Below are 288,358 nucleotides of genomic sequence, written 5' to 3'. Positions count from 1 at the left end.
ATGACTGATGTTCCCATATTTTGACTATTTTATTGATTGTGACTGTTTATTTAACGCATCATGTAAATGTAACGGAATTTGATGAGACTGTTATTAAAGTGAGAGGGTTAGCGCTATAGAACCAGGTTTAATCCACCATTTTCTACATTTGAAAATGCCTGTACCAAGTCAGGAATATGACAGTTCTTGTCCATTCGTTTTTGATGCGTTTTGTTTTTTGATTTTGCCATGTGATTATGGACTTTCCAAATTGATTTTCCTCTGAGTTCAGTATTTTTGTGATTTTACTTTTTACCTTCTAATGGAATATAACCGAGGAATTAAAAGGGATAAAATGGATAACGTTTATCCTCATTTTATGCTAATCTGCAATCAATGCCATCGTTAAGCCTTATTAGTTATTAAAGGTACCAGGTTTATATTTAATCCGCCATACGCTCGTTTCGTCTACATATGACATACCAATGACGCTTATCAGATAAAAATATTTTCAAGCCAAACAAATACAAAGTTGAACACCATTAATGACACAAAATTCCAACAGTTATGTCAAGTACGACTAAGGTTATATATGCCTAAGATAAGAAAATTCTTAGTCATTTGAAAAATTCTTAATTTTGTAAACAGGAAAATAATAATCATGACCATATGATTGATATTCAGGTCAACACCGAAGTGCTGAGTACTGGGGTTGTGATACCCTCGTGGACGAAACGTCCACCAGCAGTGGCAACGACCCAGTAGTGTAAATAGTTAGCAAAGGCACCAGGTTTATAATATATCATGTACTGTGTGCACTGTGTTACAACACTAAGCAGCCAAAAGGTGAATTAGTAAATCGATCTCGTTGGCAGTGTGGCTTAGAGCGATGAACACAGTGCAGGTGGCGTTGCCACTATATCATAATAGCATGTGGTTGAATCCAAGCGAAGAATTTATTATTGTAGTGCTGATATTAAGAGTTATTATGAATATGAACTATTTATATATATACTGAACGACTTTAGAAACGCAACACTCATTTTGTTGATTTTTTTTACCAAATCTTTTTTGATTCTCTTACAACTACTTTTCATGCTTATCATGCTTATTAGCTTGTTGTTCGGTGTGAGCCAACGCTCCGTGTTGAAGGCCGTACTTTAACCTATAATGGTTTAATTTTTAAATTGTTATTTGGATGGAGAGTTGTCTCATTGACACTCACACCACATCTTCCTATATCTATTCTTTCTCCTAACAAAAAATCAAAATCTGACTTTCCTGTGGTTATTAAACATACCGAATTTTTGAAGTCGCACGAATTTCTAAAAGCGAAATTTTGGTCCCATTAAAGTTTGTTTCAATATTGTTGCTTTGTGAAACAGTTCTTTCAATCCTTTGCCTTACTTAACTTTTTTTAAATGTTGCATCTCCATTTTGCCATGTCTGAGAAATAAAAAAAACAAAGAACTGAATTAGCCCGTAAGAATACTGCAAACTTGAAAACATAAATGTGCTGCAACCATACCGTATGACTTCAGAAAGTCGTTCTACTGTCCTGCCGACAACGATACAAGTGGACAAGATTTGTTGCTGGTCATCAATGAACAGATCAACGTGTAGTGACAATGAAACATAAACATAATTTGATAATGCAACGTCATTTACCAATCATGTTTACGGCCGCAACATCAACTGCTAACCAAATTGCCGAGTGCCACTGAGTACAGATTCATGCCATAAAAGTTTCCCATGAACTGCATTGCCAAGGATTGACTGAATGAAAACCTGTAAAGCCCTCTAGTTCCAACCGCATAATTGCCAAAACCAATTAATGGGTTGAACAAATGCAAAATCAGAAGGTGTAAAACAGAACCCAAAAATGTCAGACAGAATTTGTTGACCTTTCTGACAATCATTTTGTCGTTAGTAAGAGGCAGTCATCGCTTTTGACGTTGACACATTCATTCAAAAATAACACAAAAATAATCTAGTGTTGCGTTTCTAAAGTCGTTCAGAATAAATAGATGTGTCGAAATGTCTATATATAATTTAAAAAAACGAAATATATAGGACTTCCATAAAAGTTTAAATGTATGCACAGTTAGAAACAAAATAGGCGTATAAAATAAAAAGGGTGATAGAAAAACAAGTTGAAGACAGCCAGACATTTCGATGCATAAAGAGAAGCAACACAATAAACTAGGGGGTTCGGTGATAAAACCTGACTAAGTTCTCAAAGAACAATATTTAAACTCATAACAGCAAATCCAGCATTTTGATGTGGTGAATTCCGAGTCTGAGTACGATCATTATACTCCAGTATACTCAAGTTTTATCTCACAAGAACAGGAGTGAAATCAGGGAAAATTAGCATATCTACATGTAAAAAAATCATTACTTTTTAAATAACCTTATTATAAAAAATTATAATCGATTTATAAAAAGCTTGTTATTTTGAAACAGAGTTGCGAAAATTCATAACAAAACAAAAAAAAATATCCAATGCGTTCTGTATTTGTTAGAATACAAATTTAATAGATTCATAGAGCTTCATTGTTTAGACAAAACCAGATACTCTGAAGTTGAAATTGAAACTGTTAGATTACAGTCCTTGTGTGGTGTAAGCGTTCTAAACAAACCTTATGTGGCGTAATGCTGTATAGCATACCGTATAGCGGGTTATTTTCGCGGGGGTAAAAATTCGCAATTTTCATTGAATAAGGTATACGAAATATTTTAGCGGTTATTATTTTGGCGGATTCAAATCTTTTATCATTAACTTTGCATGTATCCTTTTAAATTGGCGGAATTTATTTTGACGTTTTTGTTATATCCGCGAAAATAAGCGAAAATTTACACCCCGCGAAAAAAAACCGCTGTACGGTATGGTGCAATGGTGGAAGGTGTATGGTTCTATGGTGTATAGTTTAAAGGGGAATGATGTAATGTTGTAACGTCCGATCCGGAATGTTGTGAATGAATGGTGTACGACATTTAAAACTATGCAAGATATTGATAAGAACTGATTTTTAATTTATACATTAATTTACAATATTTTGATCAAAATTCGTTTTGTATCAATAAATAATTTGGAGAGGCACGCTTATTTTGAAATTAAAATGTTGTATGATGTTATGTGTTAGGTGTATGGTGCAAAGATATAACGTGTCTAATGTGATGGTACAGGGTGTATGATGTAATTGTGAATGGTGTAAGTGGAAAGGGGAAGTTTATACCCACCAAGGAATGTATCCAAAAGTCGGTTATGTTCCAAGGACGAATAGACAAGGATGCCATAAAATTATTTTAATAAAGACATCAAGTATATGCGTATATTCACGTGGTTTGCAAATGAATGTAGAGCCATATATCAGTAAGTATTCACACTCTTTGTACAAAAGATCACGAACTGGAAGCACGTGACAGGAAGTTGTAATGGTAGATTGTCAGACATATCCACCAGCTTAATGTCTGATGTAATTTTTAAAAACATATCTTATTATTTATATAATATTGATATTTACATGTTTAATAGATATAGGAAGATGTGGTGTGAGTGCCAATGAGACAACTCTCCATCCAAATAACAATTTAAAAAGTAAACCATTATAGGTTAAAGTACGGCCTTCAACACGGAGCCTAGGCTTACACCGAACAACAAGCTATAAAGGGCCCCAAAATTACTAGTGTAAAACCATTCAAACGGGAAAACCAACGGTCTAATCTATATAAACAAAACGAGAAACGAGGAACACGTATATATTACATAAACAAACGACAACTACTGTACATCAGATTCCTTTTTAAGAATGTGTACGACAATTGATAACATCTTGATAGAACTGTCATTATTACTAAAATTGAGAATGGAAATGAGGAATGTGTCAAGGAGACAACAACCCGACCATATAAAAAACAACAGCAGGTCACCAACATGTCTTCAATGTAGCAAGACTAGCAGGTTTTTTACTTTTTTTTTTATTATTCATCCTTAAATTAAATAATTATGTATATACATTGTATCACATATTAAAATTATTCGTGCATTGTGTGTAAATTTGTGTTTCTACGGGGTTTTTTTTTTAATTCCAATTTATATTTCATAGTATGTCTTTCTATGTTGTGATGTTCTACGATTGTTTCAATGAAGGGAGAAAGAAGGATTGGTACTTTTTAAACATATAATCCCGCTGCAATTGTTCGCACCTATCCTAAGGAATCTGATCTTCAGTGGTTGTCGTCTGTTAATGTGGTTCATAATAGTGTCTCCTTTTTTATATAGATTAGATCGTTGATTTTCCAGTTTGAATGGTTGTACAATAGTATTTGGGGGGCCCTTAATTGCTTGCTGTTCGGATGTTCGGAGTGAGCTAAGGCCCCGTGTTGAAGACCGTATTATGAATGTTTTACGCAAGTATAGTTAGTGGCGAGACGAAGAACACTGATTTTTTTTCAAAGACACCTACTTCAACTTCTATCACCAACATGAAAATAACGTTACATCTTTGTTTGAATTTCAATTGTTTAGAACGTTTCTAACCAATCACAACCTTTTGGTGTACGATTTTGGATATATATATTACTCAGAATGCATTAAATTCTGAAACGCCGAATTGAAAACTTCTGCGCCTAGAACGTGCAAAAAAATTTATCTTCTGCTGAAAATCTTAACTTGTTTCATTGATTAATCATTAGTAATATCAATTCATTTGCAAACTATGTAAACATTGTGTGAAGCCAAAGTGTCAATTAGAGACATGCGCATAACTCCAGTGAAAACCCTGACTGTCATTTTAGCATATTCTTCAAATTTTATTTCTTTTTTAGTCTTGTGCTATATCAATATGGTATATTGCACTACGCTTTAGAACTTGCCAGATTTTCACTAACATAAAGGTGTAACACCACTAATTCCGGCCCGGCCAGAAATCACATACCAGAAAGTAGTACAAATTTAACACAAATAGTTCCTACGCATGAGTGTAACTTTCAAAATATGTAGAATATTTAGGTAATTTTTGTATCTAATGAAAGCTGAAGGACTGGTGATCATTTTAGAACACTTTTGGACTTTTAATTTTGAATATTAAGAAAACTGCACTAAAATTTAAAAGAGGGTATATTTTGTCTGTTTGTCAGATCTGAAGTTCCGGGAACCAGTTCTTTTTTATAAGCCATTAAATTTGTGTTGATTTATTCATTACAAGACACCATAAAGTGTTGCTTTGAAATGCAATGATTGCCACTGTATTTGAACTTAAAACAAAAGAGGTTGTGCCTGCTTGAAATGGAGGAGTTTAACATAGAAAGCAATGGGACCATGAATTAGTGGTGTACTTCCTAAGCCTTGATTATATTAATATTATTTTTCATTATTATCTTAAAACAGTTGTATATTGTGTATTATATATCAATATGATAAAATTGAGAATGGAAGTGGGAAATGTGTCAAAGAGAAAACAACCCGACCGTAGAAAAAAAAACTGCAGAACCTCACCAACAGGTCTTCAATGTAGAGAGAAATTCCCGCACCCGGAGTCGTCCGTTCAGCTGGCTTCTAAACAAATATATACTAGTGTACTCATAAAGAAATACAAATGATACTGTTTGTACTCAAAAATAAATACAAATAATACTGTTTGTACTCATAAATAAATACAAATAATACTGTTTGTACTCATAAATAGATACAAATGATACTGTTTCAGTGTTTGTACTCATAAATATCGTATTATTATTGTGAGATCTCTCAGGAAGATTATTTTTAACTAATAGGATCATCCTCTTGAAATAAAGAGTATTTATCTATTATTTGTTTGTTTGATACCGTGTCTCTAGTTTTTAACGTTGAATGGTTATGACGCATATTAGTTTCATCCGATGCCTTCTAAAAAACACATAGTTTGCCATAGACTGACTAATATATGAAGACAAAAGTAAAATCACAAAAATACTGAACTCAGAGGAAAATCAAATCGGAAAGTCCATAATCACATGGCAAAATCAAATGACAAAACACATAAAAAATAATATATGCATGAACTTCTATGAACATTCTGCTGTCACGGAACCATTGTGAATGCAAACAATAAGAATCCAGTCTTATTTCTTTTAATGCCTGAAAATTTATTTCGATAACTTATTTACTTTATCAGATATTTAATGTCTAGTCTAAATTGAAAAAAAATCGACAAACGACAAAATTATTGATAACCTCTGAACATCAGGTTCCTTTTTTTGATTGGTGCAAACACATGCGGCGAGTTTGATTTATCTACTCATTGTGTATATTTTGTATAAAAGTGACACCAAGCATCTACGCGTTCAAAAATCAATCCGAAACATCTTATTCGGATGACCAGTTGTAATTATAACGAACCCATAAAATATGGGACATTTACAAACATGAGTTTACACAGTTTGAGTATATCAATACAATGTATTTGTTTTTCAAAAGAAAAATGTAAAACAAAGAAACGAAATTACCGGAAAATAGGAACGCAATATACAAGTTTCTATTTTTAAACTAAAAATTATTATAATAATTATTGAGTTGTCTCCCTTTTAGCTTCGTCAGACAAAAGTAGTTATCTGCATATCCGATTTGACAAGAAGCGTCAAAGAAAGACAACTCTACTCTGATCTTATATTTCAATAAAATTATGATATTTTATGATATAATGGTATTGTCAACGTATGTTTGTATCCCATAAAAGAAAATACACTAGACACTTTATTATTATAATTTTGCATTGAAAGAGAGTTTTCAGTAATACTGAGAAAATCATTAATGGTGTAATGGTAGTAATCATTAACGGATTCTTCAAAAAGAACTCTTAGAACTTCTTGATAACGTTTGGAGGTTTATTCATTCAAGAATATTTGTTTTTCAACCAATACAATTGAGAATGGAAATGGGGAATGTGTCTACGAGACAACAACCCAACCATAGAACAGACAACAGCAGAAGGTCACCAACAGGTCTTAAATGTATACCATCATTCCACGTGCGAAATTTAAAATCGTTTTCAAAAAAATGTTATAATGCTTTTCAATATTAAAAGGATTACATACGCTATAACTCTATTACTTTTGGATAAATACGACAGATTTTGTAAATAGTGAAAAAAAAGGTTGAAACATGGTACACATAGTAATAAGTGATGCAGCATGCTATATATTATAAAAAAAAATGTAATGATATACATCACTCTTCAAGTGACAACTTGACACAGAAATAAACAACTAATGGTCACAACCTTCAACAATGAGCGAAGCTGATACCGCATAGTAAGGCCCCAAAATGACAAATACAAGATAATTGAAACGAGAAAAGAATCGGCGTATGCTGTGTACAAAATTAAGTTTGTTTTAAACAAGATATTTGCTAATTTTTTATTCACATTATCAGCATTCCTAAAGGAACGAACTGTGTGCCTCTCTTTCATTCGCCTTCTTCTTATTTGCATATAAGTGACAGTTCCATCGGACTCTTTTAAAATACAAGAGGATCAAAGAACATTTAATTTCACAGTCATTTAGATATCTTGACAATGTTCTTTGTAATAAAAATCAACACTTTTCTGTTTGGGTTCCATTATTATATTCTCCAGATCTAGAAATTAAAGAAATAACAAACGAGGATTTCTCCGCCGCATTTTTACGCTTTCACCTCGAATTTCGCTAATGTGGTCAACACGATAACATAATATATTACATTTCATTCGTCACAACTCGGCCGATTCCGTACCTCATAGAAGGAGAGAGGCGGAGTCACCCGAGGATTGCCGATTGATTACATTTATGACAAACAAGACGACATACCGTGTGAAGAGAGAACCATATCACTTGCACGTTAACTACACTCTTGTAGATTTCGTAAAATAGCAGGCTGATGCCGCTACAAGGCAGCTCTCGCACCGAAAAGTGGAAAAGGGATTGATATAAGTATAAATACTTGTTTCCCAATCCACTACAACTCAATATTTTTAAAGTAAAATTAAGACGATTTAAATTTTGAAATTATCATTTAACCCCTACCAGAGTAAAAATATAACAACTTCACGTGCTTGTGAATTGGGATATTTCACAAATTATTCGGTATCCACGAGGTTGAAGATCCTAGACCTTTTGAAATGCCACTAGTGTCTGAGCAGAAAATTTAATGAACTAAGAATATGTCAAAGAACTGTGTCCTCTTTCTAAGAAAAGATCATTAGAAAATACCAAAACCTTGATGATAAATATTCCGTTTCAACGTTGCAAATATGATGGTATTTCTGCGAACTGATGTTGTTTATCATCTTAATTACATGATTATATTTTATTTATCTTTTTTTAATAAAACCTTTACCTTTTAAGTCTATTTCTGATTTTATTTTATTTTTTATCGTGGTTCGGTACTTATGCATACGCCAATGCGTTTTTATTCTGGTCTTGTGCTTATGTTCTTTAGATAAGGATATGGTATGAGTGCCAAGGAGATAATTCTCCATATAATTTACACTTTATAAAAGTAAAACATAAAAAGGTAAATGTAAGTCCTTCAACACGGAACAACAAGCTATAGAGGGCTCCAAAATTATTAGTGTAAAACCAACGGTCTAATCTATATAAAGAAAACAGAAACGAGAAACACGTATAAATAACATATACAAACGACAACTACTGTACATCCGATTCCTGACTTGAGGCGGGATTACACGTTTTAATGGTACCACACTTTCCCCCTTTGTCTATATGCCATATTGTTTTCTGTCTTGCTCTTTTGTTAGTTGTAATACTGATTAAGATTGTAACACAACATTGACTGTTATTCACCTCATGTTGACAATTTTGGCTATAATTATATCTCTGTGATTTGCTCAGACATTGTTGTGAATATATTATAAATTACGCCACTGTCATACCACTGAGAGGTTAAGTCAATCATATCTTTGTCGGTAAATGATATCAAATAAAGGCAACAGTAGTATACCGCTGTTTAAACTTCATAAATCGATAGAGAAAAAACAAATCCGGGTTACAAACTAAAACTGAGGAAAACGTATCAAATATAAGAGAACTACGACACAACAGAGACACAACATCGAAATGTAACACACAAACAGAAACTGTATGTTGGCTCTCAATTGGATTCGGTTGTTTCTTTCGGAGGCTGTGTAATTGATAAATACCCTTATCTCCTTTATTCAAAACCAACAGATTAACCCAGGTTTAGTGCACCATATTTTGCAAAAGGAAATATCTATATCTAGTCAGGAATATGGCAGCTGTTTTGCATTCGTTTTACGAAATTAGATATCCACGAATACTGATATTCACAAAAAGAAACGAATCCATAGTATTTGATATTCTACTTAAGAATTTTTAACAGATTATTTGATTCGTGCATATAAACAATGAAATATAACAGATTAATAATTCTTTATATTCACATTAAAACACACATTAGGTAGATACACAATGTCGCTTTGCACACCTATTATCGCAGTTTTTATTTACTTAACACGAATTTTGAATTCAGTTGTAGTAGCCATAGTTGTAGGTTCAGTTGCAGTAGTCGCTGCAATGGTGGTGGCTGAAGCGGTCGCACCAACAGTAACTGAAATAGAAAAAAAAACAAATATGTGCTTCTTTGTTTCATGTTTGGGTATTTATACATAAAAAAATGCTTGTACCAAATCAGGAACAGCTGTTATCCATTCGTTTTATGAGTTTGAGGATTTGATTTTGCCTTTGAATAAAGGACTTTCCATTTTGAATTTTTATTGGAGTTCAGCTTTTTTGTGATTTTACTTTTTTCAATCAAGACAGTTATGAAATGACATAGCGTTTTATTCGGATGTAAAAGTATTTTTTTTTTATACTATTTTGAAATTGACTTCATATCTGATAAGAATTGAATGCTTTTTGTAAATTCATTGGGGTGTAAAAGCGTTGACCGAAGAACATATTGTATGAAAATAAGCTCATCATGTACGAAGCGCTTTCTTCAGAACATGTGCGCACGGTCAACGCTTTTACAACACTAGGGAATTACAAAAAGAAGCATTCATATTTTGGATCATGAAAACACATTTTTTGTTACGAATTTACCTATGGACTTCATTGTGATACTTTGAGTCACAGTGAATAGTACATTTCATTGTGCAATGAATGTTAATTTCCAGACGGAATCGAGATTGATGTAGAAGTAAGCCAATCAAAATAACGCATCAAAATATGACGTACATGTTAGCCAATCAGAATAATGTATCAAAATGAGATGTGCATGTTAGCCAATTAAAATAACGTATCATAATGTGATGTACAAATTAGCCAATCAAAATTGTTCTATTCGAAATAGTGAAAAGTTATTTCAGAAAATATTGACGATTGATACCTATTATATCAAAATAATTTAATTCTGGATCTAACGCGTCTTCTGATTGCCGGATCTCGATTTGTTTATCAACTCATTGACGTATTTTCTCATGTGACCTTGACGTCATCGACGTTTTTCATGATTTACTCCAGTTTTAAATGGAATTAAGAATTAAGTTATAAGAGATTACTGTATTTTTTTCAGTCTATTCGAAATAACGTAAAAAACGTGGTGCACACCTTAAAATAACCCGCTACGTGTGTCATTCAGTGAGAACCCCATTTTTTATGACATTTCTTCATGGGCAGAAAAAATATTACAGACCCATTACAGGCATTCCTTAATTGAGAATGGAAATAGGTTATGTTTCAAAGAGACGACACACATTTCAATCATTTGACCCCGTTGCATTTGATTGTGTCCGTCCTAAAAGAGGGCCGAAATACACCAGGGAAACAGTCAAACTTATAAATCAAAAATAAACTGAAACGTCATGACTAAAAATGAAAAAGACAAACAGACAAACAATAGTACACAACATAGAAAACTAAAGAATAAGCAAACACAAACCCCCTCAAAAACTTGTGATGATCTCATGTGCCTTTGAAGAGTGAGCAGATTCTGCTCTAAATGTGGCACCCGTCGTGTTGCGTGTGTGATAACATAATTCAGGATGTTCTGTAGTTGTCGTTTTTGGATGCGGCTCTCTTTTCTATATATATTAGACTGTTGGTTATCTCATGTGAATAGTTTTACACTAGTCAGTTCGGGGCCTTTCATAGCTAGCTATTCGTTGTGAGACAAGGCTTCGTGTTGAAGACGTTGACCCTTAATGGTTTACTGTTGTGACCTGGACGGAGAGTTGTCTCATTGACACTACTACCACCACTTATTATATCTAATACAGTGAAACCTGGATAAACTTAATCCTGCATAAACTGAAAATTTGTATTAACCAAACATGTTCATAAGCACCGTTATATCAAATTGTATGCGCTGTGAACCTGATAAAACCGAACATCGGCGAAAACCGAACAAAATCTTAAGTTCCGAATGGTTCGGTTTAAACAGGTTTCACTGTAGTATTGAATATCCATCTAGTTTTATGTGTTTCTTTTTTTATACATACCTGGTTGGACTATTATGACTGATTGAACCGGAGCTGGAGCTGGAGCGGGTCCGGGGTTGAGTCCATTAACTACAATACAATCAATTAATTTTGAGAATGTTTTTATGACAGTGACTGAGATTGTAGCACAATGTTGACCAATATGCCCCTATTTTTGACATTTTTACCTGATATATTTGTTGGTTTTGTTCACACATCGTTTGCAATATAATGGAATGTTATACGACTGTCATACAAGTGAGAGGTATATCTAGCTGTAAAACCAGGTTTAATACACAGTTTTTTTCACAGTAAAATGCCTGTACAAAGTCAGGAATATGACGGTCGTAATCTCTTCGTTTGATGCTTTTGGGTATTTGATTCTGCCATTTTATTAGGGACTTTCCGTGTTTAATGGTCCTCGTAGTTTATTATGTTTGTGGCAATTTTTCTTTAGGATGTAAGAAAAGCAACTCGGCCGATTTCGTACCTCAAAGGAGTAGCAAATTCACCCGTTAATTGCCGATTGCAACCGACCAATTGATCAAAACGTACAACGAGAGAAAAGTCAAAACTGTGAGATGTGGAACTGTTACGGATATCCGATTATCTAGTTGTGGATTTTTTGCCAGATATTCGGAATTCGAAATGCAAATATATGAACGTTGATTAGCAAGAAACTCTCCCTAGTCGTTCACCAAACAGATATTCATGGTTCACTAAGGGCACACAATGGCCTTAAATTAATATCAACTTTATCATAAGACATCAAAAAGGTCTCAATTTGGTTCGTAAATGGGTCTATTTCAAAAGTATAATTGCTAAATATATCAGTTCTTTTCATAAGACTACAAGATATTCGCCAAAGTAAGCCCATTTTGGACATTTTGTCAAAATATGATGATTTTGAGTATTTTTCAGACCTAAAAGCTTTTGAAACACATTGGCCCCCACCTACGATCCAGAATGTGTTGTTACCCAAAGATCCCAATTTTTATATATATTTCATTGATCGCAAGACGTTGTTTTGGAGCGTCAACAGGGTGGAGTCTGACCCCTTATGTGATGACAAAAAATATTCGGAATTTAGATTTATCCATAGCCAAACAAAAAGAAATAACTATTACACCCTCCGCAAAATCCCACTATCTTTTTTAACCTCTACCCATCCCTTTTGACGCAAAACAAATGCTCCCTTTGTAATTATTTGTTACAGTATTACTTACATATACGTGGCAACAATGAGAAGGCTAACAACGATGACAATCGTTCCTCAAAGTTGTCGCCGAGACCTCCGCCAATCTCACTATTTAGTCACACCTCGAGCTCCCCCACCCCTTTTGAAGTTAAATAGTTGCTCCCTCTGTAATAATTTGTTACAGTATTACTTACATATAACTGGCAACAATAACAAGCCCAACAACGATGACAATCCTGCTCCCAAGCCGGCGCCGAGACCTCCGCCTCCACCGCCGCCACCGCCGCCGCCAACCCCACTATCTAGTATTACATTGTCTTGGATTAGTAATACGTCACTGTTAACCGTATCAAAATCCGTATCAAATTGTTGTCCTATTCCCGGTGGTTGTAGAAACCCTGGTGGAAATCCTGTTGCCGGTCCCCCTGGAAATCCTGTTACTGGTCCTCCTGGAAATCCTATTCCCGGTCCTGGTGGGAATATCAGACAGGTAACATGTGTAAATCCAATGAAAGTCTTGATGACAAGAATGGTCAGTTTGAAATACTCCATCTATTTACAACAAGAACTATTTTTCATAAATGTAACGTAACCGCAATAATAAAAAGTAAGCGGATATGAGTAAAAAAAAAATGTGTTCAATAATGTACTTAGGTAAATCTGAATAAAATATCAAGAATTTGAAAAAGTCATACCTTCAATTGAGAAACAGAATAAGCCAAAAATTATTCTATAAATTGGTCACGAGACTCCGTTTTGAGATATTTACTAAAAATAAATGAAGGGAAAAAAATCCAATTCAGACTTTTACCTTTTTGTGTAATAAACTCATCATAGATACCAGGATAAAATTTATATTTAAGCCAGACTCGCGTTTCGTCTACAAAAGACTCATCAGTGACGCTCGAATCCAAAAGAAGTAAATAGGCCAAATAAATTACGAAGTTGCAAAGTAAATTTCTAAACGTTTTGCCAAAATAAAACTAAGGTAATATATTCTTGAGGTAGAAAGGCCTTAGTATTAGTATAGAAATTCATCTTTTTTTTGTTTTTTTTTGTTACCAGTTTATTTATAAATATTACCATATTCATTTAAGTTAATATTTAAGTTTTTCTTTGAAAACAGGTGATAATGGGCAATATTTTATACCTTGTATCATAGGACAAAAAACAAAGAAAACAATATCTTACAAAAAAGAGTAGGTTCAGTAAGACCTCTTTTTGGCTTCAAAATTAGGCAGTTTTACAAAATTGTTAAAATATAAACTTTGAGTTATTTAATCGAAAGTAGAATGCTTCTACTACATGAATATGGGCTGTTTTTGACAATACAATACGCATATATCTGGTATTAGCATCATAAAGTCATGCTTAATTACAAAAATCTTCACAGTTTTAGAAATTGGGTTACATTTTACCATTTCCGTCTTAAATGAAAGTGGCCGCATTTGTGTTCATTCTTAATATTGAAATAATAGTTGTATTTGATGATAATACATAACATATATAAAAGTTGAGGATGAACACGGAAGCCACCACTTTCATTTTTGACAACAACAAAATCTGAAAAGAGACAAAATTTTGGCATATTTGATAAATTTTTCATATTTAGGCTTGAATTGGAATGTTTTTAATGACAAAATCGGTTAAAACCTTCCACATAAACTGATTGAATCAACTAAAATATACACTTAAGTGTTTAATAAGTGTCCAATATCTCTCGTCAGATGAACCTAAAATTTAAGGCCAAAATCGGCCCCTACCGGACCTATTCCTTAATAATTGTGGATGTAACGCGTCTTCTGATTGGTTGGCAGTGCTGTCTATCTGCTCATAGAATTAATTTTGTCATGTTACCGTGACGTCATTAACATTGTTTCGTGATTTTCTCCGATTTTAAATAGAATTGAGAATTGAATTATAAGGAATAACTGTAATAATTTCTCTGTATAGGAAGAAACACAATAACAAATGTGGTGAACACTGAATAACAATAACCCACAACTCCTTAAATAACCCTAACTTATGTGTATCCTTAAATTGTGTGTATCTTGTTTCAGTATTTAATACTTTTGCTTCTTAAGGTGGTACCCAACACTTTCACTAAAATTAATTTGGCTTGTTTAATTTTCATAAAATTTTGACAAAGTATTTACTTTGACCCTTTTACAAAAATATAAAAAAATCAAAAAATTTGTACCACCTTAAACACTTCTTTAGAAATGAAAGAATTTGTTCTTAGATTCAATAACAAGTAAGATCGTCTAAATTTACAATTGTAAACTGTAAACCAACTTATTTTCGCGGATACTTTATTTCGCGTTTTACTCTTTTTAGTTTACTTCGTGGCTATTTCTTTTCGTTATTTTGTTTTTTACTTGATGCTATTAAATAGGAAAAGATCAAAATCTTCTTAATTCGTGAAGATTTATATTCGCGTTATTTTCTACTCTCGCAGGTCGCGAAAATAAATGAATAAGTTGGTTTACTGTATTGCAGAATAATATTTCCTTACCTTTGTTGTCGCCTGTTTTTCCGTCTCTACACATATCCGTTCCCGATCCTTATATATATACTAGCTGATTATTTTTTTTATTATTATTCTTTAGGATACTTAATACATAATTTATTTTGATGTTCTGTTATATCCTTAAGGTCGTAGTTTCAACTACATTTAAGTTACCTATGATTATATCATGTTGGCTTTAGTACAGATAGGAACGAAACATTTACACCTTATTCACCGTTTCAGAATCGAATGCATCCTGTGTAATATATTCAAAAGTGTACACCACAACGTCCTGACTGGTTCAAAATGTCATAAACAAGTGCAATTTAACAATGACGTATAGTTATTTTTATTTTGGGGTCCGAAAAATTAATCTACCCATGATGCTTTAGATTCTGAAACGGTAACCACTAGTGCCACCATCCTATGAAACACCATGCTGTTTTCCTATTTGCTGCTGACACAGTATGCTTACTTTTTAAGTGTACTTTGTTTTTGGGGGGGAGAAGCCACTAACTGGTGGTTTGTTTATCTATACAGTGAAACCTGATTAAACCGAACCCTGAATAAACCGGAAACCTGTCTAATCCAAACTTGTTCTGAAGACCAACCATATCACATTTTATGAATTGTGAACCTTATGAAACCGAACATCAGCCAAAACCGAATAAAATCTCAAGTCCCGAAAGGGTTCGGTTTAGTCAGGTTTCACTGTACATAGATATGGCTATCTTTGTTTGACTGGTTTTTATTTATATCAACCACATGTGCATAATGAATTAATGATATAATGTTTCTATATATCATTTTAAGAACATACATTGTTTCTTTATTATGCTTCTTAGTTTTTTATATCATTGTTTGTGTTGTATCGTTAAATTGCTGATACTGTTATATTCATGCCCATAATAGGAAATGAAATGTTCTCCTATTCATCTTTTATATGAATATCAATAATGTGTTCATTTTTATAAATTTTCTGTTTACAAAACTTTTTTATCGAAATACTAAGGAGTTCTTATCCCAGGCATAGATTACATAAGCCGTATTTTGCACATTTTTTTGGAATTTTGGATCCTCAATGCTCTTCAACTTTGTCTTGTTTGGCTTAATAAATATTTTGATATGAGCGTCACTGATGAGTCTTATGTGCGTCTGGCGTACTAAATTATAATCCTGTTAACTATATGCTATGATGAAGAAGAACATCCTTGAAATATACTACTAGATGAAAGCTTCGTTGTAATTTGATAAGACAAGTGAGAGTTTTAGCGCTATAAAAACAAGATTAAGTCCACAATTATCTACATCTGAAAATACCCGTATCAAGTCAGGAATATGACAGTTGTTGTCCATTCGTTTGTTGTGTTTTGTTATTTGATTTTGACATGCGATAAGAACGTTCCGATTGAATTTTCCGTGGAGCTTAGTTTTTTTGTGATTTTACTTTATACTCTTGTTTACATAGTTTCAAAACACTTTCCATTGTAAGCACCACACATTATAAAGGAAATTTAAGATAATTGAAAGCATGTTTTAGATAGTAAATGTGGGGCGCATATCATGGCTTAAAAGAAAAAGACCAAAAGATATACACCATTTTACACACCACCGGTATGAGCTAGTAAATAAGAAGCGCATAGCAGCGCTAAAAAGAAAAAGACCCAAAGATATACCTCAGTATACATACCACCGCTATTAGAAAACTAAAGACTAAGCAACATGAATCACACCAAATTTTGAAATCATTAAATGTTCTCGGGAAAGGCAATCAAATCATGATAATAAAAAATGATACAAAAAGTTGGAAGTGCATTAGTCATGTTAGTTAAGTAACGAAATATGCTAAAATATATAAAAGAGCTCCTTTTCGTGATATTTGATTTTTTTTTTTAAATAAGACGGGAAAGATATGACTCAAACGTTTACCTTTTATTTGCATTGGTATCATTCGAGACTCGAATTGAAAGAAACAAATCTACAATCTGTATACATTTTAATAAATGGCCCGTTATATTCTGTTGATTTCTGATATGAACATAAAGATAAGTGAGTGATAAGATCTGTGATTTCTCACAAATGAACAAACACGCATGCGTAGACTTAGTTTTGATAAAGACATCAAACATTTGCAGGTGTTATGCTGCGTATGAAAGGAGAAACATTAATATGTAATTTATCAAGCACTCTGTGTATCAGTTATCTGCAAATAACGACCTTGATGTTGTTGTTGTTTGTCAGATATATATCCACCAGCTTAATGTCTGGTCAGGGGCGTAAAGGGGGTATCTGCACGGAGGAACGCAAAATAAAATAGCCTTTTTACGATGAACGAACAATTACAAAAGTCTTGCACGTTGATCTTTTTATCTAATTCACAAAGCACGGTGAATAACGAACATTTTTCAATGCTGCACGTAAAATAAAAATGGCAAAACATGTTGCATGAAAATAACACTGTGCGCCTCTCTGGTATATTATGTAAATGACACATATTTTAAGAAACTACTGCTACAAGTAAAGGTAAAGATTTTCAGAAACTTCCTGTACTGGAAGTTGTCGTGATGGTTTGTCAGACTTGTCTCTTAGCGTTTTGTCTGATGAATTTCCGAAATGACACACATTCTTAGCTGAACATTAAGGAAGGGGTATTAAACATGAACGTTTTCATACAATCTTCATACTTATGTCATATGCAGATCACAAAACCAAGGTTGTCGTCGTGGTTTGTAATTCATACCCAACAGCGTGTTGAATGGTGTATTTCTTATACCGTATAGCGGGTTATTTTCGCGGGTGTAAAATTTCGCGATTTTCATTGAATAAGGTATACGAAATATTTTGGCGGTTATTATTTTGGCGGATTCAACATTTTTAACATTATCTTTGCATGCACACCTTTAAATTGGCGGAATTTATTTTGGCGATTTTGTTCTATCCGCGAAAATAAGCGAAAATTTACACCCCGCGAAAATAACCCGCTATACGGTATAACATATCTTCTCTTATTATACCTCAGGTATCTTTTTCTACTTGTATATGAAATAAGTAAACAATATTTTACATTTTCAAATTGCATGTGTTGAGCCATTGGACCGGTCAATAGTTTGGTTTAAACATATTCATTTATAAAGTGGATAGGGAAACAAGTTATTGCAACTTATATAAATCTCTTCCCACTTTGCGGGTGTGAATGCTGCCTTGTAGCGGCATGAGCATGCCGGTTTTTGAAATTTACAAGGGCGTCTTTTACGCGCACGAGATATGGCTCTCTGTTAACGCGGGTCAGACATATATCGTCCCCTTCCAACGAAATATCATCGATTCCTCGAGACCATACTCGCAAATGGTGGCAAGGGAGAGTCGGAACATGAATCGAACAAGGAACCTTTGTGTTAGTAGTCTGATGCACTAACCACTAAACCACGGCTCTCTCTCTCAATGGTTTCCAACTATTGGCCCTCGATGAAACTATTTGAACGCAAATGTCATTATCTTTTGCGGAATTTCAAATGCAGCTACGGGATTGGAAAATTTTGAAATTACCGCGGTAGTTACGACGTCACATTTTACCTATATATCTAGGTTGTCGTCAGTGCAGGATGTAGCCATAGCTTTTTAGAATAGTTAAGAAGTAAACGTTTAAAAATATGGCTGGGTTGCTGCTGGTTATAATACGATAGTTGTTTTATAATCGCCAGTTTATTATCTGGTTTTTTTTCGATATAATAAAACACCAACTAGTATTGCGCTCGGCTAAGTCTTAGTGCAATAGTTGCACCTCGGGGACAATAAACTAACTATCACACTCATACCCAGTCAATAAGAATACACTATTCAATTCATAATACTGCTTGCACTTAAAAGAGTTTTTTAGAATTTTGTTGCCATCTTGATAAAAATGTATTTTCAACATTACATTAAAATAAGAATGTGTTGCAGTGGTTTTTGATTTTGTTGTAGATTCGTTTTACTCTTTTTGGGTATGTCCTTTTGGTTTTTGTTAATCACTTTAAGAATTTTCATATGATATTGTAATGTTATCTTATATCTAGATCAACTTTATTTTGTAGGGCCAACTTAGATTTTTATTTAATTACTAGAACACACCCGTGATATCACGGGTCCGTGACTGAATTAAAGTATATAAATATGCGCAAGCCTTATTTTAGTATTGGTATTGTTATTTGATAAAGTCATACCGATTATAAGATACACAGTTTTTCTCTCCTTTCAAATCTTTCTGTTTAAACTCGTCGAACTGGAACTTATCAATTATTGGTAATATTAATTATTTGGAAAACAAAAGGTCCTGGAATGGATTATTTCTTAATCAACAACATTGTCCTTTATTAGTTATAAATAAAGTTGAATTCTTTGATTCGTTGTTTTACGTCATGACCACTAACAAATTGAAAACTGTACTTAACGCCTTATTTTTAGTCAAGATTTTAAGTATTCGTATTGTTATCTTAGAACGCCTTACTGGTTAAAATACTACAATAGGTAACAATTTGACAATTTAGTAGTGTCAACCCTGTGATTATGACCCGTGTATATAGTATATTAATCCTGAATACACCGTTTGGTGGTGCGCCTGTCAGATGCGGAACGTGCAGATAAGGTAACAGGTAACAGGTGAATATACTTTTGGTATCGGTATTGGACTCGACCCGGACCCCGGAAAACAAAAGGGCCTGGAGTGGTGTAATTTTCAATCTACACCTTTGTACTATATTAGTTATATATAAAGCTGAATTCTGTCGTTCGTCGTTTCTGCGTGATGACGGCTGACAAATTGGACCTCGTAATTTTAGTATTATAGATATATAATTAACTACTTACAGTTGTATACAACTATTCTTATAACTGTGCATTTTATAAATCGTTTGAACAAATTAGATATAGATAGAAGGATACGATTTTTTTCCATTTGACTTGGTTATCCATAAGAATTAATTCTGGAATTATCATTATATACGATGCGTACAAAGTAATTTATACTTTTACAATATTCTTGAAGTTTCACTTTTACAGTTTTCTAGGATATATCCTATGTACATAGTTCTAAAAGAAACATCAAGAGAAGCTTGGGCTCGTAAAGGATATTGTATCAAGCTAATATTTGAAATAAATATTCAATTACTTGTAAAAAAAAAAGTTCTGTGAATATTTTATCATGAAAATATACAAATTGCGATATGAGATATATGATTAATATACTAGTCAACAAAAGGAACGATACATGGCAATATATTTTCCACATATAATGAAATGGAATGCACTGTACCAAGGTAAATGTTCGACCGATTTTTCAATTGTTTACAGAGAGTTTTTTTCTTATCAAAACCAATAATTTTAGGCAAAAAACGCAAAATATTTTTTTATTTGAAATTTTGTTTTTTTCAAAAATCGTATTTTTACCAAAAGATTCAAAAATCTATATCAGAACCTAACATTTTAAACTTAAACTAGATCGGCGTAAATATTTTGAATGACTTTTCGGCTATTTCAACATATTCGACATAACGTGCCTACTTTGTTATCATTTTCCGCAAAACATTTGACCCCTCTGGTCAAAAACCTCGTATTATATTATTTTCAAATTAGGTCAGATTCTTTTAAACATATGTATTTGCTTTGTAAATGCATGCTTAACAAACAACAATTCAACAGTTTTTCTATTTATTATATTTAATGATAAGTTGTATTTCAAACTTGTATATCGCTTCTCTTGTTGACTATTAAACTTGGATTCTCAGAAAACTCTACAGTTTTTCCATTCGCCTTTTCAAGATCTAAAGAACTATAGGTAAATTCATTGTTCGTTCACCAAAATGAAAACAAAGTTATGTCATTGGATGGATTTCCTGATAAGAACATTTTAAACCAATCACAACGTGTTGGTGTACGCTTTTGAAAATATTACCCATACTTCATTAGATTCTGAAACGGCGAATTGAACTTTTATTTTTCGAATAACATCTCACAAGATTATAAAATACACAAAGATATTTTTGACATATATATATAAATAATACATAATTCATTTACGGTAGAGACAAGAATTCCGGATTAAGAAAGGCGAAAGGATCGGCCGTTAATATCAAATTGACATTTCAATATTTATATGTTTTCTTGTAAAATTATATATTGAGTCTTGTTGTTTCTTATTAATGATTTTTGTTAACTACAACTTAAAGGTGATTTTTGAACGAACCATAAGTTGGTGGCTCAACCGGGAGAACCTTTTTTTAAATTAAAAAATTGTTCAGATTTTTAACACATTAGATTTTTGAGTATATATGTTAAAACAAATTATAAAAAAATGTTGTAATAGACCATCATTCATACGAAAAATGCTGTCCTTCAAAAGAACTTAGACAGTTGTTTTCCATTCAGTTTATGTGTTTGAACTTTTTATTTTGTCCTTTGATTACGGACTTTCCGTTCCTAGAAATTCCTCTGCGCTCGGTATTTTTGTTATTTTTCTTTTCAGTTGACATAAAAATGTTAAACTGCTCTCGAATATTAGGTAAAATATACTGCTGTTTCAAATTAAAACGGCTTGGATCAGAACATAAATTAAGATAAATATAATAGAAAAAACAAGAAAGACAGTCAAGACTGATATGAGTGAAAGGTTAGAGAAAAAATTAAGATTAAAATAGTCAAAGTAATAGAACCACACTACATTTGAGTAAAAATCAGAGGCAGAAAAGAGATTTGGTACCCATAATGTCTAGAAAAAAACACCCAAAAAAAAAAATTTTTGTTTATTCCAGGTTTGAAAAAATATTTTTTAAATTTTGAATTACTAAAGCTCTTGGATAAAAATGCTGTAACGCCACTTCAAAAAATATATACATATACATATTTACATCTATCTTCAAAAAAAAAGTTATAATGTTGACCCAGTAAAGTTTTGAAAGCTTTTGGGCTAGTGCCATAATCATATAGACATACATTTACGTCTTATAAAACACAAATCTTAAATCACAAACTTTTGCTGAATTTCCTTTCATCAAAGGAGACAATTGATGTGTTGCTTAGTTAAAAAAATTGATCCTAAAACACAAATTTATGGTATTTGTTTAAATATTCTGGATACTGCTATAAATCAGCAAGTTTTTTTTATGCAAAAAAACATTCTAACTAATAAAAGTGCACATCTGTATACGAATTTGCAGATTTAGTCAAATAACAAGACTGCTCGTGCACTGCGATAGTACAATCCACGATGGTGGTATACCATGAATCTATCTTAGACGATTCCAAGCAGTGTGTTCATTTGATCTTACAAAATAGATATAGGAAGATGTGGTATGAGTGCCAATGAGACAACTCTCCATCCGAATAACAATTTAAAAATTAAACCATTATAGGTTAAAGTACGGCCTTCAACACGGAGCCTTGGCTCACACCGAACAACAAGCTATAAAGGGCCCCAAAATTACTAGTGTAAAACCATTCAAACGGGAAAACCAACGGTCTAATCTATATAAACAAAACGAGAAACGAGAAACACGTATATATAACATAAACAAACGACAACTACTGTACATCAGATTCCTGACTTAGGACAGGTGCAAACATTTGCAGCGGGATTAAACGTTTTAATGGGCCTAAACCTTAAAAGCACATTTAGATAACCGAACTGTGGAGTCTTAGACGTCAATAACGTGTGCTTTATATTATACAATTTGTTTTCCATTATGGCTGATTGTTTAAAACCCAAGAAGAAGATGATATCAATATTGTAATTAGATCTTAGACTATAGTTTTCATAGGCACAAATATTGGTTTTGTAATCAGCAAATTAAAACATAACTAAATTTGTATTTTTTTAATTTTTTGGGGATTTATAAATATATAGCCAAGTTCATTTTTTTCGATAGCGAGACATAGGGATCCATCCTTTCCGTCGGCGGTTTGCACAAATATTCACCCTGTGATTAAAGTTTTTGAAAATTAATAACTTTCTTACACTCTACCAGATTTCTACCAAACTAAAGCAGCAGCTTGTTAACGATCATAAGGTAATATTCAGTAATAAATTTTGTAAAAGATAAATCCTGTGTTTCGAATTTTACCTATACATGGACTTGGTTATTTACCAGTTAACTTTACATTCACTCTGTGGTTAGAATTTTAAGTATGTTTACGACTTTCTCAAACTATCCAGGATTTTTACCAAACTTGGAAAGAAGCTTGTGTATGATCGGAAGATTGTACTAGAAGTAAATTTTGAAAAAAAATCTTTTATCCGTATTTGACTAACAAAAAAACTTTGTTTTTTGCCAGTTAACATTACATTCACTCTTTGGTTAAAGTTTTAAAAATTTTAATTTTCTTTCTAAAACTATCTTTGATTTCTACCAAACTTGCACAAAAGCTTGTTTATGAACAGAAGATCGTTTCCGAGAAGTAAATTTCGTGGAACCCTTATACATTTTCTATATTATATATTATTATATCTATGTATATCAATATACTTATTTATTAAAAGGTTTACTCTTAACCATCTTACTGCCTGTCGATACTTTTTCGTTTGGTGCGGCGCAAGTCATGTCTTTTTTAGCTGTCTATGACGTTAAAATACTGTAATCCCTGGAATCTGTTTTGGCAAATTTTCGTCTCTGACAATGTCTGATGTATGATTTTTAATTGTCCTGTACAAAGTCAGGAATGTGGCAGTTGTTATCAAATAGTCAATTTCTATCTAGTGGAGCATTTGATCCGTTTTCCTATCATAGTTGATGTGTTTATCTCGGTTTTGATGTGTGACCCGGATTTGATTTCGATTAATCTATTAATGACTATTGACCATCGGGAAAACTACTGTTGCCTTTTTTGTAACTATCAACCAATTGTTTAGTGTCATTACTTTGCTAGTGTTTCTTTGAAAACATGTGTATCTAAATGTATCACACATTGTATAAAATATATTTACGAACTACGAGACTTATGTTTTAGACTCAGTTTGTTACAGGTTTAATACTTGACTCGTGTTTTATAATAACATTAATGGTATCAATTTTCCAGCACACGATGCGCATTTCAACAATACATGTTGCCTAAGTGATGCTCGTGGCCAAAATAATCCAAAGCTTATAGAAAAGGTGGAGAGCTTTAAAAGGTCTAAAGAGAATAGTCAAATTTGTGAAAGGATATAACATGTATAGAATAATGCCACCAGACGTTAAGCAACAAACCATCAACAATTCAACAAATAAAGAATATAGAATTTATGGCTGAGTTTGGATAATTTAATTGTGTTTACGCTATACCCAAATTCAATTCATTCTACACCATGACCAGCGGGTAAACTGATGTATTAATAAGAAAGGGGCGCAAAATAACAAGAGGTAATTCAAATTCAACGTTGTGTTCTCGGTGTTTTTCATTGTTGAAAGCCTTACGGTTCGATATAACTGGTAACAATCACCTCATTTGCACTTTGATGGATAGTTATCCCTTTTTGAAGTCATACCACATCTTAAGTTTGTTACATTTTTACCTATTACGTCTGTTTGTTTTGTTTACGCAAAGTTGTCAATGTAATGGAATTTTATGCGACTGTCATACCAGTGAGATGAGCTAGTTATAAAACAAGATTCAATCCACAATTTTCTACATAAGGAAATTCCTGTACAAAGTCAGGAATATGACAGTTGTTATCCATTCTTTTGATATGTATGAGCTTTTGATTTCACCATTTAATTCGAGACTTTCCGTTTAGATTTTTTCTCGGAGTTAATTATTTTTGTGATTTTACTTTTTAAAACTACAGAATTTTAAAAAGATCGTAGTCAAATGCGTCAATATGATTGTTTTCCTTGTAAAGCTCGAGTCACCAGCTTTGCACATCCGCACTTCAATTTCACTACCATTTCACAATCAGGAAAAAAATGGTAAATTTACTGATCAAGCACGTTAAGCATATATAAGACCACAAAGTGTTAAGTGTTAAGTGTTAAACCGATACATCGTATTAGTCAAATAAGTTGTGATTGTGATAGTTATACTATGTAATCGAGGTTCATAACATCAAATAATTTATGACTTTTATTAAAGCAAATCATTACAAAAAGGTTATACAATTTTAACAGCAACAAAATAAATTATACATAAATGTTTTTTTGGATTTCCACATGATGCTTTATTCCATTTTAATCACAAAACTATTTAAATCAATTCATAAATTTCATTTCATATCTAATGTCACCCTATAAAAATATAAAAATCAAATGGTAAAATAAAACGTTCAAAAAAGCAGAATATATGATATTTCATTTTCCATCATTCTTTTTCTCCCTTGAATTAAGTATCCCACAACATTATGATTTTTATTTTAACTGTGCAAAATAAACATTTGTATAGACACTGGTGTACTATTGCAGATTCATTTGAGCCTTATTGGTGAATTTTCAAAAACTGTCTCCATTGGCTAATGTTTAAGAATACCACTTACAATAATCGAATGACCAGAAGACAGTTGCTCAATGTAATATATTCAGAAAATATATGATGAATATCTTCATTTGATAAAATACTCTAAATCTAAAATGACATTTTTGAATAAATTATGATATTTTTTTACTGCATGTCCGAAATTACATTATTAGGGTGAAAAACGATTTCTTTTGTATAAAAGTTATTTCTGTAAATTTTCTAAACTTTTCTTTTTTTTTAAAGATGGACTTGGGTCATGTTTTGAAATTTATGTCAGACTTTCGGATTCCTTGGTGTTTTCCCTGCGTTACAGGGTAAACTATTTTGCTCCATAATCCCATTTTTCAAATCATATAAGGCTGCAGTAGCTTATGAAGGATTATTTACCAAACTAAGTAAGAAATATCCATGATATCATAATATACATCATTACCTAACAATGAGTTTACATAATGTTGGCATTACTACAAGTCATGCTTAAAATGAAAAGATACGTTTAAAGACGCCAGGCCTGAGTATTGAGACTATTTCTTTATAAAACATCAAATACAAAATATTTGTTAAGAAATAATCGATTTTTTATTTCACCGTTAATGAGTTTAAAGAATAAATATTATTTACAGAATCACCTCCTAAATGTTTACTAAATGATTTGTTCCAACATATCAATATAACACAAAAGTGTTCAACTCTTATCAAAGTAATCAAAACAAATCAAATATATAACTGGTTAAATATAATATTTTGTAACAATAATAAAACAGTTAAATATAACAGTTCAGAGTCACGTTTACATTATATGATTAATTGATCAAAGAAGACAAATTTTAAAAAAAATACACAGATTATCTCTCTCTCTCTCTCTCTCTCTCTCTCTCTCTCTCTCTCTCTCTCTCTCTCTCTCTCTCTCTCTCTCTCTCTCGCTCTCTCTTTCTCTCTCTCTCTTTCTCTCTCTCTCTCCCTCTCTCTCTCTCAAACTGAATGGGATTATCAACAAATTAATCAAGTTAACAAAATAAGGAATTCCAATCTTTATGAAACATTCAACTGTCAAAAGGTGCGTCATTACAATATAATAGACAATTTAAATGATTGAGCTGTTGATGGGAAAAGTCACATCGCAAATGTTAATTTTTATTCTCTGACAGAAGATAAATACAAATTATGACATATACATATACATTTATAAAAATAATTACAAAAAGGTATGTATTTATAAAATTCACTATAAAAAGGCAGATAATTTTAACATTTAATGAAAAAAGGCAGACTTTTTTTCCTATATATAAAATCTACTGATGTTGATTGAAGATTTAGCATTTGATGCACACTAAGTAAATATTGACACATGATAAGATATTGCAGAAATAAGGTGGGTCTTATCAAATATTTGGTCTCTTTTCTCACCTGTTTCATCAATTGTGAAATTGCTCAGGTGGAAATATGATTTTGTTGTAAAAATAGGACTCACCTTTGTTGTTCGGCACGACCGATCGACCTTTGATAAACTGAATTATAGTATCTTTTTGAAATTTATTTAAAACAAAAAAAACAAAAAAATAACGTTGTTTGATGATCTTTGATGTCAACTTACCTCTATCACTTTCATTTTACCAATTCTGTTTTGTTAAACATTATTTCATGATGACTACATTACTTTACTTTTTCACTCATACTTTGTTGTTACAAATCAGTAACACATTACCAGAATCTTACCATTTTTTCATCCATACTTTGTAAAGTATGAATATACAGTAAAAAATGCCAATCTTTTTCTAAACGATGAAACTTTGAAAGAAATTTATTATTTTCAAAGATTTGTAATACATTTTGAAATTTTGATTAAAATTTAAAAGTGAGACCCTTAGTAGCATACGAAGGTTATTTCTATTACATATTTGAATTTCCTAGGTAAAACATAGCTTGTATGCATGTGTTCGTAAGACCTCACCGTGGGATCAAAACTGTATCGTTTACCCTTAAATGGGTATGCAAAAAAAGAAAGTAAAACAAAAGTTCTTATATAATGCAACAACAAAGGTGATTTCTCTTTTTTATTTATTTATCCTATTGCGATTCATATAGTATTGAGTATTACGAAAAACAAATTAAAAACAACATGTTTCCGGATCCAAAGACTATTTTTCTGAAATTACCTCGGTCATATATGGTTCCAATTCGGTCTGCAATATAATACTCATAGAAGACCTATTGACACCTACAAATTCCATCACGGAGTCGGTCTTTGTCATACAATCCATCCATCTTTCTATGTACTGCTGTAACATATCATCAGGTATAACAATACCAAAACTTTCGAATCGATAATAAGAGTGTTCACTGAATACGTCATTCTCCATTAGAACAAACATTGTATTGAGGAAGTCACTACTACCAGTGCGAATAAGGCTTTCGATTTCGTCTGTGTCAAGTAGGCTCATGTATGTATGAAGTGCAGTCCGGAAGGAAGCATTCGTTAAAAGCCTATTAGCATTCATATATACCTTCACCGAGTTGGCCTCTGTCACACTTTTGAACCATCTTTCTATGTATTGCTGTAACAGAAGAAGATCATCAGGAATTACAATACCAAACCATTCATATCGATTAGCACCGTCGTCTACAATGTCATCATGTGTCATGATAAACATTGTATTTAGAAAATCTATGCTTCCTGCCTGAATGAAATAGGTATTTTTGTTCTCTGTTAAACTGTTTGATGAAGTTTCGAAAGGCAGTACAAAATGCAGCATTCATCAAAAGTCTGGCACCATCCAAAAAACTCTTTGTCTGGGGTCTATCAAACAAATGGAGAAACCATCTTTCAATGTATTGCTGTAACATATCATCAGGAATAACAATACCAAATCGTTCGTATAGGTTTACAGCGTTATCATTGATGTCACCATCTGTCATGACAAACATTTTATTAAGAAAATCCGCATCAACTTTCAAAATAAAAGAAGCAATTTTTTCTGTGTTAAGTTGTTTGAAGTAGGTACACAAGGCATTACGAAATTTGGCGGTCTTCAAAGGTCTATTTGTATCTATAAATTTCTCAAACTCATTGGTTATAGTTAAGCCTACAACCCACTTCTCAATGTATTGCTGTAGTAGATCTTGAGGAATTTCAATGGCAACATTTGCTGCATAACTGGTTTCGCCGTTGTCTTTTATTTCATCTGTTGTCATGACAAACATTGTATTGATGAAATCTGTGCTTCCAATCTGAATCAGATTAGCAATTTTATCTGCGTTTGTCTGTTCCATGTAAGTGTGAAATGCATTACGAAATAAAGCATTCTTTTGTGGTCTATTTTCATCTATGTGTTTCTGTAACTCTTTTGTTTTAGTCAAACGTTTCAACCATCTCTCAATGTAAGGGTTTAGCAGATCAGTAGGAACAACAATACCAAAATATTCATATTGATTTTCAGTGTTGTCTCTGATGTCATCCTCTGTCATGACAAACATTTTGTTGAGAAAATCATCATTTGCATTCCAAACTAGAGGAGCGATCCTATCTGTATTTAACTGTCTAATGTGATCTGATAAGGAAGAACGAAATGTTTGATTTTTAAATGGTCTATTTGCTCGTATGAATTTCTCTATATCGCCGATGTCACTTAATCCTTTTAACCATCTCTCAATGTAAAGCTGAAGTAAATTATCAGGAATTACAATACCAAAACATTCAAATTGATTCTCAGTGTTGTCTTTTATGTCTTCCTCTGTCATGACAAATACTTTGTTGACAAAATCATCATTGGCATCCAACATTAGAAAAGTGATCTTTTCTGTATTTAACTGTCTCATGTGATCTGATAAGGAAGCACGAAATGTATCATTCTTCAATGGTCTATTTTCATCTATGCATTCCTCTAAATTACTCGTTTTAGACAAACGTTTTAACAATATCTCAAAATAATGCTGAAGTAAATGATCAGGAATAACAATACCAAAACATTTATATTGGTTCACAGTATTGTCTTTTATGTCCTCATCTGTCATGACAAACATTTTATTGAGAACATCTTCTTCTGCGTCCGAAATGAGTGAAGCGATTGTTACATGTTCAGTTGTCTCATGTAGTTACACAAGGCAGTACGAGAAGCAGAATTCTTAAATAGTCTATTAGCATCTATGCATTTCTCTAAATCACTGGTGTCAGTCAAACATTTCAACCATCTTTTCATGTACTGTTGCAATAGATCATCAGGGATTACAATACCAAAACATTCATATTGGTTCTCATCGCTGTCTTTTATGTCTTCCTCTGTCATGACAAACATTTTGTTGACAAAATCAGCACTGGCATTCAATATTAGAGGAGCGATCTTTTCTGTATTTAACTGTCTCATGTAATCACATAAGCCAGTACGAAATGTATCATTTTTCAATGGTCTATTTTCATCTATGCATTTCTCGATCCCACTGGTTTTAGTCAAATGTTTGACCAATATCTCAAAATAATGCTGAAGTAAATGATCAGGAATAACAATACCAAAACATTTATATTGGTTTTCAGCGCTGTCTTTTATGTCCTCATCTGTCATTACAAACATTTTATTGAAAACATCTTCCTTTGCGTCCGAAATGAGTGAAGCGATTGTTTCTGTGTTCAGTTGTCTCATGTAGTTACACAAGGCAGTACGAGAAGCAGAATTCTTAAATAGTCTATTAGCATCTATGCATTTCTCTAAATCACTGGTGTCAGTCAAACATTCCATCTTTTCATGTACTGTTGCAATAGATCATCAGGAATTACAATGCCAAAACATTCATATTGGTTCTCACCGCTGTCTTTTATGTCTTCCTCTGTCATGACAAACATTTTGTTGATAAAATCATCACTTGAAGTCTGAATGTTTAAAGCAATTTTGTTTAATGTTAGTTGTTTCAAGTGGTTACGTAAATCAAACCGAAATATTTCATTTTCCATTGTTCTATTTTTATCGAAAGCAACCTTTATCGATGTCGTTTTAGTCAAATGAGCAAGCCATCTATGAATGTATTGCTGTATTAATTCATCAGGAATAACAATACCATAACATTCATATTGGTTCTCAGTGTTGTCTTTGATATCCTCCTCTGTCATGACAAACATTTTGTTGACAAAGGTAAACACTGCATTCAGAATAAGTGAAGCAATCTTCTCTTTAGTTAATTGTTTCATATAAGTACGCAGGGCTGTGCGACCCTTAACATTTTTAAAAGCTCTAATTTTTTTCATGAGTGTTACCATCAAATTTGGGTTTGTAAGGCGATCAAAATACTGTTCAATGTATTGCTGAAGCAAGTCATCGGGGATAATAATACCAAACATTGTATATGTTTTCTTAGCGTTGTCAATGATATCATCCTCTGTCAGAACAAACATTGTATGGAGAAAAATGTCCTCTGCTGTATCAATGAGTGAAGTAATCTTTTCCGTGGTTAGTTGTCTCATGGAGGTACGAACGGCATCACGAAATGGTATATTCATCAATAGTCTATTTTCTTCGAAGTTAGTTTTTTCACGGAACCAAATTGGTGCCAAACATAAATATAAGATAGAATTGTCCTCAAAAAATATTTCATCAAGACGTGTATCCCAGCTGTTTCTTGTTAAATCCTGAAACCACCTATCAATGTAAGGTTGTGAAAATATCTCAGGAATAACAATACCAAAGCATTCATATTGTTCCTTTGCAAAATCTTTGATATCATGTTTTGTCTTGACAAACATTTTGTTTAGGAAATCCTTACTTCCAGTACGAATGATAGAGCCAACTGTCTCTTGGTTTATTTGTCGCATAGAGGAGTTTAAATCAATACGGAATGTTACACTTTTAAAAAGCCTATTATCCTTAAAATGTGCCTTCATGGAATTAGATTTCGTCAAATCACCAAACCACCTGTAAATGTATTGTTGTACTAAATCATCAGGTAGAATAATTGAAAAACTTTGGTATTCCCTAAACCTATTTTCAACCTCGTCGTTGATGTCTTCTTCTCTCATGACAAACATTACATTCAAGAAACTTGTGCTCGCTGTCTCCAATAAGGCAATTATTTCATGATTATTAAAATTTCTCATAAAGTCACGGAGCATAGTGCGTAATTTGATGTTCTTTAAATTCACATTTTCTACTATGTTATGATTAACATCACATGAACTTACCATATCTTTAAAAACTCGTTTCATGTACATCTGCAAATTGTCGTCAGATATAGGTATAACATGGAATTCATTTTCGATGTCTTTTGTAACAGAAAATCTTTCCCGAACAAATCTAGGTTCGGCATACTTTATCAATATGCTTATAAGTTCTTCTTGCGTTCCAAAGTAAACAGCCAAAAAATCAAACAGCTTGTCGTGAATGGTTTTGTAGATGCCTTCATCAAAAGTCACAAACGTGCCAGTCAGTATTTCAAGTTGGGACTTTAGTTTCCTACCTGTTATATTTTCGTCTATTTCACATACGTCTATGATAACTTCAATAATCTCTTTAACTTTAAGATCCTTACCTGTGAGGTGTTTTTCCTCTAATTTGTTGTTGAATATAACTAACAAAAGTAGAGCACAGTATTTGTACCTACCTTCTGCGCAGTCATTGTACATGCTAGGCAACTCTTTTTTGTAAAATGAAAATGGATCATCCAAAAAAAGTCGGACATTAAATTCTGGATTGTTTCTCTGTACATAATATAATTTACATAAAAATGGAAGAAACTCATATTCACTTAAACAAGCTAATGCTTCTATTGCATGTTCCTTGAAATACTCTGCCGTCATTTTTTCCTTTTCTTCAGACGTTAAAGATAAACTATGTGACCTCAGGTTACATACACATGTTTTGAAGATTTCTAAATTTGTAAACCCTTTATCTTGAAAAACTTGAAGTCTACATGTTAAAATCAACTTACAATTACCATTTTTCAAGAATACCCTTAATGTCGTTCATTGATTTCTTCCATTCTTCTATCCGACTTTGGCTGGCTGTAAAATTTCCACACATATCGTCAACAATGTACAACGTTTTTCTGTCTGATTTGTATAGATCTTTTACTTCTTTTGCATCAGTCACTGTTAGAAGTGTGTATCCAAGTCTTTCCATTTCGAGGGCTACGTGTCTAGCAATTGCAGTTTTCCCACTTCCAGCTGGTCCTATGACACTTACACAGTTGTTGCAGTTCATACTTGAAAGTACAACATCCGTCGCTCTAGTTTGGACGTAAATTTTGCTCTCAATCTTCCATTTCTCTATTTGATCGACCATAAGATCTTAAGAACATATAGTTGGTTACTTGTTTATATTTTAATTGTAAATAAAAAGAGAAAGTGTCATTTATAATTTATTCTTTATATATTTTGAACATACAGATAAGAAAAAACAAGCACCAATATTTAGATAGCGACTCATTTAGGTCTAACTATTTGGATAATCTCGTTAAGCATTGGAAATTTAGAATGGCGGCCATACTATGAGGGAATAACTGTTTTTATTATTCTTCTTGACATGCATGAAGTAACCCACCGGAAACATTTTAAAAATGCGACCAGTTTTGTTTAGGATAGACTTTATGCTATGTGACTTTATCTGTTTATTTCTTAACTTGACATGAAGGACCAAACAGAATAACTTTTTGTCTTTAGTAAGTGTTCTTACTATGTGTTTTTGTGTGAGCGAGTCAATAATTTAGAACCAAACAGTAAGAACTTTTTCAAAAGTTAAACACTGTACGTTGACCTATTAAAAAATGTGTCCGTTGTGAAGGTTGGCAGCAGTTTAATTCAAGTATTTCATAAATTTAAATTAGTTGATAAGAACTCAATAGATTTAACAAGGCCAAACTAAACTCTATCTTCTTTCCAAATCTTCAAACACAGTTTTTCCTTAAAGTTTACATTGTATTGATTTTATCAATAATGGTACACAATATATATTTACCACTCATTCCATTTCTTTTCCGTTCTCTAATTCTGTTTCCTACAATAGAATTACACGATATATGCATATACTCATATGTAAGTAGTCCCAAACTATACACTGTAATAAAAAGTATGAAATTTAAAGTAAACGAAATTTTCTACGTTTGAGAATCTCAAGGATTGTATATTATTTCATTATTTTGGAAAACACGTAACTTCATTGGTGAATTGTCCATTTTCAAGATGTTTTAACAAATCAAAACGTTTCGGTTACTCTTTGGAACCTATTAACCTTAATACTTAACATTCTAAAACGTTGTATAGACGTAATGTTGTCCATTCGTTTTTTATGTGTTTTGTTATTTGAATTTTGTACGATCACGGAAAATGTGTTTTATGTGTTTTGCCATTTGAACTTGTACGATAACGGAAAATAATTGAAATAAATAGGATTAAAAAATGACAGACAGTTTACCCTCTCGGTCTAAATGATAATTGGAATTGGTAATATATCTAGAACCAATTCCGTTAACATTTTGGATATAGTTTCTGAAACTGTTCGAAAAAACGTTCTCACGGTCGTAGAACAAATCGCAATCAAAGAAAATTTCGGGCCAATCATACCAATATTTTGGACCTAATTTCTATTTCAAAAAACAACGGCAGACATTATCTGTTAACAAAACTCTGTTCGTTACCGGTTAATAAGTTAAATAAAATTTTGGAGGATTGCAACACAATTTCATATAGCAGTCCGTATTATGAAATTGTTCAAATTATCATGGCATGTTGTTATTCTAAATTATTTCCAAAAATTGATCTCCCTGAAGTTCATAAAAGAAACATTTTATTAAAATTAAGTATGTCAATAAAGGCTTTGATTTTGTAAATATTGCCTGTATATTTAACGACCATTCTGTTAAAGATCAAATTCCTGGATATTTTGACAATACTAAGCTGCCTCTTATTTGCTATATTTACAAGAAATCTACCCGGAAATTTGTGTTTAATTATAGTCAATTGTGTAAAGATGTTAATATCAGTGAAAATACACCTACTTCATGTAATTGCAGTAATTCCGAATATATTTATGGACCCATTTCCCATGTTATAACAGGAGATCTTAACATCGTTCAAGACCGAGAGTTAAAATCATTCCTCAGTAAAGGACCTAAATATCGTCCCCCGTCAATTATTAAATGGAAAGAGTGTCGTAATATCATCCACGACTCACTCCATACTGTATGAAATGGATAAAACAGGAAAAGGTTGACAAAAAAATCTGTGGACTCTTTTTTTAATTCAGTAATGAAGATAGTTGATATATGTGTTCAACATTTTAAAGAACATTTTACTATTAACAAGAACCACAATAAACCTATTTCTCGTATCAAACATAAACTATAAGAACTAGTCAAGGAATTTATTTTTGTCCCGGCCGATAAAGCTGCTAATAATATTATTATTGTTTGACGTAAATTTTACATTGTGGTTCTTAAAAAGGAAATCACCAATTCACCAACATTCCAACTGACTCCATTTTCTGAAAACGAAATCTGTAACAAACATAAACTTTTAGCCACCGCTTTACAAGCAGAGCAAAATACAATGAAAGTCCCTACTATGTATTGGCTTCCGAAGCTACACAAAACCCCTTACAATTATAGATTTATTTCGTCTTCAAGCCATTGTGCAACTACTTAATTGATTATTCATCTTACCAGCACACTTGGTACAATTAAAAAACTGATAATAAATTGTTCAAATAAGGCCTTCGAAAATAGTGGAATAAATTACTTTTGGAGTGTCAAGAACTCGTTGGAAGTACTTGATAAATTGCATGCTTATATTGGTGATTTTGAATCTGTTCAAAGTTTTGATTTTTTTACCCTGTATACCACATTGCCTCACATTCTCATTAAGAAAAAAATAACACACCTAATTAAATGGGCATTCAAAAAATCAGAATTTTTAGGTCATTTTTTAGTAGCAATACAAAAAATACTCTGTTAATGGACATGCTTTGATACTATATATGCCCTTGAATTTTTACTAGATAACATTTTTGTTCACTTTGGGGGTTCCGTATATCGTCAGATTATCGGAATTCCAATGGGGACTTACTGTGCACCACTTATTGTGGACCTGTTTTTGCATTGTTATGAGTTACAATTTATGACCAAAAAAAACAAAAACCCATCGAAATAACATCTGGTAAACAAATTTTATAATACTTTTAGATATTTGGATGATATTTTGGCTCTCAATAATGACGACCTCAGTATGTATATTAATGAAATGTATCCTGTTGAACTTACTTCAAATAAGGCTAATACTAACAATGACCACTGCCCTTTCCTCGATCTTGATATCTATATCACTAACGGAAAGCTGAATACTAAAATTTATGATAAAAGGGATGATTTTTCATTTCCTATCGTTAATTATCCGTTTTTAGATGGTGACGTTCCCTTGTCACCATTTTACGGTGTTTATATATCTCAACTTGTACGATTCGCTCGTGTATGTAACAATGTTTTAGATTTTAACGAGAGGAATGTATGTCTTACTGAAAAATTATTACACCAGGGTTTTCGATATCACAAACTAGTCCAAACATTTACTAAATTTTATCATCGGTATAAAGACATCATTCGTAAATATAGCTCAACATGTAGACTTCTTATACGTTCAGGTATTTCACATCCAGTTTTTTATGGAAATATTCTTTAGAAAGCACAAAGGTGTCAGTATTCACCTCTGAAACTTACAAATCCTTTGAATAGACTTATTAAGAAGGAATTAATTACGATACTGTTGTCAAGTCATTAAAAATTGCATATTTTGGCGTTAATATTGAGTCACTGATAAGGTCTTTGCGTCGGAACTTAACACATTTATTCTAAAAACAGTTGTTGGCATGACACGGATTATGTTCATCTCATATATGTTATGATGGAATGATACTTAACCCCTAACGGGAAGGATTGTGCCTGATGTTCATATGATGAAATCATAATCTTTCAGTCAGTTTAATTGAAGTCTGGAGCTGGCATGTCACCTAACTGCTAGTAGTCTGTTGTTATTTATGTATTATTGTCATTTTGTTTATTTCCTTTGGTTACATCTTCTGACATCAGACTCGGACTTCCCTTGAACTGAATTTTAATGTGCGTATTGTTATGCGTTTACTTTTCTACATTGGTTAGAGGTATATAGGGAGGGTTGAGATCTCACAAACATGTTTAACCCCGCTTCATTTTTGCGCCTGTCCCAAGTCAGGAGCCTCTGGCCTTTGTTAGTCTACTATTATTTTAATTTAAGTTTCTTGTGTACAATTAGGAAATTAGTATGGCGTTCATTATCACTGAACTAGTATATATTTGTTAAGGGGCCAGCTGAAGGACGCCTCCGGGTGCTGGAATTTCTCGCTACATTTAAGACCTGTTGGCGACCTTCTGCTGGTTTTTATTTTTTGGTCGGGTTGTTGTCTCTTTGACACATTCCCTATTTCCATTCTCAATTTTATGTAATGTTGTCCATTCGTTTTGTATGTGTTTTGTCATTTGAATTTTGCCTTGATTAGGGACGTTTCGATTTGATTTTCCTCTGAGTTCAGTACTTTTTGTGATTTTACTTTTTACAATTTAAATTAAAAAAAAAGACTAATTGTAGATCTTAAAAAGCAATCTGTTATATTGTAACAAATTTCATATCATTATGATACATATTCAAAATATTTATAACCTACCAATATTCAATAATTCTAAGTCGTTCTGTGTGACATGTGTTTCTTCTATCTTTTCGGCATAATCCTTATAACAGCTATCTTCTCTCAGAACTTCAAGGAAAATTGGAAAGGCAGACGAAATATCTTTTCTTATAAGTTTTCCCAAAAGTCTTCTATTTTTCTCGTGTGAAGTCATATTTACTGATGAAAGTTTTTCATGAATCTCACGGTCTATAACATCTTTAGTAAATAGCTTGTCTAGAATTCCAGTTTTGTCGATGCTAATTTCATGAACTATAATTTTATACCATTTGATTAATTTAACAGCATCTTTTATACCTGAAATATATAAGATTACAAAATAAACGTTATTGAAAGCAAATGTTTACGAAAGGATATGATGTCCTTGCTTTTAGAAATATAACGCAAAAAGTTGAAAATCGTTTATAGTTTATTACAGTGAAACCTGTTTCAACCGATCCTTTTCGATCTTAACACTTTTTTCGGTTTTGACCGATGTTCGGTGTTTTCAGGTTCAAAACGCATACTAGTTGATACGATGATGCTTCAGAACAGACTTTGGGTCAATTACATTGGAATGTAATTAATTAAATTACACATTACATTGCAAAAATGATCAATTATACTAATTACACATTACACAGTTTTGGAAATGTAATTAATAAAATTACAATTACTTTACTAAAGTAATTAGTTAAATCACACATTACATTTCATCATGATATTTTTTAATAATATTATACATATATTTAATAAATAATGTGTAAAATATTCATGTAAGCAAAGTTTAAGCGTGGCATGTGACAATCATTAGTTATTTAAATGTTGTGTCATTTAGTCTGAATCTCTCTGGTCTGTACACTTTGACAGCAATAGAAAATTAAAAAAAATTCAGAATAAATTACAGACTTTATATATTAAAAAAAGTATGTTATATCAATATTTGAAAAAAATAAATATAATTTTACAATTTATATTATGAAACATAAATCCTTATCTTTAACACAATAGAAGTACATGTAATTGAAATGTAATTCAAAAGTAATTGAGCATTACATGCCTTTTTCAATGTAATTAATTAAATTACCATTACATGTAATTAAAAAAAAATGCTCAATTACACATTAAATTCAATTACATGGAAAATTGTAATGCATTACACTCAATTACCATTACATTTTCAATTACCCCATCCCTGCTTTAGAACATGTTTGGTTTATACAGGTCATCGGTTTATGCAGAATTCGGTTTAGTCAGGTTTCACTTTAATAAGCATCCTTTAATGTAGTTAACTAACAGAATTGGAGATCAGCAACTATAAGTCACCGTTATTTAGTGAATTCATTGAAAAATTGTCATTGGCTGTTGAAACAGACAAGCTGTTAAACGAAAATAAAAAAGAAGTTAAAGAGCATGAGACACCAAATTGTAAAAATGTGGATACAAATCCGTCGAAGTTAATCTATGATTGGGTTATTACAAAATCAAAGCGTAATACACGTAAGAACTACAAGCAGTTCATGGCTCAGCATAGAACTTGGTTATCATCTTTAAACTTTGGAGTGTTCGTACTTTGAACAATCAAAAGCTTATGTGCGCTCCGTAACACGACACTAAGCACCATCCATACAAAATAATAACATATGAAAGCCTTTGACATGACAAAAAAAAATTGTTTCACTCATTTCAAAATAAGGTACATTACCGGTTGTTTCATCTGTGAGTTGTGCTTTCTGTAAAGTCAAGTCTTTATCTAAGACTTTGGCCTCCATTCTTTCAACAAGAGAACTGTGACACTTTTGATCCGATTTTTTCATCGTTTCAACAAAATCAGGAAAGGTATTGTATGGTCGATGCATCAGTATTTCTAAGAGTTTCTGGTTACGATTTGATTGATCTAAAAGGCTGTCAATCTCCTCTCTATCGTCAAGAGTTAGAATGCACTTTGAAATTAAGTTATCTAAAACATCCGTATCAAGTATTGTTGACTGTATGAGGTCAACCTTGAATTCTTGGTAAGTACCTGAAATAAAGAAAGATGATACATGATGTGTGCTATATTAGAGAAATCATCGATTGTCGCATCCTTTTTTTTAACATATCTTATCTTAAAAATACATACAGGTAATGCATGTGTAAGGACGATGAGTTATGATTCTAATTGGATTATGCCCCTTTTAATATATATCATATGATGAAACATGATAAGTGCTTAATTAGAAAAAAAAGTTTACATATCGTACCTTTTAGGCATACATGTGCATGTATTTTGTAAGGACAATGAAATATGATTCAAATCGTATTTTCTCCATACTTTTCGTCAAAGTATCTCTGAGAAGTTCTACATCTAAGTCAAGAATAATTTATTTCTAAAGTGTGAAGATCTCATATATTTCTTCAGTTATGATAAAAATCTGTAATCCTTTAAAAATTGTTTCAATAATGAATGTAAAGCATAAATTTGTCATGTAAGCGCAGAACAGTTATTGTTTGATGTCACTGTTTTACCAAAACGGTTATGAAAGCGGTTTTTTTAATGGTCGCTATAATTGATTCAATTTGAAAAATGACAGATTTCAGTAAGATTTCAAAAAAAGCAAGAAAAACTATGTGGTTACTATAAGGTTCTAATTTATATCATGTAATGAAAATTTATGCAATTTGTTCTTTAATTAACAGTTGATAAAACTGTATACTTTTAGTTTTTGCAAATTGCATTTTTTTTTTAACTCGATGGTCAAGTATGAACCGTGGTGTAGTGGTTAGTGCATCGGACTACTAACACAAAGGTTCCTGGTTCGATTCCCGTCTGGGATGAAAATTTCAGAGACTTAATTTTCGGCTCTCCCTTGACACCATTTGCGAGTATAGTCTTGAGGAAACGATGATAGTCCGTCGGACGGGGACGATAAATGGCTGACCCGTGTTAAGAGAGAGCCATATCTCTTGCACGTTAAAGACACCCTTGTAGATTTCGAAAAAGAGCAGGCTAATGCCGCTACAAGGCAGCACTCGCACCCGCAAAGTGGAAAGGGATTAATAGAAGTTGCAAAACTTGTTTCCCAATCCACTATAAATAAATATGTTTAAACTAAACTAAGTATGAGACTTTTGTAACCGACATATGTACACTTACTTCTATCGTGAGTCTCCATTATCTGTGTTGCTACAGTCGTTCTACAACAACAAACCTGAAGTGATATGTGTACTGCGTACTTATCAATATTATAATGGTGTTCAATATAGTTCACATTGTTTTCTTAACTGATGTATAAATATAGTGATATATTTCAAATTAAAAAGAAATTAATATCAAAGTAACAATCAATGTAAGAATGATATATCCTATGCAGACTATTTACTTAATCAAGATTGTTTAGTCCGTTTAAAAAAATGTTACTTGCTATTTGTTCCCGTTTATCTTTAAGAATTCCAATCAAAAGCATATTGTAGTAATTATCATTACAGAATACTGTGCAACATTGTGCTTTTCTTGATTTACTTTTTAATTTGGAACTCTTATATCCAAAACATCTATTAACAAGAATGTGGTACTATATAAATATGCGAGCAGCTTATTACTAAATTGGACCTTGAAGTTATAGCCAAATCAATTAATATCCAACTTTGCAAAAGTTTACAAATACTATCACTTCGATCTTTGTGTCTCGTGGAGTGAAAAAAAAACTATAATAGTTCATGTTCATATCGCATGTGTATGAGAACACTAGGTCTTTTTTTTTAAATTTACAGCAGTCAAAATGAATGCACGAACATGTACCGCCAATCACAAACATAACGTGCGAAGTCTTAACCTTCGACTCACTTTCTTTTAATTCATAGTATAAATTTTCTGTTTACAAAACTTTGAATTTTTCGAAAAACTAAGGATTTTCTTACCCCAGGAGTAGATTACCTTAGCCGTATTTGGCACAACTTTTTGGAATTTTTGGTCCTCAATGCTCCTCAACTTTGTATTTGTTTTGGCATTTTAACTATTTTGATCTGAGCGTCACTGATGAGTCTTATGTAGACGAAACGCGCGTCTGGCGTATAAAATTATAATCCTGGTACTTTTGATAACTAATTAAATATTATATACTTAGAAATTAAAACCCATGCTACATTGCTTATAGATGATTTAAATTATCAAGTCTAAAGTTACTTTCCAGTATAAAAAAATTGTGAACCTGCATTAGAAAATATGGTCTGAAAGTTACCTTATGTTAAATAAACCCTTAATCTATTGTCCAGTCATATTCTAAATAACATGCATAGATTCAATTCGATTTGAAAAAAATATATAAACGTTTTATTTGTCTGCAACTAACGAATACATAAATTCTTTTTTTTTTGTATATCTATTTAATTTGCATGTTTGATTCTTCAATACTAATACTGCACAATAGCCACATTTTAACCTAACAATCTGTTTTGTTCTAAACAAATTTTTGTGTCAAAGCCTTTTCCGTTTTGGTGTATCCCAAAGCTATTAACTGTTTTGGGCTAAACGCAAATATTTGTTTGTAAATGTTGTATTCAATGTATTAGACACCTACATGAAAAATATTATGGATTTAGTTTGTCATTATGAACCTTCTTTTTGATTATCGATTATGTATGTCCCTCTTGTATATTTCGCTTCTCTTAAATGGGGAGTCTGTTTGTATTATCTTCCGTTTTACTTTTGTGTCTATTGCTGATCCTAAGCTTCGTCACAAATTCTTTTAAAATTTCATAAAATCGTTCTGAGATGAAATTAATATACCAATTTTTGTAAAAAAAAAATATTCACATTGTTGTATTCGGCACAGTATGGTGTGGTTGTTGATAATAAATATTAATCGTTGTTTTGTTTCGTTAACATTTGTTGTATAGTGCAGATCAATTAAAGAAGGTTCTTAAATTGAACACTTGAACACTTTAATACAGAAGTAAGAATATGTGTTATGATAGCAAATAAGACAACTTTAGTCTCAATTCAACAAGTAAAGATAGTCGGTAAGATACATTCGTTACATAGTGTGCGCTCTCACCCCATATGGAATTTACTGACCCTGTATATATCATTTTAGGTCACTAACACAAAATGTAACTAATATTTTCCGTCCTTGTTATATTTAATTTTATGTTCATCCCTTGAATTCGTATTGTTGTTTTATATTTTAAATGTTTTATCAAATATATTAAGAAAATCTTCTTTTAAGATTTAAAATGTGTTCAAATATCACAAATATCATGTTACTTCGATAACTCGGTATTACTTTAGTGACAAAACAGATCTTAGCCATCTTTGAAATATCCGAAACGATGTGATGCATGCAACATGATTTAACATTTTACACAGAATAGACAAAGAAATCACGATCTTTAAAAATGTCAAAATGTGCTATTAATGAAAGTGCACGCGTCTTTTCCTATAAATGTACTTGTAATAGCAAGGTATTCGCTATACAAATATTTGACGTTTACAAAATTTTTGCTTTGATAAAATATAAACATATCACATATGCGGTACACATTATTTGTAGCACATTTCATATCATTCTTCAAGTTTTATCTTGTCAAATTATCTTAACTGAATATTTTCTGATAAACAATACTGTTGAAATATTCAACCACATGATGCATAATGTTATTAGTTCTAATCTTACATGTGTTAACTTTGATACAATTTTATCACAAATGTCAATAAATCAGTTATTTATTTTATTTTTGATATCAAATCAGCCAATTTAAAAGGACTTTGTTGCATTAAATCACGATCTTGACTCGTGAAACACTCTGTTGAATAGTTGTTTTAATCTATTGTACTGCTCAATGTTTTCCTTATTTTATGATAGCCTCTTTTGTATCATTTAATGAGAAAGAGGTATATGAGTGTAAACAAACTCTTGTTTTCTCTACATAAGGTTTTGTGAGTTCAAGAAAAGAATCAAGGGTAGCATTTCTATGTCTAAATTTTGATTGAGTTGCAAAATGTTGATTATTAGAGGTATAACGCGTGAACATACCAAAGCTTCAAGTTAATATGAAGATAATACACCCACTAAAATAATGATCTTTAACTAAACTAGAGGCTCTAAAGGCATGAACGAGCCAGCGTCAAACTATCTCTATTCATAACGGTTTTCAAAATAGTGGACAAAACTTGCATTTTACATCTTTGTTCTATTTTTAGCCATGGCGATTATCTTGATACTCAAAGGTCGTACGGATTATTTACACCAAGTCTGGTTTATTTTGGCCTTGTAAATTCAGAGAAGTTGTTGTAGAAGATTACAAAATTGTACGAAAAATTGTGAAAACTGACTTAAAAGGGCAATAATCATGATAATGGGGTCAATTGACAATTTTTGTCACGTTGAAATAAAATTGGGAGTGCTAGCCGCACAACATGCACAACTAGCAGATGAGTTTGGCTCCAATATTAATTTACTAGGATTGCAAGTTGTTCTGCCAAAATTCTGTGGTACTATTGATTCCTACAACAATATAAATTGTCTGTCAAGTTTATACTCCTTGGTATATTTACCTTTTTGTATGATATGTTCAGTTATCAAAAGAAATTGTCCAAATTTTTCAACCAAATATAAATTATTCATATACATTAATTTGCATTATTTTACCCTTCCGGAGCACCTGAGACCACCCCTAGGTTTTGGTTGTATTCGTGTTGTTTTTTTTGTTTTTTTCTACGTTGTGTCATGTGTACTATTGTAAGTCTGTTTGTCTTTTTTTATTTTTAGCCATTGCGTTGTCAGTTTGTTTTAGATTTATGAGTTTGACTGCCCCTTTGGTATCTTTCGTTCCTCTTCTGAATACTTACTAATATATCTGTATACTAATTCATATTTCTATTCGTGATCACTTGATGCTTCATCAATGTCGGCTATCATGATGGCTTGCTCAAAGTCTAAAATGATAACTTGCATTATCAATGTATTTTAGTCATGTACAATACCAATGAATTATTAGTACATGTGTACATATTACAAAATGTGGGAAAACGAATTATCATGTGTGAAGCACTCTCACAAAAATTACTTGGTGAAACCTTTTTTTATTATTATCATTATTACTAAGAGTCCATAAAAACGCAACTCGTATGTTGAATTTCTATTAACAGACACAAATGAGATTTTCAGATAACATGTTTAATACAAAATGAAATTCGGATAGTATAAAAATAAATACAATCTCCATAGAAATGTGTTATAAGAATAGGTTCGAACAATTTAATAACTATAAATTAATTCAAAACATTTCGTCATCAATAAAGAAGAAAGGCATAAAAGTTTCATGAATATATTCTGTAACTCAGTCACTCACTTTTCAGTGAGAGTTAACATCTTAACTTCCACAGGATTTGTTTCGCTGGTACGCAGTAAGTAAAGGATCGGGCTATGGCTAGCTATTTTCAACCAGCAAAAATCATTTATACAAATTAATTTAGTTATTATAGATACTTACTTATAAATCTGTATACGACTTCATATTTCTATGTGTAATCCATCGATGTCGGTTATCAGGGTGGTCTGTTCTAAGTCTTATATAATAAATTGCGTAATCATTGACATTTAGTCACGTGCGTATAAAGGACTTATCAGTACAGATTACGAATTGCGAAAAACAAATAAATATATGTTTAGAATCATGACGAATATTAATCGATGAAACTATTTATTTTGTTACTATTTTTTCTATCAAATGACCATAAAAACGTAACTCCTACGTTGAATTTTACTTACAGACATAATATAGATTGTCATATTAAAAGTGTTAGTACAAAATCAAATTCAGATAAATTTTAAATAAATACGATCGCGATAGAAATGTTTAACTGTTATAGGTTCAAACAGTTGAATCACTGCATACCATTTCGTAAAATGGTGGAGAACGGCACCAAAGCTTCATAGAAATATTAAGAATGAAATAGATGCATGATTAATATTGATGATTTCAGTTTTCTGCTATTTTCCAGGAATCTTTAGAGTAAGTTTAATACATTATGTCGTTTCCTGGCTAATTCAACCTCTCTGCTCAATTGAACGGCGTTTCTAACTAGACGTTGGGCAACCAACAATTCAAACAATTAAATTAAATGAGTTGAGTTGTAAGTCTCAACTTATAATTAAAGCTTATGTACCCTGACAATATACACAATATTATAAGATGTGGGCTCCTCACATTGAAACTACTTCACTACAAATGCACAATGCTATCGGTCGCTAACTGGAGTTTAATGACAAATGAGCTATGTATAAAATAAAATTTTCTACCGATTGATTTATTGATTGTTTGTTTAATGTAGAATGTTTCATACAGGGTCAGATCGAGAAAAAATCATCAATTATTTCTATAGGTAGGTAATGTGGATCTTGATCAACAAACGATGGAGATTGGCGAAAATTGGACTGACAAATGAATGTAAATTGGATATTGTGAGAATAGTTATCAAAGGTACCAGGATTATAATTTAGTACGCCAGACGCGTGTTTCGTCTTCATAAGACTCATCAGTGACGCTCATATAAAAATATTTATAAAGCCAAACAAGAGAAAGCTTATTTTACAGTAAGCAACATATGGACCTCTCAAGGTGTTGCAAGGGTTCTTAATGTGCGCAGAGCGTAACACTAATTTAACACGAATCATTGAAAATATTCTGTCTTGACTTTACAAAGCTTTATCATTGGCAAATTTTAAAAGTTCTAAAAAACTATCGAAAAATAATTAAAATTGTATAAGACTTTTACAGACGTACAAGATTTATAAATAGAAAAACGGGGGTCAATGGGTATTTTTCAAAAACATTCAAAAGGAAAAATCTGACAAAAATCCCAAAATATGTCAAGCGAACTTCCTCAATACAAAAATTTATGATTAAACAGATGATTTTTATATATCCTATTGCTGATTATCAATTCTTAGATAGATACGTTGATCTGTCACCATCTTATGGTGTTTATATATCTCAACTTGTACGATTTTCTCGTGTATACAACGACATATAAGATTTTAGCGAGAGAAATTTATGTATAAATGAAAAACTATTACACCAGGGTTTTGCATATCATAAACAAGTCAAAACATTTACTAAATTATATCATCAGTATAAAGACATCATTCGTATATAAAACTGAAAATGCTGACATCTCATACGTTCGGGTTTTTCACATCCAATAATTTAAGGTAATATTCTTAACAAAGCACGAAAATGTCAGTATTCACCGCAAAAGCTAACAAAATCGTTAAGCATACTTATTGATAAGGGAAATGGTAACGATACTGTTGTCATATCATTAAAGATTGCATATTTTGGCTTTAATATTGATTCATTTATAGGGTATTTTCATCGGAATTAAACACATGTATTCTAACTAAAACCAGATGTTGGCATGACACAGGTTATTTTCATCTCATAAATTTCATGATGGTATAATACGTCAGCGCTAACAGCAGGGGTTGTGTCTAAGATTCATATGATGAAGACATAATCTTTCAATCAGTTTAATAGAGGTCTGGAACTGGACCGTCAGTTACTGCTAGTAATATGTTGTTATTTATGTATCATTGTCATTTTGTTAATTTTCTTTTGTTTCCTACTCTGACATCGGACTCCAACTTCTCTTTAACTGGATTTTACTGTGCGTTCATTTTTTCAGGTAAAGGGGAAGTTTGAGATCTCAAAAAACAAGTTTAACCCCGCCGTATTTTTGCGCCTGTCCCAAGTCAGAAGCCTTCGGTCTTTGTTAGTCTTGTATCTTTTTTAATTTATTTTCTGGTGTATGATTGGGAGTTCAATATGACGTTCATTATCAATGAACTAGCATATATATTTGTTTATGGACCAGCTGAAAGACTCCTCCGGGTGCAACAATTACTCGCTGCTTTGAACACCCATTGGTGACTCTCGGCTGTTGTCTGTTCTATGGTCGAGTTGTTGTCCTTTTTGTCACAAACCCCATTTCCATTCTCAATTTTATTGTTCAATGTTTTGACAACAGTCCTTCCAATGTTTCTGTTTTTATACATCCTTTCTTTTGAATACGGTGCTTTGAACATTCCAAAGTGTTTAAACGCATTAATTCAGTAAATTCGCTTGTCGACTTAACCATTTTATTCATACAAGACAAGTTTTAGGTTTTTCACCTGCGTCTAATATCATGTGTTCCTCAAATTCATAAGTTTGATTTAAGACTTTCAATACATACATCGCATGTTAAAGGTGTTTCTACAGTGTGCATTCTTATATGCGTTCGTAAGTTCGGTTTTTGACAAAAACATTTACAACAATTTTCACCAATATGTGTTCTCGAGTAAATCTTTTAGTAAATCCTTCAATACATAAATCATAAGTATAGGGTTTATCTCCCTTGTGTGTTACTAAGTCGAGTAAACCCTCTCATACATACATTACAGTAAAACTTTTTTTCAGCATTGTTTATATTGTTTTGTGTCCATTAATTCATAAATAAGTTCGATTAAAGCCTTTATATATATCACATTTACATGTTTTTTTATTAGACTAAGTGTGAATTCTTATTTCGATGCGTAAATTCAATTGCTGACTAAACAATATACACATACATCAAATAAAGATTTTTTTTACCATTATGTGTTCTCAAATGAGTCTACAGATAAAATCTTTCAGTAAAATCTTTACTAAATACATCAACTATCTAGGGTTATGTCCGTTTTGATGTGTTTCTGTACTTCTCTTGGTTGTTTCTCTATCAATTGATCACCTGTTATTTATTACAACAAGCAACCAGGTATTATTTGTTGGCGGTCATTAAATGAGCACGTGTATGCTGTTTGTCATAAAGCCTTGACCTCGATGAGGACCTATATTTGTAATTATTTGTGTAAGTTGTTTTAGTATGACGATTGTTCTCTTTGGCATTATACGTCATATTTTATATTGAGTCTAAACAAAAACCAAACAACCATAAAAATAGTTGGTTATGTTTTGAATTTCAAAATATTTTAGTCCGTATTTCTAAATTGATAGACACCAAATCATTTTCAGAAAAAAAAAGTTTTATTTTATTCAGGGTTATCTTCAAAAGTACATATGTGTTATCTAGGTTCAATCTTCATTTAATCTGGTTTCCTTCTTTTTCGTTGTTGAAAAAAAACCAATGTTAATTGACATCAGTCAGACATCATACTCACAACATCAGCATCTAAATACTTCATAAATTACAATTTAGTACGCCAGACGTGCGTTTGGTCTACATAAGACTCATCAGCGTCGCTCAGATCAAAATAGTTATAAAACCGAACAAGTACAAAGTTGAAGAGCATCGATAACCCAAAATTCCAAAATGTTGTGCCAAATAAAAATTAACATAAACTAATGGTGCCCGTGTCATGTAGGACACGAAATCTACACATACGCAGGATGTATATACGATGGATCTCAGATAATAGGAAATAATAGGCAAAATCTATAAAGAATAGAGAAAAATCGACTCAAATTATAAGAAATAGATATTAGCGAATTCTCTTTAATATATAAAGAACTGAAAATAATGGGTGAAACGTATAAATAATGAAATAAAATTACCTATGAAATTTACAAAGAAAAAAAAACAGAAAGGGAAGACACCTTTTTAAAAGCCTCATTTACGTGTTTCCTTGGTAGTCAATTGAAATAAAAGATTTCCTATTGATTAACTTAAGATCTAAAGACCTAAAACAAATCAAGGAGAAATGGGAATCTAAATACGTGGACATAACCAAAATAGGAGAAAGCTATCCAAGAAGTTGTTAAAACAGACCATCACTCAAGGATACACCATCCAATTTATTAGGAATAAATAAGCATTATATGTTCCTGATGGAACACATCCACCATAAGTAGAAAACAACCGAACAACAGGAACTCTCTTGATTACAATAAAAACAGTTTCTTCAAAACAAAAAAACGTAGACATGGTAGATGACGACCAACATTTTCTAACGTGGTACAATACATTTGAAGAAAAAATGATGAATTGTACCTGATTTTATTGGTTGTCAACCATCCCGCTTTTTTATGTAACGTAAGCAATACCACTTCAATGTCAATATCACGTGACAGGAATACAGTACAAAGAATCGCAAGAATACTCAGCGCAGAGAAATACATATGTATTATAATAGTACATTACAACATGTTAACCAAATAACATGGACAACGCGCATGAATTTCCGACAGCACACCAGAACATCATAAACGAAATATAAACTGTGCGTCCGGTGAATGGATTAAATTTTTTGACGCTTAGAGTATTGAAGTTAAATTTCTAAAAAGTAAAATATATTTTTGTATGTATAGACACGTACAAATTGGGCTTTGGATTGAGGTTGTAATAGTGTTATTATCGGTATTTATTGTCGTGTCGATTGTTTTCTTCTAAACACGAACTGAATGACGATTGTAACAACAAGGACTGCTTCTGTATTTAGCTATTTCTTTCTTAGTTTGCTCGGTTGACTTCTATTGTTTTATTTAACTTTTTCAGTTATCCGTCTTTGAGCATAATCAAAAGTGACTGGAAAATTATTTCCTCAATTTCAAGCCCTTCCTATACTGGGGTGCCTGTTTGGCTTAGCAGGACGTACAATTACGCTGTCAAGTCCGGTAAGACTTTGGAAGTTAAATTATATGCCTTGTGTATCGAATTTAAACGTACTCTCTTAACGTTGGAACTCAGGTAACAACTCTTTGATCAGTCTATAGTTGGTATGTTGCAAGGCACAGAGTATGTCCCAATCTACAATACCCTTATTGTCCAATATCGGCCAAAAATGCATGCAACAGCTGTGTTCTGCATATACTCTCACAGTGCTAATTCTGTTAGATTTGTACGTTTTGTACATTTTGCAAACTGCGTATTATCACTTTTTGCTCAAATGCATTGTGGCAATGTGTATTTTGAATATGTCATGTGGAATCCACGTTTGTGGGATTCTAACATTTCTAAAATAGCATCCATGTATCATCCTAAATACGGGTGTGTGGGGAATGGGAGAAGAAGAGGGATACTATGAATTTAAAATGAAGATATGTATGGCCCTGATCTTCACAATTTGCCAACACCTTTAGTAAGAAAATGCCTCCATTTTGTCCATTAGATAATTTTTCAGAACAAAATTTCCGTGTCTATATCCCTTCCCCACTACCAACACTCCAGAAAAAGTAAATGATCAATTCCGAAATGACAAATCAAACTAGTGTATGCGGTAAACAAAAGGTTTTTCTTTATACAATCATATATATTTGGGAGGGGCCTGGGTCAAATTTAAAATAAACAGGCTAGACCCTCGAATTTAGTATGAAGCTATTTCTGGTCCCGATTTTGTCTAAATGAAATTGATTTCACAGTTGGCCAGAAACTGGAGTTAAAAAAAAGGCCTACATTTCAAAACATATTTTCGGAATCCAAATCTATGCCCCCCTCCCTATTTAATGGTCGATGCATACACGCATACCTATGTCGGCCTAGATCAAATTTGAAATTTGAAGCAGCAGGACCCTCGTTATCATGTTAAACCAAATTTTGGTAGAGCATTAACAACATCGAAAGCAGAATAAAAAAAATGGCCACAAAAGAAGATGATTCGAATATATAAAAAATCGTGTTGGCAAACTAAAACAAAATAACGAAATTTTAAACATGTATGTCTTTTTTAAGATTTTTTTTTTAGTAATTGTTCTTTTGTAAACATGGTTTATAAAACTAGAGGCTCTTAAGAGCCTTTGTCGCTCACTTTGGTGTATGTGCACTTTAAACAAAGGAAACAGATGGATTCATGACAAAATTGTGTTTTGGTGATGGTGATTTGTTTGTAAATTATAATTTACTGATCATTTGTGCCATTTACAAGTTTCTCTATCTGTAATAAACTTGGCCCTTTAGTAATAGAGAAAATATTTTGTTAAAACTTATCAAAATTTACCTAATTCATGAAAATTGTTAAAAACTTACTAAAACGGCAATAACTCCTTACGGGGTCAACTGTGACCTAATTGTAGTTCTTAATTTGCTGAATATTATTGCTGTTTACAGTTTTTCTCTATCTATAATAGTATTCAAGATAATGATCAAATAGATAGATAAATTTCTCTAAAAAATACCAATTCAGGGGCAGCAACCCAACAACCAGTTGTCAAATTCATCTGAAAATTTCAGGGCAGATAGATATTTACTAAATAAACAAGTTAAGCTCTTGTTAAATATGCTTAAAATGCTTTGGTTTCAGAGTTATAAGCCAAAATCTACATTTTACTCTCATGTTCTATTTTTAGAAATGGCGGCCAACTTGGTTGGTTGCCCAGGTCATCGCACACATTTTTTTAAACTAGATACCCTAATACTGATTGAAGCTAAGTTTGGTTAAATTTGGTTAAGTAGTTTCAGAGGAGAAGATTTTTTTAAAAGATTACAAAATTTACGAAAATTTGGTAAATAATTACTATTTAAGGGCAATAACTCCTTAAGGGGTCAAATGACCATTTTGATCATGTTGACTTATTTGTAGATCTTACTTTGCTGAACATTATTGTTGTGAACAGTTTATCTCTATCTATAATAATTTTCAAGATTATAAGCGAAAACGGACAAAATTTCCTTAAAATTACCAATTTAGGGGCAGCAACACAACAACAGGTTGTTCGATTCATCTGAAATTTACAGGGCAGATAGTAATTGACCTGATAAACAATTGTAAGATTTGCTCTAAATGCTTTGGTTTTTGAGTTATAAGCCAAAAACTGCATTTTACCCCTATGTTCTATTTTTACATGAGGCGGCCATCTTGGTTGGTTGGCCGGGTCACGCCACACATTTTTTAAACTAAATACCACAATGATGATTGTGGCCAAGTTTGGTTTGATTTGGCCCAGTAATTTCAGAGGAGAAGATTTTTGTAAAAGCTAACGACGGAAGACGACGACGGACGACGGACGCCAAGAAATGAGAAAAACTCACTTGGCACTCTGGGCCAGGTGAGCTAAAAAAAATTCAGTGAGTAGAGCTGGCCAGCTTAGTCTTGAGATTTTGATGTTAGCTTATTCGGAACAGTATGAGCAAAATGAGCAATCAGGTTTAATTCACCATTTTCTACATAAAGAAATGCTTATACCAAGTCAGGAATATTACAGTTTCTTTCCTTTCGTGTCGTGTGTTGAAGCTTTTGTTGTTGCCCTTGGATAAAGGTTTTATTTTCTTTAAAGTTCAGTATTTTTGTTACTTTCATTTTTTCTATTACAAAACTCTTTACCATGTTTACTCTGCTGATCAAATTCAATCCTACAAGTGAACTCCAAGATAGCGAATATCCGAATAAAAACCCTCGTCTACATTATTTTCTTGACCCTCTCTGTAATATAAATTGCATGTCCAAAACTAAACCTCTTTAACGGCTATTCTGAGCACCAGGCCTCTTTCTTTATCGTGACATTCTCCTGGTATCTATGATGAGTTTATAGACATATATCTTTTAATGTAAGTAAGTTATGTCAGGATAATCGTTTTATGCTATATAGATATAGGAAGATGCGGTATGAGTGCCAATGAGACAACTCTCACTCCAAATAACAATTTATAAAAGTAAACCATTATAGGTCAATGTAAGGCCGTCAACGCGGAGCCTTGGCTCACATCGAATAGCAAGCTACGAAAGGCCCCAAAATTTGTAATGTAAAACCATTCAAATGGGAAAATCCAAAGGTCTAATCTATATTAAAACGAGAAACACGTATGAAATACACGCATGAATCATACACATGTATTATCATTGTCAATCCAAATTTCAAAATTGGGAATTAGACATATTGAAATGTGAGATAAATTTACAGATAATATAATTATCTCCCAAGATCAAACATCATGCAATATGACGATATCGTATCGGTCCACCACAACGTAAAACTATCATATCCAAATCAATTTTAAAAATATCATGAATCTTCATCTTTTTTATTAAGCAAATAATTATAAACAGGTTACAAAATTTTATAAGCAATTCATCTTAATATACATGGTTTTTTTTCTTATTGGCTGACCACATGTTATTGTGTTGTCTTTTTTCTTTTTCATCACAGATTTATTCAAATCCATTCTCAAATCATATTTACAAATTAAGTGCATTCACATTAAAGTTAATTGAAACAAAAAAATGATATAAAAGGTAAAATTAATGAATCCATTCTCAAATTATATTTACAAATATAATGCATTCATATATAATCTGATTGAAATAAAATCAAAAATGAAATAACACATTTATTAAAAAGGTACAAATAAATATGGATCATTGTTCTGCCTATCTATATTCTTGAATTCATACAACACTCATAACAAATGAACTGTGGATTCATTTATTTCCATGGGTACCTATTTTCGTAGATTGTGGAACAGTTGCCTTTTCTTGGATATGTGATTTCGTGGTTTTGACAAGTCTGCATACAAGTTGACAGAAATTTGTGTTTAGTTGAACATATAAATTTGCGGTTCACCTGTACCCATGGAAAACATTTTTATCCAACGAAAAATGATGAAAATACAGTATTACTTCAAAAGTTACAAAATGAACATCGATCAAAACTCATTACTATAAATGACATAGAAATGCCACAAAGAACGACATCAACTCGTCTAGCAAACATGTTGGGAACTTACAGAAGTGCCACTACTCGGGTGAAGAAATCTTTAGAGCGTAAAGCAGGTGTTCATCTTAATATTATGAACTCTCTTATTTTGATTGGTTGATGAGTGATTTACACCGCATGAGCACAAAGAACAATTATCGCGGCGAAATTTTATTTTATTCAAGCGTATTTTTGATACTTAATGTCAATAAAAATGGGTGAAAATGTCTATAAGATATTGACAGAAGGACTAAAGTGTAAAATAGAATCGTTTTACAAAGAGTGTACAGTATATTGATATAGGTTTACAATACCAATGGTAAAAATAGTTTGAAAAATGAAATAAACGCGATTGTGAAATTAACTTTTTTTTTAAATTACAAATACGAAATATTTAAATGACATTTTTTTTCTAAAGGATAGATAGTTTTAAGAATGTTAATTATTACTACAGCTATATTCGAAGTGTAAAATATATTTTTAATCCAACCATGTTACATGACAAACATCAGTATAACTAACAAGCATAACCAAACATATTTACAAAGAACTATACAACTTAGCAAGTTTTGTAAGGATTTAAAAAACAACAACGGAGGGTTATAGTCATAATCATCAATACATGCAGATGATTTGTGTAAAAAATACTTACACTAACTTTGATTTTAGCACAGATATCATAAAGACAAAAAAAATGAAAAAAAATGTCAATAAAATAAAGAAATCAAAAACAAACTAAATCAATATTTACGCTACGAATCTATAAAAATAAAACATATGAATAATAAGATACAAAAACAAACGCATATTGCTCAAACAAATATTCTGATAACAAGGTATTAAAGAGCAATTTCCGTTTTAAGTGATGCTATAAAGTTATAAGATTATGTAAAAACAAATGTATGAATTGTTGATAAACAAAGAAATCTTTTAATTTTGTTTACCAAATACATAACTATTGACATGTACATATATTTTCATAATCTTCTTTATAAAAAAATAAAAAGTAAAAGTTTTTTTCTTATAAATAAGATACAAAAACAAACGCATATTGCTCAAACAAATAAGTTGATAACAAGGTATATTCTTTATTAAAAAAATAAAAAGTAAAAGTCTTTTTCCATACATTTTTCAAGCTGTCCTATAGATGAAGTCTAAGTTAAAGATATTAATGCAAAATAAATCCATATTTGATAATAAATGTAAAATAACTGCAATTTCTGTTCTACAAAAACATACATCCTATACAAATATAACAATAAAAAACAATAAACAATAAAAAGACAATAAACAATGAAATAATAAACTGGAAGCCAAACAATTTGGAAGTGTTTATCGTCTGAACGTCAATCTGGCCCAAATGAATAAAATTCAAATAACATTTAGTATCTTTTTTGTCGAGCCTTCGACTTTGGTCGAAAAAGCGAGACTAAGCGATCCTACATTCCGTCGTCGGCGTCAGTGTCGTCGGCGGCGGCGTCCACAAATATTGACTCTGTGGTTAAAGTTTTTGAAATTTTAATAATTTTCTTAAACTATCCTGGATTTCTACCAAATGTTGACAGAAAAATTGTTTATAATCATAAGAAAGTATCCAGAAGGAATTTGTTTTTAAATAAAATTCTATTTTTTCCGTATTTATTCATAAATGGACTTAGTTTTTCTACCGAGAAACATGATATTCACTCTATGACTTTCTTAAACTATCATGGGTTGGCACTTAACTTGGACTGAAGCTTGTTTATGACCATAAGATAGTAACCAGAAGTAAATTTTATAAAACAGTAAATCTATTTTTTCATATTTTACTTTGATATGGAAACAACACATTCACTCTGTGTTTAAACTTTCTAAAATTTTAAAATTACTCTCTCATATTATTTTGGATTCGTACCAAACTTGTACAGAAGCTTGTTTATGATCAAAAGCTTCCAGTTAACATAAAATTCAGTCTGCAGTTAAAGTTTTTAGATATTAATTATATTCATAAAGTTTCCTGGATTTTTACCAAACTTAGATTTAAGCATTCCTGCAATCAAAAGATAGTATCAACAGGAATATTCTATTGATTTGTCATTTTTGTTGAGCCTGCGATTAACAGAAAGTGTAGGCGAGACACTGGGTTCCAAGGAACCCTTACAATTTTTTTCTTTTAATTTTTGACAAGAAAAAACATGTTAAATTGTATAATTATATCAGCGGTTAGTTATTAAAATACTGTGGAGTAGGGAATAAATGTTTCCGTTTTCTTTTTTTCACCATTTCCATTGTTTTAGAACGACGCACATGGTATATATTCTTGCTGTTAATATTCACAATATGGAACTTACCTTCCTTGACAGTGCGACCGTAACTGAACTTAATTATGACCTCTTGACATTCAACATTGTATCTCTTAACATAAACTGTTATTAACTATTAATGATGATATTATAAATATATACACTTTCATCTCTTTCCGTCCATAGAAATAATTGGTAGAATATGTTTCATATCAAATGAATATCAAAATAAATATATGACTTTTCTATCCGTACTATACGTAATATGTCTTATCTCCTATCAATTTCATCATACCTATATGACTTTTATTTTTCCATACATACTTTGTAGAATACGTTTTATATGCAATCAGTATCATCTTACCTGAATCTTTCATTTACTACTTTCATTTTGTCTTACTTTGAAAAAATATGCATGTTATGCAATAAGTAACAAAATACATATATAACTTGCATTTTTCAATTCCTACATTGTAGAATATGTTCGAACAGCAATATACTACTGTTGCCTTTTTTGTATACCATCAATATCATCATACCTATATGACTTTCATATTCCATCCATACTTTGTAAACTATGTTTTATATACCATCCATATCCACAAATCTGTATCTCATTTAGTTTTTCATCCATACTTAGTTGCATATGTTTAATATTCTATCAATATTAATACACATATATTAATTCCGTTCATAATTTGTACATTAAGCCACCAATTCCCGATATGCTTCGTTTAAAATGTCAAACAACAGGCAAACAACAGTTTACAAAACACAACAAAGAAAACTTAAGTCTGAGAAACACAATCCCAATCAAAAACTTTGGATGATATCAGGTACTCCTGAAGCATAGATAAACACTAACTTAAATATTTATTTGTCGTCTTATTAAGAAAAATCAATACCACTACCCCATGTATTATAAAATTGAGAATGCAAATGGGGAATGTGTCAAAGAGACAACAACCCGACCAAAATAAAAAAAACAACAACAGCAGAAGGTCACCAACAGTTCTTCAATGTAGCGAGAAATTCCCGCACCCGGAGGCGTCCTTCAGCTGGCCCCTAAACAAATACATACTAGTTCAGTGACAATGAACGCCATACTAATTTCCAAATTGTACACAAGAAACTAATATAAAAATAATACAAGACTAACAAAGGCCAGAGGCTCCTGACTTAGGACAGGCGCAAAAATGCGGCGGGGTTAAACATGTTTGTGAGATCTCAACCCTCCCCCTATACCTCTAAACAATGTAGAAAAATAAACGCATAATAATACGCACATTAAAATTCAGTTCAAGAGAAGTCCGAGTCTGATGTCAGAAGATGTAACCAAAGAAAATAAACAAAATGACAATAATACATAAATAACAACAGACTACTAGCAGTTAACTGACATGCCAGCTCCAGAGACGCAGAGATTATTTGTCTGAATCCATCTGGCTCATATATGCTTCCCATTCGGCTTGCAATATAACTCCCATAGAAGACCTATTAACACCTACGAATTCTATCACGGAGTCAGCCTTTGTCATGCAATCCAACCATCTATCCATGTATTGCTGTAACATCTCATCAGGAATAACAATACCAAAACATTCAACCCGATATTCACCATTGTCAATGGCTATGTCATTCTCTGACAGGACAAACATTGTATTGAGGAAGTCACTAGTCCCGGTCTGAATAAGGGTTCTAATTACTTCATTGTCTAGTTGTCTCATGTGGCTACACAACGCAGTCCGGAAAGTACCATTCAACAGAGGCCGATTAACCTTCATATATTCTGTCACCGAATTGGATTCAGTCACGCTATGAAACCATCTCGCAATATATTGCTGTAATAGAAATACATCATCAGGAATCACGATACCAAAACATTCATATCGATTCTTACTGTTGCCTTTAATATCCCCCTCTGTCATAACAAACATTCTATTAAGAAAATCATTGCTTCCTGTCTGAATGAAAAAGGTGATCTGTCCTGTGTTTAAGTGTCTTATGAAAGTTTGCAATCCAGTAAAAAAGGTAACATTAATTAAAAGTCTATTTTCATTTATGTACCTGTTTGTCTCAGATCTCTCAGACAAATGAAGAAGCCATCTCTCGATGTATTGCTGTAAAATATCATCATGAACTACTATACCGAAACAATCGATTTGATTTTCAGTGTTTTCTTTTATGTCATCCTCTGTCATGACAAAAAGCGTGTTAAGGAAATCACTACTTCCAGTCTGAATGAGTGAACTGATTTCTGTTATGTTTAGTTCTTTTGTGTAGCTACGCAAACTTGTACGGAATAGTCCGTTGTTTAAAGGCCTACAATTATCCATAAATTCCTTCACCGATTTGGTCTTCGTTAAATCATTAAACCACTTCTCGATGTACTGCTGTAATAGGTCATCTGGAATTACAATGCCAAAACAAACATGTCCGTGTTTAGCGTTTTCTTTGATGTCATCCTCTGCCATTACAAACATTGAATTCAGGAAATTCTCATTTGTTGTCTGAATGATTGAAGCGATATATTCTGTAGTTAGTTGTCTCATGTGGGCTCGTATAGCACTACGAAAAGTATCATTTACTAATGGTCTATTTTTATCAATCACGTCCACTACCGAATGCGCTTTGGTTAAATCACCAAACCACCTCTGAATATAATCCTGTAACAAACCTTCAGGAATGATAATACCATAACATTCATATCGGTTCTCAGAGTTCTCCTTTATCTCCTCGTCTGTCAGAATAAACATTACATTGACAAAATCAGCAGTAACTGTTGTAGTTTGAATGATTGAAGCGACGTTATCTTCAGTTATCTGACACATGTGTGAACGAACAGCGTTACGAAAATTAACATTTGTCAATGATCTATTCTTATTCAAGGTGGCCTCCACACACTTCGATTTTGTCAAATCATCAAACCACCTCTCAATGTATTGTTGTAACATGTCATCGGGAATTACAATTCCAAAATTTTTATACTGGTTCTTTTCGTTGTCTCTGATGTCCTCCTCTGCCATAACAAACATCTGATTGACAAAATTATCTTTTGCATTCGTAATTATTGAAACAATGTTTTTTGCGCTTAGTTGTCTCAAGAAGTTACTTAACGCTTTCCGAAATGTTTCATTTTTCAGTGGTCTACTTTGATCTATGAATTTTTCTAGTACATTGGTTCTGAGTAAGGAATTAACCCATCTTTTGATATAGTCATCTAACAGATTATCAGGAATAACAATACCAAAACAGTAATATCGATCAGCAGAGTTTTCTTGTATTTCCTCTTCTGTCATGACAAACATATTATTGATAAAATTATCCTTTGCATTCCTAATGATTAAAGCGATTTTGTCTGAGTTTATTTGTCTCATAAATTTTCCCAAGGCAGTACGGAAAGCAAAATTCTTTAAAGGTCTGTTTCGGTCTATGAATCTGTTGAACTCACTGGTTTGAATCAAACGTTCAAACCAATTACCAATGTATATTTGTAGTAGGTCTTCGGGAATAACGATACCAACTTGTTCCCATCGATTCTTAGAGTTGTCTTTTATTTCATCTTCTGTCATGACAAACATTATATTGACAAAAAAATCATCTCTACGCTCAATAAGAAAAGTGACTGTTTCTATGCTTAACTGGTTCAAATAAGTTCGTAGGGCACTACGAAATTTAAAATTTTGCCATGGTCTACTTCTATTTAATAATATTTCCAATCCATTGCTTGTGGTATAATATGTAACAGACCTTCCATCTTCTATGGTCTTTTTTAATACACTTGTTTCCTTCGTTACTTCAAACCACCTTTGCACATATTGATGTAAAAGATCATCAGGAATAACAATGCCAAACCATTCATATCGATTATCAGCGTTGTCCTTGATGTCATCCTCTGTCATGACAAACATTAGATTCAGGAAATCCTCATGTGTATTCTGAATGATTGAAGCGATGTTTTCAGTGGTAAGTTGTCTTATGTGGTCACGTAAAGCACAACGAAACGTAACGTTCAACAATGGTCTATTTCGATCTATCATGTCCTCTACCGAATCCGTGTTGGTCAAATAATTGAACCACCTCTGGATGTATTGCTGTATCCTATCAACAGGAATAACAATACCAAAGCAGTTATATCGATTCTCATCGTTTTCTTTGATGTCATCCTCTGCCATGACAAACATTAAATTCAGGAAATCCTCATGTGTATTCTGAATGATTGAAGCGATGTTTTCTGTGGCAAGTTGGCTCATGAAGGTACGTACATCATTACGAAATTTAACATTACTTAACGGTCTATTCTTTACTATGGTGGTCTCTACAAACTGCGATTTGGTCAAATCATAAAACCACCTCTCAATGTATTGATGTACCAAATCATCAGGAATTACAATACCACAACATTGGTATTTGTTTTCAGCGTCGTCTTTGATGTTATCCTCTGTCATAACAAACATTTTATTAATAAAATCCTCGTTTGTATTTTCGATGATCGAAACGATGTTTTCTGTGGTTAGTAGTGTCATATAGGAACATACAGCTCTGCGAAATGTAACATTCATCATTGGTCTACTTTTCTCTATGGCAGTTGCTACACACTGTGTTTTTTTCAACACATTAAACCATCGCTGAATGTATTGCTGTAATAGATCATTAGGAATAATGATACCAAAACATTCATGTTGGTTCTCAGCGTTGTCTTTGATGTCCTCATCTGACATGACAAACATTGTATTGATAAAATCCTCATATGATGTCTGAATGATTGAAGCGATGCTTTTTGTGGTTAGTTGCTTCATGTGTGTACGCACAGCCCTGCGAAATTTAACATTACTTAGTGGTCTATTTTTAGATATTGCTGACACTACAAAAAACGTTTTGATTAAATAATTAAACCACTTCTCAATATATGGCTGTAACAGTTCATCTGGAATGACAATTCCAAAACATTCATATCGGTTTGCAGCGTTGTCTCGGTTATCCGCTTCGGTCATCACAAACAATTTATCAATAAAATCTGCCTTTGTAGTTTGAATGATTAAAGCGATGTTTTCTATGGTAAGTTGTCTCAAGTGAGTACGTACAGAACTTAGAAATTTGTCACTAACCAATGGTCTATTTTGACTTATGGCAGCCTCTACTGTATGCGTTTTGGTCAACTCATCAAACCACCTTTGAATGTATTGCTGTAACAGATCATCCGGAATAACAATACCAAAACATGCAAATTGGCTTTGTTCACTATTTTGTATATCCTTCTCTGTCATAACAAACATTATATTGAAAAATATATGCACGGAATTCTGAATAAGTAAAGCGATTTCCTCTCTTGTAAGTTGTTTCATGTGCGTTCGTAAGGCAGTGTGAACTTTTATATTTCTCAATGCTCTATTTTTATGTATATCTGTCACCACGCTATATTCGTTTGTCAGGCGATGAAAATATTTTTCAATGTATTGTTGTAAAATTTCATCAGGAATAACAATACCGAACCATTCATATCGGCTCTCAGCTTTGTCGTTAATGTCATTCTCTGTCATGACAAACATTGTATTAAGGAAAGCGTCCTCTGCGGTATGAATGAGTGACGCAATTTTGACTGTAGTTAGCTGCCTCATGTAAGTGCGTAGGGCAATACGAAATGTAGGATTCGTCAATGGTCTATTCTTGTTCATGAATTCGTCAAGCATCAATGTTTTATGCTTACCTGAATGCAAGTAACTCATACCATGATTTCTCCTTACTATCATCCTCCCGACATGTTTTGTCAAATCGTCAAACCATCTGGCAATGTAGTGCTGTAACAAATCCTCTGGAATATCAATACCAAAACGTGCATTTTGTTTCTGAGTCATATCTTGAGAACCATTTTCTGTTATGACAAACATTGTATTGAGGAAATCTGAACTTCCAGTCTGAATGATAGAAGCGACGTTTATTTGTCTTATGTAGGAATTCAAGGCGGTTTGAAATTTCCCACATTTGACAAGCCTGTTCTCCCCCAAAAATGCCTCTGTGGAAATAGTTATTGTCAAAGCATCAAACCATTTCTCAATGTATTGCTGTATCATATCATCGGGTAAAATGATACCAAAACATTTATATTCATAAGACATATCTTTACCTCTGTCTTGTATATCATTCTGTCTCAGGACAAACATGGTATTGAGAAAATTAGTGTTTGCTTTCTTCATGATGATAGTTATTTCATGTTTGGAAAGATTTTTCATGAAATCAAGTATCATAGTGCGGAATTTTACATTTTTAAAATTTTCATTTTCTACTATGTTTGTATTCACTTTACTTGAACCTATAATATCGTCAAATACTCTTTTCATGTACATTAATTGCAATTTGAAATCAGAAATAGGTATAGAATAATGTGTACTTTCATTGTAATCTTTAAAAACAAATCGCTCACGAATAAATCTGTCTTCGGCATGTTTTATCAATATGTTTATAATTTGATGTTGCGTTCCAAAAAAAAAAGCTAGGAAATCAAACAGCTTGTCATGGATTGTTTGGTATGTGCCTTCATCATAAGTCACAAATGTTCCTATCAGAATGTCAATCTGGTTCTTTAGTTTTCTACCTGTAATATTTTCCTCTATGTCGCATACCTCTATGAGATCTTCTATAATCTCCAAAACTTTAGGATCCTTACCTGTAATGTTCTTCTCTTTTAACCCGTTGTTGAAGATAACTAACAATAGTAGAGCGCAGTATTTGTACTTACCTTCTTTACAATCGTTGTACATATGAGTCAAATCATATTTGTAAAAGGAAAAAGGATCATTGAAAAACATGTCTAGTTTAAATTGTGGATTGTCTTTCTCTACATAATAAAATTTACATAAAAGGGGGAGAAAATCATATTCCCCTAAGTGTTTCAATCCTTCTGAAGCATGTTCCCCAAAGTACTGTGCTGTCATGGTCTCTTTTTCAATAATTGTTAAAGCTAAATCTTTAGAAATTAAGTTACATTCACATGTTTTGAAAATATCTAAATTTTCAAACCCCTTATCTTGAAAAACTTGAAGTCTGCAAGTTAAAATCAACTTACAATTACCAAATTCTAAAATACTCCTTAAGTCAACCATTGATTTTTTCCATTCTTCTAACCGAGTTTGGTTGGCAGTAAAATTTCCACATATGTCATCAACAATGTACAATGTTTTTCTGCCAGATTTATACTTATCTGTTATATCTCTCGCGTCGATCACAGTTAATATAGTGTATCCATTTTGTTCCATTTGGAGAGAAACATGTCGAACAAGAGCCGTTTTCCCACAACCGGACGGTCCTATTACACTTACACATGAGTGTTTATTGACACAGTTTAAAACATAATTAGACGCTCTAGTTTCGATATAAAGACTGTCATCCCTTTTCCATGTTTCTACTTTATCAATCATCAAATCTATGTTGGTAATGAAAAAAAACATGAAGCCTATTAATTGTGTTATAATTCTATTAACAATACTATTAATTTAACATCTTTCTTTTTTTAAATACATAAATGTTTAGAACAACTATAACATTTTTTACTTCATAAATGACATAAACTCGAAATATTTTTAATAATCTAATACATGTAAATATTGTTTTGATTCAAACGAGAACAGAAAATAGTTAATAATTTGAAGAATAATAATTCAATTACTTTGATTATATCTTTTATCAGTCATATACGAAGGTTGATATGATACCAAGGAGCTAAATTATAACCCTTAATTAGGATGGTCTTCGATGTCCAAGTAGTCAAATTTTTCTATCACTTTCCCGACAACACTAATGTTGTGATTTTGAGTCATTCTCTTGTAAGGTGCATTCGACTACATTCTTTATTGACTATGATTTTTCGTATGTTTACCAAAGGTCTGTGGTTCTCTTGCGACACTCCAGCTTCTTCCACTTTTAAAAACTGGTAGCCAAAAATAGCCACCATGAATCAATAGTTTCTCGTTTTGATAACACAAATCAAATACAAAAAAATAAAATATCAAGGGAAACAAATAAATAAAAACTGTGGTATGACGAAATCTTATATAAGCTTCACCCGTCATGCAAATCAACACACAGTTAGATGGTTATAAAAGGACAAGGGACACAGTCTGTACATGTACAGCTCAACAATCGTCAAAAAAGTAAAACGACAAAAAGTCTACATCATTGTTCATAAGAAACTTATAATTTTGCAACAAAAAGCGGTCTGAATAAAAGTTATATGGAATGAGACGCAGTTCCTGTTTTACTATATGCACCAAAATTTGTATTATGTTCTACAGAAACTTTTAGTAGATAATAACTTGCAGTTAATTATCTTCCAATCAAGTTCATCAACATGAACTTGTATTAACACAAAATGCGTAAATCTGCGGATAGTTTGGTAATAGGCATAATTGCATAACATACATAATTTCAAGTATACATTGTCAAATGCCACATGTGATTCAGGATCTGCTTACCATTCCAGAGCACCTGAAATCACCTATAGTTTTTGTTGGAGCTTGTGTTGCTTAATTTTTATTTTTCTATGTTGTGTACTATTGTTTGTCTGTTAGTCTTTTACATTTTTAACCTTGGCGTTGTCAGTTTATTTTCGATTTATGAGTTTAACGGTCCCTGTGGTTTCGCTCGTCCCTCTTTTGTCAAATATATACATATTGGAATGACAATATTTGAAATTATATTTACCAGTCATTCCATTTTCTTTTCTTCTTTTTCTTTCTTTTTCAATTATCTTTCCTTCCCTCCATTGTTTTCCTTCATAATAATGGAAATATATATATTAACATTTATTAGAACATAGAAATAGCAACAGTAGTATACCGCTGTTCGAACGTCGAACGTCATAAATCAATTGAGAGAAAACAAATCCGGGTTACAAACTAATGCTGAGGAAAACAACTCAAATATAAGAAAAAACAATGAAACAACAGAAACACTGAAGTGGAACAAAAAAAAACGACAATGGAAAACACACATAAACGAACAATAAGATAACAATTGCTATTTCGCTGACTTGGTACAGGACATTTTAAGAAAAAAAATGGAGGGTTGAACCTGGTTTTGTGGCATGCCAAACCTCCCGCTTTTATGACAATGTTAAATATAACACGAAACTGAAAACATTACATGACAGTTCTACAATACAAATAAATGGAAGAACATTCAGGATAGAGAAATTCACAAATTAGCAATACAATATAACTTTACGACATGCTAATAGGTATTAAAGGTTTTATGCTTATAATTGAATACAAAAGACTTATGTTTCTATTAAAATGTATACAAAATATTGTTTTTTTATGGTTTTAACTTAAAGACGACCATTTTTATGTTGAAGGGTTTTCATATAAGGAAACAAGAAATTGTAATACCGCAGTCCCACTAGGCCACGATCGCACTACGATCTATGACAAAATGCAAATTTTGATGAGCGTAGTACGATCGTGTAGATCTCAGTAAGGTCGTATCACGGTCGTGGTGAGGTCTTCAAGATCGTAATAAGCGTGGCCAACTTTGAACATGTTCAACACAATCGTGGTGTGGTCGTGGCTAAATCGGATCGTGGTAGAATCGTAGTGAGAGCGCACTTAGATTGCGGTTGGATCGCAAAGGTCGCTGTACCATCGTAGCGAGAGCGTAGCTAGAGCATAGCATTAGCGTAGCGAAAGCATGATGCTATTCGGAGACACTGCACTGCGATCTCACAGTGACGTTATAACGATCTCACTACGACCATCACGTTCTCGCCGCGACCAAAATACGCTTCCCCTACGACTAAACCACGCTGTTCACGACCATAGTTCGATTCTAGCACGCCCTTGCCGTCCTCATCACGCTCTTCTTACGACTTGACTACGTTCATACTACGACCATCATTCTCATTGTCATTTTCACATAAAATACATTAAATCTCTCCAGGTTTTATTTGTCTGTATGTAATAAGGACTTCTCGTCCATTTTCTCTAACTCATGCTTCTCGTTTTTATATAGATTAGACCGTTGATTTTGAAAGGTTTTACACTAGTAATTTTTGGGTGCCATTATAGTTTGCTTTTCGGTGTGAGCCAAAGCTCCGTTTTGAAGGCCGTACTTTTGCCTTAAATTGTTTACAGTTATAAATTGTTACTTTGATGGGGAGTTGTCTAAATGGCACTTATACCACATCTTCCTATATCTATTGACACATCTGTGTCATCTCTGCTATCTTCATTTGAGCTTTATGGACAAGGAATGGGTATAATTTAGGTAGGATTGGTCTGTCCGACATCTCTGCTTGATCAGGATTCGTTACTATCAGAGCTCCCTCTGCCTATACATAACCCCCTACCACCGACCCACGCGTACGTGTTCTAGAAATCTACGTATTAATCAAAAAAGAAGGAACGGGACTGTATTAATATGGAACACGATGTTCACGTTATTGCTGAGAACGTAGTAAAATTCCGGTATGAACGTAGTATAATCGTGGTAAGAACGTGCTATAATCGCAATAGAAGCGTGGTAAGATCGTGTTGCAATCGGATAACTCGGGGTTTGGTCGTAGTGAGAATGTGATGAGCGTAGACAGATCTTGATAAGCATAGTGAGGTCGCAGAATAAGCCCGGTAAGAACGAGGTATAATCGTAGAGGGATCATTGTAGACGCGTAATGAGGACTTAGTAGCATCGTGAAAGCAACGAAAATCTATATTTTCATGCCGCTCATACCCCGACCTCACCACGATATGAATTTATTTTAGATCGCATAGAGCATGGTGCGATCTTGGTCTAGTGGGATTGGGGCTTAAGGTGGTACCCAACACTTTCACTAAAATTAATTTGGCTTGTTTAATTTTTATAAAATTTCGACAAAGTATTTACTTTGACCCTTTGACAAAAAATATAAAAATTTCAAAACATTTGAACCAACCATTTTATCAATGACAAATACTTATTTTGATCATTCAAAAACTTAATATTCCCTTAACAACACAATGTAAATTAAACGTTTAGCTGATTTTACAGAGTTATCTCCCTCTAGTGTTAGGTACCACCTTACAGTAACATTGTTGTAAAAATAAATTATAAATGTCTAATTTTGTTGGGGTTTTTTTTAATATTTTGTTCGTTGACCTACCAATACTTAGTAACTGGAGGTCAAATTGTGTGACATCTGTTTCCTCTATTTTTGTAGCATATTCATTATAACAGCTATCTTCTTTAAGAACTTCAAGGAAGATTTTGTAGGCAGATGAAGTATTGTGTCCAATGATTTTTCCTAAAATTCCTCTATTTCTGTCTTCCACAGAAACATCCATTGGTGTCATTTCTGTATTCTCTTCCTCACTTAAAATATCATGGAGTTTGTATAGAATTCCAGTTTTTTCAATGTCAATGTTATGGACTATTGTGTTATAACACTTGATTACTTTAACGATTTGTTTCTCTGTATCTGAAATATAATACATTATAACAAAAACTCTATATAGAAATAAGAAGATTTGGTTAGGTGCTAATTTGACAACTCTGAAACTAAGTCACATTGTGTACAAAGTAAACAATAATAAGTTAAGGTATAGCCATACACATGTAACTTTGTCCCACATCGAACAGAAAGCTACAAAGGGATGCACATATACTAGTGTTAAAATATTCAAACAGGAAAACATTGCTGTAATCTGTATCTAAACGAGAAACGAGAAACACTTATAAACTTCAAAAAACGACAGCTTTTGAACAGATTCCTTACTTAGGCCAGGTTCATATAATTGAAACGCGTTTAAACAGGTTCCAACCTTCGCTTCAACATGAATGAGTAATGTAACATTTAAAAATGAAAAAAACCCACTGAAAAAAACCAATGACTTATATGATTAACTCAATTAAAAAGATATATTGACTTAAACAAGAAAACGTACACTCAACAAGTAAATTTGATCTATGACACACATTAAATACGATAAAGATCAAAATATATATTAAGAACAAGGTCAAAAAGAAAACTTTAGTCTGGGACAAAATGGTGTACTGGGATAAAATACAAAACAGTTAACATTGAATAACAAAAAAACATTACCAATTGTGTCAACAATTCAAATTAATACGAAAGTACGATTTATGAGTTACTTCGCAGTTACTCTAATGTAAAATAACAAAAACTCCGAACTCCGAGGACAATTCTAAACGAAAGTAATACGCAAATAAGAAAATCACAATCTCAAATACTTCAAACGAATTGATAAAGTGTATATAGCAGTTTCCTATTTACAAATGCTTTTGTTTCAATACATTTGGTAAATACTTTAACAATTTCTACCTGTTAATAACCAACTTTTTAATCCGCTTAAATAAAGCTTACCTGATAAGCCATCTATGAGTGGTTCATTTTGTAATGTCATAACATTGTCTTCGACCTTGGCCTCCATTTTGGAAAGCAGTAAAGTGTGGCTCTTTTGCTCAGACTCTTTCATTGCTTCAACGAGTATACCGAGTGTGTGGTATGGTCGATTGATGAGTAATTTTAAGAGCTTTTTGTTACGAGATGATTGGTTATCACAGTTAACAATTTCTTCTCTGTCATCTAGTGTCAGAACGCATTTAGAAATTAGGTTATCCAAAACCTCTTTGTCAAGCATTGTTGAATGTATGAGTTTGTCTTTAAATTCCATAAAGTCACCTAATGAACAAATTTAAGTGATTTGCTTAAAATGTTATCTTAAAATGTCCCGTCCTAAGTCAGGAAAATGGCTATTGTTATCTTATAGTTTGTTTCCGTGTGTGTTGTGTTTTAGTGCTTCTGTTGTGTCGTTGTTTTCCTCTTATAGTTAATTTTATTTCTCCAATTTATCGTCAATTTATCCCTTTCGGCACCCATTTTATAAAAAAAAAATTAACGTATGATTCGTTTGATTTCAGTTCTTGTTAAAATCAAATTGTGACGTCGATTTTCTTGATTTCCTTTGAATTTCCTAATGTGACGGCAGGAAAAAAGGCGACCATGCCTGATGAGGTCAAATAGAAAGATCACATCTTTTTGCAGATCAATCAAAAAGAAGAAATAAGTTTGCCTGCATATGTTGTTAGATAATCATTACAAAAACAGGTGCCACCACCGAAGCTGGTGTTATCTGATATTTATCCACTCTTGACAGTTAAATTTTAAATAAATATGTAAAACGCTCAGCGAGACTCGCGTTTTAAATTTGAAGATTTGACTGTCTCGAGTGGATAAATATCGTTTCACACTCGATGCAGTAGTAGAATCTATTTTTTAAAGTACAACTTGGTACATATATATGAAATACAATATATTACATTTTTCAACATAAGCAGTCATTCAACATGTATATTTATACCAACCAGTCTTTAGAGGCATTTCAAATCCATTAATCCTTATTATATCTGAGGCTTAATTCTTATTAGTTACAATGTAGGTTTAATAAATCAGTTGTTTTTAATAAATAAAAGAAACAATAAAAATGAAAGTAACTAAATAATTTTGGTTTGATAATAAAAGGGTTGTACATGGAAAATTAGTTTTCTCTAATTTTTGTGCTATTTTCACATTTCCTGACCGGTGTGAGAAAAATATTTCTCCTCACTAGTGAAAAATCTGTTCTCGGCAAATGATTAGTCGAAATTTGATTATGATGTCAAAATGTTTTGTTTTCTTCTCAATTTTCCTATTGTGACGTCATCAAAAAAGGAGACCTTAGCTGATGACGTCGCATAAAAAGAGCACAATTTTCTGATTTTTTTTGAAAAAGAACGATAAAAAGCATTAGAGAAACAGATTCCAACACTATAACTCGTGTATTACGATATTTCTCCACTCTCGACAGTTAAATTTTATTATTTAAAGGGCTCGGCAAGCCTCGCGCTTTAAATAATAAAATTTAACTGTCTCGAGTGGAGAAATATCGTAATACACTTGTTGCAGTGTAAGAATCTATATGTCTCTCTTTGTATGTATCCGCATCATATTATGAAAAAAAATAGAAATTGAAATAAAAAAATAAAAGAGAATTTACCACATAGAATGGACTAAATTCTGACAGTTGATCTATAAAATAATAATTTATCCCATTCGCTGGGGTAGCAAAAAAGTATGTGAAATAGTCTATATAAAGTATTCACCTTTTGGACCATTGACATCGACGTCTATCCTTACTGACTTTACTTCTGAAAATAACGATGAAAATATAATGAACCCACTAACTCTTTCTCTCATTTAGCAGGATCTGCTTACCCTTCCGGAGCACCTGAGATCACCCCCTACTTTTTGGTGGGGTTCGTGTTGTTAATTCTTTAGTTTTCTATGTTGTGTCATATGTACTATTGTTTTTCTGTTTGTCTTTTTCATTTTTAGCCATGGCGTTGTCAGTTTGTTTTAGATTTATGAGTTTGACTGTCCCTTTGATATCTTTCGTCCCTCTTTTATAAAATTTTATTAAAAAGTACAAAAACATATTCAGATATCAACTAAAACGAGTTAAAAAAAAAGCTCTGGAAAAGGCTTAAAGTTTATCACTAGCATCAAACTTGTTATAAAATGTAGCTAGATGTGTAATATCTAATGTATTTATAACACATCAAGCTCGATTAGAAAACTATTGATATTACCTTGTTCAATGTATTCCACTGTTGTTTCTAGTATTGCTATATTGCTAGCATTGTCTGCACTTGATTGCTCAACTACGAAAAAAGAATGAACGCATATTAACTAATCTAGTAAAACAAGTAAAACAAAACATCTATAAAGGCTTCACACTTTTTGTTGATATCAAGCTTGTTTTAGAACAATCAATGTTTTTCTATGTTGTGATGTTATGCTATTGTTTCAGAAAAAGGGAGAAGGTTTGGATCCATTAAAACGTTTAATCCCGCTGCAAATGTTTGCACCTATCCTAAGTCAGGAATCTGATGTACAGTAGTTGTCGTTTGTTTATGTAATATATACGTGTTTCTCGTTTCTCGTTTTGTTTATATAGATTAGACCTTTGGTTTTCCCGTTTGAATGGTTTTACACTAGTAATTTTGGGGCCCTTCATAGCTTGTTGTTCGGTGTGAGCCAAGGCTCCGTGTTGAAAGCTGTACTTCAACCTATAATGGTTTATTTTTTGAATTGTTATTTGGATGGAGAGTTGTCTCATTGGCACTCACACCACATCTTCCTATATCTATATACTCGTTATAATAGCAGAATAAGAATTATGTACGTCAATTGGCCGTTTCGGAATCTAAAGAATCATGGGTAATTTCATCGTTCGTACCCTCAAACGAAAATAACGTCACTTCATTGCTCGAATTTCCATTGTTTATGACATTATTAACCAATCACGATGTTTTGGTGTACACTTTTGAAAATATTACCCAGGATGCATAAGATTTTGAATCACAGTGGTGTTCGATTCAAAAGTTATATAAACTACGAATTTGAAAAGGATCTTCTAAACTCTCACAAAAATATCACTAAAAACATGAATAATTAAGTACGAATTTAAAAAGGAATATTTAAATCTCACCAAAGTATCACTAAAAATCATGCACAATAAAGTACAAATTTGAAAAGGATCATCTAAACTCTCACCAAAGTATCACTAAAAAATCATGCATAAAAAAGTACGAATTTGAAAAGGATCATCTAAATTCTTACCAAAGTATCACTGAAAATCAAGCATAATAAAGTACGAATTTGAAAAGGATCATCAAAATGCTGCCTATAGAAATAAGAGTTATATGTGATGTATTTGTCTTGCATCAAGATCTGTTATTAAACATTATTCATTAACCGTCACCTTTGCCATGGCCAATGTTCAAATTTTCAACAGTTGTTTCAAGTTTTGCTATTTTGCTGGCGTGCTCGACTATTTTTCCTGAATGCTCCAAAGATCGTTTACGATTTCGCTTAATTTCCATCCTAATATCCAAGTGTTCCATAATAGCTTTAAAGTCTAAAACTTTAGTTTTGGCATCTGCCGCATCTGTTATATCTTGTTGGTTTCCTAAACCATTAATGGCCTTTAGAATATAATAAGAACATGCATAAACATTATATTTAACAAAATAAAACAAATATGATTACAAGTTTTCTTTTAAATTATCTTCGATCATTTAATTTGATAATCATAGTGTAACAACTTGAAATAGTTTTGATTTGGAATATTAAATATTCTAATATGACGTGCATCTGTAGTTTTGTAAACAACACTGTGATAAAATTCTCGATAAAATATACTTAGCGCAGACTCAGAGATATATATAATAGGGGCTGTTACAATATACTTCCCACGTAAATCTACATGTATTGGAACCTATTTGCAGACCCTTTGCCGATTTTATTGTTTTAAAAAGTGAAATTTAAAAAAGACAAAATAACTTTTATTCTTATTCGTATGCATTATAAAAAGAAGTAATGCACAAGAGCTCGGAAAAATCAACAAAATAGAAATTAAATAAAATTCAGCGAAAGTCTTTTAATCTTTTTGGCGCGTTTAAGTCATTTCAAAACTTGACGTCATACAAATGAAACCGCTAAAGTTGAAAGCTTTCTGTTACGTGAACCATCGGAATTCGTATGATCTTGTATTAAAACTGATTTTTGAGGTAGGTTTTGTTTTATTTTCTATTCTATTGCATTATTCGCATATTTACTCATTTCAGCAAGTCAATATGGCAGCTCCTTAATGTCAACTTTGGATTTGACGGAAGCTTACGAGAAAAACATGTAAATAAAAAATGGAAAATGTTGGGTTTGAGAATTTAAAGAATTAAAAAGTTGTTTTTTTACAAGCAGCTGTTCACGAAATAACCTACGCAAGCTACATATTTATAAAGATATTTGAGCTTTATCCAACAGGGAGTAAAAAAGAACAGCCACACACACAGCATACCCACCCTCGCTTCAGTTTTTTAATGACCGTATTTGTCTTATTAGAATCGAAATAATTCATGGAAGCCCTAGATTGTTTGAAATTTACACATGGTGTGGGCCGTGATATTCGTTAATTTTCGTAAATTGATAGCAGTCTGTGAGGTTTATTAACGGTAAACTAAGCTCATTTTGGACTTGAAAAATAATCGCCTCTTTTTGCCTCTACATGCATCAAAACATTGATATGACTTCAGTTGGACATTAGTTTTGATGATTAGTGTAGTTAAAAATTGACAAGTGTAGATAGATACCAGGATAATAATTTAATACGCCAGACACGCGTTTCGTCTACATAAGACTCATCAGTGACGCTCAGATCAAAATAGTTGTAAAGCCAAACAAGAACATAGTTGAAGAGCATTTAGGACCAAAAATTTAAAAAAAAGTCGAGCCAAAAACAACTAAGGGTTATCCATTCCTGGGATAGGAGAATCATTATATTTTCGAAATCATTAAAGTTTTGTCAACAACAAATTTATTAAAATTACTTTACAATTGATATTTTTGTCAACACCGAAGTGGTGACTACTGGGATGTTGATATCCTTGGTGACGAAACGTCCACCAGCAGTGGCATCGACACAGTGGTGTAAATAGTTATCAAGGTTCCAGGATTATAATTTAAGACGCGCGTTTCGTCTACTTAAGACTCATTAATGACACTTAGATAAAAAAATTGTAAAGCAAAACAAATACAAAGTTGAAGAGCATTGAGAACCAAAAATTCCAAAAAGTATAAAAAAAAAAGTTATAGACATTTTTTTTTTATTTCGATTTTTTTTAAGTTTTGTATGTTGGAACTTTGAAATGTCAATATGGAATTTATCTATATTTTTATGTCTTTTTTGTTTGATCCGATCTTTAACGTGTGTATAAGGTTACGAAATTTGGATTATTTCACCTCTAGTATGTATAATTTAATGTACCTCTGGTGCAGTAAAAGTGGTACCGTTTTTGTCAAAGTGTTTCTCACAATCTCACTTTAAAGTTGGAACTGAGAAATATCAATACGGAAATATTCAAATGAGAAATTATTTTGCTTATTTTAAAGTTTCTTAGTTATAATCGCATTGTCTCAGATGTCACGCAACGACCACATGCTGAATAAGATTAAAAGATGAAATAATCATACCACATCCATATCAATCCATATTTTGTTGAAATCAGCATCGGATAGTTTTCCATCCTTTGAATGCGAAACAATGAAATTTTTATAATATTTTATTCGAGCTATGTGAGCACCATTAGACACGTCACTAGATAGTGGTAAGGCATCAAATCCATTCGGGGTTGGTGGAGCAACCATTGGTGGTAAATTCCGTAGAAGACAAACCATTAAAGTAACATCTAATTTAGCAGAAGAAACTACAGGTGCCCCTACAAAAAAGTATTAAAATCAAATATCTCATCGTTTTCTTCACCTTTCCATCGCAAACGCTTCAATGATAATCTGAGGAGATCCTAATGAATTATTCATTTTAAACATTTTTTATTTAGATATTTTTCAAGTGTGTCCGCTATACAAAAGTTATTTTTTTTTGTTTTTAGAAGATTTAAGGGCATCCAAGGCAGGGGGAGCTAGTAATTTTTTTTGTGATGGGTCACTCTTACAGGAGTTTCCCAAAAAATATGTATCTCATTTGTATCTCTTCTGATGTAATTAAACAGATAAATGGGCGTTATTTTCCATTGTGTGCTCTTATAACGACTTATGATACTAATACACACCTTTTCACATAAAGCAAGTGTTTATTATTAATTACTGTGATTGTATTACGGCATGGTTAAATTGATTTTCCACATCTTTTTCAACCATTTTTTTCAAATTACCTGTAGGAGGGTATAAAATATCCCATTGCTCCTGGTACAATACTCTCCTTTGTCCTCTAGGTGGTTTGTGCAGGCTTGCGAGTATTGCCTTATTTGATGGAGATGACAAATCGGCTGGCAAATTAGGATGGACGCTGTCAAAATACCTCCTTAGCGCCGTTGTTCCTACTCGGTAGTTTAAGTAAACAACGCGTAGAAAATTATCCTCTTCTTTGGTCGCCATGTTTGCCTCGATAAAGTTTCCAATTACATATGAGGTAACATGTCTCTGTCCTTTTCAACACACTGTTTTGTCCTAAAAAAAAGTAGTAACAAATAAAACTCGAAGGTTTTATAATAAATTTTTCATAATTTACGTATAACATTGGAGAGGCGTGTATTGGGTATATTGGGATACGGGATATTTGCCATTTTGATTTTAGGGATATGGGATATTGGTCCTAAAAATAAATGGAATATGGATATTTGACATGTTTGAGAAGGTAACTTTTTCCAAATTTAACAAAAGGCTCTGTAAATGTGTTTGTTTGAATATAACCATCCCCCTCTCAAAATCAAAAATTAAAAATCATATTTTAACCCCTAATCATCATTTTTCATACATAGACATTTCTATTTTGAACATGATTTTGGTATCTCATAATGTGGAGTTACTACATCGTTCATATTATGTTTCGGTTAAAAAAACGAGATGGTCATACAAAATAAAACAAATTCTATAATTGTTATTCATGTCCTGCCGACGCGTTGCAATTATATCCAGGTTCGTGTTCGTATGTTAATCTGGTGCAAGAAAATTGGTACCGTTAATATTATTACTACCACTGGGTCGATGCCTCTGCTGGTGGACTATTAGTCACCGAGGGTATCACCAGCCCAGTAGCCAGTACTTCGGTACTGGCATGAAAATACGGATTTTTTTGTGTTATTAAAATTTGCTGTTACAAAATGATAGAAATTTTTATAAATTAAGGAATGTATCTCCCTCGTGCAAAGCTCTGATTCCTTTCACGGATTTGGCTATACATTTTGGACCTTTTGGATTATAGCTCTTCATCTTTCAAATATGCTTTGAATTTCAAATATTTTGGCAACGAGCATCACTGAAGAGACATGTATTGTCGAAATGCGCATCTGGTGCAAGAAAATTGGTACCGTTATTATTTAAGATTCTCTTCTACTTTCCGTTTTGCCTGCCCTGCCAGGTAACGGAAATCTTACTTTTTTTTCAATATTGATGGACTTTAACTTTATCAAGAACGATTTAACCCAAAAAGAAAGGCAAGTGAAATATACTAGTAACTACTACTGGGATATATAAGCTGGCCATCTAACAACCATCCATCTCAAATATATCCTCCTGTTTATTCCTAATAAAAAATATATGGTCGTTCTACAAAACAGGGGCAGAAATTGTGCCCTCCAATAAGTTATTTCTTGACCACTCTTGCAGAGAGTTGTTGCACTAGCTTATATCTAAATGTATACTTCACAGTTTGCATGAAGACTTGATTAAGTCGTTGATTATATAAGTCAATTGCCTGGATATTTTCTTATTACTTATGATTGTGTCCCAAAGAAAAATATCTCAGACATAAACATAAAAGTTAAAGCAAATATGTTAGATAAAAATATGTATACCTGAGATCGTATTATTTGTAATTAATTTTCATGTGAACGTTTTTTTTTCGTACGCCGAGTCTACTTGAATGTATTTGACAAAAACTGAACGTTTTAATTTTTCCTGCTGTATTTTCCATTTTATGTTATAAAGAGGCATATCATTAAATATAAGTTTACGGCATTTAATCCAGAAACTGCCAAATGATATATGAGTCAATATAATATATATTAGTTCTGAGAAAATATAGAAAACGATACTATTCACAGGAAGGTGAAACGTATGTTTTGAGTTATTTTCCGTTCTGGATAAATCATAAGTTTTTAAATCCGTCCTCGTAGTATTCAATTTGATATCACTTAAATATTTACTGTTGACTAATTTTATGTCTATAAAATCATAAACATGATGTACATCTTATTTGAAGAGTCGAAAAGACTCGTAAGCTAAATTTTTTGTTGCACATAAATTTTTCAACACAATTCATATACTTATTTCACGTAAATATACAATCAAAACACAGATATGACGTATATATTCCGGCATCATACCACATCTTCTTTTTTATATCTAGACATATATTGCCTTTATTAAATGAAGGCAACAGTAGTATACCACTGTTCAATAGTCATAATTCAATTAAGCAAATACAAATCCGTGAAACAAACAAACACCGTGGGAAACTGTAACATGTATGAGTGGAAAACAACGGAACCACAAGAACACTGAATTACAACAAAAACAGACTACGACAAACATAGACACGGTCTCTAGATAACAGCTGTTATATTCCTGTTTTTGATACAGGACATTTTAAGAACAACAATTTTTCCATTCAAGCAATTGATTAGTTAAAATGAATAAGAGAAAATTAATGTAAAGGGGTACCCAATGCTTTGACTAAAATGCATTAGGCTCATTTAATTCTCTTAAAGTTTGACCAAATATTTTCTTTGACCTGTGGATAAAAACATTTGAAAAATCCAGAAAATTTAAACCACAAAATTTACATGATCATTATCAATGGATCTCTTTTCAAAATGGAGATTTTTTTTAATAACAGTGAGTGATTTAAAAGATCATCTGATTTTGAAACTTCCTTCAACGTTTGTATAGCTATCACAGTAAAAACATACTTATGGTTATGATTTAAAATTTATGCAGCTTTATTCAAGTTATTAATGGCTTATTTTATGGTTGCTTATTATGTGATAGTAATGCTGTGAATTATAGTATTATTTATAAAAAAAAAATCAATCAATGTCCGAAAAGCTTACCGGATGTGTCGATCTGTCATTTATAGATAGATTATAGCTTATTATCACTTAAGATTTATGTGGACCGTTTGGCTAAAATGGCTGCATTTTCACCTCAAAAAGTATTCAGAGTACAAACAATCATGTGCATCTCGAAATGTTTAAAGGAATAGCATGCCCTAGATAAACAAATTTCAAATATATTTCATGTTTAAGAAAAACAAAATCTTGACAGGATTTTTGCAGTGCACTTTTTTCATTCCTGTAGGTTTGAGAATTTCCCCACATGTAATAATTGAAGTCGTCTGTATTAATTGACATAGGCAATAGATACCTGACAAAAATTGGCGATTTAAAGTGTGTGTCTGAGTGGTCCATATCAAGCGAAACTCAACTTTTGTTTATTTTATCATCTTCTGCAGGGACGAAAAAAAGTGCACTGCAAATTCAGTTAAGTTTTCAATTTTCTTAAAGATACAATACATTTGATTTTAATTTATATAGCGCATGCTATGCCTTAAAACTTTTCCAGATGCAAAGATGTGTCTGTACTCATAGTGCAAAGCAGCCGTTTTAGCCATAAGGTCAACATAAACCTAAACATAGTTCACATCTTTACAGTTTTGTTAAGAGTAGGTTTTTAAATGGCATAACATTACTCTTTGTTTAACATAAACAATGTTGCCTTGCAAAAATTTGTGTATATTTATGTTTAATTAGTGACCAAAACTGATATAATTTTCTCATAAATGAACAATACGTTTCGTCGTTAACTCTTTTACTTTTGAAGAGAACAAGGAAGTCAGTAAACATGTATTTAACTGGTTGTGTCAATTGTTTATTTTACACAACCAGTGTGTCAAAATTATATATACTTACTTATTTGTTTGTCAATCAACGGATCAAAATTCTTCGAGACATTTTAAAACAATGGTGAAGAATTACACATGATAACATTCAAAACATGTACACAATTGATGTGTTTTAGGATGCAGATTAGGATTTCACGATCGATAAAGTGGTAATTGTACACTAATTTCACTGCGCTTATCGAACTCAAACATATACAAACATGAGACTTTTGTGTATATTTTCATCACAGTGTCTTATTAATTATGATTACAAAAAAATATATAAAGGTGATGTACTCGATAAAGGCCAGTTCTCTGACTGCAATGTATATAAAAATCTACTTTTTTTACGTGTAAAAATTATCGAATATGAAATTTTCTGATTATTTAAGTATTCTTAACAGATACTATTTGTAATTATTTATATGATTTATTATTAATATAAATCATCGTCATTCCCATGTGATTACACAACTTTTCGGTGTATTGTTTGTATTTTATACACAACTTTCATCTGCTGTGTATTCTCAAGTTTTGACCGACTAATTATGGTATCTTCTCCCTCAATTTCATCCAATTATCTTTTTTGTGTGTTTTAGGAGGCAGTTCTATCTATTCATTATGTTTTGTTTGGATTTTACGGTGAAAGTTTTGTTATGAATTAGGCAGTTTTTTTCTCAATTGAATAACTTCATATATTTCCTGTTGGGGCCTTTTTTAACCAATAATACGAAATCGGATTTCTCACGGTTAGAGGACGTACGGTTGCTAACATCTACTACATTTGAACTATGGTGGATAGTTGTCTCATTAGCAATCATCTATTTATCTGTATAGGGTTTTTTTTTAAATAGTATAATCAAATGCAATAGTAATTTCAAAATATATTTTAATCTCTCAGTATCAATATTTCTAATCTTTTTTGTTTGCTCAAATGCTATTGAAAATTATTTAACACTCCCGCAAAAAGTCGGAATACCAAGAGGATATACAAAACTCTTAAGTCGACGATAAAAAAAAACAATGGTAAAAAAAATCAAAATACGAAAAAAATAGGAAGTCCAATCATCTGTATATAGAAAACAAGAGATTGAGTCCCACAAAAAGCCGGGGATTAAGTCATGTGCTACATAAAAGTCACCCGCTACTGTTCCGCATCTAGCACCCGTCGTGTCGCTCATGCTTTATGTTTTATCCATTTACCATACAGGGAAAACGGTACTATTTATTCTGCCATAGGCGACAATACTAACATTTTCTAAATTTACCAGTTTTTATAATAAAAACCTGGATAAAACAGTTATGTGTGGTGTTAGAACTTTTTTGCTGTATTCTAAAAATTGCAGCCAAATAGTATCATGACCAATTTCCAACGGAGCTGGTTTATGTTATCCATGCCCACCGTCATTTTGCACCAAATTTATGAAATTTTGGAAGCCTTTTTGAATAATTCTCTAGAAAATATTTCAATAGGTTTTAAAATTTAAATTATAAATTTACACACTGCAGTTATCTATAGATAAATAAAAAAATATTTGGTACCCTTACATCCAATCACAGCGCTCCTAGTTTGACTTCCTTCATCTGTCTTGGGTACACAAAAGGCCAACCTAATGCTGGGAAAATTAAATACTACCGCTTTCCCTACATATAGAACTAGTTATAAAATGTATGCAGCTAAAGAAGGTGATTCAGCTTAATAACACAGTAGACAATTATCTAATTCTTCATTTTAATTAGTATGTCCCTTCTGTTTCCCTCCTTTTCATAACAGTGTCGACTTAATTTCTTAGCCTAGATATATGAGAAATATTGATAGTTAAGGATTGAACTTATTCCTTGTTGTTATTTACTATAATTAATTGTTTAATATATTTGTTATTAGCTTAATTGTTATTTAATTAGTTGTTATTTACTATAATTAATTGTCTTTGTTGTAAACATTATTTAGAAAAAAAAATTTTTTTACTCTATACCAACTCCTTAATATGTCAGAAAATCGCTGCATTGTAATTATCGTATCACGGCAATGAGACGAGAGCGGCGTTACAATGCCTGAGGAAAAGTTATAAGCGACGTCACAATGTATTAGGCGACAGTATAAAGCTTGCTTTCGTCAATCGTTAAAATGCCTTAGGTTGAGGAAACCGACGTAATTGAACGATAAACAGATAATCTGGGGGGAGGGGTCTTAAAGATATCGTAAAATATCAATCTGTAGAAATTCAGATACTCTAAACGTATCAATTTGCTCTTCCTATAATGTATTGCTAATTTATTTGTGTCTTCCCGTACTATAATCAATGGTATTTTTTTCTTATGTAGGGACCTAAACTATGTCCATTCGGTAGATCTTCAGTATCACACACAACGCTAGTGTGACGGCAAAACTGTAATGAAAGAATGCAGTGGAATAGACAAAATTTAAATACATCAAATCAATGTTAAGGAAAAGTTGGATTTACAAATGAAAATACATGTAAAATAGAAAATAAATATCGTGGCTCGATCCATTCATCTTTCTTTTACCTACTTTCTGTAAAATGTGTTGATTGTTTATCATTATCACGATCAGATAACCTTTAGTTATGATCACAAGACATCAAAAGATGTGGTATGCGTGCCTATGAAACAACTCTCCATCTATGTTTACATTTTTTTTTAAAGTAAACCATTATAGACCTTCAACACAGAGCCTTGGCTCACATCAAACAAAAAGCTATAAAGGGCTGAACAAATGACTATTTTCAAAACATTCAAACAGGAATTTAAACGGTCTTATCTATATATATATATATAAAAACAAGAAACCCTTGTGAACCACATTAATAAACTACTGAACATCAGGTTCCTGACTTAGGACAGGGGCAAACAAATGCAGCGTTAAAAATGTTTTAATAGGCGCCAACTTTCACTGAAACAATAGTGCAACATTACAATAAAGAAAGACACACTATTAAATATCGCTTGAAATGGCTTAACTTAATCAAAAAAGATATTAACAAAAACAAGTGAACATACGGTGAACGAATTAATTTGATCTATGACATTCTTTAAATTTTAAATTAATCAAGCAATGGAGTTATATGTAATATAAAAAATAAGATATGGTATGATTGCCAATGAGACAACTATCCACAAAAGACCAAAATGACACAAACATTTACAACTATAGGTCACCGTATATGTAAAACAATATTAGAAAGATAACAGTGATCTTGGGCAAAATACTGCCAACGAAAATGATGTACACTGGTATGAAGATGTGCATAGAAACTCGTTTCATATGACTTTAAGCATTTGATTTTGTCACGTGTGTAGACTTCACCCGTCCTTTCAATTAGCCATGATAAGAGTACTTCGAAAATATTTGTTTTTTCTCAGCGGTGCATCTATCAAAATAAATAGTTCAAATTTAACATTTAACCCTAAACACCTAAAAAGTTACAACTATTTCATTTAATTTGCATCTTCAGAATAAACTTGAAAATATAAAAATTAGGTATTACTGAATTAAAAACTATCGTAATCATAATCATGTGGATCTAAATAATTTCAATTATTCAGTTGTAAATCGTTTAATTTTTGCATTTACAAATAGGACAATTATCTGGTCCGAATGTTATTCCAACATTGCATGGAGCGACACATCTGATTGGTGGACAAACATTTGAATATGTTGTTGCCATTGGTACTTTTGTTGTCAAAATGGCTGTCGTTGTCACAGGGGCTGTAGTTGTTGTTGGAAGTGTGACATGTGCTTCTGTTGTACGAACCAACGGTTTTATTGTTGTTGCTGAAATTAAAATGATTTACAATCTGTAGGAACAAAGCAATAATTCAGCGAGTCAAAAAATTGTCTTCAAGATAAAATTCTGAATCCACAAGCCGAAAGCTCATTTTGACAAACATTAAAGTTCGATTCCGTTGCCTTGTAGAGATGATTTATTTTGGTTTTTTTTATGTAAAGATTTTGTCTACCGTCGTCGACTTCTGTTATTTTTCTTTTTTTCTATATAACAGAAAGGGAAAACGTCTTTAATTTATTCAAGCTTTGCTGATGAGTCATATGTAGATGAAATGTCCTTTAATAACATTAACGGTACCAATTTTCCTGCACCAGATGCGCATTTCGACAATACGTGTCTCTTCAGTGATGCGTGTGGCTAAAATATTTGAAATCCAAAGCTTATATAAAAGATGAAGAGCTATAATCCAAAAGGTCTAAAAAGTAAAGCCAAATCCGTGAAAAGAATCAGAGCTTTGCATGAGGGAGATACATTCCTTAATTTATAATAATTTCTAAAATTTTGCCACAGCAAAGTTTAATAACACCAAAAAAAACGTATTTATAATATACTTGTGTTATCTTATTATCAATGACGATTACATTCATAATACAATTACAAATTGCATAAACCTAAAATAAGTAACAACACTTGAATTTCCATTCTTAACCTCCAATGATTGCGAGACCAGCCCAAGTCAAAAACACCCCTACCTCATTTGAGAAAACCGAAAGTTGGTCATGATTCATCATATTTGAAAAAAGCAACACAACAAGAGGGCAAATGTATATTAAGAGCATTACATTTTCAGAAATTGCTTTTAACTTTACCTAAAAAAAACATTAAAAATAGAGATAGTGTGTAGTTATACTTCTACATGTAATAGTGATTTAGTTTACTGTGGATGCTTATGTGAGTTATGTACTAGCACATATATTTTATCTACGAATGCAAAAGGTATAAATATACTTCCTGTTCTACCATTTCCTTTACTTGTAAACTAAAGTAAATATAGAAGCTTCCATAACATGTCCTTAACTCGTTATACGTACATTTACAAGAACATATGACACATCCATTACTGTTTATTTGCAGACAGCTTATATCACATCCGGGACTTATTGCAGAACATCCACCATTGTTACTAGATGTTCCCCCTGTACCACCTCCAAGTGTGCCAGGACCAAAAGTATTAACTGTGCTATTGTTGGAAACTAAAAAAATGAAATATACAGTGGCAATTATAAATCAAGAGGATTCACAATTTATGGTTTGTATATAAGATTCATCGGCCAGCAGGACAAAAACAGTTGATCATTATGTGCTATTTGGGTCTGAATGGGGTCCTTTATTGATTTTCAGCATTATTTTCCATTCTTTATAGTTTAACACCCCATTATTCTATATTGTTTTCTACCAATTTTTCTCTATTCTTTATATTGTTTGCCCTTTTTCTGTACTTTTCTTTGCCTATTTTTCTCTATGCGGTAAACCTCATCCAAACCCTCTACTATCTATAATCATGTCACCTTTAACATTTGTCCTTGTTTGGAAAGTAGTTATCACATTTCACAGTACAAAGAATGTTTATAGCTTCTGTAAAATTGAAAATCCAAGAATACAAGCAGACTGTTTTAATTGCATCCTATAATTTACAGATGATGAAATGTTTGACAAAGTATAACGTAACTGTTTGGGTTTGGGTTTTTTTTTTTTTAGTATCCATAGTTTAACCTTTGTATATCAAATCAGTATAAACATTTAACAGGAAAGCTCAAACTTGGAGGTGGGAATAAAAAAAAATGTATAAATACCTGAATACGTGAAATATAAAAAAGAAGACGTGGTATGATTGCCAATGAGACAACTATCCACAAAAGACTGAAATGACACAGACATTAACAACTATAGGTCACCGTATGGCCTTCAACAATGAGCAAAGCCCATACCGCATGAATATTTGAGAAGCCATATGACCAGAGGAAACTTAACAACAACCTGTCAATTCAACTCTGCCAAATGAATATAAGTTTAAATTGAAAATCTTCCAATAGTAAAAACTTCTGTCAGGTACAACCATACAATTACATCTAAGTCAACGATGAGTAAGTTAAATCCTCAGTTTCTTTATAATTTGCCAACAACAATTTTAAGTGAGCTAAGCACTAACTTCTGAACCGATGATACATTCTGGTACTAACATTCAAAATGCAATGATAGAAAATTAAATTTTGTCACGTCTGAAGCTCTCCTCGGCGACCTACAATACCGGAGATAATCCTAATACTAATACTTAATAAAAATTTATTCCAAGCTAAAAATTATATCAAACGAATGATTCCAACAAAATTCGAATCAATGTGTTCCCATATATATATAAAATATTGATGGAAATAGAAGGTTCAGTTATATGCATCTTATCTGACAAGTCAGTTGTTTTCAAAGGATTCAAAATATAAACATATCCATAGAAGGATAAAACCAATAATTCCCTTCTTTTAGCTAGTAAATAAGACTTCATATTTACGTTAGTGACGTAAAAACACCCTGCGAATAAGGAATTTGATGTTTACTTTAACATGTTAGAAATTACAGAGAAAATATATGTTTTATTGAAATAGTATCAGTCTATGTAAAAAGAAAACTTCAAATTATTTAACACAATAAAGCTATCTTTACGCGCGCGTCTGACGTAAATATAGAATTTTAATCCTGGTATCTATGATGATAATAAAATCGAGAATGTAAATGGGGAATGTGTCAACAACAACCCGACCAAATAAAAAAACAACAGCAGAAGGTCACCAACAGGTCTCCAATGTAGCGAGAAATTACCGCACCCGGAGGCGTCCTTCAGCTCAGTATTGAGTTTATGTCCTTGTTAAAAAAATGATGTTGATCAATATATAGCATAGCCACAGTTTTACAAATGCAATATATACTTTAAAAGAAATATCTTCACATTCAAAAAATAATTTTAAACCAACCTGGACATTCACAATGGAGACAGCCATTGACATCCATTTTTGTACATTTGATGTCGCACTGATTTGTATCAAAAGCTGGACAACCGCCATTGTTTCCGTTTCCACCAGAGGGCGTATTAGTAGTTCCAGAAGTTGCCGCAATGGTAGTTCCAGCAGTTGCCGCTGTTGTTGCAGGAGCGGCTGGTAAAATACACATCATTTTCAATTGTAAATACCAATCTTAATTAGAGTTTAACACTCTTAATAATTAATATGTTCATGCATACATTACGTTTCAAAAAACTACCTTCCTTGACCAACACTTTAACCTGAAGCGAGAAAGAGGGACGAACGAACGAACATAGCAAAATGCCCATAGGTCATACAATATACTGACTTGGAATCGTAGAATTCAGTAATTGAGACTTACTTTGAACATATTTTAAAACTGTTAAAAGCCACTCTTTAAAATTTGATATAAAGGTTACAAAGGTATGATTTTTTGGTGAAATAGTAGAAAAGAAATAGGGATATCTTTCTGAATTAGAGTTATCAAACTTCAATGAACTTGTCTTGACAATATAAAAATAAGATATAGGCGAGAGAAGGTTGAAGCAATTGTTACACCGGGAAAAAATGTCAACCGAGGAAAAATCAAGTTTAAATAAAGGCAACAGTAGTATACCGCTGTTCAAAACTCGTAATAAATCCATGGACAAAAAACAAAATCGGGGTAACAAACTAAAACTGAGGAAAACGCATTAAATATAAGAGGAGAACAACAACACAACACTAAAATGTAACACACATAAACAAAATCCCACGAGAATACCAAATATAAGATATATATAACATCAAAACCAAATTCATGAATTTGGGATAGACAAGTACCGTTACACGTCTTATCGCAATGTGAATTTACACTCAAAAATAAGAGAAAACAAACGACACAACGTTATAATGTAATACACACAGAAACGAACTATAACAAGCTCTTTTCGAGGGTTAAAAATCTGCTCTACCGCACTCTCAAATATGTTATTTGATTTATTATACTAAATATAACAATAGCAAAGTCTATCAAATTTCAAACTCAAAGATATTATATATCACGTCTGGTAAACACATTCAGCCGTATTTAAGTAAGCACAGAAGTCATAAAGCGTGGGATAGAGTAGGTTAATCACCTCGTATTGACCAATCGAAAGCCGGCATATTAACCTGAAGTATGTATGATAACACCTATTGTCGTTAAATTGTATTTTATTTCAACTCATTACATTTTTATGACAGGGAAATGCCTAATAGTATCACCATACCTGTTGTTACAGGACATTTGCAACCAAGACAACCATTTGAATCCATAGAAACACAATTCATATCACAAGTAGAGACATCGAAGGCAGGACATCCACCAGCTCCTTGGCCACCTCCAGCTGTTGTTCCTGATGCAGTAGCTGTTGTCGTGGCAGAACTTACTATTTCAAAGGAAAAACTTTTGGCTTGTGATAATTGCCAGATTTACAACAATTTATCCAAACATAATCAAAATAAAGTTTGAAACTCAATAAATATATGAATCTATCAGAGATGTCTACAGGTTAACATATTGCCTACAACAATAGAAAGATTTCCGTACAATAAAGGAAGCTATTGACTTCGCATTTGAAATTACAATATGTCCAGAGGAAGCTGTTTATCCGATTCTGCAGCTGTTGTCGTCCATGAACCAACTAGGCCGTACGGTGACCTATAATTGTTAATGTTTGTGTCATTTTGGTCTTTTGTGGATAGTGGATAGTTGTCTCATTGGCAATCATACCACATCTTCTTTTTTATAATTCAAAGAAACAAACTTTCGGCTTGAGAGAATTGCATGATTAAAAAACTTTCATATTCCAGCATAATCGAAATAAAGTTAAAACCTCAATATATAAAATGTTTATATACAACTCGTTTAAACATCAACCCAACAATGTTAGATCTGTAAATTTGCTTTCGCAAATTTTTGGTTCTTCCCTCGCCGGGATTCGAACCCATGCTACTGTGATATCGTGACACCAAATCGCCTGCACTAAATTGTTTATATATATATATATATATATGAATATATGGAAGATGTCTTCAGGTTAACGTAACAGCTACAACAATATAAATGTTTCCGTACAACAAAGGAAGCTATAGACTACCATAATGTTAAGTCAAATATGTCCCCTGAACTGAAATAACAACAGACAGAAAAATTAAGAAAAGTACCCAAAACACAACATACCTGTTGAAACAGGACATTTGCAACCAAGACAACCATTAGCATCCATTGACACACAATTCATATCACAGGTAGAAACATCGAAGGCAGGACATCCACCAGCTCCTTGTCCACCTCCTGATGAAGCTGTTGTTCCCGATGCAGCTGTAGTAGTCGTCACAGAAGCCACTATATCAAAATTTTATTGCATTTAAATATTTTGGTAGTGTGTGAGAATGTATTAATATGATAAGCACATGCTTACCTTAACGGTTTATTTTGAAAAAGTAATACTTTCATCATATACTGAACATTTCCTGGTAAATTATCATCTTGAATAAGTTGATCTTGTCACTTAATATTCATAAATGAAGTCTACTCACAACAGTATTACATACTCAGTTATATTCATTATTGAAAAGTCAATTTTTATAAATGCGATTTATTTTTATAAATGTTTTCTTTGTTCTTGTTGGTCTCAATGTGTTAATGAAATATAATCAAAATCAAAAGTGGATTGTATATTGTGCAAAGAGATAGTCAAAGCTGTATGTGCCGCCAAAAGACAGGGCTCGTATGCATAAAGCTACTTTAGTTCAGATTTGTTCCAAAGGATGGATTTTTCTCCATGTCAAACGATAAATTAGTATTACGATTGAAAACCTTAACTACGTAGCTTTATGAATACGGGCTCAGTTAAACTTCATCGTGCTTAGAAAAAAAGATACTTTTGTAATGTACCTACCGGTTGTGTCTGGACAGTGACAGCTTAGGCATCCATTTGAATCCATGGCAACACAACTCATATCACAAGTTGAAGCATCAAAAGCTGGACAACCACCTGCACCCTGGGGTGACTGGGTAGTTCCTGTTACAACTGTTGTGTTAGATCCAGATGATACTTGAATGTAAATAATTAAGAATCATAATGGGTATTGTTTGAACGATAACCTCAATAACGTAAAGAATTTTTGTCTTCGTTTCAATCTATATTTTTAAATCGAGATTCAATAGTGAGTCATTTGATAGATGAAACGTTTATCTAGCAAACAACATTGTAATCCTGGTATCTATGATGAATTTATTCTACAACAGCTGAACGTCAAAACGACAACATAGGTTTTCAACAGTCAATGTGTCTAAACAATATATCTAGCCAGAATTCATCCTTTTTCTATAGATAAACAATGATGTAGGGAATAAATAACAAATAACAGTATGTTTTTAAGAACTACTCAACATTTTTGGGACCGATTATATATATTCTACTTTAAACAATATATCTTACTCCATATTCCGACGTGTTATTAATCGTTGAACATAATATGCTTTATTACGATTATTAAATTTTTATCATTAAATTGAGAATGAAAATTGAGGATGTGTTGAGGAGTCAACAACACGACCAAAGGCCAACAATGGGTTATAAACACAGTGAGAAAATCCCGCACCAAAGGCGGGCTTTAGCTGGCCCCTAAACAAAGATATTCTTGTTTATGTTGGTCTAACGTATGTTAATGAAAGATGAGAACTTTCAACGTGATTCAAGAGGACAGTATATTGTGATGATAGAATGTTTATGTTGTATGTGCCAGCAAATGATTGTTAAAATGCTACTCTCGTAATTTATCTACCGGTTGTGTCTGGACAGTGACAGCTTAGACATCCATTAGAATCCATGGCAACACAACTCATATCGCAGGTTGACGCATCAAAAGCTGGACAACCACCTGCGCCCTGGGGTGGCTGTGTAGTTCCTGTTACCACTGTTGTGTTAGATCCAGATGATACTAAAATTTAACATATTAACTTTCATAAAGGGTATCTCATGAACATAACAATTTTGAGTCTGCGCTTCAATTTAATTGATCTGACAACAACGCTCGTCTGTTCTTTCTGTCACGAAACCTTTTGAAATCTATTGATCCATACATTATGTACCTTAAACTTATACAGGCAGGTACTCCTATTGGTACATGTAATAACGATGTTGTCTGGTGATCTCAAAGTACCGCATATGTTTATTTTACTTTAGAAATGTTTTATTCAATTGCAACATTTTGTATTATAAGGATACTATCAGATACAAATTAAATCTATATATAAAGGCAGTTTCCTGTATATGCAATAATAACATTATATTGATTTATTAAATTGTGTTGATATAAGCAACTTTTATAATATGATTCCCTGTGAAGTTAAAGAGCTATGATATACATAACAAAATACCGTATAGCGGGTTATTTTCGCGGGGTGTAAATTTTCGCTTATTTTCGCGGATAGAACAAAATCGCCAAAATAAATTCCGCCAATTTAAAAGTGTACATGCAAAGGTATTGATAAAAATTTCGAAACCGCCAAAATAATAACCGCAAAAATATTTCGTATACCTTATTCAATGAAAATCGCGAAATTTTACACCCGCGAAAATAACCCGCTATACGGTACATAACAAAATACCTGTTGTTAGTGGACAATTACAGCTTAAGCATCCATTCGAGTCCATAACTACACAACTCATATCACACGTTGAAACATCAAATGGTGGACATCCACCGGCACCTTGTCCCCCGCCTGAACCATTTCCTGTGGTCGTAGCTATTGTTGATCCTGTAGGTGCCACTAAAAAAATATTAGATTTTTACCGTCAAGATTAAAGTTTGTTTTTTTTACTTTTTGATGATCTTCAGTGATTTCTTAAATAGTGATTTCTTAATTATTCTCTAACATGCAGGTTACCTGCCAAACACACCCTATATGTGCATACGTATGTTTTAAGTAAAAGTGATCTTCCTTAGGTCACTTATTTTTAAACAATAAAATGTGAATTTTTTTTTTTAATTCCTACGGTAATCTATTCCTGAGGTAGAAAAGCCTTTGTTTTTCAAAAATATTAAATTTTGTTAACAGTTTCTTTATAATTATTAACATAATCAGTCATAACTTAAGTCAACACAAAAATGCTGACTACTGGGCTGGTGATACCCTCGGGAAAATAAATCTCCACCAGCAGATGCCCAGTGGCTGCAAATAAAATCAACACAGATACCAGGATTAACACACTGTGAAACAAATAATATGGTTCTATATATGCAGTAATTCTAAATTTAAAAAAAATAAGCATGAACTAAAGAAAACTTGTTTCTGCAATCCATTAACCTTCAGTTATAAATTTTAAAACAAACACTATACTATACCTTACCTGTAGATGCTGGACAGCTACAGCTCAAACATCCGTTTGCATCCATGCTTACACAGTCCATGTCACATGTTGACACGTCAAAGGGAGGGCATCCACCTGCTCCTTGACCTCCTCCAGTAGATGGTGCTTGTGTTGTACCTCCTGAAGGTGCAACTAAACATATCGAACAGTTATCAGGTTTTTAAATTGATTTCCATAAAATGTCAACATTAATTTCATAATCATAGCTTGTGTTTTAAGTGCAGAAAGTATGTTCCTAACTGGTTTTCTAACCTGTATCGGATGAAAAGATTGACTATTGGTATGTTTTATGTTTGGATTTACAAGAAGCTTGCATGCATTTTAAACGTAATACAGCATCAATGACGTATTCAACACAGTGGTCGTGACATGAATATATGGCGTACAAATTTACCTATGACAACAACATAATTCTGACAGAAGAAGACACACAATTATCACCCGCAATCACTCCAGTTGTTGGTTGGGTTCGTGTTGCGTAGCGTTTAATTTTCTATGTTGTGTTCTTCTGTACTATTTGGTGTCTGTTTGTATTTTTCTTATCTTAGCCATGGCGTCGTCAGTTTATTTTCGATTCATGAGTTTGAATGTCTCTCTGGTATCGTTCGTCCCTCTTTTAGATTTTCAATGCATTCATTATGTAAATTAAAGCAACAATAAATCGCTGTTCAAATCCCTTATATCCATTCGGAACAAACAAATTAAGGTAAAAAAACATAAATTAAAATGGCGACCAGTTTTATTTCTAATTAGTACATAATCGCCTTGCACATGTTTGCTAACAAAAACTACATACTGATGAACATGTATTTCTCATTGTTATCAAAATTCACATAAGGTCAACTACTAACAAACTAACAGTCCACCACCATTGGTGTCGAACATATGCTAAATTAAATCAGAGAAATACTAATAAAACTTGTTTAATTGAAATTTGTTGAATAGTTGCCTTAGTGTTATCATACCACGTCCCGTTGTTCTATGAACGTTGCTGAAACTATTTTTTTATTTGATTTTACTGATAATACAGATCTTAGGGATTAAGATTCATGATGAAATATAATAGAAAAATTTGGATTACATCTTTTAACGTAGATTATCTTAAAGTTTTAAAATAAACGAGATACCGATCTCAGATCCATAAAAAATATTATAAGAACATGTTTTTCTCAAACAACCGTAAAATCACAATAATACTGAACTTATAGGAAAATCAATTCGGAAAGTCCATAATCACATGGCAAAATCAAATAACAAAACGCATCAAAAACGAATGGACAAGAACTGTCATATTCCTGACTTGGTACAGGCATTTTCAGATGTAGAAAATTGTGGATTAAACCTGGTTCTATAGCGCTAACCCTCTCACTTTAATGACAGTCTTATCAAATTCCGTTATATTTACATTGATGCGTTAAATAAACAATAAAATAGTCAAAATGTGGGTACATCAGTCATCATCGTATATCAATTTTAAAAGGAACAATTTAACAGAACACAAAAACATCTACTATCTACGAATACATTGATTGATTTGAGTGTATGACGTCAGAAATTGTTTATACGTCACATAAACAACCGTAAAATAGAATGGATTTAAAACAATTTACAATTCTTACCTGTTGATGCTGCACAATTACAGCTTAAACAACCAGACGAATCCATTGATACACAATTCAAGTCACAGACCGAAGCATCGAATGGCGGACAGCCTCCTGCACCATGACCTCCAGAGGTCTGATTTCCTGAACTAGAGGAATTTGTTGTACCTGGACTAACTAACAAGAGCAGAAAACTATAAGAGTTCTTTTTATTAAAATAAAAAATATATATAAATATTTACTGTTCGATTGCAGATAATTGAGTCTGCTTATATATGACTATGAAACAGCGCTATACTACTAAATTTTTTTTATTTAGGTTTGATACTATTATGCCAATATTTCCAACAATATTTTCAAGTGATTAAAAAACAATATCTTGATGTTTGTAACCTCTATTTTGAGTTCTTTCTATTATGGACGTTCACTACTTTTGGTGTAGACTTTTTTCTGATATAAGTAATCCTCTAGTTTTATCTATCAATAAATAAATCCCCTTCTTGTTTTGTTATTATGTTTTTCAGCACATTATAGTTTAAAAAGACATTTTTCAAAATCTCATAAATTCTCAACTCAAACACATTAACATTTTTTTCAGAGCTTTTGGATAAAAAAAAAAAGAGGCCAAGTAAAATATATGAGAGATGACCATTTCCTGCAAATTTATTAATCGTGTTGTATATTTCTCAAAAACAAGGACACACAACTCTCATTTTTTCTTCTTTTTATACATTTTTAATTATTTGCATACTATCAATGTATAGCAGTTTTTTTAAAAGCTTGCTATGGCTTTGTTAAAACAATGAAGTGAATATTCTTATTCAGCACTCAATCAGACATGAGATAAAGAGTAAATCGGTTGATTGATACTCCTTATAATAAATTTTCCCTGGCTAAATATCTTACCTGACGATGCTGGACAGCTACAGCTCAAACATCCATTGTAATCCATACTAACACAGTCCATGTCACATGTTGACACATCAAAGGGTGGGCATCCACCTGCTCCTTGACCTCCTCCACTAGATGGCGCTTGTGTTGTTCCTCCAGCAGGCGCCGCTAAAATATTATTAATTTTACTCTACAGTGATGTTCGTTTATAATACTTAAAAATCCAAAACCTTATTCCTATTAAAGAGCAGGTATTACCGAAGATACCGAAAGTATAGACATTAATTAGATATCAATTAGATATATACAGTTAGATATCAATTAGATATATGCATTTTAAAGGAGATACATTCCATGATTTCAAATGATTTCCTGAGATTTATTTAAGCGAATTTAAATCAATCCTTATCCACATTTTCATCAAAGTAACAAAGTACTGTGCTATTTAACAGATGATATCAAAAATTATAACAAAAGAGATAGAAAGACTGTAAGAGCAAAAAAAATCATTCTGTTATTTGAATTGACTGTTCAATGGATGATTTTGATAATTATCCATTTAATTTATAAAAGCTCATCATGTATTAATAAACGGATTTTACCTGATTGGTTCAAAAGGCTTTGAATCTTAATCTACGAGTCATTACTCCAAATGTTCATACGCCTTTTAAAATCAAAGCCCTATTGATCATGTTCTTTTGTATAGACATTTTTTTAATGATGAGTCCTTTAATATCATTCTAAATTAAAATAAAACGTATTCATCATGTTTATAGCATACGGCGGATTCATCATTTTCCTTGCGCACTAATTGTTGTACATGTCCAGTATATAATATTTTACCTGTCGATGCTGGACAATTGCAACTCAAACATCCATTGTCATCCATTCCAACACAGTCCATGTCACATACTGATACATCAAAGGGAGGACATCCTCCTGCTCCTTGGCCTCCTCCACTAGATGGCGCTTGTGTAGTTCCTCCAGCAGATGCAGCTAAAAGATTGATCATTCTCATTATTGCAGTTTCAGTAAGTAAATAAATAGCAATATTTCCATTACTGTAGATTCAATTTTTTTCGTAGATTGTGGAAAACCTATATTTGATTTCGTGGTTTTTGCAAAGTCTGTATATACTCCTTCATGAAAGATGTAATTCGTTGAACATTTAAATTCGTGATTCCCCTGTATCCAAGAAAATTAGTATCCAACGAATGTTAAAGGCTGTTCAATGGGAGGATATCCACCTTCTTCCTGTATTAATGAGTCCACAACTTTGATTTTGACTTTTGGAGTTAAAACCTTTAGTTTCTTTATAATTTCTTCAACGGAGAATTTAAGAAAATAAAATTGAAAATGGAAATGGGAAATGTGTCAATAAGACAACAACCAGACCATAGAGCAGACAACAACCGAATGCCACCAATGGGTCTTTAACGCAGCCAGAAATTCCATGCAGCAACCGGAGGTGGTTCTCAGTTTGCCCTTAATTGAATAAAATTGTTTACTAGTCCTGTGAAAACGAACTTAACACTAAACCAAAATATGTAAATAAACTAAAACTAGAAAACATACGATATTAACAACGGCCAGAGAAAATATTTGCAATAAATGATGTCAGTACCGGATCACTGACAACTCAGTTAAGGATACCTACGGGACTTACATTTCACCACCAGTGATATCAGCCATATGCTAAACAAAAATGCTAGAAATACTAAAAAAAAATGATTACTTTAAATTTAAATTTAGTTGCTTTATTGTTATCAAACCACGTCCCATTTTATATGAACGTGTCTGAATAATTTTTTCATTTTAATTTTTTTAATTTTACAGAGCTTATGGATTTCAGAAACATGATGCCATATAATAGAACTATTTTAATTACATTGTTATGTTGGGGCTTTTTTTTATCTCGCACGTGTGACATCTGAAAAGCTTTCAATTATAGTCAATCCCAGGGTCCTACTAGAATCTATTATTAGATCATGTGGGACTGTTTATTTATAATTCTGATAAGTGCCAGGTGATCTTTGAAATACTAAGTCTTTTCTACCTAAGGCATAGATTATCTTAGCTGTATTGGGCAAAACTTTTAGGAATTCTGGTCCTCAATGCTCTTCAACTTCGTACTTCATTTTTTGGGTTCGAGCGTCACTGATGAGTCTTTAGTAGACGAAAACGCGCGTCTGGCGTATATACAAAATTAAGTCCTGGTATCTGTGATGTGTTTATTTGATTGGACGGAAAGATAGCAAATGACATTCAGGTTCTAATAAAATACGTAAAAATACGATTGATCGACAATTACAACATAAACAATCCATAATGTTTAGGGCATGTGGATTGTTTATATATATTTCTGAGAACTGCTATCTTTTATCTTAAGGAAAGAAATAATATGACATACTAAGCAAAGCAAGATTTAGAACCAATAAAATACGTACAAGTCGTTGTTTGTGGACAGTTACAACTTAAGCAACCCATCGAGTCCATCCCAACACAACTCATATCACAGTTACTGACATCAAAAGGTGGGCATCCTCCTGATCCTTTAGATGTTCCTGATTTAAAATAATTTACATTGCATATTATAACATATTATCGTCTTTAACATTTGAAGCAGAAACATAACTTACAGAAACTACCACAAGAAAACAGAAACTGTTACATGCAGAGCAGAAATGCCACATGAAGAGCAAAAACTGACATATTTTGGAACTCCTTAATCTTCGGAAATATATGAATTAAACACGGGTTTTGGTGGTGCTGATGTTGTTCGGTCTTTTGTTTTCTATGGGATGTTTTGTAATTTTTGGTAAGTCCTCTCTCCTTAGTGGCAGTTTTGTTGAAAAACAAATTTCCATGTACTGTGGATTCATTATTATTCGTTGGATACCAATTTTCGTGGATTTCGTGGGCACAGTCAAACCACGAAATTAAATATTCAACGAATGATAATTTTTCTATAGGTTTGTATGCAGACTTCAGCAAAACCAAGAAATTAAATATCCACGAATATGCAAGTTTTTCTTAATCCACGAAAATCGGTACCCACGAAAATGAATGAATCCACAGTATTTGGTTTCAACAATTACTAGTGAGAAATAGATAATCGCCCTAAGTTCAATAACATCATCTTTTACCTAATCTGTACTGTTGTGGCAATAGGGGCTACTGTATACCACCGCTGATGATCGAGAAATCCCTCTTAAAACCAAATCAAATGGGATTCTAAACTTTGAAGACTTATAAATTCTTACAAACATTTTATTTGAATGAGAATGAATACTGCCAATTTTGTATTTTTATGATTTTTCTCATTTTAAAGAACAAAATGCATATTAATTCAACTTTTTTGTTATAAATGATTGAAAAAATACATATCTAAGAAATTTGAAAAGACCAAAATGAGATGGGATGTATATTATTCTTGTAAAATCATTTTTTGTATCCCTCACCCATTTTCTCAAAATTTTGACTAAAAATACTGACTTGAATGGTCGTAAAATTTAAAAACTGGATTATTCAAAAACCGTTCATGGTAAATACACAATTTTTTCACAGAGTTATGTTTGATTATAATATTTTTAAAATTCATTGATATTTTCCACTTCTATCATATGTTTTGGAAATAATTTAAGAACGAGATTTCAACGAGACTGAACGAGACTGAAAAGTCAGAAGAATACATCCTTAAGTGAATCGTGTTGCGGACAGTTTATGAAACGACAAAACAATGGTATGTCCAGCCTGTTTGATCAATAAAGGGGACAATTTAAAAAAAAATTCTCCTCTTATCCCTCTCCCGCCATGACTTGTGGCAATCGAAATTTGCACAAAAGATTTAATAAATCTAACACATTTTTTATCGAAAATAACACCTGTTGAACAATCACACACTAAGCAATGGTCTGTATCAGTCTTTATACAGCTCTTCTGGCATGAATATTCATCAAAAGGTGCACATCCGGGTCCATTAACGAGATTTGTATTTCCTGTTCCGGTATTACTACTGACACCTGTTCCTACAAATATTTAGTAAATAAAGGTAATATTAGTATAGTGTTGTAAAACATTTAATGCTTTATTTTGTAAGACAAATATTTTCTTTTTTTTTCTTTTTAATTAAGAATAAAAAAATCGAAAAGGTTTGCCATAAAGATTCATTCATATATACACGTTGTATAAGTACATTTCAATGTTTTGTATTTATGTGAACCCGAGAGTAAGATATTTTAAACGGCAATTTTAATACAATATGTTCGTATGAAAATCAAAACATTTACAACCACTGAGTTCGTGTCATTGCTGAAAGATATTAACTCAACAAGGGTATCACCAGCTAGTAATCAGCACTTAGATAAGATTCACCGTTTACAAAAGTTTCAGAGCACAACGTTTATTTTTGCCCGAGGAATAGATAACCGAAGCATTATTTGACAATACCTTTCGTTTTTATTTGCGTATCATTGACTACTGTTTTTGTAGACAAAACTGCGTCTGGCGAACACAATTTTAATCCACCAATCTATGTAAAGTTTATATGCAGCAAACAAGCACTACATCAAAATGGAAAGACATCCTAGAGCTCAATCCGCAACATAAGAAATCACTCTTTTGAAAACGGTCTAATATCCTAGTAATATCTGAAACAAACCTTGCGTATTATTGCTGCACTTGCATAACACACATCCCATGGTGTCTATTGAAACACAAGCCGTAGGACAACCCTTTGGAAATGTTGGACAACCAGTACCTGTTAATAAAAAGCAGAATCCATGACTAGCTCAGGAAAGAGGGTCTTGCTGGGTGTTCCTTAAATTCTGTATTTTTTAATATTTGCACTTCATTTTTATCTTTAAATGATTACCCTTTACTGTTTAGCCTATTTTGGTAATATTTTATTGGCGTGTCTCGGTACCTATACATCCCGTCGTTGTGTAATTGGGCTATGGTCATTTTTGTAGTATCGTCTTTTAATTTTGATTATGTGCATTATCTATGCCATATTGTTGACATATTTGTTTGTATTTTTCTTTGTTGTGATTAAGATAATTACACAATAACACAGCTTTATCTCAATTTTGACTGATGTACCCCAATGTTTGACATTTCAACCTTTTATGTCTGTTTGTATTGTTCCCACATTGATAATAATTATAGAATTGTATGTGACTGTCATACAAGTGCGCGGTGTAGCTAGCTGTAAAACCATCCCAGCTTTCAACCAGTATTTTCTACACAAGAAAATGCCTGTCTCAGTCAGGAATAATAAAGCTGTTTTCCATTCGTTTGGTGTGTTTGCGAGTTTGATATTTGATAATGAACTTTCAGTTTGGAGTTGTCCTTGTAGTTCGGTATTGATTTGTTGTACTTATCTGTAACGTTTTGTCAGTATTTGTTTACCTGTTTGTGTTTGACCTCCACTTCCTGTTAAAGTAGCACCACTATTCATCCCAGTTCCTGTCCCAGTGCTACTCGGTCCTGGACCAGAACCTAGTTTCATTAGACATCAATTTAATCGAATGTTTTGAAATTTATCATGTTTATCGTAAATTAAGAAATTTTACAAATAAAATTGAGAATGGAAATGGGGAATGTGTCAAAGAGACAACAATCCGACCAAATAAAAAAACAACAGCAGTATATATTTCAGCGTTAATTTCCAAAGACACCTTTGTCTGTTATGTTATGTGTATATGGATAGTTGTGAACTTAAAGTCTTAGAATGAATTGTGTGATGAAACGACAGAGTTTTTGTTTGTATTTAACTATATTTTTTAATCTTTATTCAGTGATATTTCAAACAAGATATACGTGTTTTTTTCTTTTTTTAAATACTAAAACAGACATATTCTAACACATCCTATATCAATGAAACGTTGCGTCAATTGTAATTCCATCTTTATAGAATGTAATACATTCGGTATAAAATTTTCAAATGTACAACCCAAAGCATTGGATTTGTTAACAGATTCATTAACAACAGATATCCAACTATTGCTTTATACTTATGTACGGTGTTTAAACAATAAAAATTTACTCGATTCTATTATTTCTTAAACGCAAATGGAAAACGACGTCATAACCGACAGATTATGAAATATTACCCAAACAGATAACACATCCAGTGTTTGAATCAATGGCGGCATTACTACAGTCCTTTGGATAGGCAGGACATCTAGTGCCTGTTTGGTGGATACCAGTTGATACTGAAGTCTGGGTTCCTGCAGTCATAAAAATCATGTACTAAACAGATCGGAAATCAAATTGCAATTCGATCCAACAAAATCTTAATCTATCCTCTTTTCCTTGTTATCTAAATATAAACGTGTGTATTATACATGTGCATATTTATTTGAAATATTTTATACATTAATTTTCAATAGCTAACATATTTTAACATTTTTGGGGTTTCTTGGCAACATTGATTTACACATATGTTGTTTGGTGCTTTGTCTGCATGAACAACAACATATCTGCTATGACACGCTTAGTAACATTTGGGTCTTTAAATATCGATGTAGCATATGTACTCCTAGACATATCCATCTTTTTGTTATTTTGATTCATAATTCTTCTCATGATAATGCTGGCTTATATTTTGTTTGAATGGGGAAAAAAGTAAAGAATTTTTACCTAAAACACTCCCACTTCCGGTTCCAGAATTACTTGAAGGACATTTACAAACAATACATCCATCAGTAGCAATCGATACACACTCCATTTTACAGTCTTTAGGATAAGGCGCGCATCCTGCTCGCAATACGGGACTTCCTATCAATCAAAATGTCAGTCGATTACTTTTATATATGAATGTCTTTTCTCATTTACTTATTCATCAGGGGATACTTATATTTCCTTTTCAGGAAAAATTTCAGGAAAAAAAGAGTGATGTGCATAAGTGAAGAATTTACTGAACAAAGAATAATAAAATGAGTAGATTGTCAGTTTAAAACATAGAGAATAATCGGGAAAAGAAATTAAGAAAAAAAAGAAATAAAGGAAAAATTGGGAAGAAACTCAAAAACTGAGCAAAATGAACCATGAACGTTAACAAAAAAAACGTGACAATTTGTATTAGCTTACATAAATAAGCAGTTCCTCCTACACATGTTACACACACTATTTATAATAGATGATAAGCAATCCGGATTGAGGCAGTATTTTGGTGGTAATTTTTGACACAGATATTGCACAAAGGTCAATCAACCATGACGGCAACCGTAAACGTTTAGACAGATGACCTTGACTTTACAATCGCAGACCCTTGGTTCAATATAGCTACATCTTACAGTGTAAGCAGCACAACCTTCTTTAAACAAAATAATGATAGGCAACGCTCGTACGTGATTATCATATTAACTGGGAGATAATATATGCTCCATATAAGTGCTGCTAGAATGTTTATACATAAAAATGGCAAGTCTACGATAGGAAATTAAAATATTTTTTTTACTTAAATATAGTTCTCAGTCAATCCCTAACTGTCAATGTCTAAATATAATATGAATAAGATTTGGTATGAGTGACTATCAGACAGCTCTCTATCCATGTCGCGATTTGTGAAAAGTAAACAATTATAGGTCAACGTCCGGTCATCAACACAAAGCCAAAGCTTAAAACCGAACAGCAACATATAAACGGCCCTAAATGTCTAAAGTGAATAAATAATTCAAACAGAATAAACAAAATATGAAACAGGCTATACTGCAGCTGTGGTATCCTTTGTTTCCATTTAAATGGTATATATGCGACGAACAGTCACTACATTTGTATAATTCTGTGAGGAAAGATGTTCAGCTTCGTTTATTCTAATTTCATGTGAAGTAAATATATCTACCAAATTATTCAGGGGTGACTCCACTGTCAGTAACTTACTTTGTCGTTCTGGGATAACTCCACTTCCGGTTACTTGTTAGTTTTTTCTAATATTAAAAAAAAATCGAGGGGGGGGAGGATATTTTGCAGTATCCTTAAAGTTGTAAAAATTGTAAATAAAACTTACCGTGAACTAGAAATACAAAATTTAACACAAAAAAGGCGAAAAACATTTTAAATCCCGAATGAAAATCGAAGCATAGAAAAATGAAAAGTCTTCAAATGACTTTTCCGAAAGGTTATGATAAAGTTGTGACTTTTATGAATGAACTAGATAATAGTATATATATGCGTGGTTTCCAAAATGCCATTTTCTGATAACCTTTAGTGTTATAGATAAGGGCCGACATGTCCCGATATAAACTTGCATTGAAAGACAGGTGTTTGGTAATACCTATATTGACTAATGTCATCTTTAAATATATGTCGTACAAACCTTCACCTTGCGAAACATAGGTGAATCGCTGATAATGCAAAAAAAACTAAGAACTAGTTTCACATTTGCACCTATGCATATGAACTATTTTGTTTTAAATGTGTGCTTCTTTCCAGTATGTTGAATTTCGACTGGGTCCGATTTGGTGGTATTACGTATTACAAAGTCTTTTAAAATATTTTTACAAAGCATTCCGCAAAAACAGCTCTTGAATTAGCCGTGAGGTGAGACTTTTATTACTTTGAGATGAAGAATAGCAATAAATGCGCAGTGCCTTTGCTGTTATGTGTTTTGTTGTGAATCTATAGCTTTTGTGTCATGAATGGATCCCCCTTATCCTTGGTTTTTCTATTATTTAAAGACACTAAAATACATTTGGTAATCCGTCCATACAAGATTTGGAATATATTGATGTAGAGATCACGGTGGAATATGGCAATGGAACAACAACACTTAGACTGCAAGCAATAGGATCTAGACATCTAAGGTTAAAATTTGTGTTAAAGGTGGTACTTAACACTACAGGGAGATAACTCTGTAAAGTCAGCTTAACGTTTTAATGACGTTGTGTTGTAAAAGGAATATTAAGCTTCTTTATGATAAAAATTGGTGGTTGTCAAATTGCTATATAACCAGTGTAATTTTTCTGACGAAACGGTTGGTTCAATTTTTTTTAAAGTTTTATATTTTTGTTAAAGTTTTACTTTGACACTCTTTGACAAAAAATTATGAAAATTAAATGAGCCAAATTAATTTTAGTGAAAGTGTTGGATACCACCTTAAACGTTTGTCATATTCAGAGCTTCTTATGGAATAAATGTCACTATCAAGATCTAAGAGCGAAAATTTACTTTTACTTATCGCTGTTAGGTCAGTTGTTGTAAAGTACATTGACCTATTGAAACAATTTGTGTTTTTTATGCCAGGATTGGTAAGCCAATAAGAGCATAGTGACTTTAAATGTCAATAGTGTATTGATTTAACGATTGCTGGTGTAACGGAACTTTTAAAATTTTGATACGTTCACGATTTGGAATTGAGATACTGTATATGTATTGGTATATGAATTCAACAAAGACGAGATATAGACAATACTTTATGAAACATCACTGAGCTATTATTACACACATGCATGTCTCATAAAAATACTTTTGATTGGCTGAGAGCTATCATTAGGCATTCCAATATCAAATTGTAGATCCCTATATAATTCGTCATCCATGACAGCAAACGTTTCCGGTCACAACATCCCAACAATGCATAGGGCAAAAGCCAAAGGATAACCTCGATTTAACTCGTAATTGTATAGTTGTAGCATATAAATGAACTTAAAAGAATTGAATGATTTTTATTTGTGCATGATCAACACTTTTACAAACATATGCATTTGTGTATCTTAAGGCATTCAATTCAAATCTCAGACTTTTTATTTTGATAAAAGTTTCTGACTGACTATTAATTTGGTCCTGTAGTTTGAGGGTCATTTTTTGTCTTTACAGTTGTGTTTATTTGTAAATTATGTTTCATCAGAATCTTATTGTAATGTTATCATTTTGTGTTTTGTGGGCGGTTGTTTTTCTGCTCAATTTTTTTAATTTGGCCATAGTTGTTTTGTTTCTTTGTCTTTAATTTACCAATTTTGGTTGCACCCTTTGCAATTTTTGCCGTTGTGAAATAAACGATCCTTATTCAGAATATTAAGTTTTGATAGAGTACCATATATATATATATATATATATACGAGTCTAAATTGAAAACTACGTTCAAACCTATGACTGCGTTGGATAAAAACCGCAATTTTTATACGTGTGCATGTCAAACAAATTTCGTTGTAGAAGGGTCTAAAAACAGCACAAACAACATTTTCCAAAAGACCAAAAGAGTGAAAAAGTATATTTAAACAAAACGCATTTGACTAACAGGTCGAACAACTGATGTTCTTTAACCCTGCTGACTGCCATTGGCGATTGCCAAATAAAATTGATCACAGGTTGTAACAAAATGGATCTTATTATAAATTTAATACGTCACAGAAAAAAAAAAAATTGTTAACTTGTGGACAGGATGTTGTGCCACAAACATTCGGTGTCAATATTTCTTTAGTACACCATATCCGGATTTCGACAATAGATGTCTCTTCAGTGATGTTAGGGATCGAAACGGTATTTGGAAGGCCATATAAAAAGCACCCTCATTTTTAGAGAAAGTACCCTCATTTTTAGATTAACTCTTGAATTTTAAGAGTCAATATATAGGATGAACGGATCATATAAACCGGAGGGAAAATATGATACATGCCCAAACAAAAAATATAAACGAGTCTAAATTGAAAACTACGTTCAAACCTATGACTGCGTTGGATAAAAACCGCAATTTTTATACGTGTGCATGTCAAACAAATTTCGTTGTAGAAGGGTCTAAAAACAGCACAAACAACATTTTCCAAAAGACCAAAAGAGTGAAAAAGTATATTTAAACAAAACGCATTTGACTAACAGGTCGAACAACTGATGTTCTTTAACCCTGCTGACTGCCATTGGCGATTGCCAAATAAAATTGATCACAGGTTGTAACAAAATGGATCTTATTATAAATTTAATACGTCACAGAAAAAAAAAAAATTGTTAACTTGTGGACAGGATGTTGTGCCACAAACATTCGGTGTCAATATTTCTTTAGTACACCATATCCGGATTTCGACAATAGATGTCTCTTCAGTGATGTTAGGGATCGAAACGGTATTTGGAAGGCCATATAAAAAGCACCCTCATTTTTAGAGAAAGTACCCTCATTTTTAGATTAACTCTTGAATTTTAAGAGTCAATATATAGGATGAACGGATCATATAAACCGGAGGGAAAATATGATACATGCCCAAACAAAAAATATAAACGAGTCTAAATTGAAAACTACGTTCAAACCTATGACTGCGTTGGATAAAAACCGCAATTTTTATACGTGTGCATGTCAAACAAATTTCGTTGTAGAAGGGTCTAAAAACAGCACAAACAACATTTTCCAAAAGACCAAAAGAGTGAAAAAGTATATTTAAACAAAACGCATTTGACTAACAGGTCGAACAACTGATGTTCTTTAACCCTGCTGACTGCCATTGGCGATTGCCAAATAAAATTGATCACAGGTTGTAACAAAATGGATCTTATTATAAATTTAATACGTCACAGAAAGAAAAAAAAATTGTTAACTTGTGGACAGGATGTTGTGCCACAAACATTCGGTGTCAATATTTCTTTAGTACACCATATCCGGATTTCGACAATAGATGTCTCTTCAGTGATGTTAGGGATCGAAACGGTATTTGGAAGGCCATATAAAAAGCACCCTCATTTTTAGAGAAAGTACCCTCATTTTTAGATTAACTCTTGAATTTTAAGAGTCAATATATAGGATGAACGGATCATATAAACCGGAGGGAAAATATGATACATGCCCAAACAAAAAATATAAACGAGTCTAAATTGAAAACTACGTTCAAACCTATGACTGCGTTGGATAAAAACCGCAATTTTTATACGTGTGCATGTCAAACAAATTTCGTTGTAGAAGGGTCTAAAAACAGCACAAACAACATTTTCCAAAAGACCAAAAGAGTGAAAAAGTATATTTAAACAAAACGCATTTGACTAACAGGTCAAACAACTGATGTTCTTTAACCCTGCTGACTGCCATTGGCGATTGCCAAATAAAATTGATCACAGGTTGTAACAAAATGGATCTTATTATAAATTTAATACGTCACAGAAAAAAAAAAATTGTTAACTTGTGGACAGGATGTTGTGCCACAAACATTCGGTGTCAATATTTCTTTAGTACACCATATCCGGATTTCGACAATAGATGTCTCTTCAGTGATGTTAGGGATCGAAACGGTATTTGGAAGGCCATATAAAAAGCACCCTCATTTTTAGAGAAAGTACCCTCATTTTTAGATTAACTCTTGAATTTTAAGAGTCAATATATAGGATGAACGGATCATATAAACCGGAGGGAAAATATGATACATGCCCAAACAAAAAATATAAACGAGTCTAAATTGAAAACTACGTTCAAACCTATGACTGCGTTGGATAAAAACCGCAATTTTTATACGTGTGCATGTCAAACAAATTTCGTTGTAGAAGGGTCTAAAAACAGCACAAACAACATTTTCCAAAAGACCAAAAGAGTGAAAAAGTATATTTAAACAAAACGCATTTGACTAACAGGTCGAACAACTGATGTTCTTTAACCCTGCTGACTGCCATTGGCGATTGCCAAATAAAATTGATCACAGGTTGTAACAAAATGGATCTTATTATAAATTTAATACGTCACAGAAAAAAAAAATTGTTAACTTGTGGACAGGATGTTGTGCCACAAACATTCGGTGTCAATATTTCTTTAGTACACCATATCCGGATTTCGACAATAGATGTCTCTTCAGTGATGTTAGGGATCGAAACGGTATTTGGAAGGCCATATAAAAAGCACCCTCATTTTTAGAGAAAGTACCCTCATTTTTAGATTAACTCTTGAATTTTAAGAGTCAATATATAGGATGAACGGATCATATAAACCGGAGGGAAAATATGATACATGCCCAAACAAAAAATATAAACGAGTCTAAATTGAAAACTACGTTCAAACCTATGACTGCGTTGGATAAAAACCGCAATTTTTATACGTGTGCATGTCAAACAAATTTCGTTGTAGAAGGGTCTAAAAACAGCACAAACAACATTTTCCAAAAGACCAAAAGAGTGAAAAAGTATATTTAAACAAAACGCATTTGACTAACAGGTCGAACAACTGATGTTCTTTAACCCTGCTGACTGCCATTGGCGATTGCCAAATAAAATTGATCACAGGTTGTAACAAAATGGATCTTATTATAAATTTAATACGTCACAGAAAAAAAAATTGTTAACTTGTGGACAGGATGTTGTGCCACAAACATTCGGTGTCAATATTTCTTTAGTACACCATATCCGGATTTCGACAATAGATGTCTCTTCAGTGATGTTAGGGATCGAAACGGTATTTGGAAGGCCATATAAAAAGCACCCTCATTTTTAGAGAAAGTACCCTCATTTTTAGATTAACTCTTGAATTTTAAGAGTCAATATATAGGATGAACGGATCATATAAACCGGAGGGAAAATATGATACATGCCCAAACAAAAAATATAAACGAGTCTAAATTGAAAACTACGTTCAAACCTATGACTGCGTTGGATAAAAACCGCAATTTTTATACGTGTGCATGTCAAACAAATTTCGTTGTAGAAGGGTCTAAAAACAGCACAAACAACATTTTCCAAAAGACCAAAAGAGTGAAAAAGTATATTTAAACAAAACGCATTTGACTAACAGGTCGAACAACTGATGTTCTTTAACCCTGCTGACTGCCATTGGCGATTGCCAAATAAAATTGATCACAGGTTGTAACAAAATGGATCTTATTATAAATTTAATACGTCACAGAAAAAAAAAATTGTTAACTTGTGGACAGGATGTTGTGCCACAAACATTCGGTGTCAATATTTCTTTAGTACACCATATCCGGATTTCGACAATAGATGTCTCTTCAGTGATGTTAGGGATCGAAACGGTATTTGGAAGGCCATATAAAAAGCACCCTCATTTTTAGAGAAAGTACCCTCATTTTTAGATTAACTCTTGAATTTTAAGAGTCAATATATAGGATGAACGGATCATATAAACCGGAGGGAAAATATGATACATGCCCAAACAAAAAATATAAACGAGTCTAAATTGAAAACTACGTTCAAACCTATGACTGCGTTGGATAAAAACCGCAATTTTTATACGTGTGCATGTCAAACAAATTTCGTTGTAGAAGGGTCTAAAAACAGCACAAACAACATTTTCCAAAAGACCAAAAGAGTGAAAAAGTATATTTAAACAAAACGCATTTGACTAACAGGTCGAACAACTGATGTTCTTTAACCCTGCTGACTGCCATTGGCGATTGCCAAATAAAATTGATCACAGGTTGTAACAAAATGGATCTTATTATAAATTTAATACGTCACAGAAAAAAAAAAATTGTTAACTTGTGGACAGGATGTTGTGCCACAAACATTCGGTGTCAATATTTCTTTAGTACACCATATATATATATATACAACTCGTCTAAACATCAACCCAACAATGTTAGATCTGTAAATTTGCTTTCGCAAATTTTTGGTTCTTCCCTCGCCGGGATTCGAACCCATGCTACTGTGATATCGTGACACCAAATCGCCTGCACTGCAGCCGTCCCGCTAGACCACACGACCACCTGGGCTCTCAAAAAAAGAGCTTTCGCTGGCCATGTGTTACCTTTCCACGTCAGTGTTAATCTAGCTGCGTACTACAGTACATGATATATAAGGCATGAAGATGTTATTGTTACAGATCAGCTAAATTATCTATAGTAAAGGATCCTACAAATTATTGTAGGGTTGTCACTGACTCAGACGTACTTATATATATATATAAGTACGTCTGAGTCAGTGACAACCCTACAATAGATGTATCCATCGGATCGCCATCAATGATGGTGATACATGGCTGTGTACATAATGTATATACAACTCGTCTAAACATCAACCCAACAATGTTAGATCTGTAAATTTGCTTTCGCAAATTTTTGGTTCTTCCCTCTCCGGGATTAGAACCCATGCTACTGTGATATCGTGACACCAAATCGCCTGCACTGCAGCCGTCCCGCTAGACCACACGACCACCTGTGCTCTCAAATAAAAGAGCTTTCGATGGCCATGTGTTACCTTTCCACGTCAGTTTTAATCTAGCGGCGTACTACAGTACATGATATATAAGGCATGAAGATGTTATTGTTACAGATCAGCTAAATTATCTATAGTAAAGGATCCTACAAATTAATGTAAGATACAGTCACAGAAAATAATTATTTTCATAAGTACGTCTGAGTCAGTGACAACCCTACAATAGATGTATCCATCGGATCGCCATCAATGATGGTGATACATGGCTGTGTACATAATGTATATACAACTCGTCTAAACATCAACCCAACAATGTTAGATCTGTAAATTTGCTTTCGCAAATTTTTGGTTCTTCCCTCGCCGGGATTCGAACCCATGCTACTGTGATATCGTGACACCAAATCGCCTGCACTGCTGATATTTATATATCGATAAAGTATCAACAAACATCTTAATTCAAATTTGCCATCTTCTACAGAGTACCTGTTATTACATGGAAGCTTCTGTGAAGTTCTACATGAGGTTTACAGAATAGAATATAAAGACCAAAAGTCAGAAATGCCGGAAGGGATACAAAATTTAAGACTAGAAAACAACAAGCCAATGAAATACCGAATAAATATGTGCTATAATATATAAAATCGAAAATAAAATTCAGAAATGAATAGCAAACATTCAGACCCTCTTTCAATGGCATCAATATATAAGATTTCACTAAGTACAATTTTTTGTTAAGCTGAAGTCCGCCTCCGATGCAGGATTTTTCTCACCGGTATTTTTCTCCCTGTGTTGGAGACTCGTGTGGACTTCGGCTGTTTTCTACTCTTTCTCTATTTCCATTTTCGATGTTATCTAAAGAAAATTTAGTATATAAAAGAAATGAACGCATGATTATAGTATATAATTATCTTATATTGAGCGTAATATTTGAATTGTATCGGTATAAGGAAGTCAACATTAGCAGGTGTGGGTAGTTAATAAGAAAAGATAGGTAACGTGCGGCAGGTGATTGTCTATAAGTTATATTTGGAACAACAATAAACAGCGGTACAACATGGAAAACATTTTAATTTTGATTTTAGTCATTTTTGGATTTTTATATGGTAAGAAATTTTCATTACATATTCTTTGCTTTAAGATTGATAATCGTTTTTCCTTTTCTTAGTAATATTGGTTTGCAATCTGTTTTATTTTTATGATCAATCGAAATTAACGTGGTAACCGTATTGTTTTCTTTTCCGGAGCTAAAATTTATTCTTTTTTCCAGAGAAAATTAGAAAAGTACTAATTTATACATCATACTATCATGTTTCAAAAAATATTTTTTAATATGCATGTTATGTACTTTGATTGGTAAACTTCCAATTAGGTAGTCCCTTAGCTTGTTAAAAAACATCGCAAGATTGTAGATTACTTGGTCCAATTGAATATAACATCAATGTGAATGTTCAACTTACTAAAGGCAAAAAGACAGTCTTGCTAAAGTAAGCTTTTCACCGTTTTTGGTGCGATACACTATCGATAAAAAGATAGCTTGCAGATGTTAAACTTTTACGTGATCACGACTGATGATGACTGCAGCCATACGTGGGTCAAAAACACTGTGTATAGAAATGAATATGTTAAAGAGTAAATACAAATTACATTATATTCCAATCGCATTTCCTTTCTCATATAACTTATAGTATTTTGTACTGATTTAATTTTTTTTAAATTGTATTAAAGTGATAGTATCATAAACTTTTTTGCTAACCTATTAATCAGTGAAAAGGTTTGCTCATTGTCTTTGTGTGTTCTTTATTGTGTGATGTTACACCACTGCCCTGTAATATGGGAAGGATTGCAGTGGCGGATCCATGAGGAGGGTTCCGGGTGTTGGAACCCCCCCTTTTTTTTGGACGATCAATGCATTTGAATGGGAGCATATAGTTGGATGCCCACATTCACTCTGGGTTGGGCACCCTTCCCTTTTTTTAATTGGCTGGATCCGCCCCTGGATTGCACACTCGCAGACATGTTTAACACTGCTATATAAACTGTGTGCTTATCCCAAGTCAGGAGCATAGCCGAAAAGACGTTATGGTTACTTTCTCATTGCTGAATGCCGTGTGGTAGTTTTCCAATGGGGACTAACTGTGCACCACTTATTGCGGACCTCTTTTTGTATTGTTATGAGTTACAATTTATGACAAAAATAAGCAAAGACCCATCAAAACAACATCTGATAAACAAATTTAATAATACTTTTGAAACGTAGCACGCTACTGGTGTTACTTTGGTTAAATCACGGACAAGACACATTCATCTTGTTGATTTTTAAACATAAACAATGATATTATAAAGTGTTGTATATCATTTAAAAGCTTTTAAACTCTTCTTTTAGATTATTACAATTTTGTATAGGTAACAGACCATTTTCATTAATAAAAACTCAATAAAACCTTTATTTTGCAATATGATTTCCTTGTCCCGCGTTACACTTTTAGTTTTGTGAAATTCTGAATACAGTAAAAAAAATATAATCTTTTTTACCAAACGATATAAAAGTTTGTCTAGAACAAGCAATTTATAAGTGGGCGATGACGTACTGTCGATTTTTCTCTCTCGAAAAGACGGAAATAAAAGAAAAAGGGATCAAGATGATACAAATTATGTGTCCCATGCAAAAAAGGTTGCCGTAATTTTTTTTAAATTGTCCCAAAAAAGGAATTCCAGAGCAATCCCCATGTCGAAAGTAAATAATTCTTATACTAGTATTTTGTACAAAGATCACACTTTCACCTCATGCAATAATCAGGAAATTTTAAAACAAATTCTTTTTATTTGAGTTGATATGCAATGTCCGGCATTTTGTCCCCTTCAAACCAAATTAAACGTAGGGTTACGTTTTCTGTGTTTTCATGATGTTTATTAAATACAGTGCCATTCGCTACATAATTTTTTTTTTATAATGGATAAAAGTGCAAACATTTATCTCTTTTTTAATATTAAATTCCCATAAATTAAATCAAATATACAAGATATCAGATAAAACTAAAATGTCCGATACAATGTCCCCACATACGATTTTGACGTTATTTTTAATAAAATATGCTTCTAACGTTCCGTCTAATTGTCATGATTGCAGTTTTCACAGACGGTTTGGAATACGGCTATTTTATTTTGTTGCTGAATAAGAAAACTTTAAAATTAATGTTTTATTTTGAAGCTCAACCGATTCACAAAGAAGGGGCGGGGAGACTCGGAGATTTCCTCGCGGAACTGAAGTGTTTTCCGGACTATAATAGTCGGATCCGCTAGAATTCAACTTAATAGAAAAAAATACAGCTATAATAATTGTTCCCGCTAATTCCCTTGCATATATTCAAGTTGTGCAGAACTGCCAAGCTAGATATGCCGTAGTCCTTTTGCCTTGACATTCTGGAGTGCAAAAATGAATGCATTTGCAGTGCATAGTTTATACATAAAAAAAGAAATCGATTGCCCTTATAATTAAAATGTATATTATTAAATGGTTTTAATTCAAGTTACTTTTTTATTTTTAATTTGTAAATAAAACTAAAGCTTAACATCTTTTATCTAAGAAAAAAAATCCTTCTTAGGAAAAAAAATCAATCCTTTAAAATTTATTGTAATAGCCTTCTGAACAACATTCATTCCAACGTTTTTATTTTGTCTTACGTCTTTGAGTGTGTAACGTTAGGTGACACCAGTATCGTGCGACGTTTCTTTAGATATTTGGATGATATTTTGGCTCTCAATAATGACGACTTCAGTATGTATATTAATGAAATTTATCCTGCTGAACTTACTTTAAATAAAGCTAATACTAACAATGACCACTGCCCTTTCCTCGATCTTGATATCTATATCACTAACGGAAAGCTGAATACTAAAATTTATGATAAAAGGGATGATTTTTCATTTCCTATCGTTAATTACCCTTTTTTAGATGGTGACGTTCCCTTGTCACCATCTTACGGTGTTTATATATCCCAACTTGTACGATTCGCTCGTGTATGTAACAATGTTTTAGATTTTAACGAGAGAAATTTATGTATTACTGAAAAATTATTACACCAGGGTTTTCGATATCACAAACTAGTCAAAACATTTACTAAATTTTATCAAGGTATAAAGACATCATTCGTAAATATAGCTCAACATGCAGACTTCTTATACGTTCAGGTATTTCACATCCAATTTTTTATGGAAATATTCTTTATAAAGCACAAAGGTGTCAGTATTCACCTCAGAAACTTACAAAACCTTTGAATAGACTTATTAAGAAGGGATATAATTACGATACTGTTGTCAAGTCATTAAAGATTGCATATTTTGGCGTTAATATTGAGTCACTGATAAGGTCTTTGCGTCGGAACTAAACACATTTATTCTAAAAACAGTTGTTAGCATGACACGGGTTATGTTCTTCTCATATATGTTATGATGGTATGACACTAAACCCCTAACGGGAAGGATTGTGCCTGATGTTCATATGATGAAATCATAATCTTTCAGTCAGTTTAATTGAAGTCTGGAGCTGGCATGTCAGTTAACTGCCAGTAGTCTGTTGTTATTTATGTATTATTGTCATTTTGTTTATTTTCTTTGGTTACATCTTCTGACATCAGACTCGGACTTCTCTTGAACTGAATTTTAATGTGCGTATTGTGATGCGTTTACTTTTCTACATCGGTTAGAGGTATAGGGGGAGGGTTGAGATCTCACAAACATGTTTAACCCCGCCGCATTTTTGCGCCTGTCCCAAGTCAGGAGCCTCTGGCCTTTGTTAGTCTTGTATTATTTTTATTTTAGTTTCTTGTGTTCAATTTGGAAATTAGTATGGCGTTCATTATCACTGAACTAGTATATATTTGTTTAGGGGCCAGCTGAAGGACGACTCCGGGTGCGGGAATTTCTTGCTACATTGAAGACCTGTTGGTGACCTTCTGCTGAGTTTTTTATTTGGTCGGGTTGTTGTCTCTTTTATACATTCCCCATTTCCATTCTCAATTTCATTAATTGTTTATATCTACTTTTTAATATCTGACATCTTTTTATTTTCAGATAGATCGATATTCTACATAAATAAAGCACGGGTCCACGGAAAACTGTATTGCACATAATGAACTTGAACACACTTTACACTTTTCAAATATTTGCATTGAGATTCGAGCACGTATACAACTACACATTCATGAATGTCTTCAACATTCTAGTGTCTGAATAGAACATCTATCATATCACAGTTGTTTAAAATATTTCAATTTTTTGTATACTATTACAGGACAAGCGACGTCTTCCTGTCCTTTCTCTGACCCACAGTGCCATCCTCTGTGTATTGAATACAAAGGTGAATGTAAATATTGCAGATGCAAAGGTAAGTAAGTTAGGCGTATTTACACTAGTATGCAAATTTGTCCGCCATTACCGAAAATCACACAGGTTCCCGTAAACTTTGACATCATAATTTTAAATATTTGACGTCACAATTTAAAAGTGATTGTTACTTGACGTCAAAAGGTAGATCTGAGGTCATTCGGATGCATGATTCAGTTAAATACCAAAGTGTAAATACACGACGGGTGCCACTTGTTGAGCAGGATCTGTTTACCCTTCCGAGTACCTGAGATCTAGCCAATGTAGAAAAGTAAAAGAATAACAATACGCACATTAAAATTCAGTTCAAGAGAAGTCCGGGTCCGATGTCAAAAAATGTAACAAAAGAAAATAAATAAAATGACAATTATACATAAATAACAACAGACTACTAGCAGTTACCTGACATGCCAGCTCCAGACCTCAATTAAACTGATTGAAAGATTATGTCTTCATCATATGAATATCTAATAAGTCTATTTAAAGGTTTTGTTAGTTTCTGAGGAGAATACTGACATTTTTGTGCTTTATAAAGAATATTTCCATAAAGAATTGGATGTGAAATACCTGAACGTATAAGATGTCTGCATGTTGAGTTATATTTACGAATTAGTTCCTTTCTTAGACTGATAAATATACATTTTATTCGAAGTCTCATGTAAACAAGACCGGAAACGCAAGTAGATTTCTGCGCCGATCCGGAAATTAAAAAACGCGACAAAAAAAATTGAACGATTTTTAGTTTATTAGTACAATGAAAAATTCGGGAAATTTTCCCGATTTTTTTTTTTTTTTTTAATTTATTGAATTTTCTACTGTAATAGGGGACTTCGTCCCCATATTACGGATTTCATTATACAACAAAGTCATGTGGATCTGAAAGTCAAGCGACAGGTTGCAAGGAGACAAATAAATATATACTAGCTTCAAAACATTGCTAACAACTTCAGATAAAGGAAATATTTCAGAGAGATAAAAAGGAAAGGTATATAAAATCGTAACGGCTCTAGATTGTTGTTTTCGTTTACTGTTTTGTAGTGGACAGTAAAGTAATTTCATGGAAATATCAAGTGTTATGCATGTCATGATATAACATATTTCATGAATTGCTCAATTCACTTCGTTTGATTTTTATTAACTTTTTGAATTCAACAATACACATGTTTATTTTCAGTTGTATCAGCTTCAAGTGAAAGCGGAAGTAGTTCAAGAGACAAATTTGGCGGAAGCGGAAGTAGTTCAAGTGACGGATATGGCGGAATTGGGAGTGGTTCAAGTGCTAAGTGGAATTCAAATTACGGAGATAATTCAAACGGGCATCATACAGAAAATTCTGGTTCAAATAGTGGTGGAAATACAGAAAATACAAAAGTTATCATAATTCACGAAAAAGATACACAACCTCAACAATTGAGTGCGTTACCAGGCTTACCAATGGGAGGTTACATGGGTGGTAACATGGGTGGTCACATGCCATTAAATATGCCACACGGACCAATGACTGCTCAGAATCCTTTTTCCCATCATGTGAGTACACAGAACTTGAATATCAAAATGATTTTTTCAAACCGTCGGGTTTTTTTTTCATTTTTAAAAATTAATTCAACTGTAGCAATGAACGAAAAGCAAATGAGACAGCAATCGAACAACACAAAAGAACATGTTCAGTAAAATAAATTATTGCTATCTAAATGAATGACTACGTTTTCGGTTACCTAACTGATGTATATGTTTAAACACTATTGAATATACAAGCGGTTCGATTATACAGTTGAAAGCTTGTTGTCTGATTAAAGAGGATGTTACGAAAAAATATGAAAATGTTTACAAGAATGGTATTGTGTTAAATGTACCTTATAGACATCGATCTGTATGTGTGGGTTCGCTGTACTTAATTGCATGCTTTAAAATCATCCATGTATTTATACATATTTATAGTAACCCTGTTCGTACTACTATAGTGTTGCTCTTTTGGTGTGTGTCTCGTTCGTCTATTGGCCTCGGGATTTCAATATTATGGTACGTCCCGTAGTAACATAGTAGGTTTGATACCTGAAAACTACGACTGTTATTGCTTCTTTCAGACATCATCATACGGACGTGGTCATTCTATGAATGTACCTCTAAAAAGTCCAGGAATTCCTAAATACTGTATATCTGTTGATAAGATGGACTTTGAAAATTGCCCCTGCACTGTCGTCGACGAAGGAGGATGTCAAACATGTCCTTGTTACTCAGGTAAACTCAGTTAACATGTATATGTCTCCGTTTACCTCGTGTTAAGATATCAAGGCTTAAAAAGAACATAGGTTGGACGAATTTTAAAAAATGTAATTATATGAACGTTAAAAAGGTGTTCAAAGGGTCTGAGGACCTCCTTTTTATAATGGCTTAATCCGCGCCTGGTTTTATTGGCCATGAGTCTAAAATTTGTTTTTAAAATTGCCCAATCATTATTTAAAAAACCTGTCTTTTAATATTTAAATCATTTATTCTATTCTTCCTAATTTTTCTTTTTAATCTTTGATTATGTTTAGCAAGCAGATTTTGGATTGCAGTCAGGCAAAAAGAAACTCAGGAAAAACCTAAACCGAAGCAAAATGAATGCCTTGGTACAACATTGTGTATGATGTCTTGTAAGGGAGGTTATCATCTGGGAGAAACTGGTTCTGATGGTTGCCAGTCGTGTACATGTCTAAAACGAGGTTAGCAGGAAGTGGTAAATATTACGAGGCCCTCCAATGCTTTATTGTGTTTCATCACTTAATAACTTCAAGGAATTCGTATTTTGTCTCAACTAGAGTCTTATAGTAATAGCATGAATTCGTTTGATATTCGAACTCTTCATCATATTTGGTAAAAATAAGAAGGTTTTTACAAATCGAGAATAGAGCTTAAACAAACGTTAATTCATTAACGCGCCAATATGTAGTAAGAAGATAAAATGTCATTGGCCTTTTTAAACGAAGTATAATTTGAAGAGTTAATCATTATTTACCTCGACGTTTAAAAGAAAAAAAAAGTTAAACTACGTGGATATTCCCATTTGAAGACATATCATATCTTTTTGAATAAACCGAAGTATAAGACAAAAAATGATAGACTTCACATGTACAGAAAATACGGTTATATTTGTATTTCAAGCGAATTCACTAATCATAATTCATATCCATATTAATAGCTTGCTATTTCTGTAATTTATTCTTGCATCCTTTTGATTTTTTAACCCTGCATGCGTACATTGCCTATGTAAATTTTAAAATTGTTTGTAAAAAAACTATGCACATTGAACGACAAATTTATGTGACGTATATATTTTTTCTGACGTCAGACACTCAAATCAATCCATGTGTTCGTAGATAGTAGATGTTTTTGTGTCCTGTTAAATTTTTCCTTTTAAAATTGTTATACGATGATGACTGATGTACCCATATTTTGACTATTTTATTAATTGTGACTGTTTATTTAACGCATCATGTAAATGTAGCGGAATTTGATGAGACTGTTATTAAAGTGAGAGGGTTAGCGCTATAGAACCAGGTTTCATCCACCATTTTGTACATTTGAAAATGCCTGTACCAAGTCAGGAATATGACAGTTCTTGTCCATTCGTTTTTGATGCGTTTTGTTTTTTTGATTTTGCCATGTGATTATGGACTTTCCAAATTGATTTTCTTCTGAGTTCAGTATTTTTGTGATTTTACTTTTTGCTCGTTCATAAGTGACCAATATTTTTGATTAGATTGAAACGAACTTGAATGATTAACGCAGCATATTATTTTACATTTTAGAACAAACTAAACCTGAAAAACCACAAAAGAACGAGGAAAAATCATGCTTAAAGTTATACGAATGTATCATTAAATGTTCCGAAAAAAAGTTAGGTTTTACTGTTGGGGAAGAAACATCCGACGGCTGTAGGAGTTGCAAATGTGAAGAGGAAAAATCTAGTGGCAGCGGTGGCAAAACAAACGGTGGCGGAGGATCAATGATGAAAATGTTTGGCAATACAAATGGTGGCAACAATGTTCTAAAGTGTGAGTTTCCTTCTAAAACAAGATTATAAAATCCAAACCATTGGATTTTATATGAAAAAGTGCTTAAAGAACTTGAAAGTTTTTAAATGTTTAACGATCTTTAACCAGATGTCCTAAACATATCATTGCTAAACATCCGTTACATCGCTGTAGTATTTTTTAGTTATGCTATTCTTTCGTATACTTTCAGCTCCAGATAAAGCAGGTAACGAGTCGAAAGCGAAATGTAACCCTCCCATGGTAATGTGCACCAATGATGGTAATAATTGTAAGTAAAACTACTGGCGTTAATAAAATGATAAGGGCAAATCTCAAAATAATAAAAAAAAATAAAAAAAATAAAAGATAAGTTTCATTTTCTTTGTTCAAATTTCATATCACCACTGTCCATTTTTTTTCTATTGTTAATAGGTGTTATAGATATGATGTGTTTTACTGTTGAAACTTGCCTAAAAAAACGCACATGGGATATGGTTAACTATCTGGAATAACAGTGCATGGTAACTTTGGGAACAAATTACCTACAAATCAAATTATTTCATATATTATTTAGTATACCTCATGGATATGAATTCAATAAATTGTTATTATTTCCCTTAAGTAATGCAAACAATGGTTGGTGGCAGCGGTGGTTCTGATGGCAGTGGTGGTTCCAGTGGTAGTGGTGCGTTTAATCCTATGGGAGGAGGTTCTGGTTCGGGTGAAGGAATGAAGAGTCCTTTTGGTTCATCATCTGGGGGATCAGGATCGGGCGCCGGAATGAAAAGTCCGTTTGGTTCATCATCTGGTGGATCAGGATCGGGCGCCGGAATGAAAAGTCCATTTGGCAAAGGAGGTGGAGGCGCGGGTGGTGCTCCCGGAATGGGAGGGATGGGTCCACATGGGCCTTCAAGTAAGTAGTACAAAGTTCTCTGATGAAGATTTAGTGGGAATCACAAACTGTTTCAAAATTCTTTCTTTGTTTTAACTTTGGACGATTGGTTCATATTTGCTTTCTTCAGACTTAGCGCTAAAAGTGAAATAGTGAAGTGGATTAGCAAGTTATCTTCAACTTATACCACTAAATTTTAATCGTTGGAGTGACTGTGACATCTTAGTAAGATATATAGAAGTTAGATTGAATAATGGTAGACAAAGAAAATATACTCTATTTTTTGTTATGAGCAAAACAATCTACAAGCAAAGGTAAAAACGTGATTTCTTATTTTAAATTTTCAGACCCAGGTTTTCCAAGTCAGAAAAAAGGTACGTTAAAGTTAACCGTTAGCCTTGTCTTGTGTGGATACTGAAGCCAAACGGCAATAAGGTAACAATGTGAAATAAAAAAAAATCCCTGGGGTACATGTACATTTTGAAACTTGAACGATTGGAAGAAGGATATAATATCTCTATTTGCTAGAAAAACAGTTTCCCTATTCATATCTCCCCATCCAAAAAATGGAGAGGAGAGAAAGTTTTTTCATAAAAAAATAGTTTTTCCATTTCCCTTACTTATCAAACAAATGATACAAGTTTATCTGTATTCATTGTAGTGGAACAGACGTCGTATAACGATAATTGTTTTGGACCATCATGTTCAGCGAAAGACGGTGGTCTTGTCGAAGGTGAGTGATAATATGTATGTGCGTATCTAAATTAGAGTATGAATCACAGGGACTCGGTTAGCAGATTAAAATTTTGTAAATCAATGTTTTTAATTTATTTTTTTATTATTTCCTGTCTATTTGCATTACTATATTAACGTATTTAAAGTTGCCATCACTATTTCTTTGTTTTCTGGCAATGTGCAGTTTACTATCCATATCCATATACTGAAAAAACCTAAAGGGATCTAAGTCGCCATCTTGAATTGCCTTCCCTACTTTAGATAAAAAATAATTAAAAATATGAATAAATTACTATATACCTTACAACAGCCCTCATTTTCTTCCGAAATGATTCTTCTATAACATGCATATTTTGATTTGTGGATTAACAGAACCCTTACGAAGTTTGAGGTGCATTCGTGTCAGAATATTCAAATTTCCCGGCGAAAGCAACGTATCATTCGGAAACTTCCGAGTTGACGCGTTTACTACAACGATAAATCCTTATATACAGACGAGTGCTGTCCCCTAACTTCATACCTACGCCACACCTAGATATCCTTCATATTAATTAAATATCAAACAAAAATGTCTTTGAACGGCTAGTGCATGTATTGTTTCAATATCAGATTATCCTCCTATCCTTCCGCCCATTTAAAATATCAAATGATTGTCCCAAACCAGCGGGTTGTATTTCTGACATCCTTATATTTTTCAAATCATGGATTTATGCAGTACAACACTTACACTTATATAATCAGAGGAGTATGTATGTATATGGAACAGGGGCCTTCCGATTGAACTTCATACATGCATGTATGATAAGTTAATATACTTTTTCAAAGTATTACTCCAAGTTGACCTACCAACCGGCCCTCCCCCTTTTTTATATGTACTGTTAGTAAACCTTATAAATCCCATTGAACGTGTCAATATTTTTAGTAACTTCTTTATTTTATTGATGTGTCTTCGAACAAGTCAATGATTTATGTTACCCCGTTTGAAGAAAGGTTCTATTCGTTAACTTTGCGCTCGATATGTAATAATAAATCAAGGGACAGCACTCGTCTGTTTATATGGATTTATCGTTGTGGTAAACGCATCAACCCGGAAGTTTCCGAATGATACGTTGCTTTCGCCGGGAAATTTGAATATTCTGACACGAATGCAACTCAAACTTCGTAAGGGTTCTGTTAATCCACAAATCAAAATATGCATGTTATAGAAGAATCATTTCGGAAGAAAATGAGGGCTGTTGTAAGGTATATAGTAATTTATTCATATTTTTAATTATTTTTTATCTAAAGTAGGGAAGGCAATTCAAGATGGCGACTTAGATCCCTTTAGGTTTTTTCAGTATATGGATATGGATAGTAAACTGCACATTGCCAGAAAACAAAGAAATAGTGATGGCAACTTTAAATACGTTTATATAGTAATGCAAATAGACAGGAAATAATAAAAAAAAAAAATTAAAAACATTGATTTACAAAATTTTAATCTGCTAACCGAGTCCCTGTGGGAGCAACATAGACTCTTCAAGGACTCCAAGGATCAAACAGATTTTCAGAGTATTCTTTTTAAATTTAAAATTAAAAATTAAATTTAAGCTAAATTCAAAATAATTAATAAATAGTGAAAAATAGTGAAAAATTCAAACTTATATAAAAGAAAAGAAAAATAAGTTGTCAGAAGATCGATTTAGTAAATTTCCAGTTGAATGCATAATAAATTAATATTTATGCATAATAAATTAATATTTATAATAAAGAAACTGAAAATATTCAGTAGGGACGTTCCGTGCAGAACTTTCCTATGAGTTTGGTTTTTCTGTTATCTAACTGTTTGTTGGGGATATTTTTACTGATCAATACTTTACTGCCGTTATGACTATATAACTACTACTAAGGACGAAGATAAGTAATTTATTTTCTTTCTGTTGCAGGCACACTTGAAAACGATCTCAGCATGGGTATATTCCGGAAGTGAGGTAGCAAAACAAAATCAGGAGAAAGAACAATTATTATTTTGAATAAAAGTATTATAATGATATATATCTGCCTTGGTAATTTTAACATGGTGTCCTTCAAACGCTTTGAGTACACACCCGGGTAAAATATGAATATATTGTTTAGGCTGTTCCGGTCGTTGGAGTGCGTTTATTCATGGGAAAGGCAAATAATAAGCCTTCACCTAGAGCTCTTCAATCCAAAACAATTGCCGTATTTGTCCTATTAGAATCGAAACAATTCATGGGTGCTTGAATATATCGCTTAGGGTAAAATATTTATCATAAAGGGCCAACCCATAGTTAAACCACGAACTAGATACAAGAACTATCTCAAGGTATATAGCAAACGTTAATGACACCGATAAATTTCATACACCTATGGTTCACCTCGAATGATGGTCATTTTTATGCCCCACCTACGATAGTAGAGGGGCATTATGTTTTCTGGTCTGTGCCTCCGTTCGTCCGTCCGTCCGTGCGTCCGTTCGTCCTGCTCAGGTTAAAGTTTTTAGTCAAGGTAGTTTTTGATGAAGTTAAAGTCCAATCAACTTGAAACTTAGTATACATGTTCCCTATGATTTTATCTTTCTAAATTTAATTCCAAATTAAAGTATTGATCCCAATTCCACGGTCCACTGAACATGAAAAGTTATAGTGCGAGTGGGGCATCCGTGTACTATGGACACATTCTTGTTTTGTTATATGTTGGAAATAAAACATGTTTTCACTTCGACATTAGAATCATCGTTCAATAAAACACATTTGAAATCTCTTTTTTAGTCAGCCAGATAGTTTGCAGTTTGCGGTTTAAAAGAATTTGCTTATATTGACATTTATATCTGTTTAGAATTTAAGAGCAGCTGTCTTTGTATTGGTAACAAGTTTTCTAAATATTCTATTTTACTCAAATTTGGCTCTGCTGAGTGTATAATTTTTACATATGTTGTTTAATAATAAGAGCATAATATTACAATGGTAATTTTAGTCAGCTTGTGATGTTAATTCTTAAACAAATAGACACCGTGTTACTCGTCTTTTCTGTGTATTAAATGTGTGTTACTCGTCTTTTCTGTGTATTAAATGTGTGTTCTCTTTTCTCTTGATGTCTAATTTGAGGTGGTTTTTTTTTTATTTTTCATAATGTACACAGCTGAAATTTACCTGGCCATTGAAAATATTATTTACAAATTTCGAGATCCTCTGGTTTTGTCGGAATAATGCAAGCCTTAAAAGATTTGCATGTTCTTTTGTATAATAATTACAAGAACAGTAAGAACAAACAGAGTGTTGTCAGATCTTTGAATTCGGAGGCATAGCTTCTATGCATGGTCAGTAATTTAATCAGATTGAATTTGTGTAATTTAAATATAGATATTTCTAGTAAATGTAATGTAGTTAGGTTATTTCTAAAAGATGTAATGTACTTAGGATATCCCTTAATAAATGTGATGCAGTTAGGTTATTTCTAATAAATGAAATTGTACTTAGGATATCACTTATAAATGTAATGTTGATAAAAAAATATTTTCAGTAAATGTAATTCTAACAAAAATATTTCCAGTAAATATAATGTAAATAAGATTATTTCTAATAAAACAATGTTATATGATATTTCCAATTCATGTAATCAGAGACATATAATATTATAATATGTATTATATGTCTCTGATGTAATGTTAATATGAATATTTCTTATAAATATGAGGTTATACGAATATTTTCAGTAAATGTAATGCTTATACGAATGTTTCCAATAAATGTAATGTTTATACGAATATTTCCAGAGAATGTAATAGAAATCAAAATATATCCATTTAATGTAATGTTAATACAATTAGTTAATGTTAATGTGAATATTTCTAATAAATGTAAAATGTAATGCTAACATCAATATTTCTTATAACTTATGTTGATATGGATATTTATAATACTAGTAAATGTAATGTTTATATGGATATTTCACATAAATGTAATGTTAATATGAATATTTAAAATAAATGTAATGTTAATTATTTTTCCTATAATTATGCACTGTACACACTTGAGGAACGTGGTGTGTCGTTTTGTAAGAGTAATTTACGACTCTTGCGTACTTCCGTTACTGTTAGTACTTCATGCACGTGTTGTGATAGCGTTGCATCATCAGAAATCAACACCCCATTATTTGTTGTAACTTCTACTGGTGACTGTAATTTAAGAGCAGTTGCAGCTAAAATGAGAAGAAAATAAGCATTAAGTAACCCCGCCGCATTTTTGCGCCTGTCCCAAGTCAGGAGCCTCTGGCCTTTGTTAGTCTTGTATTATTTTATTTTTAGTTTCTTGTGTACAATTTGGAAATTAGTATGGCGTTCATTATCACTGAACTAGTATATATTTGTTTAGGGGCCAGCTGAAGGACGCCTCCGGGTGCGGGAATTTCTCGCTACATTGAAGACCTGTTGGTGACCTTCTGCTGTTGTGGTTTTTTTTCATTTGGTCGGGTTGTTGTCTCTTTGACACATTCCCCATTTCCATTCTCAATTTTATTAAATAAAAATGACTAAATTACGAATTTCAGTTACCAGACACAATCGTGATTGTGGCTTACAGAACACAGATTTATGGTTAAAACAAGGTGCAGAATAATTTATTGCCAAACATTTTATGCATATACAATATGAAGGTTCCAACCTTTATGAAATATTGAATGGGCACTGTAAAATGAGGATGTGTTGAATAGGGGTAGTATTTTTGGCTTGACCTAAGCCACTTACACACTACAGAGTTATCGCAAAGGTTCTTAACTTGAAAGGTACACGTACAGAGTCTGGGTGTGTGGTATTCGATATAAATAGGATGCCGAATTTCCGGTTTCCCATTTCGAGACTGACAGACTAACCCGACCGTATTACCTATTTCCGACATGGCTGCCTATTAATACATTCCGCACAAGTAAAATTGACGTCTCACTATAGCAAGTGTTTTATTGCCGGAAAGGGATAATCGCATATTACATACTTTAAGCAAGCCAATCTGATTCTTTACGTGTGTGCTTTAGTCATTAAAATCCGTGATTTCCATTTTCTGAAACTATTTAATATGAGGTTTGAATATCGGTAAAATTTAGTTACGTAGATTTACTTACTAGTACCTAGAAAAAAGTAAAATCACAAAAATACTGAACTTAGAGGAAAATCTAATCGGAAAGTCAATAATCACATGGCAATATCAAATAAAAAACACATCAAAAACGAATGGACAAGAACTGTCATATTCCTGACTTGGTACAGACATTTTCAAATGTAACAAATGGTGTTTTAAACCTGGTTTTATAGCGCTAACCCTCTCACTTTGATGACAGTCTCACCAAATTCCGCTATATTTACAATGATGCGTGAACTAAACAGACATAAAAAATAAAATAGTCAAAATATGGGTACAGCAGACATCATCGTGTAACAATTTTAAAAGAAACAATTTAACAGAACACAAAAACATTTATCTACAAACACATTCATTGATTCGCGTGTCTGAAGGTTTGTTTTTTGTTTTCAAAAATTCCTCAGCGATTTTGCATGCCTTATAATAAAAATCGATCACCCAGTAGTACTGTAAACCATCTTATATTTGCGAGTAGAAAGGTAACGCGAATAAGTAAAACTTCCTTTATTTAAATACATCAAGCGAATTTGAAAATCGCGAAGTGGTCAATTGCAAGAAAGGGCTAAATGCCAAAAAATACCCGCGTTAATAATTTGGTTAAAAGTAAGCTTACCTGCAAAATGGAGTCCAACAACATTACTGGCAAATATTTCTTTTCTTTTTCGTCCATCGAGAGACCGCACAACAAACATATGCCTTTAAAAGTAAGGGAAAAAATATAACCGTTCTGCGAAAAATCACAAATTTAATAACTAAAGTCAAAAGGAAGTAAATTTTGTTGATCGGATCTCGAATACCCATACTGTAGCTGTTCAATCGTTAGTTATGTATGTTATGTATTTCATGATAATGTCAGTTATTTTTCAACTTGAGTTTTTTTGTGTTTTTTTTCTTTGTCTCGATTGTTTCATCCTCCTCAATTTTACTTTTTGTTTCAAACATATGCTGCAAATTTCATGCAAAACGTTCCAGGATTATTCAAGTTTGCAAAATAATTGTACCAAAAATGGAAAGCGGCAAATAAAATAAATTATCTTAGTTGTGTTTTGTTCTTCAAATGAGTTAGATCCAAAGCATTTTGGGTAATAGTTTCAAAGGCGTGCACCAAAACGTAAACGTTGTGATTGGTTTAAAACGTACTAAACAAAGGAAATTCAACCAATGACTAAATGATATAATTTTCGTTTTGGTGTAAGAACAATCAGATTACCATATAGTCCTTAAAAGGCGAATATCCAACTGAACTCGTAACAGTTTAATCTTATGCTGTGATGTTACCCCACTAGCCCATGTTATGGGAGTGTTTAGTGCTCACATACATATATATAGTAAGATGTGGTATGAGTGCCAATGAGACAACTCAAGTAGCAATTTAACAGGGAGCATTGTCTCAGGTCGAACAGCAAGCTATAAAGGACCCCAAAAATTACTAGTGTATAACCATTCAAACGGGAAAACCAACGGTCGAATCAAAATATAAACGGCAAACGAGAAACACTTTTAAACCATGCACATCGACAACAACTGAATATCAGATTCCTGATTAGGTGTATTAATAACTTCACATTTTGCATGAGCCTGTAATTTACTGGTTGTCGTTTGTTTCTGTTTATTGTCATTGTTTTGTTATATCAACAATACGTCCTTTGATTTATTTAACTTTTTTCACGTCATAGCCTTTTATAGCTTAACTAATGGAATTGCTCACTGTTAGATGCCATTCGATGACTTTAAGTTGCTTACATCCACGTTATATGTATATCCATACCTTTCTTGGTTTGCTGAATAGTGCGAACTATGTTGAAAATCGCCATCTTGGGGTACTGTCCACGTGCTTCCGTTTTTTACCGCCATCAGACGATGTCCGGTAAAAGCCTTAAGGTCACGTTCAGATTCTAGATTAGTTCCGTCGGTTTCAAGACAGATTTGATGCGGTTTATACCCAAGCATATGTAATGCTGTGGAAAAGAAAAACAATAGAACTAAAATGATCAGAATAAGAATAACTTTGTAAACAAATAATTCTCATTGATAAAGATGTATAAAAAAAATAATACTAGAAAGTTCAAAAAAGATTATATAAATGAAAACAACTCGCAATTTGGTAACAATGCATCTATCAGATTATGGTTGTCTTCCTAAATTTTTTATACATTCCAACCCTTATTTGAAGAAAACAACGTTAAAACATGTATTTAAAATCTGTCATATGCCATCTGCGCTTGCGCGTACGTCCCATAGCATCAATTGTCAATTGATGCCATGTAAGAAAGTGACGTTATCCAATCAAAATGAACGTTACAAAGGTTGTTGCATTAGAATGTATATTGTCATGTCGTACACTATTGTTTCAGGTAAGAGTGAAGGTTGGTACCTATTATAACGTTTAACCCCGCTGCATTTGTTTTGCACCTGTCCTAATAAGGAACTTCATGATAAGTGGTTGTCGTTTGTTGACGTGGTTCATAAGTGTTTCTCGTTTTTCGCTTTTTTATACGGATTAGGTCGTTGGTTTTCCTGTTTGCATGGTTTTACTCGAAGTTTAATATTAGTAATTTTTGCATTTTTGGGGCCTTGTTTAGTTTTCTGGTCGGTGTAAGCCATGTTTCATGTTGACGGCCGTACCTAAACCTTTAATTCACGATTTACGTTTTACACATTGTGACTTTAATGGAGAGTTGTTTCATTAGCACTCATACCATATTTACTTATTTCTTCTTATGTGCAATCCTGCAATCGACCTTTCTATCATACTTATACAGATGTAGAGATAACACCAAGTGTTATACGTATGCTAATACCGTATATATCCTGCTTCTGTCGCGCGCGAACGGTTATGACAAATTACTGTTTACACCACAGTTCACATTGCAGTCCACGTTTAGGTGATCTTAATGCATGTCTATGTGTATCAAAAACAAATTCAATGATTGGGATGGGGAAATGTTCAATATTAATTGCAGAACTAAGACAATAACTGTTTAGTGTCTTGAAATATCAGCTGTATTTGTATTCGGCTCGAAACAGGTGTAATAGCTCACTGAATCTCACATTACACCTGTTACAAATACAGCTAATATTTGAAGACGCTAAACAGGTATTGTCTTTATATAAACAAGCTCCGAATTATTTATGCAATCTGAGTCTTGATCCACTCCGTATACAAAGTAAACTCTTTTATTTGTATTTTAAATAATGCTATTTATACCTTGTTCACCTAAATCTTCCAATGAGAAACACAAAATCATAACAGATTTCTGTCTATCATTGCTAAACACGTGGAATGCAGCACTGAAAAGAACAAAAATCTGTTATTGTAATATACTAGTCATCTATAATTCTTTATATAACCAAACCTACATTTAGAACCTAAAAAATTTAAGTGTTGCAACTTACATGATCATGGTAATGAAGACTTTTTCCCTTATTCGCCAGTTCAGATTTAATTTCAGAATATACTAGTAATGCATGCTAGGTGAAATTTTCTAATAAAGGCAACAAAAGTATGAATTATACCGCTGTTCGAAAATCATAAATCGATTGAGGCAAAACAAATCAGGTTTGAAAACTAAAACCGAGGGAAACAACAAAAACACTGAAGTAAAACAACAAAACTAATGACAATGCAACACACACAGAAACGAACTATAAAATAACAACTAAAATTGAGAAAGGAAATCGGGAATGTATCAAAGCGACAACAACCCGACCATAAAGCAGACAACAGCCGAAGGCCACCAATGGGTCTTTTATATAGCTAGAAACTCCCGTACCCGTAGGCGTCCTTCAGCTGGCCCCTTAAAAGTATGTATACTAGTACAGTGATAATGGACGTCATACTAAACTCCGAATTATACACAAGAAACTAAAATCAAAAATCATACAAGACTAACCAAGGCCAGAGTCTCCTGACTTGGGACAGGCGCAAAATTGCGGCGGGGTTAAACATGTTTGTGAGATCTCAATCCTCCCCCTATTCCTCTAGCTAATGTAGAAAAGTAAACCATAACAATACGCACCTTAAAATTCATTTCAAGAGAAGTCTGGGTCCTATGTCAGAAGATGTAACAAAAGAAACAAGCGAAACTGTGAGCTACTGCTCACTGATGATACCCCCGCCGCAAGTGGATAATATTAATAGTGTAAAAATATGCAAGTGTTCGGTAAACAGGAAGTTGGAGAGTGATGAATCTGAAAACGCATTACACGGTATAAATCCTGAAACCAAATTTCAGAAATCCTTGTATTGTAGTTCCTGAGAAAAATGTGACGAACATTTTCAACTTGGCTATCAAGTGTAAAATCATACAAGTGTTCGGTAAACAGGAAGTTGTCAAGTGATCAATCTGAAAACGCATCACACGGTATAGCTGACTTAGATAAACCCTGAAACCAAATTTCAGAAATCCTTGTATTGTAGTTCCTGAGAAAAATGTGACGAAAATTTTCAACTTGGCTATCATGTGTAAAATCATACAAGTGTTCGGTAAACAGGAAGTCGATGAATGATGAATCTGAAAACGCATCACACGGTATGGCTGACATATATAAATGTTGATACCAAATTACAGAAAGGGTGGATGTGTAGTTCCTGAGAAAAATGTGACGAAAGTTTCATGGGACGGACTGACTGACGGACTGACGGACTGACGGACGGACGGACAGACTGACGGACCGACACACAGAGGTAAAACAGTATACCCCCCTTTTTTAAAGCGGTGGTATAAATACATAAAAAGACAAAAATACATAAATAACAACAGACAACTAGCAGTTAACTGACATGCAAGATCCAGACCTCAATTAAACTGATTGAAAGATTATTTCTTCATCATATGAATATCAGGCACAATCCAATTTCATGACTTTGGTACAGGACATTTTAAGAAAAATGGTGGACTGAACTTGGTTTTGTGGCTAATCAAACCTCGCACTTTTATGGCAATGTTAAATATAACACTAAAATGCCACCATTTTATGACAGGATTACAGTACTAATAAATTCAAGATCATTCAGTACAGAGAAATACTCGCATGCACATTTTCTTTTAAAAATGACCGTGGGATCGAATGCCCTTTGTAATAGCATACATGGTCTGTTGGCATGACATTATTTCAATTTTTCTATCATAGGCTTGTCCTTGTGTCTGATTGCCTAAAATACTTCGGCATGCAAATCGTGGATTTTCCACCTCAATGCTTATCACATCGTCCAATCAAAATTGCTGTTACATAGAAAACTTTATACTTTTCAAACTAGTCCTACCTTCGAGAGGAGTTGTATTGGCGCGATCTGGAATTTTTCCACTGTTCATTCTTTGGTAAAACCATCAAAGTTTTGTCTTTATATCTTAATAAAGATTCGTCGTTTTCAATTTCAGTGCCATCTTCTTCCAAAACTAATCGACCATTGATATTAAATTCTAGACATACTAAAATGTACATTGACACCAAATAAATATACGAAACTTATATATAACCAAGGATTTGTATAGAAACAAATCTTGTTTTTTTTAATTGAGATATAAATCATTTTTCATTGTAGTGTTTTTAAAGCAATGCATTCGTTATGTTTTAATAGTTTTCTTGATTTTTTTTTCAAATTTTGTTGCTAGTATTATTCGTCGATATTTTTTATAAACTGCGTTTAAATATATACCATTGAAAGTTAATTAATTGAATCGCAATGTATTCTATATTTTAAAGAGCTTTATAGATATAACAAGATATTTTGCTCATCAGTTTTTCATTTCAAGTTAAACATTTAACACAAGCAAACAAAATAAGGATATGTATAATGATTAGGAATGACCGCTGACAAAATGTAAAACAATTGGAGAAGAGTCAAATATCCAACGAAATGCAAGATACTAATTTTGCATCTTTTCTTTAATGAGTATTTGTTAAAATACTTTATATCAATTATTATTCAATACCTGAGTTTCTTAGAGATTTATAATCTCCTGTAACTATTACTTTTCTCTTTTCACGATCAGCACTCCAAACTTTGACACAACTGCAATTTCAATCATTAAAATGGATAAGACCGCTCGCTTCATCTTGACATTTCAATAAGAATGAAATTATACATAAGTTATTCTGATCATCATGACCATATTATTATTCGTTTAAAATGCATGGCATTGGCCTCTTTAGTTACATATCAAATTAATCAAAGAATACAACACGGATGAGGAATTTACCTATCTTGATTATAAATTACTTAACCGAATAGTAAATTCTAACAAAATACATATATGAGGGTTTTAGTGGGGGCACTTAATTTCTATAGTCTTTTCCGCAACTTTTTGTGCAATTTTATGCTGTATGTGTATCTTTCTCTATTGTGTATATTTTAAACCTCATCATTCTGTAATGTATATTTTTTTTCTTTTATGTATATTTTTTTTCTTTAATGTATATTTTTTTTCTTTAATGTATATTTTTTTCCGATTATACTCTATTCTGTAAATCCCTATCTACATCATTATGTTTTAAAATTTATAAATGTAAAACAACACGTTTGAGACTGTTATTAAAGTGAGACGGTTAGCGCTATAGAACCAGGTTTAATCCACCATTTTCTACATTTGAAAATGTCTGTACCAAGTCAGGAATATGACAGTTTTTGTCCATTCGTTTTTGATGCGTTTTGTTATTTGATTTTGCCATGTGATTATGGACTTTCCTAATTGATTTTCCTCTGAGTTCAGTATTTTTGTGATTTTACTTTTGAATATAATAAGTGAACTTACAACAATGATTTCAGTAATTCAGGATGAGCCTTAACTTCGCCGTCCATGTCCTTCCTAAAAAGAAAATCACTTATTATCAATTCTCGACTCGTGGTATTTTTTAATATTTTATTTTATTTCAAACAAAATATAAAAACTGCTCATTATTCTTACTAAATCAATATGTCTAGAAAAATGGCAACAGATAACGAATTTATGTGAAAACAGTTTAATTTTAGATGTTTTTTTTTCTATCATTTAATAAAAAAAAATCGAATATGAATCATCAAAGAGTTTGCACTTACCATGCATGTGCAACATGACAGATGCCAAAAGTGGATTTTGATCTGCTGACCCTTCCGGAACATGCCACACGATCAAAGGGGCCTCAGGGCTCATAAATGTTCTATGTAGTTATAAATGTGAATTTATTTTCCATTTAATCGTCTTTTCTTTTTTTTTCATGCCAATAACAGTACCTTTTTTATATGACCAAAACTCACCCATGCTTTCTCCTTGTCCATATGCAAACTGCCAGGAAAATAATCAAAATCAAAATGGCACCAGCAACACATCCGGCAACGATGAGGTAAACCTTCCAACTTGTATAAGAAGGCTTTACTATAGGAAAAATACATGTCAGAAAAATCAAAATCTTGTTGGAACAACAAGGAACATATCTACGTGTTCTGAGGAAGCTTTCAAATTTGTATAATTAGTTTTGACCCTACTTCACGTGTCTGCACAGGTTCAAAGGTTTACTCAAACAGTTCGAACAACTCGTGTGCACTCTAATTCTGTAAAAAGGTGCCGGTATACATACTTTTTTTAGTTGTATTAATTTTTACATCTGCAGTATCGGTAACCGGTAAAAAGTAAAATCACAAAAATACTAGACTCCGAGTAAAATTCAAAACGGAAAGGCCCTAATCAGATGACAAAATCAAAATCTTAAACACATCAAGCGAATGAACAACAACTGTCATATTCCTGACTCAGCACAGGCATTTTCTTATGGTGGATTTAATATGTTTTTATAGCTAGCTAAACCTCTCATTTGTATGACAGTCGTTTGTGAACCGGTTTTAATTTTTTTCAAACTATAATGGTATTAATAAAAAAAAAATCAACGCTGTTTTAACACTTCTAGTACTTTTAAACAAGCGTCGTCCACACATGCACAACCCACTGCATCGCTGATCCTGGTGTGGTCTCGATAAAAAAAATCCAAGTTAAGAAAGACTCCAAAAACATGCACTTAGTGCAGTATTGCATCTTTTATAAAAAAAAAAGTGCCCTGTACACCAAATATAGTCATTTTAACGCGGCAAATAAGAATTGAGTGTTTATTGTTCTATGAATTTTACTATTATCAAGTAGGAAAATCAATGGGCGACCCAAAATCGGGTCAAACAATTATACTGTAAAAAATTTATGCGTGTGTCTCTGTCAATAATGCAATATGTAGGAGTAAGAGAAAAAAATTGGTGGTTCGTAGTCATAATAAAATCTCGGGATATAATAACCTTGTGAAATAGCTGGTTACGACTCTGGCTAAATTTCTCTGTCTACTACAAATTATTAACATGTTATTGTCCAATATATGCTTGAAATGTTTGACACTGTGCCGAAAAGCTACAGTCAGCAGGGGCGGATTCCGCCATTTTAAAAAAGGGGGGTTTCAACTGTATGCTCCCATTCAAACGCATTAATCGTCGAAAAAAGGAGGGGTTCCAACCCCCGGAACCCTCCACCCACCCCCCACCCCCACCCCCACCCGGATCCGCCACGGTGTCAGTAAATATATATGCTCACCTTTGCAACTAGGATAGTCTGTACTATACAGTTTATCTTTATCGGACCGCCATCCACCATGTTTACAGTAAAGTTTCTTCGGTCCTTTAAACTCATATTTCGGGAGTCTACAGGAAAGTTCAACCGTTGAGTTGATTGTCCTTTTTGTAGTAGACACCTTAAGCCCCAAAAAACTCAATATGTTTTATTACATAATAATTACATTAGATGTATGTTTCATTTTAATACGTTATTCTGATTGGCTTACTGCAATCTCGCTTTATTCTTTAATCAACTTCATTACACAATGCAATTTATCATTCGTGATGACACGAGGTCCCACAATAAAGTGCACATGTAAATTAACTAAAAATTAAATAAAAATCGTGTTTTCATGATCCTAGCTAAATAAAATGTAATTATAAGTATGGGATGCTTCTTTTTGTCATTTTATAGGGTTATATTAGCCTTGAGCGTGCGCAAATTTTTATAATGAAGCGCTTCGGTCAACGCTTTTACAACCCAATGAAATTACAAAAAGAAGCATTCATTTTTTTTAATTTGTTTATTAAAAGATAGACGTTTTGTACTTGCCTGAATGTTCTCAATGTAAGTAATAACATTGTTCCAAACATAGAAGCTTACGGCAACATATGATCCATATCCTGTATCTGGCTGCTTTTTGTCTCATTGGCAATCATAGCACATTTAATTATAATTCTGTTTTATATTAAATCAATACGTTTTGTACTTGCCTTGATGTTCTGAATAGTGACCAAGTTTGTACATTGTTCCAAACATCTAGGAATTTCTCGACTCCAACTTCCATTCGGAAAACATCTTGCTTGGTCTGGTCCTTGTAATAAGAAATCCCTTCGACATTTGAAGGTGACATCATGTGTGTCTTTTGCCACAAATGTGGCTTCGAGGCCCAATGCATAGTTTTCTATTGATTCAATATTAGAATTCATAATTGACTTTATTCTAACGATAAAGTCTCCACATGCTAAAATAAGGAAATTTTAGTAATGTTAAAATGATATACCATTGGAAATTTAAAGATATTCCTGTATGAAGCATTATCGTATCTCCTATACATGTCTAGGAATATGATTTGTTGAAAGCAAACGCGTAAAGACTGTGTATATTTCATACGGGGTTAATAACTAACCTACAAATGTTCAAACCAACATTTTCAAATTAAAAACAAAGAAGACATGGTATGATTGCCTAATAACACAACTGTAAATAAAGAGCAAAGAACAAGATGTTTACAATTACAAGTCACTGTGAGGCCTTCTGCAATGACCAATACACATACCTGCAAGCTGTTACAGTCCTCGTTTTGGAAAAGAAAGATTATTCAGCAATTAGAAACACCCATTTAACAATTAATTCAAATTTGGTTTTTGATTTTATTTGTTTTCGCTTGCTGGTATGATTTTTGTGGTGTCAGAAAAATCTACTTTGACTGGTTTTTTTTAAATCCAGAAATTAAAAAGAAAATGTCATTCATTTGGTTCATCATAAAAACATTCTATATCAGTGTGTTGTTTTCTTGATAACATAATCGAACAAGAATATTTCAATGTATACAAAATGGCGTCAAACTAGATAAAGGCATTATTTTATTTGTGTTTTTATGTTTGCCTTGCTGATTGGTAGATTTGGCCATTTGACCTGTTGCAGAAGAAATAGACTAACAGGCATGATCGAGTTAGGCTATTTCAATTGGTATTTTATAATGTGTCTTTCTATCTTGTATTGTTATACTACTGGTTCAGTTTAGGGTAAAGGTTGGTGCCTGTAAAAACGTTTTCAAAAGCCCGCTGCATTTGTTTGTGCCAGTATTAAGTCAGGGACCTAGTGTTCAGTGGTTGTCGTTTGTTGATTTGATTCATAAGTGTTTCTCGTTTCTTGTTTTTATATCTGAGATTAGACTTTTGTTTTTCCTATTTGAATTGCCAGTTTTACACCAGTCATTGTTGCGCCCTTTATGTATAGCTTGCTGTTCGGTTTGAGCCAAAGCTCCGTGTTGAAGGCCGTAGTTTCACCTATATTGGTTTACTTTTTACAAATTGTGAGTTTCTGAACATGTTTTCAATTTTTTTTAAATAAAAAAAAAAGCGAAAAGAAGTTATGGTATATGTTGTTGGTAAAAGGAAAGGGGCCTGCCAAATAAGATCAAATTGCAAATATAACAAGATACATTTACTGTCATAATTAATGAAATGAAATGTTCACATAATTTAGCTTAAACTGGCATTTAAGATGATCTTAATAGGGGTTCTTCATTTCTGTAAATTCTTTAAATATTATTGCCATTTTCTCTGTTCTTTATAATTTTGCCATTTATATTATCTATTATTTTTTTTAAGTTTTTTAAACATACATTCTGTTAAAGCCTTATCAAAGCAGACAGACAGGATCAACAAGATTGTTGTTTTTCTTATGATCATGATATGGTTCAGTAGTTTCTTGCCGAATGTTTTCTAGCACAAGAACTAGTTCTGAAATATAAAGTATAAAAAACCTATCGTAATAGAAAAACAAAGGATTTTCATCCATGAAACAAATTAAGTTCATGCACAACAGCAAAAAAACACACAAAGCAATTTTACAATTTCTACTTTAGTCATTGGTAAAGGGGTGCTCATGCAAGATGATAACCCATGACTAGACCTCGAAAAAGCATATGAAGGAAATATCAATCAAAGAACTGTTATAGAACTTAGGTGTTATAATACAGTAGTGTGAACAATTCAGTTAGTGGGGTATGAGATCGGACGTCCAAAATATTCCATTATTAATTAAAGAAAAAAGGAGAAAAGAAAGAAAACCCAATCTCACAGACTGTTATAAAGGATCTTAGGTACTGCTACTGGTTCTGTCATTTAATACATAAACAGTGTTGTGCATACTTGTAATACTAGTTTTTGCTTGTGGGTTACGATGGTACTTCATTATTGAGTTTAGAAAATATGAGAAAGAAAACCCAATCTCATAAACTTATGAAGGATCTTAGTTACTTCTACTTGTTTTATACTTTGAAGCATATACATATGCAGTTTTGTATATATTTGTATTTGTTAGTTTGCAGTGACATCACAACATGTAACTGACCAATCAATGATTAGAATTTGTGTTATGTAAATAATGTTGAGAGGTGATGCGAATAAGAATCCTCTAGATTTTCCATAGACTTCAATGAAAATTAATTTAACTGATATATATCGTTACCAGTTGAATATAGTAATTTTACTCTTTTAATATTGTTTAGACACTATACAATATCTCGATTCAGATTTTAAACATACTATAACCTCTGGTTAAAAAATAACCGGCAATATAAATAATCAGTTATCACCTTCAAATAGATGAAAAATCTAGAGGGTTCCTGTTCGCATCACCCTCTGAAAAAAGGAAATGCTAGGATGTCCGGATCTGAGATGGTACTAGCTCCATGATCAAACTTAGAAATCGTAAGAAATAGAATAAAATCAATGAACTGTAAATGAATGCATGTGTCCTTTCGAAGCACCTATAATCTTCCCAAGTTTTGGTGGGGTCCGTGTCGCTTAGGCTTTTTTTGTGTTTTCAGCGGTATCCTCTTGTTTGTTTGATAATCTTTTTCGTTATTTAGCAAAGTCGTTTGTTTTCGACTTGCTAGTTTGAGTGTTCTTCTGGTATCTTTCGCCCCTATCATAAAAAGCGAGAAGTGAAGTTTAAAACATTCCGAGCTTACCTCTAATTGTGATTGTAAACAGATTTCAACTTCCGGTTAGATAAAATTTTATCAAAAGTGTATAAAGATTACATCGAACATTGTTGGATGATAACAAGTATATGCATTGTTTTAATACTTGACAAAATAGTTTAGCTTTATTTGCTTGACACTGAAAGAAAAATGTGTATGGAAAGAGTGACAGGAGACGGCTATCTCCACATATGTAGACACTGTGTTGAAAGTCGCATTTATCACCAAAAATTGTCAATCAATCGTCAAACTTTGTAACTGCTAGTAGTCCCTTGTGAATTTTTGTTTCGTTGTAATTTTGCTTAGTTTTTCTTTTTACATGTTCTGACATTGGACTCGGACTTTTTTTTATACTGAGTTTTGCTTTGCGTATTGATGTGTGTTTTTTCTACATTGGCTAGAGGTTTATAGGAGGGTTGAGATCTCACTAAACGAAGTTGTGCTCTTTGAACAGTTGTTGGTCGGGTTGTAGTCTTTTTGACACATTCCCCATTTCCACTCTCAATTTTATGCTGCGTAAATAAATTTTCAACAAATTAAAGACAGGATTTACTCATTTTACATGTTTTACATGCTAAAATAAAAAAAAAATGAAATTTAAACTTTTAAGGCAATGTCATAATGTCCTTTCATTTTATAGTTTCTTTAAAAGGTATGCTTGTGAAACCGATTCTCTTCACGCGCACTATTCTATAGTCATTATTTATTTTGTTATCCACTATTCTCTATATTTTTATGCCCCACCTACGATAGTAGAGGGGCATTATGTTTTCTGATCTGTGCGTCCGTCTGTCCCGTTTCAAGTTAAAGTTTTTGGTCAAGGTAGTTTTTGATGAAGCTGAAGTCCAATTAACTTGAAACTTAGTACACATGTTCCATATGATATGATGTTTCTAATTTTAAAGCCAAATTAAACTTTTGACCCCAATTACACGGTCCAATGAACATAGAAAATGAAAGCGCGAGTTTCAGGTTAAAGTTTTTGGTAAAGTTATTTTTTGATGAAGCTGAAGTCCAATCAACTTGAAACTTAGTACACATGTTCCCTATGATATGATCTTTCTAATATTAATGCCTAATTATATTTTTTACCCATTTTCACGGTCCATTGAACATGGAAAATGATAGTGCGAGTGGGGCTTTCGTGTACTTTGGACAAATTCTTGTTGTTACTATTTTGTAAACCCCATAAACACCTTTTCCCCTATTATTTCTGCGTTCTACATATTTTTAGCGTTTCAGTGACATGTTTTTCCAAATAAAGATTGAAGAAAATCGTTTTTAAAAAAAATACTGAAAAGATAATCAGATGCTAAAATATACAGATTCGAGATTGTTGGGGAAAAAACGAAGAAAGAAAAAAATGCACAGAAAATTGAAAGACAAAGAATATAATCACCCCAGTCCAGCTCCTCATTTAAATTGTGTTGCTATAAGCAAAAACTGGTCTTATAAAGTTAAATATAAATCTGAAATCATTATGAAACTTGTATATTCCCTGTGATTTTATGTTACTTATATTCTTCGATCTTGAAGAATCCACAACAATACTTCCAAAAAGAAAAAGATAGAAAACCTAAATGGAATTTAAATACTTTATACCTCAATTTTATACTTGAAAATTCAAAACTAGTATTTATCAGTTCACAATCAAAACAAAGCACAGACAACTAAAACTTGAATGGTTAAGTGATGGTTTCGATCCATTCATTTTCTTTTAATTATAAAACATTATTTATAACACAACAAATAAAAACTAATTCTATTCAAAGCAATATATATACAGATACAAAACAAACACAAGAATAACTCACAATAATTATGAGTGCGGTATCGCAATATGATTTGCTCACATAATGAGTTAATTGACTGAATAGAAGATTAAAATACACATCTTGTCATTCTGTTTAGAAAATATAGAATTTGAAAATAATATAATAATCACAGAGTTTTATTTTATATCTTAAGTTCACAGAAGTATATGTATGCAATTTATTGCTCCGTTTATTTAAACGTTCATAACACTTCGGAATGTTAACTGTAGAATTCAGAAACTGTGACTTTTATGTATTAACATAGATTTGTTAAAATTTGCATTTGTCATTTTATCTTTATGGCGCAAAAATAATATGAATATTTGTTGTACTTTCAAAATTTTGAAATTGAGTTATCCCTCTTTGTGTATTCTATCACCATAACTGTCTACTTGGAAATCTTTCTTAATTTTTAAAACTGAACTTGATGGTCAACCGATAACACGCAACTCGGTTTTATGAAGAGGTCAATTACAAAATCTTTCGTCACTACAATTTCAGTACAAGACAAAAAATCCCACGCCACTACAATGTCAGTATTAGACAAGGCAGAAGCGGATTTAGAGCCCCCCTTTTTTGGAAAAATTTTGGTGATTTATATATAGGGAATTACTGAACCATGACCTGATCGGGCCCTCTTTGAGGCAGTCAGTGGGCACCCGTGCACTTATGTAAATGTCTAGACCCGTCACTGCAAATGAAGTTGATTTGCATCAATGTATCCATCATATGGTAAAGATCGGTAAAATTGTTCTGCGCTGAATCATTTTAAGCTTCAATTTTCAGCATTTGAATATTGTCCGTCAATTGTATCTTCTGTCTTTTACTTAGAGAGTTATACCTTATGTTTAGTTTCTTCATTTGAAAGGAAAGTTAATGATCAAACACTTTAACGTGTTGAATTGGTTTAACAGTTAACCATCACAGTTAACCATCCGCATATTTGACTAGTTGGATGACAAAATGCATGTAGGAGACTGATGAAAAAATTGATAGAAAAATAAAAAGATTTGGTATGTTTGCTCATGAGACAGATCTCCACCAGAGTCCCAAGTTAACACTGACTATATGTCACAAGAAAGACCTTCAACAATAAACAAAACCAATACCAAAAAGTCTAGTGTATGAAATTAACTGACCACATATATACCGTTCTAGTGTAAAAGGCCCCGAAATGACAGATGTAAGACAGTTCAACACGATTTTATAACATATGTAAAATAAACACCTTATTGTTACATATCTAGTTGTTTTGATGTCTTACTTTTTCGAAATATATATTTTCCATTTTTCGTATATATTAAGTATATAATAGAAAATGTGGTATGAGTGCCAATGAGAAAACTCTCCATCCAAGTCACATTTGGTAAAAAGTAAACCATTATAAATAGGCCAAAGTATGGCCTTCAACACCGGAGCCTTGACTCTGCTTACCCTTTCGGAACAGCTGAGATCAACCCAAGTTTTGGTGGGGTTCGTGATGCTACGTCTTTAGTTGTTTATTTTGTGTTTTGTGTACTCTATTGTTTGTCTTTTTTTGTTTTTAATACACGGCGTTGTCAGTTTATATTCCATCTATGAGTTTGCATGTGCCTCTGGTATCTGTCGCCCCTCTTTCAAAAGAATACACATACAGATACAGTTTCAGCACCGCGAACCCAATACCAATACAATAAAAAAAAGTATCGACCTTTTGGAAGGTAAACAGTTCCTCCATTTAACCTAGTGACATACACCGTCAGCTACTCCTGCTAAAACACGAATAAGACTAGTGTCAAATATTTTCACAACATATAATAAGTAATAGTTCACATGAAATCCGGCTACGTCATCTGGTGGTGTGAATTTTTCTATGCATTAAAACGTGACCGAAGGCATGGTTCTCAGAAGAAAGAAATGATACACAAGCTGTTAACCGATAGACAAATTAACACAGAAAGTGAATTCGTATATCAGTTGTTGTACTTTTAAGTGAGTTTCGTGCAGCAACGTAATGAACGACGCACAAGAAAATTCATGTTTTATGCAATTTCAAAAATAACATTGAAACTTAATTTCCACATGCAGCAAAGAAATGGAAGAAAACTTTAAAGAACCGTTTTAATTTTTTTATTAATTAATCGATCTTACAAATTAGTTATAGATGATGTTCAAACAACAGTTTAAACATAAAGTATGTTATTCAGCCAAGAAGAGTGATATTGGGGACAAAGCTTATAATTAATATATAGAATTGAGAATTGAAATGATGAATGTGTCAAAGAGACAACAACCCGATAAGTCGATGAAAAAAATGAAAACGACCAAATGACAAGCAACAATATTCAAAACACACAACATGGGAAACTAAAAAGAGGGACGAAAGATACCATTGGGACAGTCAAACTCATAAATCAAAAATAAACTGACAACGCCATGGCTAAAAGTGAAAACAGACAAACAATTGAACAAATGACACAACATATACAACTAAAGAATAAGCAACACGAACCCCACTAAAAACTGGGGTTGAACTCAGAAGCTCTGGAAGAGTAAGCAGATCCTGCGCCACATGTGTCACCCGTCGTGTTGCTCATGTTATAACAAATCCGGTTAATAGTTTTATACGGTAGGTCACATTCATGAAAGGAAAGGGGATTGTAGTTACGACGTAAAGAACATATCCGATATCATCTGTAAAACGGTTTTTCCATAACGGTCAACCAACTCGTGATGGCGTCTATAAAATTTACGAAGGGATGATCTCAACTCCAACACTTGGTTTAATAGCTTCCTTGTGAGCAGCAACAAGTAAAAACTGACTAACACGGACCCAACCAAAACTGGGCGTGTTCTTTACTGAATCTTTATTTATGAAATATTTAGACATCACCAAATTCGTCAACAAAAGATGGAATACAAGTCAATACACCGAAAACTGAAGATGAGGCAATGCAAACTCGTCAAAAAACTGAAGTGATGTAAGGTCATTTAGAAGATTAAGCAGTTCCTATCTACATGTGGCACCCGTCGTGTTTTCATTGCAATTAAAAATACAGTGATGAGTTTCACTCGGTAAAATCACAAAAGAAGAGGAGTCGGGATTGTGGTTAAGATAATTGGAATATATCCCTACAACCATGTGGTGACATGAATGTGCCAAAACAGTCAACCAAAAATAAATGGTGTCCGCAAAATGTTTGAATATTGCTAGAAATGAAGTTGGAATTGAAATCTTTTTTTAGGTTATGAGTTCTCAACCGAGCATGATTATCAATTTATATAGAATAATATTACAATGATATTATATTATGCTCCTTGTGAGCCCATTTTATGGAAATAAAGCATCTTCTTCTTCTTCTACAGAAGTAAGTCAAGTTATAAGAAGCAGGCTTATCTGATTATGTGTTTAACCTTTATTTCAAGTCAGTCGCCGAGATAGATGGACCCAACAGAACAGAGTAAATAATATTTTTCAGTGAATATAGTGAAACGTTAATTTAAAGGATAACTTCCGCTCCTTTTCTTCTTGGTCCTCATTCAATGAGTTCTGTATCATGAGAATAAAGGAACAAATATGTAGGCAAAGGGGGCACATCTGGTTTCCATATGAATTTCATTTGGATTTTAAAAAAACACATCCTCCAAACGTACAACAAATACTAGTGCAAATATACATCTAGCATCTTGATGGTGCAACTTTTGTTTGAATCAACAGTGGTTAGATTACGAAGTATGATGAGTCTCTTCCTAAAACAAAGCATTACCTATGTATGTTATTTTATTTTACGAAACAAAAGTTAAGTAATTATCTCAATCTATGGCGAATACTATTTTAAAGAGTATAGAACAGCCAAATGTGTTTATCCTGATGCATAACACAGTAGAGATACTTATTGTAAGTACTCTTTCAGATCATTTGTTTTCTAGTATTCACATTTGGCCTTCTCAAACTTGGAATTAATTCAACCAATCAAATACTGGATTTGATTTCGGAGCGCAAGTTTTGTACTCAGAGTTATGCATGAGAACAGTTTTTCTTTAACTTCTTCATTCTCTTTTTGTTACTTGTTTGCCTTATTTTCTTAAGTGTTTGTCCAGTATTCTCTATTCTGCATGTAAACTCATTAAAAACCACAAAAATGAAGGCTATTTTAAGGGGACAGGAATGTGCCGTAAAAACAGAAACGACAAACCCTTCGAAGAGTTGTAACGAGGTTTCCATGTTGAGTGTGGTCATCTCCCTACATGAGGCATTGGATTTAACGTCCCAATTCCTAGCGCATGGAAGTGTCTTTGGATGTTTACATCCAACGCATGCAGTCAAAAGATCTTTGTCAAACATGTCAATGCGATATCAACACAAACATGCCAATGCGATATCAACACAAACATGCCAATGCGATATCAATGAGAACATGGCACTGTGATATCAATAGGAACATGGCAATGTGATATCAATAGGAACATGGCAATGTGATATCAATATAAATTTGGCAATGCGATATCAATAAGAACATGGCAATGCCATTTCAATACAAAGATGGTATGAGCGCCATTGATACATCGCTAAAACCGTAAAGAAGGCCAATTCCACTCCAGGCTTCTTGCGACGAAACCCCCGCCATGCATTGTCCAAAGGATTGCATGATCGAAACAGGCGTATATAAAATTGAGAATGGAAATGGGGAATCTGTCATAGAGACAACAGCCCGACCATAGAGCAGACAACATAGGATTTATCCGATCACGTTTAGAATACGCGTTCATAGTTTGGTACCCTTACTTAATCAAGGACATTAACGTACTCGAAGATGTTCAGATACAAGTAGTGTGTTTCATCTGTGAGGATTATACATAGAGGAAGGAAGTATACGGCGACTAACGAATGAAGTAAACCTTATAACATTGGAAAACAGACGTCGTTATGGTAGACTCACTTTTCTTTACAAGGTGGCCGGAGAGTTGTTACCAGCTGTACTAGTCTACAAGGCTCAGTATTAGTCAAAAAGAGATCAAAACGACAGTTAAATAAATTTAAAACACCATTTAGTGACTTTAAAACAAAAAAAAACATTGTAGACAAATTTGCTAAAACAACAGCCGGTGCTTCAAAATTCCACCTGCAAATACGATCAAAACAAACACTCATTCTTTGTTTTTAATGAACAATACCCGATTGGAATAGACTACCAGACAATCTCGTGTGTGCTAAATCAAATGAGAGCTTTAGAGAGATCCATTAAAACGTTTAATCCCGCTGCAAATGTTTGCACCTGTCCTAAGTCAGGAATCTGATGTACAGTAGTTGTCGTTTGTTCATGTAATATATACGTGTTTCTCGTTTCTCGTTTTGTTTATATAGATTAGACCGTTGGTTTTCCCGTTTGAATGGTTTTACACTAGTAATTTTGGGGCCCTTTATAGCTTGTTGTTCGGTGTGAGCCAAGGCTCCGTGTTGAAGGCCGTACTTTAACCTATAATGGTTTACTTTTTTAATTGTTATTTGGATGGAGAATTGTCTCATTGGCACTCACACCACATCTTCCTATATCTATTTAAGACTTCGGTTGCTCTCACAACGTTGTACTAGTAATTTTCCAGCGCCTCTTTCCCGTTGCCATTGCCGTGCCATATACTGGTCCTACGTATTCATTTAGATTTAGCTCCAAGTTGCAATGTATAAAAAGTTAACAATTTGTTGTCTAAGTACGACCGACTGTGCAAGGGCTGTTTAGCCAGTCAAGGTTGTTAAAAACTTCCATCATCATCAAAGTATACGACCTTCAACGCGGAGCTTTGACTCAAACCTAACACAGCGATGGATCAAGAAATTAGCAGAAGGGGTCCGCTGACTGCCCAAGAGGGTGTCAGCTCAAGTCATGTCTCAGGGATTTCATAAATAATCAACAAAATTGTTCACACACTCATGGTATTTTTAAATCCACCTATAAAATTGTAAATTGTCGGTTCTTATTTGGTATCATCACCATTAAGGTACTATGACATTTATACCCTAGCTTGTTCGATTGCTCTGGGCTATGAAAGGGAATTTAGAGGCATTATTATGTCTCAGAGCTAAACTTAACTGAACTGCTTTGGTAATATTTTAACAGCATTCACGGTCTGATGTTTTATACATATAGTTGTTTTACAAATATTCAAATTTATAAATAATGAAATTACATGAAATATTTTCACAAATATTTGCTTATTTCTATTATCTATTTAGTTTCATGATACTATATAAACTTGAAGAATAAAGGAATAATCAATCGTCAAAAATATTCGACTAGACCATCGCAGTATACACCACATCCCGTGGTGTAGTGGTTAGCGCATCGGACTACTAACACAAAGTTTCCTGGTTCGATTCCCGTTTGGGATGAAAATTTCAGGAACTCAATTTTCGGCTCTCCCTTGACACCATTTGCGAGTATTGTCTTGAGGAAACGATGATAGTCCGTCGGACGGGGACGATAAATGGCTGACCCGTGTTAAGAGAGAGCCATATCTCGTGCACGTTAAAGACACCCTTGTAGATTTCGAAAAAGAGTAGGCTAATGCCGCTACAAGGCAGCACTCGCACCCGCAAAGTGGAAAGGGATTAATATAAGTTGTAAAACTTATTTCCCAATCCACTATAAATAAATATGTTTAAACTAACCACATCCGATTGCTTAATTCTGTTGTTTTTTTAAGGGGGTTCGCGGGTCTAAATCATTTATATAGGATTCTCTATATTTTTATATAAATGAACTTTATTTTATAGTTAATAGAAAAATAAAATAAAAAAGTGGGGTCACCTTTCATTTGCGCTCACAATCTGCCTTCGAAAGAAGCATACATTTTTGTAAAGGTGTTTTTTTTCTGTTGAAGTAATAGGAGAAATAAAGGTAATATCGAAATAAAAAAAAGAAATTTAATACAGAAATCGCTAAAATTTTACAATAATTTAGTTTAAGTACAGCTTATATGGAAATTATATTAAAAAAGATAGGTCACCGATGAGTTGAAAAAGATATTTCAATTTTAGAGCCCAAAAATGGCATTTTTCCTAAAGGGAAGATAATTTGGAACTTTTTCAATGATGTATACATTTTGAAAGTCATCTGGAGCCAACACGAATTGATTGTTTTGAATGATTTTGTACCATATGATAAAAGTAACAACTACAAAAGGAAATGAATAAAATTTGTAATGAAAAACAAATGTTCGATTTTTTTTTGAAATTTTTATACCCTCAAGCCTCCTTAAAATTTTAAATTATGTTTCATGCTTTTTAACTTTGAAGTTTCTTTCCTTTTTTTAACGTTGGTAAGTATTCTATAAATTATTAGCAATATAAAAATGACTGGTAAAATAGTATCTATATTGAGAATTATTATAAATAACTTAATAATAAAATAATTCAGTATTAAAACAATCTAAAGATGAAAGAAGGACTAAAATATTAAATTGAAAGGGTAACAAATATACCCAAACACTTTCACATTGTATTTCCGTGTATATATAAACTCAATCCCTTTTAATCTGCTTATACAAGATTAACGAAGATTTTCACACCTTCGATGTGATCATCAATTCGTTTCCGAAACTATTTCATTCAAGCGTGCACGTTGACCCCATTCATAACGATCGGTTGAGAGGAAACCTACATGGGGTAATAAGTGTGCCATTTGAAAACAACAAAATAGAGCTGTAAATTTGGTGAAAAGAGATGACTTTTCGGTAAGGTTGTTTATATTTTGTATTTGATTTATTGTAGTTTTACAAAATAAAAATGTTAACATAGTTTAAAAAATAATTATTTGATAAAAATTCCCTTTTGAAACCTTGTTGTATATTGCAACTTGGATGAAAACATTGGTCACTTCACGACTCTCTTTAATTTTAGTCCGCGATCCAAAAATGTTTCTCCTTCCTGTGAAAACAAGACATTAATATATCAACATTATTGTATTCAAAATGTAAAAAACTGAAAAGTTTATATTTTAATTCAATCAATGCAGTCGCTTGATTTCAACTCAATAATCAAATAAATGGTAAACAAAGCGATTTCAAATGTCAGCCGCTCCGCGTAGGAATATCAACTTCGGTACGCCGTCACGACAAAGAAAATATCGAACAATGTCAGAAAATTAAGGATAAGGTTAATTTCAAGTGCATGAAAAGTCCTTATAACTCATTGGAAGTTAAAAATTGGAATCCCTACTCGTAGGGTAGAGTTTCAAGCATGATAAATTCTGACGGGTTGGAAGATCGCCAGGGCGGTTGGCAAAACCGTCGCCCACAAAGGTAAGGCAGCGTGGACATGAACCCCCCTATTTTTGGTAAGAACTGTCGCCATATTCCGATACGTTCCTTAATTTGTAGACGTGTAAATCTCAAGATCTCAATGTGTTTTCAATGACAGTAAGTCAGATCCACACTTGACAAATAAATGCATCCATTTCTTTGGTGAAATATCCTAAACTTTTTTGAAATCCGATACCATGCACGAAAAAAAATATTGATGAATCAAATTAATACATTCCGATCAGATGACCGTCACTAAGATTGTTGGAGATGCTGGTCAATAGATATTACACATCAAATTTCAGGAACTATTCCTTAAAATGAAAATGAATATAGTAAATAAATACACATCCGATCTCTCCGACTTTGTCGTTCATGTAATGACCAGCTGTAATTGTTCCAACTGTTGCTCGTGGGAAAGACCATATTTTACAGAACAGATGGTCCTACCATTGAGAAACACACGGCACCCCTTATATAATCAATGCTAAACAACTGTTCATGTTTTTTTTACTGTATCAATATTTAATGCAGCATTTGTTTTAGAAGGACATGCAATTTAAATTCACTATTTATTTATTTTTACTATGTATTATTTTTGTTATTTTTAATATGTCTACATACTCTTAGTCGAAATATTGTCAATGAAACCATGAGAACCTACATGAAGAACCAATGTTTACGGCTTTATTTTTACTTGAATTTGGAATATTATTGACCAGACATTATTTAATCCAAATGCAATCGCTACTGTCTGGTCATGACTGTTCGAAATCTTCTAAGGTCAACGATTATCCAAAGTCAGAATTTAAATTTTTATCTCTTTCAGACATGTCCTGCTCACATGAGACCTTGAAACAATAAAATATGTTTGTGTGAAATTTTGCAGTTCCATTAAAGGGGAATAGATGTTTAACTCTTCTACTCTCAAGCTCGTATTGTGTAGAAACTTGTATTACATGTATGTCAGTGTAGAGATATTTGTCAAAACCTTTTGCTGTTGTTGGTTCTTGTAGAAAATCTGCTGTTCAATTCTTTTTCTAATGCCAAATTCCAATTTTTGATGGGCAATACATTCTGACAACTATACTTTTCAAGAACTCTGTTGAAGACTATGTTGACCAGTTTTGATAAATTCAAGATCTTTGGTTGCTAGATTTCAGCTTGCAATTGAATTGTTCCCTTCTCACATATTCCAGTTTCTGACGTTTTCCTTCATAATTATAAATAAAAAAATAGTTTCAACTTTAAAATATTTAAAATACATGTAGGCCCCTCTGTTTACAAAATTTCATACTGCATAAATTTTGTCGAAATAAAATTTCACAAAATAATAAAATCATTTCTTAATTATTTTTAGCAGCAATACTTAGTATTACTTCTTTATTTATATCATTATGTATTTCTGACTCTCTGTTAGATATTAGATTTTTCTTTCTAATAATAAGGGAGAAACAAAAATTTAACTTCAAATTTTAAAAGGGAGATAATTTATGGATCTGGATTGAGCGAAACACTCTTCAAACTGCTGATACACATAGCCATACACCTTATCAGTTATATGTACATGTAAATTAGATTTGTTGAGTTACTGTGCATTTCGAATTCACTCTTTCAAAATTTACAAAATAAAAGAGATCCTTACTCAAAGGTTGTCCTAATAAAAAGATAAATGCATGTAAATGCATGCAATTCAATTACATGAAACATGTTTTTTTTTTAATTCCAATGTTTAAGAAACATTTTAGGGGAATTACCTGTTCTTATATTACAAGGTCACAGCTGATATAAGATATAAAATGTTTTGATGGTTGTTAAATTTTGTTCATTTCTAAAACCTCTTTTTCAGCATTCTCTGACCTAGATGCCTGTCCTATGACTAAAGTCCTAGTTCCATTTCTTAAAACACAAACATCATTTCTATTGACATGTAAAATATATATGCAGAGATCCATCTTGTTCTGTAAACTATTTGAAAAAAAATTAGATAACCTGATTTTTGGTTTCCACCACAACCCAAGTCAATACCCTATGTGACATCTCCCCGTGTTTGTCACCACACTTGTAGCTCCTAATTGATTTGGTGTCAGTGTCAGATATGTTTGTCAGGTCTGTTTTAGTTTATTTACAAATTGTCTTAAAACAAGGGGATGATTTAGAGCTTGTCATAATTTTAAGTTCTCTTGTCCTTGTTGGCAGTATAACCTTGACCTTTACATATCTAGACTTGGCCACTCAGCCTCTGTTTGGATTAGCGAAAGGTCAGTAGATTCCCTGGGGAGCTAAGGAGAAATTTTATTTTCATGTATTTCTACATAATACATGTAAAAATTAATAGTCTGTCTTACATGCATGTTTTGTGGCAAAATGCTGCATTTTCAGGGTTCTCACTAAGAAGAGTACTGGACTCGTCATTTTCAAATCTTGATGCATCAACATTGGCATTCTATAGCGATACTATTTTTGATGTAATTTCCTTGCTTTATTTTGTCATGAACATGTGGATTGCAAAAACCACCAGTTTGCACAGAATATAATCTGATAATACTACTCAATTTAACATAATTAGGATAAAAATGGACTGGAATTACCAAAATGTAAAGTAAGAGGATGTGGTATGATTACGAATGAGAGACGAACTTTCGACCTCCACAAGAGACCAAATGACACAGAAATTAACAAATATGTGTCGCACTGAACAATGAACAAAACCCATACATCTACTGCATCATTTATTTGACAGTACACAAAAGATCACCATGAATAAAAAAGCACTTCAACTCCTCTAAGACAATGCACATAACAGAAACATTTGCACCTTTGCCTAGGAACTATTTTGTTTCAAACATGTATCATATTTTATGTATGTTCTATTTTGACATGTACATTTATGTTCCGTACTGGTGGTGGTACAGCTTACAAATTCCATCTGAAATTAGAATCATTTTGCGAAGAATTCCACTGAAACGGGTGCTAGTTGGCCATCTGAAACTTGCAGTAAATTAATTGTTTGTTTTATGCTCCGTGTTGAAGACCCCACTGTAAGATGAAGGTCAGCAATTATAGTGATGTACTTACCGGTATCATGCATGTGTCGCGTATGGATAGTCTTGTGTAAAATTTTATATGATTTAGAGATTTATGCATGCTATAAAACAGGATGGATGGTCTTGATGAACGTCTATTCTGGTAAAATAATTTTTAAATTCCTTGTACACCAGTCTGCTCCAAAAACTTTTTCAACTACTAGTCCAAAGACCAATATTCTGACATTTTTCTTATTGGGCCAAACAAAGTTTTATGAAAACTTACTAGTCCTAACCAAATTTTACTAGTCTGGGGCATTGGACTAGTGGTTAACGGTGCAGACTGGTACACTGTTTCAGATTTATGTATGCAATGGTACCAAATGTTGGTGAACGCATGGATAAATAAGTTATTGATATTTTTTTTTTTGCAGATTTATGCATGGAATGGGACCAACATTTGGTGACCGGATGAATGTTCATTCTGATAAAGAACTAAATGACTTATTAGATTTCAGTGCAGTAAGTAAAAAACAACATTGAACTCACTTTGAAATTAATGTACTAACTGTCTGTAAATACCATTGAAAATGATACATAACATGAATTACTGTTAATTCAGAACTGTTTGAAAATACCATTGAAAATGAAACATACAATGTAACATGAATATCTGATTATTCAGAACTGTTTGAAAATACCATTGAAAATGATACATAACATTAATTACTGAATTACTGAAAGAAAAGACAACAATAAACACAAAAATACAAACATATTTATTAAGTATTGTTCATGTTGTATTGAACACTTTTCAAACTCTGAATCTATTCTTGGGAACTACATGTATTTCTGTACATTGTATTATAACTGTTAATTGCATTCCCAAAAGGTACTTGTCAAATTTTTACAAGAGAAAATTAAGATTCTAAAGTGCATGTAAGTACAACAAAGATACATGCAGTCTTCATGCTTGATAACCATGCATAGGCCTGGCAGCCCAGTCTTGTAAAATTCTTCTCGGGCCTGTAGAAATCACCCCTTTCAGACCAACAGAGTCAAATTTAAAAAATAATTGAACTCAATGTCAAATTTACAAAATTATTGAACTCAATTCATCAATACTGTACATGCTAGCATGGCAATTGATATCAGAATTTCATATGTGTATTTTTTTGTCCTAGTATTTTATGGTTTTGACCAGTCTAATGAAGGAAGATCCAGAAAAGAGCTTCTGACGTACCACAGTTTTTAGTGTTAATTCTATTCTTTAATCAGGTGTTAATTCCATGGTAGTAAGAAGTTTACAAAAAACACCTTAGTAAATTGTGTTAATCAAATTATTGAACATAGATGTACATGTACATTGTATGTGAAAGGTTGTTATTTTTCTTGAATGTAATCATAAGGATAATGGTAGAAAAACATCCAATTTGTTTTAGTTCTTCAATATTTTAACATAATGATAACTTCTTGCAATTCTTATAAATTATATATTCAGTTCTATGTAAGGGTGTTGGATAGATAAATGTAAACACAATAGACAAAAGTAAGATACAGTGAAACCTGTTTAAACAGAATCTCTTCTGGACTTGAGATTTTGTTTGTTTTTGGCCGATGTTTGGTTTTTTTAGGTTCACAACGCATACTATTTGATATGACGGTGCTTTAGAACATGTTTTGTGTATACAAGTTTTCAGTTTATGCAGGATTTGGTTTAGCCAGGTTTCACTGTTTTATAATTAGCCTAAAAGGTGCACAAATCCAACACCAAAATAAAGAATTAAAAAAAAAATGAAAAAGTAAATAGAAGTATCAATAAATATTTTGGAATTAAGATATACATATATATCCTTCATCAGTATGGTGTGCTGTAAAATTAAACTTACCAATATTTATCCATGCTGATTTTACTAAAAACAATCTTGAATTTCATACAAATAAAAAAGTAAAATCTTGATCTTCATACATTATTTTCTACATATTTAAAAAAAAAAAAAACAACAATGCTTCATACATGTATAAATGCATGTAAATATAATGTGTTTTCTGTTAGAGTTGTGTTCCTTTGATATTGGCCATATATACATGTACATGTACAAATGTATATATATATAAATATGTAAACGATGTAAACATACTTCCTTTAATTTGTTACTTTTACACATGTTTGTATATATTTCTAGTGGTTTGGAATGTGTAGTCTATAGAGCAGAGGTGACAACCTTTTAAAATTGTTTTTGAAAAATGTATATATTACAGATACAATGTATGGGTTCTTCAGTTTGTTAAATAGGAAACCTAAAACCTAAAGTTTCAATAAGAATTTATTAGAAAAAACTTAACTATTCAAACTGATCCTTTTAATTTTAACAGCAATTGAAAGACGTATTGAAATTAGGGCTGGTCAATTTAAATATTTATATCATACACAGGGAATTCGTCAATTTAAAGTTAGGGTTACATTTACCATGCATCTTGCATTGAGAGATGATTTCAAAATTTCTCAAACATTTTCACTGCACGAAATTTCGTATTTTATACCCATCAGTATTGAGATTTTGATGTGCCTTCTCTAGGATTTTTGTTTGAAATGACCATTAAAAGGTCTAGTAATTTTAACTAAGATTAGTTACTCTAGAAAATTGGGAAAATTAACCACTGCTGTAATTTTAATGAAAGATAAAAAATTGAAATCATTTGTGTGAATTTTAAAGAAAAATAAATGCTGTCCTTTTGATGGGCCCCTAAGAACGTCATTTTCATTGTAATCATATAAAATTTCTTGTAACCCCCTAAAGGACCTCCCCAGCTGTTCCCTTACTTGTCTTTTTGGTATATTATTCAACTTATTTATGAAAAACTCAAAAAGATCAATATCGCTGTAAATTGTGTAGATTTTGATGTAGATTTCAGTGGGTTGATCTGTAAATTTTGTAATTGATCAATTGTAAATAGCTGCCCATTAAAATTTATTTTGTTTTGGTGTGTTCATTGTCACAGTTTAATTGTCCTTAAGTTATTTGATGTTTTTTTGTAGTTTGAAAAGAAATTTTGGAAAAATAAGTCGCAGATGTTGAAAAAAATTTAATGTCTGATTTCCTGTCTTTTATTGCATTGGAAATACCAATTTATAGCATTTAACATTCTTCAATTTGTAAGCAGTTGTAGGAAATATGGAAGGGCTTAAAAACTAAAAAGGTCCACTGTCCTTCCAGTATATATATATATATATGGTAACTTCCCCATTTTGGTTTTGAAGTTGTGGCCTATGCACTAGGAGGGGTTCTAATAAGTGGTGGGTCGGAGCTCCAGATGAATTTCCATTTCTAAATGATTTTGAACACAAATATGTCGAAAAGTATGTATACTGTATATTGCTTAGTGAATTATGGTGTATCACAACTCATTTGGGTATGCAGAGACTTACCCCAGCCATCATCCCCCTTATGGGATATTTAGGAGATAACTGTATTGTATTTTAAGCTCCGACGGCATCAATTGGGGATTTGATGGTCGCAAATTAAGTTTACTGGCGACGCGTTAGCGGAGACAGTAAACGGGTATTTGCGACCATCAAATCCCCAATTGATGCCGTCGGAGCTTAAAATACAATATTGTTATCTCCATTCTAATGAAACTGACAGAAAACAACGTTAAAACATGTATTTAAAATCTGTCATATGCCGTCTGCGCTTGCGCGTAGGTCCCATAGCATCAATTGTCAATTGATGCCATGTAAGAAAGTGACGTTATCCAATCAAAATGAACCTTACAAACGTTGTTGCATTAGAATGAGATATTTCACACCAGTGATTATCACTACGACTGAATATCATTATTGTAAAAAATAAAAGTAGTCATCCCCCTTATGGGATATTGAGATATTTCACACCAGTGATTATCACTACAACTGAATATCATTATTGTAAAAAATAAAAGTAGTTTTGATAAAGTTTTACTATAAATAAACTATGTGTTTACATTTTATGGAATATTCTTAATCCATTTTAGTACATGCAGTTTGCTAGACTGACCTTGACCCCATACATTTTTCTGGGGGAATTTTTATCCTGTTGACAGATGGACAGGTTGACATGCACAATGTTGCTTCTATTTTAGTCATCTGTCAGTCTGAGTAGAATATATATTGTCCTACGCAATTGTGAAAAAATATTTTGAAAAATATCGGTCATATCAACAAGTTATTTAAAATTTTAAATAATTGAATGAAATTGAGGTCAGTTTGAAGGCCCAATGTCCACTGTTTTCCTGAGAAACATAAAATAATACATGATAATTACTAAGAAGTTAAGCACAATGGTACTACTTTCTTTTCAATAAAATTTCAATCGTTGCAGGATTTATTTACGTCATTTTTGGAACTCCTCTGCTTTTGTCCTTCACCTTCAAATTGACCTCCAATTTGGAATTAGTCTAGATCTGGATCATCCAGATGTTTTGGACATGTGACGTCTGTGTAATAAAGTCTGCTCCAGTCCTGGCTGGTACTTTACCAAACCTGCATCATGTTAGTTATTGTTTATTAGTATTAATACTTACTATTCAAAATACTAGGTTAGGCCACATTTAAAAGAATGCCTGTTTCCCCTCCCCCAGCTCTACCCTTTGTAAACAGACCAGGAAGGCGTTTTTTTTTTTGTTTTTTTTTTAACTGTGATTGTCATAGCATGGTCACTGGAGGCCACTTATCAGTTGTTTGTGCTCAATTTGAGTGTATTTATTTGGTTCTGCTTTCAAGCACTTTCCAAAAATATTTTCAGGAAAAAAATAATTTCGATTTTTTTGTGGAAATAATTTTTTTGACCCGGGGGCTTATTTTTGACCCGGGTGGGGGGAGGGGAAACAAACATATTTTTTAATTTTAGCCTTAAGGTTAAGAAATTTGAAATAAGTTTGAACGAAGTTTTACAAAATACAACTGTACACCATGGCTGCAAATTAAATGTGCCAAAAGAAGGGATTATCTCAAAGTTTTGCTCTTTATAAATTGTAATCTTTAGTCTTCCATTTCATACTGTGGAAGTACATGAAGGATCCCTAAAGCCATGGATAAATCCACCAAACTACATGTAGGAATCATGATTCTGTCAAGGCCTATCAGTGGCCTATACTTACTTGTGAATCCAGTCATTTGAACTCTGGTGGATACCAGCAGTTGTCTCATTTGATAATTTATATAGCACATCTTAAAATTTGTAAATGACTTGAAAGATTTATTTTAATTTGAAGCTTTTTGTGGGTTTTTATACGACCGCAAATTTTGAAAAAATTTTCGTCGTATATTGCTATCACGTTGGCGTCGTCGTCGTCGTCGTCGTCGTCGTCGTCGTCGTCGTCGTCGTCCGAATACTTTTAGTTTTCGCACTCTAACTTTAGTAAAAGTGAATAGAAATCTATGAAATTTTAACACAAGGTTTATGACCATAAAAGAAAGGCTGGTATTAATTTTGGGAGTTTTGGTCCCAACATTTTAGGAATTAGGGGCCAAAAAGGGCCCAAATAAGCATTTTCTTGGTTTTCGCACTATAACTTTAGTTTAAGTTAATAGAAATCTATGAAATTTTGACACAAGGTTTATGACCACAAAAGAAAGGTTGGGATTGATTTTGGGAGTTTTTGGTTCCAACAGTTTAGGAATTAGGGGCCAAAAAAGGGCCCAAATAAGCATTATTCTTGGTTTTCGCACAATAACTTTAGTTAAAGAAAATAGAAATCAATGAAATTTAAACACAATGTTTATGACCACAAAAGGAAGGTTGGTATTGATTTTGGGAGTTTCGGTTCCAACAGTTTAGGAATTAGGGGCTAAAAAGGGACCCAAATAAGCATTTTTCTTGGTTTTCGCACCATAGCATTAGTATAAGTAAATAGAAATCTATGAAATTTAAACACAAGGTTTATGAATATAAAAGGAAGGTTGGTATTGATTTTTGGAGTTTTGGTCCCAACAGTTAAGGAAAAAGGGGCCCAAAAGGTCCAAAATTAAACTTTGTTTGATTTCATCAAAATTGAATAATTGGGGTTCTTTAATATGCCGAATCTAACTGTGTATGTAGATTCTTAATTTTTGGTCCCGTTTTCAAATTGGTCTATATTAAGGTCCAAAGGGTCCAAAATTAAACTAAGTTTGATTTTAACAAAAATCGAAACCTTGGGGTTCTTTGATATGCTGAATCTAAAAATGTACTTAGATTTTTGATTATTGGCCCAGTTTTCAAGTTGGCCCAAATTGGGGTCCAAAATTAAACATTGTTTGATTTCATCAAAAATTGAATATTTGGGGTTCTTTGATATGCCAAATCTAACTGTGTATGTAGATTCTTAATTTTTTGTCCAGTTTTAAAATTGGTCTAAATAAAAGTGCAAAGGGTCCAAAATTAAACTAAGTTTGATTTTAACAAAAATTAAATTCTTGGGCCTCTTTGATATGCTGAATCTAAACATGTACTTAGATTTTTTATTATGGGCCCAGTTTTCAAGTTGGTCCAAATCAGGATCTAAAATTATTATATTAAGTATTGTGCAATAGCAAGTCTTTTCAATTGCACAGTATTGTGCAATGGCAAGAAATATCTAATTTCACAATATTGTGAAATAGCTAATTTTTTTTTTAATTAGAGTTATCTTTCTTTGTCCAGAATAGTAAGCAAGAAATATCTTATTGCAAGATTTTTTTTTAATTGGAGTTATCTTTCTTTGTCCAGAATCAACTTAAATCTTTGTTATATACAATATACAATGTATATTCACTTTTTACTACCAACTGATAAATTTAAATAATCTTTACCATTCAGTGATAACAAGCAGTTTTTTTACATCTTAATATTTTATGATGTATTTAAATGAGTAGTAATTGTTGCAAACTCCATTAGAATATTTTAATTGAAATTAGTTTTAGAATAAGGGAAAGGGGGATGTGAATAAAAAATTGGGTTCAATTTTTCTCATTTGAAATTTCATAAATAAAAAGAAAATTTCTTCAAACATTTTTTTGAGAGGATTAATATTCAACAGCATAGTGAATTGCTCTAAGAGAAAACCAAAATTTTAAGTTCATTTGAATACATTCATTCTGTGTCAGAAACCTATGCTGTGTCAACTATTTAATCACAATCCAAATTTAGAGCGGAATCCAGCTTGAATGTTGTGTCCATACTTGCCCCAACCGTTCAGGATTCAACCTCTGCGGTCGTATAAAGCTACGCCCTGCGGAGCATCTGGTTGATTTTTGATACAAATTGTCCTCAGGCATTTTTTCATTCCTATTCTTAGAAATCCATTCTGTTTAAAAGCCAGGTTATCAGAGGTATTTTCTGTTTGTTTACATTCTGTTATCTGATATTGATTCCCTCGTCTGTTTCACATCTGTCTTGATTCCCATCAAAGCTTGTTACTGGCCATCTGATCCAGCCACCTGGAACTCCTCTACTTTTGCCCTTGACATTGCATTATGCATCGGAAGAGAAAAATCAGTCAATATTTTCGATATTGCCCTCTGGCCATCTGATCTAGCCACCTGGAACTTCTTTGCATTTGATGCATAGAGAGAAAAATCAGTCAATATTTTCCATATTGCCCTCCAATATGGCATAAGTCTGGATCTGCCAGATGTTTTGGACAAGGTAAAAAGAATGTTTCATTGAATGGAGTAGTAATGATCATATTATTTCTGGGCAGTGGGTGAGGCAGATGGGAAATTTGTGTCATTTCAGTGCATAAGATTATTTACATTTTATGATGCAACATTTGCAGGCAAAAAAAAAATGGAAAAAAAACTACGGGAAAAGGACCAGATGGTCCATAGTGCACCATTCATAAAATTTATTACTACTGAAGAATAGTAGCACCAGATGGGGAAATTACTGCATTGCAAACATTATGGGGAGATATTACACAGTTGTAAAAATATCTTGTTGATATGGAATGAAATGCAATAAAGTCAGACCTTTTATAACTTGATTACCATCATAGTACCATGAGGGAGATGGCATGCTTAAGGGATGAAGTAAACTGCTCTTAATACATATTTTGTGTACAATCTTTTATTGTGTTACTTATTTTACTATATGTGCATGTGCGCAGACAATTCAAAAAAATAATTTTGAAAAAAATTGCTCCGCTCCAAAAATGATACCCAGTTCTTTGAATATTTGAAAAATGTAGCCGAAAGGCATCGATCTATCATAACATGATATTTTATTTGTACTTGGCATTGAACTAGAGTAAAAGACTTGCCAAACCTCAAATATATATCAGTACCTGTTTTCTATACCTCTTGCAAATTACATTTCTTTTCCCAAGACAATACTATAATCAGTTGGCCATGAAAATTGTCTGATTCCGTTGGCATGGATGGTAATTATTTACGAACTATTAGTAAGAATGTTTGGCCTGTCTGTCTGTCTTTAAAAGAGCACAAAAATTCTATCTCTTATACATTTTTATGGGCTAATTCAGAAAAAAATTGACACCAGTAAATTTAGCATTAGAAAAATGGTTAATGAAAATAGGAAATTTGTAAATGTTTGAATGTAAGAAGTTGACCTCAAGGATGAGATGGGGTAATTGAATTGAAATTCATATTTAGGTCCAGAACTCTTTCAGAAAAAGTTGTTTAGTCGACAGCACTTTTGAAATTTATGGACACTGCAGGAAAAATTAAATATTAATGGATAGGTTTGACAAATTCTCCTTATAAGTCTTTTAAATATATATTTAGTTATATTATATTTGACCCACTTCATTCACAAAATATTGTACCTAAATGTGCTGTATTTATCATGTGTTTATATAAGTGGCATGAAATTTTATAAATAGTCAGATTTAAAAGTGACGCAAGTTAATGTTTTTTACTAGCTCATCTTTTACTTTTTTCAGCTGACTATTCAAGAAATTTAATAAATAGACAATTTTGAGGTTATATAAGTATTATACCTATATCATCTGACATCATAATCTATAATTAAACTTTGTGCATTCTTTGGTGACACACGACCCTAATTTTGTCACACAAATTTGTAATTTATACACAAATGTTACACCTGGATGTTACTTTGTCTGACATGTCAAAAGTTGTAATGGATTCTTCAATGGCACGACAGTGAAATTCTAATATGTCATGGCGCTGGAGGGAGGGTTAATTCAAACACGTGTTTACCATGTTTACCTTCAAATTCCATGCACCAATAACATAAAAATATAGAAAAAAAAAACATTCCTTGAAAAACACAATATTGAAATTTTCAAAGATATTGAAATTTTAAAACGTCATGGTATTTTGATGGAGGGATGCATATGATTCATATATTTGTTTGCCATCTAGTAACAATGAAAGATGGTTTGATTTGTCTTAAATACTGCAGTCAAACCTGCTTTTAAGGTCACCTCTGTTAGGTCAAATCTGTCATGTCAGGTCACCATCTTCTTGTCTCATTAGAGTAATACCTACATGCATTTAGAATCTATTCTAAGATCAGTTTGCTAAATTGGTCTTGAAGGTACCTTTTCAATGTATGATCAGGTTAGACTGTATTCACTATTCACATAATATGAACTCAGTCTATAGATGTCATAAAAAAAAATCGACCTAGTATATTTGTATATTTTATTTATAAATTAAGGTTTCTGTAAAAAACGTACATTTACTGATGTCATGTGACTTTTTTTTCTTTTTCAATCTGATCTCTGTTAAGGTGTCGGATGGTTCATAAAGGTACAAATTCTTTGGAATAATATATCTACTTGTAGTTCAGGATTATTATACTGATATTGATCAAAACAATTCTAAGCTTATATTTTGGTACGCCAAATGCATGTTTTCCTCTACACAAGATTCACCAGTGGCGCCTAAATCACATCAGTAACATGGCTACTAATACGAAATTGATGAGCATTTAAGATAAGATCGAAAAAATTTGAAAGGATTGTGTAAATCAACTGTTCTATGATCTGGGCCCAATGATACATGTATTTGAAATAAAAATTATTTTTTGTATTTTTAGATGTTTTCTCCACCAACTGGAGGAAATGGTGGCCACCCTGGTAACCACCCTGGCGGACACCCTGGTGGTCATCCTGCTGGTCATCCTGCTGGTCATCCTGCTGGTCACCCTCCTGGGATGAACTATAAACAAGGTATGTAAATTCTTTATTAAATGGAACTAACTCTTCTGTAAACACTTCCTGGTTGAAGGTTTATCATATTTGTATGCAGTAATGTTGAACAAATGTCTAGTGTTCTGAAAAACTTACAGATTTAGATGCTGACCACGGCACCAAATATTATGTAGGTCCACCAGTTTAAGGCTGTTGTCCAAGTTAAAGTTTGTGCTGGTTTTATTATTTAGGCTCTCTGGTATCTTGTAAATACAATGTTGATACTGAACCATATAATTACAGTTCACGATGAACTATTAAATCTACAGGTCCAGAGCTCAATTTTTGAAATTTTTTAGTTGGATTCTGTTGGCCTGTAGATATGATTTTAACAGGCCCAAGAGCAATTTTACAAGCCTGGGCTGCCTGGCTTGCCATTCAGTGCAAAGACTGTAATTATTGTACAAATAAGCCTTATCTGATCTTTTATCTAGACATGCATGCATGAAAATAGTTAAAACAAAATTTCTGCAAATATTGTTCCTCATGTGGACCACCAAATGTTAAGTCTTGGTGGTCTGAATGACCACCAGGCTAAGCATGATTTCAAGAACTCTGATGACTTAGATAAATTCTTACATCATAGTCCTAGACACAAGAACAGTTGTGTTTGTATTTTTCCTTTGAAATTGAACCTCTAAACAGAGGCCACCTTTATAACAATTCTGCATTTTCCTGGTTGACCGGTTATAATATTTCTTTATATATATGATTACATGTAGCTCAAAATTTGATTTGCAGCCTTTCCTGTGACCACAGAATCTAAATGTAAAATATACCAGTCTCAAAAAGTCCTAAAAAGATCAGTTCTTTTTACTGTATCTTTAAAAAAAAAAATTCCCTGTTTAGAGCCCCATATAAGTTTTTGTCGTGAATAAAAAGTTGAACAGGTGTTAGACGAGCCACAAGTACAGCTACTACCTGTGTGATAAATTTTACCTGAAGTTGTACAAATTTATTAGCCCTCAAGCGATCATGTTATGGCTGGTGCTTTTGTTCACATTATCACCTCTTAAGCTCCGGATAATAGTTTATGGTAAAGAGAAATTGAATTTCTTCTGAAATGGAGATGTTACTGATCAGCTGATTTCTTAAAGCCTCCTCGAGAAATCGTTGTAAATAATGTAATTGATTATTTTGTGTGATAAGTTTCTACGGAAAAACTCCAAACGAGAAAATGCTGGCTTGGGATTGAGACAAACGTAAGAGTTACAGACTGGACCTAAAGTGTGTGTGAAATTTTTTTTAAATACCCAAATTAAATGCCACATTCCTTCCTTTACCAGCGTTACTTAAAAAGTTTTAAGTTCAACTTGAAAAGTTTGCTTTTACCTAAAAGGCTTGTAGAAAAGCAATAGCAAGCAAAGATTTTATTGATTTTTTTTATAATTTTCTTTATTTAGCTAATAGCTTTTTAATACCCTAAATAGTTTTCAAATCAAAGAAATTATGGGTATGTGCTCTATATTAGGGATAAAATAGAATACATCCAGAAATGTCTATCAAAGGAGTTCTTTTTAAAAGAGCTATATAAATTATATTCATGAATTTAAAATAGTAAATTATAAATATGACCAAGACAATTTGTTTTCCCTCTATTATTTCTAATTTGAAAGTCTTTTTAAAGATATATAGATGAATTAAAACTGTGGTTTGCTTCTGAAGATTTCATCTATACAAAATAAAAATCAAAAATGAATGCAAAGTTGTTTTGATAAAATAAATCATCTAAAATATTCTTAAATTGATATAAATTTGAAATTTGTATAAAAAATGTTAATAGATTAAGATTTTGCACTGTCACCTAGTTGTAAAGAGTTTTATTATACTTATAGTAAAAAACTGGCCATATTTGGATTTCAGATTATTGTCGTAAATTTTACTATAATGTTCATTTCAATATTAAAGAAATCAACGGCCGTTAAATTATCGTGTGGGGAGGCCAGGTGCACTATTTCAAAAGGCTAAAATGTATAAGTATTACATATCATTTTAAGTAGAATTTGTAAGAAAGAAGAAAAAAACAGCGTTTATTTATCATCTTATTGTAATTAAAACATCTCATGCAGCTATTAAAATGAAGTCTGATAGTGATATTATGAAAAATGTTATTTAATATTTGTTTATTTTGGTTTGGATGAGGCTGACCGTTTTATTGTTGAGTTGAAAAAGTAGAGTATAATTTGCAAATAATGCAGAATAAAGTACAAAAAAGATACAGAATATATATAAGAAAAATGTAACAAAAAGAATAAAGAATAGAGAATAATGGGGTGTCAAAAAATACTATGAACCGTGATGTGCTACAACCCAAAAAATTCAGATTAAAAACAGAATACACTGAGAAATGAAGATACCCCCTCCACCCAATTGAGAACCTCAAAAAAATATAATCTTTCTGTATTTCCAAACACATGTACCATTTTTGTAAAAAAAAATAATTCCACCCATGCAAGGTCTTTAAAATTTTACCAGATTTTACCAATTTTCAACAGCCCTAACAATGTAGATACAAAAACTATTGCTTTGGAGTATCTAGATGTTAAGTACATGTATGTAGAAACATGTATGATACCTATAGATTGAAAAAAATGTATAACATATGTGTTTTACTAAGGATGTGTACTTCAGGTTTGCCTCATACATATGTGTTTTACTTGATTTGACCTATTTTAAGTCTAACAGGCCATAGATGCAAAGATTCTATTGAGAAGTATCTTAACATCAATTAAATACCTTTGGATGTAATACATACATGTACAACTTATCTGGGGATTTGAACTTGAGGTTTGCCTTACATGATTAAGACAGCAAGGTGTAAAATAATGTCAAAATTGTAACCACAGGCTTTTCCTCACCTTTTGTGTTTTATCAATCTACAGTGAGTAATGGGATTACTCCCCCCCCCTGCCCCCTTAATATAAAATCTAGACCCTCATTAGTAATTTTTTCAGCCGGAATACCATTATTAGGTATTTTTGTGAAGGGGGGATTTGTTGGAACCTTGCAAGTTCTCTTCAATTTGAGTTCATAACAAGGTACAAAAACTGCTACTTGTAACTCAATTTAAAGTACCTGTACATATTATATATACAAATATTATTTATTTTTTGTGGAGGATTTGTACAGTTTAACCGATTGCCCTTAATATATGATTAAGACAGAAAGGTACAAAAACTGCTACTTGTAACTCAATTTAAAGTACCTGTACATATTATATATACAAATATTATTTATTTTTTGTGGAGGATTTGTACAGTTTAACCGATTGCCCTTAATATATGATTAAGACAGAAAGGTACAAAAACTGCTACTTGTAACTCAATTTAAGGTACCTGTACATATTATATATACAAATATTATTGATTTTTTGTGGAGGATTTGTACAATTTAACCGATTGCCCTTAATATATGATTAAGACAGAAAGGTACAAAAACTGCTACTTGTAACTCAATTTAAGGTACCTGTACATATTATATATACAAATATTATTAATTTTTTGTGGAGGATTTGTACAATTTAACCGATTGCCCTTAATATATGATTAAGACAGAAAGGTACAAAAACTGCTACTTGTAACTCAATTTAAGGTACCTGTACATATTATATATACAAATATTATTAATTTTTTGTGGAGGATTTGTACAATTTAACCGATTGCCCTTAATATATGATTAAGACAGAAAGGTACAAAAACTGCTACTTGTAACTCAATTTAAGGTACCTGTACATATTATATATACAAATATTATTTATTTTTTGTGGAGGATTTGTACAGTTTAACCGATTGCCCTTAATATATGATTAAGACAGAAAGGTGTAATTTAACGTAACCACAAGAATTTCCTCTCCTTTTGTATTTCTTTAACCTACTGTGAGCGATTGGAATATAGGTTTAAATTTTACTATGATCATTTCAAAACTTGACTTAATTATAATTTAACAAGTTCAATTTAAATTTGTAATTTTGATTTTGACAAACCTAGTCTAGTACGAATGTATTTTAAATTACCATACACAAGTTGTTATTTGTGTATTTGAAATTTCGGATGTCATATAGTTTTGTAACTCGGATGAATAACGAGAAATTTATTTCAAATAATTCATATTTAGTGATTGATCGTTAAATGATGCGATCAAGTTAATAATTGATTTATTTGGTTTAGTGATTCATGATATATAAATATACATGTACACGTAATATAATAGATTTTTGTTCAACTTGAAACAGAGTTCTAAAAATCGTTTCCTAAACAAATGCATGGTGGTCTTCACTTAGGTCTAGATCTTGAGAAAGTAGATCTGCTGGTCCTCACTATTATTTCAATCCTTAAATACCTAAATTGTGTTAGTCCTTTGTAAAAAAAAAAAATTTTTTGGGGGAGGGGCAGCATCTTTGGGGATTTTGAAGGACTACTAATATGACTACTTGTATAATATGCGTACATCAGTATAATTTCATTTACTTACTACTGTAATCACTAGCCAGTCAATACTGAGAATGTGAGTTGAACCCCACTCTTGCGGGAACGCTCAACTCAAAGCTTAATTGACAAGTGGGTCTCATTGGGGTCTAAGCGTGACTCAGGATTGATGAATTTTTGTAAGCGTCACACGTGAAAGTCAAATTATTGTGGCGTGAAAACAGGAAATGAGGTCTTGTGGGATCCGGGAAATGACAAAAAAGTGAGAACTAAGTCAGTAATCAGGAAGGACGTGCACCTTGCGCCAATTGCGCTTATCAACCAGAAATGGCGCATAAAGTGACAAATGTAAACGCCCGCGTGGCGCATGATATTTTTCACTTCGTTTTAAAACGTTGAGATATCGTCAAATGGATTTCCGATCGTATTTCGTGCCGCCATGTGTGAGTACACAACTTACTCCAATGATAGGAGCACCTTTATATTTTTGGGACGTCTCCGGTGTTTTCCTATGGTAATAATAGCAACATGCGGTATGACTGATTACCCAAAAAACGTAATTAACCATCATTCATGATATAATTTTTTATAAACAACTTTAAATTTGTGAAAATTGGCTAGTACAGGCGAGAATTCTTCTCTAATTATAATCTTTTAAGTAAGCTTGCTATTATTTCGATTGAAAAACCCAAAAGCCTTTTTATGAATTATCAAAAGTATAGTATTTGTCGCCATAAAAGGGGCTTAACTGTCCTTGTCAATTTTTTTGGTCTTTGACTCGTTTTGACATTTTGTAAACATGCCTTCGGCGAATTGTTGTTGTGTCTAATCAATTAACGTTGCTCTCTACTGTTATTCTTGTCATCGTGATGAAGTAATAATAATACAAGTGCAGAGGAAATGCCAGAAACGTCCTCTAATACGGAACGTCTCGAATAAGTATGGTATCGACGAAGACCCAAATTTAATGTAAAAAAAAACATGAACATGAACAAGGGAACAGTGCCAGTTTTAACATTGTAAATAAAGGTTATCGTAAATATTGCACGGTTTGGAAGAAGTTATTGTATATTCATTGAAATTCATATTACAAAATCACAGGAACAATATCCATGATATTAATTAGAATCATACTTGTAAGTACAGTGAAATATACACTTTTTTTAATTTTTTTTTTATTGTAAACGAATGGCCCACTCATTTGACAACATGGCCCATTAATTCTAAAAATGGCCCATTGAATTTATTTTTCGGGGGCCCTGGGCCCATAGAGAAAAAATCCTTCCAGATCACTGCTAAGTGGAATACAGGAATCTGACAAAACAATAAGCGGGATCTGGGATCGTAACCCCCCAAATGAGACCCCCTGACAAGGATTGTCAGTTTTCCTACCATGGTTGGTGGTTCTCTCTGGCACTCAGGCTTCCTCCATCAATAAAAACTGGCAACCGCAAAATAGCACAAAAGTGGCGTTAAAAATACTAAAATAAAATAAAATAAAATCATTACTCCTGTCAGACAAATGATTTAAAACTTCAGAAATAAAAGATATGATGACTTTCTATTTCAGTAAAATTATTCTCTGACGTAAGCCATTTTCTTATCTTTTTGTCTATTTGAAGAAGACTAGAATTCCATGGACGAAAATTTTGAGTTGACAAATATACACCTTATTGCCTTTTGAGCTAAAAAAAAATAGTAATTGTTATATATTTTTCCCATTTGGTGAATCAATTTTTTTCCAAACTACTCCAACCCATCCTATTAAGTTTGATAAGGAACTACTTAATTGTAAATAACTAACTTGAATCATATACATAGTAATGTAGCCTTAAACAAAGTTTTTGATGTAAGAATATAAAAGAACAAAAAAGACCCATATTTAAAACAGGTTGGTTGTTTATAAAAAAAAATCACGATGAATCAGTTTCTCTCCAAACTATTCCAGCCCATCCTATTACATGTAATTTCAATAAGGAATTGTTTAATTGTAAATAACTAATTTCAATTGTACCGTAAAACAAAGTATTTGATGTAAGAATATAAAAGAACAAAAAAGACCGATATTTAAAACAGGTTGGTTGCTAAACATCTGCGGCCTGTGTCAACATCGGCAGCCACTTTACAGAACAGCTGTTGCCAATGTAAACATTTCTATCTGATGTTATCTTGTAGTCAATCTGAACTTAATCAAATTTCTATATTTTAAATTTTACACACACAAAAAGTTGAATAGGGATGCGAGTTATGAAATAGGGATAATTATTGGTTTAGATTACTGTGGACTCATTTATTTTCGTGGATTAAGAAAAACTTGCATATTCGTGGATATTTAATTTCGTGGTTTTGCTGAAGTCTGCATACAAACCTATAGAATATTAATCATTCGTTGAACATTAAATTTCGTGGTTTAACTGTGCCCACGAAATCCACTAAAATTGGTATCCAACGAATTATAATGAATCCACAGTAATTTATGAAAAAGTGTAGTACATATGGCATTTTCAGTTACATGTTCATGTGAAAGATGTAGCAATCTTAGTTTCCTCATTTGATACCATCAATAGCTTGACTCAGTCTGCATGTTGAGGGTCCATTTTGATGATGCTAGACTAGTGAAATTTTATATGGACTAGTTATTAATTATCGCAACACTTTGTTGGACCAAAAAAAAAAATGTTGGAATATTGCATTGGTCTTCAGACTAGTAGTTGAAAAAGTTTTTGGTGCAGAATAGCTTGCTTGCTATATATATGTTGTATATGTTTGTAGAATGACCTTTAGATGATTTCCTTTAACATAATTTAGAGAGTTGTCTCATCAGCAATCACACCACATCTTCTTATTTGTTTGTTTTTCAAATCAGACTCGTTCATTTAAAGGGGAACTGGTGAAAGTCAAAAACTCAAATCTGAAACTCCCGCCAAAAAAGTAGCTTTCTGATGTCTTATATTTTGAAGAATTTGTAGAACAAGTACATGTCCCTGAACAACCCCTCCTCATTCCTTGAAAATATAGTAATACACATATTTAGTATGATTTCTATATGTCTGCCTGTCCCCTTCAATATGTATGGAAGGGTTATACATTTGTTTTAAACTAAATAATGTTTAGTTTAAAATTTAAAGCACTCATTTTGTAGAAGTTGATATTGAATGTCGTACAGTAAATGTTTTCTTTAGACATTTGACATTTTAGTTTAAAGGGATTAGGGGAGTGGTTATGAGTTGAGATTAAACCTTTTAATCACATTTTTGATACAAATTGTTTTCTTTTAAATGATAAGTCGTTTTATTATCATTCACAATGAGAGAAAAAATTTGTTTGCAGATGTTTTAGCTTACAAATCTGAAGATTGAGGTGAGAGAGTACAGATCTTATAGAGCTAGTTTTCAATGTACCTGATTTGGTGCATTAGTGAATAAGGATATATTTCTTTTCATTTATGGTGGGACAGGGTACAAATTGGCCAAATTGGTGATGCCTGTGTCATGTCCACCTACCTATGTGTCACTTGCGCATGTCTTGGAAAATGAGTCCAGCCTTTGTTTTTAGAAATTTATTGGTATACAAAATTCAATTTCATTGGACAGGAGTGAAAGTGGACTGCCTGTCTACAAAGGAGAGGTTGCAATTATTAAATTGTGCCTTCATTAGAAAATCTAGTCAAAATCTGGTAAAGGCATACCTTCGTCTCAATTGTACTTGTTCATCAAACGATGATCAACACATAATCACCCAAATTAGATTTTACTATAATCTAATCTGTTAATAGTCACTAGGAGTTAGTTGTTATCCTCAGGCTCTTCCATGCCAATATTTAGTCATGGTGTATCCAATTTGTAACATGTAAGAATTAGTTTATTAATTTACGAATTAACTCAAATGGCTGACTGTAGCTTTTCACAGTTTATTAGACTGGCTGTATTTAGAATGAACACTCACAGCTGTAGTACTGCACAGTTAATAGTTACTGGCTGTAGTATTATGAACTGGTTGTAATTACAGTGACATAAATAAAGGACTGTTGTGATTTATCCAAAATTGATTTAAATGGAACAGTGGGACAAAACCTTCTGTGTTGTCTGTTTAAATCTGACCTCATCACCCCTTTATAAAAGATTGTAATACTACACCAGATAAAATAGGACAATCTTCTGCCAGGTGATTTCAAAGGCTTAATTGAGATATGTCAATTATATCATTTGACCCTGATTAAAGAAATTTGATCAAATTTGGAAGAAATTGAGGCTACTGAAAATCGTTAGGGGAGGTTATTTTCTAAAACATAACAAATATATTTCTTATAAAAAAACACTAAATTATTAAATAATGAAAAATTTGAAGTAAGTTCACATACAAGACAGTATATTTAACATGCTAAATGAAAATTCAAAACATGGGAAGTGCTCAACGTGGAAACCCAAGAATATGAAGATAATATTTTGGGAAATTACTCAGAAAGAATAGATCACTTTTGTTCTGTTGAATTCTCATTGTGGACATTACTAAAATATAAATGATTCTTAGCTTTTGAAATATATATATATTCTACTGAATGGAGTTGATGGAATTTAGAATTTATTAATGCAAAATAAAACCTGAGGTGTGAAAATCCTTAGCCACTTATGAGATTAAAGATTGGGACTAATATCTTATAAAGGTATAACTTTATTGGCCATTGGTAAATCGAAAGGTGCCAAGGGTTATCTAATCCTGACAGATAAATGTGTCACCTTGTGTTGACACACTAACTTTTGACTGTTATATACAAGTATTACACATGTAAGGTCGTGTGTTTAAAGACAACTGAATGTTGTTGAAATGTACACACATGTCTTATAATAGGGTGGTCAGTGGTTTAAAAGACATCTGGCCTGTGAATTAATACATGTACATGTACAATGAGTGGTTGTTTAAATAGTGTTCAGTGGTCATTAGGCCAGTGAAATACCTTTTGGAATTTATTCATATGTAGAATTAAAAGTTTTAAAAAGTTTTGGACTAAGGAAATAATTGGCTGTTTTGTTTGCATAACATTCATGTTATTAGATGATGTTTGTTGATTATAATGAAGAAAATGATTTTGAATGATAATAAAGATGAGAACATCCATGTTGAAATAATATAAATGTAAGACCAAGTGACGAAAAAAGAAAGTTTAAGGTCATACAGTGACCAATAGTTTTTAACTCCTACATTATTTGGTTTTGGTGGAGAGTTGACTCATTGGCAATAGTACCACATCTTCTAATTTTCATATACATGAATAATCAATTTTAGAACATTTTGATTTATTGAAAGACACCAAATGACACAAATAACGAACAGTATTGAAATTTACAAGATAAATATCAAGGAAAAAGGTGTGAAAACAAGAAATTGAGACAAATGTTTATTACGATGTGTTTAATGTCAATATAAAGGTTAGATTTCTACTGTTCTTATACTTCCTTTATTTTATTTTTTCTGAAACATGAATATGAAATATCTGCTGCTGAACGGCCAGCAATATGCAGTCAATTTATCATCTTTCTCTGGTATGGTTGTGAACGTCTCTGCTCAAATATAGTTCTTTTAGCTACCTGCCTAGCTACAAAACCAGGTTTATATAAAAAAAAGAAGATGTGATATGATTGCCAATGAGACAACTGTCCACAAGAGACCAAAATGACACAGACATTAACAACTACAGGTCACTGTACAGCCTTCAACAATGAGCAAAGCCCATCATTCCTCCCGAAAATGTCTATACCAAGTCAGGTATATAGTTATCAAAAGTACCAGGATTATAATTTAGTACGCCAGACGCGCGTTTCGTCTACATAAGACTCATCAGTGACGCTCATATCAAAATATTTTTAAAGCCAAACAAGTACAAAGTTGAAGAGCATTGAGGATCCAAAATTCCAAAAAAGTTGTGCCAAATACAACAGTTGTTTTCCATACATTCCATTGGTTTATAAAGTAAGAGATATATTTTATGAGTTTTATGGTCTCCTCTACTTTGAATTCATTTGGAGTTTTGGTATTTTTTATTTTTTTTTTATTATAAAACATATATTGAAATATATACATGTACATGTATATTTTGAAATTTACATATTAAATGTCAGGGAAAGGTGTGAAAACAAGAAACTAAGACAAATGTTTATTGCGATATGTTGAATGTCAATATAAAGGTTAGATTTCTAGTTTCCAGACTTCCTTTATTTTTTTTTTATATCAAACAAGAATATGAAATATTTGCCGCTGAACATGTCAAATTTCAAAGAAAGGTGTGAAAACAAGAAATTAAAGACAAATGTTTATCATGATGTTGTTAATGTCATTGTGAAGGTTAGATTTCATCCAAACTGAGACTACCATTTTTTTTTTTATTGCAAATATGAATGAAATATTTGCCCCTGACTGATCTACTGTTCCAGACTTCCTTTATTTTTTTCTATATCAAACATGAATATAAAATATTTGCCGCTGAACATGTCAAAGTTCAAAGTAAGGTGTGAAAACAAGAAATTAAAGACAAATGTTTATCATGATGTTGTTCATGTCATTGTAAAGGTTAGATTTCATCCAAACTGAGACTACCATTATTTTTCATTGAGAATATGAATGAAATATTTGCCCCTGAACAGCCAACAAAATTTGATGAATTTTATAATTGTTTTTCTTTCGTATGGCGGTGAATATTTGAGCCGGTGAAGTTCCAAGTGTATGAGCCTAACATACTGGGCATCTGCTTATATTTTTGACTGCATTAAAACATCTTCCCGGGTAGGATTGTTAGGATTGTAATATTAGCCGCTGGGTGTTGTGTACCCATCATCTTTCAATTGATCCCTCACAGTTTGGGCTATTGTTAAAAAAGTAAATAAATTATAACTGTTTTTTTGGCAAATTGTAAGCTCTTAAAAGTTATACTCCTTGAATTTTCTGTGTGTTCAAAATTTTTATGCTGTCAGTGTTAAATTCATTTTCAGGATTTCTTGACACAAATTTGAAATTTATGTCTAATTATTTTTTATTCAATTTTTGAAGGAAAAAGGTTGTTAGTGATTTAGGGATGTATGAACAGCCAAAATGTGTACTCTCATTAGCATGAAAACACTTTGACTAAGTGTTTTCAAATATAGATATGTTTATGGCTTAAACCAAATATAGTTTGTATTTTATAAGCTTTGGATAGAGGTGATGAATAAAGTATTTTTGTTTATTATTTCCATATGAAAACAATAGTTCACAGTTTGGTTAATAATTATGGAATTCAGTTTTTAGCCATCAAGTTCAACCCCAAATGTAAATTTTTATGATAGAAATACATTTTACATGTACAAAGGTGGGAAGACGAGTTATATTTACAAAAGTGGTGAAAAGTTTTTCGAACTTGTAAATTTAGAAGTTTCATTCCTTTATAAAATATATAACACTTATAAAGGACAGATTTATTTTTAGTAAGGTTGCCCATTATTAGACAACTATCCAACAAAGTACAATTATGTTAACAACAGCAGCTAATCTATAGGTTACCGGTACTTAACGTTCAACGATGAGCAAAATACCACATTGTTTGAAATTTTCTGTAATATCTGGAGACTGAAAGAGTTTGTCCACAGAATTCTAGGCTTATTCCAATGTATTTTGATCATTTTTACAGACCAGACAATTAACAGGTATTATTTTGATAGGCCCGATCTGGAAAAATGACTTCTGGTTTGCAAACTACCTAAATTTTGGACTTATAATGACAATGGCTTATTTTGAGCAAGTTAATCAAATTGGATTAAACATAGACTTATGGTATAGATCTATGAGATAAGAATGACTTAAAAAAAAAACTGGGATCAAAATGTCAAGCTTTGCTGACAAGGATGTGACAACAGTGTACATGTAAGCCAATGAAATTGCAGCCTTTAAAATTTTGTGCATTAATCTGACAAAATCAGAGGAGGCTTTTTTACAAATTTTCTGAATTTTAGATTACTTTGGACATTTGTTTACTATGCACAGCAAGAAGTCTTATACAATTAAAAAAATACTTAACCATTTATAGAAAAAATTCACAAAAAATTAAATTAAAATTAACATTGGTTGAGAACATGTGTGTTGAAACTGAGCCAATTGTTTAACATCTTTCTTGTGTTAAATGTTTAACCTTAAAGACAACATTTGAAAAAAAATAATAATGAATAGATGTTCTTATATGCTTAGAAAAAAGAGTCAATTGTTTAACTAAGTGTTTAACCTATAAAAACAAATATTTCAAATTTTTTTTAAAGGGTGTTTAAGCATGAAATGAAAAGTGAAGCAATTCCTTTATAATCACATGTTTAGTGTTTAACCAAAAAGACAATAATTTAAAAAAAGAAAATTAAACAATTTTAAGATTTCTTTTATTAAACTGGAATCTGATGTTGTCATTTTTTGATGTGGTTCATAAGTGTTTTTTGTTTCTCAGTCTCTTTTACAGATTAGACCTTTTTTCCCTGTTTGAATGGTTTTACACTAGTTTGTTGGGCCCTTTATAGCTTGCTGTTCGGTTTGAGCCAAGGTGCTCTGTTGAAGACCATACTTTAACTTATATTTACAAATTATGACTTGGATGGAGAATTGTCTCATTGGCACTCATACAATATCTTATAACTATTAGATATAATAAAATTGAGAATGGAAATGGGGAATGTGTCAAAGAGACAACAACCTGACCATAGAAAAAAAACAACAGCAGAAGGTCACCAATAAGCATGTAATGAAATGCAAGTTAATTGTTTAACATATGTTGATCTTTAGATACAAAAAAAAATCAAAAAAAAAATCACAGTTTTATGGTAAAATTAGTTATGATGATTTAAGATAAGCATGACGGGAGTCAATTGTTTAACATGGTGTGTTAATTATAAATATTTAACACAATTTAAAACAAACAATTCATAAAAGTAAGGCAAAAAAAATTAGCTGATACTGAGCTGATACTGTTTAAGCATGTGACGAAACGTGAGTCTATTGTTTAACATTGTGTGTTAAATGTTTAACCTTATAGTACATGTATAACTTATAGACAAATTTCTTGAAAAAAAAAAATCACAATGTGAAGAAGGCAATTTATTAATGATGTTTAAGCATGTAATGAAAAGTGAGTAAATTTGTTCTCATTTATAAGTGTTTAAATTTAAAGACAAATTTAAGAGAAAAAAAATATTATCTTAATGCTGTTGAAGCATGTAATAAGATTATAGTCAATTAATTGTTTGTCTCTATAAAAACACAACAATTATAGGAAAAAAATTTCAACAATTTAAGAAAAAAAATTACAACAATTTAAGAAAAAAAATTAAACATTTTTGAGATAAAAATTAATTAATGATGATTAAGCATGAAATAAAATAGAATTTATTTTTTTGTCTCTAAATGCAACAATTTAAGGGGGAAAATCAAACTTATAAAGAAAAACAAATTCAAACAATTTTTATATGACAAAATTAATTAATGCTGATTAAGCATGTAATGAAACGTCAGTCAATTGTTTAACTTTGTGTGTTAAGTGTTTAACCTTAAAGACAACAGAAGTGTTCTTTAATCCATTGTCTAATGGTTCTGATCAATAATGAAGAAATGTAGAATGTTGTTTACTTCACTCTCCCTACGGCCAATTATAGAGGAAAGGCTAATAGAATTGTCACAAGTGAAATCGTTGGGAATTCACATCTTCAGCTCGTTTAATTCCGATCGCAGTTTGATTTGAATGGAAAGGCTGTCGTCAGTCCTGATGGGGCAACCGTAACAGGAAATATGATTGGATTTTTCGATTATATGTCGCAGCGCCGCGGATTACTTTTGTAATGACTTGTGTATGTTTATCAATTTGTCTGTAATTTGTTCGGGAACACCTTCTAAAGTCGTCCAATTGTTTTATCTGGCTTAGGAGGAAATTATGGTTCTCTATTTATACGCCAGCAGTTAATACCAGTGTAGAAAAATTGATTTAGAGTGAATAAATTTACACATTTGGTATCAAAACTGAGGAGGTTGCTTGTCTTTGAATATTTTTCTTGGCAGGGGTCAGAGTTCTCGTAAAACAATGATAGTTATTTGTAAAGTATAATTTACTAAAAAAAAAATGGAGTTCTAATAGCTTTGTAAAATTTTGATTTGAATTCTCAATCTGTAAGATCTTTTGTAATAGGTTAACGTTAGTCCTATTGTTACAGGGATTATGTAACACATTAGGTAGCTGTAGCGTTTAAGTAAAAGATCTTAGAAATATATATTGAAGTAAGTTTAAATTGAAAATTTTGAAATTGAAATAGAAATAAGATATTTTTATAGCTTATTTTAGTTTAAACAGAATAAATTCAGGTAACTTTTTTCAAGAGCATATCTTACACTGATGAGACAGATTTTGATGGCACCACCTATCCACCTTTTTAATTTATAAACAGGTATAGAATGTTCAAAACTTCTAGATATTCAGCTATATCCTTATTATGGTAGTACCATTAATTTTCTCTCCCATCGTCAGTCTTATGCACAATGCAAGCCTTAAAATGAAGGAAAGGAAATACGATATTGTCTTTATGGACAATGATTGGCATGGAAAAAGGGACATCAAGTAGATTTTTCCTCTCCATACACATGCCCACCACAACTAGCTGTTAGCAAAAGTGTCCAAATCATCCTTACCTGCAGTGAAGCTTAAAAGATATTTTGTAATAATTATTATATTGTCAATGTGTATTTGAAATTTAGAAATCAACATTTGGTTGAAATTTGTGTTTATTTTTCAGGTATGGATGATGGAAATTGGCAGCAAGGAAACCCCCCTCCAGGACACGCTCCTCCCGGACACGCCCCTCCTGGACATCCCCCTCCAGGACATTACAATAATCATCAGGTTAGTCTATGTTCTTAAAATAAAATTGAGAATAGAAATGGGGAATGTGTCATAGAGACAACAACCCAACCATAGAGCAGACAACAGCCAAAGGCCACCAATGGGTCTTTAACGCATCAAGAAAATCCTGCACCCGAAATTGATATTTTAATTAGCCAAAAAATAAAATTGGTTGAGAATTTTCAGTAGAAATATGGTTTTCACAGTAATGTTTTTGCTGTTAAGTTGTTCCTGATAAAAGTTTAACATTATTATACATGTACATTTGTGCATGTAGTAATTGACTCATTTTGGTATTTTTATTTCAATGCATATTATTTTTCTTTGCAGATTCCATATGATGGACAAAATTATGACGGCCAAAATGATAATATGCATCCCTTTATGAGTATGTATGACTTTATCAACTGTTAATTCAAAGAATCAAAGAAAATATCCTAGATTGTTGATGTTAAATGCCACATTTTACATGAAGTGGCCTTGGTGTTTTCATTGGGGTTCATTAAAATTGGTGTTTGAAAGTTGGCATATCCAGAGTGAATCACAAGTTTTGGCATGGCAACTTTCAATGCTTGTTTATAAAGATTGGATTCAAACACACCTCAGCATGAGTCAGGTTCCAAGTTATAAGGCTGGTGGTCAGTATAGATGTGCTAATAAGACCACTGGACCCAGTGATAATGTTTGCCTTAAATTAGTGGAGAATAAAGGCTTTTTCCCCTGGAGAAGAATCCCAATTTGAAAAAAAATTGGCTTAAAATTATTCCCCAAAAAGACAATTTTTTCCCAAACAGTGCAGTCTCAGTAGTAATTGTGCATGAATACAAACTGAAAAACACATATTTAAACAATTTTCTTGCCTAAAATGACTATATGTGCACATTTGAGGGTCTATTTATGTATCATCACTCACAAAATGGGGTCTTATTTTAAAGCAGGGTTTGACTCTTGAAAATGTGTCAGTCAAATTCATGGTTTATTTTAAATTTCCCAATTTGATGAAAATGACACATTTTTTCCCAATAAAAAAGGGTAGAGGTAGTTTTGAAAAAAGGCAACAATATCACTGGGACCACTTAGTCTCCTGCAGAGAGATATAACATTTTAATGAGAAAGCAACCAAATGACACAAAAAAAACCAAGAGACATCTCATAAACTTTGAGTATGCCAATGAATGGCAAATATTCTGGTTTTATATTTGATCATACAGGTTTTAACTGGTCTTATGACATATAGAACATTTGTTATAAGGACCCTCCATAGATTTACATGTATATTGAAAGTTAATTTTCCAACCTTTGAAAACGTGAATGAAAATTTACAATTAACGCTGTTGGGCTTAACCTTAAAGATTCAATTGGGAATAAAAAATAGGTTGGTCAAATTTAACCAGACAGAAGTCGTTTTAACCTATAGCTACATGTATAATGCTAAATTTTTCTGTGTTTTTTTTCTCATGATATTTGTAAATAGAAAGTATAGTATAGAACCAACATCTGCCAAGCTTTTCTGACCTTTTCAAATGACACAGAGTTGCTTATATGGTGGCTGCCATATTTATCATCAGTATCTTTTGAATGTTTTTATCTATCATCAGTATCATTTGAATGTTTTTATCAGTGTCTATGTATGTTTCAGCTAAAGACCACAGACAACAATATGGACCAGGCATGAACTCACAACAGCAACAGGTAAGAGTCTGCTTTTACACAGGAAGTTTATTACTGTGCATTCTGGGTACTGTTAATTCAGAAATGTATGTATTCAAGGAAGTTCAATTTTTTCATAAGCTTTTAAGCAGTCCTTGGCTAAGCCACAAAAATCTAAAATCAGCGAAAAATATAATTTCCCTTGAACCAAGAAAATTGGTATCCATGGAAGTAGATTGTTTGTTGTCAACCAAAAATAGCCAACCATCAGGTTTCAATTTGGTTAAAAGGCCTACTGACCACTCAGTCTGGTCATTTCTAGAATAAACTTTAAAAGAAGACAAGCTTGTGGGCTTTCTGTCAGTATATTACTATCATAGGCCTAATAGTGTTCTTGACCCTCATCTGTTGAAGTAGTCATACAGACCACCCAAGTTACAAAAAAATGTAGGTCATTTCTAGAATAAACAAAACAAAAAAACATGCTAGTGAACATTCTACCATATATTGCTTATGCTATCAAAGGTCTATTGGTGTTTTGACTATTGACATAGTAACCTTACCCGCAGCCAGGAGGGGGTTTGGACAAACCCCCCTTGAAAACAAATAAGCACTGTTAAAGTCAATGTTCTGTTCGAATTGTGACTGTTAAAGTCGAGTTTGTGAGTCCAACGAACCCCCCCCCTCCCTTGGAAATTCCTGGCTACGAGCCTGGTAACCACCAAGTTTTGTCATTTTTGAACAGACCCTATAAAAAAAAATCATGCCTGTTGACTTTAATCTTATATTGACATCTAGACCTATTTGAACCGTTGCTTGGTTTTAAGCTATTGAAATACTGACAACCTCTTTGGTCATTTCTAGAATAGACCCTAAAAGAAACATGCCAGTGAGTGGACTTTTGATCATATATTGATGTCAAAGGTCTATTTGCACCATTGATTGATGCTCAAGTATTGATACATGGACCACCCAGTTAGGTACTTTCTAGAATAGACCCTTAAAGTAATAATGTCAGTGGACTATCTGCCATAAACTGGGGATTCATTGTAATATTCATTCGATACCAATTTTTCGTGGATTTCATGGGCACACCTGGGGAATCAGGAAGTTAAATGTTCAACAAATGACAAATTTTCTATAGGCTTGTATGCAAACCTCTGCAAAACCACGAAATTCAATATCCATGAACATGCAAGTTTTCTGTAATCTACAAAAAATGGTACCCACGAAAAATTAATGAATTAATAGTTGGATAAGATTGCTGTCAAGGGCCTTTTGATGTTTTCAACTTTTGACATCTGCTGAAAAGTTTCTGACGAAAATCACAGCAGGAAGCTATTTACTAAAACAGAGATCGAAAGTTTCGCTGAAATTAATTAACATATATATTTATAAATTATCCCAAGTTAAGTTTCTACAGTAACAGGTTGTTGTACGACATATGTTTTCTACTGGTAAGTATTGTCTCACTGTATTGTTTCACGTCTCTCAAGCGACATGTATTACGCCAAGAAACGACGTTATTTGCTAGAGGAAGAAATGTTGAGAAATTATTACGGCATGGTAAGAATTCTTTAAAAGACATGTCTGTTTTCGTTGAAAAGTTTTTTGAAAATTTCTTTGGTTTGATTTTGTTCGCACATCACTGCCTATATGTATTTATATATGAATTTAGGGTTTGTGATTTTTTCAGGTTTAGAAAAGAGTCTTAACTTTTTTGGAAAGAAGTGGTGTTTAATTCGCCATTTCAGAATCTAATGCATTATGGGTAATATATGGAAAAGCGTACACCACAATGTTGTGATTGGTTAAAAACGTTCCAAACAATTGAAATCCAACCAATCACGTAATGTTATTTTCATTTTGGTGTACGAACAATGAGATTACCCATAGTCCTCTAGTTTCTTAAAGGCAAATAGTCTAGGTCCCTTTTGGTCTTATAGCTCCTCCCATTTTTATGTATCGGCTATTTATACAGCCTTGGCTTTCAAATTTTTTTGATATGAGCGTTCATGCTGAAGGATAAATAAAGAAAAGCCAAGCTGCTCTCACTTACCAAATTTACAAAATATCAACTTCATTTTGTTTAGAGATTTTGTGATGGAATAAGTTTCTTAAAAAAAAAACCTACAATTTTAAATCATAGCATTATTTCTTTAGTTAGTAAATTAAAAGCATTTGATGAAATCGTGATATGATTCTCACAAATAGATATATGTTCAATTTTATATTAACATCTTTGAAATACTTCTTTTTTTGGCAACATTGCCCCTTTAGCACATTTTCCGATTTAAACATATCTCTCTATAATATATTTACACTTGCCAAAATGTGTTTAGGCGACTGAGTCCCGGTAGCACATTGAGAAATTTCTTAAATTGTGATGTTATTCTCACGAAAGTGAGAAATTTTTGTGTTTTATTCAAATAGATATCTCTTAACCTTTTTGAAATTTTTGTTTTGGCAATTTTATCCCTATAGCACATTTTCCGATTTAAACATATCTCTAGTTAATATTTTTACACTTTTACACTTTCCGAGATGTGTTTAGGCGACTAAGTCCCCGTAGCACGTTGATAAATTATAGATGTATCGTGATATTGTTTTCTAATTAGTCTCATGTCGTACTGGTCTCAGGTGCTGAACATTGGAGTCCTCATGTTATTATTGTCAATAAACTATCATAGCTTTTCCTGTCATTTTAAGTAGAGGGGTCATCTCAGAATGGATTTATTGTAGGAGATGTTGAAATTTTCGTTGATGCAATAAGAGGCTTCCTTTCGTTTGATAAGTTTGAACTTTTGATTTTGCCTGTCTGTTTTGAATTTTCCTTGATATATCAGAAATATTTGATACTATAGACATGATAGATAGTTTAGTTATTGATTGACTTGATCTGAACTAGTGTCAGGGGTGGATCCAGCCAATTTTAAAAAGGGGGATTCCAAACCAAGGATAAAAAAGGGGGAATGTCCATTTATGTGTCCCCCCCCCCTTTCTGGATCCGCCACTGAGTGTTATTTATATTGCCATGTCATAGTTATGCCTATGTGGGCAAATTCCTTCATACTCCACTTGTTAAAAAAAGACATACCTTAAGAATAAAGATAACCTGTATGCTCTTTTCATCACAAACATTATATTTGTCATGTTTCTAAAGTCAGGCAAAAATAAGGTTTAAATCTGTATTTGAGTAGTATGATACGAAATTATATTGCATTCTATTCTAACAGAATTTTGACTTTTGAGATGGTCCCTACCAATGATCAGCCTTAAGCCAGGGACGCAGGTGTCCTAGAGAAAGTCTGGATTGATTAGCAAAGCTATGCTGTCTTTTGTTTGTATTCTGAGCTTTATAAAAAATGCGTAATGAATATAAATATGTAATTTATAACTGAGATTCTTCAAAATGAATTTTATACAGAAGGTGGTTTATGACGAAAGAAAAAAAAGTAGATTTTCAAAAGAGTCTAAGTATCATGAAAAGAAATATTTTAATGAAAAATTTATTTGATGAAAATAGTATACGTGTACAAATATAGGTACTGTTGTTATTCTTATCTAAGTCATTGACTGATCTTTATCAGCATGGTGCGTAACACTTTTAAAATTGTGCTAAATTCTTTATTAGCAGTTTGTGTGTTATGAGTTTTCACCTGCGTCTTTTACAATTTTGTAAATAAATAAATGAGTAGGTAGGCACAGATTTAGCTATTTTGAAAAGTAGTTCCAAGGCTCAAACGCCATCAGAAGTTCATACAATTTAGAAAGAAAAATGGAAAAAAAGGAGGGTATCGATGGGGAGTACCAACCCCTGGAACATACCATATGAATCCCCAAACTGATAGGAAATTTACTCTTTTTTCCCCCTATATGATAGCCCTGCTCCTCCCCAAAATATAGGTAGGTAATTCACAACAGATACCAAGTAAGAAATTAAATATGAACTGACTATGCGTTAAGGGCTTTTCTCATTGTTGAAGGCCGTACAGTAACCTATCGCTGTTAATTTCTGTGTCTTTTAGTCTCTTGTTGAGAGTTGTCTCATTGCCAATCATACCACATCTTCTTTTTAATAATTAAAAATTTTAGGTCGTTGTGATCCTATTTTAACCAGTTGTTTGGTTAGTGGATTTATCAGTGATTTTGTATTCCTGATATTGGTTATTTTGAGATAGGAGGCCGAAAATGTTAACATTTTTTATGTGGTTTTAAGTGTTTATAAAAGAATTGAGGTCGTTGTGATCCTGTTTTAGACCAGTTGTTTGGTTTGTCGATTGATCAGTGATTTTGTATTCCTGATATTGGCTTATTTTAAGATAGGAGGTAAAAAATGTTTGCATTCTTTGAAGTGATTTTACATGTTTATGTAATGAAAAGATAAACAACTCTGTACCTATGTAACTCCTGCTCAGGTGTTGAAAACAACCCCTGGTAGCTGGATGCACTTGCTGATTGTTAATCTAATTTAGAATTTGCTTTTATGATAAAAAAAATATATAAAGTAATGGTTTTAATTTATTTTTATGTTGAGATCATTTGATTTGGGACTCTCTGTTTTGAATTTTGCTGAGAGTTCAGTACTTTTGAAATTTTACTTTTTTCTTGCACAATTTGTACTATATATAAAAAAGAGATATAAGAAGATGTGGAATGAGTGTCAATGAGACAACTCTATTCAAGTCACAATTTTCAAAAGTAAACCATTATAAGTCAAAGTACGGTCTTCAACTTTTTTGTTTTAAGGACAACAAATATGAATTACCCCCCTTGCCCAATGTTTTTTTTAAAGAAAAATCTTTAAAAAATCCATAAACAGAATTCTAAAGTCCTAAAATCTCCTGCCAAGAAAGACAACTCTTGTAAAATCAATCATAGGGAAGTTATTTTGAGTTAAGTGTAATAAGGCTTTTTTTCTCATTTTAAATCATCTGGCATGTTACCTTTTACATGGGTTGAATTTTAATGGAAAGAAAGTTGAACAGAAGACACCTAGCATTGTAAATACTTTGGCACACTGATTGCACCTGGAATACTATAAATCATGGACGTTTTATTTATGTAAAACTTGCAGCATATTTATTATGAATATTTTTTATGTTTATGCATTGATAACTGTGAATTTGATGCATGCAAAATTATTCAGAATGTTTAATTCTGTATGTTGGTGTCCTTAGTCAGGAGCCTGTAATTCGAAGGTTGCCATTTGTTGTTGCTTATCAATTTTTATGCCCCACCTACGATAGTAGAGGGGCATTATGTTTTCTGGTCTGTGCGTCCGTTCGTTTGTCCGTTCGTCTGTCCGTCCATCTGTTACACTTCAGGTTAAAGTTTTTGGTCAAGGTAGTTTTTGATGAAGTTGAAGTCCAATCAACTTGAAACTTAGTATACATGTTCCCTTTGATAAGATCATTCTAATTTTAATGCCAAATAAGGGAATTTATTCCAATTTCACGGTCCAATCATAGAAAATGATAGTGCGAGTGGGGCATCCGTGTACTGTGGACACATTCTTGTTTTGTTGTTTATTGTCTTGTACATTAATTGGGCCAACATTTGTTATTTGGGGCTTTAATAGTTGGATGCTGTTTAGGTTTTGCTCGCTGTTGAAGGCCCTGCAGGGACATTAAGAGGTTGACTTTTTCATTTGGTCTCTGGTAGATAGTTGTCTCATTGGCACTCTTGTTATATCTTCTTAATTTTTGATTCACTGATTTTAGCTTGTGACATTTAGAACATTTTTCATTTAGGGAAACTTGTTATGTTACCCCACTCCTTGAATGGTGATCAGAATGGTATCATATTAACACTTTTTGATACTGTTTAGACACCTACTCCTGGCTTTCCAAAACTTTGAATAACAAGAAGGGGCAATACCATATGCTTAGCACAACATAGTGTGCATTCTTGTTTCATTCTAATTTGAGCATTGTTAGTATTTATAGCTTGTAAATTAAAAGGATGGGGTGTGAATTACTATGGATAATTATTTCTCGTTTTGAAGGGGATATTTAAATGTTTATATTGTTATGAAGGAAGGTGATAGTGACACCATCCTGACATTATTACTAACCAGATATAGGTTTTGTTTGTTTTCCTGCTGTTTTGAAGACACATTTGTGGCCTAAGGCTGCTTTTTGATCAGGTTATTGTCTCTGACACATTCCCTATTTCCATTCTCAACTTAATATTGTCTCTTTGACACATTCCCTATTTCCATTCTCAACTTTATTATCTCTTTGACACATTCCCCATTTCCATTCCCAACTTTATTGTCTCTTTGACACATTCCCCATTTCCATTCTCAAATTTATTGTCTCTTTGACACATTACCCATTTCCATTCTCATTTTATTTATTTTTGCCCCATGATGTAGCTGAGGTTCTAATGCCTATACTGCATGCAAAAATTAGTTGGTTTACATACTTTAATCAAGGCATCTGTTTGAAATCTGCAGAATACTGTGGATTCTGTATTATTATTTGTTGGATATCAATTTTCGTGGGTTGTGTTCATACAGGATAGCCACAAATTAAAATGTTCAACAAAATACTAATTTCTATAAAGTTGTAGCCAGACTTGGAAAAACCAGGAAATCCCATATCCACCAAAAAATGAAAGGTTGCTGCAATCCAGGAAAATTGGTACCAACTAAAATGAAAGAATGCACAGTAATATGTATCTATCAGGTAGAATGGAATCGTTACACATATTGAGTTTGAAAAAGTTCAACTTTTACATTTTGATATGTTAAATATGATTTGAAAATTTTAATTAATGTATTTTTATTTGCAGGGAATGATGGGTAATAGTATGCCGATGTCACCTGACACCCTGTCACCTGGAGGTAAAGCTGCATTCTTCCGAGGCATGTGTTCTACCCTTACTTCCTAAAATGGACTAACCTTTAACTTTAATGTGGTACTAACCATTATGGTGATGGGGAAATTCGGGTTGAATCCTACATGTTTATTTTGTTTTTTTTATCCCTTAAACTAATTTTACTGAATTTCTCAATTAGTTTCATCAGATTTATTTATAGGTATTTTTCCTGCATTTGTTTGCAAATTCTCATGTAAGTTGGTCCACAATCTAAATTAAATGTTCAAAATTAGAATGTTTTTTTTGGTGTACATGTAAATAAATCTTCCAAGAAAATTTCATTGTCACTGCTCAGGCAGATGGTTTGGGTTGAAAGTGTATATTAAATTTACACAATTTCTATTTTACTATATATGGTTCAAGGTATTTATAGTTAGGTTTGTTTGATTTGACAGTGTGAGACTAGCAGTCAAGCATTGACCAAATTTAAGGTCTAAAATATCTTCGTTGTTTAACAAATTCATAAGACCAAAAGTTTACGCCATTCATCCAAGAAAATTAACCTCATTCTGATTAATTTGACAAAGTGTACCTCATTCATAGGACAATAAGTTTACCTTATTCATTGGACAATAAGTTTACCTTATTCATTGGACAATAAGTTTACCTTATTCATTAAACAATAAGTTTACCTTATTCATTAGACAATAAGTTTACCTCATTCTTTACCAACATTTGGAAGAGTACAAGACTTCAGCCATAAAATTAAAAATGAAACTAATTGAAATTCTGTAAAATGCGAAACCAGATGTTGTAAATTTGTACATATTTATGAATTAGGCACTTTTTCCTCCCTCCCTCCCTTACCTCTCTCCCCTACCTTCCTAAAATGTTTATCCCAGACCCTAACAAATGGAGAAATTTGGTGAAGGACTGTTAAAAGAATTGAAATTTTTTGGTGAAGCACCATTTAAATTCAGAACTTTACTATATTTGATGTAAAATATTTGTTTTTTTCATTAATTAAAAATAAAATTTTTGTTCCAACATAATTACTAATTTTGTGTGTCAGGAGACAAATAGAGATATGATATTTGCCTTTATACCATATCTGGTATAATGGTATTGCAAATATACATGTTAATCTTTATTGAAGACTGTCACTACCTGTATATATATTTATGTGGTGTTGGCATACAAATAATAACTGTTGTTTAAATGAGGAATGAGTTCTTTTTGGATAAATTGTAAAAATAGCTAAGTTGTTTTCATAATGTCCAAAGGACATGTGTCTTTCTCTCCCTGGAAAAGAACTTGTGCAAAAAAAATATCAAAATTAGCCTATGTGTTATAACTTCCAGTGACAATAAATACTACCAAATTAATTGAAATATTTTGACATGTGTGAAATATTTGCCACTGGACATTAAACTTAAAAATATGTTTTTCTCCTTTAAAAATTCTTAGTGAGAATCTTTGGTACCGGAACATATGAATGGCTGTTTGGTGAACTGTAGTTGTTCAAATCTCTGTTCTTCAGTTTGTTGGGATGTCGTTTCATAGGCAATCATCTTGATATTTTTATATAAAATATAAAAATGAAAAGATGTGGTATGATTTTCAACGAGACAAATATTCACTGAAGTTCAAATAAAAACTGGATGTAACAATTAAAGGTAATTAAAAAAAGGAATAAATGACGAGCCTATCAATTATATTTATTTGTTTCCAGGACGACGGCAAAGTGGTCACAGTGCACCTGGAAAACGATCAAAGGTTTGTTGATTTGTTTTTTAATCACAAAAGTAATAAAACTGAAATCAGTAGCTCATTAAATTAAAGTGAGCTTTAATCATCACTTGTCCATCCTGGTCCTCTGATAACTTTATAGAAATCTTAAAACTATATCACCATACTTGGCCACAATCTTTATTGTAATACTAGCTTAAACAATGTGTTTGATGATCAAGTCTGCCAACTAAAATGGCTGAATTGGCTAAAAATAGAACAGGGTTAAAAATTACAATCAAAAGCTCAATGAATTTAACAAATGAAAAGTTGAGCAAAGTAGTTTCATGTTGCTGTTTAGGCCGTAGTTCAATTTAATTTGTTTCTTAAGATTACCCCTTCTAGGAATGGGTACTATATTTTCATCACACTTCTCAGGGTATGATTAACCTCATGAAATGCATGTGTAATCATATTGTATTTTTACAATTGTTTGTTAGTGAATGGTAAAATAGGAAGGTCGAACTGTTCCCCCTTTCTTTTATTGAAAAGTAGATCCTGGATCAACAAAGATTTGTGCAAATGGTAGTTCATGAATGAAATGGTTTGAAAACATTTTTTTCACAATTTCACACGTGAAAACAGGGTGTCAAAGATATGGCGCTGTTCATTAACTCCTTAACATTACCTATTGTTTACGTAAAGCCTATGTGCACGTAATACTGCCTTGTGCCCAACTCATCTCTATATCAAAACAATTTGTATGAAACACATGTCTTCTTTACTGAAGCGAAGTGCTAGCCACAACCTTCAAGATGAAGCGAGGGGGTCGAAGTGTCAAATGTCAGGTTGCTCTCTAACTCTTGTGCATTTTTAGCACCTGCAGTAAAATGTCATCTTCAGTCTTGTTTGATATATTTTATTAATTTTATCTCATTTAAATGTTGAAATTCACAGTTAGGCTTTTCGAAGGTTATTCAGTGGCAGTGAGGTCCAATATGTTAGTCTTTATTCAAACCTTAATGAGAGACTAAAAATCAGACGATGTCACTTTACTCGGTATTTCTGTGCACTAAAAGCACTTGCAGCAAAATGTAATCTTTCGTGTTAATTTTGATTTTTTTTCTATCTCATCTATGATAATATAAGGGACGACATCAAAAGATCAATGTAAGATAAAAAACTTAATTCAAATAGTTTGGGGGTGGGGGTTGAACTACCGCAAGATTTGGTTATCCGACATAGATTTTTACATATATCCATATGGGTCAATAAATTTTTCCCAAATTAAGTTAAGAGGGGGGTAGGGGGGTCAGTGAAAAAACTATGTGAATTAAGTTTTTTATCCTTCATTGAACTTTTGATGTCATCCCTAACAGTGAGAACTTCCAAAGGATATCCAATGTCAGTGAGGTCCAATATTTTGGTTTGTATCGAAGGGCAAATGAGAGACTAAACATTAGACAATGTCGTTTTGTTCTGTATATGTGCACTCTTAACACTTGAAGCAAAATGTCATCTTTGGCAATATTATTTATAAAAAAAAATGCTTAGGTTATCCAGTGTCAGTGCGGTCCAATATTTTTGCCTGTAGTCAGAGCATTAGAAATGAAACAAAATTGTAAAAAATATTGATAGGTTATGGAGCTCCTCATGGGCGGATTTAGGGGGGGGGGGGGCAGGGGGTAGAAAAGAAACCTTGATCTACTTAACTTTTGCTAAATGAACTTTTATGAGCTATTGAAATCTTTTATGTAAAGAAAAATGGGTGTTATAGGGCAAAGTTTTTTCCCCCTGTATCATAGGAACCAAGGAGTCTGAAAAATATAACACAAATTCCAAAACCTCACCTAAGTACATCATGTAATACATCTAGACATAGTCACTTTGTCCTGTATCTCTGTGCACTAATAGCACTTGCCGCAAAATGTCAATCTTCAGCAATATTTTTAATAAAAAAAAAAAAAATATTTAAATTATTTGATTAACAGTTTGGCTATCCATTGACAGTGTTGTCTCATATTTTAGTCTAAAAAAAAAGGTTATCCATTGAAACTGTGATATATTAATTTGTAGATACATTTTCAGTTTTGCAATGTTTTCAGTAGCTGTTGCCCCTGTGGTGAGACCAAATATCATTTATTTTGGTCCCTGTCATTAAATATACTGTTAAAACAAAGTTCATATATTCAAAATGCATAATGTTGCTAAATGCTGCATCAAATTTTAGGTCAAAATAACTTGGTTTACAAATTGCAATAGTTGGATATAAAGACATTGTTTTATAAAACTTAAATTTAATTGCATTTTAAACAATGGCAATTCAAAAATAGTTTGAAAATATAGAATTTTAAAAATAAATGACCACAAAGTGTCAAATAAGGTCAGATATTGTTTTTAAAAACCATCTTTTGTGCTCTGATTGGAACCTTGTTTTTCTACAACGACGGATCAGAAAGTTTGGAATTTTTTTATATTTAAGAATTGTTGAAAATTAGTTAAAAACTTTCAGGAAATGTCAAGGATTAAAATAAAAGTATTGAAAATATGTCTGATAAAAAGAAGACTTTTATATTTTTTGGCTGCCAAAAACTTTCACGGGATAATGATTAATTAAAATATATTTGAAAATAATGAATAATATGACTGTTTAAAGAAGGAAGTGGAGTTCAATGTATCATAGTAATAGATTTTCAAAATAATGATTTTTTTTGGAAAAGTAAACACAATATAAGGTATTGTTCCTTGGATATGTTTGACTTTACATAGGGGTTAAATCCTGTTACAATGTGGTGTGTGTATTTAGATTTTTATACTTAAAAAACAAAATTGACCAATCAGACGACAGGCACCTGTTCCATGGTTCAGAGGCTATTGATTCTAAGGTAACAGATGGCCAGATGAAGTTTACCTTGTTATTTACATTATCTAAAACATCTATGGGACCTAGGGTGAGGATTGGTCATGGTTGACTACACAGGAGAGGTCCTTGGGCAAGGATGGTTAAAATAAATACCTAATTAAAAAAGATTTGTAATATGATATCGGGTTTAAAAGTTTTCAAAATTGTCTGATAATTATTTTCATTTGGTGATAATTTTCCGCTTAATGTTTAAAAATGCAAATATCTTTTGAATTGCAAAAAAGATGTTTTTTGAATTGCAAAAAAGATGTTTTAGGAATTAGTAAAAAAAATGATTTTGAATTGAAATTTGATACCCCTTTTGTGAGCCTCAGACAGTTCAGTTTACAGTTCATCTTTCCATGTAATTATTTAAATAGATTTATAATAAAGACAATTGACCATGTCCCACTGTCTCTTTTATGATAGGATAAAATGATGAATGTAAATAAATTTTAAATAAAAACAGAAAACACATTCATACCAAATTTCCTTTGTTCAGTTTTTGTGTGGTTTTTTAAAAGGAAGGTCCTTTGTGTTGAAATGTATACCTTCAGAAGTCTGAAGTTAACTGTATTCTTGGAATGGTTTTGAGTTGTTGAACATGAAATTGGAAATTTTGATTGATATCTGAATACATTGATACTCTGCAAATAGAAATGAAGTGAAGATTTTCAAATGAGGGATGAAAAAAGAGGAACCTAACTTAAAGAATCGTTACACTGGAAATTTATGGAAGCCCAATGATTTATCTTGTTGCTTGTCTTGCATTGGATATGTGAAAGAGCACGAGCTTGGAAGAAACAAAAAAATGTATCTGTTTTAAAAGACTATTTTGTTAGATGAGTAATATTTACTATGACACAGAAGGGATTAGACTAGTTGTTTTCAAAACCTCAAAGATCTGAAAATTGTCTGACACTTTTTTTTGTGTGATCAAAGAGTATCGAAGCCGATTTGTCCGTGTTTTGTAGAACGAGATTGATAGTGTGTGTTTATTGTTGGTTTTTCACCAGCGTCATATAAACATTGAGATTTGAATCGCTAACAACTATTTCATCATGATGGCTCTGGACGATTGGGCTTTCTTAGATTTTCTAGCACCACAGGTAAATTTTAATGTCGTTATCACACTGGGATCTAACAGAGGTCATGTGACTGGTCATGTGATTGGTGCTACAAATGCGTACTTGTTTTGATCATGGATGTATCAAGGTAGTAATCACACTAGGATCTAAAATAGGTCATGTGACTTGTCATGTGACTTATTTTGCAATTATTGCCTTGCTTTGATCATGGATGTATCAATGTAGTAATCACACTAGGATCTAAAATAGGTCATGTGACTTGTCATGTCATTGATCCTACAAATGCAGACTTTGTTTTGATCATGGATGTATCAATGTAGTACTGCCTTGATGTGAGCATCTTATTCCATGATTCTGCTCAAACCTTCTTCTCACATTCATTTATTAATTTATTTTAACATTTTTATTTTGAGGGGGCATAGTTTTGTGAAAACAAAAAGTTTGATTTAAAGTGAAGGAGAATACTTGTTTTTGTGTATGATGAAAATTAGTTTTAAAAAAAACACAACTGAAAAAGGAAAATATTTTTTCTCCATATGAAAGTGAATAAGTAAAAAACACCCCACCCCCCTCAAAACCAAAAATCATTTCTACTGGACAACTTTAAAGTGACACTTTTCCAGGAGGATGCAGAGATCTTTATTTTAAGATCTTATCTCTTTCCTTGCATAGTTTTGTAAATTTTGCAGTTGTCATATGTTTATTTTCAAATATACTTTAAGAAAAATTATGACACCATAAATTTTGAATAGAACTCCATTAACTTAGTTCATTACAATAAACGAAAGCTGTTATTGTTTTAGATACAGCTGGAGAAAATATGTTGAAGAGTTTTGACGAAAAATATGCTTTTGTTTTAAGTGGAACTGGAGTTTTAATGTGTGATATAAAAATCGTGTTAACTTGAACTTTGAAGAAACAAGATATTTTAGAATTGAGTTTGGAAATGTGGCATACAGCTGCGTGCTTATGCTCACACGAGGAAATGCATGTTTAGATTTGAAAGGAAAATAGATTGGTAGAGTTAAAAATTAGCAACCATGGAGAAAATGAATGGTGTTAGCAGAATTGAATTAAAACTTGTTTAGGGTGTATCTGGTTTCCTTGAAAATAAGCAAACTACTGAGAACCAGTAGGTGTTATATAGCATTATAACAATGCTATTAAAAACTAATAGACTGATTTATTTCTTTAAAATATTTTTTTTGGATAAAATAGAAATGATTAAAAATTGATCTATCAAAGCATTTAACCACCAATGATTGGACTTTTAATCTAAAATTTGTGAATTAAGTAAAGAAAAGATGAGGAATGCAATAAAACGGGAGGGAGTGAAGGCTTTGGTTAAGTATTACAAAGTAATGGAAATTCAAAGGGTCCTGATAAAATATGGCCCCTTAAATCAATTAAGATTTATCAACCATTTTGCTTGATCCTACAGCACTTGGCCACTGGACTCCCTTGCTTGAAAATTTCAATTTTTACTCCTGCAATATTCTATTTAATGCATGCTTAGGTTTAGAATCATACAGAAAAAATAGCTGTGTTTTATCCTAAGGCTTTTGATAACCTAGAAAAGATTTCGCTGTATATCAAAAAGAGATCTTCTTGTAATTTGAAGTGCCATATTTAGACTTCTAAGACTCATCAAAAGAAATGTTTTGTTTTCTATTTTTAGATTTCTTAATATTTCAAATATGAATGAATATTCTCTGCACGAAATTTGAATTCAAAGAATTATAAAAACAGACGTTTTGTTTATCTTTATTCCAAATATTTATTAATTGTAAAATTTCTGAACAAATAATCTATTATTAGATATAAAGCTTTGCAATATTCTGATTAAAGTTTTGTATACTTGTGCTTTTTTTTTAATTCAAAATATTTTTTAATTACAAATGTCTTAACAAATAATTTATTTTTAGATGTAAAGATATTCTGTGCCATATTATAATTTTAAATAAATGTTTTTGTTAACTTCTGATTTTTTTTGCCCCACCTACGATAGTAGAGGGGCATTATGTTTTCTGGTCTGCGCCTCCGTTCGTCCGTTCGTTCGTCCCGCTTCAGGTTAAAGTTTTTGGTCGAGGTAGTTTTTGATGAAGTTGAAGTCCAATCAACTTGAAACTTAGTACACATGTTACCTCTGATATGATCTTTCTAATTTTAATGCCAAATAAAAGTATTGACCCCAATTTTACGGTCCAGTGAACATGTAAAATGATAGTGCGAGTGGGGCATCCGTGTACTATGGACACATTCTTGTTGGCCTTAAGAACAGGTTTTCTCTGAAATTATAAATTTCTGAACAAATAATCTAATTTAGATATAAAGAAATTCAAATTCTGTGCCCTATTTTGAATAAATGTTTTGTTTACTTTGTCTTTTTTGGCCTTTAGAACAGGTTTTTCTCTGAAGATCAAATAACTATATTGAATTGCTATCTACAATAATGTGTAAGGTTGGTTTATGTATTGGAAGCATGTGCACAGAATGTGTTTTTTATTGCTCCATCTGTTTAGTGATGTAATAGAGCTGACAGCACTGATCTGTTATCTACAGTTTATTAACAACATCTGTGTAATACACCTGTTTGTGTATTGGCAAGCAGTGTGTAGTAGTCTAAGGGAGACAACTCAAGTTTGTTATGAAGAAAGTGAATTTTGGAATTTTAAGGAAACTTGTTAAAAAAATATTCTGTTTAGGAGAGTGATGTTGACCTAGTCTGTACAAATTGTATTGTATCAATAAAAACAGCTTTATTGAAATTATTTAATTGAAACAAATAACGATATGAAATTAGAAATAACTTCTAAAATAATTTAAACAAGATTTTTTTCAAACTCAAAAAGAATAAGCCATTTTAACAAATCTGTAATGGTATAAGATAAAATTGTTGTCACTGAAAAATTGGTTTCAAGGAAAGTGATATCTTGAATTTTTTTAGAGGGAAGACCTTTATGAAATGTTTTTATTGGTGTAAATCTGTTGTGTTTTTATTTCATTGAAAAATAACTTGAGCAAATAAGTTGAAAATGTTTTCTAAAAATTTTGTGTTTAAAAAAAATATGGGTTTTAATCTCTTTTATGTGAACTAGTTATCTAGAATTAAAGATAGTAGTGTTTTTTTGGAAATAGGACAAGTACAGAAAACCACAGAAAACTGGACCACAAAAAATAACTAACTTGTCTTGTTAAAAACATTTATGATGATGTTACTAATCTATCTCAATATTGTCATTGGACATTAAATTTTACGATTACATTTAATTCACCTGTTTGTCCTACATAAACAAAGTATTGTCTTGTCGTACCTGCGTGAGGTAAGCAATTATTGCCACCAGGGTTAATTAGATGTTTCGTCATTTTTATGCAGGTCGCGGTTGTACAATGTTTTGCGGTCTCTTTGAACATGCTTTTACATGGTCTTTATTAGATATAAATTAGGTCGTTAATTCTATAGGAAAATCTGTATTAATAATCACACAGAAAGGGTCACTAGGGGCCAAGGGCGTTAATTTTGTAATCAAGTCCCGTTTTTCATTATAAGGAAATAAGGTAGACATCAAAAGAATAATATTTACAAGTACATGAAAGTAACACTTGCATTGTTTTTGTCCCCAAATTAGAATTTTATTATATTATTTTTTTTAGTTCCCTGTCAATAGTGTCAGGGTGGATACTGAAAGGTATTCCCAATTATCTTTCACTTCATAAGTATCTTATCATATTAAAACTTGTTCAAAGGGAGATAAATCATAATTTACAGACAGATATTAAGAACTCAGGTACATTTTGTACATTTTGTATTTTCACAGGATTTCAAAAAGGTTTGGTCTATATTTGATGGTTGTGATGGTACTTATTAAAAAAAAGAGCTACAGTATATGTATAGGGTAAAATTCTGAAAATTCCAATTTTGGGTCTTCAAACCGAAAAGTATTTTTTAGCTATTTTCAAAGTTAATCTCTTACATGTAGATATTTTTAAAAATGATTGAAAATACACCAAGAAACATTTAAAAATTCATTCACAATTTTACATTGTACATTTCACCTTGTATAAGCAAAATTTAGAACTATATAATTTTAACTGAAGGATTAATGGAAGATTCTTAATTGTCCCAATTAATTTAGGTCTATTTTGTCATATTTACATATGTGTTTTTTTTTATCCTTTGTATTAATTAAAAAAAAATTCTAAATTTTTTACAAACTTTTTTTACACTCCCTTACTCCTAATTGAAAACATGCCATCAGGACCCATTAAAATAAAAAAAAGTTTGAAATAAACAATAAAACTGCCCTGGTGTGTTCCTGCTGTGTAAAAGTATTTACCAGTGTGTGATTGGTAACATCTGGAAATCATAATTACTGTATGTAAATTCTTAATGCAGGTCATATTTCACATGCATTGGAACAGTCCACTTGATGTTGAGGGGTGTGAAATAATTTATTGACTAAAATGACTTGAGAAAACTTATTAAATTTCAAAAACAAGCTATACTGTGTAATTTTTTTATTTTTTTTTTGATATTTAAAGTAAAAATATAACAAAAGATATTTTCAAAAATGATTGCAAATACACCAAGGAACATTTTAAAATTAGGTTAATGTTAAATAAAGTTAACTTCTTTCAACAGAAGAACATTATTATTATTAAAGTTTTCAAAAGATGTCATATAAATAAAGATTATGAAAAAGGATAGATAAAGTGAATTTAAAATATAAACAAAAAATTATCAAGAAATTAATAGCAACACACCCCTGCTGACATTAACTAATAGACTAATCCACTTCCTTTGCCCTGCCAGAAAAGTTTTGTTAATAGCCCTGAGTGTTACTGCCATGTGGTAGCAATCAGAAATCTTGGACAGGCGCCCAGTTCTCAGGTTTTAGGAATTATAGCAGAGCGAGAGAAAAAAAATACTTGTGATTGAAAATCTGGTTTTCATTGTGTTGGATTATTAAACATTTGGTTCCAATGTTCTACTACCCTCGACCACTCAGACCCTCACAGGTGCGTTGTCGTGTGCATGTTTTTCAGATGCATGTTTCGTGTGTTTTTGCATGTGTTTTGTTTGGGGATGTGTAACGGAACAACATGATCTCCCCGCCATCTGGTTGTTGTCATGATAAGCCTGATGTTTTAGACACAGGTGTGGTATAGTGTTTTGGCAGCCATTTTTTTTCTTCTAAAATTAAAAACAGATAATTTGGCTGTTGTATTGTAAAGCGATTAGAGTGAGCTGGTAAATTTCTAAAAAAACTTAACACCATCCCCAACATTGAACAAAGATGTTAGTTGAATTTTTGTTAGTTTTAGATAGATATATGTTTATTTGTGTATATGTAGAAAGAGTGGGAAAAATAAATAAGTTTGTTTGTCACTGAGGTTTTTCATAGATCAAATCTACACCAAAAGGAGTCTGTTATATGTTAGAAATCCGTCTTACTGACCCCTTCCCCCTCTCCCTTCCATTTCTTGAAAGAAAAAATAAAGGACCCATCCTCATTTTTCAGCTTTAGTTCTAATGTATGAATCATAATTATTAAATATAGTTTAAGGATAGAGTGATATTGTGATTCACCAATATAAACAATTTTTGCCTGTTTTGGTGGAACTCTCATATTTTTCAAACTTTCTCTTCATATATTGCTGCTCTCGAAAGTTTAGAAAAAAAATTGAGTAGTATTTTTAGATGAATGATTATGTAATGTTCTTTGTATTTCGTTCATCATTTCAGAATCCAATAAATGCAGTCAGATGTTTAATAATCCAGCCTGAGCCATATTTTAGGTGTCTGGACCATCAATAATTGTTGCATGTCAAATCGTAATTTTTTTTTTTGTCATTTTGGGATTTATGAAAGTCACAACTAAGCCCTATTCGTACATTTATGCAGTTTTAACTAGTTCATAGAATAGTTTCTTTTCAGTAATGTTACGTGGGCTGCCATTAATACATATTATTTGTCCCCCCATTACTGGACATCACAGAATAGGTTCCCTTAAAAATTTGAGATCACAAAAGAAAAATTGTTGTTGAATGACAGCAATAATAAAAGTGTCTCAATTCTCTGGGTCCGTAGGTGGCCTGTTGCAAGGCAAAATTTCTGTCCCTATCCACATACCCTCATTTTCTAGTGGCAGTCCAAATTTCCTTGACCATCATCCCAGACGGCCTCTTTTGTATCAACCTACCTATTGTATTTATTGTGAACTTGTTCTCGTCCTGAATATGCATGAAATATTTGCCACTGGGCATTAAGCAACCAACAATCAATCAATCAAGTTCTCTGGTCAAGTTTTTCAGATTACTGAAATTGGGTCAATTTTTCTGTCAAATGTATAGACCTGTAGATATTGGAAGATAATGTTTAACATGATTAATTGTTGGTTGCTTAACGTCCAGAGGCAAATATTTCATGCATATTCAGGACGATAATAATGTTTAACAGGAATATTATCAATTTGCAAGATTTTTATGTTTTTCTTTCTTTTGCTTATTTGTAGGCCAATGGTAGTTCGAAGCATAAAGTGCTTTTTACAAAAGATGAAAAATTTATATTTATTACTTTTTATTTTTAGTATAAAGACATTTTGTGCATGTAATAGGATTAACTTTAAATGGAAGGAAATAGAATTGACAGAAAGTATAACATTAAAAAGTTATGTGCATTTTTAAAAAAAAATAATGTTACATATAGATTATATCTAAAAGCAAAAGAATAAAAAAAATTTAAATATAAAACATTTACAAAACACAAATTTTGAAGTACATATATGTATTTGAAGGTGCTTAATATTATCAGATTGAAAATCAAAAAGAGAACATTTAGAAAATCCAGCATTTAATAAAACCAAGTTATAAGGTAAAAGTGTTTAAAAAGATTTAGACATTTGAATATTTTACCATTTCATAATTAAAAAAAAACATTTCAGAGCATTTATTAAAAAAGGGTCAAACTGTGGGTTTATATGTAAAAATATGTACAACTTATATAATATCAAATAAACAAATAAAGATAAAAATAGTTCACAACATCTTAATACTCCAAATTGAGGTATATTTTTTTAGAATTTAATTTCTTAAACTTAACATACATGTTTTTTTATATCAAATAAAAGATAAATCTTGATCAAGGAAAATTTCACCATTTACATTTATATCTGATAAACATTTGTTTACAGTTTTATTATTTAAAAAACATAGATGTGTATTTAAATCAAATAAAAATATTTATAAACAACTGTCAGTTTTAAATGTTAATGGGGAAAATTTCCTTAAAAAAAACACTTTGACAGATTGAGAAAACATACATGTATTTTAAATTCAAATAAAAATATTAATAAACAACTGTCAGTTTTAAATGTTAATGGTGAACATTTCCTTAAAAAAGACACTTTGACAAATTGAGAAAACATACATCATACCCGTAGCCAGGGAGGGTTCCTTGAAAACTAATAAGCACTGTTAAAGTCGATGTTCTGTTCGAATTGTGACTATTAAAGTCTAAAGCGAGTTTGTGAGTCAAACGAACCCCCCTTCGGAAATTCCTGGCTACGGGCCTGTACATGTATTTTAAATTCAAATAAAAATATTTATAAACAACTGTCAGTTTTAATTGTTAATGGTGAAAATTTCCTTAAAAAAAACCACTTTGACAGATTGAGAAAACATACATGTATTTTAAATTCAAATAAAAATATTAATAAACAACTGTCAGTTTTAATTGTTAATGGTGAAATTTTCGGTAAAAAAACCCACTTTGACAGATTGAGAAAACATACATGTATTTTAAATACAAATAAAAATAAAAATAAACAAGAGATAAACAGTTTGTTTACAAACTAGTACAAGGGCAAATAAACACACTCATTCTGTGAAATTACAGATAATTAAGATATCTGGGAGATTATTTACATGCCTATCTACACAGGGGGTCACTTCTTATCATATACACTACTGTTTGACCTCAATCTCAGGCCCTTTGATCTCCCCATGCTGACCAGTGGTCACTCATAAACCACTTGACCCTCCCACTGGGGAGATTAACACATCAATGTCCAATAGGAATGCTGTGAGGCTCAGTAAGGGGAATTTTTAATAGGATTTTGTGGAAAGTGTAAATATTCTGTTCTCAAGTTCTTTAGTTATAAAAACAAAAATTAATTTTGTTGATTTATTTATTTTCGTGGGCAACAATTTTTGTGGATGATGGAAAACTTGCATATTCGTGGACTTTAAATTTGTGGTTTTGGCAAATTCTTTATAAAAGCCTTTAGAAAAAAATGTATTCCTTGGAACATTTAATATCGTATTTCACCTGTACCCACGAAATCCACGAAAATTGGTATCCAACAAATACTAATGAATCCACAGTAATAAATATGAGGAAAAAAATTGTCAAATTAGATGGAAATTATCTTGGTAAATTATTTTTATAAGGGGAAAAGTTTATTGATAAAATATTGCTATCAAATTGATTTATTTATGAAGGGAGGAAGGAAGGAATAAAGTTTATCTGGTCTGAAGGAGGGGTAAAAAATGAGATGAAAGATAAAAACTATTTGGTAGATGAAAGATAGTAAGACAATTGCATGGAAGATAAATTTTGATTCAAAAAGTTGAGATGAAAGTTTATGTTAACTAGAGGCGAGATGAAATGTGGTGTTAACTAGAGGGTAGATGAAAGTTTGTAAAAATAATGTAAGATGTAATTTTGAATTATCTACAAAAGAATAAAATACTGCAAGAAAACTGCTTTGAAAATGAAAGTTAGTACAAAACAATCAAGAAATGTTAGTTGGATCAAACTGTGGGGAGATGAATGAACATCATTGTAGTAAACATGTAAAACAAACTGTTAGATGAAAATCTTAAACTACTGTGAAGAAGTAAATTTGAAGAATAAAGTACTGGTAAAATAAAAGATAGTATATATAAAACCTTCATAGATGAAAGTAATTACAAACCGCATGAATAAGCTTGGGAGATGAAAATTGATACAAAAAGCTAGAGAGATAAAAATTTGCACAACTAGCTGTGGAGATGAAAATTGGTACAGCTAGCTGGGTAGATGAAAATTGGTAAAAAATCTTGGAGGTGAAATATGGTTGAAAAAAACCTGGAAGATGAAAGTTGGCACAAAATGCTGGGCAGATGAAATTTGGTACAAAAAGCTGTGCAGATGAATAGTGGCAGAAAAAGCTGGAAAGGTGAAAGTTGGAACAAAAAGCTGGGGAGTTGAAAATTGGTACAAAAAGCTGGGGAGATGAAAAGTGGCACACAAAGCTAGGGAGATGAAAGTTGGAACAAAAAGCTGGGGAGTTGAAAATTGGAACAAAAAGCTTGGGGAGATGAATATTGGCACAAAAAGCTAGGGAGATAAAAATTTGCACAACTAGCTGTGGAGATGAAAATTGGTACAGCTAGCTGGGTAGATGAAAATTGGTAAAAAATCTTGGAGGTGAAATATGGTTGAAAAAAACCTGGAAGATGAAAGTTGGCACAAAATGCTGGGCAGATGAAATTTGGTACAAAAAGCTGTGCAGATGAATAGTGGCAGAAAAAGCTGGAAAGGTGAAAGTTGGAACAAAAAGCTGGGGAGTTGAAAATTGGTACAAAAAGCTGGGGAGATGAAAAGTGGCACACAAAGCTAGGGAGATGAAAGTTGGAACAAAAAGCTGGGGAGTTGAAAATTGGAACAAAAAGCTTGGGGAGATGAATATTGGCACAAAAAGCTAGGGAGATGAAAGTGGAAGAAAAAGCTGGGAGATGAAAGTTGGAACGAAAAGCTGGGGAGTTGAAAATTGGTACAAGAAGCTGGGGAGATGAATAGTGGCAGAAAAATAAGGGGAGATAAAAGTTGGAACAAAAAGCTGGGGAGATGAAAGTTGGAACAAAATGCTGGGGAGATGAAAAGTGGCACAAAAAGCTAGGGAGATGAAAGTTGGTACAAAAAGCTGGGGAAATGAAAAGTGGCACAAAAAGCTAAGGAAATGCTTTTTGGGTACAAAAAGCTAGGGAATGACATTTGGTACAAAAAGCTATGGAGATTAAAGTTTGTGCAAAAAGCTGGGGAAATGAAATTTGGAACAAAAAGCTAGGGAGATGAAAGTTGGTACTAAAAGCTGGGGAGATGAAAAGTGGCACAAAAAGCTAACGAAATGAAATTTGGTACAAAAAGCTAGGGAAATGACATTTGGTACAAAAAGCTGGGCAGATGAAAATTTTAACAAAATGCAGGGGAGATGAAACTTGTTACAAAATTCTAGGGATATGAAAGTTAGTACATTCAAAATGCTGGACAGATGAAACTTGTTAAAGCTCTGAGGGATATGAAGTTGGTACAAAATGCTGTAGAGATTAATGTTGGTACAAGATGAAAATTTTAAAACTCTTAGAAGAGCGATGAAAAAGATAGCAAGAAATAATCCAAAAAATTGTATTTTTAGCTCACCTGACCTGAAAGGTCAAGTGAGCTTTTCTCATCACTTGGCGTCCGTCGTCCTGCGTCCGTCGTCCTGCGTCCGTCGTCCGTTGTCCGTAAACTTTTACAAAAATCTTCTCCTCTGAAACTACTGGGCCAAATTTTACCAAACTTGGCCACAATCATCCTTGGGGTATCTAGTTTAAAAAATGTGTCCGGTGACCTGGCCATCCAACCAAGATGGCCGCCATGGCTAAAAATAGAACACAGGGGTAAAATGTATATTTTGGCTTATATCTTTGAAACCAAAACATTTAGAGCAAATCTGACATGGGGTAAAATTGTTAATCAGGTCAAGATCTATCTGCCCTAGAATTTTCAGATGAATCGGACAACCTGTTGTTAGGTTGCTGCCCCTGAATTGGTTATTTTAAGGAAATTTTGCAGTTTTTGGTTATTATCTTGAATACTATTATAGATAGAGATAAACTGTAAAGAGCAATAATGTTCAGCAAAGTAAAACCTACAAATAAGTCAACATGACCAAAATTGTCAGTCAACCCCTTAAGGAGTTATTGCCCTTTATAGTCAATTTTTAACAAATTTTCGTCAGTTTTTGTAACTTGTACAAAAATCTTCTTCTCTGAAACTACATGGCCAAATTAAACTAAAAGTGGCCACAATCATCACTATGGTATCTATTTAAAAAAAGTGTCTAATGACCCCACCTACCAACCAAGATGACCGACATCAGTAAATACAGTAACAGGTGAGCGACACAGGCTCTTGAGAGCCTCTAGTTTTTTAAGTAAGAACATTTAGGTCAGAAAACTATGAAAAAGAAATGTTGAAATGGACAGAAAATGTGTCATGGTAATTTGTTTGTCAATAAATGTATCTTGTACACATCTGAATATTCATGGAATTCCGTGAGAAAGGAAGTTTTGTAATTCTAAAGATTTTATAATTATCTCTCTCTGAGACTTTCCACATGTGCAGGTAATCAGGAGAATGTTTTATAAATCTGGGTTTTATTTTAACTTGCAAACCACCAGCATTCAAAATGCTGTTAAAATTTGCCAGTCCTAATTACACACAGATGTTTACACAGAGTGTAGAACATTGCTATTTCCACAAACATTCAACTGACTAGGAAGTGATTGGAATTTTTTTGGTGCTTTTGTGCCTTTTGATATTAAGCAGACGTAATTTATTCTGGGAAAATTTAAATGTGATTTTGAAATTTTTGATATTTGTTTTATTTATTCACTTTGTGTGTGGATTAATGTTTGAACAAGTTTGAATTTGGTTTTCGGATTTATTGAATTTGGAAAAGTTTTATTTTTGGAATTCGTCATTCTTTTGAGAGAAAGTACATTGTATTCATTGTTGGAATTATTTTAAAAGACACCTAACAGAGAAAAAAATTACTCTCAAATTGCCGTCAGACTTGGTGCTAAAAAAAATTGAAGAGGAATTAACTTTTAAAACGTATTTCTAAGTTTGGATTTAACAAAAAATTCAAAGTGGCGTCACATCGAGATATATATCGCAGGATGTTCTATTCTTATCCTGTTTATCCCCCCATTGGGATGTATCTGCCAACAAAAGTATCGGGAGTAAGTATAAAACAATTTCCTCCGAAAAAAATATGGGGACAAAGTTTGATATGCTTGTATTATACAACTTATACATGTATTTGTGCTTTATGCACTTTTATTTACCACTTCGATGTCATAGTTGTAAATGGTACAAATTTAAAAGTGATCATATGTGATCTTAAATTCTTTGCAATACTATAAGGTGTTTACATAAATTTTACAAACTATTACGTCAGCAAATTGTTAAGAAAATTATATATATTTTATCCAATAGTCTGAAATATGGGATCATAAAAAAAGTGAATACGATGACATATTTGAGACTTCTGTAATTGATTTATATTTCTTAATTGTATAAGCAGTTCGGTACATTATGTGCAAATTTGAAATAATCTCATAAACTTTTTTTTGGGGGCCAACAGACAGACAGACGTTTAAACATTTTCAGAGTAGAAATGAATTTTTCCACAAGCTCCTGAAGAAAAGAAAGACAAATTCAAGTCATACATGTCTTTTATAGGTTAAAATTTTCTCCTATAAACAGGATTTAACAATAAAAGATAACTAATAACTTAAAAGAAACTATTTACCTTTAATTCAAAAATTATATTGTGATTATGAAATATATATAATTGTTATTCCAGGAAAAACTGCATATAAATGATGCTAATAAAAATGAAAAATGGATGTTTATTTTTTGCAACATCAATTTTGTTCAATTGCTATATCATGTATATTAATATTATAAGTTATTCAAATTTCTAAATTTACATAATTATACAATGAAATGAATAAATCATACCTAGAATCAACCCCTGTCTATAGCCATCACATTAATTTCTTTAACTACTTAAAATAAGAATTTCCTACAAAAAATATATATAAATTTAAACCTAGCATTAAACAAAATTGGTGAAAATAAATTTGTTATTTGTAATGGAAAAATTTAGTGTATGCGATACTCTACATTTATAAATTGTGTACTGTTATTTTAATAAATAGTATTTTAAAATGAGTTCACATTTGAAATCTGATAAATTAAGGTGGCATTTCTTCTCTCTGTTTATCAACAATGTCAACAGCAAATGCAGAAAAAAGATCAGTATTTTAATCTCTTAATTTGAGGATGAATTATTGTGGGAAGGGGAGAGTTGTTCAGTGAGGTCAATTAAAATAACTAACTTCACATCCTTTGAAAATGTATAAAATATTTGCCACTGGACATTAAAATTCCCCTCTGAAAATGTATGAAATATTTGCCGCTGGACGTTAAGCAAGTAACAATCAATAATTCTAAATCTGTCTATCTGTGGTATATTAAAGTAATAGCAGAGAAATATTGCTAAATTACAAGATTAAGTAGTATTCAAAACCTTTATCGGAGAAAACCAAAATTATGCGGAAATAAATAAAAGATAAAATAATGCTTTGAAATAGGAGTGTGGCACATCTCATTATAATTTATGTGAATAAACATTACAAAAATAAAAACTGAATTAATTTTATCAAATGTATTATGCATTTGAAAAGCTTATACATTATAGTACAGCTGTTGAAATTGGAAAATTATGGGATATTGTTATCGCAAGCGCCATAAATTACGAAATTTAGATGAAAAATTCTGTAATTAAACAGTTATAAGACATCTGCTAGATATTAAACCAAATTGAAAACGAAATGATGAAAAATTAAAAAAAAGTTGTCAGTTTGTGTTTTGATACGATATGGAATATTGTAAAATTTCGTATTATCGTATTTATCCCAGCAAGGGGATTTACGATAAAAACACTGTTAAATTGATACAGCACCTGGGTTTATCTGTAGGAAAAGATACTGCTCGTAGACAGGTGTATTTTGCCATACTGACATGATGTGAAACACACATACAGGTGTAAAAAACCACAGAAGGGATAAATTATCCAATTCTGAAATCGCATGACAGGTGCGAAGAAACAGGAAACATACCAACATGTAACAAATGTCTGGAGAAATGTTATATAGCGTTGTTTACAAATTACTGCCACTTGAATGTTACGGCTTGATTATTGGAGGGAGAAAAGAATTTATGAGTCTGTAAAATTTGGTTGAAATCATTAGCAGGGATTTGGCATAGGCGGATCCAGAGGGGGGGGGGGGGCCTTTTTGTGGGGAAAATTTTGTTGATTATCCTTATAAAGGGAATCACTGAAGCATGACTTGAACGGGCCCCCTAAGGTCAGTCAGTGGGTCCCCCTTATGTAAAGTTCTGGATCTGCCACTGTTTGGTCAGATAAACTAATCATGTGTTGAAGAAACTCTCTATGTGTGTGAAGGGAATGTCTAGGAAATCTAAGGAATATACATGTGTATTGAAATAATGATGTTAAATATTGTCTTTGAAAAGCTGAATTCTGTCAATTATTATAAATATAAAAGACAAATTCAATTCATTGATCAATCATAACAACATGATTTAGACAAAAATGATTGCACAAAAAACTCAGAATTGTGCATTACGCTTCAGTTAAGAACAACTCAAAATCAGCATAAAGAAAAAATGAGTGCATTCTTTGAATTTCTTTGCAAGTTGGAATTATACTGCACATTATTTAACAATAAATGTGCTGTTTGTAAATTGATGCATTTTATTTTATCAGAAATAAGCAAATAATTAATTATTGTAATGTGTTAGAAGATTCAACGCAAACAAAAAATTTATTAGAATAATTTCTGTTCACTGCTAACATTTCGCACCTTCAGCAATTATGACAATCTATATAATATTCTTGTCATTTTAGTTTTCCATTCCCAACTTTACATTGTGAAACTACTGGTATTCTAAATCCTAACTCATACCCAATCCCAAAAACTAACCTTTCCCTTAAATTATAACTCAAATCTCTTAAGTAAAAGGAGCTTTCACTTTGAGAAAAGCACTATGAACAAATAATTGTGAGAAACCAGTTATGATTGTAATGGTGTCTAGTGTCTGTTATATCCTGTTGGCTTCTGACATTTTGCACCTTCAACAATCTTTACATATTTAACTTTGGTGAATTGTCAGAATTAATTTAGATGAGGTGCTCGGCTCCAGCATAGCTAACCCCTTTGGATAATTTATTGTGATTTGTAGTATTTCTCATATACAAATATCTCTGTATGAACTATAAAAAAATAAAAACAACAGGCTATAAATTTCATGAGTTCAAAGCGCTTTTCTGGATTTACCTTAATCAGAAATGCTAAAAGCCTGATATTTGAAAGCCAAAGATGTTTAAGGACCAAAAAGATGGAAGGTCTACAAACCAAAAGTGGACCTAAAAATTACAGCCAAAAACTTCTTAGTTATGATTTTTTGTTTTGAAATTTCACATGTCCATAAGATTACATAGATCTTTGTATGAGTTAAAAGTTTAATTTATGTTTTTTTGTATTTTTCAGGTTTATCCGCCGGCCCCCAGCCCGGAAGACTATCAAGATTCCCCCAACAGATACACCTCCCCAAAACCCCTTTATGGGGAAGGGGGATATTATATGGGTAGGTATTGAATCAGATATTAAAAAAATCTGTTAGGAATAAACTGATAGAGACCAGGATTAAAACTTTGTAGACCAGACCTGTGTTTGTCTATAGAAGATTCATCAGTCGTGCTCAAATCAAAAAAGAAAGAAAAAAGGCCAAATAAAGTTTTTAGTTGGAGTATGCAGGACCCAACATTTTTAGTGGGTTTTGCCAAAATATGCAAATGTGTTCCTTGTAGAAAATCCTTAAATTTTGAAGAAAAAAAAATGAAAGTTTTGTTTAAAAAAACTATGTGCTTAGGTTTGATAAAATAAAATGGAGGGAAACAAGAATTTTAGAAATATTAAAAAATTATGATTTTTGGCCAGGATGTTCAAAATCATACATGTACATGCAAGTTCTGTTCTTTCTGTAGAGAAACTTTATATTTAGGGATAAAAGTGACACCCTATTTTGTCTCCTTTATATAGTTCAAAATATCAGGGAAAGATGAATTGTGCATCTAGAATATCATGGTTAAAAAAATCATTATCATGAAGAGAAGTTGTTGAATTTATATGAATGCTTCAAGAGTATCTAAAACTTCTTATAAACTCAAATCTTGTATCTGATAATTTTTAAATTGATTGATTGTTTGATGTTTGCTTTACGCTGCCTAAGCGCAAAAAAGGCTATATCTCAACAAGTGTCATTGTAATTTATAGCAAAAAAGGCTATATCTCAACAAGTGTCATTGTAATTTATAGCAAAAAAGGCTATATCTCAACAAGTGTCATTGTAATTTATAGCAAAAAAGGCTATATCTCAACAAGTGTCATTGTAATTTATAGCAAAAAAGGCTATATCTCAACAAGTGTCATTGTAATTTATAGCAAAAAAGGCTATATCTCAACAAGTGTCATTGTAATTTATAGCTTTGTAATTGTAAAAGAGAGGTGAAAGAAACCAAAGGGACATTCAAACTTAGTTGAAAATAAACTGACATCGCAAAGGTTAAAAAAGAAAGATACCAAAAAGACATGATACAGCAGTACACAAAACACAATATAGAAAACTAAAGATTGTGAAGTGCTATGTCAATGAATGTATTAGTCTAAGTGATTTTATTTTGTCTCCATCATACTAATGTTGTTTTTATTGTAGATCCCTCGACTCCTCACAGTCAACCGGATCCTTGGTCATCGAATAATGTTCCCCCCACATCAACATATCCTTCATCCATGTTGCCTGGCAACAGTCATCAGCAGTACAACTCAAACATGCATCATGAAATGGTAAGTCTGAAGCCATAGCTACAGTCAAATTTAAGTCTGCAGCCATAGATACAGTCAAATTTAAGTCTGAAGCCATAGGTACAGTCAAATTTAAGTCTGAAGCCATAGGTACAGTCAAATTTAAGTCTGAAGCCACAGTTAGTCATACCAAAGTCTGAAACCATAGACGATAGAGACAGTCATATAAGTTTGTAGTCGTATGTAAGTCTGAAACCACAGAAAAGTCATATTCATAACAACAGTCATGAGCCTTACTCACATATGCATTAAAAAAAATTGATGGAGAAAGTTTCTTGCATACATGAAACTCATTTGTTCAATAATGTCATGAAAAATGCACTCAGAAATTTCAAAATATTTTGAATTATAGTTAGTATAAATAAGTTGTGAACAGTTGAAATTTTTGAATTGACAGAAGTTATTAGTTGTAAACCCTTTTGAAATTGCTAGCTTTACTTATAAATTTCATTACTAAATAGTTTTGAAATTGCTAGCTTTACTTGTCACGCTTTTTACTGGTATCAAACTGTGTTTTCAACCAATCTGGATATCTCATGATCAAGTTGAATAAGGCTATTTGGTATATTAATAAGTCTGTATCATTAACGAGAAAAAAATGGATGTCTACTTAACAAAGAGTCGCATATGTTTTATTTATCGTCAGATGAAAAGCATATTGTTAAGTAAAGATCATTGAAGAGTTTGATTCTAAAGACAGGTTGTTTGTGATCGCTACTGCAGAGAAAGAAACCTGTGAAAGAGAGTTTACCCAAATGTCGCGGTTGGGGGGTTTAGATAATTGAGGCAACAGCCTCTTAATGATTTTAAGGGCTTATGATAATTGATAGATCAGCCCCATTATCTTTTTCTGTGATTCAGATAAATTTGTTTATCACCCTTTTGTTACAGTGTAGAGGGATAGCTTGTTACCAGTTCAGATAGTATTGGATAAATCCTGATCTTTATATAATTTCTCACAATAACAATATTTCAAAATCCTGAATTTCATAAATTTTCATACAAAATAAGACAAATCCTAAACTTATGTATTTTCATACAATATTAGATAAATTTTTATCTATATTAGTACATAATTGTCTCAGATACCTCAATTTTAACATTGCTTGTAAAATTCAGTAATATTTAGTGATAAGCTTTGTTGAACCATCAGTTCCACCATATCCACAGTCTTCTGTTTCATGAATCTTTTGTGTGATAAATCAAATTTAGACCCTTCAAGGTTTTTTTGGGGGGATCAAACTCCTATCAGGGATACCTAGAGCCAGAAGCTTGGAAAGCAAACTTGTGTTTTCATTTGCAAGTACATTAATAAAAAATTTAAACTTCATACTTTAAAAAAATCAATTTATTTGATTTCTTTGACATTTTCATATTTATGCTAGTTTAATAAAATAGCTTGTGAATTAGAACATTAATAGTCATAGTGAATGATTTAACTTTAACAATTTGTGAATTAGGACTTAGATAAACTTTCTTTAGATGGGTGTTACTTCAGAAGTCTGAAAGTGAAATAATCCTCTAATTGGATTAACAGACCTATAATCAGTTGGCTTTACCATACCACCATGTAAACAGAGAAATCTTTGTATATTTTGTAAAAGTTAATGAGGGAAAGAGCGTTCAGGGTGAGAGCAATACTGTGACCTCTTTCTTGAGGAGGTGAGATTGGTGTATGGGTTGCTATGACTACCTGTAAAAAGATGGAAAACAGATGTTTATTTCATTCATAAAAATGGCACTGTCAGTGACTGCAATCTACAAGATTGAGAAATGTTACGTCACTTGTCAAAAATGTTTTTTTACATGTCAAAATTTTCTCATGGTTAACGTTGGACTTCCTGTCAAAGACTGGGGAAAATATAAATGTTTGAATCAAAAATTTGTTGAGCAAAAAGTGTACTGGATTTTTTTTACTATCTGGAACAGCCATAAATCAAGTTTAATTTTCAAAATTTAATAAAAATAAAAAGTCTGGTCTTTATCCGTTCAAGTTTATTAGTAGTTTATATGAAGAAGAAAAAAGTTTAAAAAAATCTGCTTCTAAAATTAGAACTTTCTCTCAATCATGTAAATCTTTCATTAAAGAAATTGTAAAATTAAGGATTTAAAAAATGTTGTTATATTTCTTTATACAGATCGGAATTTGAAAAGTTTAGGCAAATATCTCATTAAGACTGCAGTTACATAATAAACAAAGAAAAAAAGACATTTAGAGTTTGATTCAATATGTCACTTTCAAAAGTCAACAAACTCTCAAAAATCTGCTAACATAAAGTACTCTGAGTAAAAAAATAAACATCAAATCCAGTAATTTGATTGGTTGATTTCCTTGACAAGAGTGTGACTATCATTTTGAAAGATTAAATGATTGTAAGCCCTGATATTGTACATGTTTGTTTAGATGGCATTAAATCACTTTCAGTCAATCAACACACTAAATTTTCTGAAAAGACTAAAAAAAATTAAGAGATACACACTGAACACTGACAAATTATTTGATCAACAATTAATTATTTGACATTGTTCATTCAAAAAATTTCACTGAGTCGAGAATAGATGTAAGAAATATTAGATTTGATTGTTTCCATGGGAACACGTATAAAAACCGCAAAAAAGAGAAAGTAATTGGCGGACATCCATTTTCTAGTGAATATGAAACCATGACATTTTAAATATTTATATCAGAATTTGACACAGCCCATTGCGTCATCGATCAAAAAACTAGCAAAGAAAGGGAGGTGTTACTATTTTTGTACAAAATAATTGATTGAAAGAATTGGCTCTCTAAAATAAATAAACTTTGTGCAGTAAAAATTGAAAGTGTTGCCAGGTTTGTCGGAAAGAAAATGTGTGATGCAATTATTTTGCGATTTTCACACTTTTTATGAAGGGCCACTTATATCTTTCAACTGTTTTTTACGAGTTTCACTTGTGACAGCATGGGTGAAATACTACTTTCGTTTAAAATGGGAAATCAAGTACAAAGCTGTTTTAACCATATGTTTATAATATTGAGATTTTCAGTAGAAGGGTTAATTCGTAGTTGTGCCCCTTTGATTTTTATTGGCCCCAATCCTTTAGAATTTTGAAATGCACTATTACTCTATATAAGCCCTCAATTCTTCAAACAATTCATGACCATAGTCCATATAGTTAATCCCCCTATTTTCATAAAAAAAAATTGAGATGCAGAGATATTTGCAGGATCAAAAGAAAAGAAAATAGGAAAACAGAAAAAAATTAAGAAGAGTAGTCTTTAATTTCTTTTCCCTGGACATTGAAAATATTCACTGTACAATTTATCTGCTTTATTTACATGCTTTGAAAACAATAGTTTATTTTAAATTTCTGTTGTTTAAGTTCAAATATGCTAAGACTTTGTATTGATGTATGTCTTTTATCTTTTTTCAGCAGGGCTACCCTGCCATGTCACCTTCACAACATGACAACATGATAAACTCTGGTCTTCCTCCAATGTCCACCTTCCGTGGTGGTCAGCCAACAACATCTGCATATTCCAGTACATCTCCCACGGTCAATGGTGGGACGGAAATGATACGACCCCCAGCCAGTTCACAGACAGGCGACGCCTTAGGAAAAGCATTAGCCTCGGTATGGAATAAGTAGTTATTATATTTAAATATTGTATTTCATAGTAGTTTAAAATAGTATGACAAAAACACCAAACTCCAAAGCAAGTTCAAAAAGGGGGAAGTAAAAATGTAGTAGAATATTACAAGAAAAAGTTGAATTTTAAAAATAGCAGTTTTTAATTGAAATAACAGTTCTTGTTTATTAAATCTGTATGAAAATATCATAAATAAAATGGGCTCTCCAAAGAGGCTTCAGTCGTGTGTAAGGCAAAATAGTCAAATAGATTAGCTATTAGTCAATAAGCAGTCAGATTGTATAGGATAAATCATGACTTTTGTATATTTTCTTGCAATATTAGATAAATTATGAACTTTGTTCTGGTATTTATTAAACAATATTAGATAAATCTTGAACATCATATAACTTCATAGAGTATTAGATAAATCCTGATCTTTTTATATATTTTCAGATATAATTGAATAATCCTGAACTTCATAAACTTTCATACAACATTTGATAAATCTTTACCTTTATTTTTTTTTTTTCATGTATTTCCAAACATTATTTCATAAATCTAGACCTTTATTTATTTTCAGACATATTTGATAAATCCTGAACTTCATATATTTTCAGACATTATTTGATAAATCCTGAACTTTATACATTTTCAGACATCATTTGATTAATCTTGAACTTTATATATTTTCAGATATATTCACCAAATGAACATACAAGTAGTAATTATGGTTCAAACCCTTCAACGCCAGTATCATCTCCATCCCCATTAGCTGGTGAGTGTCCCATGACGTTCTCCTTCATGGGAACTTAAAATATTTCTTTATATGAGTAGAGGGAGATAACTCTTAACATTAAAAAATTATAATTGTAAATTTCTTCAATGCTGATAAATCATGAGAAACAAATTTGATAATTAATCCTGCTGGGGTAGCTTTTCAATGTATGTTTCCTTTAATTAGATATTTTCTATGACATTACATTCCTATTAATGTTTGAAAATTAGTTGCTTGACATTTTTCATCTTTTTTTCCTCCCATTTTGTATATGTTTTCTACCTTTTTGTTCGGCCAATGTTGTAGTTTATCCTTTGTTGAAAAATCACAAAAATAATTTTAATGAAAAAATTTTTGATATAATTTGTAGACTGGTTTCACTGTTGTAATGTCTTTTTTAGGTTCATCAGGCCAGTGGCAGAGACCAGTACAACAGAGTTCTACCTCACCCCATTTTGTTGAAGGAGGAGGAGGAGGCACACTCCATTCTTTAGTAAGTTTACCTTTGAGGAAAGTGTCATATAGTTTGTAAAGGGCACTAACTCTTGTTTTCTTAATATTATGTATGTAAAGGGCACTAACTCTTATTTTCTTAACATTCTTTTATGTAAAGGGCACTAACTCTTGTTTTTTTAACATTCCTTTATATGTATTTTCAAAAGAATAGTTTCTTTAGTAATTTTACCTTGTGGACAGTGTCAAAAAGTTTGTAAAGGGCACTAACTCTTGTTATCTTAACATTCTTTTATATATGTATTTTCAAAAGATGGAAAGATATTTTTTAACCAAAAAAGGGTGAATTATGACAGAAATGAAAAAGATATACTGTTAAGTTATAATATGGGTGCTATTTTTTGGTGGATTGATATGGTATGCTTTCTGAGGGTACTTACAAATGTGGTGTATGAATATGGAAAATTTGAAGAGTTACTGTAATGATTTATGTGTGCATGTTTATATATATTGTGAATATCTGTTTGGTTTGTTAATGAATGTTTTCTCTGGGGTATGATAAAACTTCAAATATGTTTTCATCTGTGTATGCAAACTTCCCTGCTTTAAAAAAAAAAGGAGGGGGGTGTAATTTTACATATGGTATTATTACTAAACAGCTAAATTAAATATCTGAAAACAGAAACTCAAAATATCTTATTTTAGTCATTGGAGTAAAAATCATATATATTAGAATTATTATTTTATATTTTGAAATGATCTGTGAAATAATTTAATTCTGTTTTATAAGTATTAAAAAAATTTGTAACAAACTTGAGGGGATAATTATCAGTTTAAACAACTTCTGTATAAGGTAAACATATATGAAAAATGTGAAAATTTCAAACGATTTCACACATATATAGTCAAATGAAACAGATTGAATCGGAAAACGATTTAAAATAAGGACCCACTAAAAAGTGAAAATACTGTGGATTCATTAAAATCTGGATTGAGGGAGTTTAAACAAAATTGTTGAAATTTTATTTTATTTTTTTCTCAAAATTTTGCTTACAAGCAAATAGAAAATGAATACTTTGTTTACTATTTAAATTTGTGGCTACCTAAAACACTCAAATCCACAAAAATTATTTCCCACCTGAAATAATTAATGAATCCATGGTAGATAATCTAGGTGCATGTGTACTAACCCTTTTGTTGGTTTATCCAGCAAAGAGGCATGGAAGAGAGACTGGACGACGCGATTCACGTACTCCGAGATCACGTCGAGCTGGAGGTAAAATTACCCAGGGTTCAATGGTGCTTCCATCTGCTTAAAAACAAAATATTGCCAGGTTTATGGGACTGCGGTTATGTTGTTCAATTGAAACTGTTTATGTATATATAAGGTGATTTTGTGAGAAAAAAAAGGAAAGACAACTCAAGTGAAATGTAAATAATTTTGAATGCAGGGAAATCTTCGTTTAAATTGAATTTAAAATTTAAAATAAAAATTTTTAATAATTTAAAAAAATTTTAAAAATTAAAATATTTCTTTTGGTCTTCTTTGGTATATTAGAATTGAAAATAGAAACATAACATGTATTAATATTTCTGAAAACTGCTGATTGCAAATAACTTCCAGATTTGAAGTCTGGTCATTTCATTCTATAAAAAGTTCATACAGTTAATTTTGAAAATAATTAAACACATTTAAAGACTGATGAAATTAATTACCGCCGTTTAATGTCTGGTGTTTTTTTTTATCTCACAAAATCTATTTTATTTAGTTGTTGTGTTTATTTATGTATCTGCTTTCTTTCAGCTTCAGACCCAAAAATTATTTATATTTTTGTTCAATGCCTTCTTCGTTGTAATGAGTAAAAGATTTATTTATAGATGTGTGACTTTATAAATGGTAACGAGACCATACGTTGACCGATGGTTGCTAATTTCTGAGTCATTTATTTTCTGGTGGAGAGTTGTCTCATTGCCAATAATTCACCATCTTATTTTCATCTATGGTTTTATGTTTATCATTTTATCATTGGGGAATGGGAAAAAGGGGGGGGGGAGGGAAATACTAGTTTCATTAATCATCTACAACATGCATTTGTATATAATCATCCTCGAAGCTTTGCATGCTCTGTTAAGCTCTGTTTAGCTCGGATAACTACCAATTAAAGAGTCATTTTGTTTCAGTTTTCTTTGACAGCTCTTAATGGTCTTTTTATTTTCAATATTTGTCTTTGTAAATATGGCCAGACATTGAAACTTTTCCAAAAAAAAACTTCAGACACACAAAATTTATAAATGTAGTTTTCGTTTTTAAGGATTTTATATTTTAAAAGAAATAGGAAAACAAGTTCTATTTGGAAGAATAGGACTGATTTATAACCCTTTCTTTGTTACATTTTCTTACTTTGTTTAAACATTTAATTTTGGTTAATTCATCAGTGCATCCAAATGCAGTTAATAAATAAATAATGAATCATTTTGAGAAATTATTTCTTAAAAAAAATTCCCAATTTTATAAATGGCGAAAAATTAAATGGAAATCTTAAGTGATGGTCTTTAAATTGGTTGAAAGTCATGGTCTCAGAGATGTTTTATTGAATATGGCAGATGGAAAGGTTACTTAAAACGTTTTATTTTCTTTTAGCAGAGTCGGATGGAGGAAAGATTAGACGATGCAATACATGTTTTACGACACCACGCTGAGCCGATTCAGATGGTCGGCCAGCAAGGAATGATGCAACCGTCACATTCCAATGGTATCATGGGATATGGTGGCGGTATGGGATCAAATACCATTGAGGCCTTGGTAAGAAAAATGTTAAATCACAAAAATACTGAACTCCGAGGAAAATTCAAAAGGGAAAGTCCCTAATCAAATGGCAAAATCAAAAGCTCAAACACATTAAAAAATGGACAACAACTCATATTCCTTACTTGGTACAGGCCCTTTCCTATGTAGAAAATGGTGGATTGAACTTGGTTATATAGCTAGCAAAACCTCTCACTTTAATGACAGTCTCATCAATACATGAACAAAGCAAACAGAAACAATAGGTGAAAAAGTCAAAAATAGGGGTACCTCCAAACAGATTTATTCAATTAAGAGCTTGTCACACCTGGTTTGCTTTTCTCGTTTCAATTGTTTAATTTTGTGACCACTAGAGTCTCATTTAGTTTATTGGTGTTGTTGAATTTCTTATTCAAGTTGTTTTCATCTGCTGTTAGAATGAGTATTGATGGGTATTCACAAAGGCCGCCACCTGATATAGACATTAGCAAAAATGACAAAGCATTCATTTATCATTTTGTAATAAGTTTGATCTGTCTAAGTCATTCAAATAATTTATTATGGAAGCAATAAAACGGTAATGGTATAAGCATAGACTTTTCACACATGTTTCCCATGCATGGTTAGGACATTACGATAATATGTGATGTAATGGCTGCACATTTTCTACAAACTGCAGACGGACATTGTGATTATTAAGTATTTAGTAACTACTTGCATATAGCCTCTCTGTGAAAATGTGTCGTCTGCTTTGATGAGCTTTTTTTTTTCAAATAACAATCTGGTAAAATGATTATTTTTAGCACTGCAGAATGTCTGCTTTTCTTTTCTTTTCTTTTTTCAAATAAAACAATCTGGTAAGATGATTATTTTTGAGGCGGCTGCAAAATTGTTCATGCATAACTCAGTGATTTGCAGTCTGAGTAATGGCTTCCACATCTGGCAAAGTGTTTTCTGCCTTCTTGCAGAAGAGCACATATGGTAGAGTTGTTTTCCACCTCCCCAGAGAAGAGCTGTTGTCTTGTCATGATGTAATCCATTTATTTAAAGTGTTTTGGCAGATTTCTTTAATTCAGATAACACCAACTTATCAACTTAACCAGATAAAAATTGACAGGATGTTTTTTGTATTTAAAAAACACAGCCATGTAATCGATTTATGAGGAAGGTGTCTGTTTCACTTCATTTTGTTGACTTATTTGTTTTCCAAAATGCATAAGAAAGTTATATTAAAGGACAGGTCTGGGAAAGTAAACTCTCTATTTTTGATTGGTTTAAAATATTATTATTTTACATTTCAGGCAACACAACACAACTCATTATCAGAGAACCGAACCAGTACTTCAGAACAATCTAAACCTGATTGTAAGTTTATAAATTACCACACTCCCCCCTTCTTTTTAGCATTAGTTTATGGATACTATTACACTTCATTATTTAAGAAGAGGTATAATTATCAGGAAAAAGTCGGTACAATCTACTAAATGTTGTGCTATACCTATACACAATGGTTTCACAGATACAAAGACATAAAGCAGATTTTTATGCCCCACCTACGATAGTAGAGGGGCATTATGTTTTCTGGTCTGAGCCTCCGTTCATTCGTCCGTTCGTTCGTCCCGCTTCAGGTTAAAGTTTTTGGTAGAGGTAGTTTTTGATGAAGTTGAAGTCCAATCAATTTGAAACTTAGTACAGATGTTATCTATGATATGATCTTTCTAATTTTAATGTCAAATTAAAGTATTGACCCCAATTTCATTGTCCACTGAACAAAGAAAAAGATAGTGTGAAGCTCAGGTTAAAGTTTTTGGTCAAGGTAGTTTTTGATGAAGTTGAAGTCCAATCAACTTGAAACTTAGTACACATGTTAACTATGATATGATTTTTCTAATTTTAATGCCAAATTAAAGTATTGACCCCAATTTCAGGGTCCAGTGAACATGTAAAATGATAGTGCAAGTGGGGCATCCGTGTACTATGGACACATTCTTGTTCCTCTCAATAATTATGTCTTGGGTTGAGTCAACTGTTGTTTGATTTTCATCTATATTCAGAGTTGGTTCATTTACAACAACAACAACCTAACAATTTTCTTATGTTTCTTAACAAAGATTTGCAAATACATTCATACAAGGCTTGTGCAAACAGAGCAGACTGATCTATTGAATGAACTACTTCTATGGTTTAAAATAGAAATTAGAATTGAATTATAAGAAATGACTGTAATATGTGTTCTGTCTATTCGAAATAACATACTGTTAATTCAGAAATTATTGTGATTTATTTTTTTGGCTACAAAATGCAACAGGGTTAACATTGCAAAAATTTGAACTTGCATTTTGAAATTTTTTATATAAATTTGATATATTTTTCTTTCTCGCAAAAATTAAAATTGAATTTTAGTCCAAAATGACAATATTGCAATAATAAATACACGCAATCATTTCTGAATTTACAGTAAGTTTGATGTATGTCCTTACTGGATATGAAAGAGATTTGGTATAATTGCAAATATAACAACTATCCACCAGCACCCCAATTATGAGAATGTAGGCAACTTAAGGCTATCATGCTACTACATGTGACGATCTAATCTATTCACAATTGTTATTGTCAGAACTTTGGTCATTATTTCAAAATATAATTGTTTATTGCAGTACACAATTTAGAACAAAGTCAGACACTTCAACAAAAGACTGCACAGAAAGTCGATAAAAAAGACAGTAAAGGTAAAGACACAGAGACAGCCGCCAAACCACCTCCAGCTAAACGATCTCGGTAAGTCAAAAGAACAAAACTGTGACACTTTAGCTATTTGGATATATGAAGATGTGTAATGAGTGTAAATAAGACAATTCTCCACCAAAGTCACCATTTATTGAAGTAAACCATAAAAGGTCAAGTACAGTGTTCAACACAGAGTGTTGGCTCACACCGTACAGCAAACTATAACGGGCCCCAAAAAATTACTATTGTAAAACCAATCAAATGGGAAAAACAACGGTTTAATCTATATAAAAGTTTTAATGGTACCAAACCTTCACCCTTATCTGAAACGATAGTGTAAGCTTCTCAATGAACAAAATTGATGTTTTGTCAAACTGATGAAAGTTTTTGAAATTTTTTGGTTAAAGTTTTTTTTGAAATTTTTATATTTTTGTCAGAGATTCAAATAAAATTGAGAAAGACAATGGGGGAATGTGTCAAAGCGACAACAACCCAACCATAGAGCAGACAACAGCCAATGCCACCAATGGGTCTTCAATGTAGCAAGAAACTCCTGTACCTGTAGGCATCCTTCAGCTGGCCCCTGTATTTTTATGTCAAAATTTTATGAAAATTAAACAAGCCAAATTAATTTTAGTCAAGGTATTTGGTACCACGTTAATGTTTTTCTGTAAAATATACAGTGGAACGTCTTTTAGTCACTATTGAATGGATTGGACTGAAAGTATTCTGACTTATCAGAGATTCAATACATCCATGGTTGAGTGTGATGCAATGTAGACCATTCTTCATTCAAAATGTCACTCAAAAAAGTTATGGACAATTTGGGGAAAACTTTTTTAACATACTTTGGATACATCACTAAAAATAACTAAAGAGAATTGAACATCAGTATCTGGAAATGTAAAATTGTTTGAATGAACAATAACTTTTACAGGTCTTGAAATTTATAATATTCTATTTATAGATGGACAGCTAAAGAGAAAGTGGTTGAGCCTGTAGGACCAGCATCGCCAACATCGTAAGTTTATTTCTATGATATTTTTTTTTCCAAACAGACAAACATATAAAAAAGATATCAGGATTATAATTATCGTCTTTAAAAAAAGTCATGAGTGATGTTTGGATAAAAAGGTTATAAGGAATGTCATGTACAAATTTGAAGAGTTTTGAGGATCCTAAAAACACAAAAAAAATATTTTTACAGACAAATGTTAAGAAATTAAGATAATTATAGCCACTCTTTTTAAACATTGCAACAAATCTTAAGATTTTAGATTGCAAATTATACTGAAAAGCTTTATGTATTTTTTATTGCAAGAATTTTTGTGGAACAAGTCCTGGATTAAAAATCTTACAAGCTGATTAAAAGTCTGCAACATGGGCTGTTCATGTTTAATGCAGTGACTTAAACCAGTGTCCTGGTTCTTAACTGTTTGTCTAAAGGATTGTCCATGTTAAAAGTTGTGATATAATAAAATGCCTTAAGAATTGTCCATGTTGAAGTTGTAATATTATAAAATGCCTTAAGGATTGTTCATGTTGAAAGTTGTGATACGAGAAAAAAATTATGATTTTACACAAGGTTGTTATTTATTCAACAGAAGCATTGGAGACGACCCAAATGAATCTCCTGAAACTAAACTAGAAAGAGAGAGATTGAGGAGGCAAGCCAACAATTGTAGAGAAAGGTTTGTGATTTTAAACTTTGACAATTATGTGGAAGTACTTGATTTATGCGATACCAATTTTTGTTGATTTTTTGGTAAAACAAAGGTGTAAATTTAAAAAAAAAACAATTAATTCATGTTTTATATTGATTTCTAATTTTTTTAATTTTTTTTCAATTGCAAAAATTGGTATTGACGAATTTAAGTACTCCAAAAGTATTTGTTTTGAATGTTTAATTGAAACATCCATGCAGTTTTATATGATTGAAAATTTTCTACTGTTCAGGAATAACATTTAAAAAATATTGTAGAATTTTGTTTTTAAATTCTTTTCATTATAAGATGTATAAAAAAAATAACAGAGTGAAAATAGAAAGTTTGTTTTATCTGACATTTTAATTTGTGGAGTTTTAAGTTTTGGAGCAGAATCAACATTCAAGAAAATTTCTATTCAGAATTTTTTTCAATTTAGACTAATGGATGGTTCAATATGTGTTCACTGCAAATTTACTGTAAGACATTGTCTGTCTTTTTTCTTAGCACTAATGATGTGGGGGAGGAGGACGAAACAACAGAAACCAAACTTCAACGGAAACTCACAAGGAGACAGGCTAATAATGCTACAGAAAGGTTAATTGTTATTATTTCCCCTAGGTGTACATTGCAAATAACTGGTTATCTTCCCTTGGTGTATATTGCAATTTACTGGTTATCTCCCCTTGCTGAATTCATTGCAATTTACTGGTTATCTCCCCTTGCTGAATTCATTGCAATTAACCAATTATCTCCCCTTGGTGCATATTGCAATTAACTGATTATCTTCTCTTGGGTTATTAATTGCAATGAATTAAGGTTTGAATTGAGATATTACAATGTACGTATAAATTCTTCCATGGCAGATAATTGGGGTTGTAAGTATTTGACAACTAAAATTTTGCATAGGACAAACACAACTTTGGTATTTTGTAATAGTAATTAATAGTTTATGATAGATCAAAAGATTAATTTCAATGACTATTCTGGGAAAAAAGATTCCCAAAACTCTTATGTATATATAGATTTTCCACGGCATTGAGGGCAGAAAAATCAAGAAAATAAATGAAGTTTGACCAATGAAGAAATCAATGATGATGGATATTTTAACTTTTTTATTCATATCATTTAAGTTAGTGTAATAGTAAGACTTTTTTACCAAATTGAAATGTCTGAACTTTTTTATTTTCAGGGTACGAGTACGAGATATAAACGAAGCCTTTAAAGAATTAGGAAGCATGGTAACATTACACTCAGGAAGCAGCCAACCTCTCACAAAACTAATGGTTTTACAACAGGCTGTTAATGTCATTACAACACTAGAACAACAAGTCAGAGGTAAGTTATCCATATCTGTCCTCTAGCCCCAGCCTCGGACAACATTACACTCAGGAAGCAGTCAACCTCTCACAAAACTAATGGTTTTACAACAGGCTGTTAATGTCATTACAACACTAGAACAACAAGTCAGAGGTAAGTTATCCATATCTGTCCTCTAGCCCCAGCCTCGGGTAACATTACACTCAGGAAGTAGTCAACCTCTCACAAAACTAATGGTTTTACAACAGGCTGTTAATGTCATTACAACACTAGAACAACAAGTCAGAGGTAAGTTATCCAAATCTGTCCTCTAAACTCTAACCTCTGACAAAATCACTAAAACAGCATTTATAGATGATGTGGTATTATTGCCAATAATTATCAATTAAATGATGTGGATATTAGCAAGTGTAGGTCACCACATATCAACAATATCACAAACCTGTGAACAATGAGGTCTCGAGTGCAATCCCCACATGTGGTAGGTGCACTCAATTCTGATCTTGTTTAAAAAGGATAGTATTTTTTTGCCAAAGGTGGTAGTTCACTTCAGCTTCCAATAAAGACTGATTGCTACTAACTATCCAAAAGAGGCTTCAAATTACCACACCAGTTAATTCATCCTGATCTCAATTTCCAACCCTTAAAAAATATGTTTTAACTCGGGTGTAAAACATTATATGGTAAACCAGTAGTAATTATCCAGATTTAGAATTTTTTTGACATTTTAACTTTAACCATATTTTATTTTTTCTTTACAGAACGAAATCTCAACCCTAAGGCAGCCTGTCTGAAGAGACGGGAGGAGGAGAAAGGGGATGAGATACCAGGGGGGCGGGGCATGACATCAGATGACATTGCTGCACAGCAAGCAGCTTTGGCAGGTAAGGTACGCAACATGTTGCTACCTCTTTTGGCAGACGACAGTTATGATGATTACGATGATATGGACTGCTAGCAGGTAAATCACATGGTTAGCATGTGAGCAGGTCATGTGACTGACAAAGTCATGTGACCATTGCGAGAGTTGGCGTAAGATGTTTCAGTGATTGATGATGAACAGATTGATGAAAAATCAACTTTTTCTGTAAAAGATGAAATTTTGAAAAAAGTCCTTTTTTATTAGGATTCACTAGTTGTCCAACTTCCTTAGCTAGGAAAGAATTTGTAAAATCTGATTTCATTCATTTATCACCCTTTCAAAATTGATAACTTTAAATAAAATTTTAAGCATTGAGGCTTGAACAAAATTATAGTATTGGAACATGAAAATTGATAACATTTGAACATGACAAATATATAGCTTTGATACATTAAAAAATTATAGCCTTGAAAATTGAAAAAATAATAACTTTGATATTTTAGAAATTAATATCATTTGAATGTGAAAAAGAAAAAAATAAAGCCTTGATATTTAAAATAAACTATAAGCTTTGATACTTGAAAAAAGAATAGCTTTGATACATGAAAATAAAAGTTAAATTTGATGGTAGTTATTCTGCATTTTGAAACACTGTAGCTTACAAATGCCCTCGCCAATTTGTTGTTGTAAATTCTCTTTCCAAAATTTCTATATTTTCATCTATCTACAAATCTCTTGGTTATATGGTTTCTCCTTATCTGCTGCTAGCATGCCATATCTTCAGTTTAAGTGCACTAATATTCAATGATTCAGTTCTAAGGGAATTCTGGGTAATCAAGTACTGGGGATTTCTGGGTTTTGAAGTTTTTTTCTTCCATGACAACAAAAAAGTACCTGCACTTCAGTGAAGGTCAAGTAAGAGCCCAGAATTCTACGAACTGGATCATTTTGTTAATTTTATCACTAATTTGTTATTTGGGGGAGGGGTTGAGTATTTAGCAAATTTAAATTTCAATGTTGATGTTAGATTTTTTTTTATCAGTACATACATACAATTTGCAAACATCAAATGATAAATTGACGCAAGCAAAAACTAAAAAAATGACTATAGGCATTAATTGAAATTTGTTAAGATAGTATGATAGTGTCTAAATGTTTAAAATAAAAAACAACCACACACACACCCAATTCCTGGCATATTTAGGTGTATTTCGGTCAAGGTCAAAGCTCACATTATCTAGGGTCATTCCTGTTTTACGATAATTGTTGTGTTTTATCTTATTTCTGATTCTAATTGAATCAAATTTATATGTATTGACACATGTGATTTTCCCTGGGTCGTGAAAAAAACCCAAAAAACTACAGCATAAAAAGGGGAAAATATCATATAAATAACACAACTTGTGAAATATTATCCATTGGATTTTAAGCAGACAACAATCAACCAAAGAAAGAAATTCAACAAAAGCATTAAAGTGAAAGTAGAGAGCATTAATGCAAATTTATAGAAAAAAATAAGAAAAAGTGTCAAAACAAAACAAAATTACTGTTGCTGCAGGTAAGATACCACGAAATTAGATATCAGAATTTTTCTTCAAAAAATTTTGTGTATGTTATTCCTTGTTCATGAATTTATTTTTACGATAAATATATTAAATTTTGACTTTTTTGGCATTACAGCTAGTCCGTCCATAGGAAATCGTGTGGGAACAATGCATGGGAATTATTCTTATATGTCCGGACAAGAAAACAATCCTTTATCGATGTCGGACAAATACGGTGACGTTAAATACGACTGTCGTGAAAGTCCTTCCAAACCTGTCATGGACGGGTCACAGACAATGTCGGCCATGCATCATAACATGTACGGTATGATGCAGGACCAATGTGGCCCAGATATATCATGTCTCGCCCAGGGTATGGCCCAGGGAATGTCATCGGAACCTCAGCATCAACAACATCAACATGATCAAGGGAACTGCTAGCAGAACATTTTTAAGACTGCTTTCTCGTGGTACCAGTTCATCAAAACAAAAAAACATTTGTGGGTCATATTTTGTCGTCTGCTCGAAAGTTGTAAATGAACTTTTGTTATTGAAGAGGAGTTTCTTGTTTGTATAAGGATTTGTTAGTAATTGAGAATCTCAATTTTGAATTTGCGTCTCTAATAATTAGATATTTTCCGTTAATAACTTCACACTTTTAATCAAGATTTTTTTTTTTTTTTTTGGAAAAATGATTAAACAAAGGGGTTTGAAGCACATTGAATTATCCTGCTGTTTTAAACCATGCCAAAAGAAAAATCATTGCCAAAAAAATATTTGAATTTGAAATTCAGATTCTGAGATATTGTAAAAAGAGTATGATGTTCAAGATTTGAGTGATTTCTTTTTATAAAGTTCAAGATTTAAATGATGGAGTTAAGGAATACACTGATGCAATAAAATTGTGTTTATATTTTTGTTACTAATAACTATGGTTGTATTTGTTCATATTTAAAGTGCTTTTGTCCATTATTTAAATTAAGTTTTTGTATTATTATCTTTTAGATTTTTATGAAGTTCTAACTTCAGATCGTATGTGTGTATGATTATTACTTTCCGGTAGAACTACTACACTGTTTGTGTGTCATAAAAAGTCTAAAATATTTTGTATTAAATTATGATTGAATGATGATGATGAAATGTTAGAAATGAAAGTTTGATTTCTCCATATTTTCTGTACTAACATATCCAATCTGCTGTTTCTGCTTTGTGGAATTTGTACATACAAAAACTCGAGTTTATTTGGTTAAGTTGACAAAAGATGATTTATCAGTTTTCTTTGACCAATTATCAATGTCTCAAATCAGTTTTTACTGGACTTGCTAAGTTGTGTTAAGTTGTGAACCACAAGTTGCATTTTCTTCACACAGATGTGTAAAGGTATGAACCACACTTTGTATAATCTTCACACAGATCTGTTAAATTTAAGAATCTGTTGTTAAATTATTTCTTAGTTATGAATATGGATGAAATATGGTGCTTTGAAAGCCAAAAATTGTTAAGTTAATTCTTTTTAAAGCTATGATATTATTTTTGTTGATCTAAAATTCAGTTATTAACTGTATCAAGTCCTGCTTCAGATAAATTAGAATTTGAAAACAAACATAGAAAATAATTTTTATGTACACTTATATATTTACTTTCTTAGGCAGCCATTATTAAAAATGCCTTTTTTCGGTAGATGAAAAGCTCAAAATAAGAAATCTCTGAATATAGATCTGAATTTAACAACAGCAAATTTGCTGTCAAAACTTAGTTAATCTCCATGACACAGATATTTTTACTTATTTCAGATTTTCAGAATTTTCTCGACTTTCTGAAAAAAATCTGTTTCGATAAAATTATGAAAATTTTTAATGATTTTTTCTGTATAATTATTTTTTGATATAACTCATATAAAAATACATTAGTTACTGTTTCATATATATATTTATTTTCACAGGGTTAAACTTGCAATAAAAATTGATATGAAATAATATACACACTGAAGTTTATGTGAAATATTTTTAGTTCCAAACATTAAGTTATAATATATTTGATCATGTTCATCTTATTTAAATCAGATTTCTGCAGTTGAGACAATATGAAAAGTTGAATATTTAATTCAACCACAGTTCTTAAACATTTTGGAAACTATTTTTTTTATAATTCATCAAAGGTTGAGTTCATGACTTGTTATATGCAATTTTTTTTTAAATTCAATTTTTTTTTTTTTTTTTTTTTTTTTTTTAAATATATAATTTGTTTGAAATGGGTTATTTTTCCTTTATAGATGCTAAATATGTCCTTTCATACTTTTAAAAGGATTTATTTTTGTTATCAAATAACCAAAATAACTTCTAATGTTGTCATGACTGCAGAAATGTAAACAAACAATATGGTGCAGTTCGCCGTCTGCTCAGATATTTTGTACATAGTGCATCAATACATTGTAATATACCCATCTGTCTGAGTGATATGTGATAATACAGGTATGTACAAGTCACAAGTGTGTACATGTGTAATTACAAGTGCGGTCGTTGTGTATATGTGTGTGAACAAAGCTGAAATTAGGTCTGAAATATTGGTTAAAGGGTTGTAGAAAATGATGAAAAATCTGTTTCAAATTTCTTATAGATATTTTTTCAAGTTGAAATTTTATCTTATATTTTGATGTGAATTGTTAGACTTAATTAATTTGAAACAAAAGGTTTAATCATGGTTAACAAGATACTTTGTTATATTAATCTAGATTTTTCAAGTTAGCTAAGAATATTTGTATTGAATGATTAATATAGTGTGAAATATAAGGTTTATAATGGCACACAGATTGACTAAAGAAAGAATTTTTAATATAAGATAGACAAATAATATCATTCTAAAACAATTGTTTTGGTTAAAGTAGATATGAGGTTTATAAACTAAATAAACAAAACCATAAGTAACCTCAGCCTGTGGCCTTGGTGAATATAGATTTTTTTTTAATAAACATGATTTAAAAAAACTTGAGTAACCTTTGTCTGCGTCCTAGCTGAATACAGTAATTTTGGGCAATAAATATCTTATCCACTTCATAAAAGTTTTGTGTAGGACTATAATTATGTTATATACAGTAATCTACGAATCTGCTTGGTTTTTTTCAAAACAAATGAATACTTTGTTTAAAAATGAGTGAATGTGCATGCATGTGAGTTTGTATATTTGATTATAACAAACTTTTTAAACATTTTTTTGACCAATTTTGATTTTTACCAAACATATCTTCTCAGATTTTATTTTAGATAGACCATTTGCATTATTTTTTCATTCCCGACTGATTTTTTTTAAAAGTTTGTACCTTATAAATGTAGGGTAGCCAAAAGATTTTTATAACATGGTGCTGAAATGTTCATATTTTTTTTTTCTTTCCCTCAATCTGATGTACATTTAAATATAAGTGTTTTGGCTTCAATTAATTGTTAAGAACTTTTAAAAGCCAAGATTTTTTTTAAGAATTTGATGTATATGAAATTCTGACATGAAAACAATTCTTCCACTGTCAACATAAAAGTTCCATGATTATTTTTTTTTCAAGCCACAACCAAAATAGTTTTTTTTACCAATTTGAAAATTGTTTACATTTACATACAAATTGTATACATGATCTATATTTAGGATATTTTTAATGTGTCTCAATAACCAAGTTAAAAAATGATGTACAACCTCATAAGTAAAACTAGGAATTTGGAACATTTGAAACTTCTTTTATAAAAGTTGAAAAAAACTATTTTATTTTAATTTTGCTGGAATTTATAAGTACAGGGTATTTTTTGGTTTATCTGTTTCAAAATTGGCTTTTCTATAATAAAAAAAAATGATATCCATTTCTAGAACTGTCACTGTTTTGTGTTGAAGATATTCTTTTTTTTTTTTTTTACAATTGTGTAAAAATTACATCATGTATTTAATATTTGGATATATTCAGATGAAAATTTGCACCAAATGAAATTTCTTTGTTTCACAATGAAATCTGTTTTTCTAATGTTTTTGAATATGTCCAGAAATCTTGAAAGTATAAAATTATGTATTACTATTTTATTTTATTTGTTGGCTTCAGTAAAATGTTCAATCTATGATTTTCATATAATGTTGCAATATTTGAATCTCAAAACTGTTGTTGGCATGCATATATTAGTTCATCAAAGGGACATAAATCATGTATGAGAGGGGAGGTAACTCTAATCATCCTTCATCCAAATTTACAGAGATCGTGCCTATTTTGTAGATTAAACAAGTTGAACATTTGTACATTTGATTGTATTGAATATCATATAATAAACTTCCAACATATTTTTTTTTCAATAACTGTTACATAGAGAATTTAGCCAAATTAAAACCAAATGCTATTAAAAAATAGTTTTTTGAAATACATGTGTATGTTTATAATGTTGAAGTGAAGACAAGAAGTGGGCAGGGCATCTTCTACTCTGAACTTAAATGTGACCAGAAAAAAATATTTTTTTAAAGGATAAAGTTCAAGATTAAAATGATCATTTTGATGAATTTCAAGATTAAAATGATGAAGTTCAGGATTACACTAATGTGATATCTGGTTGTGATGACACAATGATTTTCAAGCAATAAAGAGACAATAATCACAAGCTATAAAACACAAATATGATCTGAATATTTATACATATCGACTGCCAGTCAAGAACACTGCCATGCCCCTTGCCCCGCCCACTTCTGTCTTCTATCTTTGTTTGACTACTTTATGGTATAGTCATTGCTGAAAATGACACTTAATAAAATTTTATTATAGTTTGTGTGTGTTTTTTTCTGTTTATATATATGCCATTCAACCATCAATAACAAAAATCTTCCAGCATCAGTATCATCAGCCGAATGTTGAAGTCAGAGCTGCTTTTTTTAAATTCTCTGGAATGAAAAGGCAACAACAAGATGCATATATTTCAACTGTTAAAATATTTAAAGCTTTTAAATGTAAATATCAAGAGAAAACTTTCTGTGTTCACCAATACATCTCAAAAGTTTTTCTATTGAATTAAGGTCAAGGAACAGTAAATAGGCTATGACGCAGATTTTGCTAAAAAAAATGCATACAACCTTGGCTCGTTGAACTACAACTGAAAATCGAAAAAATAATACATTTATCTCTTTTATTATCTGAAAAATTGCAGATTGATTTCTTTTAATATGGGTGAATATTTGTATAGAAAGCACATAAAATCGGCGAAAAACCTTCTAAAATTTGTCTTAAAATCGCCAAATCTCTAATTCAACTCCATAGATTTTTCTTAAAAAACTATATATTGTTGACACATAAATTTCTGTTTTAATGATATAAAATAATCATAGGGTCACCGACTTCGAGCCAGAGTTGTATGCCAAATTATTCTGAAATCTAAAACATAGCCCATTTACTGTAACTTGACCTTAAGTCATCAAATTTCGATTCCACTTCCTCCCCTAGAAGAAGAAATCAAAGATGTGAATTTCCAAACACATAAATGGAAGATCTCTGTTGGTTTGAATAAAACTTAAGAGAGAATATATGCCAATGAGACTGCAACCTAACAACTATAATGACCTAAAGAAATATAGAGGTCAACATAGCAATCAATGATAGACCTGTGTCTGAACAGTATTGCAACAAGAGTGTCTTGCCTTCGTCACCAACAATGATTTTACAAGTCTCAAATGAATTGATTGATAACAATAAGGTAAAGCTTAAGGTGAGATAAACCCTGGTAGAGACAGGCAAACAGATGTCTACACCTTACAATCATTCAATAATATAGTTGAACTTTTCAGGTTCAATCTACCATTTTCTACATTTGGAAATGCCTGTACCAAGTCAGAATTTTGACAGTTGTCCAATTGTTCTTGATGTGTTTTGTCATTTGATTTTCACATCTGATTAAGGACTTTCAGATTTAATTTTCCTTGGAGTTCAGTATTTTTATGATTTTACTTTTATACAACCGCAAAATTTGAAAAAAATTTCGTCGTATATTGCTATCACGTTGGCGTCGGCGTCGTCGGCGTCCGAATACTTTTAGTTTTTGCACTTTAACTTAAGTAAAAATGAATAGATATCTATGAAATTTCAACACAAGGTTCATGACCACAAAAGGTATTTTGGGAGTTTTGATCCCAACATTTTAGGAATTAGGGGCCAAAAAGGGGCCAAAAAAGCATTTTCTTGTTTTTCACACAGTAACTTGAGTAAAAGTAAATAGAAATCTATGAAATTTTGACACAAGGTTTATGACCACAAAAGGAAGGTAGGGATTGATTTTGGGAGTTTTGATTCTAACAGTTTAAGAATTAGGGGCCAAAAAGGGGTCCAAACAAGCATTTTAATACGACCGAAAATTTTGAAACAAATTTCGTCGTATATTGCTATCACGTTGGCGTCGTCATCCAAATACTTTTAGTTTTCGCACTCTAACTTCAGTAAAAGTGAATAGAAGTCTATGAAATTTTAACACAAGGTTTATGACCACAAAAGGAAAGTTGGGATTGATTTTGGGAGTTTTGATCCAAACATTTTAGGAATTAGGGGCCAAAAAGGGCCCAATTAAGCATTTTCTTGGTTTTCGCACAATAACTTTAGTTTAAGTGAATAGAAATCTATGAAATTTTGACACAAGGTTTATTATCACAAAAGGAAGGTTGGGATTGATTTTGGAAGTTTTGGTTCCAACAGTTTAGGAATTAGGGGCCAAAAGGGGCCCAAATAAGCATTTTTTTACAAGGTTTTTGACCACAAAAGGAAGGTTGGTATTGATTTTTGGAGTTTTGGTTCTTACAGTTTATGAATAAGGGGCCCAAAGGGTCCAAATTAAACTTTGTTTGATTATATCAAAAATTGAATAATAGAGGTTCTTTGATATGCCGAATCTTACTGTATGTAGATTCTTAATTTTTGGTCCCGTTTTCAAGTTGGTCTACATTAAGGTCCAAAGGGTCCAAAATTAAACTTAGTTTGACAAAAATTGAAACCTTGGGATTCTTTGATATGCTGAATCTTAAAATGTACTCAGATTTTTTATAATTGGCTTAGTTTTCAAGTTGGTCCAAATCAGGGTCCAAAATTAAACTTAGTTTGATTTTAACAAAAAAATAATCCTTGGGTTTCTTTGATATGCTGAATCCAAACATGTACTTAGATTTTTGATTATGGGCCCAGTTTTCAAGTTGGTCCAAATCAGGATCCAAAATTATTATATTAAGTATTGTGCAATAGCAAGAAATTTTCAAATGCACAGTACTCAGCAATAACAAAAAATCTTCAATTGTACAGTATTGTGCAATAGCAAGTATTTCCAATTGCACAGTATTGCGCAATAGCAAGAAATATCTAATTTCACAATATTGTGCAATAGCAAGAAATTTCAATTGATTGGAGTTATCTTTCTTTGTCTAGAATAGTAGTTGAATCAACTTAAATCATTGTTTTATACACTATACAATGTATTTTTACTTATACTACCAACTGATAAATTAAAACAATCTTTACCATTCAGTGATAACAAGCACTTTTTACATTTTGATATTTTATGATGTATTTAAATGAGAAATGATTGTTAAAGAAATAACTAATTTCACAATATTGTGCAATAGCAAGAAATTTCAATTTATTGGAGTTATCTTTCTTTGTCTAAAATAGTAGTTAAATCAACTTAAATCATTGTTTTATACACTATACAATGTATATTTACTTATACTTCCAACTGATAAATTAAAACAATCTTTACCATTCAGTGATAACAAGCACTTTTTTACATTTTGATATTTTATGATGTATTTAAATGAGAAATGATTGTTACAAACTCCATTAGAAATTTGAATTGAGATCGGGTTTGGAATAAAGGAAAGGGGGACCGGATGTGAAAAAAATTGAGGGTGGGTTCAATTTTTCTCATTTGAAATTTCCTAAATAAAAAGAAATTTCTTCAAACATTTTTTTGAGAGGATTAATATTCAACAGCATAGTGAATTACTCAAAGGCAAAACAAAAATTTTAAGTTCATTAGAACACATTCATTCTGTGTCAGAAACCTATGCTGTGTCAACTATTTAACCACAATCTAAATTTAGAACTGAATCCAGCTTGAATGTTGTGTCCATACTTGCCCCAACCGTTCAGGGTTCAACCTCTGCGGTCGTATAAAGCTGCGCCCTGCAGAGCATCTGGTTATTGATTTTCGCACCATAACTTCAGTATAAGTAAATAGAAATCTATGAAATTTAAACACAAGGTTTATGACTACATAAGGAAGGTTGGTATTGGTTTTGGGAGTTTTGATCCTAACAGTCTAAAAAAAAAGGGGCCAAAAAGGGGTCCAAATAAGCATTTTGCTTGGTTTTTGCACCATAACTTTAGTATAAGTAAATAGAAATCTATGAAATTTGAACACAAGGTTTATGACCATAAAAGGAAGGTTGGAATTTTTGGGAGTTTTGGTCCTAACAGTTTATGAATAAGGGGCCCAAAGGGTCCAAAATTAAACTTTGTTTGATTTCATCAAAAATTGAATAATTGGGGTTCTTTGATATGCAGAATCTAACTAAGAATGTAGATTCTTAATTTTTTGTCCCATTTTCCATTTGGTCTACATTAAGGTCCAAAGGGTCCAAAATTAAACTTAGTTTGATTTTGACAAAAATTGATCCTTGGGGATCTTTGATATGCTGAATCTAAAAATGAACTTAGATTTTTGATTATGGGCCCAGTTTTCAAGTTGGTCCAAATCGTAGACCAAAATCAAACTTTGATTTTATAAAAAATTGAATAAATTGGGCTCTTTGATATGCCAAATCTAACTGTGTATGTAGATTCTTAATTTTTGGTCCTGTTGTCAAATTGGTTTACATTAAAGTCCAAAGGGTCCAAAATTAAACTTAGTTTGATTTTAACAAAAATCGAATTCTTGTAATAGCAAGTCTTTTCAATTGCACAGTATTGCGCAATAGCAAGTAATATCTAATTGCACAATATTGTGCCATAGCAAGAAATGTTTTAATTGGAGTTATATTTCTTTGTCCAGATTCAACTTAAATCTTTGTTATATACAATATAAACTGTATATTCACTTTTAACTACCAACTGATAGATTAAAACAATCTTTACCATTCAGTGATAACAAGCAGTTTTTTTACATCTTAATATTTTATGATGTATTTAAAAATGAGTAGTTTTTGTTGCAAACTCCATTAGAAATTTTAATTGAGATCAGTTTTGGAATAAGGGAAAGGGGGATGTGAAGAAAAAAAATTGGGTTCAATTTTTCTCATTTGAAATTTCATAAATAAAAATAAAATTTCTTCAAACATTTTTTTGAGAGGCTTGATATTCAACAGCATAGTGAATTGCTCTAAGAGAAAACAAAAAAATTATGTTCATAAGAACACATTCATTCTGTGTCAGAAACCTATGCTGTGTCAACTATTTAATCACAATCCAAATTTAGAGCTGGATTCAGCTTGAATGTTGTGTCCATACTTGACCCAACCTTTCAGGGTTCAACCTCTGCAGTCGTATAAATCTGCGCCCTGCAGGGCATCTGGTTGCTTTGTGTATTCAAGCAAGAAACAAAATAATGAACCATGAATTGTCGTCAAGGGTCAGGGCTGATCTGATCAAGAGTGTACATGTTGAAATATCTTGCCTTCTTTACTAACCATTGATTTTGTGCTGATAGTCCTAAATATAAAGCTTTACTATAAGTATCGCATAAACTTTACATAATCTAAGAAAATGAGGCTAAAGTCAGATAAACCAAACAAGAAATACATCTACATCTTACAATCATTCATTACACCAAATATAGTTGACCTATTGCTTATAGTTTCTAATAATTGACTTAACCAAGACAAATCTTAATATTGACAAATGAACCATGAAAACAAGGCCAAGGTCAGATGAACCTTACCAGACAAGACATGTACACCTTACAAACAATCTATGCATTAAATAAAGTTGACCTATTGCTTAAAGTATCTAAGAAACACATTGACCAATGAACCATGAAAATGAGGTCAAGGTCAGGTGATACCTTCCAGGCAGACATACACCTTATAATCCTTTCATATAACAAATACATACCAAACACAAAAACTTAACATTGAACAATGAACTTTGAAAATGAGGTCAAGGTCAAATTAAATCTTAAGAGACTGACATGTACATGAACATCCTATAGTATTTCCAAACACCAAATAACGTTGACCTATTGCATATAGTATTAGAAAAAAACAATCAAAACTCAAAGTTTAGTTTTGAGCTTTGGTTGGTTTTTTTTCTAATACTTTATGAACAAAACATGAAAATGAGGTCAAGGTCAGATGACACCTGCCAGTTGGACATGTACACCTTAAAATCCTTCCATACCCAATAAAGTAGACCTGTTACTTAAAGTATCTGATATATGGACTAGACCACAGAAACTTTGTTCATTGATCCATCAAATGAAAACTGCCTGATGTGCATGAGGACCTTGCAAGGTACTCGCATACTAAATACAGTTATCCTATTTCTCATCAGAAGGAAATTAAAATCAAGAAGGACTGAACCAGGAAAATGAGGTGATGAACAATGGACATGTGACAGATGGAAAATTCATAACATAAGGCATCTATATACAAAGTATGATGCATCAAGCTGTTCCACTTTCTAAAAATTAAAGCTTTTAGGAAGTAAGCTGCTGACGCCACTGGATCACTATCCCTATGTCCAGCTTTCTGCGACAAAAGTCTTAAGCTCAACAAAAATAAGCATTGATCAGGGAACCATGAAAATAAATTAATGATAAATACATATGATGTACCCAGTATATGCATTTTGAAAGTGCTATATATTTATTAACGTTATAAAGGAAAGAACAAAATTCTGTAAATAATTTAATCATTAAACATATTTCGTCAATCTTACATAAATTGATAAAAAAAAATTAACAGCAATACTTTATAAATATAAAATCAATTGTATAATTCAAAATTAACAGCAATAATTATAAATATAAAATCAATTGTCATTGTTATACATATATCTATTATTAAGTTTTGTTTATAAATTCAGCACAATTTGAAACTCAATCATGCCCCAATAGGCTATTTGCCAATTCCCGTAATTGACCCTGTAATTAGAGATCCCTAAAAATGTTGTCTCCCTTATGAGGGACATTAATTTTTATTTACAATGGAGAGCTGGCAGAAAGACCAAATCTACCTGTGCGTAACGTGAGTAATTTATAAGCTTTTCAAATCTTTTAATAACATTAATTTAATGTTTAACTAAAATGAGAGTAATTTATAAGGTTTTCAAATCTTTTAATAACATTAAATTAATGTTTAACTAAAATGAGAGTAATTTATAAGGTTTTCAAATCTTTTAATAACATTAATTTAATGTTTAACAAAAATGAGAGTAATAATCTAATTTATAAGGTTTTCAAATCTCTTAATAACATTAATTTAATGTTTTACTAAAATGAGAGTAATTTATAAGGTTTTCAAATCTTTTGATAACATTAATTTAATGTTTAAGGAGGCTCGGGCCTATTCGAAGTTTCTATCAGAAGTGCTGTATTTTTTGTTATCTTATTCTTTAAAGAAAATGAATCAAATTGGTCGAAAAAAAAATAGGGGATCACGGACCAGTTAAGCTTAAAATTTTACTTTTAAACTGGTATGTAAAAGGGACCATTTTTCAATGAAATGATAGGGAAAATAGAGGTGTTGACATATTTTTATATGAATTTAAAAAAAACGTTCTATGACAATTGGTCCAAAACTGTAATATGAAAAGCTGGAATATAGCTTCAAAGAATGAGCCAATAAAAAACCGAAGCCAACGATAAGGCAAAAAAAACATTTTGCCTAAAAAAGGCTTAAAACCCAAATATTGGCTGGAAAATGGTGAAAATGTGTGAAATGTCATTTTGACCCTTTAACAAATACGGATAATAACAAAAATATTCTATTAGTCACATGACTACAATGATTTAACATATCTAATCAATCAAAATATTTCAAAAAATTATATCGAATTTACGACTTATAATTTTGTAATCATGCGTATAACTATGCACAGTCGAATAGTTCCGAGCCACCTTAACTAAATACTTTAGATATCAGAAATTATTTTTTGTGAAAACGATTAGTTAAACCGCCGATACATCACTTTCAATTCATCTTGGCTATAGAAAATTGTGTGCAGTATGGAACCAGTCTACTCTTGACAAAGGGAAGTAATTTGTTTAAAAGGTGTGTAATAACAGAATCAAATCGGTAATTGGCAAATGGACTAATACCAGTAATAATTTTTATTTACAACCCATAATTTAATAAACTAGTAATATAGTTTCATAATATATAATATTTTAGGCACCACAATATTGATTGAAAACATAAAAATTCAACTATGCTGTTGATAAATTACTTCACTAGATGCACTTTTCCAGTATCAAATTATTGACAAGGATATAAAAAAGATGATATGTTATGATTGCAAATGAGACATCTCTCCACAAGAGATCAAATGACACTGAAATTAACAACTATAGGTCATAGTAAGACCTTCAACAATGAGCAAAGCCCATACTGCATAGTCAGCTTAAAAAGGCTCCGAAATGACAAATATAAAACAATTCAAATGAAAAAACTAATGGCTTAATTAATTAACAAAATGAAACAAATTTGAGTTTTTCTACAATCATTCAAATAGTCAAGTTTTCTTCTCTTAGATAGAAGTTCTCTTTGGCATACCTGCTAACTGTCACTATTTGCGGGCAATTTTCCCCTGGAGGCTCCCAAATTGAAATTTTGAAAGAGCAATTTTGTCCACAATTTAAACAAAACAATTAATTTTACAATGCCATAAGGCTTTTAAAAGTATGAAGAAGCCAAAAAACAACATTTAAATGAATTTGCTTGCCCCCTTGAAGGTTTTTTAGGACTATGACAGCCATCTTGCACGCAAAACGCTCATGGGCATTTTGAAAAGGTGGCAAGTATGCTTTGGGTACTCTGGCTTCCTTGACCAATAAAAACTTGCTGTCAAAAGTGGCAATCAATTTATCTTCCAATATCAGAGACTTAGAATACCTGAGTTATAGCTATTTCATTTTGATACAAAGCGCAATGAAAAAGAGAGACTAAGAACACCATAATTTGGTCCCCGAAATTGTAAAAGTCATCAATACATCATAGAGAACTACTAAGATGTTTACCATATGTATGATAATTCATGTCAAATAAAGATATGGAATAAATATAAAGCTACTAGCAATTGTTGGTCAAAATAAACCCAGACGTCTCCAGATATATTTTAAAGAGCTACTAAGATGTTTAAGATGAACATATAAATGATAAGTAATGTCAACACAGATTAAATAAAGATTTTAAATATTGGGTAAATATAAAGCTACCAGCCATTTTGATCGTCTTTAAACCCAAAAGTAATTAACACATCATAAAGAACTACTAAGATGTTTTTTAAACAAATATAAAGCTACAGGCCATTCGTTGCCACCTTTGAATCCAAAAACTTCTGAACAAAAAATAAAAAACAATCGCCAATTAAATAACTGTTTGTCTGCCTCATCACCATAATTGTTTCTAAATATATCTTTGACCTTGTCAATATTAAGGTCAGTCTTCTCAAGCCACGCCTCCAATGTTTTGCTGTAGTTCTGCCCATTCCAAACCCAGTGATCTACCACATATATATCTTTCTGTAAAAAAAATGGTTTGACTTATATGGAGGGTCTGGATGATGGGGTTCTGTATTTCTGTTTTTTTTGTTTTGTTTTTTTCAGGTAATTTTTCTCTATTCTTTATACTTTTGGCAAATATGCTCTATTCTTTACTATTTTTTACCCATTATTCTCTAATCTGTAAGCCCCCATCCATACCCTCTTTAATAATGAATCATTAATTCTTTTTTCTCTTTCTTTTATCTAAATTTTTTTTGACAGGTAACCTTCTCTCGGGAAGGAAATTTTAGTACTCAAAATGAGACAAACTGAAAGAAGTAAATTTGAATTTGAGAAAAACATTCATAGTTTTTTTTTTTTTTTTTTTTCATGACAAAATCATAAAAAAAAGTAATTTTTCCTAAAAAATTTGACAATTGCATTGGAAGCTTGCTTTTCTTCCTTTAGTTGCTCTTACTTGACTGGATAACCTACAGAAGTTAATCTTTTATAAAATTAAATTTCAGAGACAAAAAGTAGGTTATTTGCCATGTTTTAACTGTTTTGACATCCATTGATCTTGTATTTTTCTTACCTGAAAATACAAGAACAAATCTGCGGACGGCATAGTTCCTCCAGTAAAAAAGTTTTTAGCCATCCATTCTGTATCTGATCCCGGTTTGGTATCAAATGCGTAGGCATGTTGTCTGTGACACAAGACCTGAATGAACAGGTAACCAGAAGGTTTCAGCCATGACGACACCCTCTGCATTAGTATCTCGTAATTTTTCATATGCTACAATGAGAAAATAATAAAATTCACTTTTCTTATAATTATGCCATCCATTTAAGGTGGTACCCAACACTTTCACTGGCTCGTTTAATTTTCATTAAATTTTGATGAAGTATTTTCTTTAACCCTTTTACAAAAATATAAAAAATTCAAAAAATTTGAACCAAGCGTTTTAACAGAAAAATTACACTGGTTATATAGCAGTTTGACAAACACTAATTTTGATCATTGAGAAGCTTTATATAGCTTTAACAACACAACGTAATTAAAACGTTTATCTGATTTTAAAGAGTTATCTCCCTGTAGTGTTAGGTACTACCTTAAAAGGATGATATGGATTGGCTTATATTATTGAAGGGTTTATACAGAGTTTATTGGCCTTGAATTTTGAGTTCCAGATTTAAGTTTTGAGTATGTATTTTTTTTTAAATAATATTCTAAATATTTTTTTTCTCAACTGAAATTAAGTATTGGTCAATTTTCATTGCATTCTGACAATAGACAATAGACAATAGAAAAGCATGAATTGTCCTCTAACAATTAAAATTGGCCACCACGAAATAGCCCAAAAAGCAGTGCTTAAAAGTGACATTAAAACACACAAAACAATTTTTGATATTGATAAATTGGTGTCATGTGATGTTGTCCAAGGATGGATTAATAACCTCTGTTTGTTATTCTAGCATTGTACTGACATTGACATATCTCTGCCATGCTTTATTGTTAGGCTCTTGACTTGGACACATGCTACTGATTTTTTTGATAATTATGAAATTAAGGAGCCTCCTCAAGTGTTTTTTTTATTATTCCTTTAGAAAATTTGTAATTCGTTGAACATTTGAATTCGTGGTTCTCCGGTACCCACGAAATCCACGAACATTAGTATCCAACGAATATTAATGAATCCACAGTATGTAATTATCATATTTAAAAGATAATTATATGATGATACTGTCAAACAATTTGTGATTAGGGCTATTCCAGAAAAAAATGTAGGGGGGGGGGGGGGGGGGGGGGGGGGGGGGGCGATTGGAAGGCACATTGTATTAATAATACATGGGTGATGGGTATCAGAGCAACTTCTCACACTATAACGCACTATAATTCTCAATTACAATTGTCTGGGTGGCGGGTGCTGACAAAAATTGCCTTCCAACCGCCCCCCCCCCCCCCCCCCCCCCCCCCCTACATTTTTTTCTGGAATAGCCCTTATGTGATTACCATACTTGGATTACTTGGGGCCTCATTTAAACTGATTCTTCTGTCCTTTATCTGTCAGAATTATTATTACATGTAGTTGAGTTACTATGACATATTACCAGTCACCTGAACAAGGGAGATAACTATATTTACCAGGACAAGGGAGATAATCTGATTTACCTCAAACATTTCTATTGACATGATTCTGTCAAATCTTTTGTTTGTAGAAAAGAAGTTGGCATCCGCAGTGATACAGTCTAATCTGTCAGCCACGCCCATCTTCAGAGCCTCTGTCTCAATGTGTCTTCTCTGTGTATTAGAGTTGGAAACACATGTGACTTGACATTTGGGATATGTTTGTAAGATGAACAGTCCTAAAGATCCCCATCCACATCCTAAATCCTGCAAAACAATTCAGACTTCTTGCATATACAAAGGCCGTACTTTAACCTATAATGGTTTACTTTTTAAATTGTTACTTGGATGGAGAGTTGTCTCATTGGCACTCATACCACATCTTCCTATATCTAGATTCTACTACTGCATCAAGTGCTATAGCATATGATATTTATCCACCTGGGATAGTTCAATTTTTTGATTTAAAATTTCAAATCTTGCCAAGCATTTTTTATGTTTGACATTTGACTGTTGAGAGTGGATAAATATGGTATTGCACAATATACCATTTGGTGGTGCAATCTGTTTTTCAGGAATTTTGAACTATTTGCTGATAAACTTATCTTTTCGTCAAATTATCTGCAAATATTCCTTCTGTGTGACGTCATCAGACATGGTAGCTTTTTTACGAGACGTCAAAATTTCAGAAATTTTCAAAATTTGACCAATGAGTAACCACTTGTTGATTAAATCAAAATAATCAATAGGTCAGAAAAGGATAAATCTGCTAAGAATTAGCCTTAGCCAATACCGTATAGCGGGTTTTTTTGGCGGGGTGTAAATTTTCGCTTATTTTCGCGGATAGAACAAAATTGCCAAAATAAATTCCGCCAATTTAAAAGTGTTCATGCAAAGGTAATGTTAAAAATGTTGAATCCGCTAAAATAATAACCGCCAAAATAGTTCGTATACCTTATTCAATGAAAATCGCGAAATTTTACACCCGCGAAAATAACCTGCTATACGGTACTTTAACCTGATACAGAATAGACACACAGACTGAAAACATAATTCCACACTTATATCATAAGGTGGATATAAAAACTTACCAATACTGACAAACCATCTGTTATTTTAGCTGATTCACAATAAATCTTCAAAGATTCAACTTCAGCTAAAACATAGAATACAATATTGATATTACTCATATCACAGACCTATGTATCAGTATTTTATTCAAGAGAAATATGTATTTAATATGTTAAAAGTAATATCTAGGTTATAAATTTACCCTCAAGAGCACCTAATATCACCCCCAGTGTTTTTTGTGTTCCTTAGTCATGTCGATGTTTTGTTTTGTATAATTTTGCTCCTCATTTCATTGTTTTACTTTTGATCATGAGAGGAGACGGAAGGATCCTGATTCCGGATCCAGTGCTTAAAAACCTGAAATTCTGAGGTCCTAAATTTGGAGAAATTTAAATCCCTACATCCTGAAATTTTAATTTCCCTCTCTACCTGGGTACAATGGCATTGTCAGTTGATGTTTGACTTATGAATTTTCAATATCTGTTCTATTTATAGATATTTTCTTTAATAACAATAACCAATGTTAATGTATTTTATTAAAAACATAATGCAAATTTGGATGGAGAGTTGTCTCACTGGCACTCATATTGCATCTTTTTATATCTATGAAGTATTTACCTTCCTCTAAAGTTTTCGTCATTTCTGTCCAGTAGCAGCAACTATACTTCAATCTCTTCCCTAGAACCTACAACATATTACAAAGGGAGACAACTATGAATTTCATCAATACACAATATTATCATGATTTCAGGGTAAGTAATATCTTTTACCGTCAGATTCAAACGGTCATTTTTTAGCTACCATTAGTGTCAAATTGGTTAGAATTTTACCGTAATTCATCAAAATATCCTTTTTTCTTGATTTGTCTCAGAGGGTGCAAATAATTATTGTCACTGCTATTTTTGGAAAAATTAAAATTGATTTGTTAAAGTCAGTCAATCTTTTTATCCTCTAAAAGAAAGTCAACATATTATAATGTCAGGCACCATGAATCACAGTTTTTTATCGTTATTCAGGCCCGTAGCCAGGAATGTCCAAAGGGGGGTTCGTTTGACTCACAAACTCGACTTTAACAGTCACAATTCGAACAGAACATTGACTTTAACAGTGCTTATTTGTTTTCAAGGGGGGGGTTCGTCCGAACCCCCCTGCTACGGGTATGTTATTCCTCATGAAAGTACCCCCATTACCACCCTTATATTAATTTTCAGCAGATCATTTTTTTCATTAAATTGAACAAGTTTTGAGAAAATGTTTTATAAAATACCAGTATACAATAACACCTACTGTTTTAAAAAATTCTGTTGGAACTTCGTAATGTTGTTCGTTTGCCTTGTCTGTTTCTATGGCAACAGGAGAATTTTGTAATCTTTTGATGAATAGTTTCTTGAAGTGATTTTGTTTCTCCAAGTCTCCCCCACAATCCAGCTTCTTTGCCCATGCTTCTAAATTTGTTCTCACACCTGAAAAAATATTTCTTACAGATTAAAATACGGTAACATGTTTACACTGTATTTGTGAGTTTGAACCAGTCAGGCAGTCTTAATATGGTAAATGAAGTGAGTTTGAACCAGTCTTAATATGGTAAATGAACTGTAAACTACCATCTTTATTAAGTGATTTTGTTTCTCTAAGTCTCCTCCACAATCCAACAAATAAATGGAAGTTTTTAACGACCACAATCCAACTTCTTTGCCCATGCTTTTAAATTTGTTCTCACACCTGAAAAGATATAACTCATAGATAACTGTAAATTCCTTGTGGGTATCACAGATTGATTTTCATAGGTAAAGATGAACTATGAATATTTGCTTGATTTCCTTGGTTTGTCATATCAGCCTTTAAGAAAGCTGTACTTTGTTTGACTGGTAAATTCATAGTTCACCTTTACTAATGAAATTCAAGAGTATTTGTATCTAATGGTTACATGTAATACTGAATCCACAGTGTACTACTAGCATGTAAATAATTGCACAGAACTTTCCACATGTGCCCTGGTCTTGCAGTCATAATACTTTGCTCAGTGCTCGGAGCACAAAAATCATGCTCGAAACATGAAATCCAGCAATTTGATTGGTTGATTTTCGAGTCATGCTCGAAAGTTTTATGACCGTGGTCTTGCAGTCATAATACTTTCGAGCACGATTTTTGTACTCAAGACAGTGAGACTAAGAAATCAATCAATCAAAATATATAGGATTTAGTGTTTAAAGCACAAATTTTTTAAAATATAGAAATCTTCTGATGATACCAGGCCATGCGGTCATAAAACTTTCGAGCACGATTTTTGTACTCAGACTCAAGAATCAACCAATCGAAATACTGGATTTCATGTTTCGAGCATGATTTTTGTGCTCCGAGCACTGAGCAAAGTTTTATGACTTCAACCCCAGGGCCCTTGTTCATAAAACTGGACTCATTACTTGGAGTACAAAATTGTACCCCAAGTAATGAGTAAAGTTTTATGAACAAGGGCCCTGGTATCATAAGAAGATTTCTATATTTGTGTGTGGGCTTTATCTCAAAGTCAGAACTGTTTTAGATAAAAACATGGCCAAAATATCTAAAATTCTATGGTACTGCATGTACTGATCCATCAATCAAAACAGTTTCACTAAACAATTCAAAATTTGGTGACTATGTGGAACGCATCTTTCCCATCGAATTGGAGATAAAGGATACTACAGATACAGTTAAGTCAGCTTCATATCTTGACTTACATCTAGAAATTGACAATGAGGGTCGGTTGAAGACAAAACTTTACGACAAAAGAGATGATTTCAGCTTTCCAATTGTGAACTTTCCATTTTTAAGTAGCAACATTCCAGCAGCACCTGCATACGGGGTATATATCTCTCAATTGATACGATATTCCCGTGCTTGCATTTCCTATCATGATTTTCTTGATAGAGGGTTACTGCTCACAAGGAAGCTATTAAATCAAGAGTTCCAAATGGTGAAGTTGAAATCATCCCTTCGTAAATTTTACGGACGCCATCACGAGTTGGTTGACCGTTATGGAATAACCATTTCACAAATGATATCGGATATGTTCCTTACGTCGTAACTACAATCCCCTTCCCTTTCATGAATTTGACCTACCAAATTAGACTATTTACCGGATTTGTAATCACATAAGCAACACGACGGGTGCCGCATGTGGAGCAGGATCTGCTTACCCTTCCGGAGCACCTGAGATCACCCCTAGTTTTTGGTGGGGTTCGTGTTGTTTATTCTTTAGTTTTCTATGTTGTGTCATGTGTACTATTGTTTTTCTGTTTGTCTTTTTCATTTTTAGCCATGGCGTTGTCAGTTTGTTTTAGATTTATGAGTTTGACTGTCCCTTTGGTATCTTTCGTCCCTCCTCTCACATTAAGCCCATGAAATTGGAAAGAGATATAGAATTTAACTATTGAATACAATATGTCTAATTTGTTTTTCTCTTTACTTTATCTTTGCTAGTTTTATGCTTGTTTTTTCTCCTCCTTAATTGTCAATTTTCAAGGTTCCCACAAAAATTCTGTAACCCGTATCCCCGTTTTTCTAGAATTTTTATGCCTGGTTTTCTAGGATTTTGATGTCTTCTTTTCTAAGATTGAAAACAGACATATACTGTTTCCAAATAGGCATAACTGATTTAACCCAGGTCTACTTATTTACAGCTAGGTCTTTAAAACATGTAAAAAAATATATTTAAAAAATGAATTATATGACTTTACATGTACACTTATAATTCAATTTTGAAAGTTTGGCTAAAAGTGTTTTGTCTATCAGCTTATTGACATAATTTTTTCATGTGACTATGACATCATCAAAGTTTTTATCATGATTTACTCCTTAACATGGAATTTAGAATTAATTGATTAGGATTAACTGAAATATTTTTTTTTGTCTATTTGAATTAACCAAAAAATTGCAAACTTTTTAATATATATATGTAATACTGTGGATTCATTTATTTTCGTGGGTACCAATTTTCATGGTTTGAAGAAAACTTGCATATTCGTGGATATTTAATTTTGTGGTTTTGACAAAGTATGCATATATTCCTTTAGAAAATTGGCAATTCGTTGAATATTTAAATTCGTGGTTTCCAGGTACCCACAAAATCCACTAAAATTGGTATCCAACGAATAATAATGAATCCACAGTAACCAGCTGCATAACTATTTAAACAATTAAATCTAATTAAAACTTACAACAGTTCATGTATCGAAAGACGGAAGAGTGCTCGTAGGTGGCACAGAGCCAGAACCTGGGACCATGACAATGATTGTTGCTATGGATACTAATGGCAAACATTTAACAAATTATCACACTGATAAAGATAGAAATTCCTTATTTAGAAAAAGTATTAATGCTTTGACAAGCACCCATAATGGAAATATTTTTGCGATAGATAGTTTCGAGAGAGTGGTTGTGTTGGGGAAGACAGAGGTTATCAATATCTATACTGGAAATTCAACAGATGATGATTATGATTACAGAGGGCCCTCATGGGGTTTTTGATTATGTGATTACTTGGCCGTTTTTTTAATGATTATTTGATTATTAAGCCAAATATTTCATGATTATTTGATTACCTAGGACTGTATTTTTAGTTTATGATTATTTGATTACTAAAGATAAGCAAATATTTAATGATTATGTGATTATATTGGCAAAAAAATGGTGATTATGTGATTACTAGGACCCCCCATGAGGGGCCTCATTACAAAAGATTTCCCCCTAACTCCCTAGTAACAACATCTTTAGACAATGTTATTGTCGGTCATTTCCTTTAGGCCGTAGTTTTTTTATTTTTAGTTTTACGAACCCTCCTACCCTAATTTTTGTCAAATTGGAAAAAAATAAAATTAAAAATGTTGATTTTTATTTTTTTTTTCTCCTCCGACCCAGTGTTTTTCATGCCAAAAAAAATAAATTTTAGTTCATAACTGCATGAAAGAATCTAAATTTATGCTCTTGGTGATTTAGTAAGTTGTTGCACATTGATTTTCAAATCAAACCTTGTCAAGAAAAAGAAAATAGTTGTTACACTAGTAGAATTTTAATCTCCTGGTGAAATAAATTTTTTTTTTTTTGATATTGACGGTTGGTATTAAAAAAAAATCAGCAGCAGCAGTTTTTTTTTTTTTTTTTTTTTTCATCCTCCTACCCATTGGTTTTGTCAAAAAATTTCGTAAAACTAAAAATATAATAACTATGGCTTTATAGTGATGAATTCCATGTCCTGAACAATAGTGGAAATCTACTGACTACTTACGACCCTAGCAATGCTAGGATAGGATATATCACAACTCTGTCAATTACTACAGAGGGGCAACTTGACGTACTGTATGTTGGATGTGGGGTTAGTATGGGTCCAAACTTTTACAAGATGACTATTGCAGGGTGTTAAAATTATTATTGCAACTTTTTTTTTCTTTTTTTCGTAGATGTCTATTAAACTCTTTTGATAAATCCTGAACAATTTTCAAGGCATTTGCTTCTCAATTTTGCTCTCAAATCATGCAAATAAAAAGAACATGTCAAACATTATTCTTATCTTTCTTGAATAGTTTTGCTTCACAAAAAGTCCTCAATAAGGCATTTGCTAAATGAATTATGGAAGACTCTATATACATTATTGATTTTTATATGGTGAACTTATAAGTTATTAAACTATTTTTGCTGGCACTCTTGCATGGCAGAAAAGAAAAAAAGCCCAACACTGAATCAAAAAGATATGAAACTTTGAAAGAACCAAAATAATTAAAAATAATAACAATATATAAATAACACATAGCTGAGAGGGTGATAGAGCAGATTGTTACCCCGAGAAAACATTGTCTTTTCGAGGGGTAACAATCTGCTCTATCACCCTCTCAGATATATGTGTTATTTAAGTTATTATACTGAATGTTCTGTTATTACTGTCGATTAAATTTAAAATTCAAAGTAATAAACTATGACATCTTGTACATAACCATCCGTATTTAATAAAGCGCACACTTGATCAAACATCTCCGTGAAGGGTAATAGAGAATTTGCCATGGGATAGAGTCGTATTTAATAAAGTGCACACTTGATCAAGCGTCTCTGTGAAGGGTGATAGAGTTTTTGTCATATGATAGAGTCGTATTTAATAAAGCGCACACTTGATCAAGAGTCTCCATGAAGGGTAATAGAGTAAATTGACACCCTCGTATTAGCCAATGAAAATCTGGCATTTTTACATGAAGTATAATATAGGGTTATTGCATGAATATTGGGGAATATTGTCCCAAGTAGAATTTTATATTGCACGAGCTTGCGAGTGCAATATATGTTCTACGAGGGACAATATTCCCCAATATTCATGCAATAACCCTTTTATTGTATAGCAATATAATATTTGAACGTACAAATTGGTTTAAACTAAGATTTTGTCATTGATGACGTCATGAATTTGAAAATTTATTGCACTAGTGCAATATTAGAATTTATTGCACTAGTGCAATATTAGAATTTATTGCACGCTAACTTTTGGTTACTTTCTGTGGGGAATATTATATTGCTATACAATAATAATAACAATTATTTAATGTTGTGATATTTTATATGATATATTCTATAATATTATCTCACCCTCTTCATGTGAATTGAAATTTTAATTTTATCTTCATTATGTTTATTGTTTATGTTTTAAGAATCAGAATGTATTGTTGTCATTATGTCCCGTCAGTGGACCTTAATTGGAAAATAACAACTTTACAAGTACACAAATGTACTTGTCACAAAAAAATCTACTGCACAAGTATGAGGGGCGATAGGACCTTCATCAGGACTCCGGACGGGATCGGCATTTAGGGATTGACCCTTTTGGGTTCTGGGAATTCTTTTTTTTTTTAATTTCGGGATTTGTGTTTTTAACCCCGGCTTTTCGGGATTTCGTATTTTTAAGCCCGGGATTGCGGGATCAGGACCCTTCTACACAGGGCACTTGTTTCTATCCATACGAAGGTTGACTATCCATATAAATAGAAGAAGGTGGCTAACTAATGTCGCGACAGCCTCCGCTTCGGACGCCTTTTCTATCATTATCGTAATAAAAAAAATACCTCTACCTTATATGAATGATTCAGTGATTATTTTCCTTTAACACTAGACATATTTTATATTCTGCGGGATCAGGACCCTCCTACACACTGACAGGCACTTGTTTCTATCCATACGAAGGTCGACTATCCATATTCTATTTATATGGATAGTCGACCTTCGTATGGATAGAAACAAGTGCCTGTGCCCTCCTACCCTCCCTCAAGTATGCACAGGTGTTGTAGTCAGTGTACGTAAATAATGCACCTTCTCTCAAAACGTCATCACTGGCCATGCTGTTGCAGTATGTCAGTCCTGAGTGCTGTCAGGTCTCTGAATTGTGGAAAACAGTTATTAAAAATTTAAAAGTTCAGTTCCAAAACAAAATTTCTTGAGGACTTTGAACTTAGTAACTTTCAAGTCAATCCCGGATTGACAAGAAAGTTATGCGGATAGATCTAAATTGTTTTGTCTGGTTCTGTCCTGGCCTTTTGTAGCATTTTCAATAGTACTAAACAATGTTGTTTTCTTATATCTCATGTCTCTAATTTATGTCTAATCATATGTACTTGTATGTAATGTCATGAAAGATCTTTATAGGGCCCTTTAATTCAGTGGAAATAAAATAGGCAGTGGCTATTTGACCGGCACCGGCAAAATAGCAAATTTGCTATTTGACCGGCACTAAATAAAACTGTACATTGATGTAATTAGTAGAGAACAAAAAAGCTTAATAATGATTTAAAATCATTTTATCACAATATCAAGCATTTCAAAAATACAGTACAATGAAAAATAAAAGATTTTCATAAATAAATAATTAATAACTTTATAATATTAATTAAAAGCATGAAAACACATTTGTAAATACATTATTAAATATATTTTTTCTAAAATATTTATAACAAGTGTGATTTTCAAATTTAAATCTGTGTAAAATCTGTATGATTTAAATATATTGCCAGTGAAAAAAATAGTGTTATGCAAAACGACATCATAAAACAGATATGACAGACAATTAACTCATCAAAGCCTACCAGGACTAAATTTTCTATATACCCCAGACGCGCGTTTCGTCTACAAAAGACTCATCAGTGACGCTCGAATCCCAAAAAGTTAAAAGGCCAAATAAAGTACGAAGTTTAAAAGCATTGAGGATCAAAGTTCCTAAAAGTTTTGCCAAATACAGCTAAGGTAATCTATGCCTGGGGTAGAAAAGCCTTAGTATTTCAAAAATTCAATATTTTGTAAACAGTTAATTTATAAATATAACCATATTAATAGTTGTTTGTTATGAATTTCAAATGGACACATGATTTAACTTTGCAATTGTTACAAAACCAATTCTTTGCCTTTGGAAGTTGTTTAGTTTAGCACAAGATAAATGTTGCCACTCAAAACAGGAACTACACATTACACTGGCTTCCTTTGAATCTAAATCTTGTGTGCATATGTTACATATGTAGATAGGGTTCTTTTTCTCCTCTTTATATACGCTCTAAACAGCCAGGGGTGTAGCTAGGCCAAAATGATGTGTACTCAAAGCCGGGGGTAAGTCATGGCGAGGGGTCTTGGTACCCCTTAAGGTCCTTGAAGCTCTGGTGTTAATAATGAAAAATTCTGCATTCTCGCAATTTCCTTGAATTTAAGTAACATGACCTCATAAAAATTATACTATAATTTGAAGAAGAAAAATAATTAAAGAAAAACATACTTCTAATGTGTATTGGGTTGAGCTAGATTGGATAATAAGGAGCAGCGTCTGTGCAACTTGCATGCTATTTTTCAAAATGAGAAATTACATAAATAAATACAATTACATTTCTCTTTGTTTAAGTCTTATTTCACCTTTTCATTCTCAAATATAATTCTAAAAATCAAGAAACATTTCCTTCTTATACTGAAAAAAAATGTGTCTGATGAAATTTTTATTTTTTCATGGTTTTTGTTTAAAAGACCAAGCCAAATAATCACCGGAAGTTGATTATAATTGTATTTCTCAAGTCTTCTCATGGTACTGAAAGACCATTCTGCGATTGCATTGGCAACACAATCACAATGCTGGTTCCATAAATGAAAAGAGCATACTAGTTTTCGGAATGTAGTATAGATACAAAGTGACTTTTATCATATTTGTATTGCACTTCAGTTTAATTTATCTTATTACTTCACTTCTATTCATAATAGATTCACCATGTTTTAATTTTTTGTCAAATTTTCGATGTGTACACATTTTTTAAAATTTGTTTTAGATAAAAAGTTTAAGTGTTTATATGAGCAACAGTAACAAAAGTTTTTAAATAGAAAATTTTGATATTTAATTATTATTCTTCAATTTTAATTCCAGTTAGATATAATTTAATCAGAGCCGGCTAAATAGCAAATTTGCTATTTTGACGGGGCCGGTCAATTATCAAATTTGCTATTTTGCTGGTGCCGGTCAAATAGCCACTGCCAATAAAATATTCTTATCCTTATTCTTATTTGAAACTCGTACGCCCCGCCCCCCTTTTTTTTTTGCTTCATGAACTTTGCCATTTTCCGAGTATTTATTAAGATATTTTTCGTTGGTATTTATTTACTGATTGTCAAAGTCATGTGATTTGCTATGGTGGAGTTGACCAGTGCGCTGAAAAACGGCATTGCTTAGGCTGAGGATGTCATAACAATCAGGAAACCTTCAAAGCGAAACAGGATTGAGCAAGAACGGTATTGACTTCTATTTCACCATTCCACAAAACAGAAAGTAATAGTAAATACTCTATAGACTATTAAACTCTCATGAAAAAAAAAATCCACAATATTATTTACCTACAAAAACATGTTTAACCCCAAATGCCCCAGCCTATTTTATAAATAACCGGACAAAGTTGAATAAGGATCCCCAGTCAGTATAAGCTCCGGAAAGATTTCAAGTCTCAGGTACGAACCATTTGATTTGAGGAGGCAGTCTGAGATATTTGAGAGAAAACAAAATTGACTTTGATTCTTGCCAAAAACAAAATTTCTAGCCGTATCTGGATTGAAAACAATAGTCTTTTTTGCTATTAAAAACGAAAAATTCCAACAAAATTATTTAACATGAAATGAACATTAATAAAAACGGGCGTATTTTTTTGTGGCCGGGGTTTGCATGTCTGACTGGAATGTCTGTTTCGCCGGACTTATATATATTGAATACCTTTTTCAAGACCAGACTGTAATCTGCATGCTGGGTTTGACCTTTATGTCTCCATTTGTCGACAGTCATTCACAACTTCGTTGTCATTTCAGCCACTTTCGTAGTCTTTGGTGGATTTGGAACCCCTCACTTCGGTTCCATAAGTTATGTTGGGTGAAACATATCAATCAATTTTTTGATAATAACTGCTCGTTTGTCTTTTTTAACTCGTGTAAGTCGTATTGTAAATTTCATCGAATTTCCTAACCCGAATAATCCAGTCGTTATATTACGATCACTTCGATCACTCCATTAACCTCGAGAAAAGTAGTGGATAGAGGGCGCTGAATTATTCGAGTTACGAATTTCCATGTCTATTTTTTACTGACAATATTTACATCAAATATATCAGTACATAGCTTTGGATCAATACTATCATTTTATGATAGACAATTAATATAGGGAGAATACAGCATAAAACATGTCCAACCCTTACACTTTACAGCAACTATAAAATATACATGCCCCAAGCAAGGAACCATTTAAATAGTGCATATTACACTTATTTTATGTTTTTTTAGCCCAAAAAAGGTAAAAAAAAACTTCGCCCCCCCTTTTCCAAAAATTCTGGATCCCGCCCCTGCCCTCTATAATCAACCAAATTTTCCTCACAAAAACTGAAAAGTGGGAGTTGACTGACGATTTCGGCCATGTGGAATTATTTGGAGATCTTTGTCTTGGTAATCATTTTTAAGCCCATGCCACACAGAAAGAAGCACAAGAACGTTTGTGTAGTACTGATTCACGGCAGACCACCACCACATTGTTGTTGGCTGCTTTGACGGCAGGCACAAACACAAACCGTAGTGAATGTAAGTTTGTTTCTTATTCTAGTATAAATAGGTGTATCATGTACAGTAACTGATTATTTATCTCCGAATTATTTTCAAAATGTGATATTCGACCGCCAAATTTGCGTCACAAATACAATAAAATGTTCGCATTTATGCTAACCCGAATAATCCAGTCGTTATATTACGCTCCCTATCGATCACTACATAACCCTCGAAAGGTGGAGAGAATCGGAGACGGTAAGGGCTTGAATTATTCGAGTTAGCATTTATGCTGAATTGACGGCATCCTATCATATCCATGCAGGCCAGTCACTGGACAACACTCTGCACAATCCATATATACAACCAATCGATCTCTTCCACAAAACTTGATAAATCGGACTTATTGATAAAGTTGATAAATGTATAGTAACCTTTTGTCGCTCTACAATTAATGTTCGTCCATTTCACACATGCAAACGTTTCTTTTTTGTTATATTGTTGCACTATAAATTTCACAGTGCATAGTTTCAAAAATATCATTTACAATAGAATGTTATTAAATTACAAAAAAAGTCACAAGGCGAAAAATCATCAGTGCATTGAAGATATTTAAAATGTGCACTGAAATAGTGCATCATAAAGGTAAAAAAAAATAAGACAAAATAAGTTTTTAAAATATGAAGAATAGAGAATGTCTTTCTTAAATCAGAGACATATAATTCAATTGAGGGCCCTCATGGGGTTTTTGATTATGTGATTACTTGGCCGTTTTTAAATGATTATTTGATTATTAATGATTATGTGATTATATTGGCAAAAAAATGGTGATTATGTGATTACTAGGACCCCCCCCCCCCCATGAGGGCCTCTCCATTGTATTATATGTCTCTCTTTGAATAAATATAAATAAATAAAGAATAAGAAAATATTCTCAAAGTTAATTAACAAATAATGAGGCCCCTCATGGGGGGGTCCTAGTAATCACATAATCACCATTTTTTTGCCAATATAATCACATAATCATTAAATATTTGCTTATCTTTAGTAATCAAATAATCATAAACTAAAAATACGGTCCTAGGTAATCAAATAATCATGAAATATTTGGCTTAATAATCAAATAATCATTAAAAAACCGGCCAAGTAATCACATAATCAAAAACCCCATTAGGGCCCTCAATAATGTAAGACCCCTAATACAGATCCTTATTTTTGACAGACTACATCACAAAGACCAGAATTAAGATCAATTATTAAGGGTGTAGAATAATTGGCAAAAAATCAAGTATAAGTATTAAGAAAAGAGAGAAATGGCCTAAACAAGATTAATTGTTACTTAGATTAACGACCAGTGGCAAATTCAGGACGAAACTAAACATGAAATCTAGTTCGAATCACAGGTTGTAAAGACTTGTAATAGTTATAGAAAATGAAAATGAACCAATTGTTGACCCAGCAGATGAAAGTACATACAATAAGAATTAAAAAGAATCTTTAAATGCAATATAATAAGTCAGTATTAATTAAAAAGTTCTGCGTTTCATTTCTACATTTTCAACAGGAAGTGATGACCCTATCAGAACACCAGTCGTATACGCCAGGAACTGCCGGTCCTTCTAGAGCACACGACATTTATAGCAAGAACTATTGACTATTCCAAAGCAAAACATTTTGACATGACATTCACATGAACGCGCGGTTGACCCTTTCAGAGTACAAGTCATCTACATTAGAAACTGCTGGCCCTTCAATAGAGACCATTAAATAGACAGTAGGAACCTCCCATCCTTCCAGAGCACATGACATTTCATAAGGAATTGTTTACCCTTCCAGAGCACATGCCATTTACAGCAGGAATTGTTGACCCTTCCAGAGCACATGCCATTTACAGCAGGAATTGTTTACCCTTCCAGAGCACATGCCATTTACAGCAGGAATTGTTTACCCTTCCAGAGCACATGATACTAACAGAAGGGACTGTTAACCCTTCCATAGCACATGACATTTACAGCAGGAACTATTGGCCCTTCCAGAGCACATGAAATTTACATCAGGAACTGTTGACCCTTCCAGAGCACGCGACATTTACAACATGAACTGATGACCCTTCAAAAGCACATGATATTAATAGAAGGGACTGTTAACCCTTCCATAGCACATGACATTTACAGCAGGAACTGTTGACCCTTCCAGAGCACGCGACATTTACAGCAGGAACTGTTAACCCTTCCATAGCACATGACATTTACAGCAGGAACTATTGGCCCTTCCAGAGCACATGGAATTTACAGCAGGAACTGTTGACCCTTCAAGATCACATGACATATACAGCTGGAACTGTTAACCCTTCCAGAGCACATGACATTTACAGCAGCAACTGTTAACCCTTCCAGAGCAAGCGACATTTATATAAGGAACTGTTTACCCCCCCCCCCCCCCCCCCCCCCCCCCCAGAGCACATCACATTTATAGCAGGAACTGTTAACCCTCCCAAAGCACAATACATTTATATCAGGAACTGTTAACCCTTCCAGAGCATATGCCATTTATATCAGGAATTGTTAACCCTTCCAGATCACATGACATTTATATCAGGAACAGTAAACCCTTCCAGAGCACATGACATTTATATCAGGAACTGTTAACCCTTCGAGAGCACATGACATTTACAGCAGGAACTGTTGACCCTTCCTGAGCACATGACATTTACATCAGGAACAACTGTTGACTCTTCCAGAGCACATGACATTTATAGCAGGAACTGATGACCCTTCCAGAGCACATAACATTTACAGCAGGAACTGTTGACCCTTCCAGAGCACATGCCATTTACAGCAGTAACTGTTGACCCTTCAAGAGCACGTGACATTTACAGCAGGAACTGTTGACCCTTCAAGAGCACGTCATTTCAAGTAGGAACTAATGAACCTTCCAGAGCACATGACATTTACAGTAGGAACTGTTGAACCTTCAAGAGCACGTCATTTAAAGTAGGAACTAATGACCCTTGCAGAACAAATGACATTCACAGCAGGAACTGGTGACCCTTCCAGAGCACATGACATTTACAGCAGGAACTGGTGACCCTTCCAGAACACATGACATTTACAGCAGGAACTGGTGACCCTTCCAGAGCACATGACATTTACAGCAGGAACTGGTGACCCTTCCAGAACACATGACATTTACAGCAGGAACTGTTGACCCTTCCAGAGCAGATGATATTTACAGCAGGAACTGATGACCCTTCCAGAGCACATCATATTTACAGTAGTAACTGATGACCCTTCCAGAGCACATGACATTTACAGCAGGAACTGATGACCCTTCCAGAGCACATGATATTTACAGCAGGAACTGATGACCCTTCCAGAGCACATGACATTTACAGCAGGAACTGGTGACCCTTCCAGAGCACATTACATTTACAGCAGGAACTGGTGACCCTTCCAGAACACATGACATTTACAGCAGGAACTGTTGACCCTTCCAGAGCACATGATATTTACAGCAGGAACTGATGACCCTTCCAGAGCACATGATATTTACAGCAGGAACTGATGACCCTTCCAGAGCACATCATATTTACAGTAGGAACTGATGACCCTTCCAGAGCACATGACATTTACAGCAGGAACTGATGACCCTTCCAGAGAACATGATATTTACAGCAGGAACTGATGACCCTTCCAGAGCACATGATTTTTACAGCAGGAACTGTTGACCCTTCCAGAACACATGACATTTGACCCTTCCAGAACACATGACATTTACACCAGGAACTGATGACCCTTCTAGAGCACATGACATTTACAGCAGGAACTGACGACCCTTCCAGGGCACATGACATTAACAGTAGGAAGTTTCCACCCTTCCAAAGCATAATATTCATCCCAGCTTTCATTGGAGATATTTTTGCCTAATCTTATGTCTACTTTGCATTGGTTTTTTGTTTGTCTCTCTTATTTTAACCTTTACCTTTATGTTTTGTCTGTTTATTTTCATAAGCTTTTTATATAATGTAAAGTTTTAGATACATAAATAAAGAGATATGTATGATTGCCTATAAGACAACTCTCCTCAAAAGACTTAAAATTTAGTTCCCCATTGATAACTTCTATTCTTTTCGGTATATATATAGTTTTAGCACCATCACTTTTGGTCAAGGATTTTTTGTTTAATATACCAGCCGAAAGGTCCCTAAATATCATACCACAAAATCTACACAAAATAAAGAATTTTCAACTCCATAAAAGGCAAATCACTGGTCTATCCAATGACCAAAAATTTGATGCATGATATGAAACTAAAATATAAACAAAGCATACGATTTTTTTTTAAATTTTATTTTTAGATCTTTTCAAGATCATTATAAAAGTAAAATAACTTTGTGTAATCAGTATGAACAAAAACAACAACAACAACATTCTAAACAACAAAACAAACAAATATTAAAGCACTATTATAAATTTCACTTCATTGTAAATCAAATTTTTACACAAAATCCCTAAATATACATATAATTCAATATGTAAATTGTTTCTACAAGTCACTAGACGAGAGCAATCATATAACTCAATAATACTGTTGGTACTAGAATAACATTTGGTTATACTTTCAATCCAAAACAGCTAAAATAAAAGAATTATGTGTCTGAGGACTTGAATTCCCAATTCAACCTTTGCAATTTTCCAACTTAAAAAGGGAAAACTTTTAAAACAGTTAATGATTTACTGCCCATATTTTAACTTGGTCTGTGTATTGGTGTTCTCAGCATTGTGTAAGATTTTCATGGAATTTGAATGAAACAAACTTAAGCAAAAGTTCAGAAATAGCAAAAACAGCCAAATTATGAAGGGGCATAACTCGAAAACTGTTGATGACATGTTACCCACATCTTAACTATGTCTGTGTGTTGGGGTTTCAAGCATGGTGTATGATCTCAAATTATTTGGATGAAGCAAATTTAAGGAAGAAAGTGGAAATTTCAAGATATTAAGGGGCATAACTCTAGAACAGTAATTGACTTGCTGCCCATATTATAATATAGTATTAGTATAATTTTAGTATTGAGTAAAAGAATATGAGTTCTATTAAATTTGGATGAAGAAAACTTCAGTATGATTAAGGAAATTACCAAAACTAACAATTTTCAAAGTTTTAAAGGGGTATAACTCTAAAATGGTATTGAATTGACTGCCCAAATTTGAAATCTGCAAGTTTTTGGTTCTTAAAATGAAGTACCCGTATGAGTTTCATAAAATTTGGAGGAAAAAAGCTTCATAAATGATAATGGGATGGTCTGAAAGATGAACAGTCAATGGTATTAAACTCTTAATGCTCTTGGGGGCATAAAAAATCTATCACTGAACTTACAAATACATAGTAAAAGATTATTTAGCAATGAACATGACAGATCAACAAATTTAACAGTCCATTTTTTAACTAACTAGGACAATCACAGGACAATATTGGTTTTTGTATTTAATACACAGACCTGAATAGCCAAAAAGTGAAAAGCTTATCACAGAAGTATGATATTTCAAAAAAAATAAAATGCACTATAAGCTATCAAAATAGACAATGATAGATAATTATTGAAGTTATGATATTTAAAGGTCTTTCACAAATTTACTGGCGGTGGGAATTTATATAAAGACCATGATAAGTACATTAATTTGCAAAATAACATAAAATAAATGTATGGCAATAATAAATGTGTGTAGAATAATATACTTCAATTACTTATTGACTTATTTTATCATCATAACAACAAAGATCATCCTTTTTCAAATAATATTACAGCAGATTTCAGTTAGTATGTAGCTAATGGTAATATCTTTGGTAACAATGACTTCACGGTTCAGCTAACAATCAAGCTAACCAAAGATATTACATTAAGCTACATGTACATACTCACTGAATCTGCTGTAAGCAATTCAAATAGTTAAAAAGTCTGTAAGTATAAGAATACAAAATTTAACTTGTTCTAAACAAAAGGTGTATTTCTTAAGGTGATACCCAACACCTTCACTAAAATTAATTTGGCATGTTTAATTTTCATATATTTTTGACCAAGTATTTACTATGACCCTTTGCCAAAAATACAAAAAAAATTAACCAACATTTTATCAGAAAAAATACACTGGTTATAAAGCAGTTTGACAAACATTAATTTTAATCATTGAGAAACTTAATATCTCCTTAACAACACAAAGTAATTAAAATGTTTAGCTGAATTTTACCGAGTTATCTTCTTGTAGTGTTAGGTACCACCTTAAATGAAATTTTTTTGAAATTCCTTTAACTTTTGTATGCACATTTAATTAGGCTTAAACAATAGCAATTCAAAACAACAATGTATTCACCAGTTACTGTGGATTCCTTATATTTCGTTGAATACCAATTTTCGTGGACTTCGTGGGTACAGGGAAACCACAAATTTAAATGTTCAACGAATCGCAAATTTTCTGTATGATTAAATGCAGACTTTTGGAAAACCATGAAATCAAATATTCATGAAAATGCAAGTTTTCCTCAATCCACAAAAATTGGTACCCATGAAAATAAATGAATCCACAGTACATTGGAATGTATCAAACTTTGCTACAAACAGCACCAATAAATCAATTTTTTTTTACATTATGAAGGCACATCTATCATGTCTATGTATGAATAAAGGAACACATTAGGTATGGAATTATAGTATAAAATCACACATGGCACATAGAACACTTTTGGTACAAACGAATTAAAGAACACAATAAGTAGGCATTTTAAATCCCTTGTAATGTAGTAGAACACTTGTGGTGCAAAAGAACACTTGTGGTACAACTGAATTCCAGATCACAAATTATGATATAAGTAAGATAAAGAATACTTGTGGTATAATCATGATAATTGAAGTTTGATACATATAACATGTATTAGGTATGTAAAATATCATTTCATATTAATATTACAAATAAAATTTTGCAGTATAATTGATATTTAGAAAAATATTAATTTAAATTACACGTATGTGTGTACAAAATTATAATTTATATATCAAGCATTTTGAAAGAATAATTTTGGTAAAATAAAATTCTGAAACACATTGGGTATATAAAATTATAGTTTCTAATAAAAATTCGAAAAGAACTAATATTGTCAGATTAGGTTGTTATGTAATTACTATACATTTAAAATTGGGAATGGAAATGGGGAATGTGTCAAAGAGACAACAACCCTACCAGACTACAGCAGAATGTCACCAATACGTCTTCAATGCAGCAAGAAATTCCCACACCCGGAGGTGTCCTTCAGCTGCCCCCTTAACAAATATTATATTTTATCTGAGCATACATTGTATATTACATCAATAAATTTCTGGAAATGTTCATGGATCGGATGCATAGAATGTTATATGATCAACACACTTTCATGACTATATTTTGTGTATCAAATGCAATCTTAACCTAAAAATAGAAGATGTGGTACATTATATGATTGCCAATGAATTGAGAAAACTCTCTACAAGAAACTAAAATGGCACAGAAGTAATCAAATTAACAACTATAGGTCACCCTCAAATGCCCCCTTGGATCCAATACTGTTTTGGGATACTTTGAATGGTGTTATATGCAAATGTATACTACAGTAAACTGTATTATGAGATCACAAAAATATAAAAATAAAAAATTCTAACAATATCCTTCCTGAATAAAAATACCAAAACAAAACAACATGTAAAAAGTAAAATCACAAAAATACTGAACTCTGAAGAAAATTCAAACATGCAAAACAAAATAATCAAATAAATATCTACATTTTAACGACAAGAACTTATAGTCAGACTTATATTTCTCACAACACAAAAGATATAATCACAACATATTAATTTAACACAGGAGCTTATATCATGGTCTTTCACCTCTAAACTAAAATCACAACAATACATTCATGCATATCTTGTAATTTAATTATTGAAAATAAAAAATAAATCAAGATTTAGGACTTAAGGGGCACTAGCTATCATGGCTACAGTGTACTGTAAATTCAAAAATTATTGCGAGGTTTTTATTATTGCGAATAATGCGACTGAGTTGTAAACGCAATAGTTAAAACTCGCATTTTGTAATATTTTAACTGAATTTAGCATGACTTTTCTCAACATCGTTAAAATTAAAATCGCATTCAAGTGTAAAATGACAAAATCGCAATAATAAATGCACGCAATAATTTCTGAATTTACAGTACATGGTGGTGTAGGTCATGTAGGTGTTAGAAATGTATAAAATTATAAAATATGATATTTTTTTTGGTTCAATTGCAATCATTAATGAAAGTGAATTGTTTAAATCTCTTAAAAAAAATAAAATCAAAAATGTCAAAAATCAAAATAGTTTAAAAAAGATTTTTGATCTTTCAATACCTTTTACTTCAAATTGTAAAAATGTGATACAAATGTAAAACATTGTTATACATGTCATGCATGTACAGATTAAGAGATGTTTTTTAGTTATCACCATAAGTTTATTTTTGGAGAAAAAACCAAGCAAATATTTTTTTAAATTATCATTTAAATCTAACAGACATATTTTGATAATGAACGAACATATATACATGATATACATTTGTAATGATACAATGTATCTTTAGACATAATTCTCTTTAGTTGTGTCACCACCATTCAACCGGAAATAATCTGTATCATCGCTTCCTGGTGACCTGTTGCTTTTCTTGTTAGGCACGTATGTATCTTTGAATATTTTCCATAAATTTACCACAAGATCTGTCAGAACCATGTCAGAAGAATTCTTCCCGATGACTCGTAAAATGAAAACACCATCATCACGTAAATAGGTCTCCACGAATTTCCTAGCTAGTTTTTTGTCCATACCAGTTCTAATTTCATGTTCCATTTTCAAATATTTTTTAACGTACTGTAACTTTTTTTCTTTAAAGGTACAATAGAACACCCACGAAAAATAGTTGATGAATGTCAAAACGGACACCAAAAACAACCAAAACCATATAAAAATGAAGATCTTCTCGTTGAAAAGATTTATTGGCAGAACACATTGGATTGTGTACCTTTGAACATTGTTTAACTGTCGAATCTGGAAGTCACATAAAGTTACTCGAGGAAATCTTGGAGACTCTTTCCATTCCCCATTACTTAACAAATAATCTAAAACTTCAAAGCCGAAAACATTGTAATCCATAGCCATGAAGGCATTGAGAAGAAAGAATTGCCCAACCACATTGGCACAATACAGCATTTTAATGAAAAGGTAGTACCCAGTTAAAAATGTTCCGTCACGCTTACCATAACAGAAACAAAAGATATTAGAAAATCTATGTCGAATACGAACTAAAATGTTGCTATGGTAATCTTGTTGGCATTCAATCCATCGGTGAAGGTATTTTGCAATTTGAGAAATATTTTTAGTCCGATCATCAGGAGAAGACATCAAGGAAGCATTTGACATACTGACAATCTTATTCATATCAATGCCCGAATATCCGTTTAGCAGACGCCATGCGATATTGGGTACTTTAAATAGGAAGGCCATGAACATGAGGATTATGGGTATCCATTGATAATACGTAATCTCTTTATTCTGTCTCATTTCAATATGTTCTGGAATGGTATCGTCCATCGGAATGTAATAAGTATTTGAAATCCAGCAGGTAGATTTGGCGTAAGCTATACGGGCAAATGAGAACTCCCCGGGCATCCAACAATGGATCGGATCACCGACATACTGTGCTGAACTGACAATAATAGTAAAAACTGTCAGGAGGACGACACTCCATATATGGTTGATTCTATCTATCCAGTCATCGTCTGCTGATCCAGTCAACCGTGACCAACTTGCCAGGCCACCTAACGCTCCTCCAATCCTGTAAAAAAAGGAAATGAAAAAAGTTTCACATCATCACAGTCGAATTACAGTACACATTTTCATGTCATTTTTATGCTTATACAAAAAAGTTGGCAATCCCGCATCATGCTTAGACCCAAATAATTCCTCAATTCTAAGACTTGTACATGTAATATTTATGCAAAGGGGAGATACATGTAATATTCATATTTTGTTTTCTATAAAATTTATATCTTTTTAATTTTATCATTTTGTTTATTCCTTTGTTGTTTTTTCAATGAATTTGTACATTGTGTATTGTATCTTTGATTTTCCTTTCTATTTCATATAATAGGCCCCTAAAATTTGCTATGAATTATTCCAACAAGAGATCCTTCAAATGCTTTGACAAAATGTTTGAGTACACACCTGTCATGCCTGTGGTTAAATATGAATATATTGTTTGTGCTGTTCCCATTCACTGCGCTTAAACGGCCGTGGGTAACTTAAGTTACCCACAGCCCAAGATGGAGCCGCCTGGCTTTGATTGGGAAGTTTGCTCCTATATAATTACAATACCATGAATACAAAAGAAATGTTCAGTAATTAAAAAGTTATATAAATCTTTTAGGGAAACTCTGCAATGTAAAACGTGGTTTGTTACTACAAAATAAACAATTACAGCACGATTTTCCAAAACACTTAAGTTATGATGTCCGTAACTTCAAAACAACTTGTCCGTAACTTTTTTTCTTATACCAATAGGGATGTCCGTATATTTAGCATGATTTCAGTAACTTCCAAAGAATCTTTATTCATAGATGTAATTATAAAAAAAAAGAAATGATAAATAACAAAAATACCAAACTCCTAGGAATATTCAAACGGGAATCCCTTTATGGAATGGCAAAGCCAAAAGCTCAATTTAACACACCAAACGAATGGAAAACAACGGTCATATTTCTGCCTTGGTACAGGCATTCAAAGTTAAAATTACAAAAGTACTGAACTCTGAAGAAAATTCAAAAAAGAAAGTCCCTTATCAAATGGAAAAATGCAAAGCTCAACCGAATGCATAACTACTGCCATTTCCTGACTTGGTACAGGCATTTTTTGTTGTTGAAAATTGTACGGCAAAATTAATGTATCTTACATTCTGCTGGCTTTATAGATTGTTAACTGCTTAAGGTTTAGATGATAAATCATGACATACAGGTTATAAAACTCACCATTTCCAGTTGTAGAAATCACATTAAAAGTGAACATATGAAAATGACCTTAGGAGAACAAGTTCGGAGGTCTATCCTCAGCAGAAATATATACATAGATGAATCAGTTCAAGCCTTTAAAGAAGATATGTATGATTTGATACCCAATCTTATTGAATCCCTGAGGTCAATGAAACTTTAAGAAGATTTTAAATCAACTTTCATTGCTACAATAAACTGAATTCTGTTCAACAATATAGCCTTCCATCTATTCCTTGATATTGGCATTTTTTTTCTCACATTCAATAAACCATCACACTAGATATAGAGAAGAGACCATACTTTTTTGGCTAACATTTCAAATATTATTTAAAGGAAAGGATATCATTTTTTTCCGCGGCTACACCGACCAAGGACCCATCAGTGAACAATCTATAAAGCTTGATGAATGTTAGATAAATTTCGCCGTACTGTAAGATCCCGTTTTATCCCTGGAATGATTTTTAAAAAATTTAACGGAAAATCTGTTACACTCTGGTTTGCTTTTTTCTCTTGTTTAGTTTGAAGAATATCGTTTTTGTAAAAATCTATGCAATAATTCAGGGGTTTGTTAGTGTTTATTGTCCTTTAAGTGTTGAAATTGTTAATCTTACTATTTTGAAAAAAAAGTTACCCACATCCAAAAATAAAGTTACAGACAGTCTGATTAGTTTTGACTTAAAAGTTACGGACATCTTATGCATTTTTTAAAAGTTGGCCTCACGCTAAAATTAAGTCAAAATTAACAAATTTGTAGTGATGGTAAGTGATTTCTGTATTCAAAAATCCTATCAATATTTACATAAATCATGAAAAACGTTGCAAAAAGTAGATTTCGTATCAAATATCATCTCAACAAGTTTATAGTCCGCCATCTTGGGCTGTGGGTAACTTAAGTTACCCACGGCCGTTTAAGCACAGTGCCATTGCACTCCCGCATCATAAGCTTTTTACTATGAATTAGCTACCAGATATTATAGAACGATAACGTCAGAATATAAGCATTTAACAGGAAAATACATGCTTTGTAAAACAGAAAAATCATCACAAGGAAACGCAAACAAACGATGCTAAAATGTGTTATATAAGCCATGTTTTGTATACATATATAACATGTATAAGACATATAAATACTTTTGACTTATCATTTAAATTCCTCCAAACCCATCTAAAAGTAATTGTAAATAGTTTTAGCTGCCACTTATTCAGTTTGCTCTGTTCTTTTACGTCAATTAATTTAATAGAGCGTTAATTTATGAGAACGGCAAATAATGCCTTCACCTAGAGCGCTTAAGTCCAAAACAATTGCTGCATTTGTCCTATTAGAATCTAAATAATTCATGGGGGCTTGAATATATCGTGATTATCCTCGGGTTATCCCTTTGTGCCATTATTTTACCCCTTGCTATCGCTCAGGCTAAAATATTTGTCATTAAGAGACAACACATGGTAAAATCACGATATATTCAAGCCTCCATGAATTATTTCTTAAATAACCATAATATTCTGACGTCTATAAATTTCCTGGCTGTGCTTCATCAATAAAAAACATGGTAATTTTTTGTTTTCAACTATTTTCAAATTCATTGAATTATATTAATTTATCATGTTTGGAAAAAATCAACATTTAATATGGATCTATCAACATGATCAAGTAGACCTATAACATGTTTAATAGGAGTACCTTCATCATGAAAAATGGTAAATAATCTTGTCGAAAGACATTTGACATTTGAAGGTAATTTGGTTGCATAACGTAAACGATAACAAAATAAATGCATCATCACTTAACATATGATATGCTTAACGTTTTTTTACCAAAGTAAACAGTACAACAGATTAATATTTGAGAAGTGATGAATCATGTAAAAATTACCAGAAGCTGAAAATTACCAATTCAAGACTGACGTTACAAGCATTTCTGGCGGTGCCCTTAACCTGAACTATCAGGCTTCAAAAAGCTATTTTCTGCTATGATAGAGTGGGGGTCTCATTGAGTTCTGACCCCAGATCCTGCTTACTTTTTGGTCAGATTCCCGTATCCTGCTTACACTATGTTACAAGCAACTTTTTTTTGTAATTTTCTGTGTCCCACTAGACTTCATTTCCTGTTTTTGCAGCACAACAATTTAACTTTCATATGTCACGCTTAAAAAAAATGGGCAATCCCACATCACGCTTAGACCTCAATGAGACCCACAAGTCTAGAGTCACATAATTTGTTAAAGGTTTTAAGTTCTTTGGCAAAATATCATTCTTGTGATTCATCAAGTCTTAGAATTATCCTGATTGGTAACCACTTTATTCTGGAAAAAAAATTAACAGGATTTGTCACAATCAAGTCACAGGCACTTGTTTCTGTCAATATGGGGTTTTCTATCCATACCCGTACGAAAATGTGATTACGGGTATGGATAGAAAACTCTATATGATCCAATATTGACAGAAAAGAGTGCCTGTGAATCAAGTCCATTATTTTTATCGTCGTAAAGAAAATACATTTTATCGCTGAAACAGAAACATCATCTGGCATTTTTTCCCCCCATTTAATGATTTAAGCGTTAATGATATTCATTTTGACAGTTACCTTATTCAAGGGCGGTAAAGGGATGTGATTGCACGAAAAAAACGTGAAATAAGACATAATTTCACGTTGATCATGAAATAATTTCTGTAATGAATTGAACGTGGCACGAAAAATAAATACTTTTATGTGAACCTTTTGTGACTGAGTCACTGTCTTCTTGTATATATTAACTCTTTGTTTTACTTGATATTCCCAATTTAGTATACACATTTATGATATAATTGGTTTACAGCTTTTTAAAAAGTATTTCTTGACGATCCCTGCCAAGTGTTTGAATTTTATTTGAAAAATACAGAGCACGAAAATCAAGACTCATGCACGTAAAATTAAATAAGCAGAACACGTTGAACGAGGCACCAGTCTTGCACGACTGCACATCAAATAAAAAAGTAAATACACATTGAACGTGAAAAAAACCCACCGGAGATCACGTTGCATGAAAATAACCCTTTACCTCTTATTCCCACATCCATGACATCATGTTCTTATAATTTTTTTATGTCCTATAAGGCTCTATAGTGGGTCTTATTGGGGTCTAAGGAATCCGGGTCCGTTCGCGCCCATTCACCTTCGCACCCACTCATGTTCGCCCCCTTTCACATTCGCACCCTACATGTTCGCACCCAATTTTAATTGATTTTGTGTTTTATTAACTTTGTAATCAAGTTTTGGCAAGTAGTATTCTTATAAGTGTAATTGTTTTCATTTTATCAAAATAAAGTGAGACATCATTTTTTTGTGTTGAATAAATCTTAATCATGGTTTGGATATATAGTGTATTGTTAAAAAAATTAATATTCCTTTCCAAATAAAGTGGGATTCTGTCAACGTTTTATTTTGTGTTGAATAACTCCTAATCATGTGTTGCATGGTTAGTGTTTTGCTATAACTTAAGTTCTTTGTTTCATTGACTTGTTTCAAAATGAGGTGAGATTCTGACTACGTTTTTTGTTTGTGTGTTGAATACATTTTATCATGTTTGATATTTTGGTTATAATAAGGAATTACAATTCCTTGGTTATAATAGCGTATTGCTATGTTTTTATTTTTTCATTGTTTCAGATCAAAGGGACCAAGCTGTTAAAAACAATTATCTTTTGTGTTTTTCTTCAATCTTTTACTCATACCAAGCTACAAATACATTCAGTCTTTACACGAAAGCAATTAAAAACAAGAGGCTGTCACAACGACAGCAAACCGGATTTATTAGCATTTATTTGTGTCCTGGCAATATCACAAGAACCATTACTGATGATTGGTGAAAGTTAAAATTGTCAATATCAAATTTGACCTCTATTTTGTCATCAGTATCAACATATTAAAATTTGAAAAGCTTAGATTGAATGGTTTGTGAGCAAATGCAACAACGTGAATGGAAACACCATTTTACGATCTTTCAAGAACCATAACTCCTGAACGGTAAAAGTCAAAATCGTCATTATTAAACTTGACCTCTATTTTGTCATCAGTAACAACATATTTAAATTTGAAAAGCTTTGGTTGAATGGTTCATGAGAAAATGCACGGACACGACTGGAAACGCCATTTTTCAATCTTTCAAGAACCATAACTCCTGAACGGTAAAAGTCAAAATGGCCATTATTGAACTTGACCTTCATTTAGTTGTCAGTAACAACATATTAAAATTTTAAAAGCTTTGGTTAAACGGTTCTTGAGTTAATGCACGGACAACCTTTGATTGCCGCCTGCCCGACCTACCAACCGACCGCCCGCCCTGCGGCCCGCTGAGCATCCCCAATTTAATAACCGACATTTTTGTCACAAAAATCTGGTTAACAACAATCAGGATTTTCCAATTATTCAACTGGAATTTGAATTAAAATTGGGCGCGAACGTGTAGAGTGCAAATCGACCTTGGGTGCGAACATGCGAGGTGCGAACGTGTAGGGTGCGAAAGTTTATTGGGCGCGAACGAACCTGATACCGTTACCAGGTCTAAGCGTGACGCGGGATTGCCACTTTTTTTTGTAAGCATGACGCATGAAAGTCAGATTATTGTGTCGTGAAAATGGGAAATGAGGTCTAGCGGGACCCAGGAAATGACAAAAAGATGAGAATTGCTAACGTACATAGTGTGAGCGGTACGGGAATCTGACAAAACAGTAAGTGGGATCCAGGATCGGAACCCCCCAATAAGACCCCCTCTGTATGATACTTTATGGGTTTTTTCCCAGTTCTTTTATGTTTTATGTTTATAGGTTTTAGTAACTTTTTTGTATTTTAATTATTAAAGATGATGTGCTTTGGTGTCCAACAACTTACATCCTTCAGAACTTTCAAACAAACCAGTGATGATGAAATCAACGTCCCAGCATGCAGCAACCCTCCATCAGCAGCTTGTGAGCTTCATGTCGCATGTGGTGTGTATGGAAATTTTTTTTACTAATGTTGCTATTTCAATATTTTGCATCTGTTAATGAAAGAGAAGCTGTGTTAAATGATATGATGATGACAAAGACGATTACAAACAAATGAGGGTAAATGAACAAAAAAACGTGTCTTTGTTTACCATTAAATGTCAACTTCATTCATTCGTCGCGCGCTTTCATCACGTGATCAGAAGCATGACTTTGCAGTGCAATCTTTTTTGCATTTTTTTTTCCGTACTAAATAAAATAATATAAAAATAGACTAAAGTCTATGATATCGACTCTGTATATGTTTTATGAATTTCTTGAAATTTTGGCAAGTCTTCTTCTTCTTCTTCTGATTGTAACCGGAGGGGTTTTACGTTGCGTATTTTCTGTGTCAACTTTTACATATTTTACCCCAGTTTGTATAAAGAGTAGGTATCGGAATCCTGATCGAGTCTCTGATCCTTCATATTCAGTGGCATTCATTGTATGACTTAACACTAGAAAATATGATGAGGTCTGTGCAAGACCAGCAAGACTGAAGATAGACATTTTGTTCTATTTATAACAATGTCATCTTACAGTTAGTGGTAAGGTCTGTGCAAGACCATCAAGCTTTCTATATGTAAAGCTATACTGCAGAGTGACTAGTGTCAGCAAGCAGTGTTGCATAGTTTTTCTTTCATAAAAACACTTACCGTAAAATAGTCTCTTTAATAGACTTTGGCTCTCTAAATGATTAAGCAATTAAAAAAAAAAAAAAAAAAAAAAAAAAAAAACTTTTTTACATATAACTCAGATCTAATTTTACAAGAGCAAGATAAATAGAAAAGCTCTATAAGTAAATGATCAGTTGCAAATTTATCAAAATCTGTGAATATCTTCAACAAATTAAAGCACAATAAAGTAAATAAATATTATGACATGTAAAACAATTATTTTTATCAATAATTTATATTAACAGTAATATTTAAATGTTTATTTCACACTGAGACTACTATAACACTGTGTTATAGTAGTCTCAGTTTCACAACAGTCCATTTTCAAGGGAAGTAATGTTGTTCTGAAAACTGGCTCTCCGCCACATTCCTCCCAACTTAAAAACTGAAGCCATGAAGTTTAAAAAACAAGGCAGGTATGAATGGTTCTAAATTCTCCATTTAAACACAGCGATATTCTTTCACATACATTATTTCACAGTATCCTTTTTATATTGCACACGAAACACAATCGAATTCCTTCATCATTCTAACACTAGAAATGCTGATCAGGTCATCTCCAATATTAGTTCTAACACACATATATTATGTCATATCATCACCCTCACTGAATACAAGTGCTGAAAAATTGAACAACAAAATTAAACAAATAGTTACACTGAATCGTCACCCAGTAAACTGTTGTCAAATGCTATGGAAATTGTGCAACTGCCTAAGAAGTAGATATTCTGTATGAGTTTAAGAGACATTTACTATAGAATAAAACAATCATGCCGCGACCAGCTCTTTTTAACAGGCCCTAGCGATATAAACGTGAGTCAGAGGCTCATATTGGCGTTTTAAAACACGTCAATCGTGCCGAAACAATCATGTTCGCAACCTAGCTTATATCTACATAAACATAATAATCTTGAAGCAAGTAAGCATAAAATAAAATGATGTAAGCGACGACCCTTTAGATGGACCAAAAGGATACAACAATGTTGTTCCTGTCGATTCATACACATTCATCTTGAGCTATATATAATAACTGAATGTATTAAGACAATATGAACAAAATATGCCATTCTAACTAAACAATCTAAGCTTTACTTTCATTTAAAGTATTTAAAACTTCATCATCTACATACAGTTACAGCTTCATTATTATTGAAGATTACGAACTGTTGCATGCGCGGACTCGGTATATGATTAAAAAATATGAACAAAAATTTATCTTTAACTTAGTAGAATACTGTCTGTGTGTAATCAAGATCTTTACTTTTTTCCTCGGTTTTACCAGAGACATATAATACAATTTGTATTATATGTCTCTGGTTTTACGGTTTTATCAATTTTGACATGTTGGATGTACAGAACTTCGAAGGAGAAATCCGTATTGTTGCGGTAAAAACCTGACTTGTTTTAGATAGTACTTTTTAAAACTGGATCCCAGTTGCACACTTTTAAACCAGAAGAAGAAAAAAATTGTCAACAATGTTTTGGTTTGTCAAGATTTAAATTGAAATGCTCAAGAGATACATCAAGCACAGTGAAAATAGAACAACACATCAAGTTTTAAGACGACATTCCTGTATATCAAAATAAAATCTAACAGCATAAAAAAATAGGTAAAAAAACCTGACACAAATTTAAAAGAGCTTTATTTTTTCAAATATTAAAATATATATATATAAATGTACTCGATGCATCTGTAGTTATCCCTAGGTGTCTAAATCATAAAACCCTTCAAGACACGGAAAAAGATACATGAATTACTGAATATCAAGGGGTTCTGATCCCAGATCCTGCTGACTGTTTTGTCGAATCCGGGTCCGTTTGCACCCATTTACGTTCGCATCCACTCATATTCATCCTCTTTCACTTTCGCCCCCTACAAAAGGCTACATGTTCGCACCCAAAGTCCGTTCGCACCTACATGTTTGCGCCCAATTTTAATCGGTTTTGCGTTTGATAACTTTGTAATCAAGTTTTGGCAAGTGTATTCTTATAAGTATAATTGTTGTCATCTTCTCAAAATAAAGTGAGACAGCATTTTTTTGTGTTGAACAAATCTTAATCATGTTTTGGTTAGTGTATTGCTATAACTTTGTTTCATTGACTTGTTTCAAAATGAAAGGAGATTCTGACTACGTTTTTTCTTCTTTGTTGAATAAATTTTATCATGTTTTGTTTTTAATAGTGTATTGCTATATTTTATTGTTTTATTGTGCAGATGAAGAGGACCAATCTGTTAAAAACAATTATCCTTTGTGTTTTTCATTTAAAGTCTTCAAAGTTTTACTCATATATACCAAGCTATAAATACATTCAGTATTTAGGTCCGAGACCACCATTGTCGTCCCTTGATTTTCGTTGTTCACAAATATAGTCCCTAGTGTTGACAGTGGGTTACTTGCCATTAATTTTTATACCCCTTCCAAATTTATTTCCCCATGATTAATGCCTCAAATTGCAAGTAGGGGGATAAAATTACACTGTAAAAAAATTTGGGTCCAAAATTTTAAAGGAAAGTAGTGATTTGGTCCAGTTGAAAAAGGTTGACAATGAGCACTTCGGAAGCTGTCAAAAGATTTCAAGACGCCCTAAACATAAAATTGTCCATATTTTGAGTTTGAGGCGATGAAGTTTTCTATAATTTTGATATGATTTGTCTTAAAAGTAGTACAACACACTGTAAAAGTTTCTTTGAGAAAGCGCAGGTGGGATTTTTTTTATTTTCATTTATGTTCTAAAAGAAATGCACTACGAATTAATTGTGTTCTCGGACCTAAGAGGTGAAATCTGTAAATATAGAATTTGTACTCTGGCAACTTCCCTAAATGATTTGATGGTGTCAACTTGTCAAATAGCATGAAACTAAAGAATTTAAACTTTTATTTTATAGAAATTCTGCAAAAATGACCAATTTTGGCATTTTATGGTCAAAATAGGCATTTTATAACTTTTTCAATATTGATGCATAAATGGCATCCTGACTTTCTATCTGGCAGGTTTTCATGTGTCAATATTTGTGTTTCTATGCCTTTATCTACTTCTTTCACTTATTTATGAACTCTGAATCTACAGAAAAGAAGTTTATCTCAGACAAAATGTGCAAAATGTGTTATATAAATGACCCTTGTCTAACGCCTTGTTTGGATGAAGTCAATAGAGGGGGGCTTGGTACATAAAATTTGATGTCCATATTGAAGACCTCACTAAATTTGTATCAAATGCACTTTACAATGTCTATTGTACCTGTTCCATTTCACATAATATCTTTCTTTTCTTCTGTAGGATAGCAAGTGGTTTAAATATAAGCCTGTTGAGAATAAATTGCATGCAAGTTTTTCCCTAAAAAGGCAAAAATCTTTGTATCAGCCCATACTGCTTGTAAGAAAAGTTAATTGCAAGAGTCTTTTTGTGCTCAGATTTGTTGTATCATGTCACATGAGTATAGAAATGATAAAAAAGACACAAATTTTTATTTCTTATAGTCTCAATATGCATTTTTTAATGTAAATATGTGGCACGGCCTAAATTGACCCTAAATTTTTTCCTCTCTTAGTTGGCCTAAGACCCTTTTAAACTTATATGATATGTTATTTGTAACTTTTCTTTCCATTTAAATTACTTTCAATACATATGTTAGGATTATTTATAACCAAAAAGCTTCACAAATTTAAAATTGCTGGAAAATATTACATCTTCATGTAAGGCCCCCCTTCATTGAAAAACCTCAATTTTTAGGCGCAGGCTCATATAAATTTGACTTTTGAATAATTATGCCAAGTCTTATAAATCAAATGAGTACTCTATTGCTTTTAGTACATGATAAGTTATATATAAAGTCATTTAAAAAGTATTTTTTTGCAATATTTGAAATTTTAAAGCCCCAAATGTTGATAGTTAAAATTTTTCAATTTTAACGTCAAAATTTTACACGCAAAGATGAGTATAGAACTTAACTTAATGTCTATAATATACATCCTATTGTCATGAAAGTTTGTAAGCAGTGTTATAATTCATTAAGCTTTGGTCATACCAAGTTTTTTTAAGATTTGTCAACTCTTTATACCCTATTAGGTCCGAGACCACCATTGTCGTCCCTTGATTTTTGTTGTTCACAAATATAGTCCCTAGTGTTGACAGTGGGTTACTTGCCATTAATTTTTATACCCCTTCCAAATTTATTTCCCCATGATTAATGCCTCAAATTGCAAGTAGGGGGATAAAATTACACTGTAAAAAAATTTGGGTCCAGAATTTTAAAGGAAAGTAGTGATTTGGTCCAGTTGAAAAAGGTTGACAATGAGCACTTCGGAAGCTGTCAAAAGATTTCAAGACGCCCTAAACATAAAATTGTCCATATTTTGAGTTTGAGGCGATGAAGTTTTCTATAATTTTGATATGATTTGTCTTAAAAGTAGTACAACACACTGTAAAAGTTTCTTTGAGAAAGCGCAGGTGGGATTTTTTTTATTTTCATTTATGTTCTTAAAGAAATGCACTACGAATTAATTGTGTTCTCGGACCATTTACACCAAAGCAATTTTAAACAACAATCATAATTTTCCAATTATTCAACATGTTCAACTGGAATTTGAATTAAAATTGGGCGCGAACGTGTAGAGTGCGAACGTGCGAGGTGTTAAAGTGTTTTGGGCGCGATATCAATTTCAGCCAAACTTAGGCTAAATGAGTTTCAGAGTATCTAGTATAAATTTTATATTTCATTTCCATGTATGTCGAGAAACATAGCTCCTATGGCTAAAATAGAACATGGGAGAAAATGATTTTTTTTTTGATTTTGAAGAAAATAGGACGATTCAAAGAACATTTAAATAAATTGAAAAGCCAAAATAATCATTGATGAGAGATTTAACCAAAAAAATTAAGGTGAGCGATTCAGGCTCTTGAGAGCTTCTGGTTCTAAAAGGCAAGTTAAGTACCTTGTGTTATATTAACCCTTACCATGCTGAGTTGTTTTCAGAAATTGTCTAAATTTCAAGTATTTGCAAAAATATGCAAATGATATGCAAATGAGCTGTACCCTGATGCTGATGCATACTGATTGCAATAAATCTAAAATAAGGGATCCAGGGTGGGGTGGTCGGGGTGATGATGCGGGGAAGGGTGGGCGGTAATTTGCCCCAAAGATGGTCCTCAGGTGCAAAAAGCGTCAATTTTGACGTTTTTTCGATCTTTTTCTCGACCTGTAATTCCGAGAGATGCTAATAGATGCATCCATCTGTAGTTTACATGTAGCATGGACATCAGTGAACACTTTTATCACAACAGTTGTTAGGTCGGAGTGAAACTGATCTGGGTTCATCTGTGTAAAGAAGGTCATTTGCACCAAAATTCACCAAATTTGGGAATTTTCCCAATTTTTAACTTTAACTGGACTTGCAACCGGAAGTAGTTGTTTCCTCGGCGTATTTTGATAATAAACACGACCAGCCGTTATGTGCCTTTAGGTTAACAGTATTTGTCAAGGTTTCAGTCCTCTGAACTCCGTGATTCAGAGCTTGAAGGTTAGCCCACCCCTCCAAAAAAAACAATTTTGTCCGATATCAAATTTTGAAGTTTGTATTTGAGCTCAAAATGATTATTAAAAGTGAGAAACATGACATGAATAGTTTCAGATTGAGGAAACGTGTGTACACTAAGAATTAAATGGTATTACGATGACCTCTAAATGTATGGAGCGCCATTGATGCCAAAATAATGGAAATCTGGGTATGGCCCTAATATTACGGCCCCCGCACGACAAGGGTTAAGGTATATAGGAATTTTTTTCTGAGACAAGTGCCTGTGAATTTGGGTAAGAAGATGTGGTATCATCTCCAATGAGACAACTCTCCACCATAGACCAAATGACAAAAGTTTTAAACAACTATAGATTACAAACTGCCTTCAACAATGAACAAAAAGCCTACATAATAGTCAATTATAAAAGATCCTAAAATAACAAAGGACAAGGTACCTTTTTGTCTGTTTTTGGCCCCCTATTTTCTCATTTTTCAAATTTTGTTTTGAAAGCTACTTATGATATCAAGTTAAAATATTCCCTGAGGTTTGAAGTAAGTTCGAATGAACTTGAAATCCATTAATTTCAGAAATGAGTGAGATAAGGGGGTTAGGTTAAAAGGGCATCAAAAATGCCAAAAGAAGGGAAAAATTACGATTTTTGGCAATTGTTTCTTAAAATCTGATAGTCTGCGCCTACGTGACCCAGACAAAATTATGTTGATTTAGACAGTTTAAACAGTTCTTGTGACATTGGATTAAAAATATTCCTGGATCATGTTGGCGCAGGCACTAAAAAATTTTGTAAAATCACCTGCAAAATGAATAATAATTACAATATTTGAATAATAAATGAAAGTTAACCCCCTCTCACCTTACCCAGTTGCGAAAGTTAGTGGTTTTTAAATTCATCCAAATAAACTTCAAACCTCAGGGAATGTTTTAACATAAAAAGTAGGTTACCTTAAGAGAATTTAAAAATTGAGAAAATAGATGTGACAAAAACAGGCCTCATTGTACCTTGTCCTTCATTTGTCCTTTATGCAATACAATTCAATAGACCACTTTCGAGTTCATCCGTCATCGGCAAAAACTCGTCAATTATGCACGCCTTTATGACGTCATTTACCAGATAGAGGGGCTCGCCTGTATCCCTGCACTATTTATGCTCATCAAGCGTCTTAGTGATCGTCTTTGTGCAGGATAAACTAGAAATAATGGTTGCTCTGTAGGTACTTACTGACAATTCCCTAATGACAGCAGTGTTGATGGTCAATTTTGAGAATTCAATTTCCCAAATAATTCGTACAATATAGAATTATAGTTTTCCAACCACTCGCTCAACATTGGAAGGAAGTGACGACGCCCCTAAATGCACAAATGACGATGATAAAGGCGCGTATAATTGACGAGTTTTTTCCGGTGACGGATGAACTCGAAAGTGGTCTATTCAATTGAGAAAATTAACTGCCTGATTAATATGTACACAAAAATTAACAAAAAAACATGTTTGCCTTACTCTTTTGTATATATTATACATTTATTTTATGTATTTATTATATTTCTTTATAGATTAGAGAGCTACATTGTACATGTATACAGATTTGATCATGGAGAAATAATAGAACAAAAGATACCAATGTGTAATGTCTATAATGACAGGTAAGGTTGTACATTAAATGTACATGTACATGTGTACATTGTACATTGTTTTATAAGTAATTTTGAAGGATGTTTTTTTATGTTTTCTACAGGTTGAAAATGTAAACATCTACCGGTATACATTTTATGGACGATAGATATGTTTGTAGGTATAACATTTATGAAGTCTATCAGAAGATTTAGGTTTTTGTTCATAAACAGTACACTTTTTCTAGCGAGTATGTTGAATGACTTATTGTGAAACTTTGATTTGGCTTTCATTTACTGTTATAAAACATAGTAAATAAAGGCAACAGTAGTATAAAAGACATAAATTGAGTGAGAGAAAACAGTTTCTGGTTGCAAACCAAAACTGAGGAACCACATCAATTTAAAAGAAGAAAACAACGAAACAACAGAACACTGAAGTGCAACAAAATATCAAACCACAACAAGTGTGTCTCAGTAATTGTGTTATTGTAATTGTGTCATAGTAGCCCTAATTCTGAGGGTTGTCTCATTAAAACATACATAGCAACTAGAGAAAGTAATTTTAACATAGTATTATTGCCAATGAGATGTCTGCATACATTTGAACATAGTATTATAACCAATGAGATGTCTGCATACATTGGAACATAGTATTATAACCAATGAGATGTCTGCACATTTGAACATAGTATTATAACCAATGAGATGTCTGCATACATTTGAACATAGTATTATAACCAATGAGATGTCTGCATACATTGGAACATAGTATTATATCCAATGAGATGTCTGCACATTTGAACATAGTATTATAACCAATGAGATGTCTGCATACATTTGAACATAGTATTATAACCAATCAGATGTCTGCATACATTTGTACATAGTATTATAACCAATGAGATGTCTGCATATATTTGAACATAGTATTATAACCAATGAGATGTCTGCATACATTTGAACATAGTATTATTACCAATGAGATGTCTGCATACATTGGAACATAGTATTATAACCAATGAGATGTCTGCATACATTGGAACATAGTATTATAACCAATGAGATGTCTGCACATTTGAACATAGTATTATAACCAATGAGATGTCTGCAAACAGTTGAACATAGTATTATAACCAATGAGATGTCTGCATACATTGGAACATAGTATTATAACCAATGAGATGTCTGCACATTTGAACATAGTATTATAACCAATGAGATGTCTGCATACATTTGAACATAGTATTATTACCAATGAGATGTCTGCATACATTTGTACATAGTATTATAACCAATGAGATGTCTGCATACATTTGAACATTTGACTGAAATCATGATAGTGGCTAATTGAAGTTTCCTCCCCTGGGTCATTTTGGTCCGATATATTTTAAAGTTGAACATATTATTGAAAACAACATAATTTTTACGCTGAATTCTAAATTGTTTATTTGATCAAAATCTAGGAAGCTGCAGGATAAAGTGAACAACCATAAAAATTATATTTGTACTTGTCTCAAAAAGGGAAATGTCACCTGCATATATATAAATATAAAAAAGAAGATGTGGTATGATTGCCAATGAGACTATCCACAAAAGACCAAAATGACACAGACATTAACAACTATAGGTTACTGTACGGCTTTCAACAATGAGCAAATCCCATACTGCATAGTCAGCTATAAAAGGCCCCGATAAGACAATGTAAAACAATTCAAACGAGAAAACTAACGACCTTATTTGTGTAAAAAATGAATGAAAAACAAATATGTAACACATAAGCAAACGAAAACCACTGAATTACAGGCTCCTGACTTGGGACAGGCACATACATAGATAATGTGGTGGGGTTAAACATGTTTATTAGCTCTTCAACACATAGATGACAATATGTAGTTTTTCTAGTATACATATCTCGTCGCTGGGCTTCTAAAATGTTGTATTTGACAAATTTATAATAAAAAAAATCTCTCACAAACAGGCTTTGAAAATTTTGGCAAAATGCATGCTTCCAAAATGTCGTATGTAAACTTTAACATTTTTGTAAATAGCAGTGAAATAAAAACTTTTACATTTCTGGATTATCCAAGAAATTAAATTATTTTTACAGAAATAAAGAAATGTACAATTATATTTTAACCAAAGTCATTCTACAACGATTTTCAAGTTCTCATACAACATTTTGCAAGCACACTTTACAAACAACTGACATTGGCAATTTTGTAATATGTCTTATTCCACACATTTTGACTGGTCTTACTGTATGCTACTTTGTAATACCGAAGATTTCCTCCCGCCCAGACCATTGGTGTTAAAAAGTATTTTTAGCCAAAAAAGTCATATACAACATTTTAGAAGCCCAGCGACGATCTATTTTGGACCCAGCTGAAGGACACCTCTGGGTGCAGGAGTTTCATGCTGCATCGAAGACCACTTGGTGGCCTTTTGCTCTTATATGCTCTATTGTCGGGTTGTTGTCTCTTTGACAAATTCCCCTTTTCCATTCTCATAATGTCTTACAATTAATTATATCTTAAATATACATTGATACAGACTGACTCCCCAAAATTATTTTTTTTTACATTTTCATGTTTTTATTTTACAGAAATGGATGAAAGTCTTAGGATTATTCAAGTGCATAGAACCATAAATAACTAAAGTGGTCAAAGGTATTTTGTAGTTTTAATTAGAATTGTCTTGGAAAATCTAGTAGCAGAACTTTGATTAAAATATAGATCAATGTCACATACATATATATACCTTATAGCGGGTTATTTTTGCTGAGTAAAAATTTTGCTTATTTTCTTGGATAGAACAAAGTTGTCAAAATAAATTCCATCAATGATAAAAGACTATTTAAAAATGCACATGCAAAAGGTATTGATAAAACTTGTAAATCCAATAAAATAATAACTACCAAGATTTTGGGTATACATTGTACCTTATTCAATGAAAATTGTTACATTTTACACCTGCGAAAATAACCCGTTATACGGTATGTACACAATGCCTACACAAGGATAAAACACATTACTCAATGTCAATGATAAGCTTAATTAAATGTTATACCAGTCTGATTACTTCATCGGACATAGGTACTTAATATGTAAACACGGTTACACCTAGCAAATACATTCTACTCATACAAATACAAAGGACTTTCTTGAATAATATTTTGCCTCCTGTTGAAAATATAAGCCAATTTGGTATGTTTGTCAATGAGATCAATTTTGACCAGAGACTAAAGGACATATAAAATGTGCCTTACTGCAGATCACTGAGTTGCCTTCAACAATGAGCAAAATCCATATATAGTAACCAATTAAAGGCTTCTAACATAGCCAGATGTGAATAAATTAGAAAAAGAACACCAAAGGCATGAGTTATGCTCAAGTACACTAGTGTATATCATCAACAAAAAAACAAATGTGACAGACAGCAAACAATGACAACTGAGCTATTGGCTCCTGACTTAGGCCAGGCAGCAAACATTGACAACAACTAAATTATTGGCTGCTGACTTAGGCCAGACAGCAAATGATTGAATATTAAAAGTTTAAAGAGAATCCGAAACTTGTCTTTGATCTGCATGAGTAATTAATATAGTTCTAGTTATCTCCCTTTGACAGTTGAAGTTGTAGATCATGTAAGGGCAGGGGTTAAGAAATTTTGTATTAGCTCACTAGCCCACGGCTAATTTGTAGCATGATTTTACTAGCCCAGCAAAACTGACCTGCTAGCCCTAGTATGCCTCACAAATTCAGAGTTTGCTGCAATATCAATGCATTATATAAAGTTAACAATTTTTATCTTTTTGCGAATTGGATACCCAAAACTTGGCAAAAACTATTCAATTACTGGCATTAGCAGATATATTCAATTAATTGATAATTGAATATTCACTGAATATTCTGTAATAATGAGTTGCCCAAATCCCGACATGATACAAGTCTTCACCACTGCTATAGGTATATAAAGAATTGGAGGGTTTTTACCAGATACATTATCGCGTTTGTTTAAAAGAATTATCAGCTGCTTAATTATGTAATGCTCATATTTGTAATCAGTTTATAAAATTCTAACCACAAATATTTATGTGAATAATATCACCACCAATAGCTTTGGTCTTTTATAATTGTTTTATAAACGAAGTACAGTAATGTCCATATTTACATTTATCACAGGTAAGGTAATTGTGGACTATAAATAGATTACAACCTGAGCACGGTCTTTTAACTGAACTGGAATTGTATTTGTTAAAAAAAATTATTTCTTTAAAAATCAAATTCATTTGAACATCAATGAAGATTATTATCATGATTGATGAAAATTTTTTGCATCAGGTTTAACCTGATGCTTTTTTGTTATCTATAAATCATGTGTCTCTTTGTCTAATTTGTTCTTCTATTTATTTGTATTGTAGTCCTGTTATATTATGTTGTTGTTTCAATGTTATATTAAACATTGCCATTAAAGTGTGAGGTTTGGCATGCCTTAAAAACCAGGTTCAACCCACCATTTTTTCCTTTAAAAATGTCCTGTACCAAGTCAGGAAGATGGCCATTGTTATATTTTTGTTCGTTTTTGTGTGTTACATTTTAAAGTTGCGTCGTTTGTTTTCTCTTATTTTTTAGTGTAAATTCATATATCGATAAGACGTGTCACGGTACTTGTCTATCCCAAATTCATGTATTTGGTTTTGATGTTATACTTGTTATTATCGTGGGATTTTGTCTGATGCTTGGTCCGTTTCTGTGTGTGTTACATTTCAGTGATGTGTAGTTGTTCTTATATATTTAATGCGTTTCCCTCGGTTTTAATTTGTTACCCAGATTTTATTATTTGTCCATGGATTTATGAGGTTTGAACAGCAGTATACTACTGTTGCCTTTATTTAAGTTTTCCGAGACTGTTAATGTTTAGATCATAATTCTGGAGGCATCTTTACAGTATGTAAACAATAACAAAATGGCGTCCATAACAAGTGCACATGTTTCAAAAGTTAGGTTTCTTCTGTCAAAAAGGATTCACATTTATGTTGCAATAAATTATTCAGAAGAAGGTGCAATCAGGTTGCATGTAAGCCTGAACTGATGTACTGATGCATCAATATTGAAAGTTCGGGATCCATTCAGAGTTATTTGTTCTATTTTAAAATTGTAGTCGAATCTGATTGGCTAAGAATATTAAAGTGATGAGGGGAGTTTTAGAAACGCCAAGAATTTTTTGTCACTAGTCCGTCGGGCACATTGGGTTACAAATTTGGTTGCCTGAGGCCTAAACGCTGTAGTCCCAGGCGTCGGGCTAGTGGATTTTTTAACCCCTGAAGGGCTATTCCAGAAAAAAATGTAGGGGGGTTAGAAGGCACATTGTATTAATAATACATGGGTGATGGGTATCAGAGCAACTTTTCACACTATAATGTACTATAATTCTCAATTACAATTGTCTGGGTGATGGGTGCTGACAAAAACTGCCTTCCAACCCCCCCTACATTTTTTTCTGGAATAGCCCTAAGATGATCCTGAAATAATACTGATAAGGAATGAATAAGTATTATTATTAAAAACAGGTCAATTGACTTAAACAATAAAATTGAGAACGCAAACAGGGAATGTGTCAAAGAGATAAAAACACAAACAAAAACAAAATTGAACAAAGAGCAGGAAAGAGCCCTAGCCACCAATGGGTCTTCAACACAGCGAGAAAATCTGAGTTAAACGTTTTTAAATATACATGTAAAAAGTGTTGAGATAAAAAATAAATGTTGGCATCACATCTTCTTCGTCATTTTGTCTCTGGTGGAGATTTGAAAAAACATGTCTCGTTGGCAATCTTACTACACCCTCTTTATTTTATTATCTCACAAGCAAAAGTTAAAATCAACTACATGCGGGAAAATAATTCATCTTTAATTTCTAACCATAGATTGTGAGATCATTTGTAAAACTATTAATGGTTATATATAAACATAAATTCAAGAATTTAAAAAAAAAGATGACATCATGTTAAGTTTGCTGATTCAAGTTTAACTTTATATTTCCTATAGGCTTGTATGTATACACAATTTGTAAAATCCATGAATTCACGAATACCTAGGATTTGAACTTTCTTTTATCCATCAAAATTGGTGTTGATGAAAATAAATTAATGCACAGTATTTCTAAACATGTATTTTGTAAAAAAAAAAAAATTAAGGAAAGAGGTATGAAATTCAAAAGAATTTGGAGTATTATAATTAGTGTACAGTAAAACATGTATTTTCTTGAATTTTTGTAGGGAGCAGTAGTAAAATGGCCGACATGTTTCATGAACTGGAAGAAATAACAAGTTTCAGTGAAAACAGTGAAGACATTCCAAGTATTTTTCAACAGTTTGATTTACTGGTAAACAATAGAAATAAAAGTAAGAAGAAGGAAAATTTAGTCGAAGATTTACGAAGACCGGGTCACAACCACGCGTTGGATAAAATGATGCTTCAGCACTTGAATAAAAAGACGAAACCAAAAAGAAAAGTCAGTAGCGTTCCTTTACTGTACATTCCCGGTGAAACGAACTCATCAATTGTTACGATTGATCAAGAAACATTTAGGGGTTTAGTTGGAAACCCAAAACCTAAACAAAGACAAAGTAGAAAAAAGGTACCAAAAACACTTGATTTTGAAGACAGTAAAGTACCTCTATCACAAACACTGCCTTTTGACTCTGAAACTGTTTTACAGGAAGTTGAAACTGGTCAGATGAAGGGAGATAACTCTCCTCAAAATCAAAAAGTAGAATGTGCTATTTGTGGGGTGAAATTTGAGAATAGTCTACGGTTAAAGCAACACTCTCGGGTGCATAGAAGATGTATAAACAATGGCAGACGATATTCACCACGGAAGACATTTTGTTTAATTCCAGATAATTTTACAAATCAAATTAACAATCATGGTGATGATATTTCTAATGAAAATTGTAATGAACTTTCAACAAAAACTATTGGACAATGTTCTGGAGACATTTCATCATCACTCGCCATGCCAATAGCTTCAACCAATGGATCAACTTGTGTATCAATTAATGCAAATCTTGTTAACACCTTTTCCGATCCCAAAAATGGAGCAATTCTTTCAAATATTTTGCAGAATTTTGTTCAACAGAACAAAAACAATAGTGCAAATTCTAAATTTGATAGAGACGAAAATTCTCAGCCAATTACAACTGCTCTTTCAGAAAAAATTTCGTCAGAAACAGATGTTGGTTTGACGGTATTTGATCATGATGAATCAGTTTTTAAGAGTAATAAAGGCAATAAAAACATTAGCACTATAGGAATTTTCAGGGGTTGCACAAATTCTAATTTTAGTAACACAGTTAAAACTAAAAATGTTCAACAGAAGAGTACAAAAAGTAAGAACAGTATAGAAAATCTATTCAATGAAAACAAAGGATCTGAAAGTAATATGGTGGAGGACAGGTGTGAGAATGTTTACCATAATTCAAATAGTAACCAATCAGAACCTTGTATTGAAAAAAGTAACCAATCAGAATCTTGTGTTGACAAAAGAAACATAATAGTTGATAAGCAGAGTAATAAGCTCGGAAATATTCAGACAGGTTTGCAAATGAAAGCTGCTATGGAAAAGTCTTCCAAAAGTTTTAATTTATGTAAGAATACTTTAACAGTAACAGCAGAAATTCATGCCCAAGCTTTTGATAATGCTAGATATCAAAGAATATCTGGTAATGAGGTAAAAACTTTTAATGGTGAATTGTGTCAGGGAATTGAAATTGCTGATGAAACTGAAATGGAAAGAGAGTCAGAATATATAAGTATAGAGGAACTTGAGAAAGGCGCATTAATGGCACTGAAGAAATTATCAGCACAGATAAGTCCAAGAAAGGGAAGTTACTCATTATCAGGACGGGCTAGTTCATTGAAGGGAAGTAATTTTGTGTCATCTCGGGCAAGTCCAATTAAAGGAAATAATTCACTTACAGCACAGACAAGTCAAATTATAGAAAGTCCAATGAAGGGAAGTAACTGTTTATCAGCTCAGACAAGTTCAACAAAGGGGAGTAATTCTTTATCAGCACAGCCAAGTCCAGTGAAGGGAAGAAACACTTTATCTATTCTTGCCAGTCCAGTGAAGGGAAGAAACACTTTATCTATTCATGCCAGTCCAACAAATGGAATAAATTTCTCATCAACACATTCAAGTCCAGTAAAGGGAAGTAACACTTTATCAATTCATGGAAGTCCAACAAAGGGAAGTAATTCTTTATCTCTACAGGAAAGTCCAATGAAGGGAAGTAAATCTTCGTCCAACAGAACTCCATGCAAAAGAAGAATAGTTGATAGGTCTGTGCATGGTAATGGGGATCATTCAAGTAGTGATGCTGGACAAAGGGAGATAAGTTGTCCAGTGACTGAAAAGAGTACAAAAAGGGGAGATAATGTAATAATTATGTGTAACCAAACTGAAACAAAAGGATCTCCTTGTACTAGAATGGTGGAATTTGTCAAACAAATAGAAAAAATCTGCAAAAATAAAAATTGCCCAGAAATGAATGATCTGGAAGGTAAACAAAGTCAAAAAGAGGGTGACATTATCATTTCTGATAAAAATGGAGAATCGTCAGTTGTTAGAAGTCCGCCATATTTAGATGATCTATCATTTCGTAACACAACAAAATACTGTGGAATCTCGTTAAACAATGACCGACGAACAGAAGGAATTGAAACTATTCAGAACCAACAAGATTATATTTTAAATGATTCTTTTTGCTCAAGAACATCTAGTTACCATGACAACATGAAGCACTACAAAATCTGGAAGACTCAGTCTGTTGATTTCGAAAAGTTAAATTCTACTCATAGAAATCATGTTTGTGATTTGGAAGAAAGAGCTGTGATTTTAAACCATAATCATGAATCTGATGAAGTGATTAAAAACTCTATCAATAATCAAGATGCATTATTATCATTTGAGCTCAATGAAGATGGTGAAATTGCAAAATATTCTGACACGCCAAACTTGCCAACATTAGTATGTTCTGAGCTTGACAGTGAGATGCAAGAAAATGGGAATAATGCACTAAATTTCACAGAGTGTAGTAGAGATAAAAATACAAATGAAGAAAACACAACAGTTACACAAAATTTTGAAAGACCTTTAGCCGATTTGTGTGAGCTTAAAAACATGCAAGAAAATCATTGTAATGTTTTTGAGAATGACGAAAATTGTTATCATACAGAGACTGACATATTCACTGATGGTAGCATGGAACAAAGCCCCAGGATGACACAGATCATAGATCCAAGTAACAAGGCGGCTTTTCTAAAATATAGACAATTACATTATGAAGACAGCATTTTAAGAGATGAAACATTAGACCATGATGCGAGTTTGTCAAATTTTAGTTCAATAGAAAAATCAAGAAATCAACCGTTGTTTAAAAGATTTGAAGATGAACCTTGTCTGTTTGGTTTGCAGACAGTTAATAATGACCTGGAACAAATCACATTGATTGATGAAAAGGGAGACAATTTTGAATCTTTACAAAAATTAAAGGGAGATAATCCTGAGCCAACATGTGATGAATTCAGCAAAAACACACAAAACAAATCATCTATAGCAAAGAATCTATTTAAAAACTTTTGCAAACTTAGAAATTTAGAATCAGATACAAATTGTAATGTCTATGCTGAAATTATGAAATTACCGAAAAATAAGAACCAGTTTGAAGATTGTTATGATACTACAAGCACGGATGATTCTGATGAATCTGATCAAGGGGGAGAACTACTTCATAGAAAGAGGATAGATCATAAAACTCTGTTGTTAAAGTGTTCTAGATTGTGTTCATATCTTGAAAATATGGAACGCCTAAAGTGCCAAAAAAGACTTCTCAAATGCAGTTCAAAAGACAAAAAGTGCAAGGCGCAGAGAGTATCTAAGAAATTGAAAAGTAAGGAGAGCAGTGTTTGCAAATCTATGGCAATTGATAAAAATATGAACAAAGGTAGAAGTTTTAATGCTAGTTTTAAAAATGCAAAAAATAAGAAAGGAAATATTCATGGCTTGATAAAAGATCATGGGAACTTACAGTCTCAAAATTGCAGGAAAAGAAAAACAGAACTACAAGATCTCCATGATGGAAGTTCGGTGGAAAAATTTAGGAAAGTATGCAAAAGTAAAATAAATGATATGAAAAAGGATGATGAAGAGCAAAGGAAAAAAGACCGTAAACTCAGCAGTCAAAAATTTGTAGAAATAAATGATAAATTCAGGATCTGCAACAAAAATTTGAAAGAAAAATGCACAGTGAAAAACAAAAAGAAAGAATTCGAACAAGAGAGCCATATACAAACGAGAACAAGTCCAAGAAAACGCTGTGTAAAAAGACTTGAGAAAACTGAACATCTAACACACTGTAAGGAAAGAATTAACTGTGTTCAGAGTCAAAAGAAGGTTACTCAAAAACAAAGTCCGTCAAAATTATCTAAAACTGAAACATCTGATAGCTGTCTCATTAGTATACGTAAAAGTCCAAGAAAAAGTCCTGCAAAATCGATTTCAACAGGAACTGGAAGCAATAGTCCAAGAAAAATTGCTCAACAAAGTGTTGGTTCTTCAAAATTAATTTGTTTGAATAAAGACCATATCAGCTTAAAAAAGGGACCAAGGAAAACTGTTACCCCTTCAAAAGTTGTCTGTTTGTCTAAAGAGGTAGTCGGCCCAAGAAAGAGTCCAAGGAAAAATGTTAGTCCTTTGAAATTGGTCTGTTTGTCTAAAGGTAAAGTCATCACAAGAAAGAGTCCAAGGAAAAAAGTTAGTCAACTTAAAGCAACCTCTTTGCATGAAGGAAAAATCAATCGAAGCAATAGTCCTAGAAAAACAGTTAGTCCTTTGAAAGTCTTCTGTTTGTCTAAAGATAAAATCAGCCCAAGAAAAAGTCCTAGAAAAACAGTTAGTCCTTTGAAAGTCATCTGTTTGTCTAAAGGCGAAATCAGCATAAGAAAAAGTCCTAGAAAATTGACATGCAAAATCAATTGTGTTATGGACTGTTGTAGTGCAGGTGTCGGAGGCAAAAAAGTTAATAACACGTCAAAAAGTCTGAAGAAGTTAAGTTTTGACCAAAATAAAATAGAAGAAAAACAACTGACAGCAACTGATAAAAACAAATCAAAAATGACAACTACCTCAGAAGGATATACATGTAATAGGAGCAGACAAAACTCTGGGAAAGAAATAAAGGAAAATGAGAAGAAAGGAGGAAATAATGAAAAAACAGAGAAAGATAAATTGAAAGTAAAATTGTTTAATAATATGTCAGGGAAGGAAAGAATGGCCAGAGTGACAAAGTCAAAAGGAAAAAAAGAAGTTAAGAATTTATGCATTCCAACTGCTGCTAAAAGTAGAAAAAGTGGTGATACATGTACACTCAGTGAAAGAAAGAAAACTAATGAAATTGCATCATGGGATAGGTCTGAGACAGATTTTTCCTCTCGTAAACAGAAACATGAAAATGACAAAAATGAAAAAGTGGAAGTATGTACAAATATGTCTGGCAAGAAACTGAAAATAAGTTCTGTAAAAAGTGTTCAAGATTTTCCTCCAAATGAAGTCCCTTGTTTTAAGACACCTGAAAAAGTTTTAGATTTAAATGGATCATCTAAGGTATGTGTACTAAGTGCTGAAAAAATGACTCCTAAAAAACGCTGGAAAGCATTATTCCACAGCCAGACAAATGAAAATAAACATATAGAAGCTATTGTTGATAGCAAAAACAACCAATCAGAAGCTAATGTTGACCAGATAAACCAATCAGTATCTAGTTTTGTCAAAGAAAGTAGCCAATCAGGAACTAGTATTAGTGCTGTTGATAAAAATATCCAATCAGAATCTAATTTTGACAAAAGAAATCAAACTGTGTCTAGTAATTTTGAAGAAATTGGCCAATCAGAATCTAGTATTAGTGGTAAAAGTAACCAATTAGAATGTAGCACAGGCAACAGGATCCTAGATAAATGTACTGAATCTGAATCTTGCAAAGATAAAACCGTTGTGCTGAATTCTGAAAAGTCTTGTCAAGAACTGATTGACACTCAAAGCACACTTAATTCTGCGAATATTTCGCAAAATCCAGATTCTTTTTCATTTGTTCATAGTATGTCTACAGAAAATAGTAACCATGAAGAATTAATTGTTTTTGATGAAAGGAACCAGAAAGAACCTTGTGTTGATATAATTAGCCAATCAGAATCTTATGTTGACAAAAGTAACCAATTAGAACCTTGTGTTGCCAAAATTAACCAACCAGAATCTTGTGATGGCAAGAGGAACCAATTAGAATCTAGACTTGCCAAAGTTAACCAATCAGATTTAAGTATTGACCAATTAGAATCAGGTTTATTAACTATGATGCCATCAGTAGAGATTGAAAATACAGAACATAGTATACATGAATCTGATGATGAATGTGATAGTGATGAATCATGGTTAGATGCGAGTTTTTCTTGTGCAAGATTTATACAATATACTCAAGTTAGGAATTCAACCAGAACACTGCCATTTATTGAGCAAATGAGATTGTCAAATAGATTCTAACGTGTTACCAAGGTGACTAGTAACTATGTTTTTGAATGAAGCAATCATATTGATTAGTATAACAATATATGTCAGATGAGGGTCTGGATGGGGTTCATTTATTCATGTCATTTCTTTTTTTTTCTTTTTAGAAAATTTTACACTTTTTTTTTTTAAATTATCTGTATTCTTTATATTTCAGCACCTTATTATTTTCTTAACTTTAATTTTTTTTCTATCTTAAATTTTTTTTCTATCTTCTTTGTCTGTGCTTTGCATTTTTGACCCTCTATTTTACAGAAGTAACCTATTTTCTCTATTCAGAAAAGCCCATCCAGTTCCTAATTTAAATTGCAGGCAATAGATACAAAAACTGAATGGAAACAACTAGTGTATGTATCTATTAGTATTTTAATGATTTTTTTTTAATCAAATTTGGGAAAGATTTTTTTTTAGATGAAAATTATTTTCTTGCAACAGTGACATTTTAAATACATGTATACCTAAAATATTATACTGGGAAAATTTTAATACTTGTTTTCAAAAAGAATTACTGCATATCAAATTGTTTTTGTGATTTTTTTTTATCATGTTTATATACAAAGCATACTTGGCTTCACAATGTAAGGTCACATTTGCTGTCTGAAATTAGTAAATGAAGCAAACTGTGAAAAATATACTGGTTCATATTACTTTTATTAAGAAATTTTACTTTCAATGGTATTTTCAAACATGTTGTAAAAGATTAAAAAGTTATAGTCCCAGGTTGTAGATGGTTGGTCTTATATCAATAATTATGTTTGCAAGGGAGACTATAAAAAGTCCTTTCTGGTCCCTTGAAATTAAATTACAAATTGTGTAAGTTTAGAGGCTCTAAATGCTGAATTCTGTCAAATATCAGTATTGAAATATATTAGAAAGTTATTTTACTAATTGGTTTTAGCTTTCCCAACTTGAGGGAGGGGGGGGGGGGCTGCTGTATTGATAAAAACTGTAAGATATCAATTTTAAGCCGCATTGTCAGTCCTCAGTCTCAGTCCAATAAAAAACATGTTTTGAGTTTAAGTGTTTTATTCATAAACTTTATGACTGAAATATTTTTTTTAGGTAAGGCTAATTTTTTTGTTTAAAAAAGGCAAGGAAAATGTGAGCTGTATGGCATGATTAATCTCGATGGTATATACAAATGAATAGCTATACATGTGTACATTATATGTTAGCTTATTTTAGAATTTTTGAATTAAGCTGATTCATAATTTTTTTTAATTTATTCTTAGACTATTAAATATAGGCTTAAATTAGATATTATAAACTGTTTGTAATGTTATTGGCACAATGTAATCCTTGTAATGATATTATACATGTATTTATTTACTATTTATTATGAAAAAAAGCATATTGAACTAAGACAGGAAAATGGCATTTTTTCATTAAAATTTTGAACAGACATGCTTATGATTTGCCACAATAAAGTGTCATAGTTTTTGTCTGGCAGCAACCAGCATTGGATAAACTGAAAATACATTGGTTTATTAGGCAGTGTTTTTGTCTTGATTATAAAAAAGGAGATGTGGTATGATTGCCAGAGA

The 288,358-nt window shown here is 32.3% G+C and overlaps 9 protein-coding genes and 1 long non-coding RNA gene across 15 annotated transcripts; 4 read left to right on the top strand and 6 right to left on the bottom strand.

Annotated features, from left to right (window-relative positions):
- Positions 1-32,529: 32,529 nt before the first annotated feature.
- On the bottom strand, positions 32,530-40,481 carry LOC134718983 (uncharacterized). Its single transcript, XM_063581870.1, has 5 exons — positions 40,421-40,481; positions 38,990-39,307; positions 37,285-37,602; positions 33,553-33,591; positions 32,530-32,885 (listed from the first exon to the last, which is right to left on the bottom strand). Exons 1-5 carry the CDS (start codon positions 40,437-40,439, stop codon positions 32,530-32,532), a joined length of 1,050 nt encoding a protein of 349 aa, XP_063437940.1. The 5' UTR covers positions 40,440-40,481.
- A 17,142-nt stretch (positions 40,482-57,623) lies between these two features.
- On the bottom strand, positions 57,624-74,496 carry LOC134718982 (uncharacterized). Its single transcript, XM_063581869.1, has 8 exons — positions 74,266-74,496; positions 71,999-72,221; positions 70,824-70,895; positions 70,338-70,382; positions 68,560-68,877; positions 67,339-67,653; positions 64,908-64,976; positions 57,624-63,630 (listed from the first exon to the last, which is right to left on the bottom strand). The coding sequence occupies exons 1-8, from the start codon at positions 74,467-74,469 to the stop codon at positions 57,635-57,637; spliced, it is 7,242 nt and encodes a 2,413-aa protein (XP_063437939.1). The 5' UTR covers positions 74,470-74,496; the 3' UTR covers positions 57,624-57,634.
- Positions 74,497-78,748: 4,252 nt separating this feature from the next.
- LOC134718981 (uncharacterized) lies at positions 78,749-86,867 on the top strand. Of its 2 annotated transcripts, none has more exons than XR_010107482.1 (3): positions 78,749-78,861; positions 83,575-83,749; positions 86,777-86,867. It is a non-coding gene; the product is annotated as an uncharacterized LOC134718981 (long non-coding RNA). The 2 variants fall into 2 exon arrangements; XR_010107481.1 differs by having other exon boundaries at positions 86,739-86,862.
- LOC134718980 (mucin-5AC-like) lies at positions 82,251-101,542 on the bottom strand. 2 transcript variants are annotated; one of them, XM_063581866.1, is made up of 19 exons: positions 101,420-101,542; positions 100,051-100,188; positions 99,522-99,638; positions 98,818-98,907; positions 98,069-98,167; positions 97,293-97,436; positions 95,856-95,972; positions 94,252-94,404; positions 93,424-93,576; positions 92,536-92,694; positions 90,896-91,048; positions 90,154-90,315; positions 89,328-89,483; positions 88,439-88,594; positions 87,718-87,882; positions 86,765-86,923; positions 85,467-85,646; positions 83,532-83,693; positions 82,251-82,487 (listed from the first exon to the last, which is right to left on the bottom strand). In XM_063581866.1, the coding sequence occupies exons 1-19, from the start codon at positions 101,463-101,465 to the stop codon at positions 82,270-82,272; spliced, it is 2,727 nt and encodes a 908-aa protein (XP_063437936.1). In that variant the 5' UTR covers positions 101,466-101,542; the 3' UTR covers positions 82,251-82,269. The 2 variants fall into 2 exon arrangements, with proteins under 2 accessions (XP_063437936.1, XP_063437937.1); XM_063581867.1 differs by lacking the exon at positions 100,051-100,188 and having other exon boundaries at positions 101,420-101,530.
- Positions 101,543-109,461: 7,919 nt separating this feature from the next.
- On the top strand, positions 109,462-121,538 carry LOC134719755 (uncharacterized). Its single transcript, XM_063582715.1, has 11 exons — positions 109,462-109,583; positions 113,771-113,863; positions 115,037-115,389; positions 115,947-116,100; positions 116,400-116,567; positions 117,654-117,899; positions 118,090-118,167; positions 118,501-118,791; positions 119,118-119,144; positions 119,432-119,503; positions 121,431-121,538. The coding sequence occupies exons 1-11, from the start codon at positions 109,535-109,537 to the stop codon at positions 121,472-121,474; spliced, it is 1,575 nt and encodes a 524-aa protein (XP_063438785.1). The 5' UTR covers positions 109,462-109,534; the 3' UTR covers positions 121,475-121,538.
- Positions 121,539-123,295: 1,757 nt separating this feature from the next.
- On the bottom strand, positions 123,296-133,328 carry LOC134719754 (uncharacterized). The gene is made up of 9 exons (XM_063582714.1): positions 133,187-133,328; positions 131,875-131,992; positions 131,393-131,446; positions 130,574-130,653; positions 129,904-130,069; positions 127,846-127,928; positions 126,406-126,595; positions 125,251-125,333; positions 123,296-123,705 (listed from the first exon to the last, which is right to left on the bottom strand). The coding sequence occupies exons 3-9, from the start codon at positions 131,437-131,439 to the stop codon at positions 123,521-123,523; spliced, it is 834 nt and encodes a 277-aa protein (XP_063438784.1). The 5' UTR covers positions 131,440-131,446; positions 131,875-131,992; positions 133,187-133,328; the 3' UTR covers positions 123,296-123,520.
- Positions 133,329-146,671: 13,343 nt separating this feature from the next.
- LOC134718979 (transcription factor 4-like) lies at positions 146,672-227,121 on the top strand. 2 transcript variants are annotated; one of them, XM_063581864.1, is made up of 22 exons: positions 146,672-147,013; positions 150,474-150,561; positions 160,065-160,197; positions 175,428-175,534; positions 175,865-175,922; positions 177,174-177,226; positions 183,983-184,055; positions 185,742-185,785; positions 205,184-205,280; positions 206,409-206,539; positions 209,972-210,172; positions 210,864-210,945; positions 211,347-211,438; positions 214,040-214,201; positions 215,485-215,548; positions 216,841-216,961; positions 217,878-217,931; positions 218,515-218,601; positions 219,121-219,210; positions 219,806-219,951; positions 220,695-220,817; positions 222,476-227,121. In XM_063581864.1, the coding sequence occupies exons 1-22, from the start codon at positions 146,952-146,954 to the stop codon at positions 222,778-222,780; spliced, it is 2,373 nt and encodes a 790-aa protein (XP_063437934.1). In that variant the 5' UTR covers positions 146,672-146,951; the 3' UTR covers positions 222,781-227,121. The 2 variants fall into 2 exon arrangements, with proteins under 2 accessions (XP_063437934.1, XP_063437935.1); XM_063581865.1 differs by lacking the exon at positions 219,121-219,210 and having other exon boundaries at positions 146,790-147,013.
- A 6,092-nt stretch (positions 227,122-233,213) lies between these two features.
- On the bottom strand, positions 233,214-246,754 carry LOC134718978 (uncharacterized). The gene is made up of 7 exons (XM_063581863.1): positions 246,547-246,754; positions 240,508-240,683; positions 239,839-239,905; positions 239,241-239,305; positions 238,195-238,416; positions 236,617-236,817; positions 233,214-236,060 (listed from the first exon to the last, which is right to left on the bottom strand). Exons 1-7 carry the CDS (start codon positions 246,572-246,574, stop codon positions 235,797-235,799), a joined length of 1,023 nt encoding a protein of 340 aa, XP_063437933.1. The 5' UTR covers positions 246,575-246,754; the 3' UTR covers positions 233,214-235,796.
- Positions 246,755-258,718: 11,964 nt separating this feature from the next.
- Positions 258,719-268,330, bottom strand: LOC134719753 (innexin unc-9-like). 3 transcript variants are annotated; one of them, XM_063582713.1, is made up of 3 exons: positions 268,313-268,330; positions 266,241-266,388; positions 258,719-260,163 (listed from the first exon to the last, which is right to left on the bottom strand). In XM_063582713.1, coding segments are annotated over exons 2-3 (1,254 nt in total). In that variant the 5' UTR covers positions 266,243-266,388; positions 268,313-268,330; the 3' UTR covers positions 258,719-258,911. The 3 variants fall into 3 exon arrangements, with proteins under 3 accessions (XP_063438783.1, XP_063438780.1, XP_063438781.1); XM_063582710.1 differs by lacking the exon at positions 268,313-268,330 and adding an exon at positions 266,488-266,561; XM_063582711.1 differs by lacking the exon at positions 268,313-268,330 and adding an exon at positions 266,488-266,516 and having other exon boundaries at positions 266,241-266,406.
- Positions 268,331-268,390: 60 nt separating this feature from the next.
- Positions 268,391-286,915, top strand: LOC134718977 (uncharacterized). Its single transcript, XM_063581862.1, has 4 exons — positions 268,391-268,661; positions 274,138-274,227; positions 276,800-276,863; positions 280,474-286,915. Exon 4 carries the CDS (start codon positions 280,488-280,490, stop codon positions 286,788-286,790), a length of 6,303 nt encoding a protein of 2,100 aa, XP_063437932.1. The 5' UTR covers positions 268,391-268,661; positions 274,138-274,227; positions 276,800-276,863; positions 280,474-280,487; the 3' UTR covers positions 286,791-286,915.
- The last annotated feature ends 1,443 nt before the right edge of the window (positions 286,916-288,358 follow it).

This window comes from Mytilus trossulus, chromosome 5, assembly GCF_036588685.1.
Source record: "Mytilus trossulus isolate FHL-02 chromosome 5, PNRI_Mtr1.1.1.hap1, whole genome shotgun sequence".
Lineage (NCBI taxonomy): Eukaryota > Metazoa > Mollusca > Bivalvia > Mytilida > Mytilidae > Mytilus > Mytilus trossulus.
Note: the sequence above shows the minus strand (reverse complement) of the source record. Positions and strands in the feature narration are given on the sequence as shown.

Coding starts and splice junctions, on each gene's coding strand:
- LOC134718980 (XM_063581866.1), bottom strand. CDS start 101,465: ATGTTTTTCGCCTTTTTTGTGTTAAATTTTGTATTTCTAGTTCACG. Junction 93,577..94,251: donor CAATTGTCCAGCATCGACAG/GTAAAATATTAT, acceptor ATAATATTTTAG/CGGCGCCTGCTGGAGGAACA. Junction 89,484..90,153: donor TAATTGTCCACTAACAACAG/GTATTTTGTTAT, acceptor GTTAAATTTTAG/TATCATCTGGATCTAACACA.
- LOC134719754 (XM_063582714.1), bottom strand. CDS start 131,439: ATGGACGGCGAAGTTAAGGCTCATCCTGAATTACTGAAATCATTGTT. Junction 130,654..131,392: donor GAATTACTGAAATCATTGTT/GTAAGTTCACTT, acceptor TTGAAATTGCAG/TTGTGTCAAAGTTTGGAGTG. Junction 126,596..127,845: donor GGAAGATTTAGGTGAACAAG/GTATAAATAGCA, acceptor TCTTTTCCACAG/CATTACATATGCTTGGGTAT.
- LOC134719755 (XM_063582715.1), top strand. CDS start 109,535: ATGGAAAACATTTTAATTTTGATTTTAGTCATTTTTGGATTTTTATAT. Junction 109,584..113,770: donor CATTTTTGGATTTTTATATG/GTAAGAAATTTT, acceptor ATACTATTACAG/GACAAGCGACGTCTTCCTGT. Junction 113,864..115,036: donor TAAATATTGCAGATGCAAAG/GTAAGTAAGTTA, acceptor GTTTATTTTCAG/TTGTATCAGCTTCAAGTGAA.
- LOC134718977 (XM_063581862.1), top strand. CDS start 280,488: ATGGCCGACATGTTTCATGAACTGGAAGAAATAACAAGTTTCAGTGAA.
- LOC134718978 (XM_063581863.1), bottom strand. CDS start 246,574: ATGGCCAGTGATGACGTTTTGAGAGAAG. Junction 236,818..238,194: donor TGTCAATAGAAATGTTTGAG/GTAAATCAGATT, acceptor TTCTCATTGTAG/CATATGAAAAATTACGAGAT. Junction 236,061..236,616: donor ATTTGTTCTTGTATTTTCAG/GTAAGAAAAATA, acceptor TTTTTTTTACAG/AAAGATATATATGTGGTAGA.
- LOC134718983 (XM_063581870.1), bottom strand. Junction 33,592..37,284: donor CTTAGAATTATTGAATATTG/GTAGGTTATAAA, acceptor ATTCTATTGTAG/GAAACAGAATTAGAGAACGG. Junction 32,886..33,552: donor GAAAAGAAATGGAATGAGTG/GTAAATATATAT, acceptor TATGTTCTTAAG/ATCTTATGGTCGATCAAATA.
- LOC134718979 (XM_063581864.1), top strand. CDS start 146,952: ATGATAAATTCTGACGGGTTGGAAGATCGCCAGGGCGGTTGGCAAAAC. Junction 175,535..175,864: donor GACATTACAATAATCATCAG/GTTAGTCTATGT, acceptor TTTTCTTTGCAG/ATTCCATATGATGGACAAAA. Junction 210,946..211,346: donor ATCTCCATCCCCATTAGCTG/GTGAGTGTCCCA, acceptor TGTCTTTTTTAG/GTTCATCAGGCCAGTGGCAG.
- LOC134718982 (XM_063581869.1), bottom strand. CDS start 74,469: ATGGTTTGTCTTCTACGGAATTTACCACCAATGGTTGCTCCACCAACC. Junction 72,222..74,265: donor TATGGATTGATATGGATGTG/GTATGATTATTT, acceptor TATATTCTAAAG/GCCATTAATGGTTTAGGAAA. Junction 70,896..71,998: donor GAACATTGGCCATGGCAAAG/GTGACGGTTAAT, acceptor CTTTTTTCGTAG/TTGAGCAATCAAGTGCAGAC.